Here is a 286,709-nt window from a genome sequence, read left to right as displayed (position 1 = left end):
AATTGTTGAGAAGGATTTTTGCAATAGAGTGGACAAGAAAGCAGGGGCAAAGAGTAAAGTAATACACACAGCAAAGGGCCTCAGGTCAGACTCAAACCCAGGCTGCTGGGTCACTTTGTCAGCCCATGAGCCAAATAAGCAACTGACAAATTGAATTCCTAGATCTTCGTTGAGTTCCTTGGACTTTGCTGTTAATCTGAGTATTGGTTAGTCCAACTAATGTGGCCAGTTAAATCTCTTTAATGCTAACAAGAGCATCAACTAATTTTAGACAATCATGATCACTAACTAGAAGTTATTAGGCATTGAGCTGGTCATGAATCTATGTATGTATACATATGTATAATTTTGACCCTTTGTGGATTAGAGAAGATCCAAAATAATTCCATTCATTCCAACCTGAAAAAAGAACAGTTTAAAGATATAATTAAAAGCCCCAAATATCCATGACAATTATGCCCATCATTTGTGAATATAAACATCTGCAGCTGTGTAGCTTGGTGTACACAGGCAAGTCATCTTGACATACTGCTCTTTATTTGCAAGACAGGATATCAGTCCTTTTCGACTTTCCCTTAAGATTTCTTTTTGAAAGATGAATTTGGTTTGATTTTCCTGTTTTATTTGGATACAGAAAACATCGTTAAATCACCCAAGCACAACATTGAATCCATTTATTAAAAAAACAAAAGGGTACATTTAATGATTATGTAAATTACATTTGTCTTTTACTTTTGGTATTGAAGCCAAAAACAAACTCCCTGATTGTGAGGGATTTAAAAGTATAGTTGTTTTAACAAAACACATATAATACATGTATCTTTAAAACTACTTGAGGTTTAAACCCTTCAGGGTTCAGTATAGAGTAGAAAAGTGCTTAAACCCTTAACTACAAGTATTATTGCAGAATCTTAAAAAAAAAAGACATTTTCTAATTGGAAAAGAGAAAAACAAATCACAGTCCCTGCTAATATACAACTTCTTTCATTATTCCCTTCCCAACTCATATTTTACTTTACAAAATCTGGCCATTCACAGATGGACTTTAGGATGTCATCATCTCCTGTCATTGGAAGGCTTCCTAGCCTGCAAGAGAACAAGAAATAATGGGGAAAAATTTAGTGCATGAGTAGATAATGTTGGGTTTGCTTGCTGGGAAGTTTACATAACTGGAGTAGGGCAGGAGGGTTAATCCAATGTGGATTAAGCTAGGTGTCTTTCCTAGAGCCAGGTTGGTACCATATATCTGAGCACAGGAGCTGTAGGTATGAATTAGACTTAAACTGTTTGAAAAAGATTATACTGCATGTGTCCAGAGTGACTAAATCCTCTGTGTTAATCTATTCAGAAGTAAAGCTCTACGAGCACAGGTCTGAAAAAAGAAGGCTAAGACAAAGCAAATGCTGTAATGTATTTAAGTACATTTACTCAGTTTACATTCTCAAAAATTACAATTTAAATGAAGTTGTTTGATGTAATCCCTTTTTCTAGTTCTCAGCTACATTTTGGGGTAGTACTCCAGTATGTAAAAGCTTTAGATGCTAGTTATTTTGAATGTGTGAATTATTACTATGGAAATCAATTGTTAACCAATAAATGATATATTCTTGATATATTCTGTTATATTCTTATAGATTAATTGCCTGTACATTTTCCCTGAATTTTTTTGCTGCAATGAGTTGACCCAGTGATGTCATATTGTGACATGAAACAATGGTTTATGGTATAAAAAATGCTTAATGAGCAATACAGGAATGCCAACATCTAGATTATGTGCACGATGACAATATTTTAAACATCATTTGGCTGGTGCTCCTCAACAAAACTAGTATCTTGTCAGATATCAAATTCTGATGACTGTTCAAAGATGAATCATTTTCCCTGAAATGAATTAGACTGGAGATGAAAACTGTATCAGGATAAAAATTTAACTTTTCAGTTCCTTGAAGTCGTATTAATTTGGGGGGGTTTTCATAGTCTTAAAAGACTTGATTCTTTTTAATATATCCTGCAGTTCATTTGTCATGCGAGGGGGACTAAAAAATGGGGACTAGAAACTATTGTTCCAGCTTTTAATTTTATTTATTTATTTTTAAGTGATAATACACTCCACATCTCTCATAAACAATAAAAAAATTGTTAAGGCCTCAGTCACATGGGCCTAGAGACTGGTTGGACATGCCCTAGCATCTACTGGTTGTAAGGGGGAAAATGTTAATTCCCCTGCTGGTTGGCAAATGGTTGCTGGAGGTTGCTGGCTGTTGCCAGTGAGATGGCTTACAAAATTGCTAGCAGATTTGTCCCAACTGTTCGTATTGAAGAAGAAAACGTGTCTGCAAACATTCACCGTTTACTCTTGAAATGAAGGACTTTGTTTCTTTACGACTACAACCAACCCCTTTCAAAAGGCATAATTTTTACTTTGAAGATTCTCCGCTTCTGCTTTGTGTAGCACTTTTCAGAGTTTTATTATGTCTTTGCAAGTAGTTTGTGTGTTTGCAGACAAGTTTATGTCTTCCATGCAAACTATGGGCAACCCCAGCAACCTGCTAGCAATCAAAACAGCCACATGTAGGTTTTCAGTGCAGTACTGCATACCTCTTTGCAACCAGTTTTAATTGCCAGTGACTGCCAGTGACCTGGCAGCAACCATTCACCAACCAGCTGTGGAATATACAATTTTCCTTAGTGGCCACATGTGTGCTCACACATTTGCCTAGAGAGCTAGGCAAATGTGTGACTGGGGCCTAAATAAGAGTGCATAGCAAAGTGTTCGTAGCAGTATTATTTTCAACTAAGAAACTCATAGAGTAACCAGTTGCACCACCAACTGTGTAAACAAATTGGTGCATATTTCCAAGAATATGGAGAATTTGCCTGCTTTCACTATTGCTTCTCTTTCAACATGCAGTGGCTTTGTAGTTCCCCTTTCATAGCAACCGAGTATGGTCCTGCTGGAGTATGCAGGTTTCCAGAAATTGTGAGACATCAAGACTCAAGAGTATGACACAAAGACAGAAAAATCAGATCCGGAAATTCAGATTGCCAGATATGCTGATATCATTCAGAGAAAAGTAAGATAGCTGTTTGAGTCAAAAACCATCTGGGTAGATTCAAAGCAAACAGTCACCAAAGGTCAAACTAATCTGTTTGTTTTTGATATATACTATTAAAAAAATCAAGGGAAGACTTTTAACAACAAATGTTAACTTTATTTTTGGTTTGATTTTGAAGGTCTCAAAGGGGTGATGATTTTGGTTTCAATTAACTGCTGTAACATTATTTTGTTCTCAGCAAATTACATTGTATGCCAGTCAAGATTTTCAATTTGAATGTTTCATCCAGATTAGGCTATGATGTGTAATTTAAGTGTTGAGTAGTTTACATTTTTTAATACTATCACAAAATTGACTCAGAACTGACATAAAGATTTGGTGAGCTACTTTTAAACAATTTCAAATGCACATTTTAAAAAATATGTAATCACATATTTCATCTTTGGTAATATTTACCTGTATTTTGTGACAATAGGTTACTCCCTTTCTCCTGCATAGAGGCCAAACTGGCATTCTTTAGAAACTCTGAATGAAAAGTCCCACTAGGCCTATGGTCTGATTGGGTGCGACGAGTAGAGGTGTCTGTTGCTCTGGTAGGTAGTCTTCCTCGGGAGACCTCTACCCCTTGTCTGGGAAGCGCAGACCTTTCAGGGGGCAAACAGGCCTTGAAGTTTTGAAACTCATTTTGACAGAAAACAGAGCGTGCGTCGCGAAAGGATACAGATGGAATGATTTCTTCTGTCTTGTTATCTATACAACGTGTCACTGTTCTAGGAGAACTAGGACGAGATGAGTGCCTAGAAGTAGACTGAGGTCTAATTACAGGGGGACTTGGAAATCTTTTGCATGTACTAGGACAAGATGGTGGAAGGCGGACTCTAGATACAGGTGGTGCTATCACAGTCAGACTGCAAGAGGAAAATTCACCCTCATAAAATTCGTTGCTGTTACATTTCCGATCTATTGCTAGTTGAAGAGGAAAATTTGCTCTGATGCCTGGTTCAACGAGATTTCTCTTATCAGAAGATTCTGCTGCATCACGCAGGTGAATAATCTTACATGCCTTTTGGTAGAGATTATTAGCCTTCTTAATTTCCAGGTTCAGATCTGTTTCTGATTGCAGCTGATCTGCATCCTGAGTGCCCGTAACAACATCTTGTGTAACAGGATGGGCAGGAGAGATAGCAATCGACCTTGGCCTCATACATGCTCGGTTTGGTAACACTTCTATATTGTGGATAGATGCCTTCAGGCGATGGGAGATTCCAATCTTGGGGTTTATCACTTGAGAACTAAAAGAAGGTTTCTGCAAACCCAGTTCAGTTCCTGCTAGGACCTGAGTACTCTGAAAGGAATCGTCCATCAGGACTTCTGGGGGGGGCGGTGGTAGGTTGTCCATATCCAGCTCATCCTTGCTATCAGGCCAGCGGCTGTTGTTGTTGTTGCCACTGTTGACTGAACTTTCCTTGTCATTTACTGCGTCAGATAACTGGCCACTTTTCCTGGGCATCTTGTTATGAGGTGGAATATTAGTGAGACTCTGCTCAGGTCTCCCATCAGCTACTTTGCTAAAGGTATGAATTAACCTTCTGACAGAGTGGCGTTTTGGTGGTTGGGTTGCTAAGATTGTTAAGGAACAATTTGTCTTATTTGGTCTCACAACGACTTTGTGTGAACCTGACAATCCATTTAATGAATGCCGTCTTACTTCAGCTCTATCCAGCTTGCAATGAGGTCTTGCTAATTCCTTGTTTCCTTGTATTTCAGCCATCGTTTTTATTCTATCATCCAAGACCCACTGGCTGTTTTGTAGTTCTGTCATTCCACACGCAGATAATGAAAGGTGTTCAGGCTTTGCAATAACAGAATCAATCAGCGGTTGTTTGACTGTTATCTGCTGATCTCGATTGTAATTTGCAAACATATAATGAATGGCCTGACTGGGATCAGGTGGGGAAGAGTTCGACCTCTTCCTTCCTCGTGTATCGCTTTCCTCCTCTTCATTCTCTTTATCATCATCATCATAATCATCATCATCCTCATCATCATCTTCATTATGGTCTCCAAGGTTGGTTGAATTACTGGGGAGACTATCAAATGCACTCCGAATGTTGACTCCAGACCCCCAACTTTCAGATCCAGCACTTCCACGATGCCGGCGATGCCTTTCAGAACCCGTCAGACTCTCATTTTCTCCTCCGATACCACTATCCTCACTATGCAGTGTTGAATCTTCTGAGTTGAACTTCCTCATGGCTGCCCTTTCTACTTGTGCGATCACTTGAAAAAGCCTCTTCTCTGCCGTCTGCTTCATCTGCAGCTTCTTAATCAGCAGTTTATAGAGAGAAGAAAAATATTCCACTGCCTCCTCAAGTGTGGTGTCACCTAGTGCCTGGACTGATCCTCCCACTAACTTCATCTTTTCAGTTGATTGTTGGAGTAGCTGCTGTAAAAGATCTGGAGGTGGATCGGTTTGACATGTTGTATTCATTCTAGGGTTAGCTGAGCAAATCATCCCAGAAGGTAAGGTCATGTAGTCACCATGCTCCTTCAACATCAGCTCCCCCTCATCAGCCATATCCTCTAGTGCTTGGTTGATCTCTTCAAAGCGCAATACTAAAGCAGACATCATGGGCTGGAGGGACAGCTGTGTCTGGGCAGCCTGATCTAGTAGACCCAAAAGAGTTTCATATTTGGAAATGTTTGGGTTCAGAAAGTTATAGGCTGCCTGGTGAGCTCTCAGCATGTGAGGTGGGAAGTCCACCTTTGTCTGGACATGACAGAACTTCCTGTGATTCTCAAAAGACCTTTTCTTGCCTTTACTTCTTTTTTGCTTTGCCGTCTTTTTAATTCCTTTGGTTTGTTCCACATCGGTGATTATTTCTTGGGGCATCGTGTTTACTTCTGTTTCATCAGTGTCCTGCAGATTTGGAACAGTCTTTGCATCAGAGACCAATGGAAATAATTCAGTCTCTTTGCTATGAAATCCTTCATTAGGTAGTGGAAGTTCATTTTCCGTCACTTCGGTTTTCAAACATGTATTCTCAACTTCTACAGGTCTACAATTATTAGCATCCTGTGGTACTTCACCCAGAGAAGCTTTTGGAGATCCTTCTGGCTTTGAAAATAACTTTCCTTTAGATGGAGAACAGCCCATTGTTGCATTCAAAGTGATTTAAGGATTCAAGGAAAAAAAGAGTCAGGCCAGGAAATAAAATTGTAAATCCAGGAGAATGGCGGTCTTAAAGGCGAAGTTATCTGGAGTCCTTCAGCTTTGGCTTTTGTTGTCTGTCCAGTATGTGCTAGATAACTTCTATTTCTTCAGTCATTTCAGGCATTCTCTCCAAATTTAGGCTCAAACAGTGCAGCAAAGATACCTATAACCTGTTGATGAGGTGGCTACTAAGGCTAACGTGGTATGGATAAGACTGTTTGGGAATGCAGATTGGTTCTGCCCTCTCTCTCCCTTAGCCAGCTTGCACAGATGGCTGTGTTAAGTGCATCAATAAAAACACACAGGCCTGTGCACATGTACACACTCAGGCATTTCCATTTAAGACTTTAAGCTCATCAGATTAACCAGAGACAAATTTGTCAGGTGGTGTTTTTAGCCGCACCCACTGGCAAGATTTGCATGCAAAAGCTCTGTTTACCTGATACATTCAATGTCAGGCCACAGGACATTTTAGCACTAGTTGTAAAAAAAAAAATAGATTTAAATAGTTTGCAATGCAATGACTTACAAAAATCTATGAAACCATATTCTCTGATTTCATCGTATCTTGAAAAGGTTATCTTGAAAAGTACCCTTGTATTGGTTCTTTGGTTGTTTACTGATATTTTGCAATGCAAGTTGACTTAAAAGTCAAATGTTTGGTACACAGAAAAGTTTTGCTTTACCTTTCTAAAGCAATGACAATGAATATATAGTAACAGTCATACTGTTCATTTTTTTTAATCCAAGCTGGCAACACACGTGCCAAGTGTAAATACATTTAGGACGTAAAGAACATGTCATTCCCTTTGTGAAACAACTCTGTGGAACTACAGCATTGAAAGACTAAGTTTTGGAAAGCATATTTAGAAGAGTGAAGAGTGGCATTATGTATATCTCCATGTAAACTATATCCTTGTCCCATCTTGAGTTGGATGGCAAGCTTTTTTGTATGAGGCTCAGGACCATCATAGTACATTACAATCACCCATCTTCCCTTCTATTATAAGCATAAGGTGTGTGTTGTGCTAGCTAAGTAGACTAGGCTATTTGTAAGAGTTGGATTGCAAGTGTAATCTTCTTGCTCCCTCCATCTAGAAGGTTCAGGAGGTCACTAGTCCCATCTTGAACATCACCTATACTTTCATTTTGGAACAATTTTTTAACAGGAGATTTTGATTGGATGTTTAAACAACTGTCTTTCAAAATCTTTGTGCTTTCTTTTAAAAGGTTTTCAGTCTCTGAGTAATGCTGCATAGAAAATAAAAATATAAAAGGGGAAGGGGGCTATTCTTGTAGCTTCAAATCACAAATGAACACCAAGTTAACAAACCAAAGATTTCACAATGTATATTACTAGATCTGATTGAATTAGTTTGAATCTTTTTGGGGTTTTACAATCAATCAATTTATGACTTTTATGTAATGTGTGGGCCTTTTTTTTTGCATAGTTGGCTGATATTCTGTCTTTCTCCATTAAATTAAATTATGATAAATATTAAGAAATTGTTCATTTTTTTGTATGTGAGCAAATTTACAAATTCATCAGGGGATCAAAGAATTATTTCTCCCACTGTATATTGTATGTAAACTTTATAACTAAAGCAAAACCATTACAGTAGTGACAGCAGACAATAGTTGCCTCTTGATCAAGCATCAATGATCATTATTATTGTGATTATTATTCCTCTCTAATCTCTCATGCATACTTTTTAAATATATAGTTCATTAAGAACTGCATTCCCAGACAGGGGTAAGACCAGAAGCACAGAATATCATAAAACCTGAGCCCAGCTCTAATCCCCAATGCTCACATCCAGGTGTACCACACTAACACGAACCAGGCAAGCTGCTGGTCATTAGAGCAGATGGAGCTTAAGCTGTTGGAGGTAAGTTGTTTGCCATCGCTTTCTTTGGTTTATTAAAGACGTCACAGCCAGTACATAAAACTCCATCTCAATTCACTCCATTTAAGCTCAGGTCCTCTACCAGGGACAGCAAAACACCAAACCAGCTTGTCAGGAGTGCTCGCTCTGTGGTGGGTTTTTTCTTGGAATCCACTGACATGGGTGAGAGGAGGATGTTGGCCAAATACACATCCGTCTTAGGGAATCCCTCTCACACTCTGCATGACACATTAAGAGTATTCGGCAGTTCTGTTGGCAACATTGTTACATTGACTCGGTAAGAAGGAACGCTACCGCAGGTCCTTTAACACTTTACAATATAGTCAATTTAAAGTAATACTCTGTACTATAATGTGATCTATATTTTCAAAACACTTGCATGTCTATCACTTCTGTGCAATATTCCACCACTGTATATGTGCATTATCCAGATTTATATAGTTTTTTTTGTATATTACCCTATCTTAATTTATTGGTCTATATAGTTTATTGATCTGAAGTAAAGAAATCCCCCAGCGTTGGATTAATAAACCCATGTACTTGTTTTCCATTTTCCTACCAAAAGCATACAGGATTGTGGGCTGGGGTAAGAGCTCTACACATCACTGTTCTTTATACTCTCTCCTTTTTCTGCTTTTGTGGTCACTGAGATATGTGCCTATAGACACAGTAAGCCAAATGTATCACCTGGATGTTATCAGTCCATACAATGGGCGTTATTAGCAGAACTTAGCCCCATAGCTAGATTCACAGATTCACAGTACATATCCCGATTAGCTTCAGTGTATCTATAATAAACATGTACTAGTTCCAGTGCTTCACTTAAACTGTATGGTACTCATGCTGACCCAGGTTCAGTGTAAAATACAATCCTACCTGTTTGAAGAAAGTCTGGCTCCTTTAATCCTGCCCATTTAATGCAGGTTGATGCAGGTTTATTGATCCTCTTTCCTGCTGTCACACCTGTCACACCTGAGAGTCAGCTAGAAACTTAAAGTAACCTTTACATCATGCAAAGACTCTGTAATACTGTAAATGATCAGTAACTTAGGTTAACAATAAACATTAAACAGTACCTCTCTGTGTGTGCTGAACATTTATAATCAGGATTTCAGTCAGGCTGCACTGAGTGTGGGACTGTTGAAAACAGATTAAAAAAGCAAATTTAGCACTATGGCTGATGGTGGTGTAAACCCTCTACTTACCTTCTACACTGTGTTTTTGTACACTGTGTTTTTGTTGTTCAACACAGATTTCAGAGGAGCAAAGAGGAGCGCTGTTGCTTCATCTTTAATACTTTAAAGCTGAACTGGATTGGAAATCAAAAGGTCCTTAAAAGCTTTTTCTGCTCCTGACCCTCAAAGCCAAATTTCACCCCTGAGAGCTCATAGGTTACGATTGTTTTAACAGTAACATTATCAGAAACATAGGTGAGCGACAATACTCAATATCTGCTTTTAATGTAATCATCATTTATATAACATTCTTGTATTTGTTAAACATTTTGCAGGATGGTATCTGGCAGTTTTTTCATCTACAGAAGTTTCATTTGTCACTGTAGGACAGCTGAGTGACCTGAAGAACTCATTTCATTCATTTTCCACACGATGTTCATTTACAGAAATGTTTCAGAGAAACTTTGAAAAATGGCAGACCTCAGGCCAGATTTAATTGATAGAGATATTTGTGTGCATTATGAAATTTATGTATCCCAGATAATTGTTTTTCATCTTGTCATGGGAGACCCACCCCTTTCTCCGGAGTTAACTGCAGCCCAAGATAACTAGTGGGGGTATTTACACACTCACGACCAGTGGGGTAAAAAGAGCAACCAAAAAACTGGCAGTCTGCACAGCCACAGATGTGCTAGAAGCTAGAAGAGCCAGAAGTGCTACTCATGGAGAAACTCTTGGAGAAACTTGCTAAACCTATCAGGGGGCAGGTACTCCAGCCCAAAAACATGATATAACCCCACATAAAGCCCAGCCACAAAGTGAACCAAGTCATGAATGGATGGATGGAAGTTAAATGGCTACAAACATAAAAACATATACGTATATAGGTATATATATACCTATACAGGGAGTGCAGAATTATTAGGCAAGTTGTATTTTTCAGGAATAATTTTATTATTGAACAACAACCATGTTCTCAATGAACCCAAAAAACTCATTAATATCAAAGCTGAATGTTTTTGGAAGTAGTTTTTAGTTTGTTTTTAGTTTTAGCTATTTTAGGGGGATATCTGTGTGTGCAGGTGACTATTACTGTGCATAATTATTAGGCAACTTAACAAAAAACAAATATATACCCATTTCAATTATTTACAGTGGCTTGCAAAAGTATTCGGCCCCCTTGAACTTTCCCACATTTTGTCACATTACAGCCACAAACATGAATCAATTTTATTGGAATTCCACGTGAAAGACCAACACAAAGTGGTGTACACGTGAGAAGTGAAACGAAAATCATACATGATTCCAAACATATTTAACAAATAAATAACTGAAAAGTGGGGTGTGCGTAATTATTCAGCCCCCTGAGTCAATACTTTGTAGAGCCACCTTTTGCTGCAATTACAGCTGCCAGTCTTTTAGGGTATGTCTCTACCAGCTTTGCACATCTACAGACTGAAATCCTTGCCCATTCTTCTTTGCAAAACAGCTCCACAACTGCTCTGTGATGGCCTATATATATATATATATATAGCAGCTGGATAGCGTAGTGGTTAGACTACACGCCTTTGGAGCAGAGGATCGCATGCCGGCTCGGACGTCGCCCGGATCAACAAGGTCCGCGTCAGGTGTTGAGGAACCAGGGCACCCTGACGACAAGTGGGCTACTGGAACAAGAAGGCATCGGTGGGCAAGAGATGAAAACAGGGTGTTGTTGGAATGCTACTACGCAAGTAACCCTGGCGGAAGGGGTTACATGAATAGGATGAGGGACCTATGGATTCTTCGATACCCAACATCCACAATGACGGCGAAACAACTAGTAGCTCAGTGTTCCAACATTCGAAAGAAGGGACTGCTATCACAGCTAGAGATTGACGAGGTACAACATAAATGCTACGGCAAGGAGGAGTCAGGACGCCAGGTCAGGGGGAGATATCATCACCCCACCGAGATTGGGTACATAGCCCCAAGTGCGATAGGAGAAGGATCGTTGAGTGCGAGAGGAACTGACCTGAAAGATAGGATCATGGCCAAGCTTGAAACCTGGATCCCCGTGGCGGTTACCAAGATTACGTGAAGTACCCTCAGAAGGTCTGCTAGATGATGTTAATGCAGCACTACGGACGATACCTACAACCACGATTACCGACACTAACAAGCTGATCTACACTACGGCAGCAGTGATCAGTGAGATGCTTGGCTACAAGTTGAACAGCCACAAGGGCAGTACCCTCCATGGAGAAGGAGGCTAGAGGGCAAGATCAAAGTAGCACGAAGGGAGGTTAGCCAACTAACGGAGTTGCAGAAAGCGCGACAAAGAAGGTGCATAAGAAATACAGCAAGCTGTCCATACCTGAGGCCTTGGAAACTGCCAAGCAAAGACTCACAGCCTTGGCCAGCCGCTTGAGGAGGTACACCAGAGAGATAGAAGGCAGGAGAATAAACCAGCTGTTCTCCACAGAACCAGCAAAGGTGTACTCTCAGTGGCAAGGGAACAATAAGAGAACAGCACCACCAAGGCTGGAGATGGAGCAATACTGGAAGAGCATATGGGAGAAGGGACGCAACCCATAACGGCAATGCTCAGTGGCTAGTGGATCTGAGGGCAGACCACAGCAACCTCCTGAACAGGGTCCAGTAACCATCACAGTGGCAGATATCCAAGAAAGGGTCTCCAGTATGAAGAGTTGGACAGCACCAGGGCCCGACATGGTTCACGCCTACTGGCTGAAGAAGCTGACTGCACTCCACGGCGTCTGGCAGCACAAATGAACCAGCTGCTAGTTAACGAGAGACACCGGAATGGCTAACCGAAGGTCGGACGGTCCTGATCCCCAAGGACCCCAAGAAGGGACCGGTCCCATCCCACTACCGACCAAGAACCTGCCTCAGTACTACATGGAAGCTCCTGTCAGGCATCATATCGGCTAAGATGAACAGGCACATGGGTCAATACATGAGCGGGGCACAGAAAGGGATTGGCAAGAATACCAGAGGCGCAAAACACCAGCTACTGGTAGACAGAACAGTCAGCCGAGACTGCAAGACCAGACTGACCAACCTGTGCACAGCCTGGATTGATTACAAGAAGGCCTATGACTCAATGCCCCACAGCTGGATACTGGAATGCCTAGAATTGTACAAGATCAACAGGTCCCTAAGAGCCTTCATCAGGAACTCAATGGGGATGTGGCGTACAACACTAGAGGCCAACTCCAAGCCCATAGCACAAGTCACCATCAAGTGCGGGATCTACCAAGGAGATGCTCTGTCCCCACTGCTGTTCTGCATAGGCCTGAACCCCTCAGTGAGATCATTAACAAGACTGGCTACGGATACCGACTCTCTAAACGGAGCGGTTGTCAGCCACCTCCTGTACATGGATGACATCAAGCTGTATGCCAAGAGTGAGCGAGACATCGATTCACTGATACACACTACCAGGCTATACAGCAATGACATCGGGATGTCATTCGGGCTGGAGAAGTGTAGTCGGATGGTAACAAAGAGAGGGAAGGTAGTCAGAACTGAGGGGATCGAACTACCAGAAGGCAACATTGCAGACATAGAGGACAGTTACAAGTACCTGGGGATCCCGCGGGTGAATGGGAACCATGAAGAGGCCGCTAGAAAAGCTGCAACCACCAAGTACCTGCAGAGGGTCAGGCAAGTCCTGAGGAGTCAGCTGAGCGGTAAGAACAAGATCCGGGCTATCAACACCCACGCCCTGCCCGTGATCAGGTACCCTGCTGGGGTAATAGGCTGGCCAAAGGAGGAGATAGAAGCCACTGACATAAAGACAAGAAAGCTCCTTACCATGCATGGAGGGTTTCACCCCAAGTCCAGCACCCTGAGGCTGTACGCTAAGCGGAAGGAAGGGGCCGAGGACTGGTGAGTGTCAGCACCACAGTCCAGGATGAGACAACGAACATCCAAGAATACATTGGGAAGATGGCCCCAACTGACCGAGTGCTCAGTGAATACCTCAGGCAGCAGAAACCCAAGAAAGAGGAGGGAGACGAGGAACCATCATGGAAGGACAGGCCCCTGCACGGTATGTACCACCGGCAGATAGAGGAGGTGGCTGATATACAGAAATCCTACCAGTGGCTGGACAAAGCTGGACTGAAAGACAGCACAGAGGCACTAATCATGGCAGCACAAGAACAAGCTCTGAGTACAAGATCCATAGAGGCTGGGGTCTATCACACCAGGCAAGACCCCAGGTGCAGGCTGTGTAAAGATGCCCCTGAGACAATCCAGCACATAACAGCAGGGTGCAAGATGCTAGCAGGCAAGGCATACATGGAGCGCCATAACCAAGTGGCCGGCATAGTGTACAGGAACATCTGTGCCGAGTATAACCTGGAAGTCCCGAGGTCAAAATGGGAGATGCCCCCAAGGGTGATGGAGAATGACCGAGCTAAGATCCTGTGGGACTTCCAGATACAGACGGACAAAATGGTGGTGGCTAACCAACCGGACATAGTGGTGGTAGACAAACAGGAGAAGACAGCCGTAGTGATCGATGTAGCGGTTCGAATGACAGCAATATCAGGAAGAAGGAACACGAGAAGCTGGAGAAATACCAAGGGCTCAGAGAAGAGCTCGAGAGGATGTGGAGGGTGAAGGTAACGGTGGTCCCCGTGGTAATCGGAGCACTAGGTGCGGTGACTCCCAAGCTAGGCGAGTGGCTCCAGCAGATCCCGGGAAGAACATCGGAGATCTCTGTCCAGAAGAGCGCAGTCCTGGGAACAGCTAAGATACTGTGCAGGACCCTCAAGCTCCCAGGCCTCTGGTAGAGGACCCGAGCTTGAAGGATAAACCGCCCGTAGGGGCGTGCTGGGTGTTTTTTTATACATATATACATATATACGTATATACGTATATATATATACGTATATATATATATATATATATATATATATATATATATAGTAATGTGTTAGATTGTCAGTTGCTCAGTATGCTAAGGTCACCATGTCTATTTGAGTATAATTAATAACCAAAAAGCACTAAAAGTTATACAGGAATTTGACTAACAGCATCATTAATTGCATGTTTTTCTTCCAATTTTCTCACATAATTAGAAAAATTAGACTTTTTAAATAAGTGGAAATTTCATATTGTTGCAGTCCTAATAGCTCCTGCTTTGAAATACTGAACCTTAAAATTTACCTCATGAAAGATAATAATTCACAGTGGCACACTGTCAGTATAATTCTGACTTTAATATCACTGTTTTAATCTGAATCTTTCTCAAATGTGCTGTGAATAAATACTGTTGCAACTCACTGTGGGAAAGCTGTATTATTAAAATGAATCGGTCACATGTGTAACACATTCACAGAGGACGAGGACACGCAGAGGCTGTCACGGTGGGACCGGTCTTCCCCGGACGACCTGCTTTTTGTGTGGTTTTGTAGTGTTTTTTCTCTCCGCTTTCTCCTCGTCCTCCGCTGGCGGCTATATTTTGAAAGTCCGCGCCTCCGGGAGAGTGAGAGTGTGATGGCCTCTGACCCGGAAGCGCCTCCGCTAGGCAGCCGACACACCTGTGCCTAATCGTCCATCCAGTTGACGCTAATTATCCTACATTTGGAGCTGAGGTATTTAAGGGTGTGTCCAGACGGCAGTCGACGCTGGATTGTACTCCAAGCCTGGTAGTACTGCATGCTTTGTGTTAAGGCAGGGGTGTCGAACTCCAGGCCTCGAGGGCCGGTGTCCTGCAGGTTTTAGATAACACCCTGGGTCAACACACCTGAATCAAATGATTAGTTCATTACCAGGCCTCTGGAGAATTACAAGACATGTTGAGGAGGTAATTTAGCAATTTAAATCAGCTCTGTTGGATCAAGGACACATCTAAAACCTGCAGGACACCGGCCCTCGAGGCCTGGAGTTTGACACCTGTGTGTTAAGGGAATTGTGCTGACTAGGAAGCTTCCTCACTTGTGTTTGTCCCTCGCTTTTCCTAGGAGCTGAAGCTCAGTTTGGATAATCACTTTGGAAACGGAACTGCACGGTCACCGGGAGCAAGGAGGAGAACACTAACTGGGACTTCTTGCACTACTGTTTTTTTCATATTGGAATTGTTGTTTGTGAGCACTGCAAATAAACCGCACTGTCTGCATTCTGCGCCTGGGCCGTTTTCTCCCACACACCCCGACAGATTCAAAGTCAAAAATCCAAACCTTTAGTCAAAAACAGGCAGTGGTTACAAACAGAAAGACAAGCGGCCCATGAAACAGTCTTCAGGGTCAAACATACAGAGAATTCAAACAGCAGTAAAAAATAACTGAATACTGAAAAACTTAAAGCAATGTGTGACGCTACAAAGGGAAGCAGCTGAGTATATTCAATAAATTATCATCAATTACAAAAGAGGAAAGTGCATAAATGCAGCATACAAAATGAGCAGAATACAGAAAGAGCAGAAATTACAAAATAAATAAGGAAATGACTTCAAACTTACTGAGAGCAAGGCCTCTGTTACAAATCTGTCTCATACAAAAACATGTTGTACAGGTACAATATGGTAAGTGTTCATAGTAATTCAAAAGCTGGCTCTACCTGAACCACTTAAATATTTGATAAAGTCACTGAGTCAACAATTTCTAAAGTTTGTTTTCTCAATTGCAGTCAGAGTGTGGCTGGTAAAGATGAAAACACATACAGAATGTAAACTGTCTTTATTTTACCTTTACCTTTATTAGTAACAAATGATGCCCCCCCCACAAAAAAACAAACCCCCCCCAAAACAGCCAAAACACACAAAAAAGCTTATGAATATGTCATATTCATAATCATTATGATCAATACATGATATGGCGAGGTCCTGAGGTAGGTGGGGCTGGTGATGTCACCATGACAGGCAGGAACAGTGTCTGGCACATGTTGGTGAAACATCACAGTACACCTGTGTAGTTTCCTTTCCAACTCTTTGACATTTGACACTTCAACATGGAGGGAAACAAGAAGAAACAGTATTGGGTCAGATGATCACATGGTTTCTAAAATAACTGACAGGAAGTAACCAGGTAAATAGAAATGGATGGCATGTGTTTAAAGTAATTATAGTTAAGGTAACTCTACATACCAAAGGCAGAAGCACACAGGTGAACAAGGATCAGATGCTGAATATTGCAGGAACATGCTCGTGTGTGGTGGTCACTGAATGCTGCTCTATTCTTTTGTCGCATGTCTCAGTCCTTTGGCTGGTTGGACAGTCCAATAATGAGATCTTGCCCATCTGAGGAACAGTTCTGAAAACACTCATGCAATTATTATTATTATTGTTATTATCATCATCATCATTATTATTATTATTATTATTGTTGTTATTATTATGGTCAAAGTTGGATGTTAATTTTGCCCTTAAAAATGTTCCTGTATTTAAAAGTACTATAATTTAAGGCTAAAATGGCTCAGACAATCTCTCTCTAAGAGTATCTCCCCTGAAAGTGGAGACGGGTTCATCCACTGATCCACATCACTTTACCCGGATGTTTTCTTCGAAGCTGGATGATGACTCCTCTCTCCCTCACTCCAGTTCCAGCTTTGCAGACCAGTTGGCCTCTGAGGTCACAGTGATCATCTGTAGCGGGAGATGGGAAATTTAAATCAGTTTCTCCCATGCTTTTTTTTCCATGTTTAGAAAAATACTCCTAAAATAACCAAGCAAGTAAATATTATTAAAGACTTACACACTTCATTAGACAACAGTGAACACATCTCCCTTTTATTCCATTTCTCCACTCCTGCTCAGAACATCAGGTAACAAATATCCCAGTAAATCACAGTAAAATGTAAAGCACATACTATGTACAACATGTGCCTGTATAAAGAACATTGAATTTTAAACCATCCATAACTGTTTCTTCTTTAGCTGTGGATGATTCATCTGCTGCAGCTGATGACAGATCAGATCAGAATTAGAATTTTCTGTATTCTGCAGTCTATTTATACGGTGGCCCCTAGAGACAAAGCACACCTACAGGCTAGTGGACATTCTTTCAGTGATGAGGATGTACATCCTAGACAAGGAGGAACGCTGGTTTGAGCGGGGAGTAAAGGAGGCCATTTACGTGAAAAGGAAAAAACTTTCTCTGAATCGAGGAGGGGGGCTAAGGGTACATCTTTCACCATCTTACAATGCTGTGATTGCAGCCATTCCCCAACTCTCTGTGAATGGTACTCATGGCCATTGATCAGTGTTCTTTGATCAGTGGCTGTTGATCAATGGCCACGCCAATTTGCATATTAATGCAAGAAACCAACCTCCCATTGTTCACCAGTGGTGCTAGTTTTAGTCATTGTGCAAATGTACTCTTTAAGTGGTTGGGGAAACCTGCAGTCACTCATCACTTGGATGAGCGACGAGCAGAATCAACGTTTAGGAACTCGTTTCATTTCTTACCACTTCACTAAAAAAACAGGTTCAAAGAGTTGAACTAGAAGGGTTATGCCTTCCAAATCTTGCGAAATCATCTTATTTATATGTTCTAGCTACCACACTAAGTGGCAATACATAAAATATGACCATTTATTTTAGAAATGTGTACATAAACGAATTAATGCGGTTCCTTGTCAAAAAATGTTTTAGTGTTGTAAATCTGATTTTACCTTTAGAGAATTCTATCAGGGTTTTTATTTCCCTGGAAGGATAAAAAGACTAAGCTTACAATAAATGTATTTAATTTTGTTAAAATAAGTTAAGTGCTTGGCTGGCTTGTGACCTGGCCCCGGATAAATGGAAGAAGATGGATGGATAAAATAAGATAAATTAGGATTGCACCACCTCCACTGGTTTAAAACTAGAACAACCCTAAATTGCCATCATCATAAAATGTATTTGCCATTAAGAAAGTATTTGACTTACAGGGGCACCATGTACACATTCAGCAGTCTGGCCACTCAAAGACAGTAAAAAAGTAACTCCTGACAATGTTTCTATAAGGTATTTTTGTGCAATGCTAACTGAACCTTGAGCTATATTAATTTAATACAATTCTATTAGTACATAAGAAGCATGTGCCCTACTTCTGCAATGCTTTGCCTGTATGTGAGCATGCGTCACACATCATGTATCCAAGGTGCGCTGCAGGAAGTAAGCCAGTTGTGTTTACCTGCTCAATTTCATGGATGACAGCAATGATCTGTGTGCTGCATAACTGAGGCAAACAAAGAAGAAAGATTTTTTGTTGTTGTTTTAATTAAGGATGCTTAGGAAGGCAGTAAAGAAAGCATCAGAATAACAAGATGAAATAACACTTGTACATGTAAGAAAGTGTGCATATGTATTCAAAAGGTAGCAAATAAATGCTTCCTCTTTGTTTTTCACAAGAATAAAAAAGCTATGTTTTTCTTTTTCTATGTAAAGTTGTAAAGTTATATTTTCTGAAATTTCACCTTCATCCTAATACACTCGAATAAAATCAGATGTCATTTGTTAGTTCAGTAAATTAAACAGCAACCACTATTGCGTCACCTGTTGAGGATCCACTGCCACAGATTTGTGACAAAAAATGAGAATTGGTAACTGTAATTTCATAGACCAACCATTTAACAAGTTGGCAACACATATTGTGTGTGTAACTTGGCTGGATAAGGTCAATAAAAATATTTTACTACATTATCATTTAACATATTCTCAGAGCTAAATGTATGATGATCCCTACACACTGAGGACATGTATTGGGTCTGTAAGGTAGGGGGTTCCAGACTAAGCAACTAAGGAGACAGACCGCGTTGTCTACCAATGACAAAGTTGGTGGTTTGATCCCTGGATCCTCCATTCTGCATGCTGAAATATCCTTGGCAATATACTGAACCCCGAGCTGCCCGTAAATCATCCATCAGAGCGAGTGTGTGTGCATTAATGTAAAATGAAGTGCTTAAAAGCATAGCCTAAGAGTGCTGTGTGAAAGGCTGCATGAGGCTTGTAGTCGAAGTTGCTTGGCTAGAATAGACTTCTTCATCTGACAGCATGTGGTGTCCATGCACCTTACTCTTTATCTGGTTTCACACATAATTGAACAAATTCATGAAAAAAGAGCAATTTGATAAATTTAAGTAATTAATTATTGATGTTTATGAGTTAAAGTGACAGACTAGTGACCTGTTGCAGGTCTGCCCTGCTTCTCGTCACAGATCAACTAGACCTCAAATTGGGTCTTCTTTCTCCGCAGCCAGTGAGCACCAGTCCCACATAGTGTCTTACTGTGATTTCACCAAAGTACTGCCAACTAACCCGTTTATCCTGTACAAAACTACAGAGCATTTTCATGCAACATTTCAACAACACAAAATTAGTATACTTAGTTTGTTTTGCAGGAAAATTCACAATATGAAAATATATAATTCATTAAAACATTGTTTACAGATGTAACTCAAAATGGTAAATAGACTTCTACAGCACCTGAGCACTCAGAGTATTTTATACAAATTGCCTTATTCACCCATTCATGCAAGCACTTTTTCTATGCTTTCTATCTTGGGTAGTATCTTGCCCAAGGATATTTGGCATGCACATGAGTAGATAACCAGATGACCTGCTCTACCTCCTGAGCTGCAGCCACCCCTTAATAATGACATTACATGTAAACTTTAAATCTACAGTTTATCAAGTGTCACTACTTTTAAATATAACCTCTCTTTTTCCTCTCCTGTCTCTCTTACGTCTTTGTCCATCTCCCTGGGAAATACAACAGGTGAATCTTTAGCTAGCAACACACAGTGCAACAGACTGTACACAAACAGTTTGTATGTTTGCTGATATTTACTGAGTTATTAAACCTAAAGTAACAGGTCTGTTTTGAAAATGTAAGAAATAGAAAGTATAAAGTTGTGTTAAAATGCGGAGAGTAAAACTAAAATGTTTTAAGAAAAGTAAATACCGGAAAATCTACTGTAATCTACAGTAACCTCTTATACATCATAGGTCTCACTACCATCTTGTAAACCACCCCACTTGAGTCAGTTGGCTTGTCACCTGACAAGCTGATGGGTAGGAGACCAAGAAACAAGCTGCCTGCAGATAAAAAGCTTTGTCCCAAAAGCACATGAAACTGTCAGGGTCAAGGAGCTGCTGGAAAAGTCTAAAGTCTAGCAAAGGTTCTACGACAAGAGGAGAGCAACAACACTCTGTCTTCCTCTAGCACCAGGAAATGAAGTCAGGATGCAACCTTATCTGGGCAATGCCAAATGGGCTCCTGCAGTTGTTGTTTGCGAATGTGCTGCACCCAGGTCCTACACTGTGGACTGAGGTGGGACGTTTTGTTGCAACAGCCAGCATCTTTGCAGGAGTACAGCAGTTCCAAAACAGTCCTGCCACTTTATAAGTGATGAGAATTGGACAGTTAACTGATATTTCAACAGGACAGATGCCTTTACAGGTGTCCACTGAACAGTCAGCTGTGCCAGAAAAACAACTTTAGGGCACTGGTCAAGTTCAGGTTTCAGTGCCATACACAACCAAGTATGGCATAGCGTTGAAGCCACCTGAAAGACTTGCTGTGTTGCTTGTTGATATCAGGGCTCTGGTCTGTGTTTCTGTTGAAGAAGCGGGGGTGTAATATATTGCTGTACTGGGAGTGCTGCTAATTTCCAGCTTGCTGTGACTGCTCCTTGGCCAGCAGACGGCAGGCGAGCGCTGCAGTTGTGTAGTGACTAACATGGCAATAATCGATTAAAAAGAATAACCATCATCTCTCAAGCCCCTGGCTGTTTTTAGTAGCAGTTATAGTAAAATACATCTTTCACTTTGCTGCTGCTATCAATCTGTCACTATACCTGCACTCCTTTGGTTTCCATCATTTGCTTTGAATTGGATAAGCATTAACATTATTTATAATGGATAGATCCAAAGTTAAAGCTGGAAATGGTGCATTATGTAAATTGCTTTTTTTTGCATTATATATACATCTTCAAATTTTCTGAGGCTTTAAACAAGATTATGAAAACAACTGTACAACGCTGCTCTCTGTTTATAGCAAACAGAGCTGCAAAAAGTATTCTGTGTTCTGCAGTATACTTGCAGCAACAAGCTTATTTATCTCACTGCCCAAGGACCTTGTGTTTCCCGTGATGATAATTGGAAGGTGCTTTTCCATTTTGGTTCAAATAAGTCTGATGTTTGAAGGCATGCAGAGATGGAAAAAACAAAAACAAAACCCTCAAATGTGTTAAACCCAATGAACAAGCAAGCCTATTCTGAAAATGTAATGACCAGAAAGGAGATGTTTATATTCAGCTGTTGGGGGCAAAAGTCCAAAGTTATTCAAAAGCTAATAAAGTATTTCTACTTTGTTGCTTCCCACCACCAACTTGCACACTGTGGTCCACTAGTGACCTATTGTAATTCGTCATTATCAGGTAAAACCTCCCGAAAAGCCTTCAGCAGGTTCAAAACCAAGGTTATTATAAATATGAAATAGAAATATTAAATGAAAACCAGACCAAGAAAAACCCAAAACAAAACAAACTTAATTGGAAACAATTTTGTGAGCTTGGAACACTAAGCTAAAATACAAATGGAGGAAATATCTTCAGTTTTAGTATTGGTTAGTCTATATGCATACACACAAATCCTTGTGTACACTGTACATACATATTTGTTTTCTAGGCTGAATTTGTTCCTCATCTACAAACTGCATCAGACCTTCTGTGTACCAACAAATAAGTGAAGTTTCAGAAAACCCTTTCAAACTGAATACTACTAAAATCTTTAATTTTAATAATCATTGTTATGTTAATAATTATATTAACTTACTGTCTGTGTAGGATCTCAGTCACCCAGGCCATAGTGAAACAAGGAGCTTGGAAAGAAAAGCAGCTGGACTTCTTTAAGGTTCTTGACGATGTTTCACCTCTCGAAGCTTCTCCAGTTCAGTTTCTTCAGAAGTGGAGACGCTTTTTCTTTCCAAGCTCCTTAGATTCCTTACAATATGCATCCCCTTCTTCATTTCCATTAGCAACAAACATGTTCTGTCAATGAAGGCCCAGGAAGACAGTCACTTAAATTTGTATTTATTCAAAGACAGAGATCCAAAACGTTTTCAAGTCACCTGATCATTTTCTTATGACTACTTTATGTTGCTGATAAATATCATCATTTTAATAAATTAAATTCATCAGTAACACAGGTCAGTATTAGTGTCTGTCCATCCTTTTGATAGATACACTTGCAGTATCATTACTAGATACATTTCATAGACAAATAAATGATTCATGGCACCTGAATCAATGTGAAACGCTAGAGTATGGCTTTTTTATTCCTTCCCGTGGAATCAGTGTGGCTTATGTTGCATCATTAGATCATATTAATTTAGTCTATTTTTTCCCTGACTGTTAGTGTTTTATCTGTTCAGGCCTATAATAGCCATACAGGATCTTCAAATGCTCACGCACAGCATGCTAAAACAGCAGTATCCAAACAGGGCATGCATGTGTCACTGATGCTACACCACCCTCTGTCTGTCCCGCTGGCTCACAGGCAGTCCCGGTGGTTTGAGGGAGGAGGGAATGGGCAGCTCGAGTAGGCTGTCCGGAAAGCTGGCAGGGCTCAGCTGCTGCAGAACAGTCTGCATGGCGCTCAGAACCAACGGCGCCGGGCTCCTTCCCGACAGGTACAGGTAGGTCTCCTCGCCTAGCACCTTGCTCCAGCGCTCCGATTCTCTAACCAGAGCTTCCTTCATTTTGAAGCGAACTTTTGGCATAAACAAGAGCAGGTTGTCCAGACACCGCCTTTTCTCCCCACTTCTGACCACCGTGGAGTCTCTGAGCTTTTCCAAAGTAATGTCCAGCGGGGTCAGGCCGTTGTGGTCTCGGGCGTAGGGGGACGCCCCGCTACCCAGGAGCAAGATGACCGCCTCGGGACGCAGAAGCTCGCAAGCCAGATGTAACGGGGTTCTTCCATCCTCGATGTGAAAACACCCGGCTCGGTCCGTGTAGGACGGGGTACTGGCTATACGGTGGGTTTCTTGTAAGATGAGGCCGAGAATGTAGCGTCTGTCGTAGCGAACAGCCATAGCGAGGTGAGGGGCGGAGGACGGACAGGGGCAGAAGCGCTCCCCGGGTTTTGCTAGCGCTTCATCCGTGTATCGGCTGAGGAGGTACTGAGCGTACGCCTGGTGGTCATGAACTATAGCGTACAGCAACGCCTCCGAGGGGCTGTAAATCCTCTGGCCAGAGTCCTCGTCCAAGTAAAAAGTTTCCATCGTCCGCATGTCCTCCAACATCCAGACCGGCTTTAGGTCCCGCACGGCCCGGTAGAAGAGCAGCGAGAAGGACTTCCGATGCTTCTCGACGCTCCGAGCCTCCGAAGTGACGGTTAAAGAGGCCATGGGAACCGAGTGATATAAATTCTCAGCACCTTACACGGTTTCATTCACAGAGCGCAGAAACTACCATTTTCCCAACAGAAGCTCGAGTCCAGGGACCCACTGAGTCAGTGTTCGGAATAACCGACATTCCTGTAGCTGCTGGAGCCCTCTGCAGTACTGAGCGAGGGCGCATGCGCACAGCGTACAAACGTCAAAATGTTTTACAAACTTTATTGACAGTTGAGCTGTGAGCTGATTACAAGGGCTGTGTCCAAACTCGGGGGCTGGGCTGCATCCTTGGAAGGATAAAGGATAGACAAGTTACTTTGACATCTATGTTCAAGTGCATTTTGGTGCTGATTCTACGTTTACTAATCTACAACTTTTCGCAGCTCTATAGAATAGAATAGAATAGAATAGAATAGAATAGAATAAACCTTTATTATCCCACGGATGAGAAATTTCGGTGTTACAGAGCTCTTACAGCAAGGGAAAATAAAGTATAAAAGGGAGACACAAGGTGGTCCTATAAACATAAGCAACCGAAGTTCGTATACATACAGGTAACAATGTGCAGAGTATGTATAGAAAAATTGAAAAATTGTACGGAGATATGTATAAAATGTACAGGGTTATGTATCAAATCTACAGAGCTGTGTATAAAATGTACAGTAAACAAACAAGCTGGTGAGTAAGAAGACCAAAAGAATGTTAAGCTGCATTATAGAGTCTGACAGCTGCTGGTAAGAATGACCTGCGGTAGCGCTCCTTCCTGCACTGTGGGTTAAAAAGTCTACTGCTGAACGAGCTGCTCAGTGCTCGTACAGTCTCATGCAGGGGGTCGGAGGTGTTGTCCATGATGGATGTTAGCTCAGACAACATACTTTTTACTGAATTCAGCACAATGCCACTTAACTACATACGTTATTAACAAATCCAGAAATGCAGAAATGTTGGGCTTTGTGACAAAAGTGTAATAGCAATTTTAAAAAATCAACACAGAAGCATGAGAAGAATTTCTCCATTTACTGTCTTATTCTGATTTTTGATCATTTCTCTGGAGATGATCACTTAGCTGTCTGACAACTACTCAGTCTTTCAAGAATTTTGGAGATAAAAGGAAGGTTAGAGATTTGCCTATAATTAGCTAAGACCGCTCGGTCTAGTAACGGTTTAAATACTGCCAGCTTGAAGGCCTGTGGTACATAGCTGGTTAATTGAGATAGGTTAATTATATTTAAGATTGAAACATTAATGGTAGGACTTCTTTTAGGAGTCTTGTAGGAATAGGGTCTAAAAGACACATTGATGGTTTGGAGGAAGTCATTACTGAAGTTAACTCAGAAAGATCAATTGGAGAAAAAGCCTCTAAATAGATATCAATGGTACTGAAAGTAGCTGTAGATAATGCCACATCTATGAGATGGTTGTAACGTTTTCCTCTAATGGTTAGCTTCATTTGGAAAGAAATTTATGAAGGCATTAGTAATTAACATTAAAGGAATGGTTGGCTCAACAGAGCTCTGACTTTTTGTTAACCTAGGGTTCTTATTTTCTTTAATCAGTGCTGAATAATAAGATGTTCTAGCTTTATTGAGAGCTTTTTTTTTAATATAAAGCAGCAAACTGTTTTCCCAGGCTAAATGATGATGATGTTGCCATTTTCTTTCCAGCTTAAGAGTTATCTGCTTTAATCTAAGTGTTAAAGAGTTAAAGCAGGTAGTCAATTATTTTTGATTTGAGGTTTACTTTTTCAGATGAGCTACAGTATCCAGAGCCCAGATAACATTTGACACAGGAATAGAATCTCATCCAGCTTTCTATGACCAATCACTCTCACAGGGAAAACGCCAGGGCTTTTGCACAGATGAGATGACAAGTTTGTAATCTTCAAGGTAACAGAGACACAGACTTATAGATTGAAGATGGTTTCACTAATAGTAGTTCGTACAACGCTCAGGCAAAGACTGAAGGTTTGTTCCCAGCTTAAGTAGGAGCCAGCTGATCAGCAATTGACAAATAGGTGAGCTTGATTACTTTAGGTGTGCCCAGGAGGAGGGCAGAAATCCCAGAAGTTTCCCGTCCCTGCAGGCGTAAGGCGTAGTTAACGGATATGCACACAAATACACCACGCTGAGACAGAGCGAGTGAGAGAAAGAAAAGTGGAGAGAGACAGAAAGAAATGGCAGAGGTGCATAGAAACGCCACCGCATCCACACACTCCACAGTTATTGTACATTTCAAATTACTCTGTTTAGCACTAAATCACAACAGTTGCCACAAAACACTTTATTATGCAAAGTACAACAGTGAACTACTTATTGTATATCTGTGGTAAACGACTCCTTCAGTTGAATCTTCTATAATTATTTTACAATTTGCGTAAATTAGAATTTTTTAATAATGATTAAAATGATATCATCCTTCAATAAATAATTTAGATTTAATTTTTATATTAGATAAAAAACTATTTGAAAATCCATTGAGTATCGCAGTTAATGGCAATGAGGTAAGATTCATTATGAGGAAGCATTGTTGCTGACAGCAAAACAAATCCGCACCTGCCAGACTTCAGACTATTTTCTATTCCCTGCAAAACAGAATGAGCGCAAGCTCAAGAACTAGAAAACACTTTTTCAATTCAATTCAATTCAAAATTTATTTGTATAGCACATTTAAAAACAACAGAGTACTTTTTCTAGTACTTGTCTGGGACAGAGGGACAGTAAGACAGTGACTAAGGATCCACTTTAATTGGGACTTATTTTCCACTTCAGGTGAAGGGAGGCTCCAGAGGAGAAGTAATATATGCCAGTCCTTAATTATTAAGGATTGACATAGGTCTCAAGCTCTTTGTCTTTGTAGCTCAATAGCTCTTTTAATTACTCTCCAGAAGTCTTTGGAACTGCAGCTAGTGGTAAGAAAGAAGTAAGATGATGTAAGGTGAGGTAAGAAAAGGCTTTTCCCTGGTTAGAGTTAGTTTCGTGAATGATGCAAAGGTGCTTGCCATTATATTTGGGACAACACCACTAGAAGTTGTGGTGTAGTGCTTGATGGTTGAGAGCACGTCACCTCTGAACCCACAGTTATAGATAGCCGGTCCTGTCTACTTATTACTCAGCCTGCTCTACATCCTTGACTTTCATTTGCTGCACTGTTTACAAAAATACAGTGTTTATTATTAGTTATACCTTTTGAATAAAAAAAGTACATGAAACATCATTTATGTAGGAGAGTTGCCAAACCAAGGACAGTGGAATTTAGAAAGTCCTGCTTTCCGGGACTCCAACCCTCACTTTTAGAGAAACCAGCTCATCTCACACACATCTCTTATTTAAATTTACGGACTTCTGCGTTCAGGACACTTTTGTGTGAAATTTAGCTTATTTTCCAATGTGCAGATTCGGTAAAACAGGCTCTGCATACCTTGTTTTCTGCCGGTGATACCCTCAGTGTCCCTTCCGCTCGGCCAAGGTCCATATTGAGATCAGCTACCAAGATCCGGGTCACGGCACCAAATTGTCAAGACAACGCCGGTCTCTCCAATCTTTTTGTCTTGGTAGAGATCACACAGAGATGTTTACAAGTTTCACACAATCCTTTTATTAACTTTGCCAAAACAGTGTCATACTCTGTAGTTTGCTCTGGTCCCCTCCCCAATCTGACCAGGAGTGACATGTTTAGCCGCATGTTCTCCTTAAATTGTTGGCTGTCTGAGTAGTGCCCAAAAAACAATTTGGGCTTTATAGATAATTGGGAAACTTTCTGGAGGAAACCTGCCTCTCTGCAGCTTCTCTCCTCGTGTTATCCCCCAAACCCCATCCCCTTAGAGACTGTGTCAACTCACAAACAGACAAAAAACAAACTAAAAACCAGCAAAAAAATGACTTAAACATAAAAAAAACACACAAAAAAGAGCAATACAGTATCCACATCTGCACCAAAGAGTAAAACAGTGAAATGTTGCTTATTAAACATTAGGTCTCTCTCTTCCAAGTCTCTGTTAGTACGTGACTTAATAATTGATCAACAAATTAATTTACTCTGCTTTACAGAAACCTGGTTAGAGCAGGATGATTATGTTAGTTTAAATGAATCAACACCCCCGAGTCATCCTAACTATCAGAAACCTCAAAGCACAGGCCAAGGGGACGGTGCGGCAGCAGTTTTCCACACCAGCCTATTAATCAACCAAAGACAAAGACAGACTTTTAATTCAGTTGAAAGCCCGATGCTTAGCCTGCTTAGCCAGCTGTAAAACTCAAAAACCAGTCTTATTTGTTATCATCTATCGTCCACCTGGGCCTTACACAGAGTTTCTGTCTGATTTCCTATTGTGGGTGATTTTAACATCCATGTAGATGCTAAAAATTACAGCCTCAACACAGCATTTAATCTGTTATTAGACTCAATTGGCTTCTCTCAAAATGTAAAAGAACCCACCCACCACTTTAATCACACTCTAGATCTTGTTTTAACATATGGCATAGAAACTGGACATTTAACAGTGTTTCCTGAAAACCCTCTCTTGTTGGATTATTTTCTGATTACATTTAAATTTACAATAATTGATTACACAGCAGTGGGGAGTAGACTTCATCACAGTAGATGTCTGTCTGACAGTGCTGTAACTGAGTTTAAGAATGTAATCTACCCACTGTTATTGTCTTCAATGCCCTGTACCAACACAGAGCAGAGCAGCTATCTGAACGCTACTCCAACAGAGGTCGATTATCTTATAATTTTGAAGCCAGATAACACACACCAATTAGTTAAACTGCATGAATGTCTTAAAGACATAAAGACCTAGATGACCTCTATACTGCTTCTAAATTCAGATAAAATTGAGGTTATTGTACTCAGCCCTGAAAATCTTAGAAATATGGTATCTAACCAGATTCTTACTCTGGATGGCATTACATTGGCCTCCAGTAACACTGTGAGGAACCTTGGAGTCATTTTTGACCAGGATTTGTCCTTCAATGCACATATTAAACAAATATGTAAGACTGCTTTCTTCCATTTGCGGAACATCTCTAAAATTAGAAATATCCTGTCTCAGAGTAACGCTGAAAAACTAGTTCATGCATTTATTACTTCTAGGCTGGGCTACTGTAATTCACTATTATCAGGATGTCCTAAAATCTCCATGAAAAGCCTTCAGTTAATCCAAAATGCTGCAGCAAGAGTACTGACAGGGACTAGAAAGAGAGAGCATATTTCTCCTGTATTGGCTTCCCTTCATTGGCTCCCTGTTAAATCCAGAATTGAATTCAAAATCCTGCTCCTCACATACAAGGTCTTAAATAATCAGGCCCCATCTTATCTTAATGACCTTGTAGTACCATATCACCCTATTAGAGCACTTCACTCTCACACTGCAGGCTTACTTCTTGTTCCTAGAATTTTAAAAGTAGAATGGGAGGGAGAGCCTTCAGTTTTCAGGCCCCTCTTATATGGAACCAGCTTCCAGTTTGGATTCGGGAGACAGACACTATCTCTACTTTTAAGATTAGGCTTCAAACTTTCCTTTTTGCTACAGCATATAGTTAGGGCTGGATCAGGTGACCCTGAATCCTCCCTTAGTTGTGCTGCAATAGGTGTAGGCTCATGATGCATTGAGTATTTCTTCTTCTTCAGTCACTTTTCTCAATCACTATGTGATAATAGACCTCCCTGCACTGAATCATACTTGTTATTCATCTCTGGCTCTCTTCCACAGCATGTCTTTCATCCTGTCTTCCTTCTCTCACCCCAACCAGTCGCTGCAGATGGCCGCCCCTCCCTGAGCCTGGTTCTGCTGGAAGTGTCTTCTTGTTTAAAGAAAATTTTTCCTTCTCACTGTTGCCAAAGTGCTTGCTCATAGGGGGTCATATGATTGTTGGGTTTCTCTCTGTATGTATTATCTACCTTACAATATAAAGCACCTTGAGGTGACTGTTGTTGTGATGTGGCGCTATATAAATAAAATTAAACTGAATTGAATATTCTCAGCCTGGACAGATGATGAGGAACAGGGAAAGAAATATGTTTGTCTATAGCTCAAATTATTTTCAGTTACATTTTTTCTCAATCAGTTTGGTGCAATTCTTACATATTTGTAACTATCACTACACTTAATGAATCCCAGTTGTGAGGTTGGAAATTGAGATATGCATACCATGGCATAGATCTGGAAGAAACCTTTGGGGCAATATAGCATATGCTGGGGTGTAGGAGGTATAGAAACTGAATTTTGAGTGAAAAAGGGTGCCATTATGAGGACCCATAATGCATTGCAAGAAGGACATAGTGTTTTTTTTCTTCACGTTTTTCATTTTTTATATTTTTATTTTTTGTGAGTGTTTCTGTGTCAGTGAGTGTGTTTCTGTGTGTGTGTGTGTGTTTGTTTTTGTCTGCCTGTGTTCTTCCTCTGTAATTTGAAGCACAGCCCACCTCGAATTCCAATTTGACAAGCCTTTAACAATGCTTCCATCTACTGGTGAAATCTCTGAACTACATCCTCAGTCACACAAACAGAAGAGGCCAAAAATGTGGCTAATAATTTATCCATTCCTGAGCTTTCACTGTTAAAGGAGAATACCTTTTGACCTTCGACACTTTCTTGTCATATTCTCAGCCTGCACAGATGATGAGGAGCAGAGAGACATATGTTTCTCAGTACTTCATAAGTTGTTTTCAGTTACAATTGTTCTCAATCAATTGGATGACAAAAGAAAAAAGGAGAAAAGAATAAAATCAAATAAAAAGAGAAATGTTAAAAGTCATTGATTGTGAGTTATTGTTGTTTTGGCATTATTTGTCACACCCAGACTGTGGCTGTGGTGGGTGGCAAATTTTAATATTCACCACTCCATGTGGACTCTAGCAGTTAGCTATGTGACAAACATGCAGGATCTAGGAGTGCCTGCAGACAAAATCAGTTGTAAAAACACGAGTCGTTACATTACTCTTTAAACACAGTGAGTTTATTGAAACACGAAGAACTCCAACACAGTATGGCTGCAACCATGTTGCATGTTATCGGAAAATAGCCGAATCTGACAGATGATGGCGGATGTGAGCCAGAGGAGGGTGCTGTTGTGCAGGCAGGGATCACACAAAGCCCATATACTGGATTGAGATGAAAGGATTCTTAAATCATAATTATTGTGTAGTTAAGACCAACAGGAGTTTTCATGGTTTCCAGGGACCTGCCGGAGTTCGGGGTCCTGGAGGTCAGGAGATGGGAGGCTGGTGGCTGGTTTTGAGCTTTAGAAGACTAAACATGGGAAATATCAAAGAAACACAGGGCAGGCATGGGGAACATAGGAAGACAGGAATAACAACATCCGAATGAAAACATACTCTAGGCAATGGTGATATCCAAACTGAAAACTCCAACAACGTCAAACAGAAAATATCAAACCAGTAACGGGGCCCATAACAGAAAACGCTGGGTGCAAAACCCAGGGTCATGACACAATGTGCATAGAAGAGCAAATTAATTTGTACATGTTTACGTTACTCTATGCTAACACTGAAATGTCAGATGAACATTAGTTGATAGGTTAGCAGCTATTTGGTCATCAATATGTAAGGGCAATGACTACAGATTTGTTATCAGCTCAGAATAAAATCTGTAAAAGCTGTCACTCTGTCTACATAATGCAGCTATTGTATTGTCAGTTTTCTTGTACTGCAAACATTTACTGTATGTCGCACAGTGATCAATAACCAATCATTTCTTCTTCTGGAAAAATGTCTGTCACAGCAGGATCTTGGAAATGGACTTTAAGACTCTAAAACTGAACTAAATGTATTTAGAGTGACATTTTAAAAGCAGCTACAGACAGTCTGATTGTAATCTGATTACATTTCATGTTGAAATGTGTTGAGATTCAATCTCATTAAAATTCTGTGAGATTGAGATTCAGTCATTAAATGATGTCAAACAACATTTTAAAGGTTCAAAGTCTGAATCTCAACAGATTTTCCACTGAAAATCACCTAAATCAGTCTCATCCCTCCAAAACTATACAGAAATATTTAAAATCTATAAAGCTGAGACAGTGGCAACCACTTGGGGGTAGCAGGGAAGGGAATCTCCTACCTTTAATATCTACGTCCCTTGTGATCAAGGTCCCTATGAGACGCAGAAGAATCGCCTGCTCCCCTCCCCACTTGTCCACGTTAAAAATGGCCTGTTGGGTGCGTGTGTTGGTGTACGTGAGTGAATGAGATGTAGAAAGTGAGTATGACTGTGTGAAAGCTAGAGTGCTATTAAAATTTAGGAGAGTCTTTATTAGTCTGTGTGTATTATTTGTGTGTTTACCATTGATAAAACCTGCTTGATCAGGATGTATTATGAAATGAGTCATTTTTTCCTATTCTTCTGGCAAGGGCTTTGCAGAGTACTTTAAAGTCTGTGTTTATGACTGAGACTGGACAGTAGCTGGATGGGAGCATGGGATTTTTGCCTTAACCTTGGGTTAAATTAGTGAGCTGATAACCATTGTCGTGTGACTGCTTTTCATGATCGCTAAGTAAATGAATCTAGACAATGGAAAGATAGCTTGGATATGTTGAACTCGCTTTGTAGGATGGGGCCCTGCATCCTGCTTGTTCAACAAACTCTGAGTTTAAAGTAAACTCAGCTGATTAGCTCTGAGATCAGGAACTCTGTGTTACCTGTTTCAGATCTCAGCTAATCACAGTAAGTACAATCAATTCAGAGTATATTCACTCTGAGTATTTATCTTTTTATTTATCAGAGTCCAAGAACTAGTCAGTATCAGGACGATCATCCAGGATGAAACAACAAATCCATGAGTACATCAGGAAGATAGTGTTGTGAGACTAGGGGGTAGAAAAAGATTAAAGTCCTCCTGTGGCAGCCTCATAACTAAGAGAGGTTCGAAGGTCTTAATATCCACCCTTATATAATTAAAAATGATCAGTGGTAAAACAGAGCTTTTTTCTATTTACTAATAATAAAGTATGTTTATTTTTAATCAAAGCTCAATCGAAATATAAGTCTGATCAATATATAAATGAGAAATGTAGTTTGAGTAGTGAAAATGACTGTTCTAATGTCCGGGTTTTGTGGTAATGTGTTTGAGAGGGATTAGTAAAGGAGCTGGAGGAATTGCAAGGTAATGATTAGAATTAGGAAAATTGCTTGGTGGTCGGTGGGAGACCAGGATCCGGAAGGATAGGGGGAAGCAGTGCAAGTGTCCGACAGGGTAATAGTGAGTCAATCCAGTTGACCTGTGTGATCCAGAGGTGAATAGCAGGGAGGGCAGGCAGAGGGAGGGTCTGAGGGTTGTCAGAGGAGCTAGTCCGTGAGCTCTTTCGGGTGAGCGGGGAGAGGAATCCAGAACGCGAGAATCAGCTGTAGGTATGGTGGGTAATGATCCTGGACAGAGGTGGCAAGAGACACAAGGAGACACAAGGTTATACAAAAGAGGATTTCTTAGATTTAAGTATGCAAGAGGCAAGTTACCACTATGGGGTAGCAGATGGTCTGTCTGATTGGAAGTCAACACAGGTCTCAAGTACTGGACGGCTGATTGATGGCTTGCAGGTAGCCACGGCAGGTGGGGGATGGCAAACCCCGCACCAAGGGCTGAGCCAGGATGGCCAGCCAGCAGAGGAGAAACCCCAGACACTCTCACAGACCATGACAACATCTGTCCAACATGTGTCTGGTTGGTTAGCCATCACCAGTTTGTCTGTCTGTATCTGGAAGTCCCACAGGATCTTAGTTTGGTCATTCTCCACCACCCTAGGGGGCGTCTCCCATTTTGACCTCAAGACTTCCAGGCAATACTCGGCACAGATGTTCCTGTATATCATGCTGGCCTGGCTATAAATTGCTAATGCTACGCAGTCATATGCAAACTGTTAAAACAATGTGTGATCCACCTGCCACTAGGACACAAACTTCAGTACAAGTAAAGTAAACTAAGGTCAGGGTAATGAGTAACATCACAAAGGAACCACCTCATATTACCAGTTTAAATTCAGTATCTATATAAATGAACACATTTATTTAATATGTAACATACACATTTCTACGTAATTTTAAGCTGAATTTTTTTCATTTCTGTTATTATACTGACCAACTGGGTGAGCCCCAGCCTACACTTGGGGAATTACTGTTGCAGTGTTATTTATTTTCATCTTGGTATCCTTTTTGCAGCCAAATCAAAAACCAGCTAAAACACAATATTTCATTGTGGTCCTCCTCATGTTTTAAGCTTTTTCTATACCGCTAAAGGAAGGGTTGTTGATCAAAAGTATAGCTAGAATTAGATTTCAAAGAGGTTGATGTAACCCAGCCTCAGTGTTTCCCATGGCAAAACTCAACAGCAAAACCAGGAGGTTATGATGTAATGCAGAATCAAATTTCTGCATTATGAATTTGAGACATGAGAAGGGTAAATGTCGTTGTACAGCCTTTGTTGAGAAGCATTCTTCCACATCAAAGTTCAGAGGTGGGCACGAAAAGTAAATTTACTGTGACTGAATTTAAACTCCTGATATCAGCTAACAAATCACTTTGCTTCATGACCTGGGGGGCAGGGCTATGACTTCCCACACCTACTATTAGACAGTTACATGGACAAACCTTTTGAATACAAGCGCGCTCATGCCCACAGTTGTGCACACAGGTGTGCTCAGACACACACCATCTTCCTTGGCTGCTGTCTCTAAACATATCTTGAGTTGTCGGTCTTGTGTGCTGCTCAGTAGCATATAATATTTATTATTTACTGTTAGTTATGCTTATCTAAGTTGTTGCTGTGGTATCCCTACTGTGTTGTTCTCTTTTTGCTTGTTTTCTTCTAGCAAATTATTTGTGTCTTTTCTCACTGTCCCTCTTCCCCCCTGTTTTTCTTTCCCTCTCCTTTTCTTGAACTTCTCTTGTCTACTTCTTTCCCTTTCCTATCCCCCAGTCATGTCTGTTCCTATTGTAATAACGTAGCTGTTACAAACAAACAAGCAAACAAGCAAACAAACAAGATTTTTAAAAAAAAGCAGACCGGTAATGATCTACTTGGCAATATAAATTTGTTGGGCATTTGTCTCGGTCTTGAGACAGTAATTCTGATTGCTACAGTGACAAACGGGACAGCCAAAAAAACAAAACAAATAAAAAAAACAACTAACATATCACTTGTGAGCTTCTGGCCAAAAGATGACGCTGATAGGGTGCCATTTTAGCTCGCTGGGATGAGCTGACAATCATATGCCGCATGGCGGAGAGCTGCCAGTCTGGGTTCAAGTCCAACCAGTGGCCCTTTGCCACATGTCTTCTTCTTTCTCTCTCCCTCCGCTTTCCTGTCACTCTTCACAGCTCTGTCCAATAAAGCTGAAAAAGGCCTAAGATCAAATATTTTTTTAAAAAGATGGCACTGATATGTCAGCCTAGCCTATTATATACATGTCTAGTGCGTGTCACCTTCCCATTATCTCTACCAGAATGGTAAACCGAATGCTTTGCATATATACTTTTCTACTCTAACTGAACACTCAAAGTTTTGTGTACTAAAGAACACATTTAACTGATTTATTCTTCATAAGCACTTACCAAGCAATATCGGCATCAGTATCTGGTCCAAGGACACTTTTACATGTGGACTACAGGGCATCATAGACTGGACCGAACAGGTTTGATTTGTGAGACATGAAAAGTGGGATGGATGCATAGTGTTGGAGGCAACTTGAGTTTGACTGCAGTGGCGCTGATCACAGAATCCACTTCGTAGGGACCAATGTAACATGGAGCAATTTGTGAGTCAAGGATTTCAAGGGAAAGTGCTTAGCAGTGAGCCATACCTTTTGCATATTTCTTATTTTGATCAGCTGTTTTGAACAAAGCTTCTCAATTCTGCTCCCAGATTTATCTACTCTGCTGGAGATGATGTTGTACCCAGGAAACTAGGTGAGTCTCAGTGGTGGGGAACAGAGGTGGTTGGTAGCCTAGAGATGCTTCGAATGGGGATAGACCGTCTGAGAAGAGAAGAGAGCGGAGTTAGGAAGGTGGCGAGGCGAAGGACAGTTGGGGAAGGTGAGTATGACGATGTTGCTCACTTGTAGCTGGGGTGAGCTTGGCTTTGAGGGAGAGGTGGCAAGAATCCTGGTGAGTAATGGCAAAGACTGGCTGACCTGAGTTCCACTGCATCCGAGGTGGTGAGAGATGGCTGGAGGGCAGGCAGGTGAGGTTCAAAGTATTTTCCAGAATAGAGCAGTAGTCCATGAAGAGCTAAAGCTGAATGTAAGTGGCGAGGAAGGTCCAAGTGAACTGTGGCACAGGACAACAAGGTAAGCGGAAAAAAAACAAAAAACAAGAGCATGAAAACATGGAGCCAATACCAACATGAGGTCGTTGACGAACTGGCAGTGAAGGAGAGTCTGTGTGGAGCTTAAATCCTCAACCTGGTTACCCAGAATCAGCTTCAGGTGTGCGGGACTGCAGGAGAGATGAAGCCTCTGCCCAGGGGTGGAGACCAAGGGAACTCGGGTGCCTGATGGAATTTTTCAGCCATACCTCTGGATCATGACATGCAGTTGTGATGAGCAGGTAAGTCACAGGCAGGTAGTGAGCATGGGGAACCAGTGTGAGATGGAATCTGGTTCTTGGCGAGACAAGTGAATGTTGATCTACCACAAGATCCCAGTAACTGGATGTGCAAAGATGCCCTGGGACAATCCAGCACAAAACAGCATTGTGCAGATGCTAGCAGCCAGAACATCATAGAAACAGCAAAGACACTTTGCTCCCAGCTCCCATCCTCTGGTAGAGTACCCAAGCTTGAAGGATAAAGACCACCTGCAGGGCCAGTAGCTTGGGGTGATGCTTGTGACCTACCACAGTTGTTGTCATAAAGATTCCACCCACTCAGACAGGGAATATTGTGTACTATGCCAGCACAGAAGAAGAGATTAGCAGCTGGCAAAACTGCCTTTTATCTTAATTTATCTTATTGTATTTTATTGTGTTTATGCTATTTTTAATGTACAGCACTTTGTGAACCCTGGTTTTATATTAAAGTGCTTTATAAATAAAGCTGGTATGGTATGGTATGGTATGGTATGGTATGGTATGGTACGGTACGGTATGGTATGGATCAAGTAGTGGCACTGCCACTGCTCCTGCTGATCCCCCAGCTTCATCTCAGAGCTCACCTGCTACAGTGCCCACCACCTTTAACCCTTATAAGTGTAACTTAAAGTTATAGTTTGTAAAATCTCACCACTAGTTGTCAGTAGATTCCAAACTGCAGTCAACTGAGTTCTGTTTTTCTATCCCTCCCATTTCTAGTGCATTATTATAGGTACAGTGGCTGCTGTAGGAAAAACAACTGGCCACAGTTCATCTGTAGTGAGGAGGCTATAAAATTTTGTTAAAGGAGTGTAACACAAGTTAATGAAACAGCAAACTTCACTTTTGCCAGATGATAGTGATACTGAGGTGAGTTGCTGAGCATATCCTGAACTTTTCTGTCAATATGCACTGTTGCTTTTGCCACTGTGAGTTGCTGTTAGCCTCTGTTACCCACCATTAGTGAAACTTGCTTGAAAATTTAATCAAACTGTTCATAAGATCTTTCAAATGTTTATGCAATTTTTTGGACACTGGCATAATATTAGCTTATAACTAGCTGTTTTTGTTATTTAGCTGGCTTGTTGTCAGCTATCCAGCAATGGAAGGGTCACATGTCTATTGTAATTTAATGGGTACTTGTAATTGCAATTATAACAAGAATAAATAGGAATGTTTATGCACATTTTTAGTTTAGAACATGAAGCTTGTGGTGAGTATAAAAAGGATGAGGTTTTATCCAGACGCCAGTTGTGTTTCTCTCTTTTGGATTTTCACTGCTTTGGTGAAGGGGACCCCTTCTCAGATCACAAAACATAGTTATGATCCTGCATATCTTTAGTCTGAAAGTCTAGACCAGGGGTGTAAAGCTCATTTTACCAATTGGGCCACACAGCCCACTTTGATCTTAAGTGGGCTGGACCAGTGAAAAATTATGTTTGTTTTATTGGTTTGTTTTTTTATGAGAGTTTTTGGTTCGTTAAGTATCTGAGGCTGAGACCACAGAACTGTAAAAACATGATTGTTGGGCTTCATTTCTGTAACAGCACTTTTAAGATTAGCTAGTAAATAACAATTATCTAATGTTGTTCATGACACTAGTGTCATCTCCCTTAGGTAATGTAAATATAATATACCAATATTAAATTTATTACATTAATAAATGAAATGTATTCAATTAAAAACTTACAGCAGTGAAATTTAACTCAGTTTCAAATACTGAGCTTCAGTAAAGATTCAAGTTGCATTTATTTATATTTCCTATCACTTTATATCTTCATCTCAAAGACAAGTATCTTATACAGTGTATATATAGATGTATTGTATATACGAGACAAATACTGTTCTTTAATTTTTGAAAGCTTATTTATATGGCCCCTCGTTTAGGAATAAGGTCCTCGATTTGTTTTGACTGGTCCTTCTGTTTGGAGCTTCCTGGTTCTGCTTCATCTTCACTGGCTATGCTGGTATTCTCTGTGCCCCAATGAAAAATATTACCATAAACAGTGTATTTTGCAACACCACAAAACAAACGATAGCATATAGCATATAGTATATAATGATATATACTATTATATATAGTATATAATAGTATATAATGATTAATGATCTCTGGACCCAGTGGAGGTGGTGAATGACATGAGAATGGTGGCTAAACTTTCATCCCTGTTGGACAACATCTCCCACCCCATGCAGGAACAAACAAAGCATTTTATCCTATTTTGTATAGTATGTTATTCTATTTTGTCTTATTCTATTGTGTTTTTCGTATTTTTTTTACTGCTCTTAACTTGTACTTTCTGCTGTGACCAAAAAATTTCCCACATGTGGGACTAATAAAGGTTTATCTTAAGGTTTATATACCAGTTAGCTTAACTTGAGTGACCCAAAAAATGTCGCTGCTGTTTAGTTTTCTGTCTTCATTTATGTCCAAAGTGATAGCAGAGCTTTAACTTTTCAGAAATCCCTGTCAGATCATGGTATATAATCTTAAGATGGAAACTAGTGAGCTAACTTATTACTCCGTCAAACTTCATAAATCCTATTTTTCATGGATACCTGGATGTTAAAATTTTATTGTTACACCTGATAAAGCAGTCACACTGATTTTATTAAAGATGAAAGACAGACAGTTTTTAACTCTCAGTGACGCTGTAAGATTGTTTCAGTTTGAGAAATGAAGAGCAGAAACAGCTAGTGACGTCAGACTTAAGAGCTGGATAGGTTTTAATCTGATTTAGCTTACTGAAAGCTGTCACCACCTGGAACAGTCATAGGCAGTACGCAAAATATATCAGGAGTAATACACACTTTTCCAAAAATACTTCATTTATGTTGGTTATCACAAAATAAATAGAGTGTAAAAAAATTGCCAAAGGACCTCCGCAAATTAGACACATTTTTGACATAAAAGAACTCACCTACTTCTTTAGATATTAGTGGCACTGGTTAAGTGTCAGGAGTGTGGGAATGAGAAAATGGGTGTGGGACAGCTAAGCCTGAGTTTGTTCAATTTGGGCTGGCATCAGGTCATCAGATAAGTGAAGTGAATCTTTTATATACAATATATACATACTGTATATAGAAGAGTCTGCCTGCACCAAATGTTAGCTACAATAACACAAACACATTATTAGAATGAAGTAATCCAAAGTCAAGCAGTTTCTTTCATATAGATTTTGCTATGAGTTGAATTCCTACCTGTCTGTCTTTTCTTTTTTCAAACCAAGTTTTCCCCTATAATGGAGCCCCTTTGGTATTTGGACCAAACCAAATCATGAAATAAAGAGGGGGAGGCAGGGTCAAAGGCTGACTGTATTTTATTCTGTTGCAAAAAAAAAAAAAAAAAAAAAAAATACAACTAATGCTAGGAAACAAGCACGTTTCCAAGTACCTTGTGAAGCAAACATCATTTTGTGGTCATATGTTAATAATTGTCTTAAATAAAAATAAATAAATAAATAATTAAGTGTTCAACTGCTTTCTAGGGCCTCTGTCAGTAATGGGCCCTTTCGCCCACCCTGCCTCTTTTGGCTCACCTGTGGGTATGGTTTTGATGTTGAATCTGTAGCTTGGATTCTTCCTCTTGGAAGAAGCACACTGAGATGTTAGATCTCCCTGCCCCTATTGGCTGCCCCTTTTCCCAGGCTTTCAACTGTCTCTCCAGTCTTTACCACTGTCTTTGGTTGGCACCCCAGTCTACTACTGCACATCACCTGCTAAGCCAGCAGTACTACTGCTGGGATATTTCTAATTATAATTAGAGCTATTTGTATTTATTAGAGCTATTTGTTATATTTTGTAACTTTGTAGTATATTGTATTATTTAATTTAATGTATCTAATTACTGTTCTTGTCTTGGAGCAACTGTGACCATATAATTTCCTCTGGAATTAATAAAGGATTATCATTATGATTCTGATACGTCAAAGATAGATCTTAAGATATATCCTTGACATAGCATTGCTGGTAAATTACGATTTAAGTGTACTGCTGTCAATGTCATATTTTTAGAATAATTAAAAACTTCAACTAAACAAGTTTAAAACTTCAATAACTACAATATTTACAAGAATATTGTAAAACAAATTAATTGAATTAATATTTGCTATATTATCATTCTCGTGTTTTCCTCTTCAGACACAGGCGATAGAATGGAAGATAACAATAAAATGGTTGAACACTGAAATCAGTTAAAGTTAAACTGTTCCTTGACTCTGCCTGTAAAGCCAACGCGTGTTTCAATTATTGGTACTCCCGTTGGAGAAACTCTGATCAAAAATATGAGATAATGTTGGAAAGAACTGATTCTATCAGAGGAATCAAAGTGTGCGGTTTAGCAGCACTCATGGTCTGTGTGTGAACTGCAGACAGAGAGGGAGGGGGTTGCAAAAGCGGTGCGCAGTTACGGTAGTAGCTAAAGACTGTTTTCACTCAATTTCCAAGTCCACAAGATTGTGAGACTAGTAAACAGTGGAACTCAATCTAAATCCAAGGTCCGTGTGGACGTTTCTCTCCGAGGTCAGTCTCTTCGTTTGATCTCTTTAGTTTGGGTGGTTTTATCTGAATGCCTGGCTTTTAAACACGGTGTATACACTCCGTACATTGGATGAATCTTCCGTGTGGACTGACTTGAATTACGGCAGCAGCAGGGACGTAATTCTGTTTACTTCGAAGAAATAACTGCTAGTATGTTAATTATTTTAGCTAGTCTTATCGCCCTCAATTACTTTTAGCATGTTAATTTAGTGAATATTTCCATGGATAGACAGCTGAATCCAACATTCTGTGTTCTTTATTTTTTGTATCCTTTCAACTTCTCGGCTGTAAAAGACGGATAGCTGCTCTATTTAGGTCGAACTACAACTGTAACAACAAAGTTTATAGTGGCTTTGTTTTACTTAAAATATCAGGATATGTCGTTTACGTTGGGCCTCTCTGGTATAAATTATTCTGAAAAGTAGTGTTTGTCAGACAGGTTTGTTTTTTGTCTAATTTTACATTTATAGCTTGAAATACCCTGATACATGTAAGAAAGCTGTTGAAACTTATGCTGTTTATTGTTCAACAAGATCAAGATATTCCTTCGGTGTGCACAATTATAGTGTTTACAAAATAAGTTTGAAGTGAATGTAAAGGGTATATGAAAATAGAATAACTGCAGTAGTTAAATATTATTCAGGATCCACAGTGCAACGTTCCCATGCTGGTGCAAGTTCATCTACACCTGATGAGTAAAAGAACTACTTTGAAATAAATTAGGCTAAGATAAGCAAAGAGGGTATTTAAGGGTATTACGAGATATAAGCTAATTAGGAAACGCTAATCAGTGATATGTTAAAATGATAGCTTAGTACAATTTAGAAAGCTGCATCCAGAAGACAGAAAAAATAAATCTTGTGAACTAGCATTGATGAATTACAATGTGATTTGTCATAAAGCTTCATTGTTTATTAATGCTATTTTCCCATCTAGACTCCACCAGGGCTGCCCTTTGTCTTGTAAAACGGATTTTTCCCCCTCTTTGTCAGTAATTTCATTCCTGTTAACATGTGTAAACTGACTTAAATTTTGGGAAAAGGATTAGAATATGATGGTAACTGAAATTCTACTTTGTGCTATATATATGTATGTAGATTAGATGGTAGATGGACTGATTTTTATATAGCGCTTTTCTACTCCCTATATACAACATGCCACTTTACCCATTCACACAAGCACTGTCTTCTATGCTTTTAAGTGCTTACTGACTACCATTCACGCACTTTCATACTCCGATGGATGCATCGGAGAGCAACTTGGGGTTACCATCTTGCCCAAGGGTAATTGGAATATTTGGGATAAGCCAGAGTATTTTCTGAGAAACTGTTAATGGATTTAAAAATGACATTTACCTGTTCAAAGCTAATTATTCAAGTTAAACATAGGCAAATGAGAAGTGGCATTGCATTGCTTTAGAAAAAAATAAATACCCCAGTACTGCTGTAAAGTATTCCTATTTACCTTGGCAGATAAGATAAGATAAGATAAGATAAGATAAACCTTTATTAGTCCCACAAGTGGGAAATTTGTGGTCACAGCAGAAAGTACAAGTTAAGTGCAGTAAAGATTAAGAAACAAAACAACAGAATAGAATAAGATAAAAAAGAATAACATACTATACAAAATAGAACAAAATACTATATACAATAGAATAAATACTATAAAAATAAATAAAATACTATACAAAATAGAATAAATACTTTGTTATATTGGGAAGATTGCACTTGGTACTATTGCACATCAGGAAGATAGAGCGAAAAGTTAACTTTGTGTATGGGATATGTGTGTCTGCACATGTGTGGTCATCTGCAGAGACCATGTTGTAGATTTACTGTCAAGGTTAATGCTATGGCAGGCAGGATGTGGACCCAAATGCAGGACAACACACACGGGGATAACTCAAAGAGGCGGCTTTATTTGACAAGACACGGAAACATGAGGGAAAAACAGAGTCCACAACAGTGAAAAAACAGTTCTGGGGATCGCCTGCGACGAGACAGTTCAGGAGGCCAACCGCATTGAAGGCGGCAGCTCCAAAGCAGGTCCGGAGGCTGACTGCGGGGGAAGCAGCGCCGGTGCAGAAGGGACCCTCCAGGACCCCAACAGGGAAGAAAATGGGAGCGTAAATCATCAGGTGACCTGGAAGGGGGCCGGTGTTGGTGTGGTTAGGTGGATGGATGTGGACATGCAGGCAGTGCAGGACGTAGATGGGCAGGCGTGTTGACCTCTGGCAGAGATAGAGCTGAACCTGATGGCGGAGCAGAAGCCGCATGCGGTTGAGCATGCAGCGGCCTGGCAGCCGCAGGAGGCTGAGCAGAATGTCCAGAGCCCCCAGCCGAAACAGGCGGGGGTGTGGAAGCCACAGATGGCTGGATGGACTCTCCAGAGCCCCCAGTGGAGACAGGCGATGACTAGGCAGACTCTCCAGAGCCCCCAGCAGAGACAGGTACAGAACCAGAAAGTGTGGAAACCTCTGGCTGACCAGAACCAGGACCAGATGGTGTGGAAACGTCTGGCTGAGGCAGAGCTGGCGGGAGCTGCATAGGGCACGCAGCCGGCTCAAAATGCAGCAGCTTGGGCTGTGCAGTGCATTCAGTCTGCTCAGGGCACTTGTCAGACAGAGACAGTGGGCTGAATGAGCTCTCAGCTGATGCAGGAAGTTGGGTCAGCTTGCCGGAGTACCCAGCGGAGGCTGCTGCAGATGACAGAGGAGGCCGGTGAAGACAGAGAGCTGGAGATTGACTCCTCATCCTCTGACCACATCGCTGCTAGAATGCTCAGGTTGGAACGTGGAGGGCAAGAGATTCTGCGTCAGCGGTGTGGAAACACCTACCCGCTGCTACTGCCGCAGTGACGTGCAGGAATTTGCCTGCTACCGCTGTTGGGTCGCGGAGAGCACCATCCGCTGCTGCTGAGGCGTGGAATGAGGGGAGCGGAAGAGATTGGCAAGCTCCTGGGCATGAAGCGCCTCCTTTGTCTGGCCCAGATCGCGGACAAACTCCAAAATCCTAGAGAGCTGGTGCAAGTGAGGCCCGAGGATCGCCTCAAAGGCATGAAGTCCAACAGATATTGTCCTTGCGTCTGAGACATGGGAAACTCGCCTCACCAGGCTCTGAATGCGGAAAAGGTACCTCTTTCGGGCTGAGTCTGCTGGGTCCATGTCTTGGTTGCGTCGTTCTGTCAAGGTTAGTGCTGTGGTAGGCAGGATGTGGACCCAAATGCAGGACTCAACACACACGGGAATAAGTCAAAGAGGCAGCAATATTTGCTGTGAATATCCACACAAAGAAAACACAAAACATAACCTAAAAAGGAAACTAGAAAACAGAAACCAGGAGCCATGAGTTAACTAGAACCACTCAGGGAAACGAGGAAAACAGGGAGAGACACACAGCAACATGATGGTAACAACGCAACAAGGGCAAAGGAAACACAGGGCTTAAATACACAAGGGAGTAACGAGGGAATGAGACAAAGGAGAAGAGCACAGCTGGAAGTAATCCCACATAACGAAGGGGGAGGAAGCAAAACTGAAAACACTGAAAAAACTGAAATAGGACCCAAGACTGTAAAAGTAAAACAAGAAACATTCACAAAGACACAGACTAGACACTAAGACATGGAGACGTGACTGACAAAAATAGAGACTGGGGTGACTAGACATGAAACCTAGAACATGGGAAGGCGTTGAAACAGAAACCTAAAGACTATGTCATGGTCCTGTGTCTGTGTCTCAGTGTTTTGCGTATTATTGTTGTAATTTGTTATTTCTAGTGTTTAATATGAGTTTGGTTCGGTGCCTCTGAGTTTTGTCTATGGATTTCCTATTTTACTTTGAAGGTCTGTGTCTTATGTTGATGATTCTAGTTTTGCGTCCACCTGGTTCCGTCAGTTAATTTGCATTAGCTGTGTTCCCCTTTTGGTCCTTGTTCCCCGCGTGTTTGCCTCTGTATTTATAGTGTGTGTCCTTCACTGCTTGTTGTCGTGTCGTACCACCGTTCCTGCGTGTGTGTTCCGTTCATGTGCCATTTTGAGTTTTGTATTTCGCCAGCAAAAAAGCTATGGTTCTTTTGAGTTCACTTCTGCCTCCACGAGTCCTGCACTTGGGTCCTTTTTCCTGCCTGCCTACACACAGACCATGGCAAGTATGAAACACACAAGGAGAACAGTAAGGAGAACCAAATCTATGAATAATACTCAATCAAAGAATGTTAATTATTCAAAAAACAGACCCAGTACAGCAATTAATTTGGGGGTACAGGACATTTTGAACAATAGTGAATGATAACATCTTTTAAACTTTATATCCCAAGTTTGTATTGCAGCATTTCTATTTTAAATATTCTCCAAACCCAAGCTAGCTAAAAGATCGTCTGTAAAAGTTTTGGCCAGTTTTGTGTTATAGAGCAATTTTTTCAACAGTCTGTCGGATTTGTTGCAATGTTAGTGATGGAGAAGACTTCTTTGCTTGTACTGAGTTAGTTTGATTGAGAGAGATGAGTCTGCAGCTCGATCGGAAACTATTCTGATGATGAATGAATTTACTGCAGTCTTTTGCTTAGTCTTAAACCTTTATTGTCAGCTTCAAGAATGAATTCTTTGGCATGGGCCATTGCTCTGTCTCATATTACATCTGCTGTTTTAAAGTTCTCAGTGAATACTATTAAGGGAATTGGGCCAATATGCATGAATGGTTTCATCTTTCATTCCTGCCTGTGGCTATCTAGCTGTACAATTCCTCCATCTAAAGCACAAGTACACACTGCAATAGTTGCAGAGCCTTAATATCTGCATATCGTCTACAGAGAAAATAACAAAGTCAATAGATTTTTATAGTTGTAATTATATATTATTTGTATTAATTAATACTATTTTGTAATATTTTGTTACTTTATTATTTATAGTATTATTTTATTTAGTTTAGTTAGTTACTGTTCTTACTGTCTTGAAGCAACTTTGACCACATAATTTTCTCTGATAATAAAGTATTCTGATTGTGATTGTGATTGTGATTGTGATATAGGGCGCTTTGGAAAATAGGGCACAGGGTTAGAGTACAGAAAGAATAAAGCTTGTGTATTGGTTCAGAGGTGTAAGTGTGGGAGGGAAGGGGGTTGTTGAGGGTGGAGATATGTTGTTGCTCTGCGCCACAGCCAACATGCCACTTTTCCAGCTGGATTGGAGTCAAACAGAGAAGGAGATCATCAGGATCCTGTCTATCTGTTTATGCATATTAAATTATATTTCCAGTTTACTAGAGAGGTGGTCATACAGACATCTTTTTTTTAATGAATTTGAATTAGGTGGACTTGTGTCAAAAGTTCAGTGCAAGAAAAAGCATAATCCTGTAATAAATCATTGTCCTTTAGGAGGATCGTTGACACGCGATTAATCCAACCCGATATCACAGCAAAGGGTGCAATAGACATTCTGGTCTACCATGTCCATTTCACGCTTTATCTCTCCAAAGTGTGAAATGGACACACATGCAGAAGTTGCAGTATTAGCAAGGGGAGATAATATATTTAAAGCCAAGACATTGCAAGAAAGGTATGAAGTACATTCCAGGGCCCTTAATCGCCAGAAACAATTAAGCTAGGTGGCTAATACGTATATGCATGTAAATATGTTAGTAACGTCTGCTTATTTTCATGTTCGCTTCTGCATGTGTGTCCATTTCAAGCTTTGTCTCTTCTCTTACACATTTTGCTGTTATACTGGACTAATTAATGATGTGTGTCATCACATTAGTCAAGATGTAAAAAATGGATTGGGTAATTACCACCAGAGTATTCCATCAGTGAAATCATCATATCATAAGACCTAATGAGGTCACCTGATGCAAAATGGGAGTGGGGATTGAGGCACCTGGGAAACAAACTCAAGACTACATTGTAGCTTTGCATTGTAGGTGGCTCACAGTTGATGTCATAACCCACTCCCCCTGTTCAATTATGGTTATTTACATTGGACATAGATGGCCTCTTTTACGCTTCTCTGTCCAAAATGTGAATTTTGGCATCCTTTTATCCTGTTGAGGTTGGAGGACTGCAGAGGCATTAAATGATCTTCTTTCATTAGAGCATGATCTTTTAACCAAATTAATTTCTATGCACTATGGGACAGTGTTTGTTATTCTCTGTTGTGATGTTTGGATTCTTACACTCTTACACTAAGGTCAGGCTCAGCACGGTGCATGCACTGAATATAAAAAAAGCGTGAATACAAAATAACAGGACTAAATAATATAACAAAGAAATCAAATGTAAGAATTGTGTTTCAAAGTCAAAGTCAGAGTAAACTTTATTGTCTTATCCGCTATATACAGTACAGTATATAGAGAGACGAGACGACGAGGCTCCAGTTACATTCTGTGCAAAAGACAAACAAGAAATATAAGAAGAGTAAGAAATAAATATACACTTTAAGACTAAGGTAAAAGGATCAATAACAATTTAAAATTTACAATTTACAGTTTGAATGGTTTAAAGTGACCTTGAAGTGATTTAAAGTGACCAGCGTGGCAGCTTGTTGTAAACATGAGCAGAATTCCTGAGAGTAAGGATTGTCCATAGAGCAGCATCTGCATTACAAAGGCAGTGGTATGTGGAGTGCAATAGAGGCAGTTAACGGTTTGTGTGGGTGTATGTGGTGGGGGGAGTGGGAGAGCTGGTAGTGAGTTCAAGAGCTTGATGGCTTGTGGGAAAATGCTATCTTGAAGTCTGGAGGATTGGGCCCCGATGCTGCGATAGCGTCTGTCGGATGGAAGGAGAGAAAAGAGTCCATGTGAGGGGTGTGAGGGGTCAAGAACGATGCAGGAGGCCTTACTGATGCAGCTCTTGTGGAAGATGTCCTGTAGCAGAGGGACAGATGTTCCGATGATCTTGCAGCTGGTTTAACAATGCGTTGCAGCTGGCCAAGATCGCCAACTTTGCATTTACCAAACGACACGGAGATGCAGCTGGTCAGAATATTCTCTATGGTGTCCCTGTAGAGCATGGTGAGGATGGGAGGAAGAAGGTTGGCCCGCTTCAGGTGTCTCAGGAAGTGTAGGAGCTGCTGGGCCTTTTTGGTGTTGGAGGTGGTGTTGGTGGTCCAGGTGAGGTCTTCTGAGATGTGAACTTCCAGGAACTTGATGCTGTTAACAGTCTCTACTGTGGAACCGTGGATGCTGAGTGGTGTGTGGGTGGAGCGAGTCGACAATCATCTCCCTGGTTTTGTTCACATTCAGTGACAGGTTGTTCTCGCTGCACCAGAACGCCAGCTGCTGAACCTCTGCTGCTGACGAGTCCAACCATGGTTGTGTCGTCAGCGAACTTGATGATGTGGTTAGAGCTGTGTAGGACGGTGCAGTCGGTTTAACATAAATAACTGACATCTCTTGTCGCATTCCAACTTACCGATTCCAAGCAGTTATCTTTTTTCTTTTCTGTTGAAACAGGCTTTCTGTTGAGTATTTTTTTTTAATTGATTAATAATTTTATCTTAAAGCTACTTGTTAATCTTACTGTGTTTTATTTAATCTTTTTTATTTTTCTATTTTGGTACCTAGCATTCTTGTCTTTTTTTAACCTTTTGTGTATGGCACTTTGTGACTGCCTGTCTATGAAAAGCGCCTAATAAATAAACTTTACTTACCTACTTAGTTATCCATTTGTTGAATGATATCTAGCTCTTGCTAACAACTTTTTTAGGTGTATTCAGACATCCAGAATACTACCGTGTCTTCACTCGAGCTCAACTTTTGACCAACTCTGCAGTGATGCATTTTGTTTACATGCCAGTTTAGGGTATTATTTTAACAATCTCAGAGATAACCTTCTTGGCACTGTGTCCTGTTGTTACACAACAGCTTTGATGACATGTTCTCATGTACAATCTTGAATACCGAAAGATGAATGTCCTTTAGACACCACACATTATTGCTATAACTATGGAAGTGAATACCCGATGTTCCATTGGGAGCTTTTTGTTTTCATATAGCCACATTTAAAGTATTTTCAAGGCACAAAGTAGAATACAGCCAAGAGAAAAAAAAGAAACACCTTCTTTTAGACATAAACTGGTATCTGTTTATCATACACTCGGGTTTTATGCATGTGTGTAAATTCTTACAATTGGTCAGTTTATTGTGCTCTTCTGTTTTCTTAGGTGATATAGTATAGAATATTGTATGCTATTTTCATTCTCATGCTTATGTTTCTATCTGCACTATTTATTTAAATAAATACTGTTACATCTGGCCTAACATTAACGATAGAAGGTTCTTATGCATGACTGACCTCAGGATTAGCCAGCAGTGCATTAGGCCCTCGTTTCTGCATGAAAAAGCACAAATTTTCGGCAGCGACTAAGCTGATTATAATGCTTTATAATGCTTTCTCTTTGCGACTCCATGTGGATGATACTGTTCAGATTGAAACAGACACTTGACAGCACATAGTTTCTGATATTTTCCTCCAGGACATACTTGTTAAGGTTTATGTTTCTTCATAACTCTTGAAAAAAGCGTCTTTTTTAAAACTTAAACTATTTTTAACCCAAGCTGACTCATCTTTGCTTGACATTCTGGCACTAGCAAGCAAACAAGTAAATTCTTGTAACGTTAAAACAAGCAAATAAACTAGGGAAGTGCACAAAACAAACAAACCTTTGATAATTTGTCTTTAAGGCGAACAAAACCCGAAGGACCTCTTTATTTTAGTAAGGGACGGGGTTACTGGACCGCCAACCTGGAGCCAGGCCTAGGGGAGGGCCTCAGGAGCAGGGCTGGTATATATGGAAATAAATTTTGAAAATGATTTGAGAAAAAAAAAATTCAAATCAGTCGATATTGATATATATTACAATATAAATTAAATTACTATTTATGCCATGTTTAAAGGTTAATTTTGATTTTAAATAATATTTATTTTCTGTCATGAGTTGAACATGATAAATGTGCTGTAGTACATTATCTTACCATGTTTTCAAATGTAAACAATGGAGAATATAAACAAAAGTGACTTTTGGTCCCTGGGCTGTCTGTTAAGGTATTAAGTTTGGTAACGCTGTTGCTTGAGTATTTGGTAACATTTTCTTTTCTCATTTTGTATTTTATCTCGCTCACACACCTAACATGACAACCATTAGTACATGTGCTTCTGCTGGTTGATCCTCCTATGCTGTGTACATCAACCTAGCCTGATATGGCTGTAGAGGGTCTGGGCTCCACCACTCTGGAGCTGCCCTCTTTGACAGGTGGTGTACAGGGGTGCAAACTCAGCTCAGTGAATTCAAGCATAGTACCATTATAGGATGCCACTTTTGCATCTTGCAAGTCCAGTTGTGAAATTTCCTCGCCACTAAATATTCCCCAGTCAGTTGTTAATGGTATTAAGTGTTGCTGCTCACAGAGCAGGATCAGCGTATGCTCAGGCACATAGTGTGCACAGGTCTTCAACTTTGTGCAGAGATGAGTGTTCTCAGAAGAGTTAAAATTGTTAAAGCTACAAAGTGTGGGTCAACATCATATTAAAACCTGTGGATTGAATGGGCTGCCACTCAAATTCATATGCGTATGATGGCCTCAGTGACTGCCTTAGTCTAGAGCTCAAATGGATATCACTAAATGCTGTATTTCTTTTCTTGAGATACCCTGCTAGGCCTTTACTGCTGCCACCTTCAGTTGCTGTTTTTTGTGGCTTTCTTTGTATTCTATTTTGTATTTATTTGTTTATTTGGGATCAGGTGACTGACTTGGCTATAAAAAACTATTGTTTAGTTACAATGTCTGTGACTGGTCTGTGTGCTTCTTGTGTACAAACATTAACAACCATAAAGGCAAAGAAAAAGGCTGCATAGATTAAAATAACCATACTGCATATGAGAAATGTTGTACCAGATAGGAAAAATAGAAATGGTCTGTCAAAATCTAGTAAAAGGTGTGGGCCTGTAAAGTATGGCGTCTATGTCCTGATCGCGGTCCAGCTATTGGTAATCTAGGCCAGCAGTCCCCAACTTTTTTTGCGCCACGGACCGGTTTAATATCAGACAATACTTTCACAGATCGGCCTTTAAGGTGTCGCGGATAAATACAGAAATAAAATGATACGACCGAGTGGTATTTTGTAAATATAATAATAAACGCAAATTCACTGTGTAATTGTGTAACTTTATTAGCAGCATCCTCCTGAAACGTGCCAACAACATTAAGAGTAACATCCTCCTCTCTGCCCCCTTAATGCTCTCTCATCGCTATGTTAACGTGAAAATATTTCCTTCAAAATAAGACACACAACTACACCACGGGAAAAGACCCAGGAAAACCGAGTTAACGATACAAACCCTGAAAACCACAAATTTCACACCCAAGCCTCAACTATCACGGCCTGGTACAAAACGACTCAGGGGTTGTGGACCGCTGATCTAGGCTATATAGTATCTGTGTATTGAAAGCTCATGCAGAGCACCATGGGACTCCACAGATGTACTTTACAGATATGAGCACTCACAGAAGCATAACACATGACCTAAATACTATAATGGCGAATGTTCAGCGGGCAGTGTTGTGGCTCAGAGCACAAGCTCATTTTTGTGTGTTTATGATCCGCCTCATTGCACAAAGGTAATACAGCTAGAGTTTTTGATGTTTTCACCTTCAGAGTCAGATAGTCTCAAAGTGCTCTTTCTATTTAATAAGCTAAATGTGCAGGCTGTAATCTCTTTTTATAATTTTGTGTGCAAGTTGAGAGTGCGACAGGTGAAAGCAAAACTGAACATGACGCACACCAGACAGGAGGCTATCGAAGAAAAACAGGAAGTACAAGGAACACACACATTGACACACAGACTGATGGAACCCAGGGAACAGAGGAAGGGAGAGAGAGAGCGAGGGACGAGAGAAACCAGACACACACACACACATCCAGAGACATGACTGGGCAAACAGGGAACTAGACGAACATGAAGACAATACTGACCTAACTGGGTGAATGCTGAGGGAAGGAAACAAAGACAAGACAAAGACGTGAACAGGACCAATTAACAACTTAGATGAGAAATACTGAAAAAACTCAAACTAAACTAGGAAACATAAAATACACAGAGAACTCCAAAACACAGTAAATTATTGTAATATTGTGTACTTAGTTATTACATTTAAATTAAATAATCAAAACATGAATAATGGGCCTTATGTGGCATTAACCCGTAGTGACACACACTAGATGACCCTGTGCCGTCCCTTCCCTGAGGCCTCCAGCTATCACTACTGCTGCTCAATGGTCATCAGGAAAATAGCCTGTCTCCAAACACCGACTGCAGAGTGTCCAGTCTCTGATGAAGTGCTCTGTTAAGCTAATACAGGGATGCCTTGTTCAGCTCATCCACATATCTGTTTTTGTAGCGTATTTTGTAATATGCTACACAGTGGATTTCCTCCTCTTTGCTGGCCTGGCACTCATATTATAAATGGACCCAATCGCAGTTGACATCACAGCTCCAGGGTGGTGGTATTTTAAATGGTTATGCACTGCAGTATTGCTGTTGTGGAAGGAAAGCTTTGCTTTGCACAGTCTGAATGTAACTTTATTGTATTTTTGTGAAATGTCTTGATGCATGCTCAATCATCCAGGTAAGTAAATCTCCAAAAGTTGATTCTGTTCATCTGGACGTAGCGTTTTCAGTGGGAGAAACGTTTCATCACTCATCCAAGTGACTTCTTCAGTCTCAGCTGACTGCAGGTTTCCCCAATCTTATAAACAGTACATTTGCATAATGTCTGAAACCAGCCCACTGAAGGAACAATGGGCTGGAAGGTCAGTTCCTTCATTATAATTATGCAGATTCTCATGACCATTGATCAAGGCCTACTGATCAAGACCACTGATCAATGGCCATGAGTACCATTCACAGAGAGTTGGGGAATGGCTGCAATCACAGCATTGTAAGATGGTGAAAGATGTACCCTTAGGCCCCCTCCATCTCTGAATCGAGGAGGGGGCCTAAGGGTACATCCATTCCCCAACTCTCTGTGAATGGTACTCATGGCCATTGATCAGTGGGCCTTGATCAATGGTCATTAGAATTTGCATAATTTGCAGTCAGCTGAGACTGAAGAAGTCACTTGGATGAGTGACGAAACGTTTCTCCCACTGAAAATGCTACGTCCAGATGAACAGGATCAACTTTTGGAGATTTTTGTGAAATGCTTTCTTAATTTTTGAAATCGCTGTTTCCATTTTCTTCTGCCCTCCTGTTTTGCCATTTGTGCTATGTTCTTCTTCGTTAGTATTGAGTGCAGTCTTGGCAGACGATATAGGGGATACTGCCCCCATAGCTTCCTGTAGCGTATTGCAAAGAAAAAAGACTTGTTGTGAACAGAATCCTTTTGTGAGTGGCCTGACTGATCTGGGTTACTCAGGCCTTTGTTCAGATTGGTGAGGTGGGCGGGACTTGAGGGGAATAGTGTTTATTAACAGTCTGAATTCCCAAATGTGATCTTCTTAATTTCAAGCTTTGTCAAATAATTACAAGTGAAAATCAGAATTGAAGGAAAATAAGTCAGCTCACTTAAAAACCATCTTCAAATTGGAGCCTGATTTTTCAATTTTATTCTTTTAATCATCTCATTTTGGGTTCCTGACATCCGTCTCACTGACATGTCGCAGTTTACTTCATCATTGCCAGCTTTAAGAACCTTTTTGCTGGATTAAGCAATTTTTCATACCCTAGTAGTAACTTTATCAATAAACAGTATTAACAATTATAAAACAGAAATAACATACAAACATTTATTCATAATACAGGCATTACATCTCTTTTAATAATTTTCCCTTTTGAACTTAAGAAATTCAGCTTGCATGGATTGTGCATCAGAAGGATGTTTTTTTTTCTGGAGTGAGCAGGTTGCAGGTTTTCCTCCCCTGACCCCTGTGAAAAGTAAGGGCTTGGCATTTCTTGTTTTTTGTGCTCAGTTCTGAGTTCCTAAAAGTTTGCACAAAAGCTTTGTTGTCTAGCTGTGAGCGAAGAGCCTCACTGTGACTGCCAAGGCTTCTTTGTGTGCATGGGACTCTGGCTGCACAGACTCTTCAGCAGAATCAACAGGAATGTGGTCTGGAAGAGAATTACCCCCTTTTTTTTAATTCAGTTTCACCTGGCAGCAGGGAGCCATTCAAATGTTACTATGGTGCATTGGCACTCTTTTTAGCCTCTGTCAATCAGCCTCTGAGAGTAGTGACATAGGCCTGTGAGCTTTCTTTGCCATTCCACCGTTTGTGTGATCTTATTTTAATTTTGGGGGAAGTTTCAAGGAAACTGTTAAACCGCCAAGTCTTATAACAGACTGCATGATTTCTATAAATCTATGTTGCTTATGGCAGCGGTCCCCAAACTTTTTTGCGCCATGGACCGGTTTAATGTCAAACAGTATTTTCATGGACCGGCCTTTAAGGTGTCGCGGATAAATACAACAAAATAAAATAATACGACCAAGACAAAAACTGTGGTATTTTGTAAATATAATAATAAACGCGAATTCACTGTGTAATTGTGTAACTTTATTAGCAGCATCCTCCTGAAATGCGCCAACAACACTGAGAGTAACATCCTCCTCTCTGCCCCTTAATGCTCTCTGGTCACTGTGGTAACACGTAAATATTTTTTTCAAAATAAGACACACAACTGCACCACGGGAAAAGACCCAGGAAAACCGAGTTAACGATACAAACCCTGAAAGCCATAAATTTCACACCCAAGCCTCAACTCTCACGGCCTGGTACCAAACAACTCGCAGACCAGTACCGGTACCTGACCAGAGGGTTGGGGACCGCTGGCTTATGTGTTATCAGTATTACCGACTGGATGGTGATTTTGGGTATAAGTCCTGCTATTTTAAAGAGAAGCATCTCATGGTCATGTCAAAATTCCTACTCCCATCTATATCTAAAAAGAACAACAGACGCATTTCGAGCAGAATCAGGCAGATACCTACTGATAATTAAGCCATTTTCTGTCCCTCTTACTGACCACCTCCCCAGCAGACAACTAACTGATAGCAGAAGTCATCACAGTGCTGGAAAAGGTCCTTTGCAATGTTCTGCACGCCCCAAACGATCTCAGCTTGTCCAGCCGATAGGGCCGACTTTGCCCCTTCTTTTCTAGAGTATGAGTGTTATGTGACCAGTTCGCTTTATTGGATTTTATATTGTATTTGAAGTGCAAAATATAGAGGGTAGAGAGAAAGAGAGGGAGCAATGTTCCCTGAGGGGCCTCCGTGCTGCATACCACCACCTCAGAGACATAGTCCTTAATGTACTGTGGTTTGTTCGTGAGGCAGTCGATTGACACAGTTAATTTTTTTTGCAGACTTTTCTTTCCTGTCTTCAATTAGGATAGAGTTTATTCATTAACTAGATCAGAACTCCATCATATAGAAAATCTGTTGAGGGAATTTAAGCTTTGAGTTCCAAAGCAGCATACAAGAAACATAAAGGATTTAGTGTCTCTGTAAAGACGAGTTGGCCAAAATCTCTCTTGGGCTGTGTGCAAATCTGGTGACTAAGAACAAGAAAAATCTTACCATTGCGCCACCATGTTTTACTTGAGGATCAAATATTAATTTCCCTCATGGACATCCACATCAATTTGTAACTTTAATTGAATGTGTTTTTTCTGGATTTTTGGTTGTTACTCCGTCTCTCTCAATTAAATGGAAACTACCATAAATATGAGAGATTTTAGCGATTTCTTTGTAAATGAGCAAACTTACAAGTTCAGTAGGGGATCAAAAAATGATTTCTCCCACTGTATTGACATGCCATAGCCTGAGGGACAGTGAATGACCCAATTATACACACAAACATGCATGTTAAAAAGATATCTTACACATTAAATAACTCATAGGTGCCCAGTTGTGCAAAGGTTTAGTGATATTAAAACTAATGATGTCAAGTGGAATGAATTGGCAAAAGAAAGCTAAATGTACCGCTATATTTTATGGGTGAGTTAGGCTGAAAAGTTAGTGTCTCTCTTCTCTGGAATAGCCATGCAGGCCTGTGGTGCTGTGAATCAGTCCTGTTGATCTCTTCTGTACCATGTTATCTTGTTCTCTGCTGTTTCCTGTAATGGAAAAAAGAAAAATATAGGACTGTCATCATAGATTGACTTCAGGAATCAGATGGACCATGCCTCTTCCTCTGTGGAACAGAGCTGTGCAATCAGTGCTAAGTGGAAATGCTGTTGTTTTACTCTCTCTCACTTCCTGTCTAAAACTCAGGTTACAAGCTTGTATATTGCTTTTATGATGACCCTGTAAAAAGAAATCATCACAAAGTGCAAATATTTCACTGATCATCTTTCTTCGTGTAGTGATACATTTCTCTGTTGTTGAGGTGAAGGTTACAAAGATTTTATTTTAAAGTTATTGTCATCTTTCCTCATATGACTTTGAAGAACAGAGAGATGAAATTTCTTGTGTCACCTGTAGCACAGAAAAACATTCTAGCTTACAGGGTTTGCTGTTCTCATATGATTACATGGACAGCTTAACTTTAAGAGGTCAATAAGTGACACAAGAAAACCTTCAAACAAGTTATGAGTGTTAACATTGCATTGTTTGTCCACCAGAAGGCAACTTCCCTGTTGCTGTTTAAGCAAATACAACAACCAGCTGACCTAAGCAGAGTTGGCATGCAAAAAAGTAAATAACTACACTTAACAAATGTTGAAATGTTGTAGAAATCTGTTTATGTTGTGTATGACAGAAAGAAAAAAGTTTGGAAGATCAGATTTTTAAATTACACACAGAAAGACTTGAGACGTGCGATACAAAATGTTGGTGTTTTCTCTCTTTTTTTCGTAGCTATATTGATGAAGCTGACTGTGTTGTGTATTTAGCTCTTCAAAGAACAGAGGCCCACTGTGGAGGACTCAAACTCAACAACGTTAGTGACTCTTCTTCATTGTGTACTCTGCGCTCTTAGTATTTCTTCTTCAGTCACGTTTCTCACTCGATATGTGTTAATAGACCTCGCTGCGCTGAATCACACTTGTTGTTCCCAAAAGCTGATTCTGTTCATCTGGACGTAGCGTTTTCAGTGGGATAAATGTTTCGTCCAGATGAACAGATCAACTTTGGAGGATTTACTTACCTGGATGATTGCGCATGCATCAAGACATACTTGTTGTTAATCTCTGGCTGTCTTCCACAGCATGTCTTTTATCCTGTCTTCCTCCCCTCACCCCAACCGGTCACTGCAGTTGGCCGCCCCTCCCTGAGCCTGGTTCTGCTTAAGGTTTCTTCCTGTTAAAAGGGAGTTTTTCCTTCCTACTGTCACCAAAGTGCTTGCTCATAGTGGGTCATATGATTGTTGGGTTTTTCTCTGTATGCATTATTGTAGGGTCTAACCTACAGTATAAAGTGCCTTGAGGTGACTGTTGTTGTGATTTGGCACTCTGTAAATAAAATTGAATTGAATTGAATTGGCCTGCTGTTAATTTGTGCTTTGCTTGTTAGACCTTATGAATTATGCTTATTGCACCTCTGACTTAAGCGCCGATAAACACCTCACAGATGATATGATATCATTTTCTACCAGAGTAGAGTTTATGTAAGACAAAAACCTATAGCATAGGATTAGGAATTTTAGGTTATTGACCCAATACATGTTCCAAGCAATTCAATTCTGTGTAGTTTTTATATTTACTTCACCACTAGCACCAGCTATTAGTAGGACTAATTTCGCTTGGAGACGGTTAACAGTAAAGTGTTAATTTGGAGGCATTTACTAAAATACTTGTATTTGTATGTTGTTTATATAACTAAAAACTGTCATTTGACATGACTGACATGACTACAATCATCAAATAACAACTCAATAACATAACTCTCGCACGTGTTCATTTACTTTCTCTCTTATCATGCTTTTTCAGAGACATTAACTAATGTAGAAGCTAGAGGATGTTGGTTTAGTGAAACATCTGCTTACAGTACCATAACATTTTGTCATCAACTCAGTTGTTATTTCGCTTGAGCTTTCTCTTATCACCTTCAAACACGTGTGTGCAAGGAGGAAAAAGGAGAGTAAGTAGTATGACTTTAAATGACAGCAGCATAATGACTCAAATTACTTTCATTTGATTTATGATTGGCATGTTGCCATTTATTTCACTAGAAAACAGCAGTAAATTTATATTATTTAATGTATTTATATTTGATTTTACAGAGTTTTGCAGCTGCTTAAGTTGAGACTGGTCTTGGCTCACACATAAAATGATTTCCAAACTCTTCCTTACAGCAAGGATTGTAGCTTATTTATTTAACATTGGTATTAAATCTGTACTTGGTATTTGTAACACCAAACCAAGGTACTGGTGTTGGATTTTTTTTATAGGAATCCACCAAGCCTCCATTGCTCGCCTACAGCTTGTGCAAAACGCTGCCGCTCGATTTTTAACTAGTGCAAGCAAGCAAGAGCCCATCACTCCAATTTTAGCTTCAAGTGTTTCACGAGTCTATTTTAAAATTTTACTCCTTGACTTTGACCAGTGTAAGGTGTTGACTATTTTTTAAGCTACTTTTTATGCCCCCCTTTATTGTTTAATCTCTACAGCTCTTTTGTGTTTCTATCTTTTACCTTCTTTTTACGTTGGATCAGTGCAGCCCTATTTAATTTTTTAAAATCAGATTTAATGTGTGATTTTTTTTTTCCAGTGACATATGTAAAGAAAGTTAATTTAAGTAATATTTAAAAACTTAAATATTCATTTAGTTTACAGCTGTTTGAGCTGGTTTCAGTTGTATTAAGGGCTTGCTTCTCAGCAAACCAGCCATTCAATTACCAAATTTGACCCCTGTTTGGGGGTTTTATGCTCTCACTAGATTATTTCTGTTCAACTCACTTGATTCTACCAGGACTGTACATGGGCCAAGAAACATGAAGAATGGTGGTGTCACTGTCTGTTTTTCCTGGTTGATAACCTGCTATGGCTTGTTTCCAGTTCTCTTCCCAGCAGCTGTAAGGATGAAGAGGAGGAACCCCAGTAGTGTGAAGAGGTTGTAGAACAAAACAAAAGAACAGAAGAATAAACGGCATCCTCTTTGGCTCTTCTTTGGCACTTCTGTCTGCACTGGCGCTCACTATGAGTTAGACCACGTCATAGCCCATTGCCACAGCTGCTGTTTGGAGACAGCAGCAACCACAACTGGAGACAGCACCCTGCTTCATGAACCAGCGGGATGCAGCGGAGGTCCTCGCACTCTCCGAGCGCCTCCTCGTAGCTTCACACAAAGGACAAGTTGACAGTGTGGTCCAGCTTATCAACAAAGGCGCAAAAGTAGCTGTTACCAAGGTAAGTGATACAATTATGTACACTACCAGTCAGAAGTTTTGACACAGGACTATTTACATTGTAGATTCTCACTGAAGGCATCAAGACTATGAATGAACACATATGGAATTATAATAATGGATTGCATTTATATAGTGCTTTTCTAGGCACCCAAAGCGCTTTACAATTCCACTATTCATTCACTCTCACATTCACACACTGGTGGAGGCAAACCTGGGGCAGACTGACAGAAGCGAGGCTGCCATATCGTGCCATCGGCCCCTCTGGCCAACACCAGTAGGTGGTAGGGTACAGTGTCTTGCCCAAGGACACAACGACCAGGACAGAGAGAGCAGGGGGATCGAACCGGCAACCTTCCGGTTACAGATGAGCTTCCCAATCCCCTGAGCCACAGTCGCGGTTATGTAGTAAACAAAAAAAGTGTGAAATAACTCAAAACATGTTTTATATTTTTGATTCTTCAAAATAGCAACCCTTTGCTTTGAAATGGTTTTCCAACAGTCTTGGAGGAGTTTCCAGAGACGCTGAGCACTTGTTGGCCCTTTTGCTTTCATTCTGCGGTCAATCTCATCCCAAACCGTCTTGATTGGTTTTAGGTCTGGAGACTGTGGAGGCCAGGCCATCTGGGGCAGCACTCAATCACTCTCCTTCTTGGTCAAATAGCCCTTACACAACCTGGAGGTGTGTTTGGGCTCATTGTCCTGTTGAAAATTAAATGATGGTCGAACCGGATGGGATGGCATGTTGCTGCAGGATGCTGTCGTAGCCATGCTGGTTAGTGTGCCTTCAGTTTTGAATAAATCTGCAACAGTTTCCATCACACTTCCTCCTCCATGCTTCACTGTGGGAACCATGCACGTAGAGACCATCCGTTCCCCTTTTCTGCCTCGCACAAAGACACGCGGGTGGAACCAAAGATCTCAAATTCTGACTCATGAGTCCAAAGCACAGATTTCCATTGGTCTAATGTCCATTTCTCATGTCTCTTGGACCAAAAAAATCTCTTCTGCTTGTTGCTTTTCCTTAGTAGTGGTTTTTTAGCAGCTATTTCACCATAAAGGCCTGATTCACGTGGTCTCCTCTGAACAGTTGATGTAGAGATGTGTCCGCTACTGGAACTCTGTGTGGCATTTCTCTGGGCTCTAATCTGAGGTGCTGTTAACTTGTGATTTCTGAGGCTGGTGACTCAGATGAATTTATCCTCAGCAGCAGAGGTGACTCTTGGTCTTCCTTTCCTGGGGCGGTCCTCGTGTGAGCCAGTTTCATCATAGCCCTTGATGATTTTTGCGACTGCGCTTGTGGATACATTCAAGTTATATCAATTGTACAGACTGACTGACCTTCTGTTCTTAAAGTAATGATGTACTGTTATTTCTTTTTACTTAGCTGATTGGTTCTTGGCATGATACGAATTTTTAACAGTTGTCAAATATGGCTGTCAGCTATGTACCAATCTGACTTTTGCACAATACAACTGATGGTCCCAACCCCATTAAGAAGGCAAAAAATTCCACCAATGAACCCTGACAAGGCACACCTGTGACGTGAAGACCATTTCAGGTGACTACATCTGTCAGGTTTTGTGTGGAGGCGAGGAAGAAGAAACCCAAACGCAGGACTCGCAGGTAGGTGAAGAATGGTGAAGGTTTATTATAAGGAGTGGATGAACAGAGGGTGAACGGACACTGACTGGCTGGATAACTGAATGGCTGACTGAACTGGGAGAACACTAACGGGAACGACAACATAACATAACGAGAACATCAATGACACGACAAAGAACTGGTGAAACCGAGGAGCTTAAATACACAGGTTGAATGATGACAATGATTGGAAACGGGTGAGTACAGGGCTGAACATAATCTGACTAATGACACAAGCTGACATGGGACAAACAGGAAGTGAGAACATTAAAGTGGCAAACTAAACTGAACATGAACAGAACTGAATCACTGGGTCAGTGACCCAGGAAACCTGACAGTACCCCCCCCTTCAAAGGCCGGCACCCAACGGCCAAAAGAAAGAAAAACCAGAACAGGGCGGGCGGAGGGGGCCCAGGGCGGGCGGAGGGGGCCCAGGACGGAGGGACGGAGTCCAAAACAAAAACAGTTCAGGTGGGCGGCCACGTGGCCGGCGGCCGAGACAAGAAGGTTCCGGTGGGCGGCCACGTGGCCGGCGGCCGAGACGAGAAGGTTCCGGTGGGCAGCCACGTGGCTGGTTGTGACGCTGGAGGCGATCTGGTGGGCAGCCGCGAGGAAGGCGGCGGCGGCCGCTGAGCAGGTCCGGTGGGCGGCCGCGAGGAAGGCGGCGGCGGCCGCTGAGCAGGTCCGGTGGGCGGCCACGAAGGAAGGCGGCGGCGGCCACTGAGCAGGTCCGGTGGGCGGCCGCGAGGAAGGTGGCGGCGGCCGCTGAGCTGGTCCCATGGTCGACCACGCCGGCGACGAGGAGAAGATGGCTGAGGAGCGGCTGCAGGAGGCGGCTGCAGGAGGCGGCGTGGGAGGCGGCGGAGACTGAGGAGCGGCTGCAGGAGGCGGCGTGGGAGGCGGCGGAGACTGAGGAGCGGCTGCAGGAGGCAGTGTAGGAGACTGAGGAGCGGCTGCAGGAGGCGGCGTGGGAGCCGGCGGAGACTGAGGAGCGGCTGCAGGAGGCGGTGTGGGAGCCGGCGGAGACTGAGGAGCGGCCAGGCCAGCGGGTGCGGAAACCCCTGGCTGAGGAGCGGGAGAGCTCACAGCTGGCTCTGGATGCTGTGGCTGCAGGTCCAGGAACTGAACAGGATGGTGAATGAGTGACTGGACTACAGAAGGCTGGGCGACGGACTGAACTGACTGGACGACAGACTGGACAGGTTGGAGGATGGGTGACTGGGGAACAGGAAAAGACTGGAGAGGACGAGACTGGAGGACAGGAGACTGAGCTATAGAGGACTGGAGGACAGGAGGAGACTGAGCTACAGGGGACTGGAGGACAGGAGGAGACTGAGCTATAGAGGACTGGAGGACAGGAGGAGACTGAGCTACAGGGGACTGGAGGACAGGAGCAGGCTGGACTGACTGGACTGGAGCAGGCTGGACTGACTGGACTGGAGCAGGCTGGACAGCAGGCGAGGGAACTGACTGGAGTGGGGATGCCAAGGGATGAACAGAGGTAGGCGAAGCTGACGATGGAGCTGAGATTGGTGTGGCTGATGGCTGAGCTATAGACTGAGCTAGTGAGGGAGATAAAGCTACAGCCTGGGCTAATAAAGCTGGTGCCTGAGCAGGGGACACCTCAGCTAGCCTAACCAGGGATAGAGCTAGTGCGTGAAAGGCTGGATCAGGCGGTGGATGAAGTGGTGGACTGATTGGTAAGCAGGCTAGCTCTTCCGAGCCTCCAGAGCATGAGGGCACTGGCTGGAGAGCTTCGGCTGGGCCTCTGGGATGGTCAGGTTGGATTCGGGCTGCCCTCAGCCTAGGTGCTGGGACAGGCACGGGAGGTGGCTGGACACCAGTCACCCCCACTCGAGAAACAGGAGCGGGTGTGGGTGTAGGCTGACTGATGGGAGTGGAAATAATGACTGGGTGAGTGATACTGACTGGTCTATCGGGTTTTATTCTGGTCCTTCTGCCACCACTATTTACAGTCTTTGGGGGAACAGAGCAGAAAAAATCCTCCCAGTCCACTTCATCCTCTAGGAGGGAAGTTCCCCATGAATCAGAAATGAGTCCGTTATGCGTTTTGAGTGAACAATTGGATGAAGGGTGTGGAAAACAGTCACTGGAACTCACCACCGGGAGTTGCTGAGAATAGTCCAATTTATGAGGCGTGTGCGCCGCTTTCTCCGGGAAGAGGAAGCGGGCAGGGTGAACAGCTGAGCCTCTGGCACAGGAGCCTCCGTTGAGCCGAGGTGGGAGGCATAGCCGCTGTGCCGTGGCGAAGTGGAAGAGCCGGTGAGTGAAACGGCTGGCGGGCGAGCGAGGAGCGGAGCGGCGGGAGAGCAAGCAGCCGAAGCTTGGCCTGTGACGCCCACTCTCCGCGGCGAATGCTCCGATGCAGGTGAGGCAGCAGGTGGAGAACCGCGGCGTCTCCGAGGCCCGCCCAGAGCCAGACGAGTCCCCTCAAAGACGTGCTCTCTCTCAGCGAAGAGCCGCTGTTTCCCCCTGAGCTCCTCCGTCCAGCGAAGGAGCGCTGCCTCCTGCCGCTCAAAGGGTTCCGAGTCCGCTGGGTCCACTACGCGCGTTCGTGTCATTCTGTCAGGTTTTGTGTGGAGGCGAGGAAGAAGGAACCCAAACACAGGACTCGCAGGTAGGTGAAGACTGGTGAAGGTTTATTATAAGGAGTGGATGAACAGAGGGTGAACGGACACTGACTATTTTGAACCCAAGGGTACTTTGAGGAATCTAAAAATATAAGAAATATTTAGAGTTATTTATCAATGTTTTCTTTTCTACATAATTCCATATATCTTGCTTCATATATTCGATGTCTTCAGTTTGTATCTACAATGTAGAAAGTAGTAAAAATAAAGAAAAACCATTAAATGCGAAAGTGTGTTCAAACTTTTGACTGGTAGTGTACTTAAATACTACTTTCACTATTGTACTCTGACATACTGACAGTGTACTTTATTCTATGCCTTTAAGTGCTTTCTGTCGCACACAAACATTTAAAAGAAATTTGACATGCAAATTCAAAGAACCAGGGATCAAACCTAACTTACCAAATAATAGGATAATTTTTCAAATTGAACCTACACCTAAACTTACCACTGGGGGCTGAGAATTGCAGGGTCACCTGGATGACAATTTGATCAGTCTACAGAGCAATTTGTCTTGACAGCTATAAGTCAAACTGTCATCCTCATGTTTACAAATGGTGCAAGCCTGGAATTTCCTCTAGTTTGTTCATCAGGTTGAATTTAAATTTTTTCCAAGGATTCTTTTTTTTGCAGAAGCATTTGTTTTGCAAAAACCTGTAAAACAAATATTTTTGTCAGCCTCAAGTACTTCAGCTTGAAAACTAACTGACAAAAAATGTTCAATCCTTTTGTTAAGGTATAACAAGGAGCTTGAAAGAAATGGTTCAATTTGGGAAACATGAAAGGTGGGATGTATTCTAAGGCAAGCAGAATGTTTTACTCAGACAGTAGTGGGGCTGGTAACAGAGTTGATCACATAGTGGCCAGTGTAACTTGCAGACAACCAAACTTTCAGACCTTGGATGGTAACAGGGAGCTGGAGATTCAGTTATGTTTTCAAATCCATTGGCATCTGTGCAGGGGCTGCTGCACAGATGGTGTGACCAAATCCTTTTCCTGAGCTGGGACTAATGAATGCTGGTAAGCTAAGGATATCTCAAATGGGAAGAGTTCTGTATCAGATGACATTAGTGAGTTGTGACCATACGCTATCTAGAAGCATTTAACTCCACAATGAACTAAAGTTTGGGGTTGGGTTAGACCAGGATGGGTGCTGGTGTGAAAAGCTCCTTAAGTTGACGGAAGGCAATGTCAATTTCTGTGGACTGAGAGATGGCAACTTTGGGAGAGATGAGTTTGGTGAGTGGAGTATCTATCTGAGTGAAGTTATGGAGGGCTCTTCAGTAAAAGCTGACACACCTAAGAAGTGCTGAAGTTACTTCTGGGTACAGGCCACTCATCTACAGCCTTGGTCTTCTCCAGGTCTGTCTTCACCTGCATCCCTTAAACACATATTCCTAAAAGGTTACACATGAAATTCTCACTTTTCAGTTTTCATGTACAGTCAATACTCCAGGACATTTGGGGGACTTGGTTTATATGACAGCAGTGTTTACTGAGAGATTTGAACAAGACCTAAATATTGTCAAGGTATATGAAAGCAAAGATGTCCAAGAAATAGCTTAACACATGGTTTTTAAAAGGCATGTTAGTCAAACCAAAAGACATCAATAAATACCCAAACTGTCCTAGGGGAGTGTTAAAAACTGTTTTCCACCCATCATTCTGTTAGTCTAACCAGGTGGTAGACAAGTCCAGTTTTATGAAAATGTTGGCTCTGTGTAGTGGTTTGAATGCTGAGCTGATGAGAGGGAGTGGGTATTTATTTTTAATGGTGATCTGCTCTGATTAACTCCATGGTAATATACAAGGTCTTAAGCTTATTTTACACTAGTACCTACTCGGCTCGACTCGACTCGAGCTGAGATGGTATACCTTCTGCTAAGTTTATGGCTCGTTGTTAGACTTGGGGACCACGATCTTGGATTTTGTGCAGCCATTTCCTTCACTGTCGGGTTTCAAAAATGGTGGTATTTGATTTCTATATAGGAATCACACTCATGAATCATCGAGTAACGCTATTGACTGGCCAATTTATGGCATGGAGTCTGTTGATGTCACATTTTTGGATGGACTCAAATCACTTGGAACCTATCAGAACAGGTGCTAAAAAAAGTACCTGGTACCAAGTGGCACCCCTTAATGGAAAACCCTAAAAACCCAGTCGAAACAAGTTGAGTCAGGCTAGCCAAGTAGGTACAAATGGAAAAAAGGCATCAGTGTCATGTTTTTTGGTTTGGCAATTAAAAAAACCCCTAACAGTAACCAGAGAAGAAGATGGCCGGATGATTCTTGCTGCTAAGCATTTCCGTGTATTTTTCCATGGCCTCTCTTTTTGGCTGAGAGAGGTTGTATAAACTGCTGGTGGGTAGTGTGACTCCTGGTAGAAGGTCAATGGCACAAATGGGCTGTGTGGAGGCAGAGACAGAGCTTTGTCCTTACTGAACACCAGATGGAGATCATGGTATTCCTTTGGGACTGAGAAAATACAAAGCACCAAGTACTCATGGTGGTTGCTAGAAAAAATGAGATGAACAAGTTCTGTCTTGGGTAGGGCTACAACGATTCATCGAGTAATTAGAATATTTTGATGTAAAAAAATTTTGGACACAAATGTTTCACTTTGATGCATCGTTTAACACACAGCTCTTTAGTGCATCGATTTGTTAAACAATTGTGAACGTTTCACCTACATTTGCACCTAAAAACAGACCTGCAATACAAATATTTAGGAGCAGCAAGTGAATAAAAAGTCTGACAATGTTAAGCCCACGCAACCAAACACAAAACAAAAACACTGAAAACACAATGGCAGCAGTGCTGATGACGTTGAAATAGTGTAACATGGAGCTGGAGTCTGTTTACAAACCATAGAGAGTAAAGAGGCAGAGCTGTTACCAAGATGGTTAGCTCAAATTGAGTGAGTGAAAACATGTTTCTAGCATCCAATACAGCAGCACTTGTTCCTGTAATCACCAATAAAACCTTTACTGGGAAAAAGCTATCGGGAGTCTTTCATCAAAACACCTGATCAAAAACTCCAACGAGAAGAAAAGAAAACTTTGTAGCTTCTCCTGTTTATTTTATACAGCGAATAATTCAATTCAGTTCAGTTGTATTTATACAGTGCCAAATCACAATAACAGTCGCCTCAAGGCACTTTATGTTGTAAGGTAGACCCTATAATACAACAACGCAATGATAATAGAACCCAACAATCATATGACCCACTATGACAAGCACTTTGGTGACAGTAAGAAGGAAAAACTCCCTTTTAACAGGAAGAAACCTAGAACAGAACCAGGCTCAGGGAGGGGCGGCATCTGCCGCAACTGGTTGGGGTGAGGGGAGAAAGACAGGACAAAAGACATGCTGTGGCAGAGTGAGAGAGATTAATAAAAAGTATGATTCAATGCAGAGAGGTCTATTAACAAATAGTGAGCGAGAAAGGTGACTGAAGAAGAAATACTCAGTGCGTCATGATAATCCCCCAGCAAATCTACACCTATTACAGCATAACTAAGGGAGGAATCAGGTCACCGATTCCAGCCCTAACTATATGCTTATCAAAAAGGAAAGACACTGTCTCTACTTTCAAAACTAGGCTTAAAACTGTCTCATGAATCCAGATTTGAAGCTGGTTCCACAGAAGAGGGACCTGAAAACTGAAGGCTCTCTGCCTCCCATTCTGCTCATAAATACTCTAGGAACCACATGTAAGCCCGCAGTCCGAGAGCGAAGTGCTCTAATGTGGTGATATGATACTATAAGGTCATTAAGATAGAATGTGGCCTGATTATTCAATAATCTGCAGTAAGCCTCCAGAAGTTGTATTAAAACAGATGCAGATGACCTGTTAACTTAGTCTGATACTAGACTTGGTAAATTATACAGCTTGCTGAAGGCTGACAGCAGCTATTCTATTGTATACGGAAGTGATACCTGCAGCAAACAGGGGTGAGTCTAAAGGGTGGATAAGGTGTACTTGGTCCATGTACATGTAAAATGTACATGGGCCATTAAACTCTGAGCCACTGACCTGAGGGTTGTTAGGTTAGACTGAATTAATATTAATATTAAGTAATGTGTACATGATCATAACATCTGTTTTCAGCACAAAAACATGTCCGCTATAACATCAGAAAGCCTTCCAAAAAGATAGACTGAAGGTAAATTTTTATGCCTTAGTTTAGATTATGTAGTTGACATTTGACTATACTTGAGATTATTTATATATTTTTGCATTTAAGAAAACGCTGTTTGCATGTTTCAATTAAACATAATGAACATGCTCTACTTGAAGTTGGCACTGAGCTGCAGGCATCCAGATGTTTAACAGTATCACAGCTGAGCTGCTGTAGAGCCAGATGGATTCCACTGACACAGCTTCCTCAGGGCTGTGCTTCATTCTTTATACATGTCTTGGGTCGAAAGCTGAGTCTACACTGTGCTTTTCCAAATAAAGTATGCATTTCTTACTCTAAATAAACAGGGTAACTTGTCTCCCCTCCGCTAGAAAACAGATTTATCAATTACAGACATTATACAGTTGCCCGTGAAGGTTAATATATGGTTTGACTGAGCTGCTGCTACATGCTGAAATTTTCAGGATTAGTCATTGAACTAACATCAGTGTTAGCTTGCTGTTATTGGAAAATGGTAAGGTTAACATCAAAGTGTTATCCCACATTGCCTTCATTATATCTATATTCAAAACTGTGTAATGTCTACAAGAATGTTCATGATATTGCCAAAAGTATTCACTCATCTGCTTTCACATATTGGCCTACCCTTTTCCCTATAACAGCTTCAAATCTTCTGGGAAGGCTTTCCTCGTGGTTTAAGAGTGTGTTTACACCTGAGTTGAAATGAGCCAATAAGGACTCCTATTAGGGTTGGTTGGCTTGTGGGACTCCGGAGGCAGCTAAGAGGTACTGGCAGGCCAAGATAATTATGGCTCTGGTAGTAACTGAACCAAACATTCATGTGTGGAAGGGGTGGCCAGGGAGACCTCGCTCTCCCCTGCCACCTCCTCCAGCTTGTCTGGGAGAACACCAAGGCGTTTCCAACCCGGCCGAGACATGCGATCTCTCCAATGTGTCCTGGGTCTGCCCCGGGGCCTCTTCCCAGTGGGACATGCTGGGAACACCTCACTGAGGAGGCGCCCAGGAGGCATCCTTGTCAGATGCTGGAACCACCTCAACTGGGTCCTTTTGATGTGGAGGAGCAGCGGCTCTACTCTGAGCATTTCCCGGATGGCTGAATTCATCACCCTATCTCTAAGGGAGAGGCACTGTGTCTCCAACCTATCGTTATACGTGATTCTGAGAGTCTAAGAGAAATGGTATTAAGTGTGTTGTAATTGCTATTGTTGTTGTAACAGAATTATAAGCCCCTTTTCCATTAGTACCCACCCGGATCGACTAGCCACAGATCAACACGACTCGACTCAGCTCAACTGGTTTTCCATTACAACCCAGTACTACCCCATGTGTGCTTGTCGTCATAGCAACTAGAGATGGACCGATCCGATATTACGTATCGGTATCGGTCCGATACTGACGTAAATTACTGGATCGGATATCGGTGAGAAATTAAAAATGTAATCCGATACATTAAATATAAAAAAAAAAACACCTCACAAAACTTGCGACACGGCGTAACTCGGCTCATAACCGTAGCACGTCGGAGCAGTGTGCATCACGTGATAGAGCGGCTGTGTGTATTTGTAGCCTCGCTACCAAACCAGCATTTCATCTCCGAGGAAGTTATCCCAGAGAGAAGTAAAGCAAGTGTGTAAGTTCATCTCTGAATGTTTGTAAAGCGTTCCCATGTTAAGCTTAACAACCGATATATGGAGCGACTGCCTCTCTCTCTCTCTCTCCCTCACCTTCCTGCGGCTACTTCAATCGTGAAACTGATCAATGATCAGCTGATCGGCTTTTCTGTCGCGAGTCCCTCTCTCTTCTTTGTTTTTGGCCCACTTTGCACCAGAAAGAGGAAACCAGCGGCGGAACAACAGCAGCACCTTTAACCTTGATAAGCTGTTGTTAGAATTTATTTAATATTACTTTCTACACCAGGATCCTTTTCTACGTAGCTGACGGCTGGTAACTGTGCAGGGGCGGATCTAGCAAAGTGTAGCCAGGGGGGCCGATAGGGCATGAACAGGGAAAAGGGGGCACAAAGACATACTTTTCTTTCTTATTCTCATTCTCATTTAAAATGTCTAGCTTTTAATAAATAATTATCTGAATCTTACACCCAAAGTTTTAATCTGATGTAAAATGTATAGAAGTCCATTACTGTATATAGTAACTGTTAAGTCTAATATACCCTAGTAAGCTATAGTACTTTTTCCTTTGGGAAGATACCATCTGTGCAGTCTGCAATTCTGTTGAAGAAAGATGTTGAATCTATTTAATTATTCTTGAAAAATAATTTAATTCTGTTCATTTTTTTTAACCTTGCATCAAATTAAAGTTGATTACATCGATTAAGCATCATGACGTGGAGGGTGGGGGGTGGTTCCCTATTTTTTTTTGCTGGGAGTTTGCAACCCTATTAGTTAGGTTGCTTAATATTTCTGCTAAGTACTCTTTAAAATACCAGAATAGGGAGGATGGAGTAGGTTTAAGTTTATTAGATTGATCAGTGTTGCTGAACTATAAAATATTTTGGGTGCAGTGTATTTTTTACATACAGGTATAACAGAATAGCTTTAGTGTTATTGTTTATTTAAACTTGAGTATGAACTTATACAAAATGCAGCAAGATATTAAAAAAACAGTTTTATTGATTAAAAAACACACTATATCGGATTCATATCGGTATCGGCAGATATCCAAATTTATGATATCGGTATCGGTATCGGACATAAAAAAGTGGTATCGTGCCATCTCTAATAGCAACACATCTGCACGTCCTGTGACGTAATTAATATACGACACAAACGCTACACCAAAGGTGGACATCAAGGTGACGGTATACCTGCTGCTTGGGCTGTGGCTTTTCGTCAGACTCCAGGGAACACAGCAGTTTTTTTTTTGGATCCATTTCCCTCATTGCCAGTTTCAAAAATTGTTTTTTTTTTGATTTTTTGAACGAGACACTGACCAGCCAGTCAGTGGCATGCAATCTGACAACGTCACATTTATTACCTGCTTGGATTGCTTGAGCCCCGGCCGAGTAGGTACTAATGGAAAAGGGGCTATAATTTATGTGTGGTTACGTAGACCATTAACCATGCTTAACTGCTTAATACTGATCAGAATATAATCAGGTATAAGTTTAAACTATATAACGAATAGCACTGTTGCCTCACAGCAAGAAGGTGCAAGTTTGACTCCACCATCTAGCTGGGGCCTTTCTGTGTGGAGTTTGCGTGTGTTCTCTTCGGTTTCTCTGGCTTATTCCCTGTCTCTCTGTGTTAGCCCTGCAACAGAGTAGCAATCTATCCATCTGTCTTGCCATTTGGTAGCTGGGATAGGCTCCTGCGACCCTGATAAGGATAAGCAGGAGAGGATGGATGGATTTTAATAACAGGCCTCTCACTCACACTCTTTGTCTTCAGAGTGTTTGTCTTCAGTTCAGAAGACAAACTTTGAACTCTTGGATCTTGGAGTTTACAGTTGAAATTCCAGCAGAGACACTGGAGGAATCAACCGCTGCCCAAACTCTGAACTTAAAAACCTATTTTGTGTTTTTTGGCTTTTTCTTTGTTCATTTTTGCTGTGTTAGATTATAAATCTAAAACAGCAATAGGATTTCCATTGTTTTCCTGCTAGATTACAACTGCTATTTTCCTGTGGATTATAACATTGGGAAAATTTGGATTTCCAATTTATTCAATGGGGGGTTGAATTTCCAAGGGTTCTGGTTTCCTGTTGGACTGTTATTATCAACACCGAAAACAGAGATAAGTGCATCTTCAGGTCTGGATGTACTTGTCTCTTCTCAACCTCTCTCCTCCCAAAAATTAGAAAAAAATCATCATTGTGTCAGAGTGCATTAAATAGAAAAGTATAACTCAAATAATTTGATTATTGCTTTGTTTTTATTATTATTTAAGTCTGCTTTGCTCCTGCTAAATTGCTTTAATAAAATATTGAACATTAAAAAAGTCAAAGTTGTGGACATAAGTATAAAGAGCTCTTACTGCTCCAGCCTCTAAAAGTAACAGACTCTTGGGACTTCAAGGGATCTAGAGGGGAGCTTCCTTTAACGGGTGTGGCTCATGAATTCTGGGACTGCAAGGCTACTTGGGGGGCCCGGCTTTTATCAGAGGCAGTGGGTAGACACTCGGAGGTGAGAGGTAATCAGATCTGGGCAGGTCCCCTCACCCATTGGCTCCACCTAAACTCTACACTGCCTACTGAATAATAATGTCAGGATCAGAGATTAGGATTTTTTTTTATACAGAGAGCCGATCCAGACTTCTTTTGTTGGGGTGCCAGTGCCACAGATCGACAGTACATATACATATATACAGGAGTAACGCGCTGTTTATTTTCTGTGCAAAATATGTACTATACTTTTAAAGCATGGACTGAGAATTGGATTTTCAGTTGACTCTACTGACACCATGTAGCAGATTGAATTGAATTGTGCCTCTAGTTGACCATAGTCACAGTCTACAGCATCAAATATTGATATAGTCGACAATGAGTCTGTGAGTTGGACAGGAGAAGTGAGTTTTTACAGTTGACTGGCTTACTCTCCAGTGATAATCTTGTGTGCACTCTGATGTTGTCTTACTGTTTGTTTTATGTCCATAGTATGGCAGAAGTCCCTTACACTTGGCTGCCTACAAAGGCCATATTGAGGTTGTTCGTGTCCTGCTCAAAGCTGGCTGCAACCTGGACATCCAAGACGATGTGAGTAGATTCAAGTCTGTCATCTTTCTGTCCAGTTCCAGTTCTTACCGCAGTCCTAAGCATGTCGTCACCAATAGCTGCTTCTCTTTTTGCTTCTCAATCATTTTTTTAATTCAGCTTTTTACACAAACATAACTGTAGTTTGATGGCCCCCAGTGGCCTTGAATGGGACTCTCTGGTCTGCCCACTCATGGGTCTTCCTTCAGCATGCAAGTCCATCTTCCCCACAGACAGTGATAACCCAGATCTCTGGTATTGCCAAATTCACTCTCTGTGGTCAATGAGCTCTGCAGCAGGTTGCAGTACAGCCTCCAACACTGGGGGGAGCAAGAGATGCAGACTGAGAAAGAAGGAAAAGGACGATGAGGAAGAAGGGAGAAGCCATTGGAGAAAGGCTAAGAAAGAGCATGGAGGATCAGGGAAATTGAAAGAGGTTAGCCAAATCTGGTCCTACTGATTCAACAAAAATCTGTACCCCCCCATCTTTCCCTGAACACTGCTACTACTCAACCACTGCTCAGCTTATTTTCGTTCTAGCTTGGATTTACCCTCTTCTTTGCCTGTCCCTCGTGTTCTTTATCTCATGGAAGTCATTACTCTTTTTTTTTCTTTTTGTGCTCTCATGTCAAACTACTACTACTCTCATGTCACTCACTGCTAATCTTCTCTATGGCCAGCATTCCATTTACGGCTGATCTTAACTGTGGAAACTTTTCTTGGGACTTAACTACTTTTATTTCATCACATGAACCACAGTGGGCAAACTGTGACTAAACAACATTATCTGTGGTTGCTATAACTGCACCATATTAAAACCATTACTGACGTAGTCAGGAATAACTCATTACCCTTTGGAATATTCAGAAATGTAAACATTAGTAGGACCTAGAGTGCTGGTTTAACTCAGTTGGTTAACAGGCACCCATATACTACAGAGCTAGTGTCCCTGGTTCAAGTCCAACCTGTGGACTTTAGCTGTGTCTTCCCACCCTCTGCTCCAATATTTTAAAAAAAAGCACACAAAAAGACACCCCCTAAAAAACGAAAACAATTAGTTAGAACTAGGGTTGTTCAAATTTCAGGGTTAGAATTTTAAACTTGATACTGATACCCAGGAACATACACAATACAATTTTGATAGCACAGGGAAGATTTTAATCCTCAGGGAAAATTTTGATCCCTGCAACAACAGAAAAAGAAGTCGTATCTTGAAATGTATTAGTTATAAGTCTTTAAGATTAAGTTGAGTTTTTTCATTTAATAAATTATTTAGATAATTTAATTATAGATTCTGACGGGAAAATATATTTTAGAGCCTAATGAACAATGGGTACAACAAACAACACAATACCAAATACATCTAAATAAGTTAAGTTATCTCAAGTCAAGTCAAGTGGCTTTATGGTCATTTCAACCATGTGCAGTTGTACAGTACACAGTGAAACGAAACAGCATTCCTCCAAGACCATGGTGCTACATATAACAGACAATCAACACAGGACTGCATAAAGTGCAAGTGTGCAAAAATTGTAAAATAACAAAACAAAGACCACAACACCAGACAGAACAGAACAATACAGACACAAGACAGTGCAGACACAATAGTGCAATAGAAAAGTGCACCAATGACGTGGGTTGTGCAAAAAGACTGAGCATTGTGCAAAAAGTAACTTGATGTATAAAGGTGTGCATGTGTTTGTGTATGAGATTGTGCAGATAAGTGCTTGAGGTAGTGACGTGTATGAAGGTATATATGTGTGTGTGTGTGTGTGTGTGTGTGTCAGTCCAGTCACTGAGTGTTCAGGAGTCTGATGGCTTGGGGGAAGGAACTGTTTCGCAGTCTTGCAGTGAATGCTCCGGTACCTCTTGCCCGAAGGCAACAGGGTGAAGAGTGTGTGTGAAGGGTATGTGGGGTCCTCCACAATGCTTGTGGCTTTCCAGGTGCGATAGGTGTCTGTAATGGAGGCTCCAATGATCGTCTAGGAGTTCTCACTATCCGTTGTAGGGTATTGTGATCTGATGTGGTGGAGTTACCATACGAGATAGTGATGCAGCTGCTCAGGATGCTCTCAATAGTCCCTCTGTAGAAGGTAGGAGAGAGAGGTTTTTGCAGCTTCTGCAGGAAGCAGAGACACTGTTAAGGGACCAGGAGAGGTTCTCCGCCAGGTGAACACCAAGGAATTTGGTGCTCTTGACGATTTCCACAGAGGATCCATCATTGTAAAGTGGACAGTGATCTCAACAACCATCTCTTTATTTTTTGGCCTTTTTCACCTTTATTGACAGACACAATGAACTAAGAGCCGGAACGCAGAGGGAGAGAGAGAGAGAGGGGAAGACATGTGGTCGGATTCAAACCCAAGCCAGCCACTCTTAGCCGTATGGCATGTGGTCACCTGCTCAACGCACTGAGCTAAACTACCCACAACCATCTCTTTTATTTTGTCCATGTTGAAAGACAGGTTGATGATGCTAAACCAGTCCGTTAGCTGTTGCACCTCCTCTCTTTATGCTGACTCATCGTTCTTGTTGATGAGACACACCACAGTCGGGTCATCGGCGATCTGGTTCAAACTGTGCATTGCTGCACTGTCGTGAGTTAGCAGAGTGAACAGCATTGGGCTGAGTACACAGCTATGAGGGGCTCCAGTGCTCAGTGTGGTGGTGTTGGAGATGCTGTTACTGATCCGGACTGTCTGAGGTCTCTCCATCAGAAAGACCAGGATCCAGTTGCAGAGGGAGGTGTTCAGGCCCAGCAGGCTCAGTTGTCCAATTAGGTGCTGAGGAATTATTGTGTTGAATGCTGAACTGAAGTCTATGAACAGCATTCGCACATATGTGTCTTTATCTTCCACGTAGGTGAGGGCAAGTTGTAGCGTGGTGGCAATGGTGTCATCTGTTGACCGGTTGGAGCAATAGATAAGCTGCAGTGGGTCCAGTGTGGGTGGCAGCAGGGTCTTATTGTCCCTCATGACGAGCCTGCTTTGATAGTCAGTGAGGCAGGACACTGGGTACTTTTTTGGCACAGGAACGATGGGGGTGGCCTTGAGGCACATTGAGATGACAGCAGTGCTCAGGAAGAGGTTGAAGATATCAGTGAGGACATCTGTCAGTTGGTCTGCACATTCTCTGAGCACTCTCCCAGGGATTTTATCTGGAGCAGCAGTCTTCTGTAGGTTAACTCTTTGAAGAGTTTTTCTCACATCAGCCGAGGTTACATACAGAATCTGGTCGTTGTGAGGAGGGGGTAGACTTCCTCGCCAACACGTCATTCTGAGCGTCAAACCGTGCATAGAAGTTGTTAGCACATCTGGTAGGAAGGTGTCACCGTTGCAGGCAGAACTGGAGGCCTGGTTTCCATAGCAACCCGGAGTGGCTGCTGCGTTTTACTGCCGTGCTGCCGTTTTTTTTTTATAACCTACAAGTTTAAACTGAAATATCTCTAGTTGTTAAGTAGCTAGCTAATTTGCTCATTTACCCTTAACCAGCTGGCTCAAAATGTCAAGGATGTTCAGACAGGGAATTTCATAACTCAAGGAATTGTACCTTCAACTTGCTGTTTTTCTTCCTTTCCTCGGTTTTCCTTTCTTTTGTCTGCCCTTGAAATATATGTGCTTTTTTGCAACATTGTTTCAATCTACTCTTTGTATGTGCATTGCCCATTCCACTGGTGATGGAGGCCTTAAGCTGGCTCTTACTTTACTTATCCCTTGGGTTTGCTCTTGGAGGCCGGGAAAATTAATAGGCAGAATTCAGCCAAAAACCTTGGACAAAGAGTTTGGGCTGGGATTCAGTTACATTGTGACCTCTCTTGTGCAAAACTGAGTACATGAAGTTGTGCAGAGTTTGCTGCAACACAGAGACAAATATGCAGTACATGCAGTAGTTCAAATTAAGGACAACAGCCCATAAATAATCACTGCAAGCACAAATGCAGTGCCAGAGACCTGAAGGGCAACAATGGCAAGTCTCCAGCTTGCAATGATTATGCCCTGTTCGTGGAGGGTCCCCGTTGTAGTGAAGTAGAGGTGGGGTCTCATCTACTTAATTTATGTCAGGGTAATCAATCAGTGTGTCATTTTGTCTCAGAGTTCCATACTTTGGCTGCTAAGTTAAACTGATGCCACTCGGGTTGCTATGGAAACCAGGCTGCTCTGTGGTCATTTTTTATGGAGGGATTGGCCGATTACATCTGAGATGAGATAGCAGGACGTGAGGCTCCCAAGACTCTGGACGAGACTGTAGATCTCGCATTGAAAATTGACCAACGAGTTATGTCACCACCTCGTCACACTCCTCAGGTCTTTAAACCCTTCCAGTCTCAGAGAGATACTCCTGCGCCGCCTCCCCCCTCCTCTGAAGGAGGAGCAATTTTTAATACCAGCAATTTTTCTACCGAGGAGCCTTTGCAGCTGGGCAGGCTATCCAAAGAGGAGAGCAAGATATGCTTGCGTGAAGGCCTTTGTGCTTACTGTGGGTTGGCCCGACATTGGTGCCCCCAGTATCCTCTACGTCCGGGAAATGATGTGGCCAGGTAGACTGCAGGGGAGTCCTGCTTGGCCAATGAATTTATCCTCAGCATCAAAAGTGACTCTTGGTCTTCCTTTCCTGGGGCGGTCCTAATGTTAGCCAGTTTCATCATAATGCAAGATGGTTTTTGCGACTGCACTTCGGAACACATTGAAAGTTTTAGCAATTTTCTGGATGGACTGGCCTTCAGTTCAATAATGACAGATCATTAGAAAGAATGAACATGATTTATTAATGAACAAAATATAGATAAATGTTTGGCGGTTAGACTCCGTTGGCCCGTCTTGTCAGAACGGAACCCCAGCTGTGAAAGGGATTAGAGCAGGACCCCCTGGCGCCTAGACACTGGTGCTGGAGATGAGATGAGGTGGCTTGAATGGAGCTTGAGTGATGAGAGTTAATTCCATATATCTTGTTTCATATATTTGATGCCTTCAGTATGTATCTACAATGTAGAAAGTGGTAAAAATAAAGAAAAACCATTAAATGAAGGTGTTTCCAGACTTTTGACTAGTAGTGTATAAATATAAATATATATAAATATATATCGACATAAATATTTCGTAACTGTAAAAGTTGTGAATCAAGTCCTGTTGGAGTAACAAAATTGCTAAGCAGTGCCAGATACCTGAAAATGAGGAGGAGCTCGTGGGTCCCGGGTTTTTGCTAGCTGTTTTATCTTCAAACCCCACATAGCATGTAGCAATAGTGCCCAATGCAATGGGTACACATATGGAGGTAGGCAATGACTGAAGGCTCCGTAATAGGCGCGTAGAGTCCTCATGGTATAGCGGGCACAGTCCCTCAATAAACCAATTGCATGCCCAAGGTAAAACAAGCAGAGCTGATGGAATGGGGTATGTCTTCCATTTCAGTTGCATGGTGTTCATAGATGATGCGTTGTGCTTTTCATCCATCGACGGATGACGATGAATGGACTGACCGTCCATTCATCCATCTCGCCATCCATCCCTCCCTCCCTCATGGGTCTGGGTTGCATGTTAATTTTTCAACTTTGATGATCTTGTTTTGCCACTTTAAAATGATATGAGTTCCTATTGCTTTGAACAAAATTCAAACAATAGATTTGAATGAGGTGTGTGAATCATTGTAAGGATGGCAATTTGTGTCACAAGATTTTCAAACACTTTGCAGTTGATCAAAAGTGTGATTGTCTTGTTTCTCAGTGTTGTGTTGTTACCATGTGTTAGTATTCAGTTCTGTGTCTTTATATTTCTGTTGAAAGGGGGAACAGACGGCGTTGCATAGAGCAGCAGTGGTGGGAAACAGTGACATTATCAATGCTCTGATCCAGGAAAGCTGCGCACTGGACAGACAGGACAAGGTATGATAATTTACTATAATTTCAGATTCATATTTAATAAACCGCTTTCTCTGAACCTCTTTACAACTGGACTTTTTTTGCTTTTGGTTTTTCTATGCAACTACAAAATCCTGTGGTGACTGAAAGCACATCAAGTCATAAACTTAAATCGTCAAAATTTGGAGACTGAATATACGAATATACAGTGGAATTGTTCTTTTTCCTAGATGTTTAAAAATATTTATATAATTTTTAAACTGTTTGTAGTCATGAGTTTAGTATTTTAATATCGACAAGCTGCAAAGCAATATGTAAAAAAAAGTTGACTGTCTTCATATTTACTGTTAAATTACTTTTTTGCTTCCTACTTTCAGACTCTTTAGTTTGATCTGATACAGAATGAATTCCATTTAGTACATTTTTTATGTATAATTGCAATTCACAACAACAGTCACCTCAAGATGTTTTATATAGTAATTCCAGAAATCTGAAAATTCCCCCACAAAGCAAGTTTACATGCTGTCCAGGAGCCTGTCCTTCCATGATGGTTCCTCTTCTTGCTCCTTTTCTTTCTTGTGTTTCTGCTGCCTGAGATAGTCAATATGCATGTTATCAGTTGTGTTCATCTTTCTAATGTACTCTTTCTAATGGATCTTTGTTGTTTCATTCTGAATAGTGGTTTGGAAAATCCTCTTTCTTTCCATTTAGCATACAGTCTAATGGTGCTGGACTTGGGCTAAAACCCTCCATGCATGATAAGAAAATTTCTTGTCAGTGGCTTCTATCTCCTTCTTTGGGCACCTTATTAACCCAGCAGCGGTGTGCTAGCAGCATGTAGGTGTTGATTGCCTGGATGTTGTTCTTCTCGTTCAGCTGACTCCTCTGGACTTGCCTTACTCTGTGCAGGCACTTGGTGGTTGCTGCTTTGTTAGTAGCCTTATCACCGTTGCTGTGGGATTCCAAGGTACTTATAGTTATCCTAAATGTCTGCAGTGTTGCATCTGGTAGTGCAATCCTTTTGGTTCTGACTAGCTTTTCTATCTTTGTTACCATCCATCTACACTTCTCCAGTCTGAATGGCAAACTTCAAACTCGGGTCCTCTACATGAGGCCTGGGAACTTGAAAGTGCTGCGCAGTATCATTGTTGTTTCTATGACTGCGGTCTTCTGTTATAGACGCAGTTTGCACTTTTTACCAAAGCAATACCCATATCCACACTGTAGACTGTGGCGCTATTTCGTCCTCCCACACATCAACTGAAATCAGCTGATTGTAGTGTAAGCGCAAGTGTAAGCAATAAACTGAATTGATAGACCGGCAGATTAACAATTCAAAGGAACTGAACTTCTGTTTGCTAACCCTAAATGTGACTGCACACCAGTGCACAAAGCAAGGTCCATAATGACATGGAGGAACGAATTTGTGTGTGGAAGAATCTGACTGGCCAGCACAGAGTCCTGACCTTTGGGATGAATTAGAGTGGAGACTGCGACCCAGCCTTAGCGTCCAGCATCAGTGTCTGACCTCACACACCTGCTTCTGAAACAATGGTCAAGATTTTCCCATGAACACAATCCTAAACCTTGTGGAAAGCCTTTCCAGAAGAGTTAACGCTGTTATAGCAACAACAGGTGGCCGGTATCATGTCCAACCCTCTGAATTAAGAATGTAATGTAACTGACTTCATATGCTTATGAAGGCATATGAGTCAATACTTTTGGCAATATGCTGGGTGTGTCTGTATTCAATTATAAATGATGAAAAGATAGGTTTGGTTTGGTTTTAAATTCCAAATTAAAGCCTTGCATTTACAGTTTTTATCACTAAACCCTCTACTGGAAAAAACAGCTGCATGTTGATGCAGCTTCTGTTGTTCTACAATTTTGCGGTGTGCTGGCCTTCTAATTCCCTCATAACCAACCTGAGTTCATGACTTTCTTATGAATGTTATTGTGGGGTCTACTGTTATACTGTTTAGGGGCGACTGTTGTTGTGATTTGGTGCTGCATAAATAAAATTTAAGTGAATTAAATTGAAACTTGATAAAATTAAGCTTCTCTTCGATTTGAGTTGACAAAGTTGTACACATCAATCTGGTTGTTGTTCATGTGCCTTTTTGTCTTCTGTCAGGATGGCAATACTGCTCTGCATGAGGTGTCCTGGCATGGCTTCACTCAATCTGTGAAATTGCTGGTGAAAGCTGGAGCCAATGTTTATACCAAAAACAAGGTGAACCTAGACTTAACCTGAGATCACAGCACTGAATACATTAGCTGAAAGTTCTAATCAGTAATGTTGTAGTTAACCAAATGTAACGAAAATCTTAAAGTGTGAAATATATGCTTGATAATTGAAATTAAAAACTAGGCTTTAGGCCTTTAGGAAAATGTCTTTCGTTTTTATCTTTGTCATTTAAAATTTTGTCAATACAGCCAGTCTGAGAATGCTTGAGGACTGTGAGTCAATTTTTATACTGTAATACTTCTTGACATATACCATATAAATATATGGTATATGTCACTGCAACAAAAGTATCTCCAGGGAACACTAGTAAATGTCATACTCTCTCTTCTTCTGTTTGCAGGCAGGAAATACACCTCTCCACCTTGCATGTCAGAATGGTCATGCTCAGAGTGCCAAGGTTCTGTTATTGGGCGGATCCAGGCCTGACAGCAAAAACCATGTAAGTTCTGTGCAGTGGCAAGGGTCTGGTCAAAGTGAAATTTGGCAGTCCATGGAACCCTAATATCAACTGCATGAAGCATAACAGAAAGACAGTTTGTGAGGTGTTTGGTGTTCTTAATTTGTATGCAAATCTTGTACTGTCAGGGTTCCTGGGTCGTTGACCCAGAGTTTTCAATTTGCATTTGTTAGGTACAGAGAGGGCAAGAATTGTCACAACAGCAAGGCCAGAGTTGATTCATTTATTGCATGGTAATGCCCTTTATGACTCATAGATGCCTTAAGTTAATCTTAATGTGTTAATGTGTTACATTATTATATATAATAGGATTATTTTTAGTGTCTGTGCTGTGTGCCCTGCACACTGCACTCTGTGTTATATTATTATTAATAATATATTATTTGTAATATTGTTATACATTTCCAAACCTTCATTTTTTGAGCTTCAAAAATAAATGAGCTTTTTTTTCTTATTTTAAAAAAAAGTTCAGTCACTTGAATATTGTCAGCAACATTCAAGTGATGGACAGCATCGATAACATGGTCCCCCACACAGAGTCCCAGGCTATGTGTGTTATCTGCTTTGAGCGTGAAGGTAGTAAATCTCCCACACTGTGTTTGGGGAGATTTACTACTTTGACCTGAGGAATGTGAATGCTGTAAAATTATTTACCAGTGATTATTTCTTGCAGGCAGGTGATACTTGCCTACATGTGGCGGCCCGCTACAATCATCTGGCTGTGATTCGTATCTTGCTGGGAGCATATTGCTCTGTGTCAGAAAAGAATTTGGTGAGTTATGGACTGACTGAAGCATTTTTCTGGTAAAAGCTACTTGATGAAAAATTAATTCGAACTTTTTTTTCCTGTAATAAAAAAAAAAAATCATGTTTGAATTATAGAATCTTTTTTTAGTACTCTTTCTATCCACTATAATTAAGTGCTTGTTTTTCTGATAGTTGGAGTTCTCTCTGTAATATCATAGGGTCTTTACCATATAATAAAAAGTGCCTTGACTTCACAGTTGGTGCTGTGTAAATGCACTCAACAGAAAGAACAAGTTTATTCCTGTATTTGACATAAAGTGTATTAATATTTTTATTCTAAGCCCCACTTATTGGGGCTTTGGTTCCTAAGTGGTGATGATTACTTTTAATACAGTTTCTTATTAACCTAGTGAAGTTTTTCATGACAAACTTAAATCATTTATGAATGCGCTACAAGTGACTATGTAGGCTGGCGTCAGAGGGCCTCAGACTCCGGTGATGTGGAAACCTCGGACACAGGTTCTGGGTGCGCGAGGCCAACAAGTACTGATTCTTTGGGGTTGAATTCTGCTGATGCAGGACTCGCAGATTCAGGCTCAAATTCAGGTCCTGGTGGGGGCTGCCTGGCACCCTTGGGTTCTGGTGCGGGCTCAGGTAATGGGTGTCCTTCAGGCTCTAGCACCACATGCTGTGTTCCCTGTGCAACCCCAGCATCAGGAACACGGGCAAGAGGTCACAGCACTGCCGTCTGGTCCTGCTTCGCCCGAGCCAAAGGTCTGTGCTCCACTGGCTCGTCCTGAACCCTAACTTGAACCCTCCGGTGCAGAGCATGATTTGCAATGTGAACCAAGCTCTTGCAGTGGTTGTATAAGGACCAAATGACTCATAACATCAAGCTAGACACCCCATACTCCCGAAGCACCTCCCATAAAATACTCAGAGGGACACGATCAAATGCTTTTTCCAAGTCTGCAAAACACATGTAGTCTGGTTGAGCAAACTCCCACACACCCTGAAATATCCTCAAGAGGCTAGGTCCAGTGTTCTGCAGCCGGGACGAAAACCTCATTGTTCCTCCTGTATCCGAGGTTCGACTAACAGATGGACTCTCCTTTCCACCACCCTGGCATAGATTTTCTCCAGGGAGTGTGTTTACGGAGGGTTGGAGCACACCCTACAGTCCACCTTCTTGAAGATGGAAAACACTACTAGAGGTACGGCCCTAAATCCCCACATGAGTGTCTGACAGTGGGACAACAGAGTGTAGGGTACTCTTAAATGTCGTTTGGCGCATAAGTGCAGACGACAGTTAGGAACAGTTCCCTGACACAAAGCCACAGGGAACAGTCCCTCTCTACCACTGGAAAAAAAAAAAACCCTAACCAACATATAGGCAGCAAGCCAAGGGGATCCCGGGATGCCCACCCTAGCCTCTCACCAAGGGCAACACCGGACTGGTTCCAGAGCCCAAGCTGTGCATTGAGTTAAGCCCAACTATATTTAGCCAGTACCTCTCAAACTTACGCACTGGTTTAGGCTCCTTCCCCACATTCCACGTCCCCAGCGCTAGCATCGGTACCTGGGGATTGGTCCACCAGGGTCTCTGCCCTTGGCTGACACTTGGCACACAGTGCCTTCTGCGGGTGCTGGGTCTACAGGAGGGTCATTCCATGTCCCTTCTTTGGGCTGCTCTTGGCCAGGCCCCATAGGCCAAAGTCCGGTCACCAGGTGCTTGCCCTAGGGTACCCTTCCCAGGCCAGGCTCCATGGCGGGGTCCCAGTAACCCTATCCTAAGAAGGGGTTTAGCTGTTCCCTTGATCTTGTACTCACAGGGTCTTCTGAATCACCCTTTGTCTGGTTCTTCACCCTGGACCAATTTTCCATGGGAGACCCTACCAGTAGGCAACAAAGCCCACCGACAATATAACCCCTCCTCCATGATAAGGCAGTGATTCATGGAGAGGGAGACACACAGGTTTTTCCACATGATTACATATATCATATTAGTTGAAGTTGTAAAAATATATAATGAAATTATAACTAGTAGATTAAATGAACCATATAAGGTGGGGATTTGCATATTAAGGATGAGATTATATATATATATGTAAACACATCATATAAAGTAAGATTAACATAGCAGGAGTGAGGATATTATGTCCACTGAGTCATATTAAGATTAAAATTAATAAATGAAGAAGTTAACTGAAATAACCTTTTTTATTCAGGTATATAGCTCATAATTAATAATCAGTATGCTTTTTATGTTCTGTTGTAAATAAAATACTATTTTATGATTTGTAAATCATAGCATTTTGTTGCTATTTACATTTTACACAGGATCCCAACTTTTTTGGAATTGGATTAGTAATTGCATTGTTTAATAGACCACAATAATAAAGAACTGGCATCTGTTTGATATCTTCAAGTTAAGGTTAAACTTATATTAACATTACCTAACACACCTTTTTTATGTCAAACATTACTGTGCATTTATTTGAGAAGAATTGTTCTTTGATGATTTAGCCTATTTATCCCTTCCAAAGAGCACCTCAAAGAGACACAATTTAAATCCAGGAAGCACTCCTTTCTCCTTTGTTTTTAATATTGATGTTTTTAAAAACTATTTGTTTCATATATGTACGCATGTCTGTGTGTGATGGATTTCCTCAGGCTGGAGACACTCCGCTACATGTGGCAGCTATACTGAATCATAAGAAGGCGATACGCCTGCTGCTGGAGGCTGGAGCAGACAGTCGCATCAGCAACAATGTGAGTGTCTCTGTAGACTCAGGAGAAGCATGTCTTTAATTTTAGCACATTGAAAAACCATAGTAGTTATAAGTGGCACTTCCTGTTGTCTAAAATGTTCACGAGTTTTATAGAAATTTATAAAAAATGTCTTGACTTGAGGTTGGCCTATGATTTTCTATGAGTTCCTGCTTTAGTCCTCAAGGAATGACTCAGTTTTTCTTATTAGTGTATTTCTCCAACTATATCCAGCCACTAAAATGTCCTTGTTGGATCACATTTTAGCCAGATCCTCATTATTGTCTTATTTGTTGCAATAGTCAAATAAGATATATATCCTCACTTGAAATCACATCCAGGTATGAGTCCCCAAACATCGCTCTTGTTTTTGAGATGGTTAGGGATCCCAGAACGGTTGTAGTTTTGTACATGACCAAAAAAGATATATTCCACTGCTGGAATATATCTAATTTTTTGTTTTTTGTGTGAGGTATGATAAAATCTAAATTAATTAAGACTTTTCCATTTCATTGTAACATATAGTGAATTAATACCGTGTTGATTCTGCACATTTCTATAGGGTTTAGAGTCCAGGAGTATGTTTGAATGAAGCACAAAAACAAAAATCCTTTCTAGTAATTTCACAGGAAATCATTCTCTGGTGAAATTCCCTTTTGAATTTCTGTTTAATAAAAAAATGCCTGAAATATGTATTTGAACAGACCCCCATTCTCTGTTTCAGTTTCTCTTTTAAGATGATTAAATGTTTTTAAATATTTCTCTCTAAGAATATGTTTATATAGCGGTGGAAATAATTATTTGATCTCCTGCTAAATTTTTTAGTTTGCTGACAAAAAATGAACAGTCTCTAATTTTTATGGTAGTATCAGTTTATTGGAGAGAGAAAGAGTATCAATCAAAAGTCCGGAAAAAACACATACTCATTTCATTCAATGATATGCAAATGTATAAAAGATATAAATAGATTTGCATGTCATTGAGTGAAATAAGTATTTGATTCCCAAAACCCCTGTGACCCTTGAGAAACCCGTGTTTGCAAGAACAGCACAAAGCGGTCTGTCACTGTGGTTTGTCACATTTCAGGCATTTGCTCAGACACAAAACACTAGTCACTGTTTTTAAACACAGAATGCAGTCCTAAAATGCGCTGATATTTTTGTATTTTTTTGTTTTGTTTGGGTTTTTTTTTTCTTATGTTCAAGGGCAAATAATTCCCAGGGCACTTTTACAAGAACCTTTTTTAATTTAATTTTCAGCAAACAAATTGTGATGACTTTTTTGAAATTGTCAATGAAAAAATTCATCATATTGAACAGACTCTTAATGGGAAATCTCCAGGAATAGATGGGTTAATCTTTGACTTTATGAAAATGTTTGGAACAATATGAAAGATGTTTTGCATGAAGCTTTATTAGAATGTTAGAAACTGGTTTATTTACCTTTGTTTCCAAAATGTGATATAGAATTCACTACTGCACTTGACATCTGGAGACCCATATCTCTACTCTTCAATGTTACCATGAGTATATGCAAATCAACTTAAAACTGTATTGAAATAATTAGTTGAAGAATATCCGTCAGTTTTTACCCCTCAGGTTTTAACTGGAGAATGAAGCAGCGTAGAAGCTTCAAATTGACACTATATGTGCATCTACTAAAAATGTCGCACAAGTTAGAATCTCAGAGGACTCAACTCAAGGTCAGAGGTCAGGTTTTCTGAAAATCTTGTGACTGCCATAAGTTGACAACAAGCCAATGTAGATTTTGAAATTGATACCATAGGTATGCCTAACAGGAGGCTGAGGGTTAGCACTGGCGAGTGCCAGTATTTATCATATTAAATATGATAAATTCTAACAGGAATTAACATATTTGACTACATCGTTTCTCCTTCCACTCACTTGTCAAAATAACTGAAAAAGGACTTGTCTTAAGAAATTGTAGTAGGTTGACTTGGGGTAAGGTCTCACAATGCATCCACTTCCTCCATCAGCTTGCTGGCAGTCCCTGCTTCTTGCTTTTAACTCAAAGCTGTGCTATTCACCATTTCTTTGTAGAAGCAGCAGGTAGCACCTTGAAAAGCATTTGAGCAATTGACCATCAGTAGTTGGAAATTCTCTAATCGCATTACAAATCAATATACCTTTTCTGGAGCTGTCATTTCATATAATGAAATGTTAAATGGACTGATTCTTATATAGCGCTTTTCTACTCTCCTGGAGCACTCAAAGCGCTCTATACAACGTACCTCATTCACCCATACATACAAGCACTTTTTCTATGCAGAAGTGCGTACTAACATTCACACACAATTATACTCCAATGGATCATCAGAGAGCAACTTACGGTTGACCTGCTTTACCGCCTGAGCTGCAGCCACCCCGAAATGTGTACTAACAGGTTGCTAAGTTCACAGTGATAGAAAATAAATTAATAATTTGCTAACAGGGGTTGAGTTTATTAAAACAAAAACAAGAAAATAATGTATTCATTCATTTTCACCTTTCACATAAAAACACACACAAAAAGTAAAAATATCATAGTTTTTACCACAAGCCAGGGAAAACATCCGGTCTGCATGGAATGAAGAGGAAACTGTGACCAGCTTAAGGTGGACTCATGTTTTGTCTGTCTTGATTTGTATCTCTGCGTGTCTGCAGGCAGGTCTAACAGCTTTGGACCAGGCCAGAGAACACAACAACCCAGAAGTAGCTCTTCTCCTGACCAAAGCACCCCAGGTAAACTCTCACTGTGACCAGTAAAGGCAGACATAATTTATAACTATAATAAATATTTTGATTGTTTTCCATGTATATGAAAAGTAGGATGTGTGATTTTTGTTTCTCATGGGCTTTTCTAGGTTTTATTTGTCATGTTTAGTAACTATAGCTCATATTTCACTGCCCAACATTTTAATCTCTTATTTTTAGTTCATCAATTTAAGAAAAAAACAATAAATGTAAAAAAAAAATAGTAAATAAATAAAATACAAGAAAAAAGAATCAGATCACTTAAACTATATTTAACATACTAACTGCTAAAATTGAATTTTTTTTGAAAAGCCAGTAAAACTGTACTGTGCCCATTATACTGTATGACTTGAATCATCAATACTTATCAATACAATATATACAATATATAATTCACAAATCATACTTGATGAATTGTGTGTCTTCTTGTGTTAAGGTGCAAAGTTTTGTGCGTGGCAGGAAAGCAAGGAAGAGGAGAGATGAGCTTAAGGCAGAAGGTCGGGCTCAGTCAGTGCCTAGAAATGCGATGCTACCCTGTAAGGTAAATATACTTAAGTGTCAGTGTAGCTGAAACCTAATGAATGTAGACTTTATCACAAAAATAGGAAAATGTGAGCTCACCCCCAGGTGGTCATGACAGATGGCTGCCTGTCGCTGAGCCTGGTTCTGCCGGAGGTTTCTTTAAAATCTTTCATACTGTTAAAATGTTTCTGGAAACTGCTTAGATAAACCTTCCTCTCGTTCTACAGGGTAGTGCATCTGCTGCAGGCGACAGCCAGAGCAGTGACCAGGCTGCCTGCAAACACACTAAGGTAACTGAGTCTAACGCCAGGAGAGGAAAGAACAGGAAGCGGAAAAAAAAGGTAAGACCATGCATATAAATATGGAATAAACCATGGAATAAAAACCTTTTTAAAAAAAAAAAAAAAAAAAAAGGAACCAGTAATGAGGGCTAACCTCAGAAGAAACTGTCCCAGGTTTGTCCTGGACTTTGTCCAGCTGGTCACAGGAAGAGTCACCTTTTTAGATCCATTTAAAAACCATTTAAAACCACTGAAAAATTGTCCTCTGGAGAAGAGCAGAGAATGTTGAAACAGTTTAATGAGTTTCTAGAACCAAGAACAGAACAGCACAGCAAAACCAAACAAACCTGGGGTGTACAGCCATGGTGTTGCACAAGCAGCAGACAAAGACAGACAATAACAAAGACAAGGCGTAACAGAAAGATATAGAGAAAAGGGATATTTTGACATCTTTCAGACACATTTATGGTTAAAGGTAATTACGGTTGCAACTTATTTATGGCCAGCAGGATATTTTTGTAGCCAAAATTCATTACTTGTTACTAATGAATTAATAAGTTACGACCACATAGTGTTGGTTAACTATTGCAGTTTTATGGTCACTGCAGAGCAATAGGTCATAAGACTTGATGCATAGTGTTAGCATGAACCATTAATCTTCGAAAGCAATTAATCTAACTGTAAATCACGATATGTCCATTCAACATATATAATATAGTTTATAACATAAAATATAGATACAACTTAAGTCAGTGACACACAGTGACACAGATGATATTCCACCCTGTTGCCTAAACACGCAAACAAAAACATCTTACTCCATTATTTCACAGTTTAACAAAATAAATTGGATCACATCAAAAAATACCTGCCTGTCTGCACTCTATATGGATTTCTTCATCTTTCTACACTCCTTCCTAGCCAATGGATTGTAAAATATTATTACCTATGTAGTTATTTAAATATCTACTACTACCATAAGATGGCAGTAATGAAAAGGATGGACGCAAACATGCCAGGAGCTTTGTGCCAGCGCTTTCAGAGATTAAAGGAGAGAATATGCTTTACTTTGGTACTTTTTAATTTATGTCAGTTTTTACATGCTTGTCCCGAAGAAGTGCCACTGATATAACTAAAAAATGTACATAAGGCACAATGTACACATTTAACAGTATAAAAACCAAAAGCTTAACATACTAATTCCCTACAAATGTTGCAGCCGTCTTTGTCTGACCCTCTGCACTGCAGAGAGACCAGGCACTGTGGAACCATTCATAAGAAGAAAGGTAAACTGCGTGGAACCGCCCCTTATGTTTCCATCCCTCCACACAACTTCAAAGCCTATCAGCTGTACACGCTGTACCGAGCAAAAGATGGCAAGATCATGCAGGTAAGCGAATAAACTATCATTACTATGTTTTCGCCAACACTGAGGGTGCCAATTTGGCACAAGTAAAGTGCTGTTAAATAACAACCAGGCTAGGTAGATACTGAGAAAAGCAAATAATTATTCTTCAGACAGTAAATGTCAGTATCTTGTATCTAGCTTGGTTACTGGTAATTACTAAAGTAGTTCTAACGATAGTATTTAAGTCTAGAATCCAGGGACATCACAAGATGCTGTGTTTCGCCCCTTGAAATTCTTTACAAAGCATTTACTACAGCCACATTCAGATTTTGCTTGTTTGTAGGTCTCTCTTACTTCATTTGTATCCTCAGCAACTGAAAAGCATGTACTGTTAGGTTAGGATCTTGTGACCGAGTTGGCCATTGCAGAATATCAATTTTTTGCTTCAAGAAGCTATTGGGTTGCTTTTGTATGCTTTGGATAGTTGTTCATTCACACTGTGAAGTCTGTGTGATCATTTACACCACATGGCTTAATCTGAGCGGAGAGTATAGTTTGGGAGATTTTACAATTCATCAGCAGCCAGTTTGTTCTTGACTGTAACTAGTGGTTTGCACCTTGTTGTAAATCCTCTGTATTTGCATTCATGAAGGTGTCTCTGATTGTAGACTTTGGCAATTGCCAACCTCCTTGAGTGTGTTCTTGACTTGGCTAGTCAAGTTTCTATTAATCAAGAAAAAAAGTGATTGTCCATTTTTGTGTTTCATTGTAATTATTGTTATTTAACCCTGTCATGCATGAATTATGACAACCTCAATCAGAATTTTTTTTCTTAAGTATTTTTATTCATCTTTTCATACCTACAGATAAGTAAAAATACTTAGTGGAGGGTTAGTAGTGTGTATTAAATCTTGTAATAAAATAATTAAGTGACACTGATACCATAGTGACCAGAGCGAATAATGAAAATTTAAAGAAAATGTCCATTTGTTTGTCGTAGCAATGCTTCTTGGCAATAAACCCTCTCTGTTGCTCAGCCCACAAATGCATTTTCCTTACAAATGTGATGTCATTTAAGGGGAAATGAACATGCTTTCCCATAGTATGATTTGTTGCTAAGAAGCATTGTTACTGCAGCAAAATACACAAATCGACAAAACTCGTATTTCCCTTTTTTCTGCTGAAATTTCCTCCATTTCCTCTTCTAACATACAGAAAGCACAGGTTATTATCACACTGTTCATAAACTTCTGGATTTTGTCCATTTCCTGTGGCATGCCTATGGTGGAGGTCTGAAGAAAATTGTGAATTCTGCTTTTGATTCATGCAATGAGTTTCAGTCTACTTAATGTTTCTGACTTTTAAAGAAAGAAAGGGACCAAGTTTCAACAAACCACTGGAACCATGAATGCAGATCCAGCTTGGTCTTAATGCTCTCCCTCTCTCAAGTTTCCTCAAAGTGAATGTTGCTGTTACTAATATTTTGGACTCTGGTTCTGTTGTTAGAAGACTACACTTCTGTTAAACTTTCCTCTGGTGTCTTTTTCTATTTACAATAACCCTGGGTCTGTCCTGAGTGTGCACAGTTGATGGTCGCTGTGTAAAACGTCTGAATGTGGTAATGTGCTACATTCTACAGGTAACCCTCCACCTCTGCCCTTCAACCTACCTGTAGACTGTAGAATGTAATGATGGGCTAAAACATAATGGCCCTTCGTGTTTAATGTGACCATTGAGGCATATCAGCCAAAAGCACCAAGAATTCACTATTTATCTGTTTTAAAGGTAAAGCGTTAATTACATCACATGTGAGTGCTCAGAATGTTTTCATTTATTGCTAATGAACATCCTTGTTTCTGTCATTTTTCCACTACAATACCTTAATGATTCAAATATGGATTGCTGGTTTGTGTTACAGGCTCCTCTGAATGGCTGCCGCTGTGAACCTCTCATAGATAAACTGGAAAACCAGCTGGAAGCTACCAAGGAGGAAATGAAGACTGAGATCCACATCATTCAAGACCAACTGAACAGCAAGATGGGCCAGCTCGACCGCAAGAACAAACACCAGGTAGCATATACAGTTGCTCATTGCAACTGATCCACAGAAGAAAGTAAGCACTCACATAACATTAACTGCAGTTGGTGCTATTCACAAGGTTAACAGCATTTCAGAGACCTCCTTACCTCTCAACTTTGCCACCCTATTTTTTCCCTTCCGTCTTGAGTGGTCTTTCTGTGTGGAGTTTGTGTGGGTTCTCTCTTCTTCTCACAAGTGAGGTTAATTGATTATTCTAAATTGCCCATAGGTGTAAATGTGAGTGCGAATGGTTTCCTGTCTCTATGTGTCATACTGGTGACCTGTCCAGGGTGTATGCTGCCTCTCACAGCAACCTTAAGAGACCATTGTCTCTTGACTGAGACCATTTCTAATAAGGCCTTATGAGGTGTAGATAGATCAAGTGAACGACCAGATTCATTTCTTAAGGACTAAGGCTTTTTAGATACTGTTCATCTACCGTCTAGTGTTTTTTTAGGCTTGCCTTTTGGCTTCATCTTTTGGTTTCACTTTTCCAAGTTTTCTTACATTTTCAAGGACGCACTGCACACCAAGTCATGACATGCCAGGTTTTCTGCTAATGAGTCTTTGGGAATCCCCTTGTTGACAGATTGTTGAAATGGAAGCAAATTACAGTGCATCCGAAAAAAGTATTTACAGCGCATCACTTGTTCCATATGTTAAAATCTTACACCCTAATTCCAAAATGGATTAAGTTCATTTTCACTTTCACCTCATTCTAGATACAATATCCCATAATGACAAAGTGAAAAAAAGTTGTTTGAAATTCTTGAAAATGTATAAAAATCAAAAATATACCACGTACATAAGTATATAAACATTTACGGACTTTGCTACTCAAAATTTGGAGTCTTGGAGTCCCGCTGTTGTAAATTGGCTAGACTATTGTAATTCATTGTTATAATTATTATCAGGCTATCCTACTCCTTGAAAAGCCTTCAGCTGATTCAGAATGCCGCATAGAGAGAGAAATGTTTTCCTTCTCTCTTCCCAACGGTTGCAGATGGCCGCCCCTCCCTGAGCCTGGTTCTGCCGGAGGTTTCTTCCTGTTAAAAGGGAGTTTTTCTTTCCCACTGTCGCCAAAGTACTTGCTCATAGGGGGTCACTTGATTGTTGGGGGTTCTCTGTCTGTTTGTTTTTTTTATTGCAGGGTTTACCTTACAACGTAAAGCACGCTGAGGGAACTGTTCTTGTGAGTTTGTCGTTATAAGGTATTATGTCTAGAATTTTGATGTGAAAAATTAATGTAATTCATTTTTGAATATGACAAAATGTGGAACAAGTGAAGCGCTGTGAATACTTTCCGGATGCACCTTAGTTACTCCTATTAGTGTGAGTAATTATCTTTATGCGTTATCTGTGTGTGTTGTCTGCAGAAGTAGCAAAAGTACAGAATTTACTTATCTAAGTAGAAGTAGAGAGGTTGAAAAGTTTGAAGTACTGAAGCAACTTTTTTACTCAAGCAAAAGTAAAAAAGTGCAGGCTCTAGAATGGAATGGAATACCAACTATTTTTGTACAAAGGTAACTGAACCTTGTGCTATATTCATATAATAATAAAATAATATTAGTACATGAGAAAAAAAATGTAGAATTGGTTTTAGTAACAAGGAAGGAAATGATTTCTCTTTTGGCACATAAACATGGTGTGGTAAGAAGTATAGGAACGTTGAAAAGAAAGCTGCATCTGGTCAGGCTGAAAAACACACAAACATGGAAGAGTGGATTTGGTACAAAACAAAATATGGACAGATTACACCGTCGTGCAATAAAGAGGATGTATGTTCGATCACAAAACAGCCGATCAATTTGTTTCACCAAGTTTGTTTCTACACGAGTTATTTTGTAGAGGGTATGGCAGCATTGACAGTTTGTCTTAAAACAATAACTGTAATGTGTACATTTTGGCTTTTTTCTCAAAATTAGTATTATGACTGTTTTCTTGAAATAAAATTACAGCTTTGTTCTCAAAACGATATTTTTTTCTTTATGTGGCCCTAATACACCTTTGTAAAACTGTGACACAACAGGGTTGTCTGTTTATTCTTGGCTTTTTAGTGAAGCCTAAACTTGAATGCATTTGTAGTATGAAGGTGAATAAAGCTCTCCCTTTAGCCTGTGTGACAGCAGAGTTTGAATGGAGAAATGCAGTAAAATGACAGGAAGCACAGTAAATAAATCCTTTATCTTTTTAATGGTGTTAGCCCTGTTTTCATGTTGGCGTCTCTGTGATTAGATCTGGGCTCTTGACAAGATGACAGTGGAGAGAGCATCAGCAGAGAGAAGCAGCTGTTTGAAGAGGATCGAGCAACGGGCCCTGCAGGAACGACATGAAGCAGAGAAGAGACAGGTAACACCGTCAGGATACCTCTGACTGTGGAACTCTGACTGCTCTGTGCATGAAGCCATCACAGAATGATGTTAACCGAGGTCTGCATAACAATGGGCTTAAATAGACAAAGGGAAGTAGACCAAAAGATCCTCAAAAGCCAGACATCATGCTGCGATCCAAGGAAATTCAGGAAAAAATGACAAACAAAGTAATTGAGATCTCTCAGTCTGGAAAGGTTATAGCAACCCCTAACCCCTGTAGCCCCTCCATAGCCACGATCCACGAATGGCAAAAACATGGAAAATTGGTGAACCTTCCCAGGAGTGGCCAGCTGACCAAAATTCCCCCCAGGGTTTAACAACAACTCATCCAACAGGTCTCAATAGACTCCAGAATAACATCTAAAGAACTACAGGCCTCACTTGCCTCAGTTAAGGTCAGTGTTCATGACTCCACCATAAGAAAGAGACTGGGCAAAAATGACCTGCTGAGGTAAATGGAACCATGAATTCTGCTGTATACCACAAAGCCCTGAAGGAGAATATCTGACCATCTAACCCTAACCCTATTCTACACCACTGTATACAGAGAAAACCCCAACAATTAGATGGACAAATGCTTGGTGACAGTGGAAGAGAAAAACTCCCTTGTCTTTCAGCCAAACCAGGCTGAGTGAGGGGCATTCATCTGCCGTGACTAATTGAGGGTGAGAAAAGGACAAAATACATGCTGTGTAAGAAATCCAGAGAATAATAACTAATTATTAAGTGCAAAGTGGTGTAAACACACAGGTAAGTGAAGAAGCACCCAGTGCATCATGGGAAACCCTAGCAGCCTAGACCTATTGCAGCATAACTACGGGAGGATTCAGGATTACCTGATCCAGCCCCAACTTTATGCTTTCCTCAAAAAGGAAACTTTAAACCTATTGTTAGGCTTCCACAAAAGAGGGGCTCTGCCTCCCATTCTACTTTTAAATATCCTAGAAACCCCAAGTAAACCAGCGTCTGGGAGTGAAGTGCTCTATTGGTGTGTTTCACAGGGTAACCAATGCCCTCATGGCAATTGTTATAGTTTTATTACATCTAGCCAACAAAGTAGAATTGTTGTTTTAATTGTGAATGTGAAGCTATTGGTGCGGTGGCCCATTCCTTTAAGTCACAAGTAGGTGACATAGAATAGATGTTATTGTAATTTTCCTAAGCATTTCTTAAGTCATCATCATTTTCATAATAAAAATTACACAGTGGGCCCACACATTCAAAACCATTTATTGCAAAGTTCAATTATCAGTACTACTGGAATGTTTTAAGGTTGCACTACTATATGTTGCCTCCACCGTGGAAGTCCAGACTGTCAAACACAAAATGGCAAATTCCAAGCCGTTTTATAGTAGGGGGCAATTGGAAGCTTACCAAGTAGGTAAAAACAGACGGACGTTTCTCTGTCTTTTTTTTTTAATAGCCTTTTAGTCATCGTCATTCTGATTTTAAATAAATATAAATATTTAATATCTTTGTCATACTAAATTTTTTTTTTCTTTTTTTTTTTTTGTCTGTCCCATTTGGTTCTTAAGCCGTCAGAATTGTTGTCTGAAGACCAACAAGGATACCAAATGGATTTATTTTGCCAAATGGATCATCATGGCATTGCCGTATTGGTCCATTTGATCAAACTTTGTTGTTATTATTTATTTTATTTTCAGTTGTTACAGATGGGACAGACATGACTGGGGATAGGAAAGGAGAAAGAAAGAGAGGAAGGAAAAGAAAAACAGAAGGGAAAAGGGACAGTGAGAAAGGGCACTTACAAAGACAAAGAGAAAGAAAAAAAAAAAAATCTCCTGGATCACCTGTTGAGAGAAAAAGAAGAGAAGACAAGCAAAAAAAACCAAACAAAAACAAAGCAACATACTAAACACAACACCATCACGTTAATCTAGCTGAGTGTGAACAGCAGTAAATACTAAATATTGAAAGTTGTTGTGCAGCACGCAGGACAGACAGCGCACAATGTGCTTTGAAGTAGCAGCTAAGAAAGGTGTAGTTTATGTCTCACGAACAGTGAACACCGTGTGCACACCCGTGTGCACACCTGTGTGGATCAAGCGCTTGTATACAAAAGGTTTTCCCATGTAACGGTCTGCTAGAGGGTGTGGAGGCCCATAGCCCCGTCCCCAGGGCATGAAGCAGGCATGGAGGAGATCCAGGCTCCAGACATCCAGAGGACCCAGAGTGCGAGAGCCCAAGGAGCACCACGGAGGGGCATCCGTGCCACCTTCCTGGGAAGGGCTGAGGAGATCCCCAGACGCAGGGGTCACCCAGTAGCCACGGAGCAGAAGCCAGAGGGGCTGCACAGGCGTGCCCGCCGGCTCTGCCGGCAGCCAGCTGTGCCAGAGTGAACCGAGTTGCAGGCCCCGAGGCCGGAGGCCCGAGGGCCCCTTTGCCCCGGAAGAGGCCTGACCGGCGACAGGCATCGGGCCCCGCCAAGTAGCCACGGGAGTGAGCGGTGCATACCTGAGCGCCCAGCCCGGACACCAAGAACCACCAATGCACCAACCCCTGAGGGCATCAGTTACCAGCAGGGAGTGTGGTGAGGGGAGATAGGCCTCCACACTTGGAGGGCCTGGGAGTACCCAGGAGGTGGAGTCTAAGACCCGACCTGACATATAGACACAGACAAACAGGCACACACAGACATAAACATGCTTTCCCACCCTCATGCACACATATACAAACACTGAGCACTCACCCAACGTAGGGATAGACATACATAGACATGTACACACAATCATACTCCCCAAACATACTCTATGCCCTGGGTCCAGGTACCCTCGCCCCAGAGGGGAAACGGCACCAGACCCAAGAGATGTGACCCTTTCCCCGGGGTGGAGGCAAGCAGACCGCCCCAGGCTCCGCAGCAGCAGGGATGCCAATCGGACAGCCAACACCTCCTCCCAGCCCCCGCCCGATGGCTAGTAGAGAACGGGGTGTGTGAAGACCCCATACCTCCCTCCTCCCGCTCATGTGTAGTGTTGCTGCGTGTTGTTCTAAAGTGCATTTAAAACAAGGAGGGCATGGTGCTGCTGCCAGAGAGCAGCAGGTGTTAGCCTGGCCCCTCCCGAGAACCCTCAATGTCTACATGGATTTAAAATTGAGAGGTGGGCACCGCGCCAGAGGTAGGGTTGAATACACAGACCGTCCTCTGGACGCCGTTAACGTGATCACCCTCAAGGCCCTACATATATATATATATATATATATATATATATATATATATATATATGTGTGTGTGTGTTATGAGAGTGTGAATAATGTGGATGTCTAAGTTGTGAAATAAAATTGAGGCACAGGTGGCCAGAAGGGGACAGAGGGGGGGGGAATGCCTCCCCTGCACCCTGGTGACACACCCGCACCCCAAGGCCCTACCTGTGTGGGTGGGTGTGGTGGAGCGGGAAGAGGAGGCAGCCGGGGATGGGGAGGAAAAGAAGGAGGGGCAAGATGCCCTCCTTAGGGCCAGCCCCGGCTGACCCCAGTAGGCACCCCGTCCCCTAGTACCCACCAAGGCAAGGGAGCCCAGGCCCATCCCGATCGGGGCCCACGGCAGCAGCACCGCTAAGCCCCACAGGACCTGGGGAAGCCCACCCCACCCCACCGCAGAGGAAACTATACCCACCCCAACATTCAATCATCTCCAGACTACACAAGACAACAGACACCCAGGTTAGGTTTATTCTCCACCTCTCCTGTGTCTCTCCCCCACCTGCAGAGTGGACTTCTGCAAGGATGGAACAACCTCCCTGCCAGTTGAAGAGTCCCCCAGTTAGGTCGATGCACCAGAGGCACCCTGCGCCAGGGCTGAGCCCCCGTGCACCCACCGGCCCACAACCTCGGCGACACACCGACGAGGACCGAAGCCCTGTCATACTAAATTTAAAAATATCTATTTTGTGAGTTAATGATAAATGCTTACATGCTTTATTTTGGGGAGGGCCTGAAGTTTATAAACCTGGATTAATGCTCCTGAAGTGGAGTTCAAGGTGTACTGTGGGATTAAAGTGTTGACTAAAACCCCATTAGCCATGGGTCTAGCCTTTTGTTTTTGTTTTAGTTGATTCATAAGTTTCCTTGGGTTCTTTTTTAGATTTTTTTAGCGATGCTGTGAAGAAGCCCCATGAATGTGTTGAATCTTTCCGGCCAATTGCTTCAGCAAACGGAAGATCACACTATCATCACAGAGCTGTCAACGAGGTGCCAAAGGTTACCACTACATAAAAACAAAAAAGTAAATTATTATATTATGTATAGTATTATTGTAGGGTCTACCTTACAATGTAAAGCACCTTGAGGTGACTGCTGTTGTGATTTGGGGCTGTATCAATAAAATTGAACTGAAAATCTGAATTGAATTGAAATAACAGTATTGCAAACACTCACAATTATAGATCACATCCTATGAACCTATAAACTGGACGTGGATGAGGTTGAAGGCAGAGGAATATCTTGCCGTGTAATTACACTAGCACATTCCACCCAGAGTCATTTCACTGCCTCATTCGCACTCAGCTGGCTATGGAACCCCAGAACATTGAACTGGCCAGATGTTCTCGATATAACACATATAAAATTTCCCTAACTGCATCATGTTCATGTGAACTGAGTGGGAGAAGGTCTATCCAAAGAGATTCCAGGGCTTCTCTTACAGTGCTGTTCAAAGAGGCACTGTAATATTAATAGGGTGCTATTCTGTCTGGTCTCTATATCTTTTAGTAATATATGCTTCGGTATGTCTATTGACGCCTGCATCTGGCATTATCATTCTTTTTCCGTACTGCTGGTCCAGAGTATGCTGAAGTCTTCCTTGGTTTTGCCCATACATCTGCAAGCAGGGGGACCTGATCAGTTGATATGTGCACAATTAATTCAACTGAACTGTTCACAACTTTACAATCTCAGCAGGTGATCTTATACAGGACTAATGTGCTGCATTAGGTGGACATCAGGATAACCCCATTTAAGATTGCATCATTGTTTTCTTTTAATCTAATTTTAGGACAGTGTATGCACTAAATGAATGGGAGCTGATCTAATGAGCTCTTCTGTCATTAATAGAACTCTTGTGTGTGGTTCTGTGTGTCCCCTAAGCAGGCAGCTCTGGCCAGTGAACTGAAGAGCTGGTGTCTGTCCAAACTGCAGAACATGGAGGGTCGTGTCACAGGAGAGCCCAGCAGCACCAAGTTACAGCACTCCTCTACTGTGGTCGAAGCTAATGTAGCAGCCTTCGCTGTGGTGCCCACTGCACAAGGGGGCAGCTCCCAGTGCCTTGAGCACCACAGTGACCCTCCACTCCTGGAGTTCAGCCGGGAAGAGTCTGGTGTGGCAGAGGGTGGCACAGCCAGTCACTACTTTGTTGTTCATGTGGAGAGCTCTCCAGGTAACAAGTCAGCATAAACAAAGTTGCTTTGAAAAAAAAGCTTCAAATCAAATTTAAAACAGCGACCCTGTAAATTAATAAAATGAATCCAGTGAAGCCTCATTTTCCTGTTCTGAGCTGATAGGAGTGATAACTGGTGTGGTCTTCTGCTGTAGTTCAACTGCTTCAAGGTTCCATATGTTATGTGTTCACTGTTCAGTAATGCTCTTCTGAATACCTTGGTTGTAATGAGTTACTGTTTCAGGAACTCAGTTTGGCCATTCTCAACAAGGCATTTGTGCCTAGAGAACTGGTCACAAAATAGTTTTCCACATTTTTCTCTGTATGGTTGTGTGGGAAAATGCCAGTAACCCAGCAGTTTCTGAAAAATTCAGAACAGCTGGTCGTCAGAGTCTTGTCTTGATAATGTCTAAATGCTAAGCGGTCAGTGATATGCAACAGATAACAGCAAGTATCCTCAGTATACATAAACAAATAATAAAAAATGAACAATTATATAATTCCTACCCATTCCCACCCAAATTTGGCATCAGTTCTGGAATCTGAAAAAACAGGAATTCTATACAGCATTTATAGGTCTATTCACGGCACGAAAATACAACAGAGAAAATGCTACATGCTATTCGTGACTGCAGATTTGCATTGTATGCTAATTATCAGGCTGCCTAGTGGGTTCAATTATAATCTTATTTATATAGCAACAGACAGGCCTCAAGGGACTTTGCATTGTAAGGTAAAGACCCTAGAATAATACAGAGAAAACCACCAATCAGACAGTCGCTCATGAGTAAGCAGGATGAAAATCTTCAGCAGAACCAGGCTCGGGAACGCCAACAGGATTTTTAAAAACACACACACACGTGATTTTTAGGGCCAAATACAGTTTTATCTGAATTTAGAAGCACAGAAGGGTACCGTGAAGTTTAATGTTGGCTGAACCTCTTGTGAATTGTACAGATGGTGATAAGGATCAGAATACCAAGGATGACTCTCCCGCAGCAGCCAAGAACCCCCCATCACCTGTTCAGGTGGTTCGGCCAAAAGAGCGCTCTGTGACCTCTGCTGACACCAAGAGGAAGAACCAGGAGCTGAATGATGTGGACATAATGAGGAGTGGGGCCAGGAGCCAAAGATCCAGCAGCTTCTCTCCAGCCACGGAGCGGCGCTGCAGCAGCAGAAATGACATCAGAGAGAAGGAAAGACACTGTGATACAGGGAAGCACCAGAACAAATATTTTCAGGGTAGGACTAAATTGAGAGGGGACATAAAGGTCAGGCCTCTAGAGGTCTTTGGAGACCAGCCTACGTTTACTCAGGAGAGGGACAACATGCATGCCACTGAGGTGACCCAGTATTTCTTTGAGACGGTCTCGACTCAGATGGAGCGCTGGTATGAGAGGAAGGTGCAGGAGGCTCAATGGCAGGCAGATCAGAAGGCTCAGACAGAGAAAGATGCTCTGATTAAGAGGATTGCCTACCTGGAGGATGAGCTACGTATGCTGAGAATGCATCGGGGTGAGGACTGTTAAGACAACAATCCATTTGCTGCAGAAAAACACTGCTGAGATCTGTCCAGCATTGACCAAACATCATATAAATGTGATTCCTCTTGAGGACCAGTATACAAAACTGCAGAACCAGTCTTAGAGCAAAGTGCTCCATTGGGGTGGTGTGGTAGTATGAAGTTTTTAAGATAAGATGCAGCCTGATTATAAAAGACTTTGTGAGGAAAAGGATTTTAAATTTGATTCTGGATTTGCCAATGAAGAAAAGCCAATACAGAAGAAATATGCTCTCTCCTTCTAGTTCCTGTCTGAAGGTTTTTCGGACACCCTGATAATAATGAATTAAAGTAGTCCAGCCTAAATGAAATAAATGCATGAACTAGTTTTTCAGCTTCACTATGAGACAGGATGTTTCTAATTTTGGAGATACTGTGTAAATAGAAGAAAGCAGTCCTACATATATGTTTAATTGTGGTGGAGGTGTGGTCCCTGGCTCAGCTGCAGGGGAGGGGTGGCGCAGTGAGTTCAAGGGGCAGGGCCAGGCAGGTGAGTGGACAGGTAGTCGTGTGGCACTGATGAGCTCTCTACTGTTTTCAGTGGTGCTGGAGTGGAGAGGAGGAAAGGCTTTAGAAGGTGTGTGAAACGCCGGGAGAGAGCTGAAGTGAGAAGTGTGTGTGCCAAACCTTAAAAGTACACTGCTGTGTGTCGAGACATAAAAAGAAACATTTCGTACACTGTCTGTGTGGGTCCAGTCCTTGTACAGTGGTGCCGAAACCCAGTCGGAGTATGTCCGAGCCTCAGGCCGCGCCACTGGTGCAGCAACTCCAAATTCTGGCCGAGATGCTGGCAGAGACGGCGACTGTGAGCCGTGATCAGCCGGGTGCACAACAGAAGCAGATGGAGCAGTTGCGGGAATAGCTGGACCGGCAGACGCAGGTCCTCGAGCAGCTGGTTGTGGTTGCCGTGCTGTGGGGCATTGTTGGAGGCAGAATGGGTGGAAGTGAGATGTGTTCATGGTTATATTCACAAGTATCCCATTGTGCCACTGATATTAAAATACAAGGACAAAACACATAGGATTAAGGGTGCGGTTTGCTCATGCCTGTCGCACCCCCTAATTCTGGGTATGAATTGGCCAGTCTAATAAACTGTTGGGGCAGTATGCAGGGATGCGATCATGACCATTAGTAGCCTCACTAGAAGGTCCCGCTGGCTCGGGAGGTTCACTTTATGGGAGATATTCCACTGGAGCAGTCTCGTGATAACACCCTAGGCTCAGCCTTCCGCCAAGTGATAGAAATTGATTGTCACGTGGTGCGCCCTGAAGCCGTGCAGACCTCCCGGCTATGTGTTATTAAAAGATTTATCGATTGAGTCATGACACTCATGATAGGAGTAAAGGCTTTAGAAGGTGTGCGCATCGCCGGGAGAGACCTGCAGTGAGAAGTGTGTGTGCCAAACCTTAAAAGTACACTACTGTGTCGAGAAATAAAAAGAAACATTTTGTACACTGTGTGTCTTGGTCTGGTCCTTCTACATTAATGTACGCATTGAAGGACATATCCTGTTCAAAAAGTATTCCTCAAAGTGTTACTGGAGGCCAAGGTAGTGTCATCTGGTTAGATACCATATTTTAAAGATTTTTTTAATAACCTCAGTTTTCTCTGAATTTAGAAACAGAAAATTCGAGGTCATCCAGGTCGTTTTGTCTGTAAGACATTCTTGCAGTTTAACTAATAAGTGTGTGTGTTATCTGGCTTCATCGGTATATAAAGTTGGGTATCATCTGCATAACAGTAAAAATTTATGCTTTGCTTTCTAATTATACTGCCTAATGGAACCCCGTAGAACTCCATAACTAACGAGTGCAGTACCTTTAATACCTACAGCATGCTCTAATCACTGTAATAAAATATTATGGTCAACAGTATTGTGTAAGATAGAGGTATGTAAATTTCTCTTACTTTACTCACATTTCACAGAATGTATTTTTAGTAATAAGTCTGATTTGAATTATTGTGGATATGGGTAAGTGTAAGATAATGGGGAATTTAATTTTTACTTTACAATCCTGTTTTAGTGTAATATTTATTGTCAAATAGTATTTTCTTGCTTATTTCATTTTTATGTTCTGTTCCTTTAATACACTGTAATTGCACACGGGGAGCAGTCAGGCTTCTGCACTGTGCATAGTGGAGGCTTTAACTAGCTGTGGAGTCAAACAGTCCAGGTCTAGCAGTGTACAGGGACATTCAGGCTGATTCCTGTGAATTCAAGACTGTGGAAATATATGTTTTCAGGGGGTTTTCCCAGCAGATGATCTAGTGGATTTTTAGTGTCTTTTCTCTTTGTTCCTCTTCCCCTCTGTTTTTCTTTCCCTCTCTTTTTCTTAAGCTTCTTCCCAATTTCTCTTGTCTTTCTCTTTCCTATCCCCGGTCCTGTCTGTTCCAATTGTAATAACTTAAAAGTAAAATAAATAAATAAATAATAAAGGTCAATCAAGTGGACCAGTATGGCAAAGTTGTAATGATTCACTTGGGAAAATAGATCTGTTTTTTCTTGGCCTTCAGACAATAATTCTGATTTCTACAGTGCCGGACGGGACAGGCAAAAAAAAAAAAAGGAAATAAATGTTTGCATGTTTGTTTTCAACTACAAGTGGACTTATTTCAACTGCACAAGGACACGTGACGCCTGACTACCAGCTAGTGTTTCCCTGTTAAAAAGTATCAAACGCTGCACTGAGGTCTAGCAGAACAAGCAGAAATTAGTCCATGGTCAGAGTCCATAAGAGGATCATTTGTAACCTTCAATAAAGCTTTTTTTGTACTGTGATGATGAGCACTGGAACCTGACTGAAACTCTTCAAATAAGCAATTCCTCTGCAGAGCTCTGACTTTTGTCAGCCTGGCTACAGCACTGAAGAGAAACCTAGGCTTGTTCTTATTTTCTTCAATCAATAATCAACAGTAAGATGTTCTGGCTTTACAGAGGGCTTTTTCTTTTTTATAAAGCCACGAACTATTTTTCCAGGATAAATGATGATCTTTCCAGCTTATGAGTTATCTGCTTTAAGGTGCATGTGAGACCAGCAAGTCAAGTACTTCTGATTTAACGCTTTGTTTTTCAGAGGTGCAACAGCATTTAGTCGTGCACAGTGAAAATGTAACGTGACAATACAATCGGCATCATTGGGAGTAGTCTTCAGGTAGCTGCTCTGCTCGGTGTTGTCACAAGGCATTGAAGAAGATAACAGTAGATTAATGGGATTATTAAACTTAGTTATAGCACTTTCATAAAGACCTCTACTTTGCTGAAATGTATTCCCCAATGTTGTGTAATCAATTACTGTAAATTTAGACAAGAGAGGGTAAAACTGCTACTCTGTGTCCTGGTCTCAACTCTGGATAGTCACGTTTTGAGGAGGGGGTGGGGGAATGGGAGGGGTAATAAACACATCATTTTATATGGATATGTGTACATATAGTTTTGGGCAGCTCTCTGTGTTGTAAATAAACCTGTAATATGAGGACTGAATATGAAAGAGCGCAATTACGTATGTGTTATGAAACAAAATACACAGTGGGTCACAGTGTCAACTGTGTGATCGAGAGAATGACAGTAGAAGGTCTTTGTTGATGTCTGCATGCTCATAATATAGTATAAATATATTTTGAAAACATGTATCTGTACTGAGGCTGGACTCTTCACACAGTAATTAAACATGTAGAATTTCATACTTGAGTAAAAGTTGAAGTGCTGTGAAAAAGTCGGAGATCTGAAATGTACTCAAAGTAAGAAAGTAAAAGTAGCTAGTGTACAAAGGTAACTGAACCTTGCACTATATTAATATAGTGCAAGGACCTCTGCTATATTAATATAGACCTAACCAATCAACCTCACATCTCCACGAATGCACACATGAATGCACATACATTTGCACACAATCAGAGATAAATGCCATCAAAGAAACAAAAATCCAAGAAATCCAAACAAAAAAACCCACCAGCCACCAATTGGCTCACCCCTGACTGGAGTGGATCTCCCACAGGCGTGATACAGAAAGAAGAAAGAGAGCCGGCCCGGCAGCCTGGCCACCTCCAATTGGGGTGGACCTCCTCCAGGCTCAGAAAGCCTGGCCAACCCCTGTGCTGGGGTGGACCCATCGCCAGATGTGTAGAAGAACGCAGAAAATACCCAAGTCGGGCAGCCTGGCCACCCCTTATTTTAGTGGACCTCCCCCAGGCTCAGAAAGCCTGGCCAGCCCCTGTGGTGGGGTGGACCTGCCCTTCAGGCGTGAGATTACAGAGACAGAGACCTGGGCCTGGCAGCCTTGCCACCCCCCAATTACGGTGGACCCAAACGGTGTATCTGTGTTGAGCTCTAACCAACCTTAGATCTCATTGCAGGATTACTTGAATCCACATACATTTCCACACGTACCAAAGAGCCCAGATTCCAAGAAATCCAAACACAGAAATGTTTGCACACACATATGATTATGTGCAGACGTCCATCCCTACATGGATGCACATATATTTGGACACAATCACTGTTCATTTACATTATTACAGAGTTTGCCAGTCTTTGCATGATGTAAACATTACTGTAAGTTTCTAGCTGACTCTCAGGTCTGCCAGCAGGAAACAGGATCAATAAACCTGCATCCTGAGATTTGTCATCCATTCCAATCCAATCCAACTTTATTTATAGAGCACTTTAAAAGCAAGTAGCTTGTCTTTTTTTCTATTTACATTCTGCTTTTATGCACTCTCTTCATCACTCAGCCCAAGTGATGTCATTCAGGGCTTATTAAAGGCAAACTGAGCAGCACTTGATGGTTTAAATATGCGAGAAGCAGTAGGAGGACCACAGGCAGCGATATTACAATGAAAAGAAGTTTTCACAGGCATGTGATCAGAAAAGATGGCATCATAAATTATAAGGTTATAAAGGAGGGTGTGCAGGGTGAGGTCAGTGTTTCTGCGGCGGGCGCTGCGGCTCTGGTGTGGAGTGAGGTAAATGGTTGTATGACTACAACTAAATCACAAGAGAAGGTGGAGGCTGAACCTGCGGTCAGTGCACCTCAGAATGGGGATGAAATGAGGAGGTCAGAGTTGGATGTGGAGTGTGTTGTTGCCTCGGGGGAAGGTGGGGTGGAGGAGCAGATGTAGTCTTTCTCCAGAAGCACATACTGACAGTACAAACGAAATAGACTGGGGTCTGTGGTGGGGATGGCAGCAAATTCTTAGCCATGGGGCAAATGTTAGCACAGGAGTTGCTATTTTATTTTTATCTTCTCTAAATGCAAATATTATATTCAGCATGGAGTAAAGGGCAGAGCTCTTATGGTGAAAGCTGAAATAAAAGGTTTTGTTTTTACTTTGTTAATGTCTATGCACCAAACTTAGGGTCTGAGCTGGAGGTTTTGTTTAAAATATTAAAAGAAAAATTAAGTGGTTCTGATCAAGAGGACTGTATTGTAATGGGTGGGAACTGGAATTGTTGTCTTGATTGACTTTGGATAGGACTGGGGAAGAGCCTGCTTTATCAGATGTTTTACAGAAAATTAACTTTGATTGATGCGTGGAGGATAAAGCATCCCTTAGCCAGGCAGTATACCTGGGTGAAAGTAACTGTCAGAATTAGTGCTGTGAGATTAGACAGGTTTTATGTGTTTGTTTCGTTTACTGCTCGAATTGTTAACTGTCAGTGTTTTCCTGTTGTTTTTATAGATCATCACTTAGTTTTAATGGAGCTGTTTCTATCTACCACCAGCAAATGCATGATCAGATGTTCTGTGAGAATATTAGTTTTTTGGGGGGACCACTGGAGATCAAGGAAGGATGATTTTAATTCCCTTACTCAATGGTGGGAGATAGGAAAGGCCCAAATTTGCGTGTTTTGTCAGCAATATGTTTTTAATTTGACAGCTAATATCAAGAGAACTGTGCAAGAGTTAGAAAAAGAGATACCGCTTATGGAGAATGTATCTGGCTCAAAGTTAGATCAGCAGAATAATGACTGTTTAAATTCTAAAAGACAAGCACTTAATCACTTCCTGTGGCAGAGGGGGGACAAGGACTTATAGACACTTTGTCCGGAACTGCAGCCTTTAGACTACAGACGGCACAGAGTCTGCTGTATGACTGTGGTTATGGCTGGCTGGCTTCTGCTCAGTTGCTTCTTAGGAGAGTGGGCTGGCTTGAAATGGATAAACACAGCTTTATGTTCTTAAATTGGTTGAGGCTGACCTGTCTGGACTTACACCTTTTTACAGCTCGGTGGTCGACACGTGGCAGGTGCTGAAGGTCGCACAGACTCCTCACCCCAGACTTGGGATGTGGCTTTTTGAAGAGCCGCTGTTTTTTTATGACTTTTTCCTAAATACTATGTTTTCTTATGCCACAATAAGGAGCAAGTTTGCAAGTTTGGCTGGTATTATCAAATTGGGTCATCTCGCAATGATATCAATGGGAACACTTAGTGGTGTCACAGGCATTAAGTCCTCCAGAGTACTGGAGAGGATTGTGGAGGAAATTTGGCAGTCTCCGTCTGTATCACTGAGAGAGCTTGCTGGAAACCATTTTCCTAGTTGATCAATGGGCCGATGACAGCAACCCTGCTAGGTCAGGGTTGGACTGATGTTGTGCAGAGTTTAAAGGGATTGCTGGCATCCCGTCTGAGAGTAGAGCATGCTTTTTACTCTCTGACTAATAATCTGGACTTGTTTGAAACTATGTGGGGGATTGGACAGGTTTTGTGTTCAATAGGAGCAGATGGGACACTTGTCCTTAATTTCTGAGTGTGTGTGTTTTATAGCAAATGTTTAGTGTATAATGATGTTGTTGTTGATGTAGTAGCAACTTTGCGTTATATTTTTGTTTGGTTTTTTTTGCTTCTTTGCATTTGTTTTGTGGTTGTTTGTTTTTTTAATGTGGTCTAAATAAAATTGTGGTAAAGTCTCTCTTTTTCTCTCTCATTCCTTCTCCTTTAATCTCTTCTGTAGCTGCACTCTCAGCACCCACAATTCATTTTTTGTCTTTCTCTCCTTTTTTCTTTCCTGTTTTTTTCTCTCCTCTTGGCTCTTTCCCTCTGTTTCTCTTCCCCTCTTTGCTTTTAACCTTTTAGTGATTAGATCAGTGGCAGTCAGAATAAGGGCATGTGCAGAGAATAACCACAAGAGGTCTCTCTTTCCCAGTTAGATTAATGTTAAAACCCAAGAGTGGATGAACACACAGGAAACTGAGAAGCATAATGGTTGGAGATTTACAGACATTTATGCTCAGAACTGCCACATGTGATACATCATTGGATTCGACAGGACGAGCTGCAAACTCCACACAGAAAGGTCCTGGCCAGATGGTGGAATCGAACTCAGGACCTTCTTGCTGTGAGGCAACAGTGTCGTGTATGCCATATCAGGATGATGAGAAGATCATAGTGGCTTTACTGTCTGGGGCGCTTGTTAAAAGGGGCTTATTCCATTGCAGAGCTATTTCTAAAGCTGCTTTTGTTTCCTCTTGTTCAGGTCCTCATTAATGGTTATTATCTTAATAAATATTAGCTCAATAAATGGATCTAGTAATAGTTTCTATGAGGATCTCCCTTCTTTATGTCCTGTATAACAATTTGAGGGCTTGTCCATTGCTAAATTGGTCTGGCTAGATTGTAGATTCAAACCCATGACCTTTTTGCTGTGAGGCAGGAGTGCAAGCCACCGTGCTATCCAGCTTAATGACTTGCACATATAAAACACATTCTCCTGCAGTGAATCTGCATTCTCCATTCTCTGATAGGCCTATCCCAGCTTTAGGAAATTCAGAATCACCAGTAACCACTAACCCCACTAACATGCATAGGTACTCTCTACTAGAGTGCAGATTCAGAACAGGTTCTGTGACACTAATCTGCTCCAGAGCAGGTTAGGGACATTGCTCAAATTATCATGGTGACTTACCCCAGTAAGAAGCGAACCAACTTTGTGGTACTGAAAATCCAGGGTCTCTGATTTTGAGAGGTTCTCTGGTCTGCAGATGTTTACATCTTTTGGAACATTAAAATCTTTAAAGATATTAGTTGACCTTGAAAAAAAAATCCAAAACCATCTTTAAGACTGTCCTCTCCTGGGTTCCTGTGTATGAGTGTATACTGTAAGGAAAGAGGCAAAGCAATACATGCTTGCTCTTTGTGGTAAAATCCAGGAGTAATACGTTTTTCTATACCACCAAATCACAATAACAGTTGTGTCATTGTAAGGTAAAGACCCTACAGTAATCCAGACAAAACCCCACATCACTCCGAGTGTCCCCATCAGGACACGTTGTCATGTTGCAGTATTACTTTTTGCTGTATCACTACAGTTGATGTTACTCTATCTGATACCAGAAAAAATGCATTAAAAAAGGATCAGGGTGTTTGTCATTTCATACATTATTCTTTATTTAACACATGTACAGTATAAACAGTGCCAATATACACACGTGGCAGATGGGTTCAGACTCTCAGGTGGCCTCGATTCCCACATTCCCACACCAAATATTATTCCTCACTGAAAACCAGTTAAATAGAGTACAAAACAGGAACTCTGGCAGCTTGCAGTCCTTAACTGTGGGCCAATGCCAGAGACTTCTGCAGCTCCTCCAGGTGATTGGAAGCTTGTGTGATCATCATACGGATTGCATCCTGAACTGACCAGACAGGCACATTAAAGACACAAAGTTTGAACATTTAGTCCAAGAGGGGAAAAACTCTGATGCTGCTCACTGTTTATTTTCTTTTACCTATATCTAACTTCTGATCTGATGACACAATGACTTTTAGTGGACCTGGTAAAACAAAACTGAAAAAAAAAAAAAAACTGTGTACCTCATGTGTGACATTTTTGTTCCTATGGAATTCATCTCTGGCCCAGTCTCTCAAGAACTTCCTATCTGCCTCATCTGGCACCCGTCGTATGGTCCTCAGCATGTTTCTGTAGATCCCCAACACCTTCTGCCTGTGTAAAAACTTAGCCAAACGTATGCTATTAGGGCACACAGTTTAATATATGCAGTTGTGCTAAGGCCAAATCTGGTTTAATGCTTTTAATTGCCACTGTTAATAACGTTTGAAACTTATATAAAAACATGCAGTATTGCTCGGATGATATGCACAGATTCCTTAGAGACTCTTCTAACCTAAGTGTGAAACAACATACTTAAAAACAACATCCCTGCATTAAGTAACCACCAAATTTTTAAGATGGTGTTCTGTGACACATAGAAAGAAGAGGACATTTGTGATTTTCTATTGAGTAAATATTTTCATTTCTACATTGTGTTTTTACAGAACTCCTAAATACTATTTTAACTAAGAAGATTATATAATCTCAACATTTGGTCTAATTTAGATACATGACTTTGTGCTCTCATATTATTGGTCAGATCTTTCTCATAAAAATATCTTACCATCTACTTGTTTCATTTGTTTTGACAATGTGTGTATTCCTTAATGGTCTGCCCAGTGTCTGATACTTGTGACGTTTTGCTGAATTTTACCTTACACAAGTTTGTGTGTGTTTATTCCAAAGTTCAATAACATTTTCTTCAAGAAGGAAATAACTAAACAAAACACTAAGAACTGGGGTTATTTTTGTACGACTCTTCAGAAAAGGCCACTGGTGCCACAGTATGCTATAGTTTTTGCCGTGGTACCCTGAAAACTTTGGGCCAGAACATGACGCCGGTGTTGTGCTCTTCATCGTGTTTGCTAGGAGGTGACGGGCGTACATTGGGACTAGCTAGTAGTAGGGTACAGAGAACTAATGAAGCTAGCCTGTTAGCTACTGAACTTTTTTAGATTTTACACCTCCCACTGCTGCAGATATTTTATATTACATATATATATATATATATTTACCTGCTTTAAAGAAAGCGCAGCAGACGGCAACCGTGAAACGGTCATATTTACTCGGCACTTTCACAGGCGGATGTTGTGATGATGCTAATAGCGCCTCACTGTTTCTCGCCCCCTGGTGGAGCGGAGGACATAACAAGAACCAGTACCGACAGAAAGTGCTAAGTTTTATTTTTGCGGCATTTGATGGTGACCCTTTATTTCGGAGTTGCAAACAAATTAATACACACACACAATCGATTTACTATGTTTATCCTTACCCCCCACTTGCCCTACAGAGAGAGGAAAAAAGAAAAATATGTAGAAATATATAATAATTACACGTACTACTAGTCATCAATTTCACGTTCTTCCAAAAGCACGTTCCAGTTTGTTTGTTTTTTTAAACTGAATAACGGTTGAACGGGTCCATCCACAGTTTTACTCAATAAATGGAAATACGAAATGTCATCAGATTATCACCCCCTTCTCTGTCCTTAGTTTCCTGGCAACATATTACTTTACTGTCATTATACATAAAATTAATCTTAAAATATAAAGCACACAAATTAAGATTCACTGTTTAACACATTAACTGTTCTTAAATTTAAGATTTCAAGATTTTTGACTACAAAAATGGTGTTAAGTGTGTGGGCTGTAAATCCTGCTTAATTATTTCAATTGTTCATTTCTGAAGTTTACATAAAGGTTGAAGTATGTATTTCCCCAGACTTCTAAACAGTACTTAAGGAAGGCAAAAAGTAATGCAAAAGATGGTGTGCATTACTCAGTGCAGAGATGCTCTTGACAGTTTTGCTTGTACCATTTTTGTGAGGTTTCCCAGAAATGTGTCAACACCTTGTTCTACTTGTTCCCTCAGCTTGTTTGTACGCTCTGCTCATATTGCCTTCACGTTAAATAATTTTTGCTTTTTAAAGAACTTATTTTAATATTGCACTCAACAACAAACAAATCCTCCCTAAAAGAAAAATGTAACTTCAAGGGCCAAATTGCATTGTACTTCTTCACATCAATATAGTAGGGGTGACATGGGCCATGATAGCAATCTTAAAACAACTTATTTAGGCATTTTTCTTTTTTGAAGAACTCTGCTCCACGTATAAAATCAACAGTCTTCCATCATCTTTGATTTGTGGAATTCTCCCATAGCTCAGGATTCCTTGACTGCTGCATCTCTGTTAAAACAAGGTACAAGGTTTGAGTGGCTCTCTTCTTTGTGGCTGTTAAAACAAGTGAGTCACAGACAGTGGAATTTTGTTCATGTCATGATTTAATAGACAGATGCAATTAACTCGTTAAATATGTCTACATGTATGTCCACATTAAAGAACACACATTTCAGTACACATCATGAACACGTTTCCACAGACAGTCAGCTGTGTCACACTACAAAGGGAAGATGAACACAGCTGAAGTGTTTCTAAAGCACAAAGATGGGTTCTCCCAGAGGCCTTTATAAAAAGCAGACTCTGCAGCTGCTGTGCTTCACAGTACATGACTGAAACGAACTAGTAAAAATCCTGATCTGTCACCTGCTACTTGAGGTGTGACATGAGATGCAGTGCTGTTCTTTCCAAGGCACATATTTGAGTTCCTTCAGTATCAGCTACAGCATGCTACTGTTCAGTTTAGACTTATACAAAGCTCAGTCCTGCTGTTGTGCTCAGGGTGAAGATAATTCTTTGATCTTCATAACACTGACTAAACATTCAAACAAATGTAAAACAGGGCTATCGTACAGGGGCAGAGGTATTTACTGATGCTTAACTATGGTGTTTCACGCACATGGAAATCACATTTTTGTTTCTGTTATTTAATTTCAGACGTGCAAGTTAAAGCAATCCTTCGTTACATTACAAAAGACACCAAATTCCCCTGATGCAGACAAAACAGCAACACTTGCTATCCAACTCCTACAGTAATAATAAGAAAATAAAGGCACATTTACAGCTCAGTCTCTGATCTCTGACAGGCAAGCAGCAGACTGGCATTTTGTGGTGGCTGCTGCCCATTTCCCTCTTTCCTGTAAAAAGATGACTCCTCATCGGCCTACTGCTCAGCCACAGTGACAAGTTCAAACCACTGCCTGAGTGCGTCGCTGAGCGTTGCCGGCAAGGCGTTGATGTCTCGCAGGATCACGTAGAAGGGAAAGGGAAACTCATCCATGTAGGAGTGGATCTCTGGCAGCTCCCCTGGCCCTTTGAAGATCGGCACCTTGATGTCTAGAATGGAATCCTGCAGCACAGCATCGAGGTTTAGTTACGATTTGAGACTTAAACTTTGGAAAATACCCAACAATCACATTCTGTTCTCGTACCCGGGAGTTTGGGTTGTCCAGCACCATGAAGATGATGAAGATACCGGCGCTGCGTGCTGCACGCACAGCGGCCATTACCCGCTCCTTTCCCTCCAGGAAGAGCCCCCGACCATCAGACACGATCACAAGCAGCTGGGCTGTCTCTATGGAGGGATATCACAGATCAGTTTAAGACTGGACATCTGGTGAGTATGGATGAGCAACAGGCTCCTCTTTAGTTCATGAATATGACAAATTCCACCTCTTTGTCTAAAGAGAACAAACAGCATCTGTCTATCAGACTTTCTTCTTCATTGACAGAAATTCCTCCTTAGTTCAGCTTCTCTGAATGAGTCTATCCTTATGTAGAAGTTAGTTTTCTCTGGGTACCACTGGTTAATATAATATATTGATGATCAAAATTTCAGCTTTAAAAGGGGGGGAAAGGGTAATTGTTGGTCACGTGTAATCAGAGGCTCCACATGAAAACCTCAAGAATGTTTATTTAAAAAGTGCTGCTCATCTAGGACTACAATGAGTATTTTATGACAGCTGCACACTCATGGGACGTTCTCCACAGAGGCCACAGTCCTGCACATAATAATGCTTTAAGCCTGCAACAGAGCATCTAAATACTGAACTAAGAGGGTAAACTACTTCCTATTGCTCTTCTAATTGGCTGAATCTCAGAGAACCTGACTGAACTGGATCACACCTACTCAGCAGGAGAGTAGAACATTTGTTTTCAAGCACTCATACACAGTAAATGCAGCTGGCTGTTAGGTGCATTAGGCATGGATATTGATAATCAACACTTTTTAAGTACCCAAGCGAAATGTTTGGGTAGTCATGGTTGAAAAAAAAAGAACCATAAAACATTTAACACATTTGGTTACATACATACTCCTACAATATAAACACTTCACGTGTCACATTCATGTGACAATCGCATGACTGTTAGGGTTCATTATATATTCCAATCTGCATAATGTCTGCAACCTCTTTGTTTTCTCAGGTGTTTGATCTAGTGTGAGGTCCAGTAAGGTGAGGAGCAGAGTGAGGAGTCACCTGAGTTCATAGATCCTGGAATCTGCTGCCGTGCTGCCAGAAACATATTAACCGAGGTCTCCAAAAACTGCAAATGACAGACAGAGAGAATGAACGCAACAGCAGAGCAACATGATCGCCACGTGTCATCGTGTTTAAGCAGAAGCTACAGTATGAGCACATTCAGAGCTGCGCTCAGGGGCGTGCCAGTGATCACATACACATTTTAATAGCTCACTGAAGGCAAGTTGCTGACTTTGTACTAGTCAACAGTAATGCAAACATAATATTTATATGCCTGTAAATAAATATTACATTTCTATCATCCCAGCTGTATATGACTGTAATTCAGAGCCATTTTACTTTGTGATTCTTGTTCTAGATCAGCACCACGCCCATGGGAAGAGCTGCTGCTTCAAGATCATGCTGCTCCGAATGAAAATGTTAGCCTTGGCTAAAGAAGTTTCCTCTGACATTTACACCGAAATGCAGGCAAGCAGAAAAAAAAAAAAAACTTCTACTCACTCTAATATAGAGAGAATTTTCCACAGTACAATCAGTTCTGTCCAATATATTTCATATTTTTGCTCTTAAAGAAACCAGCCTTTATGTTTCCTTTTGTGAGTTTGCCTCATAAACCGCTGGACTGGACTGACATTTAGATTATAGAGCTTTTGAGGTACAAGACCAGACTGACCACTTAAAGTGCGTTGGGCTACAAGACACATTTAACCGCACTTTCTTCAGTACACTTTATTTACTTCACAACCATTTCCAATTTAGAATAACAAATGAACCTAACATGCATTTTTTTGGACTTTGGGAAAAACACACTTTTCCTGGTGACTCTGAACCTTCCCTCAGCTAGGCTGCTGGGGTCTTCTTCACTCTCCATGTGTTTATACAGCACTTTGCATTTATTCATTCGTTGTCATTCATCTCTGGCTCTCCTCCACAGCATGTCGGTCACAGCAGACTTCTCTCTGAGCCTGGTTGTGCCAGAGGTTTCTTCCTGTTAAAAGGAAGTTTTCCTTTCCCACTTCTGCCAAGTGCTTGCTCATGTGATTAATCTCTGGCTCTCTTCCACAGCACGTCTTTATCCTGTCTTCCACCTCTCACCCCAACCTGTCGCAGCAGATGGCCCCGCCCCTCCCTGAGCCTGGTTCTGCCGGAGGTTTCTTCCTGTTAAAAGGGAGTTTTTCCTTCCCACTGTCACCAAAGTGCTTGCTCATAGAGGGTCATACGATTGTCAAGTTTTTCTCTGTATGTATTATTGTAGGGTCTACCTAACAATATAAAGCGCCTTGAGGCGACTGTTGTTGTGATTTGGTGCTGTATAAATAAAACAATTTAACTGACCTGAAATCTGTACCATTCTATTTATTGTTAGATGAAGTGGCTCTCTGAAGCTTTCTGTTATCATATTGCATTACTGTGTCTTACTTTCCTCATATAAACAAGATTTTTAAAGTATCATTATTTGTTCTTCTGTGCAATGATTCAGATAACAGCTGGAGGAGGAGGAGGATTCCCACCTGTGCTATTCTGGTCTTCTTCTGCTGGAACTGACAGAGCCTGAGAATCCGAGCCCCAGACTCGTCATTAAACTGATGCTGGAAGGGATGCAGCAGCTGCACCTGCTCCCCAAAGCTGCATACAAGAGCAAAAGTTTATTTATTTTAATGATGACATCACAACTGTACAGTACATAAAACCATATTCACACTGGTTTGGGTTTTTTGTTTTAGATCATGTCACAGAGCTATTAAAAACAAATCACAACATACAGAAAGATGAAGCTCTTACCTACAGACAGACACCTGGCCCACCTCCAGCAGAGTGAGGGCATTGATAATCACTGCCAGGGATTCAAATGCCAGCTGTGCATGAACGTAGACACACAAGCACACATGCAATTTTTAATTAATTCAAACTTAAGACTAGAGATATTGGAAGTTGGGCATTATAGGGAAATGACACATTAAAAAAACAAAAAAAACCATCAGTTAATAATAAGCACTAAATACACCGTTACTATTACTGATCGTTTCTTGCATTTATCACCAGCCATCTGATTGTAACTGGAGCCTCGAACCTGTTTAGAGTGGTTGTCCACCATGCTGGATGAGTCGTCCACAGCCAGGCAGATCTGGTACTCTCTCTTGCTGGGCTTCGTCCGCCTTAGCCAGATCTTGTCTTTGCGGAACTGACTGGCGATATAAGGGATCACCTTCCTCATGTTCAGACGCTTTCCTGTTCGGTAATCACCCCTGAGGACAAGCACATATAAAGACACAAAGATACAGATGATGCACACACACACAGCATCAGCTCACATTAACAGTGGGCCAGTTTCACCACAGCAGAGAGAATCAAGATTTCCTGTGTGCTTTACTGACTTTAGTTTGGCGGCCTGTGTGGGCTCCAAGATGAGACGGAGCTGCTCGCACAGCTGCTGAGAGAGAGCCGAGGTCAGAGTTTGGTACTGATGCCACATGGAAGCCGCTGCAGCCTCCTGAAACACATTTACAGTTGCAGTTACTGACAGAAAAGAGCCACATGTTTTTCTCTAAGCCGTCACTCTGAGCTGCTTTGTTTTTTCTTATATAAACACAAACGGGACACATAACTATTCCGCCGTCTCCTGAGTGAAGCTTTGTGTTTTAGAAAATACATCAAATATATTCCCAACTTTCACATGAGCCGATAATCCTCGTTATGTTCACAAAGACAGCATTTTTATTCAGATTTCCTTTATTTAACCATATTTGAATCTGCAGTATGCTTCAACAAATGCCACAAAAATGTATAAAAGACAAAACTCCTCGAGTCTCTTCTTCAGTTACAGGCAGTAACTGAAGAAGAGCAGTGCAAGTCACACTCTCCTACGTGACAGCCACAGTTGAACATGTTTAGTTGAGTCTCTGGGGTCACCCTCACCTCCTCCTGAGTCCCTGGGGCCAGTTTGTGCCAGGCCTCCAGCTGCAGCTCCATCTCCCTCCTTGTCTCTTCTGGGTCTCTCTTCTGTGCTTTCTCCTGGCACATAAGCGCACATACAGACTTATCTTCATGTGTGTTACATTACACTGATATGAACTGATGTGGAACTGAAGGCTTTATCACTTTTTTAAATGTAATTAACCCTTTTTTTGCGGTCAGTGTATGAAAATCACGACTGTAATGTGGCCTACACTTATTTACATCACTGTAAATCATCTCTTTGTCCACATTACTCAGTTATATGTAACAATAATCAATAATTAACAATAATTTCAAATATGTTTAGGGACTTCACTTCTACAACACTTGACAGCAACTTCTTAGACAGAGCGTACTGTCTACCTGCGCAGAGTCCAGAAGCAGCTCAGGAACAATATGAATTGTAGAGTCTGTGCTTCTGCCTGCTCGCTCTTCTTCTTCGGCTTGTTGTTTTTCTTTCCACCTCTCGTCCTCCTGCTCCTCTCCCTGCCTCTGCACCTCCATCTCTCCAGGGTCTAGACCTGCACAACAGCAACATTAGTCAGGAGATGCTTCACAACTGAGAAGTTTAAAAATTGTTGAAATGAAAAAAACGAGCAGGAGAAGAAGAGAATTTGACACCTGTCTGGGAGGCCTTGGAGGAGTCCAGCTGTTCAGGCTTCAGCTCCTGGACCTCAGCCGCTTGGAGATCAACCTCCTGGTCCTCCGTCTCCATGGACAAATCCTCTTCTTTGTCATCTTCATCCTGGCCCCGAGGCCCTGCTGTGCTCTCCTGCTCTGCACTGGCCACATCTAGATGCAGTCACACCAACAAACAACAGTTATGTACTTGCTTTGAAAAGCTTAGTTTAAACTCCAGCTAAACCATCACAGACTCAGCTTCCAGGTGATCACCTACCATATGTCTGAGTGTCGTAGTTTGGGTCTCCATGCTTAATGTGCTCGTACAGGTCTGACACCTGCTGGGTGTCGCTCTGCCTGTTGTTCTCGAGGCTCTCTTTGCTTCTTTCGACTGTGCGCAGACGCTTGTTGACTGGCTTGTTGTAGTCGCCTATAGAGCGTTCGCTATCTGCTTGACCAGGTTTCCTCTTCAAGCTCTGGAAAGAGAAACAGGAAACAGTAATTAAGAGGAATAAAGGGACACCGAACAGCAGCGGTGAGGCAGAGAATTTTTCCACACCTGAGTCTGACTCTGAGTTTGTCTGTGTGAAGCCATTGTTGCTGTCAGCTTTGACTGGTGGCCCTCAGACTGGCTGGCGTCAGCTGCTCCACTGCCATGCTCCTGTAAAACCATAATAGCATAAATATAGAATACAAGAATCATGGCAGACATATTTTATACATGTCTACAAAAACCAAACCCAGCTAAAGTTTGGTGTGGAGGGCTTCACCGCTCTGTGAAAGTAACTAAGCAATTTTTTTGGGATGCCATCATCTACTGTAAATCGCTGTACAAAACAGTGACACTTTTTTGTCTATACACCTTGAGGACAATGTCTGAAACCATTAGCAGTTAATCATGTTTTCCACAAGTGCAAGTAAAACTTTACATCTAGGATCTATATTCTATATCTAGAAAGAAATCTGGATCTCTTCGGCCCAGCCATGGAGAGGGAGAAGCTTTCAAAATGCTCTTACCCACAACCCCACCAGGTGCCAGGAGCGGGCTTTGCAGCGGCAGCAGCTGCTGTGAGGTCAGGCAGTGTGTGTGAGACCAAAATACAGACAAGACAAGGACCAGGTCCACAGTCTGCCAGGCAAGTTGAGGTAGAAAACCCAAGGCCTTTGCAGTGACTGTTGCAAAGAACGAGCCGTCACATCCCAGGGAAAGAAAAAAGAAGTGTTCAGCCTAGCATGCCTCCAGTACTCCGTGTCAGCTCTCTCTCCTACCTCATGGTTCAGAGGCTCCTGAGGTTCCCAGCTCATCAGACCTCTATCAGTCCCCCTCTCCTCTAGATCAGAGAGGCGAGACTCTCCAAATACTACCAAGAATCCCCAGACACTGATGTGTTTTGGGGTAACAAAAGAAAAACTTGTGCTCCACACAGAACGTATTATAAAATACAATACGTCAGCATCTGTGTGTGGTTCTCAAGCTGCACTGTGACACACAAGAAGGCCCTTCAAGGGTGGACAACTTGTTTGTGTAACAGCTTCTCTGTCACACAAACAACCAATCAGAAAGAGGAGGAGTGTCACCAGTGCTTTCACTCCTCCTACTTTCTCATTCTGAAGAAAGACAGATCGTCACACTCTGTCCTATTCTGTATTCTTTGTGTGTTGAAGGAAAAAAGTACACATTCAGAAATGTCACACACAAAGCGCTCTGTCACTCAACTCACATAGGCTATTGTAATCGACCTTTGAGAATCAGAATTCCACCTAGCCATTTATCCTCCACACGGCAAATGTATCGGGCTTACCAGAGCGTAGCATACGAGTTTCCAACTATCTGTTCAGTGAATGTTTGTGAATGTTCTTTATGACGCTGCTAAGGAACAGCAGCATCAGGATATTGTCGGGAGTGCTGGAATGTTATGCTGCTATTATTTGCTGCTATTTCTATAATCATCATTACCATTTCATTATTAAGAGTGATGTTGCATTCAGATGCATTCAGATGTTCAAATATATTGGTATTATATTAGTCTTTATTACAGGTCCAGCAAGAACCACTTTAAACTGTTGAGTTGAATTTATAATCTTTAAGGTTTATATGCAGACTGCATGGTGAAAGAAAAGGCCCCCACGTAGAGTAACTCTGTGCCAAAATGAGACAGGAAACACTTCTGCAAGGCATGCTTCTGCAAAAGTGAAACTGAAAACAGAGTCTGAGTGTAAGCCAAGAGCAGGGTGTTTTATTATGCATTAATATCTTTGATTAAGCTTTAAGTAGTTGTATTAGATTGGAACATTTGTTTTATACATTTTATATAGAAGTTAAGATCATTACACACAGGATGGCTTTAGCCTGGTTGCCTAAGTTGAGGTCAACTAAGGTGCAGAGAGCATATGCAAACTCTGTGCACGCACAGACCGACATACCCACACACACACACACACACATATTAGGTAGACTCATTTATATAGGTAAGAGTTTAATTATGTTTTGCTTGTGACTGCAAAGTTGTGCATGAGTGACAGTTTGTGCAGAACGTGGACCTGATGTTCCAGAAGATAAGCCTGGGCAGGATGGTGACAGGAAGCACCTGGGGCTCGAGCCGAAGACAATGTTCTTTTAAACTGTGTCAAGGGTTGACAGAACATTTGTGGTTTTGGATTGACATATGCTGTATTGTGTCTGAGAGGGGGGGGAGCAGTATCACCCCCAACCCTATAAAGCCTTTGTCTGACTATTGTAAAGTAGTTCAACACTGATTGGGCGGTTGGACTCACACATGTGTTCATTAAAATGTCGTCTAATTGCACCCGCCCGGATCTGTGGTTATTTTGGATTCCTCCTCAATATTTGAACCTTAACAATATTCAGTCACATACGCGACCATCAAATATGCTCCCGATCACAGGAGACTCCGCTGTGGTGGTGAATCACTTCAAAATCAATCAGAGTCACTTCGAGCCCACACAATGTACGAAGTATCTGGAGCACAGTATAGATTTGAATGTTACCTCTTTGGCCTCGTCTCTCTCCGAGGCTTCTCCTGCCAGCTCCACAGCAGTGTCGCTCTGAATGTTGTCCTCTCCTGTCTGACCGTCGGTGTCGTGCCATTTCCTCTCAGCGCACTCGGGCAGCTCCTCATCTTCACCGCCACCTTCTTCCTCCTCCTATATACGCATTAAAAAAAAAGTCACATCAGTCAATACCGTTGCTCACGCCATGCATCAGTGCACTTATTTGTGAACATGCACACCTTTGGTTCATGCCCTTTTTCATTTGATGAAGCCTTAGTGTCCTCGTCTCTTCCAGACTCCCGCTCCCTTTCTTCGTCCTTCTCTTCTTCATCTTTATCAGCCGAATCATCCTTTTCTGCTTCCTCTCCTCCCTCCTTCTCCTCTGCAGTTTCAGGCTCCCCATCGTTTTCTTCTCCATTTTGGTCCTTGCCCAGCTCCTCTGCTCCTTGCTCGTTTTCTCCTCCATCTTTCTCACCATCCTCCTCATCCTGATCTGCTTCCATCCCTCTGTCATCGATATTAAATGGATTTTCCTCTGAAAAAGGAAAAAAATTGAATCATTCATTTTCAGCAATTTGTGGCTTTTATGTCTGTGAAAAGCTCTTTACAAATACACTTACTTGGTTACAATGACCCAGTCTAAAGCCAGATTGAGTATCACATAAGACATCACTGATAATAATGCATGCGTGTTTCGCTACTGTGTTATTAAAGCTATAATTTAAGCAGCAGGTTTCACCTTCACCCTCATCTCCATCATCATCATCATCTCCTTCCTTGTCACCCTGGTCCAGATCGAGTTCCTCAGGCAGATCCATCGCCTCAGGTTCAGGTCTCTTGTCTTGTTGACCGTGGTAGGGGTCTACTTCATTTTCATCAAACTCTCTCTGGGACAAATAACAGAGACCACAGAGCATGACACACTTGTCCATCCATGCAAATCCTGTTCTTCGCTCACACCGACCTTTGAAGTTCAAAGCTCTAACGACTGTTTGTTAGCTACTACTGATTTTACTTTTGACATGTATTAAAGTGGAAATCATGGGAGTTAGGTGAGAAGAAAAACCTCATCTCCTTGTTCATTGATCATGTCTTTCTCCTCTTCGTCTATCTGTTGGTCTTTGTTCTGGTTCTTGGTATCTTTTTTGGGGTCTGCTGCATCCAGGTTGTCATCTTTGGCAACCAACTCAGACTCACCCTGAAAAAAAATCCAGTTTTCATGGTGAATGATGTTACACAGAGAAAACTTTCTGGTGGCTGCTTTATATAAATGATGGTTTAAGATCAGATGCAAACTGCTCTCTCGTATGTACTTTTTAAATTGTGTTAATGTTGTGGAGATACCTGATCCATTCCCTGACCAGACTCCTCCTCCTTGTCACTCCCTTCCTCCTCCTCCTCCTCATCATCTCCCCACATTTTTTCATCCAGTGTATCTGTCTGGCCTTCACCCAGGTCACCCATTTTTTTGTCCAGTTCTTCATCATCTTCTTTATCTGATTCCTCGTCGTCACCTTCAAATCAAGCAAAGAAATGCAAAGAAAAATTCGATCAGGGCTTACTAATTATCTCTTAATTCATGAAACACACACACAACATAGAACCAGCTTGTGATACCTCTGCTTTTCAGCTTAACTGACCTGGTTCTTTCTCATCAGCGTCGCACATCTGGCCATCAAAGTCCTCTGACATCTCAACAGCGTTGTCTTCTGACTTAATGTCCTCTTTCTCGTGCTGTTCAGTCTTTTCTTCCCCGTCCTTGAAGGTGTCCTCCAGCTGAAGGAAGCAAAGGGCAGGAAGACTTGAGTCAAAGTAAACAGTCATACAGCTCACACTACTTAGATGCCAGTATTTTCATCACCTGATCTTCATTCTCGATCTTGTCGCTGACATCTTTCGTGCCCTTCCCCTCTCCTATACCACCACCTTCATAATCGTGAAACTGTTCTGCTCCTTCTCCATCTCCAGCCATAAGCTCCTGAGGCAGGCAGAAACCCTGAGGGGACACCACATCAACTGCTTAGTTAAAATTACACTGACGGCATTATTATTTCTTAAATAGGACCATGTCAGTACCTTCTGAGCGAGCTCAGTGAAGATGCTGGCCAGTACAGACAGAAGTTTGCCTGTGCTTCTATGTGCTCCCAGTGACACAGCCAGGTAGTAGCATACAAGGTCAGAGTAAATTCCTAGTAGAGGCTCCAGACGAACCAGCATCCTGCACGCCCTGTTTACCTCCTAAAAGTCAGCAGAAATGTGTTAACGCCGTGAAGAGATTCTGAAGATAAAAAAGCTCTTTCATTGCACGTAAACAGATTTGAGTGCACTCAAACTTCCATTCACAGGTTAATATTTAATTCATTTAATCTATAATGAATTTATACTTTGAAAGCATATCTCTGAACAGCTCCAGATGTTCTTGGTACCTGGAAGTGTGGTGGCTGAGAGGAGTCCCTGTGTGTCTTCAGGTGGGACAGAAGCCTCTCCAGCCCAGAACTAACATCTCCCACACGCAGAGCCTCCACCTCAGCCTCCAGTTCCTCCTCCAGCAGGCGAGTCAGGTGACCAGGCTTTAGCAGGTCCTCCAGAGGCTCCTCCTTGTCCTCTTTGGCACCCTCTGAGATAATACATAAACACAAAAGGTAACCATCATTGCATTATGAACACTGTATATACACTTGAACTGGCTGGAAACAGCCATATGCCAATGGCATGGTTGTAAGACCTACTAAGGATTTTATTCTCAGGATAAATTAAAAACAGTTAGAATAAAAAACTAAATCCGCTTCTTCCTCTGCCCCATCCACCACTGCTCTCTCCTCCCTCATCTCCACCTCATTCTCTTGAACACAAGTCGGGGCTCTAATATTGAAAAATGTGCATAAACATGTTTATATTATTCCAAGCAAGTGTCCACTAAAAAATACATTTAAAAACAAATACAAACAAACTTGTATTCATTCTCACATTGCTCAACTATTATATCACATGAGGCCAAGATAATGACATCTACAGTAAGTATCCAGTTAGGCACCCCATTACTTCTAGGGTCAAACATTAAACTAATATAATGCTTTCTGACTAGCGATCCAACATTTTAACAGGTCCTAGGTTACCACTGCTGGTTTGAACGCAATCTTCTGACCTCTCTTGGTGTCTCCATGCTGCTCCCTTTGTTGCACTCTCTCCCTTTTCTTCACGAGTGTCTGGACAGAACACAACAATGTGCTGATGTTTGCCTCAAGCTCAGCAGAGAACTCCGTAGAGAAGGTGTGCAGGTGATCTGTAAGGGAAATAAAATAAAACATGAACTGCTGACCTATCTGAAACACTGTTCGTTATTTGTGTAGCTGCTCAGTGCTTTGACCTGTGTCATCGTGTCCCAGGGAGAGCACGTGGATCCTCCACGTGGTGAACTCTGTGACGGTGGCCTCCACCTGTCCTCTCACATATTGGAGACTCTGGATTACAGTTGGTTGGCTGTCTGGAGTGCCGACACACACATCTGAGGTGAAGACCTGCTCCACAATGGGCATCTGAGCCCCTATAGCTCCCAGACGGTTGAAGACCGAACAGCATTCAGTAAAGTAGTTCCTGTGGGAAACAGCAGTGCTGTTGCAACTGTTTCGTATTTGTTGCTGTAATGTTAGACTTGAAAAACGTCAGACAATAACATTTTACCATGTGTGAAGAACACCATCAGAGATTTGCTGTGCCGCACAGTCCAGCTCCACCTTCAGGCTCTGCGTCTGCTCCAGCATTGTAGTGACACGCTGATGTAGTTGGCACCATGCAGCGTCCCCCCTCCTCATTACGCAGCCAGGGGGTTGTCGCTGCGCTGCCAGTGGGGATGGACACCTCAGGGTGTGCTGCTTGCAGCTGCTCACCTCTTCCTTCTGAAGGTCTTCGGGGCAGCAGTGCAGCAACCAGGCCAGCTGCTGCAAAAGGGTATTACACTGGGCTGTGAGCGCTTGGCCCCTCTTCACCCAGTCCTGGAGAGAGACTTGGGGTGGGAGGGTGCAGCCTTGCTCCTCACTCTGGCTTTGTAGGTGGGCCTTGATGCCCTGGACACTGTCAGTAAGCCTCCTGTTTGAAGTGATGACAATTAGGTTAGATGCTGCAAAGTTTCCATGGCAACATCTCTTTTTTTTTTAGATTGATATAATACATAAATCTAAAAATAAACAGTAATGATGTTCTGACTGAATAGGCTGTGATGCACCTGTGCCACAGCAGCCTTTACTTCTAAAAGCAAACCTACACTTTGACATATAATGTCATACTAGCGTACTGACCTGAGATGGACCCATTGTTCAGTGAGTTTGGCCAGTCGTCGCCTCTGTTTGAGGAGCAGCTTGAAGAGGTGAGAGGAGAAACCTCTGCATCGCTCTACATTCCCCAGACCCAGCTCCTACAGCAAACATTGACACACATGCATCACAATGAAGATAACACATGCTAAACTTTAAGTTCCTCATTGTGATGCTTGATTTTCATCTAGTTCATTGGTACAAGTGTAAGTTGTTGTAGTGTGGAACACTAGTGTGCATGTCGCACCTTGGCAGCGTGCTGCAAAGCAGTCTGCAGGGCAGTGTTCCTGGCCCAAGACTGGTAGAAGTACTTCTGACACCCATCCCATGCTGTCAGCAACTCAGCAAACAACCTACAATAAGAATGAAGAGAAAACAGTGTCTCACTGCAAACCCAGAGCATGTCCACACAATTACAGGCGACGCTGTAGTTGGCCTTTCAAGCTCTTTAAATCTCTTCCTTGTGCAGTATGTTTAAGTCACTGGCCACCTGTACTGTAAAGCAATAGCTAGTTACCTGTGTTGCTTGTTTGATAGAATCCATCCATACACTTCACGATTACATCTGTTCTTGAGTGTTGGAGTGTAATTAGTTTAATGTTCATGTAACTACTGAAATATTGAAATGTCTCAAGGCCCATATAAGAGCCTTGAGACATTTCAATGTGGCTTACTTCTGTGTTTGTTTTAATAACTTCAAAATAAAAGCACTGTTGCACGACAGAAAGACAGAACCCCCATGCAGCGCACGAGACACTGATTCAGAACAAGGCCTCTGTGAATAAGTTCTAATTACATGCTCTCTGCATTCTCCTGAGTCTTGACAGCTGAGAGAGCGGTGGTCATCTCCAGCGGCTGCATGTACAGAGCCTTCTCTGCCTTTGCTGTCCTGTTCCATATTAGGCCTTTGCGGTACGACAGACCTTAAAAACCAATCATACAGAAAAAAAAATTATTATTAAAAAAAAAATAAAATACAATTTTAAAAAAGTATACAAGTTAATTGAAAATGTAAGTCAGTGTGGGGAACCGACCGATTTCTGTGAGCATCTTGAACAGGTCAGACAATGCTCTCTGTTTCTGCTGTAGGATGTGCTTTATCTCAGCTTTCTGCTTGTCTTTATCTGCTGATGTGTTTATTGTGAGGCCCTGCAGGTCCCGCAAGTTGCTGATGACCTCGCCTGAAAGAAAAAAAAAAAAAAAAAAAAATATAAGTAGATTTTTTTTTAATTTTATATAAATAAAAGTTCTCACACAGTCATTTAGCTGGATTTGGGCAGACAGTATGTCTGAACGCCTCAGCATTTGTTGGGCTTCTTCTGTCACATCATCAATAAACACCGGTGTTCCAGTGTCACTGGCAGCCATACACGTCCAAACCATCACACTGTCTCTGCCGTGTCTTACAGATGATGTGGTGTGCTTTGGATCATGAGCTGCTCCATGCCTTCTCCATACATTTTTCTTGCCATCATTCTGGTAGAGGTTGATCTTAGTTTCATCTGTCCAATCAATGTTTTTCCAGAACTGTGGTAGCTTTTTTAGATGTTTTTTTGTTTTTTTAGCAAAGTTCATTCTAGCCTTTCTATTCTAATGGTGGTGCATGCGGTGCAGAAGCCTGACCTTCCATGATGGTTCCTAACTGCTCCTCCTCTTCTGCTGCCTGAGGTATTCACTAAGAACATGATCAGTTGTGACCATCTTCCTGATGTACTTCTGATCTTTCATCCTCACTAATTTCAAGCTAATTTTTTCCCACTTTGTCATTATGGGGTATTGTGTACAGAATTTTTGAGGTGAATAATGAATTTAATCCGTTTTGGAATAAGGCTGTAACATAACAAAAATATGTAACATGTGAAGAGCTCAGGTATTTACAAGAATATTCAGGTGTATGTTAACGCAATGTCATATTTTTTCCAGAAAACAACATCCTAAGATCCCGAGGTCAATGTGGTGGCTGTAACTCAGAAAGCAGAGCTAATGTACTAATCGGAAGGTTTGCGGTTGCTCCAGTCGTCATGCCAGACAAGGCAAGACACTGAACTGAAGACACTATTAGAGTATAAAAGTGCCTACAAACCCCCCCCAAAAACAAAACAAGCAAACAATAAAAAATAAAAAATAAAAAATCAAGAAGGGAATCGTATAAGTTGTTTGTAAGAAATAACATGTAAGCATGGCTCATCTCTGCAAAGTTGCCAAACCATGTTTGGTGAAAACCAAACGTATCTGAGCCATGCAACATAACAGTGAGTCCAAGTACAGCACCAATCTACAGAATAATGATTGAAGGTTGCAATGGTTTAGTTAAAAATCCAGACTTTAATCCTTAAGAGAGCTGTGCATAAATAAACCCACAAACCTTAATGAACTGCGCCAAAATTCCTCCACAACATTTTGAGAGAATAGTAGTCACGCTGAAAACGGCTACTCATCAAGGTTCTTGCTGCTTAAGGTGTTTCTACAATTTGTTCAACTGTTAGATGTACTTTTTGTAGTTTTTCATAGGACTTCATAGAGTCCTTACATGACTGCAGTTGTAGTCTGCAGTAGTAGACTTCAGTAATCTATACTCCAATGTCAGGACAGTCACAGGACAGTGTCGAGTCCAACAACATCACTGAATTATTTCAACCGTGATTTTAACTGTCCAACAGTAGCTTTCTCACCAGTGAAGCAGTCCAAGTCTTCAGCCAGCTCAGGGACAGGGTTTTTCTTCAGCAGCTGGATGCACATCTTCTTCATCTTCCTGGACAGTACAGGCAGAGATCTTTGTAGAGAAGAAGCTTTGAACTCTTCTTCTTCTTCTCCATCAGTCTAAAATACAAAAACAAAGTTCAGTGATTAAAAAAAATGTCAAAAGAGAAAATTAAAGATATTGTGTGTTCTGTGAGATCTGTACCTGCAGAATCCTGCTCTTTAAAGGCAGGGTGCTCTTTAGCAACTGGTGAACTCGGTGGATGGGCATTTCCTGTGGGTTAGCGTCCACACTGTCCAAGCTCGCGCCGCTTCCATGCTCCACCAGAGCAGGAATACTGGGACCGTTCAAAGCCTCTTCAAACTGCTTGATAAACTTGAAGAGCGTGCTGAAAATCACAAGGCGATTACCATTAAAAGAGTCATTTATATATTGTTATACTTGGCCGAGGCTCAACTATCTTGACTTGCTACAGGTCAAGATCACTATGGTCAACTAAAACTAAAAGTAAAATCTGGTGCAACAAACATTTTAGTCAACCAAATAAAAAAAAAATAAAAAAAACACTAACATTTGCACTTTGCACTTTAAAAAAAACTTAGTAAATTGTAATAAAAAATATGTATCAAATGTGTTTAGTTTTATTAATCTAGATAACACTGCTTAACAGCCAGATGAGGTGACACTGGTTCATACTGATTTAGGATGTCCACACGAATCAATTCACATTGTTGTGTCTACTGGAATACTGAACCTTCCAACTTCTTGGAATTTGCCTTCTATAACAAATCTTCACTTATTACTATATATCTTCTTACTATATATATTTAAAAAAAACAAAAAACGAAGCTATTATTTAAACAGTAAAAATGAAACTGAAATTAGACACCTGAACCTGGAAGCTAACTGTAAAACAAACGCAGGTCACATACCGATGGGTTTTCTCCACTGACTGTTTGATGGACCAAAAATTGACATCATTCCATTTGCAGATCTTGACAAAGTCCTAAGAATACAAATTCATATGTAAGACAATGATAGAAGACTTTGCAGTGATGTTCAGAGACAGGTTTGAATAAGGGTTTGCTAGGATTTATAAGGATATACCTTGAGGTCCTTCTCAATGGTCTGCCTGTGTTGAGTGATTTTGGTTTGAATGCCTTGAGAAAACTGATTGTAGTATTTGTACAGGTTCCAGAGAAGACTGGACAAAGGCTCTGTAAAAGCAAGCAGTTCTGTGTGAGAATAAACTGAAGTATGTGTTAAATGACACCTGAGATAAAAACAAACTCCACGGTGATGTGAAATTTGTGATTTCACAATTTCAGCAAAAGACTGTTTCAGTGCTGGTCCAGTAAGCAGGTCTGAATATGTAGTGTACAGGAAACAGCAGTGATGGCTGACCTTGCCCGGGCTGCGGGGGGACCAGCAGGAGGTGGCAGTGGAACGTGAGCAGCATGTTCAGACGAGTGTGGAACTCCCCAAGGGTGGAGCCCTCCAGAAAGGCCTGAAGGGTGGAGGACACTGAAGACAGGGAAAGCTGTTCTACCTCTTCAGCTGGAGAGGAAGGAACAAGGAAAAAGGAAGACAAAAATAAATATCTCTTGGTATCCTTTATTTCCTTGTGCTTTAAATTTGAAAGTTTTAGGGTTAAATGCAACAGCATTTTCTGCAGTTTGCATCTCACCGAAATACAGACACTGAGAAGCAGAGATAGACCCTCGCTTCCCTTCAGCTGATAAAATTTACACCTTTAATCTGATATTCACCCCCCCAGAAGATTTATTTTATTTTATTAATTTTTAATTAATTAAAATAAGACCACCACACTGAATCAGCACACACAGATTTGTTGGCTCGTACCTGTACAAGACTCCGTCCTCTGTTCCTCTAGGTATCGCTCCAACAGCTGGTAGACAGAGAACCAGTGTTTGGTGGACTTCTCCGTGTGACGCTTCATTGCATTGTCAAGACTGCGCGACCAACAACTACAACACAAAAACAAGATTTAAAAGGCTCCTTATCACAGCTAAAACACAGTGGTTATGAGCTAGTTAGTGATTGGTCGATATCCAAAGTAACAAGTGACTGGATTTATTCATCTTTGTCTTACTTGAGCTCCAGCTTGCGCCACTGAATAATGAGCTGTGTGACGGGTTCCAGTTCCTTCCGCAGAGACACTGAACGGCTGGCGTTATTCTCCCAGTCCTAATGAGGGGAGCAAGGAAAATCAAAGAAAACAGAAATAGATGAGCCCTGTACAATAAGCTCATTTGGATGACCCAGTGTGTGCTATTGATGGGCCTCGTTTACTAAAGTACGTAGCAAAATTATTGCTATACGTTTAAAAAAGGAGTAACTGTGTACAGTTACAAATGAAATGTGCCGACAGACCAGTATTTTATTTTTCACATAAAAACCTTTATCTTCTGATGAAATGGAGAAAGAAGTGAGGACTCTTTCTACATTTCCACACTGCTAAAGCAAAAAAGCAGGAGAAGGTCTGACTGAAGAAACAGAGGAAAAAAAAAAAAAAAAAAACGCAGAGCTTTCTTGTGTTTCCCCATGAATGATTATAGTTAAAAAAAAAAAAAAAAGAAAAGAAAAAAGAAAAAAAAGACTCATGCTAAAATAGGTTTGCATATGATTTCACTCACTGTGACTCAGGTGAAAAAAAATGTAATGCTTTTTACAGTTGAGGGGTAAAAATGAAAAGTCATCAGACCATAAGAAAAATAATAATAATAAAAAAAAAGGTGGGTGACAAAGAGCAGCTATAATAAGAAACTCACTGCAAAAATACTGGTGGCTGCCAGCGCTACCCCTCAGCCTCCTATATATACACACACACCTATGGCATCAACTTCAAAATACTGTGTCGCCTTGTTCACAAGATTTTTAGGTCACTGAGATTTGAACTCATCCAAGAATTTTTGTAGACACACCTATGGTATCAATTTCAAACTCCTATGTTGCCTCATTCTCGAGTTATTGTCCACACTGCCTGCCCACCCAGCCAGGTGACGACAATAACCCGTCAAAGTCTCATCTTTTAATAATCATGAAATGTGATGCACAAACATATTTGGACAAACAGACTCAGTAACAGACTCATGCATGAGTTTACGCAGAGATTTGTGCATGAGGCACACTGTCACTCATTTCTTTTACAGAAAATCAACACTTCTTGCTACTGAGGGTGTGTGATTCAGGAGATCTCTTCCTGACAGAAGTCACCTGTGCTTTGCTGAGCAGGATCTCTAGACCGTTCAGGAACTTAGCCACCGGGCTGGCCAGATTGAAAGCCTTGATTCTCTCCATCACCACATTCAGCTGAAAACACCACACACACACACACACACACACATAGAAATATATGTCAGAAACAACAGAACAAAGTGTAACTGTTGGGATTCCTTACACCGTCCCTGTGAAAGGTGAATTAATGAATGCGTATTTATTTGAATCACAATTATGCAAAAATGCTGCATCGAAACCACTTATGGCAAACTTACCTGTACGAGGGCAGGGTGTCCAGGCCAGTCCTCTAGTCTCTGCTTCACTGCCACACTCAACTGTTCCAACACAGGGAGACAGAGAGAGGCCTCGCTCATGTTAGGGTGCTGGTAGAAGTCATAGGGTCCGTCAGGGGTGATGGTCAGACCCTCGGCGCCACCAGAGCCCTGCACAGTGTTCTGGAGGATGGTAGAGAGCAGCAGTTCACTGCCTGTCAGCTGCTGGTCCAGGTCAGAGTCTGAAGGGGAAAACAGAGGTTTATACAAGTACACTGGAACTTTGTTACAAGAAAAGGATGCATACAGGCAAAGTTACTAACCAATGAGGTGATAGAAGTGTGACATCACTGGAGAAGCAATCTGATAAGACGAAAGCAGGGCTTTGATGTGTTCTTTACTGTGATTGGCTGGTGCTGTGCTCTTGTACCAAAGCGACTGAGCATATCCCAGACACAGGCGCTGATGAATCTGGATCACTGTATTCAGGGTAGCGGGAGAGAGCGCCTTCATCTCAAAAGAGTCTTCGTGGGTTTTGTCTTCGAGCCCTTCTAGACTTGTGTCAGCTGCTCCTTCTAAACTTGGCTCAGACACGATGTCTGCAAAGTCCTGGATTCAATATCGACAGAAATTGAGCTTCAAGTGGATATTCATGCTTTCCACATACAAACAGATTTTATTTCATTTGGCCTTAAATATAAAAATGATTGTACTAGATCGTCACCATATGATCCAATATGAGATATGATGGTTAACATTAGGATCGAATAATCAGAGAATGGATGGATCATTATTTGGTATACAACAGCTGTACTGCGGTACCTTGTTGAACTGAGGAAACTGTCGTCTGAAGTCTCGCTCCTCCTGTTCATCCTCAGTCAGTCCTGAGCCGTGCAGTCGGCTACGGCTGCGGTAAAGACTGGCCTCCATTTCTTCATGCTCTTTCCTTCGCCTCTCTCGCTCATCCCACTCATTCACCAAAGCCTGTAAAGAATGACAATAGAAGGAGCACAGGAAGAGCAGATTTTGCAGGATTTAACAGTTTGGAACAGAAAACTATTTATATTTATTTAAAGTCATTAGGATGACATCTCTCCCACTGATAACATCTTAAAATCCTGACCTGACAGATGTGTCTGAAGATGCTGCGTGCCTCGTGGCTGAACTCTCCCGTTGACAAGGTGTGACACTGGACATAAAGCAGAGCACTGAGTAGCAGAGTGCAGGACTGAGGGATCACACATGCAGTGTCCTGCTGGGGCAGAAGTTTCACCAGGCTGCGCAGAGTGTCCATACAAATCCTGGAACACAGAAAGTCTGCCCGGACCAGGTACGACGGCAGGCTTGGGGACAGGAATGGGAAAGCCAGAAGGCAAGACACCAGCCTTGGCAAACCAGGTACAGGAGTTAGCAACGCAGCCACCTGGGAGGCTACCAGCCTCATACCGTACCGGAGCTGAAGGATACCCGTCCTCACTGGCCCAACAACATCAGGATAAAGGGGATAGTCCTCCAGCAACCTCTGGCAGAAACGTTTCTGGGAGTTCTGCCAAACAGCCTCCTCCTTCAGGAGGGCCTGGACTGCTGACTTGGATTTTGAAGAGGAGGAGCTCTCCAGGGTATTGAGCAGTTGGGACAGCAGGTCCTGTATGGCTGATGTCTGACCAATGCTGCACAGGTAGTGCTGGAGCTCCTGGTACAACTGACCATACTGGGGCTCATGAGGACGACAAGCCTGCTTCCTGGAAAGCTCAGCTATCTGCTCCTTCACCTGCTGCATGCGGATCCATAGATACCTAGCAAAGCAAAAATCAGGCAGTATAACCTTACGCTCGTTGCACTGCTTCTCAAAGACCTTTTAGATGGTATTAATGACTCTTTCAAAATGACAGCCTTTGTTTGCTTTTAAAAGTTAATCTTCTTAACAGTGGCTGGTTGTCGTTTCATCCAAATGCACAGTAAACATTTCAGCTCAAGAGTCCTTAAATTTGCTTATTAAAAGGTAGCGACCAACATACAACTACAACTTAAAGTTTTGAGAACCCCACAGAATTACTAGTATTTCTAAATGCGTCACTGCCGCTAGAATAAAAAAACAGAATCAAATTAATGCACATGTACAAATTATATCAACTCCATTCCCACAGTAAAATTTTCAGAGAGAAATGGGAGTAGTTCTGATTTTCCCTGTGACTTTGATGCAACCGTGACATGCTGAGAGATCAGCATCCGACTCTTACCTGATTCGAGGATGCTGGAAGCCATCGGTTGTGCTGCTCTCCTCCAGTTCTGCTCCAGTCATCAGCTGAGACCACAGGCTCCGCCCTTTCCATTCTTCCTGAAGCAGAGCCAACTGTAACAGACAAAGAGTACTTTTGAGTGTTTTATTGTAGTAAGTACTCTTCATCCACCACATTCCATCCTCTTAAAAAAAAAAAACAAAAAAAACAAAAAAAACATCAGAAAATAACATGTTTGAACATGATCTTTTAGTGAACTTGGAGTTTATTGTTCAAACCAGAAGACCTCATGTTTTCTTCTAAAGCAGTCTGAAAAGAAAAGGTTACCTTTTTAAAGAAAATTACTTAAAATTCACACAAAGGCAATGGTTGCGTGTATTTATACTAACTCAGTTACAAACATTTTATGCCTTTGTCAGGAGAGTACTACAGACCTCCTGCTGAGCATAGTTGAGTTTGTAGGCTCTCTTTACAGCTGGATCAAAGATGGTCTGTGGTGTCCACACTTTGATCTGCAGCAAGCCCATGTTGACCCAGAATACTCCAGAGCGAGCCAGTGAATTGGAGCCTTGGACTTTGCTCTGGACATATTGCTGCAAGCAGGTAAGGCACGCTTCCACCAGGCCATCAGGGAGTAGTTTAGGAGGCAGGAAGTCTCTAAAGACTGTCTGAATCTCCTGGGCAGCAATGAGAGGGTCAGGGTCTTCCACCAGGCTCTCACAGCTCTCCATGTAGCCTTCCTGCAAGGTGGGAGGCAGCACATCAGCCATGCTTTGAAGTTGCCGACGCAGGACTGCACCTTGGAGCCTAAAGTCGGTACCCCTGAGAAGAGATAATGCAACCGTCATCAGCAAAGCCCAAAATAAAAATTGCTGGTTAAGGACATTTAATGTTCCATTATACCTGAAATCAGCCAGTGCACGGATGCTCATGTTGTCCCAGAGCACAGCAGAAAGATCCTGCAGCTGCTGAATCCTCCCTTTCCAATCCCCAAGTCTGACATTGGAGAGGGAGAGGAAAGCCTCTCCTGAAGGCTCCCGTGAACCACCCGTCTTACTACAGCTGAGCACTTCCAGTACGCAATGGGACCGCACTGCTTTGCTCAGCAGAGCTGGACCCTGGAAACCATATTGCATAAATGTATTAAACAAGCAGAAAACCACCAGTGTTTGTGGATCAGTGAGTTTGGAGATATTAATAGCTGTTACCATGTTATCTGTTCCTTGGTGCTGCTTTGGATCCGTCTGGGTCTCAGGATTTAGAGGGTCCCATTTAAGCCAGTGTTCTGGGTTTGAGGTTATGCTGCAGGTCCACAGGGAGGATAGAGCCTCCGACAGAAGCTCACACCATACAAACGGCAGCTCCTCAGCTGGCTGGAAGATAACACTCATATTTCACATATTTCAGCTTTAAAATAGCATTTTCGTTTGAAAGGCTAACTTCTGGACATAAAATGTCCCATGTGAGAAATGTGAGTAAAACTGTTCTCAGTGATTGTTATATCTGGTTGAAACATTAAGTAAGTTAAACAGTTGTGGTGTAACAAACTCTTTTAGCTGAATATCAACATTTTATATGTGGTCAAACAATAACAACTGACCCGGTCACTACTGAGCAGGAACCACAGTGGCTGCAGCTGTCTGACATTCATCGGGGTGGACTGGAGGCAGTAACGAAGATGTCTGGAGAGATCGCGACGTAAGCAGTCCTCGGCCTCCTGGTCACTGCAGGTCAACATGAAGAGTTCAGTATACAGTCCATCAACAACATCCAGAACAGGTGTTTTTCCATTTTTGATTATACGACAAAGATGAGCCTTACCTAGGAGAAAGAGCTAGATGCAGCAGGTCTGTGCTAAGTCGTAGCTGATTTAGGACGGCCAGTTCCTCCATCAGGGGCCAGAGCTGGGCCCTGCGGCTGAGCTGCTGCAGCTCCTCTACGGACAAAGGGACTCCATCTACGGACTCGTCGTGCTCCGACATGGAACAGACTTCCAAGAGCCCTCTGGAGGTCATGCAACACTCCTGCTGCTCCACACTCGACACCAACCTCTCCATCACCCCTTATGGGAAGACATATGGGAAGCATGCCATCATGTAATGTTTCATATTCATGCTCCTGAATGTTTTAATACCAAACGGTATTTCCAAAAGATTTATATTGTAGTTAGGTAAGAATCAGGAAGCAACTCTCTAGACTCCAGGAAACATGTTCAACAAAATCTGACTCTAAAAATAAAGTCCAAGATCAACTCCGAGATGGCAACTAAACTTTCCTGTTTCAGCACAGGTGATCCAACCATCACATTTTATGGCAAAAGCTTTTCTGCAGCTCAAGCTCACCTGACTTCTGAGGGTCCAGTTGGTTGTTTGCTAAGAGAACGAGGCCCCAGGCTTCTAGGAGACTTTCTTTGATGTCCAGCCCGAGTCCAGCACCCTGAAGTCGAACCAGCTCTTGCTTCGAATGAATCATGTTGTTGTCCAGTTTTAGATCACTCACATCCAGGGCTTTACTCAGGAGCCTGAGCTGAGATGCACACTTAGCTACAGACTCCAGCTGAAAAGATAGATAGATAAAAGAGTGAGTGACAGATGGTACTTAAACTGGCTTTTATTACTTTATTATTAGACCAAGCTGATGAATTATATCCAGACCTTAAAAGGAAGAGTTTTCCCCAGGGTTTTCTGAATGCCTTTCAGAGCTGTAGCTACAGACACTGGGGTGGACAGAACAGTCTGGATGGCTGTTGAGGTGGCCTGCAGCTCCTGGTGACCTCTATTTTTAGAACAGCAATTTCAGAAGAAAGTACTTCAGACTAAATAAAAATACATATACAAATACAAATTATTTGTATAAATGATACAAGTATTTGCAAGAAAAGGATTTACTCAAACGTGGCATCAGCATCTCCCAGGAGAAGCTGTGGCAGTCGGAGGATGAGGTGTTTCTGGACCCACTGCCAGTGCAGAGACAGCAAAGAGATGCCCTGAGCGTCGGGCGTCAGTGTGCTGCACACATCCCAGAATCGATCGAGCCACTGTAGCAGCTGCAGAATCTAAACGCACAATGACAAGTGTTGCAGTTGGAGACCATTCTTGTCAAATTTTAAGGCTGTATTTAAACAAAAAGAAGAAAGACAAAAGAGTAAATGTAAAGAATCAGATGGCGTTCTAACCTCAAACATAATGTGGTCTGAGATGTAAGGTTGTCCGGTCTGGACAGCCTGCAGGATGAAGGAGCCCCACAACTCAAAGAAGGTTTGCAGGTGCATCAGTACAGGGTGTGGCAGGTGACCAATATCCACAGTCCCTGTGAGGAGGATTTGGGTATTTGTTAACTTTTAGAAGCACTAAATTACATTCTAATATAAAAACCAAAGTGCAAACCAAAGTGCATACCTTTACTGAAGGCCGTGGCTATTTGCAGTACAGAATTCGGACCAGACAGGTTGACAGCACAAGTGCATACAACAGACCTCTCTTCTCTGTCCATCATCAGAACGATCCTAACACACAACCCGCTCATTAGCAGTCCATTTGTTAACACAGCAGACCTACATAACTTTATATAAGACTCGGAATTAAGAGAATGGCTCCTTATTATTTCAAGAGTGGAAAGGCTAGATAACAATTAGTCCCACCTGTTGGCAACTGCATTTAGTGCCTCTAGGAACTCCGTGTATCTTTCTTCATCCTCAAAGTTGCACTTGTTGGCTAAAATGTCCAAGTATTGCTTATTCCACCGCATATCCACCAAAATCCTGTATTCATCTGGCAACACAACATTTGTTTAGATGTTATCGTTTTTCATTTACCAATAGATAGATTCAGTTTTCTTGAAGTTTTCCTAAAGTCATCTAGTAGCAGAAACACGCAGTAAATTAAAAAAAAAAAAAAAAAAAAAAAACACACACACACACAAAAAGAAAAACCATGTTTCCTTTTATTAAGACTTCAATATTCTAGTGTGCGAATAGATTTTACTTTTCTTTCACCGAAGAACAAGAAAACTGTTTACCTGTGCTGTGGGGCTGGAGTAATTCTGCTAGTGACTTCCCCTTAGCAGCAAGCTTGCTACCAAACACAGCCTTTAAAGCCCTGTTTCCTGCTTCCACCTGGACCAGCGCGGCATCTGCAAGAGTAAACCGTCACGTTATCAGGGGATCTGAAGTACTGAATAGCCCTGCCATCGATTTGCAAAACAATTTAATTAGACTTTTGACATTAACTTGTTTGGAAGAATAAAGCACCTTTGCTGTAGTCTAAATGTTTGGGTTGTTGTGTGTAGTGTAGTTTGTTTGCACTGTAACAAACCAGGAGCATATTTGTGGCTCTTTCCCAAATGTGACAGCCAGCTGCTGCGCATGATCCAGTCTCCATGAGAGGCTCTCTCTGTGAGCAGTCTCACTGCTGTGGGGATCAGCCTCAGAGCATTTCCATCCTCCAGATTCCCCACTGCTCCTGAGAACACCAGGCCTTCATGGACACCGCTGTTCTGCAATACCCTCTGTAGGTCACTCAGACTCAGAGGCTGGCTCCTGCAGAAATAAAACTTATGTAATCACTTCTTTAATGAGGAAATGTATGATTCAGCTTGTGTGACTAACTGATTTACCGTTTGCCTTGGAGGCTGAGTGTGTTCAGACAAAACAAGAGGACCTGCCCATCTCTGATAACAGTAGAGAAGCAGGAATCCTCTGTAGAGAGGAGGGCGGAGGGGAAGCTGTCAGGCCAGACTCCAGCACACAGCAACCCACAGCCCCATTCTTCTGTGTCCAGGATGCTCAAGTGCTGCTCAATCACCTGCTGGGCTTTCTAGGAAGAAAATGTCAAATGTTTATTCTCCTTCTCCATCTTTTATGAAGGCTGACCATTTGAAATATTTTAGGTTATCCAGAGTTTCCCTTGATTTTCAGTGGCCTATCAGAGGCTATCAGGGTTGTGGAAGGGTGGTGGTGTCCACCCTTGACTGCATTTAGCTGGTTGTTGTTGGCTGTTGTGAAGGGGTTTCTCTTCACCATGGAAATGAATCTGCGATCATCCACCACTGTTGTCTTCCATGGACTTCACCAGTGCTTTCTTTCTCAGGATGTACCAAACTATAGATTTTGCCACTCCTAATATTGTAGCAATTTTGCATTTTTCTTTTCTCAGCTTAAGGATGGTTTGTTTCATCTGCATGGAGAGCTTCTTTGAATCTACCTACCTACCTACCTACCTACCTACCTACCTATAGATATAGAGAAGGTAGATAGATATAGAGAGAGATATAGAGATCGATTGAGAGATCTTGAAAAAAAACAAAAAAAATACCTTCTGGTTGGCAGAATTGTGCTGGCAGAAAGAGTAGGCCTCCCCACAGGCATGCTGCAAGGCGCTGGGTAAATCCACACCTCTCTGTAGCTGGCAGCTCAGCAGAGTGGCAGCATGAAGAAGAGAAGCCACTGATGAGGCTGGGGAGTCTAACAGGCAGAGGTCAAAAGCTTTGATAACTGCCACAGACAAACCGAGTGCTTATTTATTTATTGTTATGCTGTTAGCACTTACCCCAGATAGCAGATTTAACGCTCTTATGTATTTCAATCAGCAGATCACACACGCAGTCCCCAGTCACCCCAGCAGTGTGAAGTAAAGTCTTTAGGTCTAGTGTGTCCCAGCAGACAGCTTCGTGTTCCCCTGGGATGTAAATCTCCACCCCTCTGTTCCTCATAGCTCTGGAGAGCTCCCCGTGCACAGCATCCATGGTCAGGAACAACCTGGGAAGAAAACAAACAAACAAAACACACACATATAAAAACTGTTGATGAACATTAGTGAATGCAACAAACCACTGAAAGTTATACTTTTTTATACTACCTGAAGTTAGGGTGTGGGGTGATTTTGGGAGTGCTCCCATCTATGACACCACGTTCGTTGATGACGAGTGATCCACCAGGCTCCAGCAGAGCATTGAGGCGATCCAGGACTGAGGCACTAATTACATAAATGCACAATCAGTGCAGTTGGTTATAGTGTTCGTGTCACGGCTGACTTTAATACAACTACAGTTCTTGCTTCACATTTCACAAGTAAAAAATGTTTAAGATGAGGGAGAACACAGTCACACATAACGTAACATTTCTCACTTGCAGAAGTTGACGTTGTCCATAAGCAACCAGTCGCCAGACTGAAGGGCCTGGACGAGCATACCATCCAACCACTCAAAACCTCCGTTTGTCCAGCCGTCCTCCAGCTGAGCCAGACGCTCCTTCAGCAGTGTGAAGTCCATCTGAAGCTTGGACATGTCTGAGGACAATACATGTAATGTTACAATATTTTACATACTGGACCAGCAAAACAAAAAACAAAAAACAAAACAAGTAAGACACTTGAAACTGTTCCCTTTATATTTTGTCGGTACTCAATAATTGGTTGTTACCAGTGAACACTTTGAGCTTGGTGTTGAGTTTCTGCAGCAGGAGGATGATAACCTCCAGCTTGTTCAGTGCCTCAGAGTTGATTGTTCCTCCAGTTCTTTGCAGTCCTTCCTGCTTCAGCCAATGGCAGAACAGGCCCCATGTCTGCAGCAAGAACTCCGTGTCCTGGATGCCACCATCCAGTGACATCAATCCACGCCTTATTACCATGGCAACTATGTAATCTACACTCTCCAGAACTTGCTGCCATGGGCGCATGATATCCACCTGCAATGAGGAAAAAAGGAAAAGACCACAGATTGACATGGTCTGCTATTTTCAGGTTATAAACAAAGACATGAGTTCACAGCGTCACCTGCTCAAAGCCTCCCAGTAGCTCTGTGGTGTCCATGGCACTGTTCATGGCCATGATTCTGAGGCGATGTCCAGTCAGTAGAGAGAGCAGTCTCACAAGGCTGGTCTTTCCACTTGCTGTGGGGCCGACCAGTATGGTCATCCAGCCCATCTCCACACACTTCATCAGGGACTCCAGAGGCCTTAAGCACTGGTGTGTGATGGACAGCGGTGTGTCTGGAGCCACATTGGCTCCACCACTGCGATGCAGCACAGAGTAACCCACCTGCAACAGCAAATGATTGGAGGGTAATTTGCAAACTATGATTTGTAATAAAATGAAACAATAAAACAAGTTTTATTGTATGATGCCTTATGATGCCTTTTCTATGGCCTGCTTTAACAACGTGCTAACCTTATCTACAATCAATATTGTATGGATGTAATAATGATAATTATAAAAAACAAGTTTTATTGTTTTGATAAATCAACAAACCTGTAGGTTGAATGGTGTGATGTGGAGCTCTCTGGGGCCGCAGTAAGGCTCAAAGTCCTCCCCAAACACCTTCCTAAACACAGACAGCACCTATACGGCACGGGAGGAGGTTCAATATTACCACTGTACATGAGCTAAAGTATAACTGACTCCCAGTACCCAATAACTGAGGTGTGCACAACTCAGTTCAGCCACAAACAGCACAGTTTCCAACATGCTTCTGATAAGAGGTTTTTACAGTCCTAGCCCCTCCTGACATGAATATCACCAAACCAGCCAACTTGGTTTTAAGCTTCTGATAAAATCACAGTGGAGGTATTCCAATAGTGCTATTCGTTGCAATTTAATGTTCTTTTCTCTCCTTATAGGAAGAGAAACTGTTTTAGTCCGTAGGATATCGAGATATTTCAATAAGAGGAAATTCAAACTTGTAGTGGGCTAAACACAAACCCTTGCAGAACACCACATTTAACAGATTGAAATGCCCAAAGTTACAGTTTGAGTATTTTTGGCTTATGGCCATGGAGTTTGCTTCCTCGTCTGAAGACATGCATGTTTTGTGATTCTAAATTAACTACAGATGTGATAAGGAAAGAGCACTTAAACAGTCAAACAGTCATTCATATACTTAGCAGGCTATGAAAAAGCTGGTGAAAAACAGTTTACCTGAGCTTTATCAGACTCCGTTCTCATTCTGTCAGCATACACCAATGCCACATGCTGACCTGGGTTAAAAAATCCTGGCGCTTGGTCAGCCTGCATAAGTTGACACCAACGGAACAAGTCGCGCAGGTTGAACTCCCAGGGACTTCCTTTCTGACCCCAATGTCTGTCTTTAGACACCTCCTGGACAAGCTGTGGAGAGAACACATTAAAAAATACATTTGAAAAAAAAAAAAAAAGTACCCTTTATGCTTTTCTTTATTTTTTGTTACATACAGTGTACATACACTAATGCTTTTTCGCATTACAAATAGCCAAAGTTTCAAACTTTTCCCATGTGTTATGAATAAATCTTTTTTTTGGGGGGGTGGGTGGGTACCGGTACTGGTTTTATTTATATTAAAGGCCGGTCCGTGAAAATATTGTCGGACATAACCTTTTTTGCGTCCGTAGCGCAAAAAAAGTTGGGGACTGCTGCTTTAGATCGTTGTGTTGAAATGTAAACCTTCACGCAAGCCTGGAACCCTGAGCACTCAGTAAAGGGGACTGGAGGGAACATATTGATGTGGTGACACTTACTGCAGGGCATTCTCTAAAAAGAAAGCACGCAGGAAATTACTGCCAGACAGTGCAATCCTGGTTTCACCAGAACAGATCAGGTTCATTTGGGCAAACTCTCATTGGGTCGTCATGTTTTTTACTAAGCAATTAGCCCACTTTTCCCTTAAAGCCTGAAGAAATGCACTGATGGATTTTGGCATAGACAAAATATAAGCATGGATCCATGCTAACTTTTATCAATGGCACCCTGCTGGTGGCAGGGTAACAGCATGGAAATATTTCTTGACCTACGGTATGGGCGCGTTAGTACCAACTGACGATTGTTCACATGTCAAACCTACCTGACTGCTGTTGATGTGACAATAGTCTCTGTCCACAGTGGACACATATTCTAAGGGTTGCTTCTGGCAGAGTAACACATCAAATTGCAAAGCTCCAATGACTACAAACTGATGTTTGACCATGAGAATGAGTTTGCTGTGCTCAAATAGGCTGCACAATAGAGCATCTTTGGGATGTGGTGGAACGACAGATTTGCGTCATGGATGTGCAACTGACAAATAACAACCAACTGTATGATGCTATTATACCAATATGGACCAGAAACTCTAAGGAATGTTTCCAGCACCTTTTTAAATCTATGCTACAAAAACAATCTAGTTTTGGAGGCAAAAATTAGTCCAACCATGTACTAGCATCAATGAAGTGAGTAGATATAATAAATGTGTGGAAAATCTAACAGAAACCAAAAAAAAGGAAAAGAGAAAAGCATACCCTGTTACTGAACTCGACCATTTTGATTACAATTTCCTTGTCGATACTGGGAAAAATCAAGTCTCCTATGAACTCCATGTCCTTGGTGGTGAGCTGGTCCACAAAAACCTGGGAAGACAGGGCCAGATAAGAGTTCATGAAAAACAACAACCAGAATATCAATGATGTAGTAGCTCATCTGGCTGATCCATCATAGTTCAGATGTCATTTTAAGGTTACTTTGTAGAAATGGAGTGTTTTACAAAAAGTGCATACATTGTTTTTGCACAACTACACAACTTTTCTGAACAGGCACAGATTTCACCACTGTAGTTTTCACATGTTTATGGTGTGTTAAGCAATCACAGTGACTGAAATTATTCACAAATAAAAAAAAAAATAGCTGAAACCTGACACACTAAGTCTTCTTTTATCCCCTGCAACAAACACATTATAAAAATCTTACTCTTAATTTTTAAGTGGATCTGGTCAATTAAATAACTGTTTATTAAGACTATGCTACCACCCGTAAAAGCTTAAAAAAAGCAAGCACAGGTCAGAACAAAGACCCTCAGTCGGGTCTTACCTGAGTGAATCTGTTGAGGAAGGATTTGGGCAGCCCCTTACGCCCGCCACCTTGAGTGAAAGGGTTCTGGCATCCAAAGATCTTCGTCTTGTCATGCTGTACCTGAAAGCTCATGGCCAGTTCTGGAATGTAGATCTCTGCTCGGTGATCGAAGCAGGCATTCAGGCCTTCCAGCACTGACTGAGAGGCCAAGTTCAACTATGATGGAAAAACACCAATCATACAGCTGATCAGTCTAATCAGATTGTTTGGAGTTTGACAAATGTTAGCGCAAAACTATAAAATCAGTGTACAAAACTGCAAACATGTCAGAAGAGTGATCCCTACCTCATCCAGTACCACCCAGTGCCCTGCTTTCAAAGCAGCCAAAAGGGGGCCATCGCACCACGCAAACTCTCCTCCCTTCCCACCCTCCACAGGGAGATCTGTCCCAAATAAATCGGTGACATCCTGCAGAGAGAGTATGTCATCATTACCAAAGGCTTTAGAGTCAACTGCAGAGCACAGTGATGAGCATGTCAATTTACCGTTTGCTCCGACAGGTTGATTCTGACCAGATGGTTTCCAGAAGCTTTTGCTAGTGCTGCCACCAGGCTGGTTTTTCCCACGCCAGGTGAGCCCTCGAGTAGCACAGGCCTCTGCAGCTTCAGTGCCCGCAGAATCCTCTGAGCATTCACTGCAGTGGTGCCTGCTGCAATGGCGTAGTTTGACAGGTTACGGCTCTCGGTGTGAGGCCCTGGAAACAAAGGCATTATAAGACATTACGTAAACGTCAGTGAACTCATCCCAAGCACAGTCGTATGTCTGTTATCATGGAAGACTGGTCCACTGTACACTATCGGCCAAAAAGCTATTCTAGTTATTTATTACAATTCAAGTCAAATGAATAGCTTGAAATGGTACAAAGGTAAGTGGTGAACTAACTGCCAGAGGTTTAAAAAAAAAAAAGTTAAGGTTACCCAAAACTGTATAAATAATGTACATTTCAGAATGATACAAAAATGGAAGACAGACAGTCCATCATAACACTTATAAATGTAGGTGTTTCCTACAGAGAAACTGCAAACAAAGTCAAGGTGTCAGTGAGTAAAATTTCCTTCACTATCAAAAGACACTCAGAAAAAAAACACTCTGACAGGAAGTGGTCTGACAGACCCAAAGACACAACTGAATCAGAGGACAAGTTTCTGAGAGTTAACAGATTGCATTGTCCAAGCTATGCCAGAACTGCCTCAGAAAAAAGAACAAGATGGTAAGCTTGAAAACATGGAGTGACCAGCACAGTCTCCAGACTTAAACCCCATGGAGATGATTTGAGATGAACTGGACAGAAGCCTGAAAGCAAAGCAACCTACAAGTGCCACACATTTATGGGAACTTCTGCAACAGACATGGGAAGAACTTCTACTGATTTCTATTATAGAAAGAATGCTTTCAGCTGTTATATCTGCCAAAGGTGGTTACTTTGATGATCAAAAGTTTAGAATACATTTTGGTCTATAAATTGATTCCTCCAATTGCTTATTTGTAGTATGCTTTCATTTCAGAGTGCAGTGAGACATTAAAATGCATCATTTTCAATAAAAAACTGAAAAAATTGGGTGTTCTAAAACTTTTGACCGGTAGTATACGTGAGCATGTGTAGTTTCATGTAAACAAAGTCTTTATAGAAGTGATGCAGAATATGATCCACATCTCAGAATAAAGCAGCTGTTCTAGAGCTGGCAACTAGCCCTCTATGGGTGGACATAGAGCCACTGCATCATGTTGTAGTAAACTTTATTGCACTAAAAACTCAACTTGAATTAGATGACACACTTTTCCCAACACTGTTAATGATTAATAAAATAAAAAAAATGGTGTGGATATGTCCAGGCTATTCTAGCTCGGTGATTCCTTAATAGTACATTAAGGAATCACTAAATGTATACCTAATGCAATGTAGAAGGGATCAATGCCAAAGAAATCTTCTCCCCACTGAGGCTCCCGTGGCAAATTGCTGTCATACACTCTCAGGGCATCCATTACATCCTGGTCCAGCTTGGTCATCTTGCTTAGTCTCTGCTGCAGGAAGCTCAGGCACAGACGGCGAGCAAGGAGGACACCGTCTGCACAGGAGGCTGTGGTCCCTGCAAAGAAGCCAGAATAGATCTACCAACAATTTCTTTCAGTGCCAAACTTTCAGCAGAATTTAAACATAAGCCGTCAGCTCACCTGAGCCAATGCCATCGATATAGACGAGACAAGCAGCATGGATGAAGGCAGTAACAGTGTCCAGACGCAGGTCCCACTCGGCTTCATCTTCGTCTTCAATAGCTCCCATGGTCATGAAGCTATCTTCATCCCGTTCACACACAGCATTGAGGAAGTTGACCCATGAAAGAATGTCTCTAACACTCAGGATGCAGCGGCGGCCAAAGTCTTGCTGTGTGAGCCACTCGATGAAGTCCAGCATTAGTTCTGCAACATCCCCACCTGTGTTCAATTAAAAAGTTATATTCACCTGCTTGAAAGAAACGCGTATCTTTTTAAATGCTAAATAGTCTCCCATGTTCTAGACTCGAGGCTCTAACTACACCTGTTATACTGCTCAACAAAGTGTGTAATAGAGCTGTCTTTTTAAAAATAACTGCCTGCTACTGCTGGAAACAATGTGGAATTGTGGGAACAAACCAGAAGAATAAAACTGAAGTTAATAAAAAAAAATACAAGGAAACTAAAAAACATCATAGATGGTTCATAACATAAAAGTCAAACGCTTTTTAAACTATGCACTTGGTCATTTTTAAACCTGGTGAACTGTAAATGGGTTACCATCAAGAGAGAGGCCTGAGCGCAAGTTGTGTTGGATGATCTTAACCAGGTCACTGCGATTGTTGGTCTGAGGGCACCAGATCTCTGTGAAACGATTTCGTAAGGCTGGAGAGAGCTGTCAAGAGACAGATATGCACAAGTATAATCAGATAACACCTATGTAAAGTTCCGTCTCACACCTTCAGCACATAAATAAGTCCATTATCACGACTTTGTGTTTCACCAGCTGCTCTAGCTATAATATGTGCAATGTACAATAAAAGGCAAAGTTTAATGTTTGCGACAGGTCTGTACAACAGGTCTAATTTCAGCAATATTTGGATATTTTGTGCAGTGTAATGCTGCATAAAATATGTGTGGTAGGTTTAAAATGTTCAATGCGTGTAATCTGGGGCTGTGACTTGCAACAGTTCATGTGGTTTGTTTGTATGCTTCTTTGTTTTTGTTCTATTATAAATAAGGAAGCAGCTATTGTGTGCAGCATCAAAGTCTAACAAAAACTTCCCTATACGAAAAACAGTAACTTTTACCATTTTGCATCATTTCATCACCTCTTTCTTGCCAAAGTCTCCTCCAGGGTTCATGGTGGCGACCAGACGGAAATTTGCAGCTGCTTTTATCAGCTCCACGTCACCACGATCTCCACTGCCCTTTTCTGCCAGCACAAGGGACTTCTCCGTCTCCAGAACACTGGTAGCAAACAAACACACTATCAAAGGTCAAAGCTTGTGCAGTGTTTTTAAAATTAAATGGTGGCAAATTTACGCTCAGAGGAACTTTTCACATCCCAAAAAGTCAATTCTGTTCATTTCCTTACCTGGATGACTGAGCGTGCATCAAGACATAACTTTTCTTAAGTACCAAACAAGTGAACACTACAACTACAAGCAATTGATGCAAATACAACTTAAGGTAAAAAAATAATGCTATTTGTGAAAATACCCAAGATCCCAACATATCACTACTCTATTAGTATAATAAAGACATATTTATTCTGTTATGATCTTGCTAACTCAAATTTTCACAAAGCAGTTTGGCCCACATGACAAGGTTTTTTGTTTAATCTTTTAAGTTAATGTGTTAAGTACAAACAGCCTCCTATATAGCAACTTTTCAGTGGCAGAAAAAAAATACTGATTATGCAATAAACTTCAATTTGCAGCATGTATAACATTCAGAACAAACTACTGCAAAATACTACTGTGCAGTTTTTCTGTTTTCTAAAGCATTTAAACAGTTTTCTTCTTTTATTTTACTTTGTCTTTTCTTAAGCTGCAGGGTTGTTGACCCTCAAGACAAGCGTAGATATGGAACACGTAAACGTTTTTGTGTGGGTACCTGTTGAGTCTCTCTAGGACAGAGTCGTCTGCCAATGAAATTTCATCCATGAGGAAGACACCTCCCTCCTTCATTGCTTGTACCAAGGGCCCATCATGCCACTCAAACAGTCTGCCGTCCTCCCCGTCATTCTACACAGACATGCACAAATATTTTTTTATTACTCAGGAGCATGTGACGGTTTAGAAGTTCGTGCTTCTACACTACTAACCAGGATTTTCTTTATAATGTATCAACATCAACACAAGTCCAATTTAACAACAAGAATTTACAGAAATGCATCAAAGATATATAATAATATATATATAGAAATATGTAGTTAACTTTTTAAGTTAACTAACTAACCCACCCACCCCACCCCAGTTGTCATGATGGGGGCAGGAATCTTTCCACTTTCTGAATCAGGGCATGCCAGGAAATATTGTGTACGAACAAGTTCAAACAATTTCAGATGAACAACTTTCAGTGCTGTGGAGAACATATTTTCCTCCACATTTTGAATATCACTACTGGCCCCAGTGAGGACTTATCACTACCTGATGTGTATGTCTGACAGGCCGGAGGCCTCCCAGGAAATCAGATGTCTCCATGTGGAGGTGACAGTTGACTGAAAAGAACTTCTGTCCAGCCAAAGCAGCAAAGAGCTGACAGATGGTGGTCTTTCCACATCTGGTGAAGGAGCAGGAGCACATACAAAACACATGACATTAGACATTTATGTATAAAAAAAAAAAAAAATATCTGCACAGTAAACATGAAGACATGACTCTCACAAATCTGTTTTTGTACATTATGAGGTGGGTATAGCTCAGGAGTTAGAGCTGATCAATCACGATCCGGAACCCCCAAGATGCTCCCCAATGTGTTCAGAGGATGAATGTGTGTGAATGTAAGATAGAGTGGGGGTGAATGGGCGACTCCTGACCACAGGTGAGGGTAGGAACGCAGACTGACTGGAGTCGCACTTTCAGACTGATTCCACTTCCTTGGAGTCCAAGTATACCATCTAATGGAAAACGTGTGGGAACCCTAAAACCGGTTCTAGTGGCTCAGTGTGGGAAAAAAGAATCACAACTTATTTCCATCCTCTACACTGACAGTACGCTGTTCATGTTTCTTTATATTATACACTATACAGTTTGTATGAAGGTTGAATTCAGTGAATTAATTGAAGCATCGTCAGCTTAACTTCAAATTCTGTTCTTTACTTTGATTCCATCACAGTAGAATCTTTAAAATAACACAGTTAGTCTACCTTTGGTTTGTTTTATGCCGCACTTCGCAAACGAAAACTGGATTTTCGTCTTTCATGTATTAGGCCCATCAGGATGTGGAATAATAACTCCCCTCAAATTTGTTCAAGTGAATGTAACGAATCTGTTTTGAAAATTTAAGGAGTTCAGATATTTATTTAAAAATATAGAGAGTAAAAGTAAAAGGTTGTCAGAAAAAATACTCTAGTACAGATACCTGAAAATTTACTCAAGTAGGGTCAAAGTATTTAATTACTTCCCAGATGTTAAGAATAATATGTTAATTACCCCGTGTTTCCTACAAGCAGGACAGACTCGCCAAATCGCAGCGCCCGACCGAGGAGCACAGCCAGTCTCCTCATGTCCTGTGTCCACACCACATGTCGGAACTCCTCTGGGACTCCAGCAATGCTGTCGATGAAGGGACCTGTTGAGATTATCAAACAACACGACACTGTGTTGATCACGAGCTGAATAATTTAGTTTTCTTAGTCATTTTAAATGACTTGTTTTGTATTCTAATATAATAAGCACAGTACAACAGCAGTCGCCTCGAGGCAGCTGTTGCTGTGATTTGGAGCTACCCATGCACACGGTACTGGTTACAGGCTTTCTACATCATACTTAACTCTGTTCACTGTATCTGAATTCTAAATATCAGTGCATGAAGCAGATGCTGCAGATTTTAAGCAAGTGTATATTACAGTGACACCTGCCATTGTTTTTACAAATAGATGAAATCAGCAATGTTAAGTATTCCATGTCAACTAAAATGTTAAAAACAAAAATGTTAACAGGTAACACTGAAACCTGGAAGAAAGTCCATGCAACTTGAATGCTGCTATCATTAAAGTAAAATGTAAGCAGACTAAACACTCATCAAATACTAGTGCAAAGTAAGGAATGAATCACGAAATACGTTTGACTCACTGAACTGGCTGGCAACCTGTTTCTGAGAGAACAGATATTCCGGGTTCACCGTCCGTTTGAAGTGCTTCTCCAGGATGGACAGGATGATGGCCTCTTCTTCAGGTTTTCTCACACGTCCTGCCAGCAGCATATACCCTGTCAGGGAGGGAAAAATTTCAATTTAGGGTCTCTGTGTGACACAGGAAGTGATTTAACGGGTTGTTTAATGAGCCTCACCGTCATCTGCCAAATGCTGCAGCCAGTCCCGTGAGGCCTCTGCCTGTTCCTCCAGCCTGTAGCGGTCCGCCCAGCGGAAAAGATCTCTAAGGGTGATGAAGCCATGTTTGCCTGCAAACACAGAGGATCCTTTGCGCAAGGACTGTAGAACAATTAGTCAGGATCAACGAGAACAGGCAAGTAATAGAAAGATACGAGCAGATGCGAGAGACAGTGCAACAGTTACCTGAAGGTCTTGCATGACTTTCACTAGCTTGGTGCAGTAAGATGGGGGAAGGCTGCACCTCTGATGAAGGATGATCTCCAGCTCTGCACTGGGAAGCTCATCAAAGTGTAGCTCCACAAAGCGATTCCTAAAAGCCCTGGAGAGCACCTAGATAGTGGATAGTGTTGCATAGAATGAATATGTATAATGAATACACACGTTCTGCCAACTATATAGAAAAAGGAAAAGAAAAGAAAAAGGCCTGCCTGTACCTTTTTGATCATGTAAAATTTTCATGATTTCTATCCAAATAATATTTCACTTCACAGCTACTTTGTCCATCTTCCTAGGCTAAAGGAATGCTATACCTTTCTACCACCGTAGAGACCAGGGGGATTCTGGGTAGCAAACAGCATGAACCTGGGATGAGCACTGATGACTTCCTGAGTTTCGGCCACAAAGAGTTCTCTGTTGTCGTCCAACAATCTGTTGAGGGCCTCCAGAACATCAGTGGGGGCCAGGTTCAGCTCATCTAGGATGATCCAGTAGCCTTTCCTCATAGCATCAATAAGAACGCCTTAATCAAAGACAAATAAAGACAAATAAAGTTAGCCATGGACTGGGGCCGAGCTACTTCACATTAGCAGTTAAGGTAATTAACTGTGATTCTCATTTATTAGCAATTTTTATTCTCTGCCAGTTTCCCAACTTGAGTAACTAGACAAAAACCATGCAGCCACAGGGAGAATGAAAAAGCTGATTCCCTAGAGAAAAGCCCCAGGAGTCATGTAACACTATTTTAAAAACTCATACCCTCTTTAAACACCAGCTTGCCCCGGTCATCTGATGAGTAACAGCCAATGTACTCCTGGACATCGGTGTGCTCATGGTTGTTGATTCTCACACACTGGTTCCCGGTGGCAGCAGCCAGCCACCTGATCAAACTGGTCTTCCCCACAGATGTCTCTCCCTGGATCAGCACTGGGTGAGTCCTGTAAAGCAAAGCAGCATTCGGGCTGGTTAAAAGAGGGCACACTATTGAGATGTCATCAACTAAGTGCTGCGTGACGTTATTTCCTGACTGTATGAAATTAACTTAAGGGCAGCTGAGTGGTGAAGGACCTCTGAGTTATAAATTAAACCAAACAAAATGCTTTGAACCTTTTCTGTTTGTGACAACAGAATACACTGAAGATGGAGTCAGACTCAGGAACTTTGTGCTGTGAGGCAACACTACAAACTACTGGCCACCGTGCTGCCTCTTGTTGCACACACATTGTTCACATTAAAAGCCTGTAACAAACTGGTATGATTTCTAACTCAAAAGTCTTTATAGTTGTGATATGCAGTGGTCCAAAAATTCTAAAATTAAGAAGTGATGTCCTCACCATTCACATTTAGCTCTGGCATGTTAATTTTGCATAGGAGCAGAAAGGAACAGACAAATGTAGCCCTTTGGAGAAGCACAGGAAAGCTGATGGCTGAATCACAGCTCTTTCTTTCCACTGTTATAAAAAAAAAAAAAAAAAAAAAAAAAAAAAAGCCTCCTGTTTGGCAGGCCACTGACTGCAGGGCAATTCAGTCCAACCACAGATTTGTCCCGATACACTCTGGTGCATCCTTTACTGAAGGGCCTGAATTAGCTCTGTCAACATGAATATCTAGAGATTTATAGATGAAACCATTGATTCGGGGGGGAACATTGTACAAGGGGTCAGACTGGGTGATAGCTCACCCTGCAGACACCACTCTGGCAAGGTCGCGAAGGTTCAGCTTGACTGAGGGAGTGAGGATGTAGCTGGGGTCGAGACCTGGTTCCATCTCCCCCTGGGAAACCCAATAGCCTTCCATTTCAACACAGGGTCGGCCTGAGGGTGCCGGGATGGACTGTAGGAAACACAGTGCACAAACATTTTACAGAAAGGTTGCATATAACTATATCTCCCTATCACTTCAAGTTATCACAAATTACTTCGCCCTAAACTGGTAAATGATAAACGTTCTGGTGCTTATATAGCACTTTTCTACTCTGAGCACTCAGAGTGTTTTATAGAACTTGCCTCATTCAGCCATTCAACACAAGCACTTTTCGCTATGAGTGCTACGTCTATCTAATATTCACACATTCATATTTTGCCCAAAGATATTTGGCATGCATGACTTGTGCAGTCAGAGATTGAACCACAAACCTTCTAGTTAGTAGATGGCCTGCTCTACCCCCTGAGCTACAACAAGTCACTTTTCAGAACTTTAAAATCCATTTCTGCTCATTCTGAAAACTGAAACATTTTTCACATTGAAAGCTTTTTAGAAAAGAGAAAGAGCACATATGAAGTGTGTTGAAAGTGATAACATCTTTTGTTTGTGGTATCTTCATCTAGGATACCACATGCTGATGCACACACACACAATTTTTTGGGGGTGGGGGTGGGGTTCTCTCTCAAAAAAAAAAAAAAAAAAAAAAAAAAAAAAAAGCACCTCTGATAAGATCTTACTTGTTTCAGACACTTTGTGTTCCCCATCAGGATGTGCTGACACACCAGTTTCTGGACCACAGGGTGGGAGCTTCTGTCCAGCTGAGTGAGGAAGCTTAGGCAGAACCCCTGCACACAAGACATAGTTGATGAGAACACGTACAACAAGTACAGAAACATCAAACCTTCAAATACTAAAAAATAATAATAATAATAATAATGATTAAAAAAAAAAAAACAGGGCATTAAACTAAACTGACCATTCTCAATATGACTACTTATAAATAAGAGATCTGGTTCCCACCTCATAAAGTGAGCGCTGCACGTTGTTACAGGGGTTTAGTGCCACATACTTCAGGGCCCTGCACAGAGTCCGCAGACTGTAGTGGGGTCTGTGGCCCCTCCCATCCACTAGACGTGAGCTTGCTTCCTTTCGTACTGTCAGGTAAAAGCTGCAAAGAAATACATTTGTCGAATAAGCCATTCAGAAGGTAGTGTAAACCTACAGCTCACACACACACACACACACACACACACTTACATATATATCCTATCCTAAAGCTAAAAGTGTCAGAAGGACCGAGGGTGAAAAAACAACAATAAAATGTAACAGCAAGCTTTTAACGCAAGCATCTACGGCACAATTTGATTATGATGAAAGTAACTAACCCAAAATGAGTAAGGATGTTTGATGACTGAACCAAAAACACAAAAGGCAAACACGCTCTTAAAACCACACTCTACCTATTCGAGTCTACAATGCATCAGGCTGCATATAGCATCAGCAAAGAAGGTATATTGTTGGATGGTGTACAAAAGAAATACATTCATTCAGCAACGTCTTTAAAAAACGATCTTTTAAAAGTTCAAGCTTTTATAAGAGCCAACCTTATAATGCCACTGATGACACTTCGATGTGGATTTAAGCACTTGAGGTAATCTGAGATCAGGATCCTCAGGTCAGATTCATTCTCCAGCTCCTCCACATACAGCTCAGTAAACCTAAGCGATAAATACATACAGAGCTTTAGAAGTGAAGCATTGTTCCCATTTTGGAATTAATTCTCGTATAATAAAAGGAAGAAATACAGAACATTTTATCAAAAATATACACATGCTTACTTAGATTTAAAAATATTTGCATAGAAATATACATATAATATATAAAACAAATGCTTCTCAATCAGTCGAGCATTATGCCTGTGGTATAAAGCCTCTTGCGTAGTCTGCAGCTCTGCATAGTCTCACCTGTTTCTGAGGCCCAGAGGCAGGTTCCTCTTCCCAACATCAGTAGCTGGGTTCATACAGGCAAAAAGCCGGAAGTCTGGGTGGCGTACTAGGGGCTCTACTCAAAAAAAACAAACAAAAAATTACAGAGTTCTAACTTTGAATGTATTTAATGAAGGCTTTCAAAAGTGGGCAAGGTAATGGCAGTCCTCACCGGTGTCTCCACGATCCAGCAGTACTAGAGATCTGGTGTTGCCCTCAAGAAGTCCACTCAGACACTCGAGGGTCTCCGCTGCTGCCAAGTTGATCTCATCCAGCAGGATCCAGTGGCCCTTCTTCACTGCCTGAGCTAATGTTCCCTATAAAGCAAATCACACAGGTAAGGGTTACCACGCTCGGATCCACAAACATATGTGTGTTTATTTTTTAAATCTTTACCTCCACAAAGGCAAAGACCATGGCTGTCTCACAGGCCCTAATCTGCTGCTGGGTCTGATTAAGTTTTGAAGCCAGTGCCTCCCACTGCTCCTGCAACAAAGCAGCTGCAAGGACACATACACATACACACACACACACAGGAAAACATCAGTGTTTCACTCTAACACAGCCGGTGTAACCATCTAGTAATTCTGGAGCACTACCATCTGATTTCTCTTGCAGCTCCTTCGTGAGAGCAGACTTGCAGACGTGGTCCATGAGTTTAAGCAGATCCTGCCAACGCTTGCCTCTGAAGCAGGTTTGCACGTGACCGAGGAAGGTCAGGTTCTGCTTTCTCGAGTATGTCTGGGAGAATAGGTCCTCAAAGGCCTCACGGAGAGGGAGCAGGATCTGCTTGATGTCCACTGGCTTGTACCTGATATTTAAAAGAGAAACGTTTAAGCTAAGAAGAAATCATCAAAAGAAATTACTGGGAAGGTTTTTTTTAACCACTTAATAGAGTTTGGCACCAAAGTGTTACCAAAAGAATGACTTAAAACCAGTGGAAAAGATTTAGTTTTTAATTTTTTTTTATTTTCACAATTTGGGTTTTGTTCTTTGCTACAACTAAAAGATTGATATATCCATTCGTATTGAGAATATGACACTGATTTAAGCTCTGGTCCATCCTGTTTTTTCCTTGATAACCTGCAATAACCCATAGTGACATTCCACTTCAAGAAGCCAAACCTGAGACAGGTCAAGCAGGTTGTCAAGGCAAGTAGAACTACTTCAGCACCAGGTCCAAGTGGAGTCTCCTACATTGTCTACATCAAGTGCCCCAGACTCCATCAAGGTTATTTGTTGCACAGCAGTGGAAATATGAAGAAGATGTCTGGATTCTTACTCGTACCATTGAGCAATTTGGAATTGCCTCACTCCTCGACTTTGAGGGGAAGATATTCTTTAGCTTTGTTGCCAGATACATAGAATCCCTTTTAAGCAATCCATATATCAACACTGCTTCAGAGCTCCACGGGTATTAGATCATCGATCAGACAGAAAATATCATCTAGCTTATCCAGGAGGGAAATGCTGACCTTGCAGTTCTGCGATTTAACCTTGCCAATGCTTATGGGGCAGTCTCACACAAACTGGTGGAAAGCACACTTGTTTAACACATTTTCAAAACAAGATCAGGAACCAAATTTTGGACTATTACAGCTGCTTCAGTTACAGTAAAGACAGCTGGACCAGTAACATCTGCTATCTTTGGGCTAGAAGGATGCAGGATGGTTGGGATGAAAAGCAAGGAACATGGACTAGATGGGCGCAGGCAATAGACCAGAACATCTTGTGTTCAGGACTATTGGAAGGTCAAATCAAATCAAGGTTCAGTCAGCCAACGATGCCCTCCCAAACCTAACCAACCTTTCCTCCTGGGGCCCGGCAGAAAACTGAAAATTATTAGCACATGTGTGGGTGTTAGCTCTGGGAGAAGGGGGTTATTAGTGGCACCCTGACTAGGTGCTGAGAGTTATTACAGAAGATATCAGCAGATCTCTCAATAGGTAACAATAGGCAACAGAGCACTGTTGTTTTTGGCAAGGCTAGAGAAAAGAGAAACAGGATACAAGAGGACTTCTGACAACAGCTCAGGCCTGGCAGTTGGAAGGCTAACCTAGGGAGACAGCTCAAATTCCCTGACACCGTAGTTGTGACAATCCTCTGGCCTGACATGTCATCGAGGCAGGTGGTCCTGCTGGAACTGACTGTACCCTTAGAAGAGGTATTTGAGAGGAAGAGGGCCAAGTATGAGGAGTTACTCCACTGATGTCAGCTGCCAAGGTTTTGCTGGCCAGTCAATCTACTAGGTCATCAAATTACTTGAGATCAGAGGACTGCACAGCAAGAGAGCCATGTTGCACGCCACCAATATACCTGAGAGGCCATCAAGATGGGTGTGAAAAGGCAGGACCCATGGACAACACAATTTATTTAGACACAAGCTGTGACTAACCAAGCTAGCTAGGTCATCGGGTGAGGATGTATAAACATGAAAGTCCCGAAGACCCAGTGACAACCCCTTATATCACTGATGATGTATCTAGGACACACTGTAGGGTGTGCATTAATAGACTTTGAGATGCCTCTACAACTCCAGTCAAGAGTAAGTTACTCTTCATCATACATAATGCAAAGACACTATCAGTAGTCTTCCTGGATCAGTAGGAGGAACTACTGGAGGAACTTAATCAGAAGACTGTTGTTGTGAATTGCAGCTATTTACAGTGCTATGATTAAATATTTGTCCACTTCCTGGCTTTTTTAGCATATTTGTAATACTTGGATGTTTCATAGCTTCAAAAAATTTTTTATATTAGAGAACGATAACCTGAGTAAATACAAATATTGCATTCTTAAATTAAGATTTCATTTACGAAGGGGAAACGAGCTATCCAAGCAATGTGAATGACTCATTGCCAGTTGTCACAAACACTTGACTGCTGTTCTTATCTATATAGTTTTAGTGACAGAGTATTATTTTTATGCAATTAATGCACAGTTGCTGTGTGACTCACCCTCCAAGCAGGTCTGCGGTGTCACTCTGCTGGTTCATGTTCACAACCCGCAGCCTGTGTCCTGGATTGAACAGACAGGAAATATTTCAAATAGAATGAACCATTCATAGAGCTTTATGGAGATAATTTGAGTTTAAAGACATAGTGACAGGGGGAGGGAGGGTTCAAACCACCAGTGAGCCACAGGCAAGCTTCATCTTTGCGCAAACCTGAGCTCACCTGTGATTCTAGCTAGTTGTTGTACAGTAGAGGTCTTTCCAGTTCCAGTCTCCCCCACCAGAAGAACCGGCTCTCCCTTGGCCACACACACTGCCAGTTGTTCCAGTAGCACGGCAGATGGTCGTGTAGCAGCAAATGTTTGGTTATCCCTGTTTAAAACAATACATTAACAGTTAATATTTGCACATTGCAGAAAAACAACAAAAACACTTTTTGTGTCAACATTGAATTTCATGTTCACCCACATAAACACGCAGATGCAAAAATATTACATTTTTGCATTCGGCCCTTATACAACTGTTGCAAGAGCCTGGTTTGCATTGCCGACTTGGGTGTCTACTTTTCGCAGATGATGTGGTTGTGCTGGCTTCAAGGTGGTGGCCTCCAGCTTGAGTGTGAAGTGGCGGGAATGTGAATTAGCACTTCCAAGTCTGAGGCCATGGTCCTCAGCCAGAAAAGGGTGCAGCGCCCACTCTGGATCAGGGACGAGTTAAACTCCCCTCTACTTGGTGCAGTGGAGTTTAAGTATCTCTGGGTCTTGTTTACGAGTGAGGGGAGCGGGAGATTGACAGATGGATTGGTGCAGCGGTTGCAGTGATGTGGACCCTGTACCGGTCCATCATGGTGAAAAGAGAGGTGAGTTTAAAAAAAAAAATCAAAGCTCTCAATTTACCAGTCAATCTATGTTCCTGCCTTCACCTATGATCTTAAGCTCTGGGTAGCAACCAAAGACCGTGATACAAGGGGTGGAAATTTTGAGTTTTGAGGGTGAGGAGCTCGGCCCTTCGGGAGGGGCTCAGAGTAGAGCTGCTACTCCTCCACATCGAAAGGAGCCAGGTGAGGTGGTTCAGGCATCTGACAAGGATGACTCCTGGGTGCCTTCTAGGTGAGGTGTTCTGGACATGTCTCCCCAGACCAGTCTCAAGACACCCTGGAGAAATTAGTTACTTTTCCATTTGTACCTACTCTGGTCACTCACCACGGTTTTCCCTTAGGTGGTATCTTTTTAGTACGTATCCCACTGGGGCTCCAAGCAATCTCGCATGATCACATCAGTGGATTAGCTAGTCACTTGATGAGTCATGAAAGCATGTCCTTCATGACAATCAAAACCGCCACTTTTGAAACCTGGCAACACGGAAATCGCAGTGGTCCCCAAGTTTCACAGAAAGCCACAGACCGAGCAGCAGGTATAACATCACCTGGAAGTCCACCTTTGTCATGGCGTTCAAGTCGCAGACTAATTACATCACGGGACACTCGACCATGTTGCTATAACCACCGCACGCACATTAGGTGGTACTCGATTGTAATGGAAAACGAGTCAAAGTAGGAACTAACTATGAATAACAAGCATTTTTTTCCTTTGACAAATAAAAATCATCATTTACAAACAGCATCTTGCTGTTTTTAGAAATCACCTACATCTAATATTAAAGTTAGTTTAATGACCTGAAACATGAAAAAAATAAATCAGAAAAGGTAAATTCTTTGTCACAGCACTCTATATCGTGGAAACATAAAGAGGAGTTGCCAGAGGAGGATGTCCCACTTACACACTCAGCTGAACTGCTTCAGTCTGTTTCCGAATCAGAGTCACTCTGCCCACTGAGGCCTCCAGCTCAGTTAGCAAGATGCCAGGCTGATACATCTGACAGAAGTGCTGGGCCTGGAAAAAAGCAGACGCCACAAATTAAAAACCGAAATTACAGTTAAATTGGATTTCAGTGCCATCAGAATGGTCCTCTATCCAAATCCAAAACATACGCTTTCAAACTGCTTTTATTTACCATAAAACTGTTTACTCAAATACCTTCTCTCTGGAGATGTTCAGTTTGCTTCCAATGATCTCAGCCATTCGCAGTCTACTTTCGGGATGAGACAGCATGGCTGTGAAGCAGTCGAGAGCCTGAGGGAGACAAAGACCAGAAAATGACTCAATTCACAGAGTAGCGCTTTATAAAAAATGTGGTTAATCACAGCCAGTTCATTATTAAACAAGGTGGGGCAATCCTTTTTCACACAGGGCCACACGGGTTTCTTTTTTTTTTTTCCCTTAATGATAAAACACACTCATTTAGAAATTTACTTGCCTCATCTTTTTCTAATATCCAAATTTGTTTCATGATCTAAAACATCTCAGTGTGACAAACATATAAAAAAAAAAAGATGAAATCAGGAAGGGGGCAAATACGTTTTCACACCACTGTATGTTGCATGTAGTTAGCGATCTAGTTAACTGTGTTCCTATGATTTTAGCAAAGTAGTTAGAGAAACAACTAACTACATAGCTATGGAACAGTGACAATTTTGTCCTGCCAAAGTAGGAAGATCACCAGTACTCTTGTTTATGTCATCTGTCTCTTTCATGCCAAAACTGTCCAAAATGTCTATTGCGAACAACATCCTACGATTCAGTTACTACACATGCTAAATGATATCTTTTCATTTTCATAGTCACTGCATTTAAAAAAAAAAAAAAAAAAAAAAAAAACGTGGATCATCAGTCTTGGAGGTTACGACCGTGTATTGGTTACTATGGTAATATCGTCTGGCATGTGTATGAATGAAACATCCATATGTGATCATTTTCATAAATTGAATTCACTGACCTCTAGGAAGACATGTTGTGCTGTAGCTGATGAGGTGCAGTCAAAGTTGACGCTGATTCGCTCACACCATTTCAGCAGGTCCCTGTAGAGTCATAATGGAGAAGTATCCAGAACATATTGTTTAGGATTCTTATCTTTCTGTCTAGCCTGATCTTGGTTGTCACTATAGACACAGAATCACAAATTTTCACCCATCTACCAAACTAAAAGAACGTGGAAAGAACACAGAAATTTCAATCAGCACTTTAGTGAGTCAGCTTTTACTTAAATGCACTGATGTGACCTGGTGAATCTGTGATTCCAGTTTCCTGCTCTAGGGACATTTTAATCAGTAAACTATGGATCGCAGCAAAGAGTTTATTGAAAACCCATTCATCTCATGAAGACTGAACTGCAGACTGGCTAGAGGGGATAATGTGACAGATTTAAGACCATAAATTCCATGGTGATGGTTCTGCGTATGCCCCAAATGACTGCGATGACAATACAGCTTTTGTGGATTATAGGTCAAATGTTCAAGAAACAATGTATATCAAAACCCCATGGTCCTAAATGCAGTGATTGATCTTTAATGATTTAAAAAAACAAAACAAAAAAAAACAACAACAACAACAACAACAACAACTGGGTGGCACAAGTTTTCATTTATTTTAGATCTTCTCTGATCTACACATGGTCAAAAGTACTACATACTGGGTCAGAAGTATAACCCACTAACATTTGGTTGAATGTCACCTTCAACAGACAGTGGGGGCTTTGGGAAGTCCACTGCAGAACCTTAATGTTAGCCTGCTTTGTCTGTTCCAGAATCAGTTTTGATGCGCTGCAATCATTGAAACATCTAGTTTTTTGTTTCAGCTGTTGGGTTGGGGTGAGTTGGCTTGTGTACCTTTAAGTATGGTAAACAACCGGTGTACTTTAACTAATAATAGATGGTATTAAAACTGGCAGCCTTAGTCACCAGTGGATAAAATTCAGTGAAATTTGACGTTTTCAGTGCCACAGGTCAATTTGCTGTGTTGATTAGAATTTAAATGTTAGACAAAGGAAAAAGGAGAAGAGAGAGCAGCGAGATGGGGCTCACCTCAGTGAAAGCGCTCTCAGCTGTGTGCTTTTGTCGTCAGAGTTGTGCTGCTGGCTGTTGTCAGGCATTGCAAGGCTGTTCGTGTCTAGCTCAGAGTGTCTCTCCCCAGTCAGCTGGCAGAAAATTTCCAGAAGATGGTCTGACACTACAGACAACCTCGGATATCTACTGATGAGCACCTACATACACGAGGGATAGGATCAGCTTGAAACAGATACTACACAGCTTACAGCAGGAATGCACGATGGAGAAAAAAAAAGATTTAGGATTTTTATACTGCAAAAAAACTCATTAAAACCCTGTAGCAAAAACATAATTTTTGACTTGCTGACCAGAAATCTTAAGTTTGTCCCTAACTGCAGCAGAAAAGATCATCTCAAAGTTTCTAAATATCCAAATCGATGAAAATATACAGGCTTTGACTCCCATGTGTCCGAATATCATGCAACTTCATTAGTAAAAGGAAAAAAATGATGCTTGCTGCTGCCCGATTTAACTTGCTTGAATTCCTCCTTGGTAAGGTGCTAAATGTGTTTTTTAATGAAGCACTTTTAGAGACATCCCTCTATCCAATCAAAAAAAAGTTGTGTGCGTCTTCTAGACACAGCAAGTCCTTTCAAGAACAAGTATGGTTTCATGAGCGTGAAGGAGATACCAAGGGATGGACCATTATACAAGGAGAGGAGAAGTTTTCTTACAGGTTAAATAAAACACCAATTGAAACACTAAAGCTAACGTCTTGTTTTAGAATACAGGCACATTAAAAAAAAAAAAAAAAAAAAAGAAAAAGAAAAAGGGAATCTACTGTTGAAACCACAGTGAAGTTAAACATGAAAACTCTCTCAATCACCTTCTTCAGCTCTTCTCGTGTCATGTTGCCCATTTGCAGCTTTGTCCAGTACTTGTCCAACAGCACTGCATGGGAGTTCTGGGGTCTGTGCCAGCTTCCACCACTATAATACATCCTACAGTCCACAAAACATAAGTTACTTGCTACTAAAATCTGACAGGCCAGTGTTCATTGAAACATACATTACTCTTTAGTACATCTCAATTATACATACAGTTTAAAATGATTAACCGTACATAGGATTACACATCCCAGCGTCACAAAGCACATGTGACAGGTTCAGTAGTCATATCAGAATTTCATATCCTTTAACAAAGCGCTGTAGTCTGACCTTCTGGTTGCAAAAAATTGGAATCCAGGCGCAACATCAATGCAGTCCTCTCGTCCCGGAATCATCAGCTTTTTATTCTCCATCAAAGGGAGGAGCGCAGAAATCTGAGAGAGAAAAAAATAACTTTTTAGGGCTAGTTTTTTCCTTGCCAGTGACAACTCAGTGGTGTAACGGTTAGCAGTGTCATCTTGACAGCGACAACTTGATGGCTCAAACCCCCCGACTGGAGAATTTCTATGTACAGTTCGCATGTTTTCCTGCGTGGCTTTTCTCTGAGTACTCTAGCTCCTCCCATAATCCAAAGACATACATGTTAGGTTAATAGGTGATCCTCAACTGCCCATGGATGTTGGGCCAGAATAAAACACACTACCAATGCAAAATGGGACCTGTAATCTTGAGAACTTTGTTTGGATGGTTTATAAATACCAGTCCATGGTTTTCAATTTATTCATATTTAAAAAGGTAGGGTATTTACTCACCACATCCAGAGGAGCATGGTCAATGTCCTCCAAGAGGATCCACTGGCCTGAAGACACGGCTTGTGTTAGTGTTCCAGGCTGCCATATAAACTTCCCTGGTATATCAGTGCAACGGTACATTCCCAGAAGTACCTGTGATATAAAACAAGGACATTTTGAAATGTTCAGCCTTCAGACTAAATGAGTTATTAGAAAACTCAAAAAGTTGGTGAAACTGGAAGAAACACCTTCAATTCAACTTTATTTATAGAGCATCAAATCACAACAACAAGGTGCGTCAACAAAATATCATCAAAAAAACAAAACAAAACACAACATCAACAAAATATTGTGAATATTACATCAACAGTGGCCAGGATGTTCTGATTTGAGTACATATGGGTGCAAACCTGCAAATCCTACAATTCTAACAGTTTGTAAAATGTTTGTTTTATATATTAAATGTCAAATGTAATGCTTCATCACTTCCTCTAGAACCATAAGAAACAACATGTTTTTTTCTTTTTATGTCTCTCACCTTGCTGTCAGTTTGATCCCCAAGCTGCACCTTGAGGATCTCCGTAGTTCTGGCATGTCCGGTGACAGCAGCCATAAACTCTACCAAAGCAGTTTTACCACATCCAATAGGACCCTCGAGCAGTACAGGTTTCTGGGAGGCCACGGCCAAGGCCAGTCGTCTCAGATTGCGGCAGGTTGAGTCAACCAACACCAGATCCTTTTGATTAATCTACAAGTAGACGCCAATATTAGGAAAAGCGAAAGAAAAACAACAGCAGAGACTGATATATGGCAAAGATTACATACCTGTTCAGGCTGCCTAGGAACTATCCTGGGTAGCACAACACCACAGACTGCTACTACATTCTGCGACAAGTCCTCTGATACCACCTGGCCTCTAGTAAACTTGTTGGCCTTCTCTTGGCACCACGTCACATAGCCCTGATTGGCTAAAACCAGGGCCTTCTCAACCTCCAGCTGCTGAGTTTCTTCCAAACCCCTAAAGAACGATCAATGGTAAAGGCATGTAGCACCACAATATCAGATTTACAATTCACGACTGTTGTTGATAAAATAAATTCAGATATTCATAAAAATGTGAAAAAAATAAATAAATAACAGCAATAACCCTATAAGGCCTGTATTTTTGTTTATTGTGAAATGTATTTATGTGATACATGTGTATGTGTTTGTGTGTATACAACAGTAGCATCCCATTACAGTAACACTTTTGAATTCAGTGATCTGAAAAATGTGGGATTTTAGAGCCACGCTAGGGTCAAGATTCAACACCAAACACACGGTACATACTTCATTTTCATGTGTAGGATCTCATCACTCGTCAGCACCTTCCTCAGGAAGATGGTTTTCTGATTATCAGTCATATGAGAGACCAATGCTAAACAGTGGGCGGTGTACCTGTTAGAGGGACAAGTGACATTAACTGTAATTTGCAGGTCAAGTACAAAACAAAGACCAAATGTTGAATGTTAAATGTAGTAGCATTAGCTATAAATTACTGGTTAATATTTTGAGCAGCTAAACCAGAAAGCAATTTGAATATCAACACTAATGTGCTGATAGCATACTTTTGGCTTTATTTAACAGCATTTTGTGATTAAATCATCAAGTAAATATAATCCTGAGTTAGTTTCTACGACAAAATATGTAATTAAATTAGAGTTACTAACCAATTTGTGATGATTAAAAAGGGCTTCTATCCAAATATAATATTTTTTGGTAAACGCTAACATGTAGAAATGAACATTCTTTCTCTCGTTCTGCATCTTTTGTCTGCCCAGGAATGCTTTCATTTGGAATACTGGCTCAGGATTTTGGATTGAGACTGGAATGAGTTATATCAAGACAGGCTCCATGCTTTAGGCATTATGCACTCAAATCAATTCAACACATCTGAAGTCAACTTTAACACTAGCTGTGACTAAATATGTGCAAGTATTGCAACTAGTTGATTTTGTTTATTATGATTTATTAATGACTTTACGTTGTGGCAAAAGCTTTTGAAACCACTAAGCCAGGTGGAGTAGCCAGCTAAAGAGTGCTCTTCTCCACCAACCTGAGCATGCAGCCAAGTCAGTCCTGACAGGAGCAGGCTCCACCTTTATTTCCTTAAAAAAAAAAAAAGCTTCCCGTTTTTTTGTTTTTTTTTTCTTTTCAGGGCGCTTTTTCCCATATTGAAAATCCAATATCTATATCTAATGATGTCTTGGTCTAAACATGACGCAGGCACATACCATCGCACCATGACATCACTAGTGAGCAGAAGGGACATGCAGGGGCTCCAGTCCCAGAGCATTCGGAACTTGGCACAATCACTCTGGAGGAAACGCAGAGTGGCACCCATTAGGTCACGCAGCTTCATCCTTCTGGGCCCATACTGCACAGTTGATGACTCCTCACTGGTGAAGAAGAGCCTCTGAAACACCGGAGGGGCATTGTCCAAGTACCTTGCACCAAACCTTCAGGAGAGGTGCTGAGAGTTAGGCAGGATACACTGTTTACTTTACTGTGTCAGAGTGTCACTACACAAATGAAGATCAAGAGTCTCCAGGTCTGCACTGGGTTGATGAGCACAGGATTTAATCAAAATAATAAGACAAAAGTCAACATCAGTAGTTTTCTCAGAACACTTACGTTTGTGCGTCAGGACTGATGCTGAGAAGCTTGCTGAGAGCCACACACAGGCGCTCATGGAGGTCATGGTTGATGCTGCCTCCCGCTTTCACCCTCTCAGCATTGCGCTCCAACAGGTCCAGTGTCAGAGGACGCAAGTGCCGTGCAATCAGTAGAGTATAATCCTTTTCTAGCAGCAGCTGAGCCAAACAATCCAGAATACACTGCCTGTCCTGCTGACTCCATATCTGAGGAGACATCACGTGAGCCACACGTTTTACTATCAACCCAAAATATTTAAATCCTGTGGGTTACCGAGCCTGAACGTAATCTACAGGGTCGTGATCGCTAACACGTAAAGGAAAGGTTAACGATTCCGAGTCTCAATGTGAACATAAACACATTATTTCCATCATAATATGCTCAGGAAATAACAAATCTTACCTGCTTTGCTAGGTACTGGCTCAGTTGGCTGTGACTTTTGTCAACATGCCTCGCTATGGTGCCCAGTGATGACAGACTCAGTACTAAATTCTCCATCTTCTCAAGTGTCTTTTCGTGGAGGGCTACAGCAAACACCAGCCTCTGGGATGTGTTGGTGATAATGTGTCCCTGCTACTGAAGAGAACTGAGAGGTTCATCACTCGCGTGTATATCTCAATACACAAACACGTTCTCTGGCGTTAAAATGCCATCCACATGTGAGTGAAGCCAGACTCCTTCCGGGTCAACTTCGTTACCTCCCCCTCCCACACAGCTTCCGTTTTCTGTCCTTACGTCGCGTGGTGATGACACGACCCTGGCCTGGCTGTCCATTTTTCCGGGAGAGAAGCAACAACTTGGGCTTGAGTGGAGCGTTAATTCTGTCTTTAACGCATTTCATTTTCTTTCTGACTCGGCGGTAGGAGAATGTTAGTTGCTCGCGAAGGTAGTGAGCGACAGTGTCGCAAATCTACCTAAGTGTTGAAGAATATTTTTGCAAGCGGAGAGGAGGAGTGCACAGGCTGCAGTGACAGACCGCGGGAAAATGGTACTTCCTGTGCAATGAAGTCTTGGCGCGGCGTTACAGCTGTAAACAACAGGAGGGCACAACAATACGCAAGTAAGTTAGTAAGACGACTAAATCACAGCCACGTTACTCTAATATTCTGCAGGCTAATTTTAAGTCACTTCTTTTGCTGACCAACTTTCTTGTTTCCTCCGGGTTAGTTAAGCAGACAGTTCTGAGTGGATTCATTTGTTTGAAGTAATGTCCAGAAATGTAAAAAAAACCAAAACAAAATAAATAAGCAGTCCATCAGTTGCCTTAATAGGTAATAGGTAATAGGTCAAATGTGTCGTGAAATGTCTGACACGATAAAAACGTTGTGAAAGGGGATGTTTGTTTGCCATCCTTGTCTTTTGTGTTTGTGTTAGTTTAATTCGGGTCAAAGGTAACAAGGCTAGGAACAAAAGACTCAAAAAGACAGTGTTATATTTATTCAACGAAATTAACTCGGGCCCACAGTTTGATCGTTTGTTTTAACCTGGAAGGTTATAAGATTATCATTCTGCTTTGCTTTGTTCTTTGGTGTCTTTGAGCAGTAGGACAGACTCTAGCTAGCGCAACATGTTAGCGCCATTAGTCCCAATTTGTCCAATAGATCAACCGTCTTTCAACCTACATTATCTTTGTAATTGTGTATACCAATAGGTGTATGTCACAGTCGATCTCTGGCAAAATTCAACTGTGTATCTATTTATTTATCTAGTTGTCTATCGATCTTTAATTGGCGGCTTGTTTTTTGCCCAGCACTTCACCCATTTCTGATGTGGATCTGCATATATATTATTATTCATGTATGAAAAGTAGCATATATATTATTATTCATGTATGAAAAGTAGTTATCTCAGAAATACTTGAACAATGAAAAAGTCTTGTTAAAAATAATTATCTTACCAAAATAAACACTGTTGCTCTCCTGCTAATGTTGATTAAGTAAAAGGGCCTATTACTATTACTGGATCTTTTTGCCCAAAGTAACAGTAATTTATGGAAACTTGTGGAGCAGACTTTTAAGATTTTCTTTATTCACCTTTTGCATCAATCTTTTTGTTTTGGCTTTGACAATAACAACCATCAATGTCCCTTTGGCTTTGACATCAGGTAGTCCTTAAGAAACTGTGCCACAGGGATCTTTGACAGGATGGAGAACGTTGACACCAGTCATGCATCTGGTCGTAAGTATACATTGCTACTTAAGAACTTGGAATTATTCACCAAAATTAAATGAAAACGAATGAAATCCCACATTTGTAGATACTCTATCAAAATTGCTTAAGACTGATTTTTGTTGATCATTAGCAACAAGCTGAATGTCCTATTTTCCATAGCCTTAAATTATTGTTTGGGCCTCCATACACTGTCAGTGCTCGGCATTAAAAAGATTAGTTGAAAGTCCAGGTTGTAAACGTGCATGCTTTTAGTTATTAATTTCATGCTTTTATTCGTCTTTGGACTGGTGTTTGGGTGGTTGCAGTCAGTAGACGTACATTAGTTTATGTTAGCTAACTAATAACAGAACCAATAACTCAGAAGAAAACAACACTAAGACTAAAAATCAGTTTAAGGCAGTCACTTCTGTGCTGCTTCTGGCTACAACAATGTGTTTATGTCAAAACAAAGGATATACTGTCATCTTTCACTGTCTATCTCTTAAACATTCAGTGGTTCTTTGTTGTTTTTCTAGCTGCATTGAACCCTACCCTCCGTGATGTAAATTAGCCTTTATACATGAAGTGTTTCATGTTCACTTTAATATGTCTTGCATTGCATGCTTGCAATACTGCAGCTTGCCTTTTAAGTGGAAGCACCAAATGTGACAACCTTACTCAGACTTGTGTTTTAAAGTTTGTGGAAGTTTTAAATGGACAAGCTTCATCATTACTTGCCAGACTGCTACAATTTTACATACCAGCCAGTTGCACAAAGACCAGAAGCTCTTGGTGGTTTTAAAATGTAAAGTAAAACAAAATGATTATTTTAGTTAAGTTCTTGTACTTCATTTGTCTCATTAGGTGGACACGTAATTCTACTACTTTCTCACGGCTCTTAATCTGTCTCAGTTTGAAACTTTATAATTTAAATAAAACCAGTATGCTTATTATCTACTGTTTTATTTATGTATGTACATAAAAACATTCCTTATAAAACATAATTTACATGAATGTAAGATTTTCAGACGCTAAAATAATCATGACTTATGACTTATGTGTAGAAACTCTTTAACTAATGATGTATAATATCTACAGTCTTGGTATCTGAAGTAAGCGAGGAGTCTGTGGATATATACGATGGTCTGGACATCGGTTTTAACAGAAGTGCAGGTAAAAGTCTTTCTGAAATGGTTTCACTTTGATCGGATGCATATTACCACTACTCTTGCTGTTGTAGTCTGAGCACTTTTTTTCTTTTTTACAGAGGAGCCACCTTTTGTTGGTTCTCAGTTGAAAGAGTCAATGGATCTGTATGAAGAAATTGTGACAGAGGAACAGCAGAACAGAGAGTCATCATATGCTGAGGTAAGCAGTTGCTCATTTGGGAATTATTTATTTTTTAACATGGGAATTTTTTGTACTGATAATTAGCTGTGAGGCACTGATAAGCTGTTTTGGTTTTTGGGGAGTGAGCTCGACTCTGCTGCTGTGTTTCAGTCTTTATTAGAGATGGCACGATACCACTTTTTTATGTTCGATACTGATATCATAAATTTGGATATCTGCTAGTATTGATATGAATCGGATACAGTCTTTTATAATCAATAAAACTGTTTTTTAAATGTCTTGCTGCATTTTGTACAAGTTTATGCTCAAGTTTCAAAAAACAAAACACTAAAGCTATTCTATTATACTTGTATGCAAAAAGTACACTGCACCCAAAATATTTCGCAGTTGATCTTTTTATTTAAACTTTTAGCCAAACCTTAATTCTAAGTATTTAAGTAATATTCAAAAAGTAATTTAAAATGCAATTTTATGCAGATTTCCAAAACTATTTGGTTCTGAAAAAAAAGAAGTGCAATATCAGCACAAAATAATGTTAATATTCAACAACTTAAAAAAAACTCCAAGTTGTATAATGGACCCTTTTATACTTAAAGCTTAACATAAATGGACATCCAGAGTGGAAAGCAGTGCAAATAAATGCAAACATGGTTTCATGATACTCATCTTTTATCAAGATCAGGGCTATACTGGGACCGGGACTCGGCCCAGGCATTTTGACTAGAGACCAGCCCACCAGGTATTATAGAAAAAGCCATAAAGCCTTTGAATGAAAACAAATGTTGTTGTGACAGTGATGTACACTGTTTTGTTGGTATATATATGTATGATTTCTATAAATTGTACATAAGTTGACCACTTTGGTTGTAAGATTCAGATAATTATTTATTAAAAGCTAGACATTTTAAATGAGAATAAGAAAGAAAAGTATTTCTTTGTGCCCCCCTTTCCCTGTTATTGCCCTACCTGGCCCCCTGGCAACTTTGCTAGACCCACCCCTGCACAGTTACCAGCTGTTAGCTCGATAGAAAAGGATCCTGATGTTATTTGTCTCTCAGAAACAGTTCATAACTTCTCTTCAACTCATTCATGCCACCTTAGTTCAGGTCTCTATTATGTAAATTACACATTCTTGACCCTTTTCAGTCTGGCTTTCAAAAGCAGCACTCTACAGAGACTGCTCTCTTAAAAGTCTATAATGATCTGTTAATGGCATCTGGCCTTGGGAATTGTTCTGTGATCATTTTGCTTGATCTTAGTGCAGCCTTTGACACCATCGACCACAAAATCCTACTTAACAGGCTCAAGGTTTTAGCTGGTGTATCTGGCTCTGCCCTAGACTGGTTTTCTTCCTACTTATCAGACAGGACCTTTTCTGTTAGGACTGACAGGTTCACCTCTGACATTGCTGCCCTGACCTGTGGGGTCCCACAGGGTTCAGTTTTAGGTCCATTACTATTTCCTTTTTATATGCTTCCTTTAGCTGGTATCATTCAATCTTTTAGCGACCTGTCTTATCATTTCTATGCCGATGACATTCAGCTGTATATGTCCTTTAAGCCTCATCAGCTGGATAGGCTGTCCACCCTAGTCCAGTGCTTAACCCAGGTTTCTGATTGGCTTTCAAGCAACTACCTCGTGCTAAACACTAACAAGACCGAGACCATGATCATAGCTCCTCCTGAGCTACATTCTAAAATTAGTCAGGTTCTTGCCTCCTTCTGTCCATCAGTCAAGTCAAATATTCGGAATCTTGGAGTAATATTTGACTCTTCTCTGGGCCTTGACTCTCATGTAAAATCTTTGTCTCGTTCCTGTTTCTATCATTTAAGAAACATATCTAAACTGCGACATATGGTCTCTTCAGCTGAACTGGAAAAACTCATTCATGCATTTGTGTCATCACGCTTAGATTACTGTAATACCCTGTTTACTAGCTTGGATAAATCATCTCTCTCCCGCCTCCAGGCGATACAAAACGCAGCAGCCAGACTACTAACTCGTTCTACCAAGCATGTTCACATCACTCCCATCTTATATTCTTTACATTGGCTCCCAATAGAGTTTAGAATTCGCTTTAAAATTCTTGTTTTAACATACAGAGCACTAAATGGCCAGGCCCCAGATTATTTATCCAAGCTTCTTATAAAATACACTGCTGCTCGTCATCTCCGCTCACAGACTCAGAGTCTCTTAGTTGTTCCCCGTACACAACTGAAGACAAAAGGGGACAGAGCCTTTCAGTCTGTTGCGCCAAGGCTGTGGAACAGTTTACCACTACAATTACGTTTACTTGACTCTGTGGATTCTTTTAAAAAACAGTTAAAAACTTTTCTGTTCAAACAAGCCTTTTGTTGATCTACATATTTTATATTTTTTACACTATTTACATTTGATCTTTTACGTTGTGTATAATGTCTATTGATTTTATTGTCTATTTTAATATTTGTGTACAGCGCTTTGTGACTGTCTGTCTGTGAAAAGCGCTTAATAAATAAAGTTTACTTACTTACTTACCTTAAAGGTAAACCTGTTTCTACATCACCTGTTCAGCTCTGATGATTCAGTAAGGACATCTCCTGGTTTCATCTTCATGTTTCCCTCTCATTCTAAGGTCATTAGCTGGATTATGCCATGTCGCAAGTTTTGTGAGGTGCTTTTGTGATATTTAATGGATTGGATTACATTTTTTATTTGTCCCCGATATCAGATCCAGTAATTTAGGTCAGGATTGGACGGATACAGATGCTGTATATCAGACCGGTCCATCGATAGTCTTTATATTATCGTTATGTTCTACAAAGTGTAGAAGCCTTGTTATTGGTAGGTAGGTGAATATGGGTTAGTCTATGAAATTAGAAGTGCATTGCTAAAAATAAATCCTTTGTCAGTTACAATAAATATAAAATTAGTACTCTAAGCGATCACGTGAGTAATGAGCAGAACAATTACATTCTCTTCCACTAGAGGGCAGTACAACTACCTGCTCTAATAAAATCGATTGCCAACTGCCAGTAAAACAGAAGAAGATGAAGAAGAAATTACATAATAGTCACGCTGTGAGAAGACACAGCTCATAATAGCAATAGATAAATATCTGAAAAGAAGAAGTAGTCAGTCTGACCTGGGTCCTGGAGAAAACGCCGACCCAAATGAAAGCCCTAGCATCAGTAGTGGTCAGAAGAAAGCAAATACTGGGGACAAACCGAGCCTATACCTGGCGCACGAGGAAAAATGATCAATATGTTTTTTGTGACATTTTTGTTTGGTTGTGTGCTGTGTGATTATTTCTAATGTGAAATATGTATCATGGCTCCAAAAGGTTGGGAAACACTGATTTAGTCCTACATCTAGATCTACATCTCTGATCATTTCTGTATAAATCAAGCAAATTCCAAAAAGAATCAGTGAAGCTGTGACGCTCAAAGGTGACCCTTGCTCAATATTTGGGATCATAATTGCCATTTTTGTGTAAGCAGAGAATAACACTTGGGTATCACAGGATGTTGAAAGTTTGCCAGAAATCATCATGCCAGCTGTTTCATAGGGCTGTTTTTGTGTCTCTGCAGCTGAAGTCTGGATTCAGGACAGCCCAAAACCATATTAAAGAGTTACGCAGGAGACTGGAGCAGTTGGAGTTACAGGTGTGTTTTTTTGGGGGGGTTTTGTGTGTGTGTGTGTGTGTGTGTGTGTGTGTGGAGGGGGAGTAGCGAGTAGGTTGTTTCATTATGATTAAGGTTCAATTACAATATATTTTACTTGGCCAGCTTTCTTTTATCATATTGTTTTGGAAAAAAATCTTCTGAAAAATTGGATTCGCCTCGATCACCTTTGTAGAAAACAAAGCCAATTTGTGATGAACTTAAAGGATTGTATGTTTTCACCCAGACCAATAAAAACATCTGTTCCTTTTGGGATAAGCAGCCAGTAGTATTTATGTCTGTGTAGATTCTCAGTCCTCCAGGTCATGGTAATCTAAGGAGCTTGGAAAGAAAGGGACTGGATTTCTTGACCTTTCATCTGAGAACCTTCAGATGAAAGATGAAATGTCTTCAAGAAACTTAGGACAAAGTTACAATAAACACTACTATCTTCACTAAGACAGTTTGGTTTTAAGAAAACCTGTGTTTTCTGTAAGTGGAATGGGTCTACATTATTGAACTGCATGGTTTGGTTATATGAATTCATTTTACCACTAACATTTTGTGTGCCTTCTGTTTGAATATAGAATACAGGTTTGAGAAAGGAGAACTACTCCCTCAAAAAAAACATCTCTGCACTTTTACAAACGGCTAGAAAGGAGGTGATACGAAAAGATGCAGAGATTCAGAGGCTGAGTCAGAGGTACGTTGGTTCTTACTGGTTAATGTTTGTATAAAGGCAATATCATAAGACACGTAGCAAGGTGTGACATCAATTATTGGCTATACTGAAACAGCAATGTTTTGGTTGTTGGGTTTTGCAGGTCTGAGAGAGGGCAGCATCATCATTATCCATCTTCCATACAAAATGTGCGGGATCCAAATCTCTCCAGTCACAGCTCCACCAGTAGGCTGGTTTCTCCACAATCCCATCCGCCTCCTTCTCCACCACTACCGCCATCCAGTAATTTTCCACCTCTGCCTAAATCACCTCCCAGCGTAGACCAGCCTCCAAGAGATGCACGTCAGCCCATGAGGAAAGAAAGTCATAGTTTGCCCAGAGGATCTAAAGCTTCTTGTCATAGCCATTCAAAACGAGACAGTGAAGTAACTGACAAACAGATGGAGTCAGATAAACACAAATCCAGTCACCGAGACCACAGACATCCCAGTCAACAATCTGAATCAATACATAGGAGACATAGAAGTGTTTCAGATGCCAACAATGACAGATTTCACAGAGCAGACAAAGACTCGGTACAAAGGTGTGAGTCAAAGTCATATCAAAGAAAAAGCTACTCGCATGATGGGCACCGCAGATCAGATGAGGTTAAATCCTCACCCACAATTTTGGAAACTACAGCTTCTTCTGATGACAAAAAAGATGGCAGGAGACACGATAAAGCTAAAACGGCTGCATCGGGCCCTAAACACAGTGCATCTCACAGCTCAAAAGAGAGCTACAGCCGAGAGCTTCAAAAACTCAAGACTACTAGCAGCTCTTCCAGAAGTTCCAACTCAAAGGACTGGAAAAAGTCTTCCGTAGATCAACATGTCATACGCTACAGAGATTCCTCCAAAGAGAGGGAAGGGGCTAGACAGAGAGATCATCAGTCGAAAGGGGAAAGGCAATATAAAGATGAAGTAAGAAGAAATCATATCAATGACAGTCAGTCCCAAACAAGCAGAAAATGTGAGAAGCTGAGAACAAAAGAATCAAGTAAAAGTGACAAGGACAGATGCGAAAAGAGTCACACGGTCTTTAAAACATCACCTGAAGAAGCCAATATAAGTAAGAAAAACTCTGAGGAAACTAGTCCAAACAGGAAACTGTGCTTTATGGAAACTTTGAATTTAACCCTTTCACCGATTAAGAAGCCAGTATTACCTTTTGGTGGGAGCCTGAAAGATCCTGTACCAGTGGGCAAAGATGTTGAAAATGGATCAGAGGAAGAGAATTTGCAGCCTAACATGGAAGACATGTGTGTCATTGATGACATAGAAAACATTGAATTAGAAGGAGAGTTGAGAGATATTACAGAGCAGTCTCTGAAGAACCACAAAGTTTCGAGTTTTGAGAGGACACTTGAGGCATCAGATGTGGAAGGTATTCAGGAAAAAGACACAGTCTGTAATAAAACTGCTGTAGCTGACAATTCAGTCCAAACTACCTCAACTCACAGCCAACCCTTGGATATTACAGCAAAGCAAGTGAATGCACATCTTGCAGCAAAATCACCAGAGAATAGTTATGGAAAAGCACCAGATGTGTCAAAAAATAATGAAGAAAATATTAAGCTAGTCCCAGACAGCAAGGCAGCTGAATGTGGAATGGCGGGGGCCACAGACCCCATAAATCCAGTTGACAAGTCAGGAAGGCTTTCTAAACAGATTGCAAGCTATGACCTACAAAAAGCTTACTGCGAAAATACTGCTGATTCATGTGCTGAGATTACTGTGGAGTCCACTGTGGAGCATCTTGAAGCTGCAGTACTGCAGAACGCGTCTTTGGATTCACGTGCAGAAGATGCCGATTCATCACAGCCAAAGAAAACAGATATGACTGACGAAACCAATCCTGTGTGTCAGACTGCCCCGGCAATCAAATCTCAGGTCTGTCAGCAAGGTTCTCCTGCTTCTTCTAGTTCCATTCATCTGAAAGGGAATTGTGAAAAGCAAGACTGTCGTAAAGATGCAGATACAGTGTCCAGCACAATCAGCCTGGAGTCCCTTCCACAAGAAGGATTGAGTTTGAAAGAGGCTATTTACGTTTTAACACAGACAAATGAAGACACCGGAGACAGTAGCGCTAACTCAGTTGAGCCGAGCTCTTCGACTAGCTGTATCGGAGTGTCCAAAGTTAGCAGCACAACAGAGGAGAAGACTCTACTAAAAATTTACAGTGACATGACCACCACACCCAGCAAGAGCTTCAGCCCTAGAAATGGACAGGAAAATCATTTGAAGCCTTCAAGCTCTGTGCTATTAGTACATGATGAGGACTCTATGATGCGCACACTGAGTAATCTGAAGAGAATCCCAGATGCCATCAGTCCTTTGAGGAGTCCAGTACGGGTAATCAAGAGATGTCTTCTCCATGTGCATAGCAAGCCTGGTCATGTAAAGAGCCTTCAAAAAGGTAGTTATCCTCATTTCAAGTAATCTATATTTCAAAACTGGCCAGTTTTTCATTAAATGCTTTCCGTCTTGCCAAGTATACTGCTTACAAGCTTTACTATAAACCTTCTCTTTACTAACTCCTAATTTCATCTCATTTCTCATCTCACTGTGTCTTTTCTTTGCCTGTCCTCTGTCACAACTGCATCAGCGCCATGTATTTTTAGAAATTGAACACCTCATTTCACCTTTATAAAATGCATCTTTACCTTAATTAGCATTACCTGTTACGTTACAGTAGTGCTTTTAGCATTCACAGTGGATCTTTGGTCAGATGGCCCGGTGGCGCCAGTGTCCGGCAGCCTCGCCTCTGTCAGTGCGCCCTTGTGGCTACAATGTAGCTTGCCATCACCAGTGTGTGAATGTGTGTCTGAATGGGTGGATGACTGAATGTAGTGTAAAGCGCTTTGGGGTCCATAAGGACTAAGTAAAGCGCTATACAAATACAGGCCATTTACCATATATCTTTTTTACTGTTCTGGGTTTAAAATGAGCTCTTGAATTTTCTATAAAAAAAAATACAAAAATGTACCATCTTATACATTTGTTTGACTCTTCTATCTGACTATTATCTATTTCTTTCCTGTGCAGATTTTTCCAGTACAGCTGTTGATGCCAACTCAGAGAAGTTGGATGTCAATAAGGAGAACAAATATCCAGGTTCTCCTGCAAAGCGCGACGCAGTAAACTCGGTGGATAAAGTGTCTGACTTGAATTCAAGTCGTTCAGACACAGATCTCGAGGAAGGAGAAATTTTAAGTGAAAGTGATGAGACGGCGGCAAGTTCACCTACTACTGCAACAAAGAAGGCAAAACTAGCACAGCCAGTCAGAAATAAGTCAAGTCCGAACTCTGTTTTAAAGAAGAAGCTTGCAGAGAGACGGGCTGCTTCTGAAGAAAGTCGCGAAATAGCAGGCTTAACGACACAAAGTCCAAAAAGTCGTTTTAAAACGGTTTGTCCCGCAGCAAGTAAAGCTTCTTTTTGTACCATCGAAGAAATAATGGAGACATTCAAGTTAGTTCGCGCTGAGATCCGAAAAAAGTACATGAAGCTTCACAAAACTTTCCCCAGAAAGAGTTTCTATGGAATGATGGATAATTTCCAAAGATCTTTTTTAGAGTTTGTGGATGGTGCTCATTTTGGTAAGATATGTGATCAACCAGGGGAGCTCAAGTCCAGGCTGAAGAAACTCATTGAATCTGTGTTTGGCAAAGTGTCAAATAATGGCATTGTGAAACGAATTTTTGAACAACAAGCAGTGGACCTGAAGCAAAAGCTGTGGGACTTTGTGAATGTCCAAGTTGACTACTTGTTTGTGGACATTCACACGACGCTGAAGAGCTTTTGCAAAGCCTCAAGAACTCTGCCAGAGGACAAAAGATCCAGTGACGGTGAAAATGTATCTCAACAGCCTCCTGCGAGAAAGGCATCATATGAGTCGAACCAAGCACAGCCGGCTTCCACCAGCCTGAATCAGGCCAAATCCTGTGCTGTGGTGCCTTACAAAAAAGGCCTTGGAAGCAGAGGCAAGGACATCAGAATCACACACGGGTCTGAGTCGCATCCACTGAGCTCCCCAAATACAAAAGCAGAGTTCCTTCTTCCTAAAAATCCACCAGCAACTCCTGAAAAAAATAATATACCTTCTTTGGTGGTCACTCAGAATGGCTCTTTGCTTGACAGAACTGACTTTGAGCTACTCACCGAACAACAAGCTTCTAGTTTAACATTCAATCTGGTCAGAGACTCTCAAATGGGTGAAATTTTCAAGTGTCTTCTGCAAGGTTCTGACTTGTTAGAAAGCAGTGGTATCGCTGGAGAAAACACTGCTTGGTCCCTCGGTACTCCAAGGAAAGATGGAGAAAGAAACATAAGCATCATCACGCCATCAAAATTTGATTATCAATCTAAGCTGCTTTCCCCGGCTAAATTTGATACCCCTTCTAAACTTTTTGCCACCTGGTCTAGTATTTCACCTCGCAAAATGTCCTCCCCTTGCTCAAAAGATCAGAACACACTGAACCCGGCTTTACTTGATGAAAATTGTCTGTTAGAAGTTCCATCGCAAAATCGAGTGCTGTTACAGGCCAACTTGGCCTCACAGAAGTCATATTCACTTCTAGCTGAAGATTTGGCCGTGTCCCTCACCATTCCATCACCTCTGAAATCTGACAGCCACCTCAGCTTCCTACAGCCATCCACCTCAAGTATGCATGTCACGTCCACTCCAGAGAACGTCATCAGCGCCCACATATGCGAGGATGCCCTGCTGGACGGGGAGGACGCCACAGAGCACGACATACACCTGGCTCTTGACACTGATAATTCCAGCTGTGGCTCTAGCAGCAGTTTGCCCTCAGAAACACTTGCCACGTCTTTTGTGTTTAAGCCCGACATGACGATGCAGGCGCTAGTGATGGAAAAGTCCAACGATCATTTCATTGTGAAGATTCGGCAGGCAAATCCAGGAGCAGATAGCACTCTAACTGCTGATGAAAGCTTAAGTGAAACACTAACAGAGGAGCAGCACATAGAAGATAACACTGCAGCTCAGGATAGTGAAGCTGGTGTTACAGAAAAGTTGGAGAAAGCTGTCTCTTTGGCGGGCAGTTTCTCTAACGTTGCTGAAAGCTCTGTTTTGTGTCCAGCTGGTACTGAATCCAGTGTCTGTCTCACTGAAGTGAAAGACTTAACACTATTAAAAAATCAGCCAGATGATATGCTAACTCAACACACTTTTTCCAAAGAGACCCTGAAAAATCTGTCTGACGGTTCTCCTTCAGATAAGAGTTTGAACAACATTTCTGAAAGCACAGTTGTTAATGAGAGTGGTAGTAAGACACATTTCAGCGATGAAAACACAAGCCCTTCAAAAACTGTCTCACACAAGTCGCAGAATAAACTCATTCCCTCTAAATGTGCTGTGTCAGGTAACTGTCAAACTACTGAAAGCTCTTACACAAATCAGAGGAGCCGAGAATTGTCTTCACACGTGTCTGACTCGGAGAACAATGATGTGGACATATCTGAGTCAGAGAGGAGCCTCGTCATAGCGGAGGACACGAGCAGTTCACCCAACAAAGGCAGAAAACGAAAGAAGTACCAGGACAAATCAAAAGCGAAGAGGTTGAAGAAGGAAAAAAAGAGTCCAGAAGTAGTGCTTCCTTCCAAGGAAGCAGATGAAGATTCCAAATCATCTATGGGCTGTCTGTCTCCCAGCAGTCTGTCTGCCAAGAATGTCATCAGGAAGAAGGGCGAGGTGGTGATGGCCTGGACTAGGTCAGTAGTGAAGTGCATCATGTTCTCTCTGTCCAAGGAGTATTTGAATAGAAGAATGAATACTAGTTACATATACTCAGTATTGGTTTGACAATATTTCAGCAGAAAATTTCAAATAGAAGTTGACCTGTGATGGACCTGTCAGCCTCACAGATTAACACTCAACACTGCTACTCCTAGACACTGCATATCTTTAATCCATGGCCATACTGGTCTAACTTTATTCTCAATCTTAAACATAAAATGTCATCTTTCTAACAAAGCTGATATAGATTAATAGGGCTCACTGGTTGTTAAGCTGTGTGGCTTTATATTCAAAATAAAGCCACACTGAAATGGTGTCAGCTGGTTTGAAGTCAACTCCATCTAAACATTAAATAAGTTTGCTCTAACACCGGCAGCCTATTGATGAAACATTTTTTCTCTCTCCTTGAATGAGCATGTCAACAAACCAACTGACTTGTCAGTGTTGAGGTTACAGCTCTAGTATATGTGCTGTTCAAGTGGCTGTCAGTTTGGCTTTTACTGCTGTACACTGTATAAACATAGGAAGTCCTTTGAGTGCTAAGATTCAAAAGGCTCTATATGAGTGCTGGTCCATTCACTACAAGAGCTTTATCAAATATGTCTGTATTTTTGGGGGGAGTTGAAACTAAGGCTACATTCACACTGCAGGCGAAAGCGCATCAAATCCGATTTTTTTTTTGACCCTATGCGACCCGTATCCGATCATGGTATGACAGTGTGAACGGCACAAATCCGACCTGGGTCACTTTCGTATGTGGTACTGAATCCGATACATATCCGATGTTTTAGAAAGCGACTGCTGTTTGAACGGTCATGTCGCATTAAATCCGTCTTTTACGTTACTGACACAAGACAGACGCCAATTATCAGCACCGGAGAAGCACCCGAGAAGACAACACGAATGCTTCCTGGCCATCCAGTGTAGATGTTAGTGAAACTGTTGGGAAGACAACGTGAACATTTTATTTGTACTGTATAATCTGCAGATTCTGACAGAAATCTGCAACTATCCTTTGAAGCACCGCTCCTCTCTAAAACAGCAATAAGGATAATTTTTAGGTTATTTACATTATTATGTAAATAACAAAATAACTTAAAGCAAAAATTGGGAAATGTAAAGTCCGAAGTCTTCATATTAAGGGCCATCAGTCAAACAATACTGTTTGCTCTGGGTCTAAACAGAGCGTGTTGTGTGACGTCTTCTTTTGCGCATGTGGGCCGCTTTGAGCGTTCACACTAGAGCGCGTTTGCTGTCGCATTTTATTTGTAGTGTGAACAAGCAGACAAAAAAAATCGGATTTGATCAAAAAATCGGAATTGAGCATTAAGACCTGCAGTGTGAACGTAGCCTAATTTTGCACACTGTCCCCCATGTTTAGAAGTTCAAAATTAATTGATGAAACTAACAATATAATAATCAAAGTAATTTTAATACAGAGATAAGGCTTCTTGGGATCAATAACTATCTGAAGGCTAGAACACATGGACATTAATAAATATTACATTTTTTGGCTGTTTAATTCATTGTGGTGGCAAATTTGCAGAAATCTGAATGTATAGTGTCTGTGTACCTTGTACAAGTGTTTAGATTTACCAGTTGCCAAAATTCAGCCTTGTTATCAAAGAAGAGATTTTGATGTGGTAGTTTATGCTCATCTAATCAGAATAGTCTCACCGAAAGTATTTAGTTTTTAATGTTTCATTCTACATTATAGGGCTGCCACTAATGATTATTTGTATTGTTACTGTGTAAGAAGTTTAGCTAATTAAATAGACTACTCAGTATCTTTCATCTCCTTCATCAGAGATGAAGATCGAGCTATTCTCATGGACATGAAGACAAAAGGCGCTTCACGCGAGACTTTCTCTGCTTTGTCAGAGAAACTTAACAAGCCATCAGGCCAGGTAGATAAATCTTGTTTCTTTCTTTTTCTTTACTTTTTTTAGTGTAAGCATCCAGTAACTGTTAACTGTTTGTTTTCCCCAGATTGCTCACAGATTTTATCAGCTCATGAAGCTTTTTAAGAAGATGGACACCTGATGCCTCTGAATATTTGTGTATATGGTTCTTATTTTGGAGCATATTCATACATGTGCCAATAATTAAGGTGATATGGTGACTCAGTCACCACACAGAGTGCTGTATCTGTCATGATCTGGAGCTTGGTTTGAGTCAAAGGCTGAGAATTCATAGTCTCTTAAGGGTATTGTGTTACAGATACAGAACTGTACCCACTCGTGCTGTTGAGAAAGGAATTCAAAAGACGCATTTGAGATTTTTAGCAAGCCACACAGGATCATCACAGAAGGACGTGATGTGGGCCACAGGATTCCACCTTTTTTACCTTCCTATCTCAACTTTTGCAGACATTGCAGATCTCAAAAAAGTTAACGAGTCACAATGTTAGTTCACACGTCCGTAAATTTGTTTTTCTCCAAGCATCTGGGGGAAACTACCCTCGTAATGGGAAGATTTCAGGTTCCAAAACAAGTATGCTCACTATATTTTACATATTGAGTCAGATTCTTAGTTTAGAAGTTAACATATGACCTGCCATTAAACCTTGATCTACAGGGCTCATAGTTTTAGCCTTTTGACTTGGAGTCAGTGTTAAATTTTGTGTTAAATGTTGGATCTTGTTTTAATAGATGTGTTTGTGTGTGGGAAGGGAGTGCTTCATACATTTTGAAGATTGCCAAGTGTTTACATGTTCACTCCAAGTAAAGGACAATACATCAGTACATTCATTTATTAATTTGTGAGTGTGTGTGTGTGTGTTTGTGTGAATGAATGAACCCTCGTGTCTGTGAGCTGCAGTGACAAGTTTGCTTGTTACTAACGAAAACTATGTAATGACATATTGTAAATAATTCTTTACTGAAAATAAAAGTTTTATTTATTTAATGGACTGGTGTCACACTTTTCTAATCTAACTGGGCACTCAAGCACTTTCCACTGAAAGGCATACAAGCTGGATTCATCCAATCAAATACAGTCATTCAGGTGCTTTGTTTTCCTATTGCTATGTGCTTTTTAAATCTGATGGGTGCAATGATCCAACTGTGGGTTCAGCATCTTGGTCAAGGACATTTTACAGGCTGAAATGAAGGTTTGTACAACTAATCTTCCTCATTCCATTAAAACTCCTGAACCACAACAAGTCACATTTAACTTGCTAATTTCTGAAGGCATATAAAATTAACAATATGGATGTTATGTCATTACGTGCAGGGGTTACGATGGGTCAAAACTATGCTGTAATCCTCCGTCTCATTTGTTTTCTTCAGTGATTAATATGTTTTGCAGTGATGTCACCAAAGGTTTGTCCAAATGATCCTCGGTTCTGCTTCCAGGCGATACTGCAGAGAAAACAATGTTACCCCTTGTCTTGCCATCACGCTGCACGTTTTTGTCAAGTGTTTTATAAAAGAGAAAATGGTGATACATGTGTTTCAAAGCATTATGTGTGGACAAACCACAAAGAACTAACTGGATATTTTGTGTAGAAATCACAGTACAGCATCTTTCTTATTTACATTGCTCGTTTGCTACACCAGCATTTAGGGTTCACCAACCTGCCAAATCTCATTTTAAGCCCTGGTTCTCTTTCAGACCTCACCGTGGGTGTGCCTTCTGGTGCACTCAATCATTGAAGCTCCACTTCCACCACACTGGTCTAAGACAGACCAATCATTTCAAGGACACAGGGTCCCCTGACCCCCTTTATAATAGAGTGTTCACATATTTCGCTGATTTGATTGCATGTGCTTCCAGCAGAAAGAAAGTGGAGAAAAATATCCAGGTTCTGATCTGCAGCCTATTTAGTTTAGATTTCATCCTCAACTGTAACAAGAGTGTGCTGTCTCTCACTCACAGAATAGAATATTTGGGTAATAAACTTTTCTTCTGCTTTTTCTGTCACAAAATTGGATGGAAAAATTTCACTAGTACTTTGCTCTGTTTCCCAAGGTAAACAGTCACATTTAGAGCTTGTTTGCACTTGAGTGGGCCGTTGGCCTCAGTAATCACTATCATCCTAGGGACTGTTGAGGATGCTGCATTTTGAGCACTGGGTGTCCTCTCTGCTTTTGGACATGGGATACCCCATTTGATGAGAAATGTGTGTTTTTCCCCCAAATGTGTGATGGCTCTCCGCTGCAGACACAAAAAAAATGTTCATCAGCATTGTACCCTTATGTTAGGTGACTTTGGGGAAAACTGAATGCAGATATCATGGTGCATGCTCAATCAACCAGGTTGATTCTGTTCATCTGGGGGTAGCGTTTTCAGTGGAAGAAACGTTTCAGTCATGAGAGTAAGACAGACCTGTAATGGCTAACTGATCCCAGCTGATCCTGAGACTGTCTCATCTGTTAGCAGCTGGTTCCATTGTGCTGCCAGACAAACTTTTTTTTTTTTGCATTTCCCCAGTAAAATATGATGTTTCTAAAAGAATTTGACCAGCTAAACTCAAGACTAGTTTTTTTCTATTGGGGGGATTTTCTGAAAAAAACAGAAAGCAAAGTTTTAAAATGTAATCATAAAATATTTAATAATGCACTGATTTTGACAGGCTGAACTCCAAAATATTTAATTACCATTTCTGTACATTCAATGTTTTAATGTCACCAGTTGCACAGGTCTATGGAATAATATGAACTCTCAACAACAGCAACCTCTCAATATTGGACACACCTGGACAACAACAACACCTACGCCAGAATGCTGTTTATAGACTTCAGTTCAGCATTCAATACAATCCACCCCTCACAACTCAAAAGGAAACTGACAGACCTAGGCATCAGTTCCCTCATCTGCAAATGGTTACTGGACTTCCTGACCAACCGCCCCCAACATGTCCGGTTGGATAACCGCTGCTCATCAACAATCACAATGAACACTGGTGTACCACAAGGCTGTGTGATGAGCCCTTTCCTCTACTCCCTCTTCACCCATGACTGCAGACCTGCTGATGGTTCCAACACCATCATTAAGTTTGCAGATGACACCACGGTGATTGGCCTCATCAGTGACAACGATGAGGCCGCCTACAGGGAGGAAGTGGATCGTCTGGCTGAGTGGTGCGACAGAAACAACCTGCTGCTTAACACTGAGAAGACCAAGGAGCTCATCGTGGACTACAGGAGGAATGCTGACCCACATCCACCCATCTACATTAAAGGGACGGCTGTGGAGCGTGTGAGCAGCTTCAAGTTCCTGGGTGTCCACATCTCCGAGGATCTCATCTGGAGGACCAACTGCTCCGAGCTGGTCAAGAAGGCTCACCAGCGCCTCTTCTTCTTAAGGACTCTGAGGAAGAACCCCCTGTCCTCAGACATCCTGGTGAACTTCTACCGCTGCACCATCGAGAGCATCCTGACCAACTGTATAACAGTCTGGTATGAGAACTGCTCTGCCTCGGACCGGAAGGCATTGCAGAGGGTCGTGAAAACTGCCCAGCACATCGCCGGAGCACCACTTCCTGCCATAAAGGACATCTACAGGAAGCGGTGTCTGAAAAGGGCTGGGAAAATCATCAAAGACCCCAGTCATCCATCACATGGACTCTTCACCCTCCTGCCCTCTGGGAGGCGCTACAGGAGCCTCCGGACTAAGACCACCAGGTACCGGAACAGCTTCTTCCCCACAGCTGTCAGACTCCTGAACTCTGCCTCCTGACATCTGACCCACGTTAAACTCATGGACTGAACATACACACACCCACAGCCACCTACACACACACACACAATGGACAACGGTACCCTCAAACACACAATAATAACATGGACTGAACCACCACTCACAACCACTAGCACTTTATATAGCCTCTGTAGAAATTATCCACATATCTCACTTATCTTAACTGCACTACTGTATAGTTCTGTGTAAATAATCATTCTGTACATACAATAATTTTTAATCCTACAACTGTTTATAACTTGCATAGTTCACATTTCTGTATAGCTGTATATCTCATATTTCTGTATAGTTTTTTTTATTTCATATTTATATCCTGTTCATAGCCTGTACATAGCTTGTACTCACTACAGCCTGTACATACTTATAGTTATAGCATATTCATAACATACTTCATACCGTGTACATTATAACATACCATAATAGACCCATTTCTGTAATATACTTACATACCTATATTATTGCTAATATATATTGTAATATATCTATATCACGGCTAAAGCACTTCTGGATGGATGCAAACTGCATTTTGTTGCCCTGTACCTGTGCATGTGCAATGACAATAAAGTTGAATTCTATTCTATTCTATATTGATGAGCTCGACTTTACAAGTGTACGGGTAAAGTAATGCAATACATTACTTAATTACTCGCAAGATAAAGTAATTTGTGTTACTGCTTCTTACTTTATCTGTTACTTTCTCGTTGCTCCTAAAATGGCACACTCTTCCATAATTACCAGTTAACAATATAAACGTTGGGCACATACCAGCACAAATCCTGATCCTTCTGAATACAAACAAAGACTCTTCTGGATTCTAGTCTAGATTTGCCTTAACATGTTATCTATGCAGATGATAGTTCTGTTAGTAGTATGTTATTTCTGTTCTGTCCACTTTACCACTGCAATCTTGTCCTTTTGATTAATGAAAATAAAATTCCACATTGTGCTACAGTGGTGTGAAAAAGTGTTTTCACCTTTCCTCATTTCCTGTTTTTTTGTATGTTTGTCATGCATAAATGTTTAAGATCATCAAACAAACTTAAATGTTAGACAAAGATAATACAATACAAAAAATGCAGTTTCTAAATGAGAGTGTTTATTATGAAACCCACAGAGCCCTGTGTGAAAAGGTGTGCTGACTGTGCTAGCTAGCATGCTAGCTCCTTAGCTAGCACACTATCAGTTTAAAACAGGATACAAACAGAACAAAGCTGAAAGAACACTGTTATTGAAGACATGCATGCTGTCACATTTCATTCACTGGATAAAAACCGAAACAATCAAAAACTTAGAGTTCAAGATTTAGAAAAATGGTTGCATGAAGATTAGAAGTAATAAATCTGAAAACATTGTCCAGAGCTGTGTATTGGCATCTGAGTTGGTGCTATTTCCAGTTTAGTGTCCTGATAAAAGTGGCAGGATGAACCTAACCTCAGGGCATTATAAGGTCATGGTACTGATGGATCAATAGCTTCAAACCGCCCTACTTTCCAGCTTTAAAATAGTGTCAGTCAGACTGCACAGTAGGGTGTTGTCTGTCTCCAAGGGATTAAAATATCACACTTACACCAAACTCGAATCTACAATTTGATTAATGGCCTTATGCCAAAATACATGGGACGAGGACTCTAGAAAATATGTAAGTAAATTACATTTTGCGGCATCATTTAAATTTGTAGAAAGACCTGCAAACTACAATGTTTTCTTTTGTTCACAGCTAATATTAATATGACAGAAGATGGGGGACTGGAATTTATTAGGGAGTATTTTAGAAGAGGTCCACATTCATTCCACCATAGTTGGGAAGATATGGCTCACAATCCTCTTCATTTTCCGGATGCTTGTGCTTGGCGTCGCAGCTGAGGATGTCTGGGATGATGAACAGAGTGAGTTTGTTTGTAACACAGAGCAACCTGGCTGCAAGACTGTCTGTTATGACCAAGCTTTTCCCATCTCTCTCATCCGCTACTGGGTCTTGCAAATTATCTTTGTTTCCTCACCCTCTCTGGTCTACATGGGTCACGCCTTGTATCGTTTGAGGACCCTTGAGAAGGAGAGACACAGAAAGAAAGCGTGTCTGAAAGCTGAGCTGGAAGGTACAGATCCCGTCCTGGAGGACCATAAAAGAATCGAGAAAGAGCTCAGGAAATTAGATGAACAGAAGAAAGTAAGGAAAGCTCCTCTCAGGGGCTCTTTGCTGCGTACATATGTTTTCCATATTTTGACCAGATCTGTAGTGGAGGTGGGTTTCATTATAGGACAGTTTGCTCTGTATGGGATTGGACTGTCTGCACTCTACAAATGTGAAAGGTTGCCTTGCCCTAACAGCATTGATTGTTTTGTCTCACGACCGACAGAGAAGAACATTTTCATGGTTTTCATGCTGGTTATTGCCGGAGTTTCTTTATTCCTCAATCTCCTAGAGATTTCCCATTTGGGGGTTAAGAAGATTAAACAAATCTTGTACGGATATAAATATGGGGATGATGAGAGTTTGTGCAGGTCAAAGAAGAACTCCATGGTGCAGCAGGTCTGTGTGCTCTCAAATTCCTCACCACAGAGATTAATCCAGCTCACGCAGATGACCTGCTCTGCTATGCCTGAAACTCAAGTGGAGAGTCAGCCTTTGAATTTGGCCTTAGTGGCCCCTCAGAATCTCGAGGGTCACAACATCTCCTGCCGCCCCAGCCAAGCTGAAATCCAAGGTCTGCACCAGCTGGGTGCCATGGAACGACGTTACACTCTGGAAAATCGCAAACCGTCATGCAGCAGCGATGATTCAAATGGACCTCATGGTTCTGGTAAACCACACTATGCGGGGCCTCGACCTACGCTGACGGGCGGCCACATGGAAATCCCAGCAGCCCTGAGAAACCCACAGAGGAAGCAGAGCAGAGTGAGTGTATGTAAGGAGCTCAGTGATATGAGTGATTCTCCAGAGAGTGAACACTATCCCACAGCCAGAAAATGCAGTTTTATGTCCAGAGGACTGTCGGAGGGCAAGCTGGCCAGTCCGTCTGACAGTGGAGACTGTCAGAGTGGAACGGACAATGCATCCCAGCATCTTAGCGAGGGGGAGAGTCCAGTGGTGTCTCCACCACCTCCAGCTGGAGGGAGGAGGATGTCCATGGTAAGCTAATTTCTCTTCTTGGCTATTAATAAAGGCTTATAGTATCATATGTGTGACTTAACGTGTACTTGTTTGTTAAAAGGTTTGGTTATAGCTACACTGTTTGTTTGTTGTCTGATCAAGTCAAGCTACCTTAAATTCCCTCCAACTCGACTTTGTTTTGTCATTTTAAGTGTAATTAGTCAGAATGATGTTGTAAGATGGAGTTATGACCAGAGAAAAAAATTACTGTAGATTGTAACAAGAAGGACCCGAAGAACACAGTGTTGCAAGTCAAGCTGCGTTTTACATTTTTCTTTTATTAGAGCAGCTTTCCAGCTACCTTTGTTGCTTCACACCTCACACACACCCGTCAGGTCCCAGCAACTTACTGAAATAGGGAAGGCATGACCAGGCTGTGTGGGTCAGCCTCCCCTGACACCACACCCCGAACCCATCACTCCGCCCCTCTCCTGCAGCTGAGCCAGAAACCACACCCCGTTGCATAGATATATTTTCATTTCATTCTGTCAAAAAGTGAACCCAAATATTGAAAATCAAATACAACTACATCTACAATGTAAAGCTCAGCTGATCAAATGATCTCAGTGCCAGACCAGTTCATACCCTACTACTGTACATATCCAGTTGGAAAATCTACTTCTACTTTCAACTACTTTACATTTCAAGCTACTTAATAATCAACATCATTCTCAGTTCCTCCCTTCCTTGGGGATATCTGTTGTTGTCACTGATTCTGATATATATATATATATTACAGCAAATAAAAATAGCAATCAACTTTACGTGAATAAACTCAGTTGAAAGCCCTTTTTCTTTCATCAGTTCCAGTGATCAGTATGAATTGAGTAACATAAAATAAAATAAATAAGTAACCTGTCAGTTTCAACCACAACAAAGGTCAAGCTTGTTTAAAGACATTTTCTCACTATCATATATTTTTCTAATACTGTTCAAGATTATTCAGTCTTGAGATATCAACAGAAAGTCAAACATTACTATTTACTATATACTACTTGAGCTATATACTACTTGAGAAAACAAAACATAAATGTATCATCATGTCTATGACAAGATTAATAACTATACATTGTACCTATTTTTTTTCCTTTTCAGAGCATGATTCTGGAGCTGTCTTCAATCATGAAAAAGTAAACTATAAAGTACAGTTCTGGGACCAAACGAGCACCAATAGGAGTTCTAAATTAGCCACCGGAGCCTGATTTCAAACTGAGTCTCATCCTGTTTCTCTGCAGCAACATTATATGTTCTTAGTGTGCTTCTACAGTATGTTTTCTGCATGAATAATTTAGTTATTTTCCACATCCAAGAGACACTTAATTTGCTTCATGTAATGTGTGATTGCTATTCCTATCAACTGTTTGATTATAAGCTTACACCAGATAAAAGAAGTATTGAACACGTCACCAGTTTTCTAAGTAAATCTATTTCTAAGGTTTGTTGACGTCACCAGATGTCGGTAACAACCCAACCAATCCACTCATGCGAGAAATCAAATCATAGATGTCCAGAAATTAAGTTATGTGTAAAAATGAAAAATTACATTGGGAGAAAGCAAAAAGGCATGGAGAGTCATGGCACCAGCTGAAAGCAATCCTGCCACTTAATTAATATCAGCTGGTTCAGTTCCAACTAATGGCCTAAAAAAAGGTGTCTCATTACCAAGGTGTCACACATGAAACATCTCATGATGGGTAACTGATGATACTGATGACATTGGTTACAGAAGAAACTACAAAAGAAACTACTAAACTACTGAAGGTTCCAGTGAGCACTGTTGGGGGCATAGTTTGGAAGAGGAAAGAACAATTGCTCCACAAACCGGCCACTACCAAGTGCTTCCCTCAAGATTTCAGACAGAAGGCCAATGTAGCTCAGGTGGGGCTGTAACTCCTGGTGGGGCGGTAAACCAAGTCATCTGAATTCAATTCAATTCAGTTTTATTTATACAGCACCAAATCACAACAGTCGCCTCAAGGCGCTTTATATTGTAAGGTAGACCCTACAATAATACATACAGAGAAAAACCCATCAATCATGTGACCCCATATGAGCAAGCACTTTGGCGACAGTGGGAAGGAAAAACTCCTTTTTAACAGGAAGAAACCTCTGGCAGAACCAGGCTCAGGGAGGGGCGGGGCCATCTGCTGCGTAATCTGCTAATTGGATGGTTGGTGGTTTGATCCCTCCAGTTTGCATGCCAAATATCCTTGGGAAAAACGCAAGATACTAACCCCAAGTTGTTCTCCGATGCATCGGAGCATGAATGGGTGTGCATGTTAGACAAAAAGAGCATAGAAAAAAGTGCTGGTGTGAATGCGTGAATTACGCAAGTTGTGTAAAGCCCTTTGAGTTCTCAGATAGTATAGAAAAGCGCTATATAAGAACTAATCCATTTACCAGAAGAATGAAAAGAATGATCAAAAAAGTTGTCCAAGGACTACTTGAAACAGCCGGTATCGTTATTTCAAACAGTCTGGTTTAGGATTTGAAGACTGTGTGGACAAATGGGCCAGAATCACACCTCAGCAGTACATGCAACTAGTTGCTCCATACAGGAGGCATCTTGAAGCTGTCATCACCACCAACAGCTTTTGTAAGAGCTATTAAATACATTTCAGTAGCGTGTTCAATACATTTTCACAGCATCATTTCTTATTTTTACCCCTAATTTATCAACCTGTGGTTTGATTTCTTTGGGTTGTTACTGCCATCTAGTAGGAATTTCATGTCAATAGTACCTTTAGAAATATAATTACTTAGAAAATTAATGACATATTCAGTACTTATTTTATCTGCTCTGTCTATAAATTGTGAGCTACTTTGTGGGTAGTTTTGGAGAATTTGGAGAATTCAGGCATGAATTCAAATGCTATTTGTGTCAAAGCTTGTGTTTATCAAATCAGTTTAAAAGTCTTCAAAGATATTTGTCAGAACAAACAGGAAATAGTGGGGAAATCTGAAACTGCAAAAAAGAGAAAGAATTCTTGAAATTGGTGTTTATGGCTTTTTATTAGTATTATATAATTGTGTACAAAACAAAAGTGAAGCTAAAATATTGCCTGTCACTGCTGAAGATATAGTATCACGTGGTACCACTACCATCTGCGAGCCAAAAATGCATTCTTTGAACTTTGTGTTGTTTAGGTTCCCATATGTCCTTGTGAATGCTTGTCACATATTTTTAAAAATGTTATAATAAACTACTAGTTGTCTAGTTAGCTAGCTGGCTACATATCATTTTTTGAACCCATGGAATGCTAGGTGTATTTTGATTATTGTTTTTACATACTCTTGTATACACCCCCCATCTCCTGAATCCAAACTGGGGCTGGTTCCATAGTAGAGCGGCCTAATAATTGAATCTGATTAATAATAATAATACCCTGCTGGGATCATAGGCTGGCAAAAGGAGGAGATAGAAGCCACTGACATCAAGACAAGGAAGCCCCTTACTATTGAGGGTTTCACTCCTATACCAGTATCCTGAGAGCATACTGTAAGCGGAAGGAAGGAGGCTTAGGACTAGTGAGTGTCAGAACCACTATCCAGGATGAAACAAGAAAGATCCTTGAGACACTAATCATGGCAGTACTGGATGTATACAGATGCTTCTGCGACAATCAAGCAAATAACTGCTGAATGCAAGCGCAATGCTAGCAGGCAGGGCATACATGGAGCATCATAAAAAGTTGGCTATCATAGTATACAGGAACATCTGTGCCTGGAAGTCCCAAGGTCAAAATAAGATACGCCCTCTAGGGTGGTTGAGAATGATGAAGCTAAGATCCCGTGGGACCTCCAGATACAGACAGACAAACTGGTGATGGCTAACCAACTGGACATAGTAGTGGTGGAAAAGGAGAGGGAGATGGGCACAGTGACACATGTAGCTATAACAAGTGATAGCAACATTGGCACAAAGTAACACAAGACATTAGCGAAATACAAAGGCCCGAGAAAAGCGCTAAATAAGGTGTGGAAGTCAAAGGCAACAATAGTCCCTGTGGTAATGGTTGTAGAAAAGTCCACACTGGTGACTAAGGGATGGAGGCTCAGGCTGTCAGCCCCAAACTGGGTGAGCGGCTACAGCAGATCCCTGGAATGATATCCGAGATCTCTGTCCAGAAGAATGCAGTCCTGGGAACAGAAAGGATACTGCACAAGTAGAGGACCTGAGCTTGAAAGATGAAGACTGCCCACAGGGCGAGTGGGGAATTTATACACACACACTCAGGCACTGTATAGCTAAAACTGAATTGAAAGTTCAGTTACAGTCGCCACAGCATGCAGATTTACCATTTTATTTTTTTTAATCAGTGCTCAAATCTGCTGGTGTTAAAGTAGAATATGAAAATCTTAACAGTAGGTGAATGTATACTATCAGCTAAAGTAATTTAAATGTGTTTTTTAAGTGAAAAGGCACAAAGATTGTTGAGTGGAATAATTAAAGGTAAGGAGACATTTACCTCAAATGTTGACCAAAAACAGAGAAAAACAACGCACAACACATGATATGCATGTTTCTTTATTTCTTAAAGAGAAATGGTGTCTAGACAAAAAAAAAAAAAAATCATTTATATAACACTAGCAATAGAAATGAATGAAAATGGGGTTCTCACAATACCGTATTTACAATGGTTATTAAGTCATTTAATTAATTAGGGTCATGTAGCATTTAAAATTAGGTAAGAACTCTTAGTAGAGAATAAGCAAATGACAGTAATTTCAAATTGACAATATTAACACAAAACAGTCAGTTAGAAAAATGAGAGAAAAAACAACACCTACAAGCTTAAGAGCTATTACATTAAAAATGATGCACCTACTAATACAATAATCCATATAATCTGTGTAAAAAGCATGTAGAAAAAACACCTGATGCAGTTTGCTGATACAGTCATTGACCAGTTATGAGAGGTATGAAGGATTTCACAGGTAGATAAGTGTGAGAAAGTCCGCACTGGTGACTAAGGGATGGGGGCTCAGGCCCTTGCATACACTCGCTTCACTTAAATGTGAACTATGGCCTCTGCAAGTTCTAAGGCAAATATTGGAGGTGCACTTGTATCCATGTAATGCTGACCCATCCCAATAGTTGGATTAAAGACAAGGTGAGGAAACTCATTCTGTCTCTTCCACAACACCAAGAACCGGTTCAACTGAACCGAGCAAGTTTTACATGGCAAAAATTGATCAAATGTGACATGACACCTATTTGTAAACATATTCTATATTTATACTCTACTCAGTGATCTCAACCTGTGCACTCGACCAGGAAACCAGAATTTTTTTTCTTTTTCTTTTTTTCAAGAAAGTTGAACAATCTGTGAGAAAGGCATGTTTTTGTTCATATTCTTCAATAGAACAACCTTTGGAGTTAAAAAGCCAGTGTTTGTTTCAGAGAAGCAATGACAAAAAAACCCCAAAACAAAACAAATCCAAAATTAAAAAACAACCAAAAAGAGCTACAACAACAGCAAAATTGTGCACATAATTAAAAACTGATGTAATGGCCATAAACACATTGTTTGACTGTAAAAAATATACAGGAAAAGTTCATTTAGCAAAATATCAGATTCATAATTCATTTTACTTGTGTTCAATCACTTTAAAGCTGCACTAATTCATATTTTTGTGAACACGCAGAGAATGATCGACTGTGCATCTGCCTTTGTTCTGCATAGATTAATTCATTGTGTGCTATTAGCCACAGAGGGCTGAAATAGACCGTTGGCCACTAGCTGGACAATGGAGCATCAAAGAGAGTGGCTGTGTGTGTGTGTGTAAGTGTGTGTGAGCTTTTATATTGTGGAGGTGTGGGTTTCAATTAGCACTGAAGGTTAAATGATATCAAAACTGCTTGAAGGAAATTTAGTTTGATGCACAAACAAAGCATGTAAAAACGAACAAAGAAAAAAATAAAGTCTGCTTCAGTACAATGCAGAGAGCAGGTGTAAATGCTTGGCACCCTGAGATATTAAAGGGATGGATCACCCAAATAACAATAAAACAATTCCCAATTCTACAGATAGCTTTGGTTTGACATGTCAGTGTTTGAGAGTTTACCACCGCATTATTATCATGCAATGAATGACTGAAATTTTGTTTCTATTATAGTTGAGTGCAGGTAAAAGCACATGCACTAATATTTGGACAAAATTAAACCAAAACCATCTGTGTGGGTTGATACCACTAGAGGCAAGACAGCATTTTTTGTTGTTGTGGCATTTTAAACAGCAGTGTTAGCGATAGCAATGGTACAAACTGTGCTGCATTAAGGTTAAATAAAGATGTTTAAATTATCTCACCATTTTTGCTGAGGATGCCCATAATTTGGACCATGCACAGGGAGTGTTGTGTCATCATTCGTTTTCCCTCTATGGGAATGTCAAGTTAAATTAATAACACAGAGAAATTCTGTGATAATATTGGAATTATTCGTCTCCTATGAGACAGCTGTTTGAATTCATTGTATCCAAACAGCAATATAAAGAGGCTTCCTCAGTTTCTAAACAAATCAAAAGAATTAGAAAAGGAGTTGCATAATGTTTGTAGAAAATGTCAATATGTCAATTATTTCACTTTTGTTTTCTTGTTTGAATGTAATAGAATGCTAACATGGGAAAATACTGCTTTGCTTAGTAAATATGTGCACGCAAATAAAAGCACAAATTAGAAATAAACAGTTCAACAAACAAGAAACAAGCTGAGTTGTAGAGGAGTCACTATTGCTCCACACTCATTCTGTGCCAATACGTGTACGTGTGTGTGATCATATGTGTGCATGTGTGGGTCTTTGTACAAAACAGGGACGATTGAACAATTTAAAAACAGGTTTTAAAACTACAGTTACACTTTCTCTGTCTGGCTGTGGAACAGAAATTATCTTACAAACAAGGTCATCATTCAAACTACATCTAGGATTTACATCAGTAAAGGTCATGGGGAGAACTCTAAAAAATGTCACGCAAACTTTAAAGCCCCAATCCTCGAAACATTTGGATAGAAAACAATCACAAAATAAAAAATCAGCAAAAAGGCTAGTACGGCTAATTGCTATGCTTGGTATATTAACACCCCCCAAATGTCATGCTATGCTAAAATTCTGTTCACTAAAGTAAATTAAAGTGACATTAAAAATTACTTCTGCAATTAAGTGAATGCTGATTAAAACTTGATTGTACAACCAAAACAGGGCGAAGACAGCATTTAAATTATTAGCAGGTAGCTAACATAGACACTGTTTAGTTATTGACATAAAAAACAAAATGTTAAGTTTGCAGCTACTGAAAATAAACTTTTTGCTTTTGAAAAATTACATATTTAGACTGATAAACAAACATTTCATACTACTCAGGGTCTGTTTGTTTGTAATGGAGGGTCAACATTACCTTAAAAGATGTTGAGAATGGCCCTAATTTTAACAACCAATATTTTGTTTTAAACTTCTATTTGTCCTGCACGTGTAATTAGATGACTATTTCCTGTCACCTCTAAAATAATAATAATAAAAAAAAGGTTATGAAAATGAATAAATCACTTTAGTTGTACAAATTTAAATGACATGTTTTTGTCAATTCAATTATTAATATTATTTACTTTCCTTGCTGTCAAATTATATACTATTACAGTTTACTCTTCCCCTTTCTGTGTTTTTATTTTATGTTGATAACTGGAATATTTATCCATTCTCTTAACTGGTTAGCTCATTCATGTTGCCGCAGGGCTGGAGCCCATCTTAGCTGTCAGAGGGTGAGTGGTGATGTACACCCTGAAAAGGTCACCAGTCTTTAAGGGCTTTCACAGTTCATGCCCAACTGAGGAGGAATCTAGAATACCTCAAGAAAACATACAGAGCCACGGGGAGAACAATTGAAACATATCGTTAGAAACAAGTTGAAGCCTTCTCTTTTCTAGCGTTTTACATATTTGTCACACTTAAATGTTTCAGATCATCAAACAAATGTTAATATTAGATAAAGATAACCTGAGTAAATAAAAAGTGCAGTTTTTAAATTCTGATTTCATTGATAGAGGTAGAAAAGTTATCCAAAATAATTGCCCCTCTTGTTAAATCATGATTTAACTCATGATTTAAATCACGATTTAAATTATTTTACAAAAATTTACACATTTACAAAAAATGTGGTTAAAATGTGATTAACTACATTTTTTTGTGTTCAGTTTCATTAAACACACTCAGGCCTGATTACTGACAGACCTGTTTGACAAGGTGAAGCTGGCTAAAAGACTGTCATGATCTAAAGAACATGCTGAAAAACAAAGTCACTGACGTCTATCAGTCTGTTAAGGGTTACAAAGCTATTTTGAAGCCTTTGTAACTACGGTGAAAGCCATCATACACAAATAGAGAAAACATGGAACAGTGATTAACTGGAGTGACCGGCCTACCAGTATGACTCCAAGAGCAGATGTGTGACCTCCCAGCACTCATCCAGGAGGTGACAGAAGAACCCAGAACAACATTAAACATGTCCATCACATGTTCATGATTCAATAAGAAGAAAGCAACTGGACAAAAATCTCGTCTTGTGTTATCTTTGTCTAATATTTAAATTTGTTTGACGATCTGAAACTTGTAATTGTGACAAACATATAAAAAAAGGAAATCAGGAAGGGGGCACCACTGTATAACCTGATAAAATACATTTCATATACCTTTTACAGCACTATCAAAAGCTACTGGCCCACTTCAATAGGTTCAAATTATCATATAAAATAGACACTAATATTTATTTAATTTTTGATAACCTAATGAATAGTTGAGGAAATGTTTATGGATGGCAAATTAGCTATAGATTCTTAAAACCTGGAAAACATTTTTATTAAGTAAAATTATAATCTATTTCTTTAGTATCTTGTATTACACTTAAAAAAACCCAGAAACACGTTTTATTAATAAAAATGTAAAGCTTTAAAGTAAAGTTTTAAAATGACTTAATTTACTTCTTATGTAACTACTGCATTTTCACACATGCATGGAGGAAATTAGGCTTTTACCATGACAAAGCCAGCTGAGTGGCTTGCATCTAGCCTGGAAGAGGTAAAATAGGGCAATACTTTTTAGACAATAGAGAAAACTTGAAAACGTGAGCTCATCAGTGGCTCATAAACAATTCAAATGAGTATATTTTGTTCAAGTAAGCTTTTAAATGCAAATAAGCTTGTGTGTCTCCATAATGTTACTGATTGTACATTTGCGTGAAAGGTCGCTGGCCGGAGACACGGATCCTCTTTGAGGTTGTGTGCGGCGCTACCTGCTATGGTGACCCCTTGTGACAACAGAGCAGCTTTTCAACTATGCTAATAAATGAGCTTAACATTAAATGTAGCTTTTAAGGGATTTCATTTTCAAAGTACTGTATTAGATACTCATCTGTTTTAACATAAGCATAGCTTTTTTGTAGGAAACATTTGAAAGAAACTACAGTAAAAACATGAACTTCAGCCCTGTTAGGCTAACAGGGAGTGCCAATTTTGGATTGGAGCTTTAAAGTGCAACGAACATTTGAATTCAACCTTTGTACTAGAGTGTGGAGCTCTGCTACTGCTGCCTCTAGCAAGGGTTGACATATTTCAGATTCTTTATATATAGAAATGTGAAAATGCATTTTTATAGCAGAATGTTCCAGAGAGAATGCACAAAGCAAAAAAAAAAAAGCTAAACCAACTAACTAGGTTTATAGCTATTAGGTAGCATGCATGCACATTACAAAGTAGGGTGTTTAAAACAAATGCACAAGTAGGTTAAACACTTTACTATCTTATATGATTGCTACTCAATCATCTGAAGAACACACACACTGCTTTCACGTCAAAGGAACTGAATTAGCTTATTCAATTTCTAAAGAAATAAAAATGTAACATGACATATTAGCTTCCTTCGGCATATTTTCATATTCTTCATAGATATTTTTTGCCAATTTAAGTGCTCCAGTCTCTGACTTTTAAGCAGTCTGAAGTAAAGACCCTCATTTGGGGCGTAAGGGGGCCAGGAAAAAGTGCGTGATCCGAGATTTATGTTTGTATGCTTTTTCATTTTTTCATTAGTTAATTTTATCGTAATCGACATAAATTTGAAAAAAAAAAAAAAAAATCGGAGAGGCTTTTTGCTGTCTCCTATCATCAAATGACAACATTGTGTATAAACAAATAGGATATATTAAAGTTCTGGGAACAAATTAGTTTCCTTAAAAAACGAAAAGAAAACACAAGGATTTTTTTTTTCACATTTAAAGAGGTGTCGAAGATTTAGAAGAGCCAGCCTGAGCCACGCTCTCAAAAACACATCTTCAATTATACATGCAAGGGGCTCAAAATGTGTGTGTCGATGTGTGCGTGCCAGTATGTACTGTGTCTAAATGTGTATCGAGCTGATCTCCTGAGTATAAGAACGCTCACCGTGACGGGGAGTGTTCGTTAGGCAGGACAGGAAACAGCAAAGCAACGATTTTTCCCTTGTTATAACCCCGGTGAAAAAGAAACATCTAGGCGTCTAGCTGTACAAAATCACTGTTACAGTCATCATGCTATATACACTTCTGCCAAACAAGCACTTGAAAGTCACCAGTACAACATCCAAATACAATGGTATTGCTGATGAGTGGGAAATAAAAATAGCCATTTAACTGCCTGCAAAAGCCTTTTTTTTCTCCTTTCAATTCCACGTGGAAGGCATAGGAGGAATGTTTTCGGTTACAATCTGTACAAATTTCTTCTGTACAGCAATACAAATGAGAGACGTTTGAAGACATTTTTGCATATGAACATTTTACAGTTTGCAACTTCCTCGTGTACAGAAGCCGTTTTCTCATTTTTCATGAATTAGGTTGAACATTCAGAGGATTTTTTCTTCCTGAGTTTGAATTGCTGTGACCAAAAGTGTCACTCAGATATAGTGAAAGAAGAAACAGACAGAGAGAGAGAGATGCAGAGTGAGACAGAAAGAGGTAGAAGAGATTGAGAGAGACAGAGTGGCAAGGAGAGAAGAGGAAAAGACAAAGGCAGGAACTGACATACTGCTGGTATGCAGAGAGACAAAGCGAGCTGCTGTTTAGGTCCAATGAGGTTTGACTTTGAGTTGTGATGTGTGACACATGAAGAACAATGTCTCCACTGTAGAGGTTGCTGCCGGGGCAAGTATAGCACCATCGTAAGGGTTTGGTGAGAAGTTCCACTCTGTCACGGTAATAGGAGAATTCCTGGAGAACAGTATTGCTGTTGTTAAGACAACTTTAGTGTCGACCGTCAAAAAAGATATAAATACAAACAAAGCTTGTTTTTCACTGAACACTGGCAGATGCTGACTGTCTCAACAACCCTGAGAGAGGGTTTGTCAGAAGAGCAAAATTAAATAATGAAAAAGAAAACAAAACAGAGAACGACCACTACTGAGTACAGTCCTTCCTCGGCTGCTCGTCAGTTGTACATTTGTCAGTCATTTCCTGGCAAAAATCCACCGTTACCGTCTGGTTGGATTTTTCCACCGGCTGCCCTGACTTTGTATACAAGCTGGTGGCGTCTTGGCCGTTTGTATCTTTGTCTGCCCCGTTTCTGACAGCCGTGTCGGGGTCGCTCTCCGAGGGCCCGGGTGAACCGTGAAAGGTTGGTTCTGGTGTGGCTGAGCCCGAGTGGGTGGTAAGGTCAATGCTGGTGGTGGTGTTGGTGCTGAGGGAGGCCTTGGGCTCGTGGGCAGTGTTGTTGCTGGCGGTGGAGATGGCGGGGCGCAGCATGGGACAGTAGTGGTGTAACGACTGGACCTGCTCGGGGCTGAGCTGAACATCCCTGCACACCTCCTGTGACAGGCAGGAGAAGTTCTCCCACAACTCACCCATACATGCCTTTAGCTGGTTCCTCTCAGTCAGCAACTTCTCCTTCTCACACACCTACACACAGACACACATACATAGGTTATGACTCATTTCAAGATGCAATCAATAAGTCTGTATCGCAAGAGTACAGCACTACAAAAAAGCTTTCCACTCATTGCCTGCTGAACTTTCCATTCATTCTCACGCTTTTTACAAACTACTTGTTTTTCTTCCGTGCATTTTTGCCCAGCACTTCTCTTAGGATTTCTGTTTCAGTAAGGCAAATAGATGACAATCTCAGTCAAAGTCAGTCACTTAAACCTACAACTACAGTAATGAAAGACTGTGTCTTAAGTCAACCCCTACTCACCATGGCTTTTGGGCTGCTCCCAGTCAGGCTTGGGAATGTTAACACTGATTTAATGCAGATTAGTGTACTAACACAGAATGAGTGAAGAACAAATACACACTCTGAGACAGGATGTTTCTAATTTTAGAGATATTGCCAAAATACAAGAAAGCAGTCCTACATATTTGTTTAATATGCACACTGAAGGACATAGCCATATGGTCCCCTCAAAGTCTTCTTTTTGTGTTTCTTTATTTTGATCCTCAAACAAATCCAAGATTCCTCACGGTGTTCCTGGACGCCCAGATACTGCCATCCAGAGTAAGCATCTGGTTAGATATTTAGGTACAATAACCTCAGTTTTATCTGAATTTAGATGCAGGAAATTAAAGGTCATTAAGTTGATCGTCGTGTGCGTTATCTGGCTTTGTTGATAGATACTCTGCATAGCAGAGAAAATGTATGCTACGCCTTCTAATGATACAGTTTAAGGGAAGCATTAACAGAACCGTGTGGAAGTCTATCATTAATTTTAGTGTGTAAAGATAACGCTCTATTTCTATGAAAAAATATGTCTGTTAGATAGGTATGATTCAAACATTGCAGTCTGGTACCTTTAATACCAGCATGCTCTAATCGCTCTAATAGAATATTATGGTCAATAGTATCGAACGCTGCACTGAGGTCAAGCAGGACAAGCACAGAGATGAGTCCAATGTCAGGAGATAGATCTGTTTGTGTGCCGCTACATTACATGATTTTGAACACAAGAAATGGTATTATGTGTCACAATAGATGAACACAGAACCATAATTCATCTGTGATTTTGCTGATAGTTAATTATACTTCATTCCGTAATACTGATCTGGGGTGTCTGTAGGATGGCAGTGAGCGACACCAAAGAGCCACTGATCTACAAGAATGTCTGAATGAATGTATGATTTAATAAAAGAAATTGTACTGAGTATATTGTGAACAGCAAACAAGGAGTTTTGAAGAGAACAATGTATTTGAATCAAAAGAGAATATGTAAAAATCAATGTAAGAATTAGCTAATGAAATCTAAGAGAAGACTGCATAAACTGAATGAAACATGAACTATATTGATATGTGACTGAATGCTCATATGTAATAGAATCTTTAAATTTGAGAATAACATAGAAAAGATGAAAATGTGATAAAGTGGTTTTCATGAAGTAACCTTTGCCCTAGTTTGGAGATGGAGAAGATGATAAGGTGTGGCTGGACATCAGGTGATTATATATAAACAGCGTGACTGGATGTCCAGAGAGAAAGAGGACAAATGGACAAAAAAGTATAAAAGAGGGTGCCTAGGAACATCTTTTTTTTGGGGGGTGTTCTCTCTTGTTAGTAAGTCAACACAACAAACATTGCTGTTAGAAGACCCAGAAGGATGGCTTCTGTAGAAGAGGCATCCCTTGCAGGATCTATCAGTTTAAGGATCAGAATAAATAAACACAGAAAGAAGACGGGGGACCACTGCAATCTGACTGCACAGAGAGAGTACAGCAGGGTTAGGTCTCCAGTGAACAGTCATTGGAGGGCAATATGATGGTTTGAATGTGCTGAGGGGAATAAAATGTTATTGGTGATAATGAAATGGTTATGACTAAGGCGAGTCTGTGTCCAAAGAAGAGAGCAGCTTCTCACTGGGTGACAGCTAATGACAGTGTGTTAGAACAATCAATCCACTCACCAGCTTTCTGATCTCGCACTCCAAGTTGAGGATGCAGTCGAGCTTCCTCTTGCGACAACGCTGTGCTGCGATGCGATTCTTACTCCGCCGCCTGACGTCATGAATAAACTCAAGTTGCTCTGAAGTCAGTTTGTGCATTTTCACCAGCATTTGGAAGTCATTCCTTGGAAGATTTGTGATTTGATCTACAGGAAAAGGAAGCTTGACCTGGCAAAATAAGGGAAATAAAAACAGTGTAAAGGATAAGCATTTTTTCAGCTTTAAGACCAAAGACTTTCCTACTGTTATATGGAGTCTGATATGTACCAAACTAATTATTTAACATTAGTTCTACATTCAGTTCTATTTTAAACTATTATAAACTGACTGAATACTTTAAGACTTTAATTAACTCATTTTAAACAAATAACTAAAATGGAAGAAAAAGCACAAAAAAGTTACTTTCAGCTGCTTCATTGCGACAGATGTTTGATTTGAGAGTTTTTACACAGGATGCCATTACTGATAAAACTCCAAAGGGGATTTGTCTCGCTGGCTGGAATCAAATCAGCAACTTTTGCTTGCTAAGCAAACATGTTGATGACTACACAATTAAATAAATAACTAAGATAAAAGAATAAAATGAATGGATATGGGCAATGTTTGAAACAAATTAATTGTGAAAGAATATTATGCAGCCAACCTAATGAGTGTCATCTACTACAGAGACATTATATATAAACAACATAAAATTTTTTAGAGAAACATGCAACACTGTTGTAAAAAGGAGAAGAAATGAATGCTCTAGCAAATCTCCTCCCCAATCGGACCAGGAGTGACATGTTTAGCTGCTTGTTCTCCTTAAATCGCTGGCTGTTTGAGTGGTGTCCAAAAAGCGATGTGGGCTTTATTGATAATTGGGAAACTTTCTGGAGGAAACCTGGTCTTGTTAGGAGAGACTGCATCCATCCATCACTTTGGATGGAGCAGCTCTCATTTCTACAAATCTGGCCAAATTTATTAAACCCCAATACGTGACTATCCAGAGTTGGGACCAGGAAGTTGCAGTCTTACACGCCTCTCTGCAGCTTCTTTCCTCCTGTTATCCCTCCAAACCCCATCCCCTTAAAGACTGTGTCAGCTCCCAAACAGACAAAAAAACAAACAAACAAACCAACAACAACAAATGATTTAAACATAAAAAAAAGAAAGAAAAACAAAACAAAGAAAGAACAATACAGTATCCACATCTGCACCAAAGAGTAAAACAGTGAAATGTGGATTATTAAACATTAGGTCTCTCTCTTCCAAGTCTTTGTTAGTACATGACTTAATAATTGATCAACAAATCGATTTACTCTGCCTTACAGAAACCTTGTTTCAGCAGGATGATTATGTTAGTTTAAATGAATCAACACCCCCAAGTCATTCTAACTATCAGAAACCTTGATGCGCAGACCGAGGGGGCGGTGCGGCAGCAATTTTCCACACCAACCTATTAATCAACCAAAGACCAAGACAGACTTTTAATTCACTGGAAAGCCTGATGCTTAGCTTTGAAAACTCAAAAACCAGTCTTATTTGTGATCATCTATCATCCTAAAAACTCCCTGAAAAGCCTTCAGTTAATCCAAAAGGCCACAGCAAGAGTACTGACAGGGACCAGAAAGAGAGAGCATATTTCTCCTGTATTGGCTTCCCTTCATTGGCTCCCTGTTAAATCCAGAATTGAATTCAAAATCTTGCTCCTCACATACAAGGTTGTAAATAATCAGGCCCCATCTTATCTTAATGACCTGATAGTACCATATCACCCCATTAGAGCACTTCGCTCTCACACTGCAGGCTTACTTGTTGTTCCTAGAATTTTAAAAGTAGAATGGGAGGGAGAGCCTTCAGTTTTCAGGCCCCTCTTATATGGAACCAGCTTCCAGTTTGGATTCAGGAGACAGACACTATCTCTACTTTTAAGATTAGGTTTAAAACTTTTTGCTTCCTTTTTGCTAAATCATATAGTTCTCACTCACTATGTGTTAATAGACCTCTGAATCACTGAATCATACTTGTTATTAATCTCTGGCTCTCTTCCACAGTCTTTAATCCTGTCTTCCTTCTCTCACCCCAACTGTTCGCAGCAGATGGCCGCCCCTCCCTGAGCCTGGTTCTGCTGGAGGTTTCTTCCTGTTAAAAGGGAGTTTTTCCTTCCCACTGTTGCCAAAGTGCTTCCTCATAGGGGGTCATATGATTGTTGGGTTTTTCTCTGTATGTATTATTGTAGGGTCTTACAATAACAATTTATTTCAAGTTAATTATATCAATAGTAAGGGCACCCTCTGTGCTGCTGTTTGTTTCTAAGGTGATGGCTTAGAAATATGACTTAGAAAAGCTCTGAAACTTTAAACTGGATCCATTGAAACTTTAAATGTTGATGTGTCCTAGCCTATTAATGTAGCTGTGGAAGTTGCTTGCTTGATTGTCCCAGATCAAAGTCTTCTTGCTGTCTTCTGGGTTTGAGGAACTGCAGCTTCAGCAGTGTAAAAGGGACTTTCCAACAGATTAGAATCAAGAAAACAAAATTTTATACATTTTCTTAATCACCAAATTAGTACATCCACATTCCCCTGACAATGTTAAAGAGATCTCAGATGGGATCCAAACTAGAGCAACTTGATGTTGCTATCACTTGGTATAGTTAGATCTGTCACTGGTCCTCTGCTTGTCCACTATCACTATGTCCAGTTAGTTAGCCATCAGCAGTGCTTCTTCTCTTAGCTTGGTCATTCTTGGTCATGACCTCATCTAGTTGCAATAACAATTGCTTCTTTAACCAAAGAAACAATCAGAATCCTCGATGTTCAGCATTGAGCTTTAGTTATTTATAATATTTTTCTAGATGTTGGGTATTGAAAAATCCAAAGATAACGTCGCCGTAGCTGCTCTCGTCCACAAAATAAAGGGAGTATTTGGCAGACATGACCTCCCAAAAACTGTTTGAAGTGACAACAGGGCATGAGAAGTTTGCAGAATCATTGGATTTTCAGAATGTCACAGCAAGTCCACAAAGCCCCCAGACCAATGCTTCAGCTAAAAAGACAGTTTAAACTACAAAGTGGATCTGCACAAAACCCAGAGAGGACAACAAAGACCCCTATTTCAACCTACAGTACAAGAATACTACTGTCAATGGACTAAAGTTGCCAGCCCAAATCATCATGCTTCATGAGCAGCAGACTGCATCTTGCCAACAACAGTGCAATACCTACAATCCCCAAGTGACCCCTAGAACAAACTGCAAGCAAAGAAAGAGGCATGCCAATGATGCCAGAAGATACCAGATCTTTGCCAAAACTACATGCTGGAGTACATATCTGGCACACATTGTCTGTCTGTGCCTATTTCCTTGAGTATAAAACCAAAGAATAGCAAAAAAGGCAAGACTCTGCAAAATGGGAGAAGAAAGTTTGTGGATCAAGAGTACCTGACCAAATCTCATGAAAAGAAAGACTCATACCAGCATAAAAAAACCACTTAAAGAAAACGGACTCCGTTCCCAGATGCTAGGGCTTACAGTGTTTTTTTCATTTACATTGGCACACCTGAGCCAATGGAGGAAAAAATGAAAAAGAGGGGAGTACCTTCAGATTGTCCAGGCATTAAGAGCAACGTGTAAACAACAACTAAAGGGAAACTGAGATATCACTCCTAGGAAACAGCAGGTTTGACATCACCCCAGTGCTGATAGAGCCACATCAAGTAGAAGTTACAGGGATTTCAAAGAAACAAAGACACTAAGTGAGTGCTCCCTGTGTCTAACTGACACACCAATCAAGAAGGTTTGAAGATTGTAATGTAATGTCAAAGAACATGATCACAAAGAAAGAACGAGAATAGCCAACATTTTCTGCTGTACTTCCCATGGTTTCATAGACCACATGACCCGGATGGAACCAACAGTTGTTTTTTAATATACACTGTTCTGATTTTTATTGCTCAGAGACAAAAGCCAGTGGTTGTTAGACTAGATGATGAGAATGGTTTTCAATGCCTATAAATTTTTACAAATTTTTTGGGCTTCAATGATCAGGTGATTGACTGTTTAAAATCCTTATATAAATCACCTACGGCTAGAATGAAGATATGTGGGAATCTAGCAATCGTTCTTTAATTAAAGAGGGTGTTGACAGGGCTCCCACTCTTTTTTTGCACTGCTTGGGGAGTTGAACAAGAATAATGGTTAAAAATTATAAATATTAAACCTTTTTATGTGCTGATGACATTTTTTTCCACTATTACTAAACCTAATAAAACTTTACCAAATGTATTAGTTCTAATGTATTAGTTGGATAGAAGTCTACTCGGATCTATGTGGATCCTACATGGAAGTAAATATACATAATACTCAAAAATGTCACCATCAAAAAAAGGGAACTGTAAATATAAAGGCAACAATAAATCCTTAAATTCAAATACTTGAAGAATTTGTCATCATTTATGAATACAGTCATACTGCCCTAACAGTTGACATTAAAGGGACTGAACAATAATGCTACCAACAAACATGCATAACCACTGTAAAAAAATACTAGCAACTGCCAGTGCTACTCCTCAGCCTCCTATGGTATTAATTTCAGGATTCTATGTCACCTTGTTCTCAAGTTAACGCACTCACAAGGTTTTCGGAAAACTTACTCTGACCTTGAGGTCAAGATCACTGAGATTTGAACGTGTCCAGGAGTTTTAGTAGAGGCACCTATGGTATCAATTTGAAAATCCTTGAGTTATTACATTCATAAGATTTTCAAAAAACTTGACCTCTTACCTTTGACTCTTATTTATTTAGTATTGAACATGTCTAAGACTTTTTGTAGATGCACTTATAATAGATGATGTTACATTGTTCTCAGGTCATTGCATTTACAGAATTGGGTGCCCACGCTGCCCGCCCAGTAGGATGACAACAATAACTTATTAGCCTTTTATGGCTGTGAGGTAAAAACGAATACATTGCCTACACTAATATTTCTTTTTTTAACCATGATCAGCTAATAAACCGTTTATCAGCAATAAACAAAGGAGAAATGACAATTGCGTCCTCTCTGTTATTGTAGGGTCTTTACCTTGAATATTAAGCATCTTGAGGCGACTGCTGTTTTCAACATTCATTTGGGAAGAGCAAAAATTAAGGATTAAATTTCAGGCATTACAACTACATACGGATAAAGAGGGGATGCCTATGCTTTGCATGGAGGATTAGCACAGAGAAGCACAGCTGTGCATTTTGACTCACTGGTGTAACCCTAATTGTGAAGCTTTTAGAACAAAGTCAAATAAATATACCTTTCCAGTGTTTATTGGGACTGGAAATAAAAGCTTCCAAGAACTTATCTATCTCCACTGCAGCATCTTTAGGCATCTAGTAGAAAGAATCCAATAACTTAAAAGCTGAAAGAAAAGCATGATAATTCCATTGGGTGGCATTTGTCACAGTTTACCAGTAAAAATGGATCGATGAGTATTTCTTCACCTAAATGTATAGTATTACATAGTTTAAGGTTGACATGGAACACCTGACTGTTTCCTCAGGAGACTTAAGACTGCAAGTAAGTGAAAGTACTTGGATATCATGCCAGACTGGTACAGAATACTTAAAAAACTAACTTTTGCTTGTTTGTTCATTATGAATACTATCACCATCTCTTTCTAGTTAGGGGCTGGCAATGAGTTTCTGGATAAGAATATTGGCTTTCCCTCTTGAGAGACTTGTCTTTTGATATGACTTATGAGAACCCTCTGAATATCAAAAACAAACAAACAAACGAACAAAAAAACTAATGAACAATAAATAAATAAACCAAAGGCAGACACAAATGAACCGTAAACCTTCTGTATAGTTATTTGACTGATGTGATTGACGTTTATTTTCTCTTTGAAAAAGTTTATAAAAATAAAGTAAAAAAACAATACAAAAATGCAGAAGGATGCTTTTAATGTTTAATTATTTTAGAACTACACAATAATGTAAATTTAGTTCCTAAATTTGCACTGTTTATTTTCTTTAATGATAAAAAAAAACAGTTTCAAAATTGTAAAATTGAACATAATTTACACCCCACCACAATTAACAATAAAATCTTTATTAATATCCTGAAACTTGGTTTTCGTTACACATTACGAGATTAATGAAGGATTACATTTTAATTTACTAGTAATTTTGGAATTAATCTACCAGGTAAGCGATTCTCTCTCTGGGTTTGCTTGCTGTAGGCCAGTTTCTAAATCTGACCACAAGATGGCAAAAAAGCCCCACTCCACACGCCTGAGAATAAGCGACTTGGTGAGATTTCAGCTCTCTGTGCCTCATATTTAACACACAGCACATCCTCAGCAGATGGGGCAAAGGTGATCCAAGAAAAGAATCCCCCTCCATCTGTCCCCTAGTACCTGGAAGTGTGCCAGTTTGACAGATTGAGAGGGGCAGTGACTTGTCAACCTGATCTAAATCAGTATCAGGTGAACTGTGGGTGCATGAGTATCTGCAATACTTAGCAGCAGTCCTCTTATGCTGCAGAACAAAAGAATTAATGTGCTAAATACATCTTTAAATAAGCCAGGAGAATCAAATCCAGAAAGCCACCAGAAGCTTGGTCCCTGATATGACAAGATATCAAGGTTGTATCTGTTTATTCCCTTTCTCTCAGTCTGCAGCCTCTCTTTCTTAGGTGATGGCAGACCTTACAATATGCATATCACAGGCAGATCCACCCCAGTGGTATCTGTCTGCACCAGAGAGCTGTAGCTTTAGGCAGTAAGGGAAAGAGAAGAGGCATAACAAAGAGCCAGAGGAAGACAGCCAGAGAGCTTGGCAGGGATGAGAGGAGTTGCAGCTCTCCCTTTCTCCTCTCCCCTTCCCTTTCTCTCTCTGTGGCTTCCTCAGTGGAGCACAGGAAGAACAAAGTCAAACAAAGGAGGAAGAGACTAGAGAGAGATGCAGCTCCACGCTTCTACTATACTTGGCTGATTGAGCTCGGCAGATGCTCCCTTGAGACCTCTGGACACTTAGATGACTACAGACAGAGGTACGGCAGATACGGCTCAGCTCTGTTTCTCCACCAGATTGTGTACAGCGGTGGCTGAGGCATCACCTGGTGCAAGCGCTGCACTCAGGGGGATAAAGCACTGTGCCTACCCATGACAGAATCAAAATGACTTCTCACTGAAGAGCAAATTTAGATCTCAGTCTGTCTCTAGAAGAGGAAAAAGGTTTGAGTTTCCTCATTAGAGGTACAGCCCTCTGAGCTGCCAGGGACCCTCATCTCGACTCGACATCTGCATGCAGACACATGAATAAATAATGACGCAAGCTTTCAAGGCCACACTCAGCTCTGTGTGCTCCGCCAGGGCACGACAACTCCAGCCTCAAAGAAAAAACAGGCAGACCTATGAAACATCAGGAGCAGCCAGGTTCACACAAAGCCAAGGGCAAGATGACTCCTCGTCTGTGATTAGAAGGATTATGTACCATAATGTGGAACGGACTAATATTTATATGTGGCACACAAGCTATTTAAACTACAAGCCTAATTTAACAATTTAGTGAATTATTCTATGTTCTTTGTATGTAGAATCAATAATTAACCTGACATTCATGTCTTTGGAACGTGTGCTGATTACTATAGGATCTTTGGCCAAAACAGGCAAAGAAGAACAAGAGGGAAGGGGATGCCATGACCTTGTAATACTTTCTTTCTCAACTACTCACTAGTACACAGGGGATGGATAAATATAACCACTCCACTGCACTAACGAGTTCAGCAGCACAGCCGGGATGACAGAGTACGCTTCAGCCATGGTCATAAATTCACAGCCAACTGTTCTGGATTTACATTTCTTTGCAGCTCTCCTCCCCACCCTTAGTCTACTTCTCTGGGTCATTATGCTGGAAATGGGGTACAGAGTGAAAAGTAGGGCTCATCTGTTATCAGCAGCGGTGCGGTGCAAGGCATGGGCGACGTGTGCTGTTAAACAATAATTGATGTTCCAGTCTCAAATTCAGGATACAAATATTATTTATGTGATGCTTTCGATTAGAGACGAGACAAGTTCTCTCACAAATTTGGAGTGTTTGCACACCATGCACTAAAATTTGTCTGACTGCTTATAGTGTTGTCTTCAGTGAGACATCACCCTCTCTGTCTGCTTCTCTGAATATGAACAATCCAGAAGATGAAAACAGCAAGATGAACATGACTCAATGCCTTTTTAATGATGTGAAATGAGGCAGACCAAAAAAAACATAAATAAAAAAAATTACAATGAGGAGGTGGGTACTTATGTCAGCCTAACAATACTGCCACACAATTGCTGTTTTTTTTTTCTCCATTTGCTGCAGATCAGTATCAGTCTCATGCCAGTGCCTTCAGTGTAAAGCAGGATGTGGTAATTTACTTTTTAATGTTGCAATGTTGAAGCTCTTCATTTGAATAAACACCTCCAACTTCTTAGAGAGTTAACCAGCTCTGTGCCTGGCCAATGACAGAATGATAGAAGAGGACAATTACTGCCTGACCTGTAATATTAAACTGCATTTCCTTTTGTCTCCACTAACTACAGATGTTGCCATTTAAGCTATTTGATTCAATTCGATGCAATTTCATTCATATAGTGCCAAATTACAACTGTAACCTCGAGGTTCTTTATATTTTCGGGTAAAGACCAAACATGGGAAAATCCCAACATTTACATTACCTCCTATGATGAAGCCAATGACGACAGTAGGAAGAAAAAAATCCCTTTTAACAGGTGAACGTGAAACATTACACACTACTAAAATGCAATCAGTAGTTAAAATTAGAATTCTTCATTGGTGTGAGTTGTTTATTTTTCCAGAAATCTCTTTGGTTGTAGTGATCTGGACTGAAATAATAATGTCCGTATTAATTACATGGGCACGACTGGGACTCAGGAGGAAGAGCAATTTGTCGTATTTGATCGAGAGCTCAGTGGTTTGGTCCCTGATTTGTTCAGTTACACTTTGCAGGTCAAAATGTGAATGGGCAAGATACTATACAACAAAAAAGTGTCCCCAACGTGTGTGTGTGTAGGAAGTTAAAAAAAATGCATAAGGTATAGGATAAAATGCTGTATAAGTACCAGTCCATGTCAATATTATCTTTAAAGAAAGCGTCCATCCATCCACTTCCACTTCTCCAATTCAGGGTCGCAGGTAAAATGTTTCATGTAATTTTCATGTAAATTAACTGCTGCATGAAATGTAAAGACAAGATTTCTTCCCTTGTACGGTATTCTTTATATATAAATTGATTTGATTTCTTTGGTGTCAGCAACACGCAGGTACCATGAGGAGACCTGCTAGCCAAGCTTGAGGGGGACACCTCGATGGAACATCCACAGTGGGACAGTTCACTGTGGTCTGTGTTCCACCTGCAGAATCCACCACAACCCTCACTTTACTCCCACACAAAGGTATTTGCTCTGGAAGTTTCTATAAAACCTAAAGCAATTTCCTAAAATTGTCTCTAGTTGACAGCTCTGGCCTAAGTCCGTGTAATATTTGTCTCTTATGTAATCCAAATTAAAATTGGATTTTATACTGGAACGTGCAGTTTATAATTCTGCATGCGTTTAATTAATCCCATCTCACCTGCTTATAAATTAGATTGTAGAGCAGCATTTCCCATGCATGCTATTAGTCAGCTCTTAATGAAGATCATGATAATGTAGAGACATTCACTGGTAACTGTTCTGTCCCACTCTAAGCACTCTGCAGTGCCACTGCAAATTAAAAACAATATCAGACATTTAACTGTCAAAATAATGAGTTGCAGAGTAAACAGATATAAAGAAATGGGTTGGTACATAAGAAAAGCGTGTCAAACTTCATCACAGAAAATCCAAAAACAAACCTTGTAGTACTTGACACTATTACTGGGAATGTGGGTACAAAACATCACAACACTGGTTTGCCATTTGCAAAAATGTGGCCAAAGTCAACATTGCAAAATTTCTACAGATTACCATTGGATGCTAAATGTCTCTGTGCTTCCAGGACTTATGCAAAGCCTCAAAGACGAGAGTCACTGGAGTCATTTCTGTGTCCCAGACAGCCCTGTGTTTTTAGATGTATTGCCCTTATAAAGTATGGACTGGAAAGCAATAAACAAACATCCTCCTAGTTGAAACAAGGATCTTTCATTTTTGCCTACTTAGATGTTCTTACCATCATATTTCTGATTCCATTACAACATTTAACTATAATTAAAAGAGTACTTTATTTCCAGTTGATGTTAATGTACTGCCTACAATTGCCTGGAGATAGTAAGGTAACAAAGGCACCAGTTCCAAAAATTTAATGTGGCATCTTATTCATGTACTGGCATCACTACTGCATGCGCCTAAAAAACAGCTCCAAAGTTAACATTATGAATGGCAAATCTTTATTTAGACCACAGCCACATCATATCTAGACTAGAGTAAAGTTTCTTTGGCATTGTGCAAGGGGAGCGGAACTGATATTAAGGTCTGTGCATTTCCTGTCCTATTTTATGTGTTGCCTGACAGAAAAAAAACATCAATGTGCTGATGTATCAGGACTACTTCCTTATTCCTCCCACTAGCTCTGAGATCAATATTTGCACTGCTGTGGCCAGACTATACGCGAGAATGAGCTTTACGCCCACACCGCAGCCAGGAGCTGGAGGTCTGACAGCCACAAATACAGGAGACAAACTGGGGTACTAATGCTGCTTGCGCCAGATGCATGATACACGCTCAGCTTAGATAGTGCTGCTAGTGGAGAATTGCCTGCACTGTCATAAGCAGGTAGGACTGTGGCAACCAACACAGCATTAGCTGTAGATTTGAGTGATCGAAATTCTCAGGTCTCTTTATTAACTTGACTAGTGACTAGTCGCGTGGTTCTGGCACAGCTACCGGAAAAGAGCTCAAATCAAGACCACTAATGCAATCGCTGCCAATAAATGCAACAATCAGTGACACAATTTCATTTATTAAATATGCTACAAATCTTGCTATGTTCTCCCAGTGTTTGTAAGGCTTTTCTCCAGATCCTAGATAAAGTGAGTGGTCCTGTGAGAGGCTGGCAACACTGTCAGAGGTGTACCCTGCCTCTCACCCTGTGGCAGCTGGGACAGTTTTGTATCCTGTTTAGTCTACAGAAATGCATCATATCTCTTAAACGATATGCTTGTAGCGGCTGTTATGTGTGGACATCAGCTCAGAAACACAAGCCTACATCTTGATTTAAAAGTATTTTAAATACATTTTAAAAATTATCTTGGACATTTATTTCAAACATCACAGTTGAAGTAAATGGATTGTGCCCTGTGTGATGTGGTTATTACACAGGACACATTATTAATAAAAAAAGATGGCAGTGTAGTAGCGAAACAGCTGGTTAAACTTTGTATATTTGGTCAACCAAGATATTTTTAAGAGACATGCATCTGAAAACATTGGTGGAGTCTGCACTTGTTTGTCTGTTAGTAAGCCATTACTAGCAGGGGTTCCCCTCTTCATCTTTAAATCTGTCATTATTAACCTGCTAAATGAGATATTAAAGGTGTCTTACATGTTGTAAGAGAAAACTCTGTTAAAATGATAAACGAGTCCTTGTGTATTTGCTAATGCTAGCTAAGATAATAACTGATCTCAGAGCAGTGATGACAGAGGCTAGAAGCAGCATGCCTACCGTGCTAGACTATTGTCAAAGACCACCAGTTTATCTGGAATTCTTGTGTGCAAACAACAGCTGCAAGCTTCACAAGCTCCAGCCACTGTTAATGGGACACAGACATGCCCATCAGAAATCTATCCCATACATATTTCATTTGCTCTGTCGTCAAGCTGAGTTTATCCTGCTTTCAGGTACGGCTACAAGATGGCGCTGATCTAAAGGATGGATGCAAACAGGCATGAATAATGGTTTACGACACAGGGCTGAATGAGATAAAAGTTGGGAGATCGTTTTACTTCTGCAATTTTTAATTGATGTTGATTTTTTTCGATTTCACTAGACAATAACTGCTTGCTTTGCCTACTGTGATGGTGATAGAGCACCACTGGTGTGTGGCTAGTTCTGTAGCGTGACTAAAACAACGCCGTTGTTCCAATTTACCAATTGGAATTGAAATGTAATTTTTAGGCTGTTCTTCTGGTTTTATAGCTCAGTGCTGTAAATTAATCCCATGTTACACTGGCATATTTAGCAGGCCCTTCAAAGGCCCATAACTCTGATGGTAGAGGCTGGTATGCATCGTGCAGTGAAGGTGATAACTACTCATAACTGCCAAGCTGCTTTATCTCACAGCTCTGTTTGTGCAGCAGAACAAAATTCTTTCCACAGTAAAGCACAATCCTGTCATGTAGCTCCAAACCTTGCAACGCACCATCTCGCTCTGTGAAATGAATCACCATGGCAACACTCCACTATCTCTCTCTCTCTCTCGTTTTGCTCTCAAGTTCAACAAAACCAATTCTGCCTACACTTCAAGCAAATATCAGTGAATGTCATATCAGAAGACATGTGCTCTGGTGGAGCCTGCTGAGCCAAAAGGTCTTAAGTTCAAACACTGCAACAGCAAAAAGACTGTACAATCCAGCTGTCTGGGGAGTGTGTCACAGCTTAGTTGAGATATGTAAAATTTACTGCTATTAACAGCTACTAATCCAAGGTAAAAATAAATAAATAAATACAATAAAACAAAAATATTTAGAGAGAGACATTTTGGAGATGCAAGGTTTTCACTTAACACTTTCATCAATAGATGCATCCATCTATTCTCTTCTGTTTATCCTTATCAGGGTCATCCTGGACAGATGACAGACAATCATTTGCACTCAGATTCACACCTAACAGCAGTTTGGAATCACCACTTAACCTAACCCCTAACATGCATGTCTTTGGACTTTACCCAGAGAGAAGCCACGCAAACATGGGTAGAACATGCACATTTTGCTTGTAAAAATCAGCATTTTTAGGCCATAAAGCTCTTCTCTGAGAATTGATTTTATTATCTTTCTCTCAGATGGGAAATCTCCTGCATGTTATTACACCAGGACTGGACTTTTTCTGAGAATTAAAGAGTCCATCACTGATCTTTACCTGGTAAACAACAGTTGCCTTGTCTACATTTAGGAGTCTGGTAGACTGAGGGAGGAGGATGTGAAGGGATGGGGTGGGGTGATTAGAGGATTTGCTGTTATGCTTGTCAGCACTGTTGAGCTGTGTTACGGCTCCATCATGAATGTCACACCTACTCACTTCCAACTCACTGCAACCCCAGACAATTAAAAATGTATTGACACAGGACATTGTAAAGTAGTGGTTGAAATTACTTTGCAATATGCAAAACTTGGTAGAAGTGTGGCCAATGGGGGCCAGGTGAGGGTCTCTCGCTAAACCTTTACTGTCCCCTATTGTTATCATATCAGTACCATATCATATAGTGGGTAAAATTACAGATCAGACAGATCTGTAAAAAACTGTTTTGTCCTTACGTAAATGAAACTACAACAAAATAACAATTCAGTTTTAGCCTTTCGGGATGCACAATAGCAACTGGCTCAAGGCCCCTTATAGGTAAAGACATTAATACACAGAAATCCTCAACAATGAGAAGACCTCCCTAGGAGCAAGCACTTTTAAATTTAATCTGGATTAAACAGGGAGCAAATGAAGAGAGTATGAGAGAAATATGCTCTCTCTTTCTAGTCCCTGTCAGTACCCTCACTGTAGCATTTTGGATCAACTGAAGGCTTTTCAGGCACTCCTAGAAGCTCTTGTGCTTGTTAATAGCAGATGCAAAACAAAATATTTTTAGTTTTGAATATGGACTCCCTCACATCTGCCTCAGTGTTAGCACCACTGGTGGTTACTCACTAGACATTGGACGTCGGCTTGACGTGCAGATCTTGTCTATATATTGGTTCCGTTGGTCTATGTCCAATTCTGGACATCTGTACAACATCCAAACCAGCTCCACAATTTGGACGTCCAACCATGACCCAACTTTGACGTCAGTATGACGTTAACCATTTGAACTTTGGACAGGTCATTTTTTTGGATGTCATCTGGACATCCATGACAGATGCAGGGAATTTACATGATTAATAAATGTAATTTTTTTTATTTATAAATATTAACAATGTTGTTATGAACATGATACATATGAATACGGATTATTTATAAACAAACACAAATTATTATGTGTTAGCCTGCTGATTTATTCAGTACCCATGTTTCTTTGTTGTTGTTATTTTACATTTTCCTGTTGGTCTTTAACTGGTTTATTTTAAATAATAGTCCAGTATAAACTGGACTATCTGCTCGACAGTCTTTTTCGATGCACACATTTTTCAAGCTGCCTGTGAGAAGCTGAGGAGATTTCTATTTGAAACCCACTGTGGAGCTGCTCACTTTTGTTTTTAGCTCAGAAGCCTGCCATATCTTGGAGATGTCCGCTGATCACACCTTTACACATAACTGTTTCTCTACAGAAAACATGCCCTCCACCCTCTGGAAACATGGAACTACAGAGCCTATAGAAGCAGTACAAAAATGACGTCTAGAATGAGTCTAAGTTTGACTTTGAAAAGACGTCCACAACAACCACACTTTAGCCCGTACACAGAGGTCGTACAGACGACAACACTAGACCTTCAAGAGATGTTGAAAAAAAAGACCTTGCCTGGTGTTACAAAACAACCCCTTCAGTGGACCAAAATTCTCTCACTCCAATGACAGCTCTAACAGTCAGACTCATGACACACATCTCTGAAAATGCATAAAATGCATCTATAATATCAAAGCACGTCTAGGTCGGAGACTGAATGATTAACTAAAGGCGGCAGCTTTATTGCTGGAGAACGTTCAAACATAAAATACAAGAAAACTACACTAGGAACTCAAAACAAGAAGCTCAAACTAGAAAACCGGGAAACAGAGAACCAGAAGCACGGAGGAAAAACACAGCACGGTGAAGGTACAATGCAACAAAGGGCAAAGGAAAACACAAAGCTTAAATATACAAGGGAGTAATGAGGGAATTGGAAACAGAAGGGAAACACAGCTGGAACTAATCAGACATAACAAGACAAGGGGAAGCAAAACTAGATACACTGAAATTAGGCACAGACGTACAAAGTAAAACAGGAAACACAAGACAAGGACAAAGACGCAGACTAGACACTGAGACAGAGACACAACTGACTGGGAAGACAGAGGGAACATGGAAACAAGAGTGACAAGACGAGGAACACGAGAAAGGCAAAGGAACAGAAATATAACACAAGCAGAACCAAAACCTGTGAATAACAATAACCAAAGAATACAACTAAAACACACACGAAACAAAGACCCAGTACCGTGACAGTTTGTGCTGCTGTAAATCTTGCTTGGAACACTCCTTTTACTACACAATGATTTAATTATCGCTAATGGAGAGCGGGTAAATTCAATATAATTAGTGTTAGATGTGAAAAACAATGCTTTATACTCACCTCTGATCCTCGCTCCTGCACGTGGCAGGACTCGCTGTCTCCCTCTGAAAAGGAGCCCGACTCGTCACTAGAGTTGGTGCCATAGGACTGCTCACATTTGATCTTGGGCCTCACCTGGTTAAAAACAACCTCTCCTCCCACACTTTGCTCCTGCTGGTCCACATTGAGACAGCGAGCCACATTAGAGCATGGTGAGGAAGAGAACTCAAACTGGGGCAGGCTGCAGGGAGACCCTCCGCTGCCATCCTCTGCGTAGGAGTATGAGGAGCAGGAGCTGGAAGTTCTGGTGCGAGTCTCACACGGTGGTGAGCGTGGGCATACTTTTATTGGCACTGGGCAGCTGGTGTTGGGCCTTGGGCGGCACAGGACTTGGGGCTCAGAAGAAGCGGTGCTGGGACAATAGGACTGGGAGGTGGGTAGGGAATGGCTAGCTCCAGCCCACAGCCCCTTTGTCATGTGCTCAGAGAGCTCAATCTCCAAAGAGTTCCCAACAGGGTAGGAATGCGCTGGGTTTCCCAGGCGATTGCAGGCCCCTGAGGAAAATATGACACTGCGGCGGTCGATTTCAACTTCCTGTTTGCAAACCCCATCGCAGGAAGTTGATTTGTGGGACAAACTAGCAGGAAAACCATCCACCTCTTTTGGGGATGCAACAGATAGAGCCACCTCCCCAGTGAAAGGGCCTAAGTCTTTTTTATGATCTCCCTGAGAGTTTCCTTTGTCCTGGGGGCAGATAAGTCTATTGGCGAATAGCTGCTGTGATGTGTTGGGCAGACTGGAGATGTCAACTCCTTTCTTGAAGAAGGCTCGCAGGCAGGAAGGGGACTTGGGTCTCTTGGTTCTTTCTACAGATATAGGGTTATCCATCTCCATGGCTGTTATGACATCCTTATCCCTGGCGTCCTGCTCATCTCCTGACAGGCACAAAGGAATGGCCTCTTCCTCTGCCTGTGGTTCCACTTTGATCTGTGCCAAAGGCAGTGTGCCCTGATTTGCCACTGCCCCACTAATGGTGGTCTCCTTTAATGTGCTTGGAAAACCTGAGGTACTGGTATGTGAGGAGGAGTCATTATTGTGCTTGTTGCAAGCCCACTGGTATTTCCGGTACTTGGGGCATCGCGGCAGATCCGATGCTCCATGCCGATCGAAATCTGGCCGGCTATCTGTGAAGTTACCAGGCATAGCCATCGTTAGCCGATCGTTGTCGGGGTCTCGACACGAAGTAAGGGCATCTGCACAATTTCGGGCCATGGGGGAGGTGGGCCTTTCTGCTTCTGATTGCATGTTCTCATCCTCCAAGTTATTTGCTTCTCCTGCCACCTTGTGGCAAAGCAGCAAGCCGTCCTCCTCGCTGCGCAGCTGAGCTTCCAGGAAGCGAAAGCATGAGTCCTCGAGGTTGTGCATGCGCAGGAATTCAGCACAGCGGATGACCTCCTGAATGTTTTCTCTGCTGAGTAACAGCTTAGCAGTGTAGGCAAACTGCAACAATGGGGCGAATCCTCTGGCAGTGACCTGCAAAAAACAGGGAAATTGCCAGCATTACTATCAGCGCAGCTATTGTTCAGAGCACTTGGAGTGTGGTGAGACAAACTGACAGCTCCAATGACATACAAAAACACTGCAAAGTACTGGTTAATCTTTTTATTGGTCCAGCACTGAGCATTCTATACAGCAGTAAAAGAAGATCTGGTGCCATATTGGACATAGGTGCGTTGTGTCCATCCTTGTGTTCATAATACCAATCTGTGGGACATTCCAGCATCAACACGTCTGCTCCACAGTCATATAGAGTTGGCTTTGCCTACAGTCCTGCCACTGCTGTATTTGCAAAATTCTTATTATTTGCAGTGAGATGTATAAACACATGCAGTGGTTTATGTTTAGTTACCTATTTTTACCCTTGACTTGAGAACTCTAAAACAAAGAAATATCTGTACTTCAAAGCTATATGATAGTAATTCTTAAAAGAATTAGCATGATTTTCACAAACTGAACAGTAGATTATAGCGAAAGTTTTAATATTGATAACAAATTAATACTTTTTGGATAATAATACATAAGAAACACTTTTCCTTTCACATTTTGTATGACTTCCGCTTATTCCCATTGTTACTATATGGCATTGGCTAATAGAGGGAAGCTTCCCATTCCATGTTTATATACTTTATGGAGATCAGCATCAGATTCACACTAGGTTGTGTTCAGCTCTTTACTCTGGCTCTACCAACCAGTCCCTGCAGGTGTATCCCAGGCTAGGTTAGGTACATACAGGTTAGGTTACTTCACTGGTGACAAACACGGTGTAGGTGCGAAGGGAATGAGATAGAAGCTACTTTTCAGAGTCCATTAATATAAAGTCTTTCTTAAAGGATTTAGCAGATGCTTGTAGATGAAAAGCATGAGTAACACAATGTGGGTTTAATAAGCCCAGTGTTTAGTTGTTTTGCTGCCTTTGCTGGGGGAAGCAAGAAGCTGAATTACCCTTGGTATTCGGCGTGCTAGAACAGCAGTAGCTTCCAAAGGTCCCGCAGTCACTGTCAGACACCCCAGAGAGCAGCAGCAACAATCTGCTTTTTATAAGGACTGTTGGGGAAACTGCTTTGACTACCAGTGCCTTAACACTTCACACTGGACTGGTTTTTATATGGCACTTTTCTGCTCTTCCTGAGCATTCAAAGGGCTTTATACATCATGCCTCATTCATGCCTTTAACACAAGAACCTTTTTTTTTTTTTTTTTAGCTTAAATGCTTTCTAATATTCACACACATTCACACTCTGATGGAAGCATCAGAGAGCAACTTAGAGTTAGTATCCAGCATCTAAGGATATTTATTAGCAGAGTGGAGCAGCCAAGGTTTGAACCACCAACCCTCTAGATTTTGGCTTATCCAGGTAACTTCACCCTGGGTTTTCTGCACTACAAAGGTGGTTCACTTCTTACAAGGGTAGATCCCCATGGATTTTTATTCTTAGTTTTTTTTTCTGTTGGTGGCGAACAAACTTATAATAATTTTATTGTTTGCTATGATCCAAAAAAATGACTACTGTACTTGCTGACCTCACATCAAATTTGTACTGATTTGGAACTTTATATTTAATCTTTGCTCTCAAACCCTAAAACAGCACATAGTCTGCAAATGAATGAAGAAGAAAATAAAAACTAAAACTGTCAGGAGCCCGTCTTGTTCAGAATTTGGATTTAAAATCAGCTGAAAGAACCAAATTTTGTATGATTCTTTAAAAAAAACAACAAAAAAAAAAACAGTAAAAAATAAGTTGTTGAGTCGCAATTTACCAAAACCACAAAGTGCACTAAATGTGGTATATTAATGCTGTGTTCTACTTAATTCTACTTACCTCTTTCATACTCCTGGCAACAACAATACAGCAATACCTAACCCTCCTAATCAGTCACATTCATTTCACTTTGATGTGCGACAAACTGAAGTGATTTCCATGTCTCTCTTATCAGGCTGTGGGACAGTAAGCTTCAATGTTTCAGTGGATCCACTTTACATTTTCAGAGCTCTAATGTGCTGCATCACCCAAGAACCTAAAGCAACTAAAGCTCTTCATAAAAAGTAGTTCAAACAACTGTAAGAATATCAAATTGACAATGTACTCGTAATATAAACTAGATAGATAGATAATATAATACAATAAATATAATATAAATATACCAGCAAATAATGCCACTCAACTGAGTGTATTTCAGACTAAAAGAAAAAAGACACATAAAACAAAAATATTCAGCTTTAGTTGTTCATTATGTCCATTACTCAGATAGCTACTCTGCAGAAAGTAGTCCAAGTAGAAGCACTGTAGTATGTATATGTACATATATCTTGAGCTTTTATGCAATGAAGAAGATACAAACTGCCATATATCAGGGTTTTTATCAGTCCAACAGTTACGAGCTAGCAGAAAAAATGTCATTTGAACCTAGAGAGAGTCTTACTCTTGTTTTGGATTATTTCTTGTTATACTACAGAGCAACATATTCATTTACAATTTAAGAACTTCCTGGAGTTTTTCTAGAATTTTCCACTGCTCACATCCACATAGTTTAAATTAAAATCAGGGATTTCTTTGGCACACATCAGTGATAAATCAATAACTATTTTAGGTTTCAGGTTCTTAACCAAGGACACTTTAGCATATAGACTGGAAAAGGTGAGTCTACCTCATGAATTACAGCACAAGTGTCTATTTTTTTTTATTAGTGGGCCATACAAACTTGTAATCAAATGTAATCAAACCTGTAGAAAATATAGAAACCATACTAAATAAAAAAATCAAATGTTTTGCTGGACTTAGTATTGTATGTTTGATTCTTTTCTGTGCTGATTGCTTAGATTGTCATGTTTGTGTATTCCCTCCGTGTTTTCAATTTTGTGTATTTAGTTTCAGTGTGTTTATTTTATTTACTCAGTGTTCCTGACTTTTCCTTCTCCGTCATTCCTCTATGTTAAGATTAGTTTTGTGTCTGCGTTCTCCTGTTTCATTATTGCTTCTTGCTTCCTGTTGTATTTTGGTGCCATTTGTCATTTTTCCATTGTGTTTATGGTAAATGTATGGGTTCTTATACTTATATTTATCTACTCTACTTGAGACCACATTAATTAGACCACATGCCTAATTAACCCATTCATACTGATTTATACAAGCGCTTTTTTCTACACCTACGTACTTTCGATCTACATTTATACTCTGATAAAACCATTGGGGAGCAACTTGGGGTTCAGTACCTTGCCCAAGTACACTTTAGCATGCAGACTGGAGCAGCCAGATATTGCAGTCAGTCATCAATTGCAAAACAGTAACAACTGTTTTGCAATTGATGACTAAAATTTATATTTAAAAAAAGATTGTAATTAAATGAAATACAGTGTAAAATGTTTATTTTATCACTAAATATATTAATGTAGTGTATGTTTTCAATTAAAGTTTACTACAGGTTTCCAAAAAACAATCCTTATTTGGGATTTTATGGAAGTTTAATTTTGACTATTATAACAATAAAATTTCATCTTTCATGGATCACTCTTGCTTAATTAAAACAAGTCTCTCTTACGAGTAAATGACTTCACATTGTAAAGCTCAAAATTCTTCTTCTCCAGAATTTTCAGCTGCCCTTTCACAACTAGAAATATATCCCAGTTGGGTTTCTGACTCAGCCTGTGTGACACTATTATATAGAGTTCCAATGTTAATGTCAATATTATATAAATAGAATTTATGCAAGTTTGACTTGCATAATTAGTTTAACTGAGTTTCTGTGTTGCTGTGACATGATTACAAATAGTCTTGTTTATGATCGATAGATATAAGTGTTTAGAATATGAATACCCATTACTTAGGTTACACCAACAATTTATTTTTAATTTTTTTTTTAAAATGTGCACATTATCACAGTTTTCTGCAGAAAAAAACTGCACCAATGGTAAAAATTAGGACCAATCATTTAACTTGGAGGCTCTGCAGCTCTTAAATATACATGACCAGCTGTCACAAAGTCAGTATAGTAACACATTAAAGCAGCACCTGGAGTATTGTCCATCCACCTGAGGAAGCCTCTACTGAGAACAAGCGCAGGTACAATCAAAAGAAAGATACATATACAAAAGATGTGTGAATTCTATAATATTTTAGTTTATCTGGTGACTTCTAAGACAGGTAATGAATGATGGTTTATCCTTTTCAAAAAAAAAAGGTGTCTGCTTATCAAAACTACGGCACAATCCCAGAGTTGTCACAGAAGTTTTAAGGGTACTCAACACTGGATTAATGTAAACAGTTGGTGTAATAGTTTTAATAGCTTTAAAAGATGCCTCTGCTGCAGTGCACCTTAAAGTGGGTTCCTGCTCAACAGACTTCTGAGCACAATCACTGACATCAGTCATTGTTAAAAGCAAACTGCTGATGCTGTATCTGTGATGGTGAGTGTGCCTCTGCTAGAGTAATTGTGAGTGTGTTCAACTGTGACAGATTGGGGTGGAGGGAGGGGCTTTGACTAGACTATCTGCTAATGAGCACAGCACAACTAATAAACAACATACTTCTGTATTTATCCAATAATGAACTCTTCTAACTCTGACTCTCACCTTTACCTTCTTATTTTTTTTTTAAACTAAAGTGACAGACTGTGTGTCTTTTACACTGCTACCGTTCTTGTTGCATCTTAAATCATCTTGATGACAGTATGTTAATTTCTGCATTATAAGGCTCCTTTACAGATTTATTATCTTAAAGTCACAATTCTGTAGGATAAGAACTTATCTGCTTATCTGCAGGATTTATTTCACTTTTGGCCAAATAAAAGGCCAATTTTTTTTTTGGGAACAATCTGCCTCTTGTGTCCTGCAACTTTACAGTCTGTACATCTGCTGTGACAGTGGCAGCCTAAGTGAGGCTGAGTGGCCGACCTGCTGCATTAACAGCAAAGTTGCTGGAGGAAAAGTGCTGAGTGAACTAGGAATCTATTTTCAGCTAGTATCAGCAGCTGCTGCCTGCAGGAGCACATCTTTATGTGTGCCCTGCACCATATGTGATTACGCCACTGTTACAACCAGCACAGCCACCTAATGAAGGAATGTGTAAAAGGTGCAACAAAGGATGGAAGGAGGGAGGGACTAAATACTGAAGGTATATAGAACTAGCACAGAAGAAATGAGATAAAGAGAGACTGTTACTATTGGTAACTACCTGTTAAAGGGAGAACAGTAGGGGAGGGAAGAGAGCTTCCTTCTCACTGGTGCTGCTAACAGCTGAAAGTCATGGTAAGTGTACAACTTAACACAAAGAAACAAATTAATCAGTGCAACAGATTGGGCCCATTTTAGGGTAACAGCCCTGCTCTGCATCAGAAGTGGATAGATCATACATTACAGGGCAGAAAATTACAAGCAGTGACAAATCATACACACACGGACAATTCACATGGCACCTTTAGGAAACCTGCCAAATATCCTTTCATAAACAAACAATACTACACCGGCTCTCTCTCCTTCTGCCCTCACCCAGCACTTGCACTTACTTTCCTATAATTTATGCAAATGTCCTCCAGTGAATTCCTGCATGTCATGCATGTTAATGAGGACATGGCATAGCATCACAATGAGTGCTTCCCCTGCAAAAGAGAAAAACACTCCATCTCTATTGGTGACAGTAGCTTTTGAAGGAACCTGGCATTATTCTCTGTGTGCTCAAACAAACAGTAAGAAGCCCTAATGGAAATGAAACAGGCCCTTTACTGTATGTTGAGATGACATAAGATAAGATAAGTCTGAGAAGTGGGAAATTCACCTTGCAGATGGAGCGCAGAGCTGCAGCATAAGCGAATACAATAAAACTATGCTTGTACCTTGCTTTTAATTTCACTACCCCTTGTCACATTATGAGATTTAGTTCAGCTGTGTCTTGTTTTCCAATTCCCCTCATAGTGTGCCCAGAGATACTGAGTACAGCATCTCTGTAATGCTGAGACAACTGGTAGCATAAGGAAAGTGTCATCCTCAGTGGCAACAGAAGCTCAGACGTTCCTGGTGCTGAGCTGTGGGGAAGTATACCTCCCCTGACACTGGATTAAATCAGATAGTGTATGTCTAATCTGCTGCCAGTACAGCTTACAGTGCAGGCCAGACACTGGGAGGACATGACCTCACCTCCACTGTTTAAGACACAGCAAGATTGTGATTATAGTGTTGTTTTCTCCAAAAATGTAGAAAACCTAAATAAAATGCTAGGAACAAGACATTCAGCAAATGTCGTTTATTCACCACGCTTCCATAGAATATTTGCTGAGCCCAAACTGATGGAATGCCTGGTTATCGAGGTTAAAAACAAAGACCATAAACATGGGGATTATACTCCTCTACTCTGCCTGGCACACTCAAAACAGCATCTTAGGAATGATACGTCTTTGCTATATCATTTCTAGTCCTGGCAGAGAAATGGCCCAAAGTGCCAGTATATGCATTAGTCGCTTTGCGTGTGTTGTGGTGCAGTTAGGCAGTATTCTCCTGAACAATAGGTGTCGCCACTCTTTGCTACCACTTGCACTTTGTCCCGTAGTGCCTGGCAAAGGACAAAGAACAAAGGACAAAGCTGTTGCCATATCGACTACTTCTGAAGGTTGTGCACCTCTGACACATTGTCCTGCTGCTATCGTAGCTGGGTTGAATACATGAGTTCATGTTGATTTTTACCAGCATTTTGATGATATGTCAATACCAAAGCTCAGAGATTCACAGATTATACAGAGCGAGATGTTGTAGCAGTTTGAAAAGAAGAACATTTGTGAATGGTGACACCTCTTGTTGAAGGCAATACTGCAGTGGCTACCTGTGGCACAATGGCGAGCTTAGATGGATTTGGCTGGGTGTTGATGCCACTGGTGGCATTTGAATACACCGGGGCCCAAAGAGAGGCTCCCTGCTGTATCGAGGGGGTTGGGTGAGCACTACTCCCACTGAAGCTCATTCCTGTAAAGCCGCCTCTTCATCTCCTAATCCCCATCTTTAAGGAAGGCAGGGGTCTGTCTCTGGGCTCTTACTACCACCATCTGTCAAACAAGCTATATATGTGATTGCTCAGCGCCAGTGCTTGGTATGGGGCCAGACTGTGTGAGACACCTTCAGATGCATTTTGCAGATGGAGTCCTTAATCAAGCTGAGTTGGTGGATGGAGTACCTCAAAATGTTTTGCCTTGTAGGTGATTTAAAAAAAAACATCCTGTAGGCAACAACAACTGCCTGGTAAAGCTTGGAAAAAGATGACTGAAGAACTATTTGTAGTCTTATTTATAAGTAACAAAATCACAGTGGAACGTAATGCTTTTCTGTTCCAATAGTCACATGACACTGATTTCACAAAACATCTGTCTTTGCTTTCATACCAAGACAGTCAGTTATTCACATTGCTGCAAGAAGTTGCTTTTAAGGACCAGGTGAACAAGTGTCAGCTTAGAGGTGGGAAAACACTGTAACAACAAAACAATGTAATTTTCTAGCTGATCATATACTGGGGCATAATTATAATGCCATCTTGCCATAGGCTACAGTAGAGGATGAAATATTTTGTGAATTTTGATGTGTCCAAAACTCTGTCAGCCACAGACAGAGTCAAATTTAAACTACGTAAATTCATAATTTCTACTTTTATAAGCAAACAGATGCAGCTAATTCATTTCATTTATGGCTCAAAAATGACAGAACCAGTAATGTACTTGGTAAACTGCTTGTTTTGTTTTTACTCTCCCCTTACTTTTACCTTGACTTGTTGGTTAGGGTTTAAGTATTGAAAATGAATATGTAACGATGTACTGCACATTATTTTTATTTTAAATTTCACGTGGTATAATGGGATTTTAGCCAGTGGTTCTTTGGGAGTTTGCATGTGTTTTTTTAAATAATACCTATTTTTTTCCCGCCAGAATTATAATACTGCATTAATCCCAGAGGAAACAATTCTACCATTCTAGCAGAGGATGGTTTCCATCAATTGACCTCTGGGTTATGGGCCCACCATGCTTCTGCTTTTTTATCCCTATGATGAACTAGAGTCACCTGTGCAAGCCCACAGTCACATTATTTATAGATGAGAGACCTGGCTACTCCACCTATCATTGGCGGTGGACTTCTATAGCTGAAGGAGCACCTGACTGCATACACCTGAGTGTCAGTTAAGTGTTGAACACATGTAGCAAAGGTAAAGGCTGCTGCTCACAGCTGACACAGACAGCGAGGGTTGAGCTAGCCACTCCAGCGACAGAGAAAATGTGACATTCAGACTGGAGGCAGATATGCCTCAGCAGATTTCAGTCACTGAAAGTAAAACAACAGTAATGTAACATCAAAAAAACCTTGATGTCACATTACTGGAACATCATGTCTGCAGTGTTAGAGAGATATACTAAAGAAGAACCACAGAAAGCTGTTAAAATTAAAAAATAGATGTACAGAATAAAAAAACCTGACAAGTGACAGTTTGATTTTTTATTGTATACCATTCTACATTACAAATGTGTCTTATATCAAAAATACTATAAATACACAAGCTGACAAATAAAGGAAAAACCTGAAACCCTACAGCGAAGGATTCTGGTGTCTCTGTTATGTTGTTGGTTAAATTCTGCTTGCACTGTTTGGGTGCACTTTAGAGTAAAAGGGAGTGATCACCTTTATTCTATAACACTGACTGACGTTTATATCCTTATTCATAGATTCTCCAGAACAAATTAATGTTCATGTATGTAAGATCCTTCATATTCATGTGTTGTCCTGCCATTTTGATAAAATGTGAATAATATAGGATGCGTTATCAAATGAAATAAAAAGGGAAAAATTCCCAGTGAGACTCACTCTTTGTGGCACATTAAAGACTGCATTTGAAAGATGTTACTTTCTACACTCTGTGTCACACCTGAAACACAAAGCAGCTGGTGCATCATTCAAGCACGCAATCACTTAATTACAGGGATGCTGATTTGAACACACGTGAGCCATTCTCAGCAGTCTTTCTTTGAGTTAAGCAGATAAAAAAAACACAGCTCATTTTTCTTTTTCAGTAAGTGCAGGAACAAAGTCATTTGGCAGGCATTACTTTATTAATGCACGCTAGCCCCAGTGAGGAGCTGCAGCACAAGTGGGATGTGCCCCAGTTTTCACAGCACCGCATGTCTATAGGAATATGAATGTGTGACACCAATACATCAGCGAGGTGCTTTTATCATGTGTTCGGCTGAAGAGCTCTGAAGTAGCTCTGTTTAAAGCGACAGTGTGAGATCTGAGGTGAGGAAGAGTGAGAAGTGTTGCTGAACCTGATGAGCACAGAACCCAAGGTGGCACTGATCTCACCTCAAAGTGCTACATGCCTCTAGCATCAGCACCAGCAGCAGCTGGCAGGTGATAATTGGCAATATCAGCACTTTGTCACACCTTTCCCTGAATCTTTATCCCATAGCAGGGGTGATTCTAGGTTCAAACTTTTAGGGGGTCTCAGCTCCCAATCATAATGTCATGCATGCAGTGCCTAGTAATTAATATTCATGTCATAGGCTGTTTGCAAATGTCATCAACATGACAATGGTACCTTCAAAACCAAACCTATTTAGCTGGATGACCTATTGTAGTGTCTAAGAATAATAATTCAGAGTGAATAAGCAGAAATTTAAATCTAATCCAGCAGTTTTAGGGTGCAGCCTTTAGTTATCAAATGCATGGCAAAGACGCGGTCGTTAAAGAGGTTAATTAACTATTTGCAGCAAACCCGACAAGATGAGAAACATGCACAACAAGCTTTTGAATTCATGCAAACTCAGACTCAGCACAGAGCATGGTGTACCCTAATTTCATGAGTGAAGAACAGATTTGTAGTCCATCACAGCAATGTAGTGGCAGCCATGTTTGTAGTGAATCCTGTAAAAAGCTCCCATTCATATCAATGTGTTCTCTTCAGAATGACCAGTGGCATTTTTTAAGTGTGCTACTGGAAAACACACAAAGCTGTGAAATACATAAATACATAAAAAACGACTTTGTGAAAAATAACTTTTGTTTCTCCAGCCGACTTCACTATTTCGTGTATAATCTGTCCTTTCTTCTCCATCCTCATCACTCAACTAGAAACTAGAAAATATCAAAAATATAATCTTACAATAATTATCATAAGCGCAAGTGGGCAATGCACAATAGTTGTGGGTAAAACGGAAGCCAAAGCTTTATCCTTTTTGGTGATTTTGACTACGTGTCCACTCTCGCCTGTTTCTTTTGCTCTCTCCCTTTTTTGTGCCGCCACCCAAAAATTAAATGTTACAGTGAATAAAAGACATTAACCGATCAATATCAGTTTATAGCTGAATGCAGGCTGCTGCTAGACAAATGATAGGTAACATCATTTTGACTTGCTGCCACCTGGATCTGGAGCTGTACTGTAAATAAATGCTGAAGCCCAATTTGATCAGAAAAGGAAGAGAATTTTTTAACAAACTAAAATAATAATGTACATCAGTTTCTTGGCTGGCAAATAGCGATGTCCTAGCAGAAGGTTACAATTAGCTAATAATCTCTAGTGATTTAAGCTAAACTAGCTAATGTTTTTGATGCTATTTAGAGAACAAATAAAAATACGCAGTAATATCTATGTCGCCTATGTTCTACAGCAACAGAATACAGGAAAAAAAAACAAGCAAAACAAACAAAATACCTGAAGAGAAAATCAGTACATGTGGCTGAGAAGTAATAAATTATTAAAACAGAAGCAGATAGATTTCAGGTGAAATTCTGGGATATTTGGTAGTACCACTGTGAAACCCGAAGGGCTGGCCAAGCCCCTAGAGAGAGCGACCAAGATGAATCCAAATCAAGTGACTACTTCTGATTTTATCTCAAAACATAAAAGAAAACTTCCCCAGACCTCTGCTTTGTCCTAACAACTTCCTTCTTTAAATGGCATAAAACAATGCTTTGTTTTTTCCTGTCTTTAAACCCAGATACAACATCTTAAAGAGTAATATCAATTTTTCCTGGAACTGCACTAGGGATCTCTATATTCCTTTCTTTGCTATTTGTCCACACGTACAGCTTCTTTACATGTTTCTGTCTTGGAGTCAGGATTGAAGTATTTTCATTGTGTTTCCTAGTGTTTTCCTTTTCCCTGTGTCTCTTGTGAATCTCTCTCTGTGGTCTAATACTGTTGGCCTATGTGCATCTACTTCCTTTTTTATTTTTGGAGTGACTTTCTTTGTGCATTATCGTTTATTTTGCTTCCTTTAGTAATTATCTGCATCAATACAGTCGTGTCCTTTTTTACTTTCCAGGTTTCCATGTGAATATTTCTTAAGTCCTTTTTTTACTTTTTGCTTTCCTGAAGTTTTTTGCTTTTCTTCAGTAAACTTTCTTGTTGTGTTAGCATTTGTGTCCTTGATAAATCTTGACACAGCTAGCTGTTGTAGCGTGCCCGTGCTAGATGTGCGAAAGCAAATGTTGCATTGTGATAATCAAATACTTCAAATATATACTTTGTGTTGCAATTGAAATGACCTGAATTTAGACGTTAAGGTCACAGACCTCAAGTGTCTCAAAGTTTCCTGACCCTAATAAGCTGCATTTTTCTTGAGCACAACAGCTGAGCCAAGCCACAAAGATGAGATTAGCTCATCTGATCTTGATGCAAGCCCGCATCAGCTGATTCCTCAATAGGTAACAAATCTCACAAAGTATGTGCTACTTAAGCGCACATTTGCACATCTGCAAGCCACTTTGCAAGCCACGTCCACACCAATTCCATATGTCATACTGAGTCTTACTTTGGGGTGGCTATGGCTCAGAAGGTAGAGAAGGTCATCAACTATTCAGAAGGCAGGTGGTTCAATTCCTAGGTGCTCCAGTCTGCATGCCAAAGTGTCCTTGGGCAATTGCTCCTGATACATTCATCGGAGTGACAGAAAGTATTTAGATGCTCTCCATGTATGTATGTGGAAGGGTGGGGAGGTCCTGGGACAGATTCATGTTCACAGAATAAATTATATATAATGTATTACATAGCTGGTGTGACATATTACAATATGTTTTAAATATGTAGATAACCTGCCCCACCCTAGGGTCCTTTGTAATGTATGTTTGAATTTATTTCGCTTATTTATTTAGCTTTCAGCTTCCTCCTTATGGTCTGAGGGCACTCCAAAGCAGCTCTAAGTGATCTAGATAAGCATAATTATCCACTATATACACACTACAACATCATCAAGATCAAAGAATGGTTTACTGAACGAAAACAGAATCACACCTGGCCATAAATGACCCCTCCCTCTATGAAACACCGTGGTATTCCTAACGAGCCATCTCCCAGGGTGTATATTTTGTTCCTTGTTTGGATGTATTGTGCAGGTATAAGCCATATTTGAATTATAACCATAGAAAATCATCACAGTATTACCATGTAAGATTTTGTCTTTTATCAGCTTTATTGACAGAGACAGTGAAGAGATGACAGGAAAGCAGAGGGACAGAGAGAGAGACAGGACTTGAACCCAAGCCAGCCGCTCAACGCACTGAGCTAAACTGGCAACCTTCCTTGTTGATTTTTACGTGCTAAAAACACATGAGTTGTTAAGAGTTCTGTGTTTTAGCTTGAGGTGGGAGTGGATAGAAGGCATAGTCAAAGATTGTCTGCAAGTGTGCAAAAGCTATTGCTATTGTTTTTGCATTTGCGCCAGCAAGGAGTTTTTATTGTTGCATTGTCTAAAATGCAGCACCCTTTGCACCCTTGCAACCAAAACCTGTCAGGGGAAACAATACGATAGATACACTTACCTCTTCAGGAAGGCTAACAACCAAGCCATTCTCTGCCTGGCCCACCAACGCCTGGAGGAAATACTCGCTGCACGCAGCCAGCACAGCCCGATGTCCTCGGAATTCCTTGCCTTCCACCAGGACAGTCACATCACACAGGATATCCTGCTTCCGCTGGTCGTTGAGGCAGAGGAGGATATTGGTACAATGAACTGTTGACTCATACACATACATGGGGGCTTCAGACTTCTCATCCACGGACATTCCGCTCACGCCCTGGAAATAGAAGCAAAATAGAGGGGGGGTCAGCTTACAGCCAAGCCCGGCAGGCACATACCGCAGGGCTGACATCAGCCCCAGTGGTCTGCTGTAGCCAGCCTCATGACTAAATGCTGTTTCACGTGCTCACTCCTAGTTCAACATTGTTGTTGTGCATGTTTCAATACAAAATATGCATATACACCTGAAATTCACAGGTATTCGCTACATTACTGCTTGTCATGTCACATTAAAATCATATCCAGTCAATAACCAGGAAACAAAACCACACTGTACACTTTACTGCATTTACTTTTGAGGTCTACGAGTGTTTGAAATTACCCTTCCTGTGGACATCCACATGCATAACTATTTTTTATGAAGACACTGACTTACATTACACTGCACAACTAAGTGTACAACCTTAAGGTGGACTCCAAGAAAACTTGAAAAAAGTAGAATAACAGACATTCATCTAATATTTGCTACGACCAAACTGAGTAGCTCCTATGACAAAAAGGAGCAGTTTTATTATCAGCTTTTAAAGATTATTTAACACAATGACCTAGCACCAAAATACCACTTTTCTAGTTTAACTGACTGCACGCTTTTGACTACAAGGCACATTCACAGAGTGCTTTATTCTATACAGTAACCGGGGGAGGAAAACCAACACAGTCACAGCCAAGAACTCCACACAGAAAAGCCTTGCTGTCCAAGAGGTTTGAACCCAAAACCTTTTTGCTTGTGAGATTGTACTGCTAATGATTCGGTCAAGTCGACCCAGTAAAAAAAGTTGGTTAACTCATTACCGGGCCATGCCTGTTGTCCCCCAGTCTAGTGATCTTATTTACTACTACTGGTGGTGCTCCTGTTAAAAAAACCTTAATTTATATGCCTTGGAGAGAAAAAATAAATTAAGACATTAGCAGAATATTGTTCTTAATTAGTATAAAATGCTATAACAAACAAATCAGTGAACTTTAACACAGTTCAAATGAAAATCCTGGTTCTTTCCCAGTGCTTTCAGTCTTCATTGCTAAGACTGGGTAGATAAGTCCTGACTTCATGCAATAACACAAGATACACAGTAAGACAGGATTGACTGTCTGACCCTTACAGTTCTAGTTGCCTTTAATCAAACTACCACTAATGTATTCACGCAAAGATAACCTGGAGGCAAAGTGGACAGGACAGTCATCCACTGAGCCTGGTTGGTAATCCACGCTTGGATTTACGGGAATAGTTATAAGGAAGCTTAAGGACACAGCCGGGATACTGTCAACCACAATATTTTATTATAGACATCACAACATGCCGTATGTGTTAAAGGTACTGTGCTGAAGTGTTTTAAATTATATCTGTCTATATCTATATAACAGAGTCCAGTTTGCTCGTGTAAAAGGGGAGTCCTATGATTATGGAGTTCCACAGGGTTCTATGCTGGAACCCATTCTGTTTACATTATACATGCTTCCTATAGGCAGACTCATTAGAAGGCATAGCATAGGTGGTGATACCTGAACCCTACAGAGGTTGCAAAAATAGTCCCAGTCGTCCATGATGTCAGATTAATATGTGCCATTACCAAAATGTGTGCTGTCTCAAGAGCATGGAGGAAATTCCAGGAAACAGACAGTTACTAGGAAAGCTCTATAGGAGAGCTAGACAGAGCCAGAATCTTCCACAGTGGGCCTTTTGGCCTATCCTATCGCATTTACATTCTTAGGTGTGTAAAAGTAAATAGTATCAAATGGGCATGGTGTTTCAGGTTTTTGCCTGACTGTCATGGCAGTAAGTCAGCCTAATTTCATATTCAGACCACAAGAAGCTGAACTCTGGGAACATCCACATGCAGCACGTGCCCCTGTGGAAACGTTTTCATGTCAAACGTTCCATTCTGGTCACTCGGCCCAGTGACGACAGACCTAGAGGTATCTTCCTTCACATACACAAAAACGGAAAAGAGGAAAAGCTATCAGACAAATGTCTAAAAAATCTGATTACAGAGAGAAATGCCTTCATGCCTCTATGTGGAACTGTACTAATTAAAGAGTAATGCATGGTGTTCGCTGCTGTAAACACTGAGATGCTTTTGACTCACAGATAAAGTGTCACAGGGCTTGTTTTTACAGAAAAGGGTAGTCAGTGGACTTTTTGCTTCTTTTTTAAAACATATATGTATAAAATATGGGAAAACACACAAACTCCTACTGTTAAAATGGCCAAATAATCATGTAAACACAGAAGGAAACTCTAAGTGCCTTACAGTTTTACATGTGAAAAAATTTTCTGGCAGAGAAAAAGTGCTAGTGGAGAAAATGAGGAAGCACAACTAGCATCCTGTAACATTAAAAATCTGCTGATGAGCACCTTCACAATGATTTTGTCTTCAATCACAAATCAGTTTTCCGAGCCTGTTGGATCTTCCCATTCTTTGGGTTATCCCATGGAAAGTGGGAAAGGTGTGGGCAGGTGTAGGTAATTTTACTAGACCTAGCAAGAAAGAATTTTTATGACTTACTCATAAAAGACCAAATAAACAATAAACCGACAAAAACTCTAATTGACTTACAGTTTTTTGAATGAAAACGCTCCCTGGAAGAGGAATTCCACAAACAACTCCTTCTAACCTTATTTATACATTTCTCCATCAACATTCTCAAAGCAGCCATCATATCTATCACTTGCTCTTTCTTGGCCTTAAACCAATAAAGGTAAATGGTAAATGGACTGGTTCTAATGTAGCACACTTCTACCCTGGTAGAGCACTCAAATCACTTTACATAACATGTCTCATTCACCCATTCATATAAGAGACCTACTCTACCTCCTGAGCTACAGCGATGCCTATGCCTATATCATCACTTCACTTCATAACTCTTTCCCACAGCTTCATGGTATGGCTCATGAATGTATGGTTTTGTAGTTACTACAGCTCTCCATATCATCCTGGATGTTGAAAACTGGTACCAGTACACAGTACCATTTCTAAAACATCCTCTCACTCGCCAAGAGTGCTATACAATCTGTTCCAAAAGAAAGCTCACTTTCCTCTTCTCCATACCTCTGCAGATATGTACCGGTAGTCGGGACTACAATCTTCATCCTCTTCTTTCTCCAACTAGCCAACTATAATTGACTAGTTGAATTTGACGACATAAATAAAGACATAAATAAAGACATAAATAAAAGGGAGGAAGTATTGCAATTATACAAACGAGTTAGCAACTGCATGACCCGTTTTTGACCTCTGGTTTATGAAGAAACTGATTTTGCTTTCAACCATGTTTGAAAATGAGAAATGTAATCACAGCCTGGGGTTCTGGTCTTTTGTCCAAAAATGTGCAAGTAGGGACATCTGAGGACAGAATACTTGTCAATCATCTATTCTATACTTGTTTTGAAGTCTATTAGAAGTGTCTGATACAAGCAAATGCATACTGAGCATACACCACAAATAAGGGAAGTGAAAACTGTGAGCTGCCTTTGCAAGAAATCGTTGCATTAAGGTTGTTTGTGGCCTTTGTTGTGACTGAGTTGTAATAATGATTTGACTGTGGTGGTCACAGCACACAGTAAGGTGTGGCAGCTGTTCTTGTTGTTGAAGTATGTCAGTCTAGTCTGGTCCAAATGATTTATAGTTATGATACTTTCACTAAACACTTCTCAGTTAGTTTTGCAGGATCATGAGCTGTCTTCCAAGAATAATGTTTCCAGATGTAGCTGCAAGGTTCAAGGCCATGTGAACATGATGTTTGCACCCTATAATTCAATTCACTTGCAGTCGGAGGAAAATGCAATGATAACACAACACAATGATACAGCATAACACACACGTTGCTGTACATGCGTGCCACACACACACACACCACAAAATAGCAGGTTGCGGCAGAAGTTTGATTAGATGTGCAGATGGATGCAAAAGATTTCTTCCCTTCTACTTAGCTTAAATGTGTCAGTCACATCTATTTTATAATAGTATTGGTATTACTGCGTTCTTCTGTAACATTAGCAAATGATTATTCTGTTTATATACTACTAGCCAAAAGATTTTTAAGGCCTGTTTAAGGCTTACTGCACCATTCTTTCCTCCGTCACACACATCAACTGTAATCTGTTCAGTAGGTCTCATGATTGTTATGGAGAAACACGGCTAAGTTGAGTAACTTTTAGCCCCTAAAGAGAAATATCACATTTGCATACACAATCAGTGAAGTGAAAAGGGAAAAACAGCAGAATGTGTGAGTCAGCTTCAGCTTGACTGTATCACATGACAGGTCTTGGTTTGGGGGCTTTAAGAATGTGGGATTGTAATGTGTGACAGTGTGCTATAATGTGCTCTATAAAGTGTTCCCCTTTCTCTCAGTGTCTCAGCAGACTAACTAACATGCAGTGTGGGTGGAAGGAAGGAGACGGACTAAGTTATGATTAGACTGAGCCCCTAGTGGTAGATGCATGTTTTTTCCTATAATAAAAAACATACTGTTCCAGAGAACACTATGATATCAGCACACTCCAGCACTTCATGTGAAACTAGCCTCTTTCCTCTTTAGCTGAGTCTCAAACCATGAAGGAGATGGGGAAAGATTATCCATTAAGCCCTGGTTTTAAAACATTCAATTCAGTTCTATTTCAATTACATTTCGTTATATAATGCCAGTTCATAACAACACAACAGTGACTTTATATTGTAAGATCTCTATTTTAGCAGGACGACAGCTCCAGACAAAGCAGAATCAGGATCAGGGAGGGGCAGTAATCTGCTACAACTGGTTGGGAGTAAGGGAAAAGAGGAGAGAGCAGAGAGAGATGGGACAAAAGGCAAACTGTAGGAGGAAGGGCCAGTTTAATAATTGCTCATGATTAAATATAGTAGTGGTATATAACAGACAGAGAGTGAAAAGAGGTAAGTGAAGAAGAAATGCTCTGCATCGTGAGAAGCCTAAGCCTATTGAGGCATAACTAATGCATGGTTCAGGATCACTAGTTATCATTAGTTATACAAGGGAATCAAGCATCTCTGATTTGTTGCCTTCTTTCTGTCTAAAACCACACACATGTTCTCACCAGCCCCATCTTATCTTAATTAAACACCTCATACTACCATATCACCCAAATTCAGTCATTTGCTCTCAGACTGCTGGCTTACTTGTAGTTCTTAGTAGTTCTTAGGGTTCTTAGGGAGACCGAGCCTTGAGTTTTGAGGCCCCACTTCTATGCAACCAGCTCCCAGTATAAATTTGGGAAATAGAAACCCTGTCTACTTTCAACATTAGGCTTGAAAGTAAACAGGGTGCCCTAACTATAAGCTCTATGTGCTTTATCCTTTTTTGATAAAGCATATAGTTCGGGTTAAGTTCCTTAACTCACTATGTGTTTATACACCATTCTGCATTCAATCACTAGTTATTATTAAAGCTCTCCTCCACAGTTTATCCTGTCTTCTCCCATCAACCCCAAACGGTTGAAGCAAATGCGACCTCCCTGAGCCTGGTTCTGCTGGTGGTTACTTCCTGTTAAAAGGCAGTTTTTCCTTCCCACTGTCGCCAAGTGCTAGCTCAAATGGGGTCGTTTGATTGTTGAAGTTTCCTCTGTATGATTGTAGAGTCTTTACCTTCCCAAAGAAGGTTTAAAACTATTGTGACTGTGTAAAGGTGACTGTTGTTGTGATCTGGTGTTATATAAATAAAACTATAATGAATTGAATTGAATTAAAAACATGTCAAATTCAGTCAGTAACGGTGCCAAAACTGTACAAGGAAGGCATGGGAAATTTTTATAGTATTAAAACTTTCTGGAATTCACCTTTAAAGTTATCATAACAATTGTCAAGAACATGGAGTCAGCCCCACAGGCATGTTCATTAACACCTGCTACGAGTCTGGCAGGAGGCATAGTAGGAAGGCTTTCCCTACAGCTTAGTGTAGGAAAATCATGTCTAATAGGCCCTGAGTTGTTGTTTTCTTTCTTTTTATAAAAAATTGTGACAAAGGATGTACACAACATGACTGTGTCAGAATCCATGTGAGTCTGCACACTGTGGCGTCTTGTAGTAAATAAGATTAGTCTCAACTGCTACTGCTGCAGTCTAATAGCATTAGAGGCAGTATACTCAGAGGGAAACTAACATGAATGCTGTATCATTGTACACAATTAGTGGGGAGCACTTGAGACAGATGACTATAATTACACTGAGGATAAACATAGTTTTAATTGGAATTATCAAATTAGGCCACGCGACGGATGCCCCTGGAACTGTTCAAGGTGGCAAATGTCAGCAAGAAGTGTGATGATGATGTTGAGGTAAGTAGAAGCTTCTAATCCAGAGTATGACTATGTCATTAGATAGTCATACTGAGTAAAGTACAAATTAAAATTGCATTCAGGTCTTCTGGAACTCGCAACACTCATCCACATATAATGTCGTTGAATACAACATGCTGATTATTATTGTTATTATTTTAAGAAAGGCTTCACTTCCTTAAATAAAATGGTCTACTTCTCTATACCCTCAGAGAAATAGTTTCAATGTCTTAGAAGAGCACATCCATTTGGGGCGATCGTGGCTCAAGAGTTGGCAGTTCGTCTTGTAATCGGAAGGTTGCCGGTTCGAGCCCCAGCTCCAACAGTCTTGGTCGTTGTGTCCTTCAGCAAGACACTTCACCCTCTGGTGGTCAGAGGGCCCGATGGCGCCAGTGTCCGGCAGCCTCGCCTCTGTCAGTGTGGATTAAGTAAAGCGCTATACAAACACAGGCCATTTATCTGATTTTTTAATACTTAAAAGTTTAAAGTTTCCAACCTTTTGTCCTGTTTTGTCCTGTTATCATCATTGGAAAATTTTATATAAAATTTTGCATAGCTTTTAGAATCAGTTTTAGTTTTGGTGTCACATTAAAGGAGTGCCAGCCAGGTGCAGTTAGAGTGGATCTAGGATAAGACTACAAGCTAGGTTTGGGTCTCAGTTTCAGGCCAAGGCAGATGGCTAGTCTCTTTCAAGCTCCAGAGTGGCCAACCTGCGGACCACTTGATTGATTACAACAAAGCCTATGACTGAATGCCTCACACATGGATCCTGAAATACTTAGAACTATACAAACTCAACAGAACCCTAAGAGCCTTCATTGGGAATTCAATGGGGATAAGGAGAGCAAGCCTAGAGGCCGACTTCAAGCCAATTGCACAAGTTACCATTGAGTGCAGGATTTTACAAGGAGATGCTCTTTCCCTACTGAACCCCCTTTGCCAGATCATTAGCATGACTAGCTATGGATACTGCCTCTTCTACATGGATGGCATCAAGCCAGGAGTGAACAATACATCAGTTTTGCTGATCATTCAATGCTGAATGGGAAGAACAACACCTATGCCCTGCCAGTCATCAGATACCTTGCTGGGATAATAAAGATGTAAAAGCCACTGACATCAAGACAAGAAAGTTCCTCACCTGGTGGGTTTCATCTCAAGTCCAAGACCCTTAGACTACAAGCATGCCAAGGGCTGGTGAGTATCAGAACCACTACCCAGGATGAAAGATAAAAGATCCATGAATACATCAGGAAGATGGCCACAACTAATCATGTGGTTAGTGAATACCTCAGGCAGCACAAACCGGATGATGAATAGGAGCAAGAAGAGGAACCATCATAGAAGGACAGGCCCCTGCATGGCATGTATGGCCAGAAGATAGATGAAGTGGCTGATATTGAACAATCGTACCAATGACTGGACAACGCTGGACTGAGGCTGCTACTGAGACAATCTAGCACATAACAGTGGGGTGCAAGATGGTAGCAGGCAGGGCATACATGGAACTCTATAACCAAGCAGCTGACATATTGGGTCCCAAGGCCCAAAAGACAGTGTTTATATGTATTAAAAAAAATCGAGCCACAATCTCGCTGTTCACAAGCCACAGAAATGCTGAGATTTTCCTCCACTTTAAATCTTTTTATGAAAGCAAAGGGGCTTAATTAGGATCTCACTACAGTAAAGTATGTTGCAGGTCTGCCCTGCGATGTCCAGGGTGTAACTGCGATGAAAGTAAATAGGTGGTCATGGATGAATAGATGAAACAGTAGGCTACGCATGATGAGGTTAGAGAGAGCCGTTGATCATCTAAAATAAAAGACTCTGCATCTGACCAACTGGACTTTTGTGTGGATGCGCCTGGAATAAACACTTAAAGTGTGTAATGAGATTAAGATAAGAAGAAGTGCACCATAAAGGAAACTCCGTGCTCTTTCAAACAAAGCCCAAATCTCTGGGATTGAACGATTAGGTGAAAGACTATAGTTCCAATATGAGTCATGTGAGGCCAACTTATTTTGGCCTTAACAGATAGCTTCCTATGTGACATCACAATGTGCTTGTCCATCCAAAAACTCTGACTTGAAGGCTGCAATTTGTGTAGTAGTTAAATGAAACCTTTAAACACTGATTCAACATGCTGCCTTGATCACAATGGTCTGTGTTACTATTGTGTTCTAACTTCAGTAGGGCTAATCTATGAATTGATAAAACTCTCTGACCTCTATGGCTCATGGCCTGTTGCATAACCCGTTGAATGCCATTAAATTCCAGAAATAGTTCAAGAAAAAGTGCAAATTTATAATTACTCATTCTGTCTTTGAGCTGTTAGTGTCACAGACAAAACATGCTATCTTATGTACTCACAGTAGTGTCTAAACATTTTCAATTGCACTCTCAGTATTCAGCCAACACTGTTAAATCACAACGTGGAGAGCTTTGCAAGCAAACTGCAACACAGGAAGGAACTGAGCATTTAAATGCAAATCCAATTTTTCTTCACACCTTCAAGAAAGACGGATGATTTTAAACAGAACGTCCTCTGCATTTTTCATTTGAACACCAACATAAAATCATCCCAGAAGTGAATTCCTTCCATTAAGACTATGAATTGAGATTCTTGCCAAACAGTTTTTTTTGGGGCTTTCCACTCTTACCACAGAAAGTTCACAAACATCCATGCCTGAGGCTTTTCATTCTCCATGGTACTGATAAACCAAATGGCTTTTTATAAGGTCACTAGGCTGCTGATATCGATCCTGAGATAATATATGCAGGACAGCCATGTCTGAGACATTCTGCTGATACATACAAATACTGAGGTATGTGGAAGCATGTGGAAGCATAATCAGAAAGAAAGACACTTTGCCCTGTTTCCTCAAAGCTCAGATGTTTAACAAAGCTGTTTGTGAAATGAATTGATACAACCAAGACAAAAACTGTGGTATTTTGCAAATATAATAATAATGTGTAATTGTGTAACTCTATTAGCAGCGTCCTCCTGAAATGCGCCAACAACATGAGATTAACATCCTCATCTCTGTCCTTAATGCTCTCTGGTCGCTATGGTAACGCGTAAATACTTCTTTCAAAATAAGACACACAACTACAACACGGGAAAAGACCCAGGGAAACTGAGTTAACGATAAAAACCCTGAAAACCATAAATTTCATATACATTTCAAAAAATTTCCCAACCCAAGCTCTGTGTCATCTTGAAGTGTGCTTGCTGTTGAAACTGATTATAAACTACAGACCACAAACCTGCAGCAGTCTGCAAACAGCCTTACTAACACCGTGACTCTTATCTCTCAGTTTTGGAAAGGTCCTGACAGTGACCTTAGCCACATCACTGAAAAAAATGACCTTTAAAAGGCCAATACTGTGGAGCCTGAGCTGAATGGAAATCATCAAAGATAATGAGAAGAATCTGATAAGAAGGTCAGCATCTAAATAGAAAGTGCACTGACATCGAGAAAATATTATGAGTGAAAGCTTGAAACATTTGTCTGCTGCATAAAGGCATCTAAACTGATGATTAACTGTGTTAGCCACAGGTTTTCTAAACATATTCTAGACTCGTCTTCAAATACTCTGTGACATTTTGGTTTTATATCACATAAGAATCAAGAAGCTATTTACAGTTGTATTCTACTACAATTGGTCTCGAAAAAATCTGCTCAACAAAGTCGTGTCAAGCGACAGAGAATATTATCCAGAGTTATGGCTGCATTTCACCAAAATACAGCAACTTTCACTGAAGCAAACAATTCCATAAGAGTTTACTTACTTCTTCTGTCGTCTTTTCATTCAACACAAAGACAGAAAAACAGATAATATTCATAACAATAAAGTGGTGCCAGCTGGCATTACCTCAGAAAGACATCAGCATACATCCAGTCATCTTGTTATTCCACTCTTTGCTCTGACAACTTTGTCAAGTCTCTCACTGTGTGTTACCAACAGAATCTGAGCCTATCAATGTTTGTGGGAGGTGAGTATGACTGAGCAAGTGAGCTATGCGTAAGTGTGTGTGCGTGTGACAGTTGTGTATGTGTTTGTGTGATGGCATGCTAGAATATTTTTGGACTCTGCCTGCTTAAATGCAGCTTGCATGAATCATGACTTCCCACATAGTAGGTCAGTGAGTGGGGTGAGTCATATTGCTGTCTTATATGGTAACACACTGCACATGTGATAGCAGCGCTGGGGTTATCTATAGACTCAGCTTACTGCCTCAAATGTCTGAAGCAGAACTGCTGCGTCTCAAACCTAATCCCAAGTCTAATCCTTTCTTTTATTGTCAACATTTCTGAATTCCACTTTTGAGCAGTTGCCAGGTATTTTGGTGTGACTCGGACCCATTCTGGTTTCCAGAGGCACAGCTTTATCCTTAAATCTGACAACTGCACAACAAGCACAACAGTTGCCACAGAGCATATACAGTATATGCACTAAATCTAGAAAGAATATTGCGTCTTATGACGATGACAAGGTACACCTGCGCACCCAAAAAATCTGCTTGTCTTAACCTCTTCCTGTGTAATTGAGAAAAACAACAAGGAAACAAGTTTGCAGACTGCTTGCAAGTAACTGATGATGGAATAAAACACCCAAAAAGTGCAGAAAAGAAAAGCAGCCTGTGAGAGATTGGATTAGAGCATGTGCAGAGCTTTCCAACATACATTTTGAGAAGGAGCAGATGTGCTAATTATGCCAGTGATTGTCAGGAAAAGTGATTGCCCAGAACCAGACTATGTTCTGTATTACTAAATGAGCCCAGAAGAACAGATAGAGTAAACAGAAGTGGACGGGCTACATGATACAATCAATTCTATGCGTGCACAAAGACAAAAAATTCAACTGTCAGGTTCACAAAGACTCATGCGCAAAACCCTCATGGAAATAAAAGCAAGTGGAAAGTCTCCCCACAGGAAAGAGTTGACACAGATGCTTCGCCCACGTCAAAACCTTCAAAAGCCATGGCTGGATGCATGTGTATGTGTACGTGGGTGTGTGTACATGTGTGAGTGGGCTAGAGGGCACAAGCATGCTGAGATAGCAGAGAAAAAGCATTTTTTCACACATTGCTCTTGCATGTGTGACATCTCGAGCTTTAAGAATACACATAATAAATGTTCAGCACAGGAAAAAATGTGCAAAACTAAAGCAATACAATGCAAATATCCAGCTGAGATCTGAGGGGTGAAGAGATGAAAGACACCATGTTAATCATGTGACTGATCACTAATATCCTGCTCAGTGAGCACAAAGAGATGTCCGACATTGCTAAAAAGGAGCTGGACACCATATTCCTTCTTGATTATCTAATTTGTGGTGTTGTCTTGCTTTTGCAAGTTCTGAGTACTGAGAAAAGACCACAGGTAAGCGTGGGAGTAGTCCCCACCCAACTCATCCATTCACTCAGTACATTTGTTTCAAAATCATTTTGCAGGTTTTGTATTCATCCAAATTCTTGTCCAGAGCATTAATTCAAAGCATTATAATTCTGACTTCTTTCAGTCCAGTCCATTTCCAGTCTCGCAGAAATAAATCGCTGTGTTTTAAAGGCAATCTTTAAAGCAGCTAATAACGTCCATCTTTTAGCATTTCTGCTCTGACGTCCAGCGGCTCCATAAGACAATTCTACTTATTCCAGTGATCTGAGCTTGTGCCACCAGTTTTTCTGCCAACAGATATATGATGCACATAACTGCAGTGATGTAACCATGGTGTTAAGACTAACTGGTCTGAATTGTCCACATTAGGAGGCTGCAGAGATTTTGGACTTGTTCACATCAATCAGGAAGCCCTCATTTTTGAGTTTTGTAATAAATGTTTGTCTTTTTTTTCTTCTTTTTCAAAACTGTCAGAAGTCAAAACCCAAATTGAAAGTAAAACTCAGTCCATTGTACAGCAAGGCTTATATAAACAATCAAAGGTCCAACACAGCTAGCCTCCATATGATTTGGAAAAAGTCATATTTGTGTCACATGAAGACATTACACCCCAGACTATCTTCTAACCATTTTCCATAATTCAAAGTGACATTTCAGACAGAACAATAGTCTGGAGATTCTTATTAGCTTGTGCTTACTTCTTCGCCTTTGACACACCTACTTCTATGTTATTGGGGTGATCCCTACAAATCTGCTGAACAACCACTGCTGTCAGTTTTCTCTGCCTGCAGTAAAGTGAGTGTGGGGGGAGGCTGCAACACATTCACACACCCACCCGACGATTGGCCATACCAGGTTAGATGACCTCTGCAGTTTAGTGTGGTAATTTGGGAGGTGATGTTATCCTGAAAACATATGCGCACAAACACACGCACAAACACACGCGTGCACATGTGTCTTCATGTGCACACACAAATAAAATTACCACAATACCGCTTACACGCAGCTTCTCTGTTGGTAGAAGAGATTCGTTTTTTTCTCAGTATGTCTACACAAGAGGTTCATTCTGACTTGAACAGCAAACCACCACTCTTGGTTAGTAAACTAGCTACTTTTTCTAATACTTGTGGTGCTAAATAGGTTCACGGACGCACGTCTGAAAGTTGACTTACTTAATTTTCTTTAGTGGGCTGTGTGCATACCGATATATTGCGTTTCCTTTAGGTCTATCTCTGATGCTGATTTTAGATTCTTTTAATCACACGAGTCATGGAAAATGGAATTGGAATTCATTTTCTTGTACAAAAGGAAATGGTACCTTTTAGATAGATAGATCCTGGATTCACTACATTACTTGATTAAGTTTAGGATGCGATCATAGTTTAGCATAGCAACTCCCCCATATTCTTGGTGTACTGAAAAGCAGCTGCAGTGGGAAAACAAGAACTTAAAGGCAAAGATTGATTATAAATGTATTTGTGAGTAGTATAAAAACTAGAAGAAAAAAAAACATTTTCCTTAAAATGTATAAAATAAAGCTTTGTTGTATGGAAATGTATTTTTTAGGAGACGGGGCTCTAATATAATACACAGAATCTTTTCAGTGTTATATGAAAATGAAAAAACTGGATACTTGGCTGTAATAAAAATACGTGTAAAATACCTTTGTGGGAAACTCTTGATGCACTCACAAGTGCTTTTCCTCTTTTTGTTTTCACTTTTAAATGTTAACACGACTCCATCTGAGTAATCATCATGTGCTAATAGTAGTCTGTCAGAAAACATACTGTGATATTGATGCCACTGTACTGAATGGAAATGCATTGTAATATATTATAGTATCAATCAGATTGTAGCGCACACAGACACTATAGTGCTGTGAAAGTATACTTTTCTCAGTCTTCATATGCAGCATGTATCTGTGGTTTCTGTAACCGCTGATCATATTTCACAGCAATCAGTGATGCTTGGCTGTTTGAATCATATGCAAGAATTTGCAGGTTTCACACAAAGCAATCATTAGTCAGCTGATTTGAACGAGTTAAGCTAAGGCATCTCTAAACATGACTGAAAAGTGATGCTGCTGCAGAATGACTCAAAATGTACTACTTTAGCCTGTGCATGCCAAGTAATATCTAGTAGATACCACTAACAATACAGTACACACACACACACACACACATATGTACATATATATATATATATATGTGTGTGTGCAGTTAGGCAAGTGCAGAGGTGTAACACAGTTCAGCCAGAACTGTCAAAATACGCCAACTCAAGTCCCGATTCCCTCACATCTAATGCTATGGCACAGACTGAAAGGTTATGGTTTGAAGTGTGCGCAGATGTGACACAGAGTGCGGTTTAGTGGCTTTTGGGCAGCAGTATCGATGACTCATACTGAGAAGAGAAAGCAGTGCTTATTGATTAGACCCCTTTGCACAACCAAGCACCACAAGTCACAGTGGAAATAGTCACAGGCTGGAGGAACTGTATCTCCAGCCTACTGTGCGTGTGTGTGATGTTTGAGGTGTTATTTGGTTTTCATCATTTGGTTATGAAATGAAAAAGGGAGATATTGGCAACACAGAGTTATAGATATATCTCTAAATCATGGAAATAAGCATAGCCCGTGTATGTGCAGTTGTGCCTGTGATGTTGTCTGTGTGATAGAGACATTTGCACATTTCAGACCGTTCGTAACAAACAGGAGGTAAAGCAGTGGCCTCAGTCGTACACCTGTTCCAGAGCAATTACTGTGTTGGTACCCAACCTGTGATTTGTCTGCACAAAGGTGGCCCAGCTGTGTCATGGCGCCATTAGAGCAATCTGTTAAAGCACACTGTGGCAATCTGACTGCTAATATTTGCTGTGCACTTTCACATTATGTTAGTACACAGTGTGGGTATAGAAAACTGACTGCTACAGTGCCTTTTTTCATACAATCGCATAGCATTCAATAAAAAAAGCCTCTTTAATAAGACAATGTAGACGTAATCACAATCCATTATCTGAAAATAATCTATACAAACAATTATGAATTAATTATGAATTAATGAACCACGAAAAATTGTTAGAAAGTAACAGACTACTGTGTGATTTCAGCTGACACAGTTTTTGTTTCTAATTTTGTTTTTATGAAATGACATATTGAAAGCTTTGTTTGAGCTCTTACAAAGAGAGATGTGTGTCAAGTCATTGAATTTTCCACAGGTGGACAACAAGTTATTGCAATATCTGACAGATGGGCAATAGGAACAGGAAGCGTCTGAACTCAGTTTTAAGTGTCATGGCAAAGGTCGCAAATACTTAAATACATGTCATATTTTCTAGTTTTTAAAAAACTAAATTTGCATAATTTCACTTTGTCATTATGGGGTATTGTGTAGAATATTTTAATCCATTTTGGGATAAGGATGTAAAATGACAAAACCCGGAACAAGTGAAGTGTGAGTTTTGGGATGCACTGTATGTGGCCTTATAGAAGCAGCAGCAGGCTAGATAACTTGGTTATAGTCTTTGCTCTGCAAAGATCTGTTTTAATCTCTATAACTATGGATTTCTGCTTCATTAAACAGGGCTTTGTAACAAGTTCAAGGAGAAGAATCACTGGCTGCAAAAGCAGGCAGGTGTATTACTCGGGCAGCACCTGAGTTCACTACAACAGTGTACGCCCTGTCCACAGCACAGGCACTGATGGCATATGGGTTGCACAATAAGTGTGATTGATTTTTCCATCATGGCTTGAAAGTACTTGTTAAAAGAACCACATCCAGAGGAAACAGCAGAGCTGTGTGTTTTCACACATTGATCGTCTTCTGCTGTAATATATATATATATATGACGCACTTTTGTTCTCCAGTATAACATAATGCACCCATACAGCCCCAATGACTCTGCAGCTTGTGAGGGTAAATAAGCCAGTGCTATGTCATTTGTTAGTGTTAGTTTTAAAGCTGAGAGCAGCAAGGCTGACTGATGAATATGATGTCAAGCTTTGAGTTCACATCTCCACCTGTCAGCACATCCCTATAAAAACAAACACAAAACCATATAATAAAAGACATATCTCCTGATACGAGAAAACACTTTTCTGGCTGTAAATATTCCTTTCACTTAGATATTAATATAATTAATATATATATGATATTAATGTCATACTATATAGCATTTTGCATTGGAATGGTGACTATAGTGTTTCTAAACTAATGACCAATGGCTCTAAAATAGGTAGCCAGCTAAAGTTAGCTTCAATTAACTTTAACAATCATTTCAATTTCAATTCAATTTAGTTTTATTTATACAGCGCCAAATCACAACAACAGTTGCCTCAAAGTGCTTTATATTGTAAGATAGACCCTACAATAATACATACAGAGAAAAACCCAACAATTATATGACCCCCTATGAGTAAGCACTTTGGTGACAGTGGGAAGGAAAAACTCCCTTTTAACAGGAAGAAACCTCTGGCAGAACCAGGCTGCTTTCAACCAGTGTATGAGGTGCTATTCTCCAAAATATATATGGTGTGTAAAACATCACCAAAGTGGAGCTCTGGTAGGAATTCTGGTGTTTGTGGTGCTTAAAGTACTGCAGTGTGCGCTGCCACAAATGATAGTGAGGATGATTTCAAGTGTGTTCACATATTTTTGTTTTCTTCTTTTAAGAGATAAGGGCTTAAACATATTCAGTTTAATGGAGTGTCCAGTACTGGAGGAGTTGTTTTGCCCTTTAGAATGTGCAGCTTTTAAGCTAACATCCTATGTGGCATTTGTGGCTTCTGTGCAGATGTGCTGTGGCTGATTTGTGCAATATTTTGTTATAGTGGTGCTTTTTCAGTCTGAGACAGTTCTGGGTTAAATGATTCATGATTTAAATTCACATTAAATGACACACATTACACATTAAGTCCACCAGCTTTACATTTAAATCTCTATTTAAGGCTGTTCTGTTTCTCAGTAGTCACTCAGAAATACTGAAACGTACTGTCCTCCATCTTAAAGGTCACCTTCTGCTGCCACTCCCACTCAGCCTGAAGTCAAGTGCAGAGCAAACACTACACTGACTGATGGAGTAGGAAAGCTTTCCTCCCAGATCAGCCCAGTTGAACCTCTGGGGAAGAAAATGCAGACGCAAGCTGCTGCTATTTGTGGATGAGAGACAGCGCTGGCTAAAATGACATGTTGGACCACGGTCTGCGGGAGGAGGTTAGCTTTTCTAGTGGCACACAGTTCTTGGAAGGCATGATTGATGCACATCTCTGCTCGACCGTCTTAATCGTTTTAGCCTGTCTGTGGCTGTGTGGCCACAGTGTCCATGGCCTGTGAGAAGGCCACTCTTAAGCTCCAAATGGGGCTAAATGGCCCTTCTTTATTCTGCTGCTGTTTCCTGACTGAGGTCAGCCTCTCTCCACACCGCAAATTACTCCCTAAAAAGCTGGCAGACAGGGCTGTGCAGAAATTGCCATTTATTTGTTTATAGGTTAAGCTGTGCACTAAGACCCCTATAGTAAAGGCTATTTTTAGCTGCCTAATCCTTCAATAGATTTATAATCACTCAGGCTGACCAAACAGAGAAAATAAACACAAACATGTAGACTGGGTTTGTAACTGGCCTGCCATCGTTTTTGCACTGCTGCTTTTATTTAAGAAAAAGACCCTTTGCATCACATAGACCTACTTATGAACTGCCAGATGTCAGCCTTATTGTGGAACCCGAGATAATTTATGGGATATAAATCGTGATTCTAAACAAAAAGTAACTGGGAAGAGTAGCAATGTTTGTAATGGAGAGTGCAGACTATAAAGTTTACAACTGTTTCATTTTCTCTCATTTTAAATGTATCTGTGATAGATGAAGGCAGCCGAAACCATCCAGTAAAGAACTTAAATACTACTGATTACTGATACCTTGAGGCACAATGATTGAAATGCGAAATAGTGATGTCATCAGTCAACTCTTAACCTTTTTCAGCCTGGGAGTCCCTACGACAGGGCCAGACCAAAAAGTACTTTATTGCATCTGCAGGCCACTAGCAAGACAGATATCTACCCTAATGATCTACTCTTTTTTGGATGGATGAGCAGGTCAGAAGAAAGAAGACAGCTCAAGTCTCACTGGAACTAAAAAGAGGTCATTCATTGGTTTGTGCAGCACACTTTACGGCAAGGTGCCACTTGAAAATGACAAAACCAAACTGTTTGTTGAAGAGATTCTGCACTCACAGTCCCTGATACCAACTCTTCCATTGTCTGATGACATCATTAATCTGCTTGTGCAACTTGTAGAAATGTCTCCCCTGCTTTGCACAAACTATATGAAACATATTTTCTCCTCTGTAATTGTAACTATTTACCTATGATCAGATATAGACTGTACAAACTCTGACTAGCATCCAGTTTTACCCCTAATTAGTCAGTGTCATCATTCACTGTCAGGAACATTAATCTGCTGGGTATGGTCTTAAAGGACATAACCACTCAAAATTTCTTTAAAATGAAACTCCAAAGATACGAGTGTTGTACTGTTGTTTTTCAAGGATGAATGTGTGAGCAAAGTTTACTGCTCACATAGCTTAGCAGTTCCTCACTTGCCTTTTGAGGAACTTTTCCCACCCCTCCAGACTATACCTGTCAGAGTAACAGCCCTGAGTGAGTCAGAGTCTATTCAACAGACCTCCACTGACTTCAGGTTATTTGAGGGAAGTGCTAATGTAACCTCAACAGTAGTTGGAACATTCCATCTTAAATCAGCAAATATTTAGAACATGCTCTGCTTGAAAATCTCAGATTTGTCAAAAAATGTTATATTCCAAAGTTTTGACACATGAAATTTTAGCTTCATATATAAAATACTTTAAAAAAAATGCTATTTCCAGCCACTTTGAGAGCATTTTTGTGCACACTGAAATCCAAGGCAATGTTTAAACATGAATATCTAAAAAATATTCATCACACAAGCCTGAAATCTTCCCTGGCCTTTCTTACCATATAAATGAATCAAGATCTGTAATATGGGAGATTACAGATCACGAAAAGACGCATATTTGAGCACACACTGATAAAAAACTTCACATTGCTAAAAACCATTAATGACAATTTCTGATTGGTATATATTTAGAAGTCAGGATGCTGCAAAAATTCTACATGAACATGAATACTTTTTAACATGAAAATTCTTAGTCACAAAAAGGAAGAAAATTCCAATTAACTTTCATCCTGGATTAAATGTGCCTGATTCCTGCTTATCTACCTATAGCAGTCACTTCATTATGTTTATACTTGGCTAATAAATATTGTTATATAATACATATTATATTTTATTTTAAAGTTTTGCTATAATTATGTTTTTGTGTGAAAACATTTACATTTTAATACTTTAAAGTAAAGCATTAGAGTATATTCTAACTGTAACCTTGAATTATTAGACAGTCCAGGGCACTGTGTCTTGAAAAGGCTGACAGATTAGGTCTTGAAAATGAAAAATACGAACATATTTAACAAAACTATTTTCTCACTTATAGTTGGAGTGAAATCTGAAAACTCTAGAATTTTTTTTTATTTGATAGGGCAATCCACTGATAATGTATTTTTGTTTTTGTTACCTTTTTTGCTCAGTCTAGGATGAAAGTTGAAAGAAATGTTTTATTAACTGTTGTTAGCAAGAATTACAAGTTAAAGGCTATTCTATATGCTGCATCCCATTCAAGAATTGTCACTAGTTGTAGAGTGACTGTTTCTGACTGACTGGTTGGTCGGTTGAATGATTGATTGTAATCTGCAACCCACATGGGGGGATCAAATACTTATTTCAGTCAATGACGTGTGAATCCATTTATAACTTTTACGCAATGTTTTTTTCCCTGTATTTTTGGTCAATATTTTGTTTTTGCATTTTAAAAGAAAACTATCATAAAAATGACAGAATGTCCATTTCTGTTTCTGTGAGCAAACTCCCCTTCCCTCACTCTATAACTTTAATACATTTTACATCTGATTATTCTGAAGTCTTTCACGTCCTTTGTGTCAAGTCACAACAAACACTTCACTGCAAGGTGGTAGGGCTGGGAGGTAGGGGAGGGCCTTAAAGTTGTCTCATAAACAGCTCACAAAGCACCAGAGTTGCCACATCACCTCCCATTCTAACACACAGAGAAACACACATTCACACTGCTCTGAAGGAGGTGGAAGCTGTGGCAGTGGAAGATGGTGCGTTCGTTTGGACTTTATTTCACTTCCCCATTCCCACACAAATAGCACAGTGCAGTTTGAAGACATTTCTACACCCATGTAAGACATCCCTACTGCACTGCAGGAGCAGTCAGTGCAATCAAATCGCTAGGTTTGCACGAAAGAGATAAAATTAACAAATCAATTAAAATCAATCATTGGAAAAAAAGCCTTCCAGGTCATTCTTGTACTGTACTTAAACAAGTGTAGTAAAATGTTTGTCCAATTCCAACACAAATCAGCTGGGTTCAACAACTTTGGGAAATAAATGTACATTTCCTAAAATAAAATTAGTTTATCACAAATAAGGAACACACATGCAGTTCGAAACAGAAGGTCATAACAAAATCAATATGATAGAGCTGATTTTTATCATAATGTTGCAAATCACTTTTTGTTTCTTTTCATTTTACATGGCATTGAACAATTTACTATCATAAACACCTAATTGGGTGTTTAGGCACATTCAGAAATATATAGAATATACAGAAATATATCTTGGGGAGAATGAAGTTGCTGAAACTATGGATTCCTCAGCCACTTAGATTATAATGTAAACTAACCCGATTTTATATCCTCTATTACAGGTCTTTTGAAATTCTGAGGATCAGAATGCCGAAAAGAGTGCACACAAATAGCGGAACACACACGCATCAACGCACAAAGAATGCTCTAGTGTCTGAAACGTTTTTTTCACCCTGTGCCTGTGAGTCACAATATGAAGGAGGAAGCCAGGAATGAGTCAGAAAATGTTCCACAATCTTAATAGTACATCTCAGAACTGCATGAATGATTGTCAGGGACTGTTTGTCTCTTGATACAATAAATAACTCCAGTGACGAGACAAAAACCTGCAATCTGTTGACTGGTCATTTTCATTCTTCGCTAATGAATGTTGCATAATGCAACAAAAGACAAATACAGATTAGACATGTTGTACAGTGGGATAGAAAAATGGAGAGGTTACAACCATCTATAGTTCATTTGAGCAAACCTTCAGATACTTTTTCTTCAGGATGCATTGTCTGATGCTAATCCTATATCACTCTCTTGTGAAAAATCTGCAAAATATATATGGCCCTGTGTGCAACCGCTCTTTGAAATTCTACTCTATGCCATAAATTAATTGGCTTTGCAGATGAAAGAAGTGTGCATTGTTAAGTGCTAAGTGCTGAATTGAGAGGCTTAGCAGAGCAGCCTCACTTCAAAGCTCCACCGAGTACATTCGGTATCCTCACTCCGCTGAGAGGGGCGAGGCATGCTTTGAGGGGGGATGGAAGCAGGCTTTGACTCATGTCTGTCTGTCCTACTGACACATCACTTGAGAATTCCTTTTGTGTTTGACTAGATTTCTAAATCACTTACACCTTTGCTATTTTAACTGAATTGCAGTACAAAATTCAGAGCATAGGAGCTATTGTTCGTCTCTATACTTAAAGATTAGCTTTACCAGATATAGATTTGCATATTCTCTATATGTGGTAGAAGCTTTGCTTTATAAACGAGTTTAAAATGTATTTTGTTTGTTTTGTTAATTTTGTTAAAGTGCATTGTTGGGGGCAACACAAAGTAGCACATGATTGTAGTGACATTACACTTTTAAGTATCACAGTAATGTGATTGGTAATTACATTATGGTTACAATTATGTCGTTACTTACGTTACAAAGGTAAAAGTTGTCTGCACACCAAGCTTGGCACTCCCTTTCAGTTCATGTACAAGAGGACAAAAATGGTGGTGTGCTACAGGAGCGGAAATAAAGACATGACTTTTTTGCACAAACGGACAAGAGCACAACGGTAAACTGGAAACTGCATCGAGGACAGAAACAACCAGATTATACTGCTAACAGAATTTAGGCTCTTTGCAATCATCTGCATAGACAGCATGCTAACAGAAAGCTAGCCAAGAACCCAGAGTGATTTTAAAGTTGAGTTCATGCCAACCCCCAGCCCAGCAGCCAGACCCTGATCTTCAACAGGTAACAAAAGCAGTGATGAGAAGTCAGGCTTGTAGCCTCGGTTTCTACCAGTAGGATCACTATGGCAACTGCTTTGATGTTTAATCTTTTCTTAATGTTGTCAGTTTTGTGTTCATGCATCAAAACAAAAACAAAGATCGTATGTGAGTCCTCATTAGGATAGGGATTTGTGTTGGCGTGTGGGACTGTAGCCTCAGGCTGAGTGCAATACTAACGTTAACATGCTAACATGTTTGTTATTGGCAGTGTTAAAATACTAACAATAATATAAAACTTTAAGTCTCAAGTTGTTACATGTATTTGCTTGAATGGGACCCTTGGCTTCACATTTTAACAAGGTACACCTTGAGCAATTTTTTTTTATAGTTGGTGTCTCATTTGCTGACTGGCATATTTTGCTATTATTATACTAGCAACAATTAATTACGTTTTGTTTCCAAAGATGTAATAACTTTGATCGAACTATTCTGTTTGCTGCCAAAACACTGGCCCATTAGCAGATGAGACATCCTAAATTATTATAATGCAGATAATTTGCAAAACAGTGTCAAACAGAAGTCTTTTACAGACACAGGGATCAACAAATTGAGCACTGATACTTGGAGTTTTGGTTCAAAGTGAGCGAATTTATTTACAGTATCTATGTTGGGGACATCGCTGATGAAAACTTCGATGTCAAAGGGTTAAAGCCACTTACAGGGTATCCGTTCCACCCTTCATCTAATCCCATCCATCACCAATAACCACAATCCATCAAATCTTCCTCTAGATATTTTACCAAAAATCTAAAGCGTGAACCTTATGATAGAGTTTTAGGGGGAAGAAGTAAATTACTCGTATGGGATGCTCAACAATGCATACTGGCATACAGCTGAAGGGACCCATCAATGAGTTTCTTTCTCCCCAGGGAGCCACTGATTACTCAGCACAGGCTGGGCTGGAGAGCAGCACAATAGGTCTCTGAACCAAGTATTGATGTCATACTACTCATCTCAACATTATCCCTGCTATTGATTAGTCTGATCTCAGCCTGGAGTGCTGGGAAGCAACAAAACACACAGTTCTTTCTCTTCTTTTTTTTCCATTGACATCCCACTGACTCCCACATAATCTGCAAAAACAAAAAATGCTGTAACCCAGCCTCCCTTCTCACACTCCACATTGATCAGCACCACACTGATAGAGCTGAGATTCTAAAGTGTGCAATCACAAAGAGTAAGTAAAAGCTTTTCATCCCTCTTAGCTAAATTGGTTTTGCTGCAAAGTAATCATTAAGGAGACACAACTTGCAGCTCAGAAAGCAGTTGCTCTCAGTCTGCATCATGGATTTTAGAGTAAACCCCTTGATAACAATATTGACATGTTACTGCTTCTGTCAGATTTGATGTTGACTTGAGAAATGTAAGTTTGTGCAAAACATTCTAACAGCTAGCAAATTACTCACAGAGAACAGTGAGTTGCCAGAAGATTTACAGTAAGTGGAAAATGTGATTCACCCACTGTGATGCTTCAACCCCTAAAAAAATCAGTGGAAATGTAAGCTGCGCCTACTACCAATCATTGTTTCCACACAGGAAAATGTACAGGGGTTTAACCTATTTAAAAAAATCAGTCTGTATCACATGCCTGACTGCAGGATATTTGTCTGTGCTGAGGAGGGATGTGGGCAGAATGATGCTTTCATTTAACTCTATGGTATTTGGTGAAAGGATGTATTGATAGACAACAAGGTTTTCTGCAAATTGTCCATCTAGTGGCAATTTCTGGATTTTATTTTAACCAGAAAGCAGAGAACAAAATGTCATGTTTAAATAGAGGGAATGGTATTTCATAAGAGATGTTTTGTAATGCAGCATAAAGTCAAATCAAGAGCTGTGTTCATTTGATTGTGGAGCTCAGATTCTAGAACCTGTGACATGGGAACACTATTCCCCAGCTCCTCCACTCAGCTGGCTCTCCGCCTGGACTCTGTCACTCACTCAAAGACAATCTAGGGCGGTGGTATCAAACTGCAGTCCTCAAGGGCCAGCATCCTGAAACTTTTACATGTGTCCCTGCTGCAACACACCTGACTGCATGCTGAGGTGGCAACCCTAACCCTACTTGAGTCAATTTAAAGAAATGTAAGTGTTTGGAAAAGTACTTGCTCATTCACTCATGAGCTGCTGTAACATGAATGAAATGGCTGAATTGCCACCTCAGCATACAGCCACATTCTATTGAGTCTTGCTAATGACCTACTAATTGTATTCAGGTGTGTTGCAGCAGGGACACATGGAAAAGGACTGGAGTTTGACACCCGTGGGATGTCTGATGCCTGACAAGTCACAGTATCATTTGGAGGTTTGAATACACTCATCATGGACATACAATGAGTTTCTTCATGATGTAAGAACTAACAGAAGCCATCTCTGAGCTCCAGCCCTAAACTTTGCTACTGTGACGTTGGCTTGTTTGGAGAATTCCCCAAGCAGTTTTCTCTTCCAGATCAAGTTTCCATTTAAACTGCAGTTTGAGCAATTTTAATTTTGAAAAGTCAGAATATGTCGTCTCATCTCCTTAAATACCGTATACACCTGGCTCACTATTTACATCCTTGAAGGTCTACAGTCAAGCAGGGGTGCCTGCGTAAGAACCCGTCTTTCCTGATTTTATCGCTCAAGAATTCGTTATTCTGGGCACAGAATCAACATCAGACACGTCATCACAATCCTTTTTGGTTTTAGAGGAAGGGAGGGTAGGAAAGGGCTCACAGAGCAGTTCAACTGACAAACCTACTTGGGAGAAGGGGCTAGGTGAAAGAGGCCTCTGAAAGCGGGGTTGGGGTTTAAATACTGGTCTGCAAGGTTTGATGGAAACAGATGTCAAACAGGAACTCGTGTGTTTAACGTCTCCTCTGCAACAAGCTTCCTGATCTGCCTCGACAGGCGCCGGCCTGCAAACTGCTGCCTCATACTTCACCTCGGACCGTCTGTGACCTACTTTCTGCTGGGATGTGGAAAGTCAAAACAAAAAAGTAAGAGAAACAAAAGGCTCACTCGCTTGCAGGATGATTTGGACTGATCATTTTAGGTAGCGTCTTTTCTAGCTCCTCTGTGCCACAGAGTAAAATCACAGCGTTTAAATGTGATTTAGGGGAAACACGTAGTAGCCACAAAAATCAGCACGATATCATAAGCAGAAGAAAAACCTGGTGTACTGTAATACAACATCACATCTTGGAATAAGTTATAGAAGTAAAAAGTCTTTTTGCCTTACAGTATTCAGCATACTTTATTTGTAATCCAAGCTAGTGTTAGATAATAAACTAGCTTGCGAAATTTGATATAAAGCAAAATCAACTGCTCTGCTAAAGTCTCATCAAACAGCTTGATTGAAATCTAGATATTCCCTCAGCTCATGACATTTATCTGAGAATTAGGGAGAAGGTCCTTTGGGTAAACTTTGATAGCATTTGTGCGGATAGTGTATTCCATGTGTGCATATCTTTCCCATCAGCTCAGCTCCACAAACTTTTTCTGACTGATAACAGCTGGACAAGCTTAAAGCCCATTTCTCTGGGGTGGTAAACATCTGGGCTCAGACACACCTGAGCCCGGTGAGGCCAGAGGCCAATCTACCGATCTATCTGTTTATCAAATCGGAATACTTTTTGGTTTTCAGAATTCCTCGTACTCTTCTACTTCCAGCCAGACAGAAAAAGTACAATATGGAAAAAAATGAAGAATGTTGTGAAAAATGACAGCAGATTTCCTAGCACGGATTGCTTGAGAAATTAACCTTGTGATATAACTCCCAGAAATATTTCAGTGTTTTCATGTTAAAAAACAATGTTAGCATTAATGATGAAGGGTAGTAATGTCACTTTTTCCCATGACCAGACACTCAGCTAATATATTATATTTTCAAGTTGAGACGTCCAAACCAACATAATCTTCTCGAGTGGACAAAATTTGTGGGAGAACTTCTAAAGCCAGTAATTGTCTTAATACTAACTTCAAAAAATCCTAAACATTTGTTTTATACAGCAGGTGAAAGATTTGCTGGTCAGTTACGAGTCTCTGTATGGGTCCCTCACTTACTGCATATGCATTATGCATTCAATCAGCATTTTTCCTTTGTTGCAATATAACTTCTAATGTATGAGTGCCCCCAAGTCTCACAACAGCAAAGTTCACTTTACATTGCTGTTAACTTTGATTATCTTTATAGACCATCTTTACTGTGCCTTTTACATCTTATTTAAACAGTTAAAAAGAGAAATTTGTTTTGTGCCCACTATCGTACTTATTGTTTTTTTAATTGAATTAATTACTAAAGTTGTGTGGGCCTGTGTATCTGTGTGTGTATCTGTGTTATAGTTGTTTTTTTTATTCTGTTTTTAACATGCTTCTTTGTTCAGCAATTTGTGACTGTTATGTCTGAAAAGCACTGAAAAGTGAAAAGCGCTATATAAATAAACTTACTTAAAAGGGGATTTTATCCGTCAGTAGGAATAATAAACAGGAATTCCTGCAGGAATTTACATTTTACAAGAAGATCCTGTCTGCAATACTGTTAATTATTGTTCTCTCACTAGATCAGTGGTCAACAATAAATCATAACATCTCCTCCTGTGATGTGATGCCTCTCTGTGTCTAAAGACAAGGATTACTTCATTTTATTTAAAAAAAACATTCATATATACATATATGGGCTTTTAGCCAAAAAGTCTATCGTGCACATGAACCTGTTTAAAAACACTTGGAGGAAGGGGTGAGGTCAGATTTATTGCAAGCTAATTAATATTTTTCATGGAGCTCAAGTGCGAGTGGTACTTCCTGTACCCTGGCTGTAGTCCACACACTACTGCTTGACTCACACTCCTGCTGACATTAGTTTTATTACTCATCATGGGATTGTGACCTGAACATCTGCAGCCTGAAGGAGAGCAACAGGGTGACAGGGGTCAGGTGAGGGCATGATTAGGCTGCTTGAAGCACCTCCAAATAGGACTTCCAGTGAAGAGCCAAAAGCATTTGTCATTAAGGGGCATGTTGTTGTTGGGGGGTAAATCAGGAGCATTAGGTTAACGAACAAAACAGAGAACAAAGTAGGAGGGAGAGGTGGGACAGACTGGCCAGGGTGGAAGTGGCTGACTCAGGCAGGGTTCACCGAGTTCAGCAAGTAAATAAGTGACTGACTCTTCCAACTGCATTCCAAGGCTCCACCTCACCCTCCCTCCCAGCGTCTTCTCGGGGGGATTCCTGGGGTTTCTGGGGCTGCTCTGTATGTCAACATTTCCAGACCCTGCTGCCAGCAGTGAAAGGGGGTGGGGCAGCTGCTGCGTGGCTCATTCACTTTTTCTGGTTTCTGGGAAGGCTGCTCTGTTGTCCCTAACAAGAGCATTTTGTCCCAACATTTCCTGAGAAAGCTCTTGAGTGCTTCCTTTGAGGTTATCTGCACAGCAGTAGGTAGACGTGGCTGGGGTGGGTACACTCATCATGGACATGAATGTTATGGTGATTTGAGGCTGCTTTGAACTGTTAAAAAATGTCATTCAATTAAAATCTGTGCTCCCAATTCTTTTTCTGTGTTTACAGATGAAGAACAGTTCAAAGAAAGGTATAATCAATAAAACATGTCAGGGTGTACGTTGTCTGACCAAGTGTACAGAACATAGAAGCATTTTGACTATGGAAGCATCTGCCTCAGCTTTTACTCATCATCTCATCCAGATGAGTTAAAGTTCTTTTCCCATTCAAGTAAGACACAAATCTGCACTACTTAAAAAAAACAACAACTTGAAAAGAAGTGCTGATCTGCTGACAATTGGCTAAACCATTTGAGGTTAAAATACTAAATGGGAATGAGTTTGAAGAAAAAGAAGGAGATACTGCATTCTGAATGAGCCTCAGTTTCTTAATCAAATTTGAGTCTCAGCATAACTGTTCCATGTGAACTCATTTGTTCTTTTTCTGCCACATAACTAAAAGAATAGTGTATGGTTCGGGTTGCTTACATACACTCATCATGGGCATGAATGTCAGGATCATTTTGGGGGTTTGACCCTTGTTGGATCTGAGAAAATCCAAAATAAACTGCACCCAATTCTTGCTGTTTAAAGAAATGTGCGTTGTACGGTCATTCCGCCCGGGAAAAAAAAACAGTTCAAACAAATCACAAAACAAAAAGCCCAGGATTACCATAACATTCATGTCCATGAGGACTGTATCTAAACTGCAGCTCCATAGTGCAAATTGTTTGTCTGAACACAGCTGAAATTGAAGCTGGTAAGGCTTGAACAAGTCAACAAAATGACTCATTTTAATTAAGTTTTTGCTATATAAAAAGTTGAAAATTCAGGGGCACTGGAGCCTTACCACGATCAAGTCTGTTTATCTGAGTTTTCCAGCCTGAGCTAAAGGCATCCTAGTTATTGTTTTGGTATCTCTGCGTGGAGAAGGTCTAAAGGTTGAGTATTCTTGAGTTGAAGGGCTGAAATCCTGAGAAAACTGCCTGAAGTAAACTAGCTCAGAGACAATAGCAAGAGGCTGAAGGTGAGAAGAGTTGGGCCTTTGCATCTAGTAATATATTCCAAGGAGATCTGTAAAGTGCTCCGCTGCCAGTTGCCCCACATAATGGTTTCCATGGTGATAGGTCCTCAGAGCCAGGCCTGCAGTACAGAAATGAACTGACAGAACAATGACCCCAACTTTCACCACGTTACAGAATATTTTTCAGAGGGCTCGTTTTCCATTCTGTGTCAGAAGGTAAGTAAACTTTACTTTACAGAAAAGAAATTCTGCTTTTTTTCCCATCTCTGTTGTTCCCATTATTTCCATGGCCAAAGCACAAACATGTCCTAAAGCTTCCAGAGCCATCCTCTCAGCCTATAGTCTTGACAACACAGTTGGAATTTGGGATTTGTATGCATCAATAGTTTAGAAGAAAACAACATTCTTTCCCCAAGTCTGAAGAACCATTTCCCTTCAGAGAGTCAATTTCCATTTTAGATAACTGGGAATTTTACAATGTTGATTTGAAGCAGTGCCTTATCTTCCCTATAATGCAATATAAACTTATTATGAACAAATTTCATCAGTAAACCTTGCTTAAGATACTTGTTCACATAGCTGAGCAATCTACAACAGAAAGAGGAAAAAGCGAATGAAATAATCACACTGAAGAGAAAAGCTCCATAGCTGGTGGTCTATCAGCATGAACATGCGCTGATGTTGGGGTTAGGGTCATGCCTTCTTTGTTTAAATTTTCTATGAACAGAACTGACAGCTTGGGTTGACATCACAGGCCCCGGTCACAGGGGTGCACTATAAAATACAAAAAACTAAGAGGTCAGTGGCAGCCCTAAAATGTATTTAGTGTTCAGTGCTACTTTATGCTATTGTGCGCTTTGTTGTTAAGGTGTGACAACACAGTTCATTTCCAAGTTAAATATGTTTGTCTAACAGTGGACAGATACAGGTAAAACATTATTAAATCATAACATTAGCTATGGCACCAGCTACCCCTTTGGCTTCAGTTTTTAATGTGCAAAGCAGTCACATAGCATTTAATAGATATTACTCAATTTTTAAAGTTCTCTACTGTTCTCTGCTGGACTTGTTACTGTGACGTACCGTAAATTTTGGGACTAAACCATTCTAGAGACATGAGTGGGTACATACCTAACTATGTAATCATCTACCACATACCATTATAAGTGTTTATGCAGTTTATTAGGTATAAATGTACTACACCTTCTTAAATGTCAGGTTTTGCTATTAAAAAACAACAACTAATTATTCAGCTATGAAATTAATCATTAATTGCAGCTTATGCCTCAGAGTCATATTAATGATTCAACAATTATTGACAGCCCACCAAGTTTCTAAATGTTCCACTTGTAACTTGCTCCAGATTTCAAAGGCAAAAAAAACCAAAAACCAAAAACAAAAAAACACGCAAAAACACCATATGACAACTTAAGGAGAAGACAGTCAGTAATCGAATTTAAATAAAACACTTGCTCAGGACACCTTAAAGTTGCACTGTGAGTTTGCTCATTAACTCTCCTCTTGAGTGACCTTTGTTGCTCAAGGTGGGCTGGAATGAATTGCAGCCTTGTCTCTGACATCCTTCCAAACACCCTGCAAAGACAGACTGTGCTGATTTATATCCAGTGAGAGCAATGCAGATTTTTATTAACCCACCGAATGTCCTCTAAACACTTTAATTCCACATCAGATAATACCTACTAAGTAAAAAGCCAGGGCCTCTTCCTGTTAAGCTAATACTGCACAGGAAGGAAGTTAATCTATAAATGTACTGTCCCAGCTACCAAACATTAAGTCAACCTGATAGAAGCATCCAGTGACAATTCAACTTCAAAATTACCTTAGATGCAATATTGGTGCATAATAGGTACGCCTGTTCTTTTGACTTGTTTAAAACACCGGAGCAACAGTAGCACCTCTGCAAGCTCTGAGACACAGTGGTGCTTTAAATTCTCATCTCCAATACCCCTTTTTAAAAAAACAAACAAAATGATTTACAGCTGAGGCTGTAGGAAATGGGAATCCCATTTGTGTTGTGGGTTTCTGATCAAAACCCAAAGAATCAACTTTAGGCACTAGCTGCTAATGCTTTGCTAGACCACTGTTACTCAGACCACATGCACTGAGGTACAGAGCACCCAAAAGGTGGTGCTTCAGTTTTGGTGACTGTTCCTTTGCACGAAATGCAGAAAAGGAAATCAATTTTTTGATCTCCTGTTGAACAAAGAAATTAACACAGCGAAACAGAAGGTCAACCAAAAATCCAGCAACCAAAACATGTCTCAGTACTTTTTTTTTATTCAAGCACAGTAGTAAGTCATTTTTTATATTTGGCAACCAGGTTTGCACACACATTGGGAGGAATTTTGGCCCACTCTTCTTTAAAGGAAATCTCCAAATCCTTTCTTGGGTGCCACTTGGCAACTCAAAGTTTCAACTCTCTCCACTGCTTTTCTATAGGACTGGGTAGGCCACTCCATGACATTAAGGTAATCCTTGTATTTTTTGGGTCACTGTCATGTTGGACTGCCCATTCCTGGTCCACCTTCAGTGTTCTGGCTGAGATATATGACACATCCATTGGCTGTGTATTGCGGTGAAATCGTCTTGTACCCAAAGCATAATGGTTCCACCTCTGTGTTTAACTATGGGGATGGTGTTCTTTAGGTCACATTCCACATTTGTCCTCCTCCAAACATGATCATCATGATCATCGTTGAGATGTTTACTTGCATACTTAACTGTGAGATTAAATCCATTACAGCGTAGTGTGTTACCAGTAGTGTTCTTGGTCCCAACTGACATCAGATCATTAACAAGCTCATCCCACATAGCTCACGCCTGGACTTCTAAACTGAGGATGATTGATGGTCATGTTATAATTCGTACCAAGCTTCTTGCTTCTTGTACCGATTGCAGTCTATAATATTGTGCATGATGTCCTTTGAGAGCTGTGATTGATTGATTGATTGTAATCTGTGTGTCCATGGCTAAATTGTGGGAATGGAATTCTAGCTGGGTTGAAGAGATCAAATATTATTTCACTTCATGACATGCAAATTAATGTATACCTTTTATGCAATGTGCTTTTTTTCTGGATTTCTAGTTTCGTATTCTGTCTCTCCTCTTTAACATAAAAATTAAAGAGTGCTTATTTCTGTGTAAGTGAGCAAAAAAAGGGGACCAATGATTATTTCCCCCACTGTATATGTGCGCATTGGAACAGTACAGTTTTTTAATCCAGCTCACTACCCTGTCAAAATATGGTAACTTCTAGTTCCAACAGTCCAACATGGTGTTTCCAAAAACATAACACTGTGGTTTCTCTATGCAGGTTACAGAAACAAATGGGTGACATGGATATGTTTATCTTTTATATACACCCTATAAACTTTTTTCATGCAAAATATGATCAGGATAATTAACAAACGGAAATGATAAGCAATTTAAACTATATGCACAATCAGTAATGACATTAGCACCAAATCCAGACCTTCCTGCAGTGCAATGAACACAATAACATCTGACAGAGGGGCTATTCTATCTGTATGAAGACAGCATGAGAAGAACAAGTGCAAAGAGCATTCGGCACATGGTAAAAGCAATCCAGTCTGATCATGCAGATTAAAAGGTCAAACTCTGCCTCAAACTTGCCTCTTTTCACTGTGTTTTTGTTGCCAGTGGTGGGTTTGCCTACTAAAATGTCCCGTCTTGTCCGAAGTGTGACAGTGGTCCTGGGATAAGCTGGCAGACTCAACACCCCTCCCCCCACTGGCAGGGCCAGCTGTGTATTAAAATAAATCTGTGCACTTGTCCCACCCCAACACACTCGCTAGACATTACCTTATACAAAGCTAGCTCCAGTATATTCTGCTGTCTGGTGGCCTGTGATCAGATTTTAGCTTCTCCTGCTGCCCCTGGCTTCAACTCTCCAAAGCCCCCCTCCATGTTCAGCCCCACCTCTTGTGTGTTTCTGTGTACATGATCTCACATGACTCAACAAAAGCCCAGTCTTGGAGCAGGGCTGTCCAGAGCATTTTTCCCAAGAGGGGAGGAGAAGACTTAGTTTGTGGAAGAGACCTGGAGTGCTGCCCTCAACTTGTCAGGCCTGATGGATTTTGGCTAAAAATAAAAGAAAGAAAGGGGCCCTCGAGATGAATGAACTCAGTAGTGCTGCACACTGTTAACCAAGAAGCCACATCATGCAACATCTCCAGGTCCCTGGCGCTTGAAAAACAAGGAAGGTTTGCATTGTGCTGGATTTCACAAACAAAACAAACACAACAGCCGAAGAAGTATAGCTAATACAAGATGAACCAAGTCAGTGGGAATTCCTGAGCTCCCCTCTGTTACCCCATCCCACGCACATTCCCCTGCCACATTCTTAACAGCAGAAAAATCAGAGCAAAAAGGGAGAAGATAGAAGGATCATAACTGAAACCAAAGCAGGCAAGTCTGCAGCCTTTAAACTCAGGGAGAAGCCATGATCACTTACTACTACTACTACTTTTTTAAATCAACCTTTTAACAACATTTTTCAGTTGTTATTTATCTCAGTGCTTTCCCTGTACAGTAATGCATTGTCACCATTTACAGAACAGCTATTCACAAATGCTGCCAGTGTGCTGTAGACTGTTTTTATGAAGAGAAAACCTGTGCATTTTGAAATAGAGTGTTAAGAGTTGGGTATGATTACAACAAGGAGTTCCTGTTTGCTCTGTAATGGGTTTACAATTAACAACCACCATTATATTAGATCTGACAAGCCTTAATTAGAGGACAAGCAAGCAGATAATCTCAGTTCTGACTGGATTTCTTAGCTAATTATACGCCAATCTTTAACCTTCCTTCCTGCTCCTTCTTGAAAGAGTAGTTATAAAACAGCTAAATGATCTGCAAATGGTTTATTTCAAGAGTTTTAGTCAGGATTCAGAATTCATCACCATTCAGAAACAGCACTAGTGAAGGTTACGGATAATTTTCTTAGGGCCTCTGACAGTGGACTCTATGAGAGATGATATTTCTCCCATATTAGCTTCTCTTCATTGGCTCTCTGTTAAATCCAGAATTGAATTTAAAGTTTGGATAAATCTTATCTTAAAGACCTCATAGTCCCATATCATGCCAATAGAGCACTTTCCTCTCTGACTGCTGGTTAACTTCTGGTTCCTAGGGTATTTAAAAGTAGAGACAGAGCCTTCAGATTTCAGGCCCCTTTTCTGTGGAACCAGCTCCCAGTTTGGTTATGGGAGGTAGACACCCTCTCTACTTTAAGACTAGGCTTAAAACTTTCCTTTTTGATAAAGCTTGTCTGCTAGGGCTGAATTAGGTGACCCTGAACCCTCGGTGAGTTACCAATACAACAGGCCTAGACTACCTCCCATGAACTAATTGACGACTTTTGAAGCATTTATAAATGAATTAAACAGACACATTATATGGGTTGCTCTGCAGTATTTCTTCTATTTGCTATATGTATGACCATATGTAAAGCCTGTACAAGGACTATATTGTGTTTCAGACTGACATCTGGATCCTATCAGAGACCACAAATGCAGAGAAAGCAGTAGGTACCAACATAGGCAGGTCAGGCTAATGAGTGAGTGACAGAACATTTTCAACCCGTGCAACAGATCACATCTCTCCCTCACACACACACACAAACAGAGGTTCTACCTTACCTAGCCTGCCATGCTATCCCTTCCAACTCAACAAAAGAACAAAATGGCAAGAAGGGATACATGATACAGCAGGGTTAAAAATAGCCTGCTGACGGAAATAGAGCTGTATTTCATGACCCCTGCATAGTGCTCTTGGTTTACACTTTGAGTAACTGTAGTGAAGTGTCCTAAGACTCAAATCAGAATTTTTTGAAATGGTTTTGCTCTTCTTATTGTTTTTTACACCACTAACAGAATGAAACGTTCTCATACAGGTCAAAGCCAAGAATGTTCTGTTTTGAGATTTCAGAGTCTTATGGTATGTGAAGAATAAATGATCTGCCTGAGAAAACTGAGAACTCTACTTTCTGTTTTGAATTCCACCGCATAGCCATACTACTTAAAAACACACACACAATTACATCTTCACATAAATATCCATGAGAGGAGCAGCAAATTTTCCCAGCTGTGCTTTGATGCACATCAACTAAAGCTTAGTAAGAAAAGGAGGGAATTCAGGAGAAAGAATGCCCGAATATCAATTGTTTTCTTGTACAATGTTACCAGTCATCTTAATTCAGAATATCTGAATGTGGTCTTTGCTCCAGATCAGGGTAAGGATGAAAAATGGCCCATGAAGAGGGAGATTAAACAGGGTTTTGCTTTTGATTCAAAAGTTGCACTACTGTTTTCTTTATAATAGTTTTTGCACAGAAAAAGTTGCCTTTTGTTAATTTCACCATTTAAATAGGCACCATTTCTTTGTAACTGCTAAAGAGCAGCATGTATTCATACAAACTTGATTGATTCAAAGACATTCCAGGGGTATAATGGGAACAATTTCTCCCACTTGGTGTCATAAGTGCATGCTACATGCCTCAGAGTGATAGGAACAATAGCCTCTTTCACTCGTAGTGCCAGGCTGGGGATGGGGAGGTGCATCACTGGAAGCAGACAGGGCTGTACAGTTGAGTGCAGATACTTCAGAGGGGCCTCACACAAACCCAGGCAGCAAGTTGTGGCACTTAAAGCCCAGACATGGGTCATGAGTGAATTACATGCTGGGATTACTGCTGCTTTGTAAAACACATGCATGACAAAACTTTGTATCTGGATTAGAACTGGCTATGGCAGCTAAAATATCAATTGTTACATGTTTTCCCATATTAAGGATGAACTGCATTGTAGATGTAGTACATGGATTTTCCAAATAGTGTTGGAAGGGTCTCTGGTTGGGGTAAGGCGGCCAGGCTTAGGGTTAGGGTTGGAAATGTGTTGCTGCAGTTGAGAAAAAAGCACCATCCCAATTTTACTTTAGGTTAAAGCCCTGTGGAATATCATTGATGTATCCTTGAAGCTGTCTCAGCTGCAGCTCATTTTATGACACTTGACCTTTGCAAAGATTGTGCAGTTCAGTTTGTATTAGTCTTCCTCCTTTTTGCGCGCTAGACATTTGGATCTACAGGGAAAATGGTGGCAAACATTTAGGACTTTGGAACAAATCCAGCTGAATGGAGCCCCTTTAGTTTTAATGTAGCGTAGTAGTAAACACACAACTGCGCCTTGAACTGCTGTGACAAGTCAAAATGCCTGCTGTGAAACATCTGCTGAGTCAGAAGTGCATTGTAGAGGGGTAAGGAAGTTAATCTAATTGTGTTAGATCCAGATGTGAGCTCGGCACTATTTGTTACAGAGTAGAGTAAGGTTCAAAAATATATATATATATGTGGTACTTTTACAGTTGATAATTGCTTTATAGTGCACGTCTCATTCAGCTAGTTACATAAAGTGCGTTTATCCATGCCTAAGTGCTTTCTAATATTCACATAGAAACTCAAACTCTTATGAATGGATCTTGCAAGAGACTCGGGGTTCAGTATCTGACCCAAGAATATGATCGATCCACTGACCTTTCAAATGGTATATATCAGGCTACCATGGAGAAAACACACTAACAAAACCACAATATACAGCCATCTTTAAAAAATCGCTAACAATAACTTAAGCTGTCTGAAATAAAGTCTCACACACACACACACACACACACACACACACACACACACACACACACACACACACACACACACAACAAAAGAAAAGAAAAAATCCTAAGAAAATATCTTTTTCATGTCTGTCAGTTATCTTTCTTTTCTCTTTTCTGAATGCTAAGACTTCAGCCATTAGGGTATAGCACTTTTCTATTCTTTTTAACAATTCAATTTTTACTAGTACATCACATCCACGGCCAGTTTAGAATTACTGAATGACATGCATATCTTTGAACTGCAACCCAAGGAGTTTGAACAAGGTTCAAACCTGGCGTGGCTTGTGTTTTTGTGCAAAGGACAGTACTAACTACTGCATCATACCTCACAGGTAATAATGCCTCAGTGGCTGGAATTTGTGAGAAAGATTTATCCAGCATTGCCTCATTCACCCAGTCATACAGAGTGATGGCTGTGAACTACCACCCAAGGTGGCGGTGTGTCGATATAGGACGTAGTTTGGGGTTAGGTATGTTGCGCTATAGAAACATAAGGAAGCAGTACTAAGGATAGAGATTACACTTATTTTAGCTAGATTTTCATAGCCAAATGCTTTGCAGCAGGAGGTCCAGGCCAGGGAAGCATGTCACTGCTGCCAAAAGTAAAAGTATTCTCAGGGTGTGAAACAGATGCCAGAGCTCCACGTGGTCTGGGCTGAGCCCTCTGACAGTCTGTACTCTTACTGTAGTAGCTTTAACTCCACCATTTACGCTAACCAATGACACTCAAAGAACACCGTTGTATTTGTTTGAAGATTGTGAAGAAAAACTGGCATAATCGTTCCGTATTTATGTTCATACACAAAGCACGTGAGAGCTGCAACATGTCACTTCAGAGTTACCGTTTCCCTTCTAACAAGAATGTATTGAGAGGGAAATTGGACATAAATCAAATTTGCGAGAGAACAAGGTTAAAGTGGAGGTTTCTTTGACTTATTTTGCAACCGGAGTGATCATAAGGATCGCTGAAAGAGCGACTCCAGCACAGCAGAAAAAGTTGGATTAATTATCACTGAATATTAAATCTTCTACAGCTGCTACTCTACCACCTGCAAAGGAAGTCAGAGAAGGAAGCTGCATTTCCTTTGCAATAGTTTGTTATAAATGGAAATATGAACATTGTAAAGAATTTATTCGTTTTGAACCGTGTGGTTTTCTTGTTTGAGAACGTCAAGGCAGTTCGTAAGCCTTTCTGAATGGTCTGATTTAAAGCAAGGTTTTCGGTTTTTGAGTCCAAAAACTCTGTGTTCAAGAGCTAGACGTATGTTTTTGTTGTGTTTCTTTTTGCTTTTGAGACTCTAAACGATCTATTGAATATAAAAAAGGTAGGTAGTAAACATAAACAACTACAAAACAGCTCCGCCTGAAGTTTTGTTTTTGTGTGTATCACTATGACAAATGTTTGCCTCGGCTTCGGCAGCTTAACCACAACAGGAAAAAACAGCCTTCCTGCCAGCAGAAAATCATGTTTTGACATATAAAAACAAAAGGTGAGCGTGTATGGTAACAGTTCTACTTACAAAATTGTCCTTCATCTTCTTTGGCTGATTAGTGATCATTTATCCACGAGCAGCAGACGGACACATCTACATCACTATCAGTTAGAAAGATGCGAGGTCAGAGAGATGATTGGCAGGTTGGTGGAGCGTGGGGAGGGCGTCCCTGCAGCATGAAGACAGACCCTCCTATCATCCACAATTACTCATTTTTTCTTTCTACGCAAACATGTGCACCATTGTCACGTCAGACACACTTTAGATACAAAGATTACAGAAACAGAGACTATTCACAAAATGTTGGACACAATGGCACATTTACAAGAAAGATTTTTTTAGAATGTTGCAAAAAAACTGTTTTAATATGAGAAAATTCAAGAGAAGTCAAGAAATCTGTGAATTAAGCACACGTTTAGTTTTTCAGGATTTATAATAATAAACAATATTTACTGCAAATATCAAAGTAAAAGAAAGTGTACTCTTACAAATTAAACCACAAACAGGAAAACCTTTAGGTGATGAACAAAAGAACTTTTGATTTTTCCTTTCATTACTATACTATTTGGGCAAAGCGCTTAACCCTATAATGCCCTTTGTATCATATTTGATACATGAGTTTCTGAGACCACTATCTCATCAACGTGATCAATATTTGCCATAATTTCAAAATGTTATGGACAAAACTCTTTTTTTTTGCCTAAAATTAACATTGTTGTTAACAAAAAGTTGCCAAAAACTTCCAATGTATCAAACGCGATACAAAAATATATAATAAATACATAATAAAAATATATCATACACAACATGATATAGCAAAAAAAATTGTGGATTTTGTTATAAGGGTTAATAAACATCTCAGTTCAGAAAAAATCTGAATTTTCTGCCATTTTTTTGATGGGTTGGGTTTTACAGGGTTAAGTACACAAACAAATCATATATTTCTATTGTTTTCTGCCTGACTGGTCTAAAACCTCGGTTACGTAAACTACATAAAATCCCTATTTTACTAATGCTGAGAAAATAATAGCAGCTCACTGATTAAAAAAAAAGTAAATAGTTTCCTCGAATATTTTATTATTAATTAAAGTGTATGGATTTTCAGCCTTTGGTGTGGCTATTTATAACAATAATCACTCCAGGTTTTATGCTTGTTCTGCTCTTGCTGTGCTTTTGTTAAAAAGAAAAACATCTTTAAGAAGAGTCTTTCAGCTCTTCATCATGCTGTGCAAATTCAGTAAAATTGCTAAATTTCACACCTTTTGCCATCAGGTAGATAATAATCTGCATGACAGATACTGCAAAAATTGGTTCACCCCATTTCCACAATACATGTTTTAAAATGTTTAAAATAAAAAAAATCTTGACTCAGAATTTTCTGTTTTGCTTCACATCATTAAAAACAGTACATGTTTGTTTTTATACTGCAGTGGTTTTATATCACCAGCACAGCATTTTAATATTGCATCCTTCATTATTTCATTATTTTATCTGGTTTTACTATTAAACATTTCATATTATATAATTTCATTTAACAAACACTAATTCCTATTGCTTTTGAATTTTAATAAAATAATACAACTGTACTAATAGTAAAACTACTCATTAGCTGCAATCACATAAAATAGTTCTGAGATCTTCGAATAACGTGGCAAATTGAGCAAACCCTGGCAAACTGATGGGAAGGAGAGGAAATGATTTCTGACTCTTTGATAATGTCACATTATAAACTAACCAGAGTCACATTGCTGCCATTACAGAGCTGCTAAAACCCACTGGCTGTGTTAAATGGTAAAGTCCTGGCTGTAAGAGTTAAAGGCACTGTGCCTGTGAAATTTTTCACTTTCACTTTCACATCAATTGAGAAAACTGTTTTTCTTAGCATAGCCAAGTGTCTTTGTCACATATGATAATTATTGTGCACAGAGCAGAGAATGAGAGAATAGCCTGTTTGCTACTATAATCCATCTAAATGGCTAACTGCTGTACAGCCATTCATTCAGCCGCTCTCACTATCCCACAGTTACTCTGTCCTCTACTTTTGTTTCTCAGACATCTTCTCTGCTTTTCATGGGAAAATCTATGTAACTTTAAAAACGTGCAGCACTGTCTCCATTAGGGTTCCCCTGAGTTTTGCCTCTCACTTAACCTCTGAAAAGCTGCAAAGAAACATCTGCAAAACTGAAAAACCGCCAGGATCTATATGTCATTTAATTTATATTATTATTCTCTAGTCATTGCGTAAAATAATGATATTCAATAAAGACAAAAGAACTGAACATCTGACCAGGATTAGTCAGGAGAAGACATAGGAGCACCAAAGAAAACACGTCAATATTAAATTAGACTAAAAATTTAAGTAACACACGAACATGCAGCATTTTACATAAATGTGTGCAACTAGAAGATGGCACTGTGTTGACCAACTCAATTAAAAAAGTTTTTAAAAATCATCATTTACAGTAATTTAATACAAATGGAAAGAAAACAGCATGTGCTCAACAAATTAATGCTAAAAAAATATATAAATTAAAAATTAAAAAATCCTTATTAACTAACTCATACTGAACTCATATTTTCATGTGTCAGGAGGAAAAAAGAACCTTTGCGCTGTGCAGAAACAGTCATTTGATTCATATTGCGATATATATTGATATTAACTGTAAAAGGAATTACAGTGAATTTTCTTTTTTACACCAAAAAGCCCTAGGCACGTAGACACTCACACACATATATCGCACACAATCAAGCTGGTATGGTGGCTTCAAAACTGCGTGACTGCAAGAAACCAGTCAAGACAAATTTATGTGGCGTGTGACCATCGAAATGAACTCTTTGCAGAAACAGAGGAACATGTTCTTATTAAGAATAATATCCATTTTTTTAATCTGTGGGGAAGCATTTAACGGCAGGTATGTGTGTTGTGTTGTGTTGACATGCTGATGAACTGATGAAGATCTTGTGACTCAACAGTGGAACAGCTCTGCCTGGCTGACCTTTTGCCATCTGTCCTTAATGACAGAGTCTGGCTGGTGGAGTGCAGGCAGGAGCATGTGACTGCTGCAGGTATACAGCTGGTGCCTGCTTACTCACTGTAGACCATGGGGAGACATAAGTGGACAACCACTGAACTGACCGTGAACTCAAATCATACCGACTTCTGGTTTCCCTTGCTGGTTTACAATTAATTTGGGTCATTGAGGCTGAGGCTTGGAGAACAGACTAACCAGAGCTTATACTCGTGTGGAAATTTTTTCATTTGCCATTATTTAACTTTTCTGGATGTCGCATAGACTATTTTTTTAGACTATATATTTTTTTTAACTTTTCAAGAACAAGGAACGGCAGACTATCAGATGTCGACATTCGCTTACTTTGAGGTCATTTCCTCTAGTTACCCTGGATTATATTGTGTCACAACTAGGGAGTGAATGATGGGAAGACCAAACTTCAGTGTCTGTGTGTGTTTTGGGGTTTTTTGCATTGTTTTTTTTAATATTACAAAATCAGAACAGTTAGTAAACAAACAAACAAACATGAAGAATTGAAGAATTTTAGCATGTTTTCTTATATAATCATATATATATATATTTACATATTGTGATCATTTTCATTTCCATACTTTTATTCTCAGACTCCACCAGGTTTGCTTTGCATGATTCATAGTTGTACATCATCCTTATTTATCTTCCCCTGGGCTTTGGTGCAGCCCTGCAGTTCATCCCCCATCTAAAACAAACTATTTTGAACCCTTCTATATGAATGCAATTGACCTTTCAAGCCAAAAAAATTTGGGTTGCAAAGTTCTTCAGACTAGCTTGTAGAGACTGTTCCTCTTAAACAGAAAGTCAGAACAGCACATGGGTGGGGCTGCTGTGCCTGAGATTATTAATTTTTGGGATGTCACTCTATGACATCACACGTGTTCAAAACTTGGTAAAGAATATTGAAAACTGAGTTTTTCTCTCAATGGAGTTACTTATTTGCCTTTTTTAAAATGTTGGCCCTTTTAAGATGAATAATCAGCATTATAACAGAATATATATGACAATAAGCTAGGAAAGGAATAAGAAGTTTACTATCCAGTTTAACCTAAATCAAACCTAACCTTACTAACATCATAAGTTTGTATGTGTTGTAGCCTGGCTGCCCTGTGAAACGAGCGCATCTCTAAAATGAACCCATAACAAAAACATTTAATCTTTCTGGTTATTGGTAAAAGGTAAAAATCAACACATTTCGACTTGTAAGGCTACAAGTAACTCAAAGCTGTCAGACAAATACTATATTAAAAAAAAAAAAAAAAAAGAGAGAGAGAGAGAAATATTAGTCTACATAATACATAAAAATGAAAAACTACCTACATCTTCTACTTGTTGTTGTTATTACTGTAATTTCTAGCTCTCTTCCATGGTGTGTTTTTTGTCCTGTTTTCCTTCCCTTGACCCCAAACAGTTGCTGCAGATGGCTACCCTTTCCTGAACCCGGTTCTGTTCTGAGGGAATTTCCTGTTAAATGGGATTTCTTCCTTCTCACTCTCGCCAAGCGCTTGCTCATAGGGGGTCATCTGATTGTTGGTGCTTCTCTGTATTACTGTAGGGTCTTTACAATATAAAGTGCCTTGAAGTGACTGTTGTTGGATTTTGTGCTATAAATATAAATAAATAAACTGGAGTAAAAGAACTCAATTACTTTATTAGTAGTGGAAGCAGGGTCCATAGGGTGAACATCACGTTTTCAGTTTCATCGTGTCAATTTGCAGATTTCTCTCGCTGTATAACTTCATCTTTCCCTTTTTTCGCCTCCCTTTTCTGATTAGAAAAAAGTCAGCCATGACTGCCTGCTGTTAACTGGAAAAAAAAAAGGCCAAGAGCAGCAAATTGTGCTGATCTTGTTGTAACCTCATGGTTTTTACAGTGCTGCGCAGGGGCTTGATGCAGGAAGTGGGCACATTACTGCACTTCCACGCCCACAGCAGCCCCATTCCCTCCCTCCATTACACCACCCCCCTTCTAACCACCTGTGCTTGGTCTCACAGGATGAACCCCCCTCACCCCTAAAGCCTTCTTTCCTCCACAACACAAACTCCTTTACAGCTGCACGTCTTTGCCAAACCACATACTGAATGTGCTCTGTTGTTTTACACTCCACTGCTTCAACAACATCAATGAAGATTTGGTTTACTGTAAACTGTCTCCAAGTGCAAGCGAGCATTCGTTAAAAGATTGGGCTCCTCCCAAACTCATCTTCTTCTAGAGTTTTCTATACAGACGTCTGCTTCAAAGATACCCATGTTAATCAACAATATTTTTTGTACAAAAGAAATTCAGGGTACGGGGATTACCCGTCATATTGGGACCATATTTCAGGAAAGATATTTTTTGCTATATATCTTTTGACATGTTACATTAAATTGCAGTGCTGATGATTTCCTCTTAAATTTACATTTTGATATAATTCAGTTCACTTATATTCATACAGGACCAAATCACACAAACAGTTGCCTTGAGTCGCTTTATATTCTAAGGCCAAGACCACTGCAATAACGTATTAGAATAATACACACAGAATCCCTAAACTATACATAAGCTTTTAACCATATATCCATTATATTGGCAGAAATCTTCAGCGATATTTTCTGTGTTGTTACATCGTTGCATTTGGGTGAGATGACAGTTATTTTATATTGTGCTTTGTGTCAAATTAATATTATTGTTGTTGTTTTTTTGAAATATATATATATATATATATATATATATATATATATATATATATATATATATATATATATATATATATATATATAAACTATATTGCTAACACAGGAATCATTTACATGTTTGAATACAGCCTAAGGTCCTATTGGTTGGTTTATCATTTAACAAATGCCTGTTAGATATGTTTTAATAACATATTAATATTGCAGTCCTGAGTATTTATCAGGAACTAGTTTAATGTAACACCAATAACTGGGCAGAAGGAAGAAAGCAGTGTTGCAGCAGCACTGGCAAGCTTTTCAATGTGTAACCTGTGATGTCAGCGTGTGGAATAAAAGGGTGCTACACAGAACTAAATGACCTCAGGCTTCAGAGAAAAAAGCACACAGCAGCGTTCTTCTAATAACGCGGGAGCATGAATAACCAGCCAAAACCAACACGTCTCATTGAGACATCCTTATATTTCTAACCACAAATGTTTGTGGTCAACAGCTAATATCAAATTCAGGAGTGTAGAAGAACCTTTATAGCTGGAAAAAGAATGAGTTAACTCTCATTGTGCAGACTGTTTCTTTTCGAGTATATATAAAAGCAAAGCAAGGTCATTCTGTTAGCCTCTTTGTTAACTATTTAGCAGTTCAGCTCAATATCTTAATTTGGTGGAACATTTATTGATGATAAATTTCATAGTTTCAGGCTTAATTAAGTGAGCCTTTGTAAGATTTAAAGCTTTCCTTTCCCTGAAATATTTATGATGAAACTCAAATTTGATGTGTTTTTCATTGTGTGAATCATGAAAAAGTATATTTTTATAAATTTACAAGGTATAATAATTAGTAAGAAATGTTAAGAAAAGCTTATTGGTTGATTTTGTACTTATAGCAGCCATTCTGGATCTTTACTCCACATCATAACTAAATTATGGACCTTTTGTGGTTTAAAAACGTAATTTTAAAGCTTATTCCCAAATCGAAAAACAAAATCCGTATGCTAATAAACATCAGGGGAACAAAACAGAAATTAGGTAAAATAGTTTTGTCGACCAGAAATGTAGGCTGGGACAGTGAAAGTGTAATCATCAGATCTGCCATGAAGAACATCCTGATGAGTCAAAAGAAAACAGCAAAGACAACGTATATATATACTGAATATATACACTTCACATGTGACTCAGCAGCTCCAGAGAAAAAACTGATGGCAAACCAGAAGACTACTTCTGTGCTTCAGTGTTCCCCGGTAGGACTACGAGGGGGCCTAACCCCAGAGAAATTCTCTGTTTACGCTGCCTCATTTTCACCACAAAGTGCTCTAATGTGATACGGTATGCATAGCATTTCTATGGTGGCAGCAGGGGGATGGGCTCTGGGGACCACACAGACAACGGTGCTTACTAAGAATAACCCAAGCAATGCTGAGAAAATCCAGCATTCTTATATGGAGGAGCTGGCCGAGCTAGACGCATCGATATAGGCTCTGTTATCGTCACCGTGGTGAATATCCAGACACTGCAAAAGCACTGGATGAGGCTCTCTAGCCGCCATTTTGCCAGTTGGCCCAGGGGAAGAAACACTGTAGCGCACATGTCATTCACATTTAGTGATGCTTGGAAAAAATAAAACAAAGACCACACACAAGTCAGTGGAATTGAAAAACAGCGTGCAAAAGCTTCATCAAAGAGCTTGTTTAAATGTGGAGGCGTGTGTTTCACATGTGCGTAAATGAGAATGCGTCAACTGTAACACATAGCTATTTTTATCAAACTATAGGTGCACTCGCAAGTGAAGTCTCTACATGAGAGCAACAAAATGAGACTTCTTTTCCACAAGAAAAGGAAAAAAGGAATATTATGTAATAAAATCTACAAAGAAAAATTGAGAATTCCAATTAAATAAAAGGAAAAAGCAGAAAGAAACCTGCGACTTAAAATGTCTGTTTCTTTTTTTCTCCCAGAATTTTCTACATATCCTTTTGGTTTTGAAATTAAAAACTTTAAAATATCACATAGTTAATGAAAATATTTGATATTTGAAACAACTGCTAAATTATTTTAGGAATCAAGGGGAAAAAAATGTGAATGAAAGTAACTTTATGTAAGTGTTACGTCGCTCTGCAACCCGTATTCTCTTAAGGTTGCCGTGGCTTCACTGCTAATTAACCATATTTGGTAAGGTGTGGATAAAGGTATGACTGAGGGTCACTCTACAGAGACACACACCAGTTTTTGTCTCATTTAGAACAAACCTACACTTCTTGAAACTCTAATGTCAGTATCTTGTTGCTTCTGAGCTGAGTCGTAATGTAAATGGGCGACTGGGGTGTAACAGTAAATTTTGCCCGATATTCTCAATTTATGTTTAGACTTGTGACAGATAATGGAACACTTGTATGCGAGAGAGCTGAGAAAGTCAAACTGTGACAAGAAAATAAGACTTAACAATTTCCAGTTTACAGTTTTACAAAACTATTTAATTGTTCAATGGTGAAATCAGACATTTAAGAAAAGGTTAACGGGTTTAAATCTAGGTTTCTTTTTTTTTTTTTCTCAGATTGGTTTCTGAGATTTAAGATTTCCAGAATTAGGTCAACGTGAAAATTAAACTTTTAACAGATATCAGAAAACTTTATTATATTACAACCATTTTACTACATTGAGGCTAATTTTTCTCCCTGGTTCAGAGCACTTCAAGGTTTTCTCTAAAGCAGCTTTAAGCCTCATTCTGATGAGTCAACTGTGCCAGCAGTAACAGTGCTGCACTAATCTAATATAAACAGGTTACGCTAAATGATTTCTTTTTGTTTACTGAATGCCACTTTACATTCTTCTAAACACCAAACCTCCCTCCTTTCTCTTCATTGAATTGAGTTTTCACTGAGAGGTCAGAAGGTGAAGTCCTTCACTCAGGGAAGAGGTCAACAAATAGGTGGGTTATTTACATGTCTCCATCATTTCTGACAGGCACACAAATGCACAAACAAAAACCAAAACAATCAGAAATCTGACTGTGGTGGTTTGGTTTTGCTAGCTTCTTGGCAAGAGTCAAACACACACAGACAGGCCCTGACTCTACAGCCGCAGACTGATGGCAGCTGGGGCTGGGTGCATAATGCAATCTGATTTCACACAGGCGATGAGAACACCAGTGCACATCGCTGCTGTGAAAAGTGGGAAAAGAGAAGAAGAATGAGAAGCCATGACATGACACGGGGAAAGAAGGGATCACAACAGGGAGAAAAGGAGAGGGAAAACAATAGCTTTTGCTGTAATGTACAGAATCTGAGATTTCTCCAAGCAGTGCTACCCCAGCCATGCCATCACTGGCAGATGCCCAATCACCTGCCTTTGAGAGTGCAATAGGCACATCTTTTGTCTTTTTCCTAGCCGAGGCAGTGACTGGATATTCAACTGAGCCGATCAGGGCTACTCAGATACCCTTAGTGATGCAAAGAAGCCTTTAAAGATGCAAAGAGAGAAGAGATGGGACCTGCTGCATACACTATCTGCTTTTTTCTTCACATAGATCAGAAATAATCGACCTTAAAAGGCTGCTGATATTGTGAATGTGATCACTTCATGTCGTCCTACTCCAGCTGAAATTTCATGAATCAATAACCCACCAGTACTTGGTTCATTTAGAACACAAGCACCTTCTCCAGTCATTTATTTCCAGTCATTTTTTAATTAGCTGAATAGCAGGATGATTGCATGTGGCTCAGCAGAAACAATGAGGAGCTAGCCCTGGATGTTTTAGACTGTTTTAGTCTTCAGGATCCCTTCATGGTCACATGACAGGAACTTGTTGTTATGGGGAACTTTAGCTGTCAAAGACAATCCTGAGGGACTCGAGCAGATCCCCAGAACAGCATTGTTCACAGTGAGATGTTCTGATATAATACCAGTGAGATGGTCCTATGTGTTTTTGAATGGATTTCAGAAGGGCCTTGCATTCTTCATTTGGATGCACATAGAGATAAAAAAGAGAAAGTATTTAAAGTCCAAAATAAATCTGGATGCTTTAATCAAAACGGTTTGCACAAAGGTGTATACCTCAACAGGATTGTTGCTCCCAGTTTGGATTGTTAGAATAAGATAAAAAATCTAGCCATTTGGGGGTTATGGCAAACTAATTCAACTATTCAGTTAAACATTTATTATTGTTTAACATTTAACAATGTCCTTCTGTTTGCTTTGTATTCATTTTTGTTATTATTTATTTCCAATTTCCTATTTAGTGCCATGGAAAGGAAGGGATCTTAATATAAAAATGAACTCTTTACCCTTTGACATCTAAATACTCCTAATCTACACACTGTACTGTAGCTGTGCACTGTCAGTAGTGGGAAATACCTGGAACACAACTTTTCAGTCAGTCAGAATTCTACCTACATGTCATGTAGCATCATCAACATCAGGCTATATGCTGTTGAATTTTTAAAGACGCTGTACACAAATGTGTCTCCTTTTTTGGGATTAAACACAGACTTGGGCTTAGATTCACTTTGTTATCATCAGTGATGTTATTGTCCTCACAATGTTCTTTCAGCTCTTAATCACAATCTCTGAAAGATTAAGAAGTACTACATTGTGATGACATTAGCCACCATCTAACCACTAATTATTCTACAGACACTTTTCAGTCCTTTTGGATTGAATACAAAATTCGATGGAAACAAGGAATACAATAAAACAAGTAACAATTTATCATAAATTACATCTCATCACATGTACAGAAAATATATTACTGAACATATGACTAGTTTGTACTTTTTGTTCCAATTACAAATGTATTATATCATATAATATAACCCTGAATAAACAGAAGAAGATGGATGGATGTTATGTATTACTTGCACATTAAAATAGGTAGAAACAAGGCTTGCAGTTACAAGCTACAGCCTGTGCACTGGTTTGACTTTCAAGCTGCAGGTTTTTTTTTTTGGTAATTAAGGAGGCAGAAGAGAGAGGGAAATTCAAAACATGTGATGCAATAACTGTGCAATAATTCAATATTCCTGTTTTACTGTTGTCTGTGGGAATTACAGTGTGATAAGACAATTTGAATTTCGTGTATTGATGCTGCCAAAATTAGAAGAGAGTTTAATAAAGAAACAAACAAGATATGGTAGTTTTTCATTGCAGTCATTATTGTTGGGTTTTGTAAGGTTGCAGATAATTGATAAGCATTATTGTAATCTTCCAGGTCTATTGTGACTGTACTGCTGCTCTGATCTGTTACGGACACCTAGTGTAAGTATATTTTTATATATTGAAAACAAATTGATGCTTATGCAGTGCAACTTATTAGCTGTGTTAAAACTCGTCTGGGCAGTTACTATGAATCATTACTTAGATGTAAGTTGTTTTTGGGACATAAAAACTACAAATATAGAATCACAAGTTGAATCTGATCAATAATGATAATATAATAATAATAACAATAATAATAATAATAATAATAACAATAATGATAATAATAATAATATTGGCTTTAAAACTTTGCAAACACTGCCCCATCATAAGGTTTTAAAAAGTTATTTCACCATCTCTGCTGTTGTGAAATTTTCCTCTAGATTTCATTCAGGGATCTTGAATTCTTTGGTTCTTATAAAGTCTCTAGTGTTTTCTGAATGCAAAAGCAGAGTCACTGGTTTACACATATCATTTCACATGGTAAGAACACGAGACTAACCGCTGGTAAGAGAACAGACCAGCTGGAACTGAAAATCTTCTTGCAGTTAATGTTTGTTGAGTGATGTAATAATGAGATTTCTCACTAGTGATCTATTAAACTGATCGTGCTTACAATAAAATGTGACAAGCAATTATAAAAGTATTATTTTTATGCGATTCGCGTGTCTTGATTATACTAATGGGCAAAGAAATCAAAGCTTGACGTAAGCTTACAAAGTCACTGTGAGGTTTACAGTATGGACTCCACCCCCTCCCCTCCTCACAGTACACAGAGGACTGCCATGCCTGGGAAAAGAAAGGCAGGGGGCTACTGTAGAGAACAAAGGGTTCCGTGCGTAAAACTGCGCATGAGTGCCACCGCCGTGCACGCGTCTCCAAAGCAGCGCGTTGTCTGTGAAAATGTGAGTTCACGTCAGCTGCCTTTACACCACCAGTGAGATCCTATTAGCTCCTATTACCCATGCACCTGCTCTCGGCACAGCTTAAACCCATCCCTGTGGCGGCTGCGTGGAGTCACGGCGTTTCGGGTGTTTCAAAAGAATGCGCAACGCATCATGACAAAGGTTCTTGAGCATGATGATGGAGGATCCATCCATGATGCTGCGATCGCTCCGCCGTTTGCTTTGCATCAGCATTATCAGACAAAGAGGATGGTATGCTTCCTCGAAATGCTGCATCACCGCATTTATAGCAGCATCACTCCACTCCCTTATGATTCCAGGCCCCTCCGCTGCCGAGGCAAACACATGGCCATCAAACAATAGTCATGACGAAACAAACACTATTAAGAAAAAGCCCTGCCTGCCTGCACACTCTGCACACACGCGTCTCTTTAACGACAGAGGGAAACAATGCAAACGCGAGTGCCTGCAGCCGCCGATATGAAGCCAACTAATCTCACTGTAAACACAAACGAGGAACATTCTCATAAATCTCTTTAAGGTCGTAATGCATGGCAGCACGTGACACTACACTGTTTAGATATATATTATCCATGATCACATTTTTTTTGAAAAAAAGAGTCTCCTTAAAAATGCCCCTTTATATCTACTGAGGTGCATCTCAGCACATTACTGACTCAAGATAGACTAAGACGCGATTGCAGCATCCCCTCACATGACAATGCAGCTCCGCGCAGAAGGGTGCAGTTTGATTTAAAAATGCCTATTTTATATTCTCGAACATGATGGCAGACTAAGAAATATATATATATATAATAATGAAATATGGGTTCAACGTCAAACGAGGGATTGATTGTTATAATGTGGATTAATGATAAGGTGTGCTTATTTCAGTTCAGTTTATTTTATTTATATAGCGCCAAATCACAACGCCCAATAGGCTTTATATTTTAAGGTAACGACCCTACAGTAATACAATAATTTCACATAGAGTGAAATAAACTGGAATAGCGGTAGTAACAGTTCTAATGAGCTCCACATGAACTAGATGCACACGTATTGAACGAGGAAGGTGTTTAATGACTCTGCATGTGAATCCTGACGGATCACCACCGACTACTTTACCATATTGGATAAAAAAACAAAAACAAAAAAACAACAGTACAGAGGAGCACACAGAGAGCGGTGACTCAAAGCATAACAGGATGCGGTACAGAGTTGTGTTTCACTCCTGAACCCGCGTTCACACCCCATCACATTACAGGCTTCAATATTCGTACCACGCGCCAGGCTTTCAAGATTCATGCGTGCGGTTCTGCTTTTTCCCCAATAAAGTCGATTTTTTATGCATCTCAGCAGGAGCTCTGCTGGCTGTAGCCCACTACCACTGCGTCACTTATGCAAGTTTGCGTCTCGGTTATGAGAGCATCAACAATAGACCGAGATTGAAAGCTAACAAAAAGAACAGCTAGAGAGCGAGAAAAGGAGAGAGAGAGAGAGAGCGGGAGAGAGAGAGCGGTCAGAGAGGAAAAAGACGTGCACGCCAGCTCACCTTTTCCGTCCTATTCTGCTCGTACTCCAGCCCTTTTGTCCGTTTCCCACAAGTTCTTTCACATGATGACTCGGTTTGCCGTTTCCTCAAACTCTCCTGGTTGCAGATGGATGACTTCTCTCGCTGCCGCAACTCGGTTCTTTGTCACTTACAAGAATGTTAATTTAAAACACACACACACACAGACACACACACACTACAGTGTCTATGATTTTACGATTTGTTGTGTACGTGTGCGCGCGCGCGTGTGTGCGTGTTGATCCTGCACGGCGTGCCGCTCCTTCTCTGCTGTTTGTTACACTCGACTGGAACGCCTACTCTCAGTCGCTACATTGTTGACATTCGCCCGCTGACGTCACTCATCCTCTCATTCACAACATCGTTAGCGCGACGCGGCGTTGCGTTGAAGCCGGCGGGAAGCGCGTGCGTAGTCCTTCGAAAGTGCGCAACGGAGCTTGGAGAATCGCACTATTCTGACTTTCTAGCTCAAATCCCTCCCCCTCGCGCTTGCTGGCTTTCTGGACTCCCTCCCTCCCTCCCCTGCACACCATGCTTTCTCCTGGTCCTCCCTCCCCCCTCTCGTGAATGCAGCGGGAAAATTACGATTAATGATGACACAAGGCATTTTTTTTCGCATGTGAGAACAATTAAAGGGGGTGTTTAGCTGACTTATTTTCTGATCACATTAAAAGCCTGATAAGGGAACACTGAAATCTATCTATCTTCTTTTCAAGTGTGGGAACTATTTTCTTTAATGTTTTCGTTTTCCACACGCTCCTCTACCATTTTCATTTATTAATGTGTTTTACTGAACTCATTACCTGACACACATTTGCAAAAAGAATAATTAATAGTTTAAGCTCGCAACTTCCACGTAATTAACAACACAAAAGTCAGTGTGTCAGAATGAAAATATAGTTAAAGTAACCAAAGTAAAAATAATCATTAGGCAGATTCAGCCTTTTAAGAATCAAATATTTATCTATTATTTATACATTATTTATTTATTTACTTATAGCTATAATGTTGTTAAATTACTTATACATGGGATAACTTTTACTTCAATTAGAATTTATCTGTACAGTGCCAAACAACAACAACAGTTGGCAAAGACATTTATCTCTAATAACTTATATTAAGAAGACTGATATTTTAAATGTGGATAATAATAAGTAAGAAAAATGTTAAAAATAAATGTCAAGTAACAGAAAGCTCACTGATACCTGTTCTACTGTTTGTTATAAAAATAAAAAAAAAATGCATTATTAAAGTAAATATCTAATCAGCCAATCACATGGCAGCCACTGAATTTATTTAGGTGTGTAGATATGATCAAGATGACCTGTTGAGGTTAAAATTGACCATTAGAATGGAAAGGAGTGGTGATTTAGTGATGCTAAAGCTGACATGGTTGAAGGAGGCTACTCTGAGTATTTCAGAAAGTGCTGATCTGCTGTGAATTTCCTACACAACTATCTAAAAGGTTTACAGAGAATAGTGTGAAAAAATAGCAGATATCAAATGAGAAAGCAGTTCTCTGAGCAAAATGGCCACTTTTAATGTCAGACATTAGAGGAGAATTGTCAGACAACTCAAATAACCACCTGTTATGCAGAAGAATATCTCTGAACACACACCACAGCAAACCTTGAAGCAGATGGGCGACAGCAGCAGAAGACTACACCAGGTGCCACACATGCCAGCTGAAAACAAAAAACTGAGGCAACAGTTTGTATGGGCTCGCTAAAATTGGTTAACAGAAGATTGGAAAAAAAATGCTGCCTGGTATGACGAGTCTTAAATTGTACTGCAATATTCAGCGCTGGTGATGGTCTTTTGGCATGGTTGATATTTTTTTTGGCTATTTCCATTGGCTTTAGTACCCAGTGTGCATTATTTAAATGCCACAGCATATCCAAGTGTTTTTCCCGACCATATCCACCCATTTATGACCACAGTCAGAACAAACAGACATTTAGGATGTAATGGAGCAGGAGATTCACATCTTAAAAGTGCTGCCAACAAATCTACAGAAACTGTGTAATGTTATCATATCATAGAAAAATAGTAAAATACTAGTTCATTAAAACTTTACTTCAGTAAAGTGTTTAAGAAAAGTTATAGTCCATGTCCTGTCATGACAACAGTTTGACATAACTGTAGCACTCTGGCTAGTGCAAGTTCTTAAAAAAACAATATGAAATTATGAAAAACAAATGAAAAATTTCTCACCTAAGAAATTCAATAAGAAATTCAGTTTTTATTCTGTGATCATTTAAATTAATGTTTATAATACATATGCTTTGTGTGCAGTGTAAAGTGGGTCTCTACTAAATAATTTAGCTACTAAATAAATAAATACACAAATAGATATAAGGATCTAAGGAATATTGTGCAGATGAAGTTCAACCAAGCCAAGCTTTCTTTGCATTAGCTGGCTTGAAAAAACCTAAAACTCCAGTTGGAGATAACAGGTATCACGGCAATTAAGAGAAAGTTATTAACTTTCCATCCTACGCCAAGGAGATTTGGCTCAGCATGTGAAGCAGAGCATCTACTAATTGTAAAGTTAGTGGTATGATCCCTGACTAACCCAAAGTGTCCTTAGGCAAGATAATGAACCCCAAGTTCCTGATGCTCCTGGAGTTTGAATCTGGGAGAGAAAACACTTTAACATAGAAAAAATTGGGTGAATGAAAAGCACTTTGAATGCTAGATTAGAAAAGCAGTATATGAGGACCAGTCCATTAACCATTTATTCTTTTTCACACAAAATGACCCTTATTAGTGCAGCCTTCTCAAATCAGAGACATTATCAGATAGCGATGAGAAAATGGTGATTGGAAATCTGTAAAGAACATACAACAGTAAAAAGCAATGCTGTTACAAATAAGACAAAAAATTCATGCTGCAGAAAATTGTTGCTCTTAGGATTTATCACACACAGTGGAAAAATGACATCTTAATTCAAGTTAATTATTTTATAGTTGAGCTTACTCTCAGTGCTACTGTTTGTTTCGAACATGTGGCTCTGAAACTTTATCATGTGGCTCATATTTTAAGTATAGTTAGTTTCCTGGTAACACATTAGCATTAAAAAAAAGATTGTACAATAGGACTGACAGAAGACAACAGAATATCTCTATTTCCTCCTCAAACAGCTGACAGTATTATTTCATATGTTCTTTAAAAACAATTCAGATGTAACCATTCAAGTAGAGATTGCTCTTTTGTTGAACTTCAGTCAACTGTCAGTTGGGCCACAACTTATTACAAATATTCGATCAACTCCTCACATCTGACACAGACGAGGTCTTAGGAACCAAAAAGCATAAGGCTGTGGGGCTGTTGCCAGTTTGCCTTGATGGTGATGAATATGAGTGCTCATATTTCTTTTTAAAGAATATATTCTAATATTGTAATATGCACACTCAAACCTGGAGACTGTAATTAGTGCAAAAACCACTTTGTTTTCTCATGAACGGAAATGCAAATGAATGGTGCTTTATGAGCTGAGTGAAGTTGTGAAAGGGGAGTAAGCTGGTGACCTCTGTTCAGCTTAGATACCTGGAAGGCACTCGCACCCTTTTTGGACAAGTAAACACTCACTGGAGATGTTTTAATTTCTAATGGAAGAAATGTCCCCTGGGGAGTTTGCATGTAATTATGAATTATCATTGTAAAACATACAGCCCCTTCTTTGTGGCAGAATTTACTTGGATATTGGATACTGGATATTCCACTGAGTGGCATTCAAAGAATAGCATTAAACTAACAATCTGAAATTGTGCTGCTCCTGACATCAAAATAACAAAGCCAGCAGTTTTTAAGGTGCTCAGATAAAAGACAGGGAGTTATTATATTTTTTGTACAGTATGAATAGGGAGGTGGTGATAATAATTCATGACTGTAAGTTCATTTTATTAATTTTCTTCTAGTATAATTCATAAACAAGAATTTGTAAATAAATAAGCCCTGATCATGAACACTGAACATGCAATTAACATGTTGAGAATAATGAAACACAGTCAGAGATGAAACATGGACTGTCTTAATTAAAGGATATGTCAAGAAATCATCCTTCTGATGATCAAAGCTGCAGTGTCTAGATAAGAAGTACATATTTTTCAAGCTTTCAAACTAAATAAAGAAAAAAAACCATCATAAAATTAACATAAAATGTCAAATAAATAATCAAATAAACAAAAAAAACTCCACACACTAAAAGCCACTACATCTACCTTCTTAGGTTTGGAGGAAAATCATGTTTTAGCATGCATTACTCATAATTTAAAAGTCAAATGTGGAAGAGGAAAATGAGGGCGCCCAGAAATAAGGAGCTAAATGACAACTAAAAAGCAAAGAAGTCTGTCAAAGGGTGATTTTGGGGAGTCTAAAGACATTGTTTGACAATGCAGCAGCTAATCCCCCAGATTAGTAAAGATATTCATATTCATATGAATCTTTGCAGAAACCTTCAGGACATATGAGGAT

At 40.5% G+C, this 286,709-nt stretch overlaps 7 protein-coding genes and 1 long non-coding RNA gene across 14 annotated transcripts; 3 read left to right on the top strand and 5 right to left on the bottom strand.

Annotated features, from left to right (window-relative positions):
- Nucleotides 1-16,187: 16,187 nt before the first annotated feature.
- Nucleotides 16,188-16,949, bottom strand: LOC120433073. Its single transcript, XR_005608296.1, has 3 exons — nucleotides 16,854-16,949; nucleotides 16,452-16,617; nucleotides 16,188-16,308 (listed from the first exon to the last, which is right to left on the bottom strand). It is a non-coding gene; the product is annotated as an uncharacterized LOC120433073 (long non-coding RNA).
- Nucleotides 16,950-22,298: 5,349 nt separating this feature from the next.
- On the bottom strand, nucleotides 22,299-23,842 carry zgc:112001 (uncharacterized protein LOC550384 homolog). Its single transcript, XM_031741662.2, has one exon. It carries the CDS (start codon nucleotides 23,695-23,697, stop codon nucleotides 22,813-22,815), a length of 885 nt encoding a protein of 294 aa, XP_031597522.1. The 5' UTR covers nucleotides 23,698-23,842; the 3' UTR covers nucleotides 22,299-22,812.
- A 16,811-nt stretch (nucleotides 23,843-40,653) lies between these two features.
- On the top strand, nucleotides 40,654-103,139 carry ankrd6b (ankyrin repeat domain 6b). 6 transcript variants are annotated; one of them, XM_039598904.1, is made up of 17 exons: nucleotides 40,654-40,786; nucleotides 56,649-56,730; nucleotides 58,787-59,137; nucleotides 72,209-72,307; nucleotides 78,084-78,182; nucleotides 80,293-80,391; nucleotides 80,747-80,845; nucleotides 81,537-81,635; nucleotides 84,284-84,382; nucleotides 87,043-87,120; nucleotides 87,569-87,673; nucleotides 87,882-87,995; nucleotides 89,155-89,325; nucleotides 91,202-91,354; nucleotides 93,599-93,712; nucleotides 98,839-99,127; nucleotides 100,085-103,139. In XM_039598904.1, the coding sequence occupies exons 3-17, from the start codon at nucleotides 59,012-59,014 to the stop codon at nucleotides 100,654-100,656; spliced, it is 2,316 nt and encodes a 771-aa protein (XP_039454838.1). In that variant the 5' UTR covers nucleotides 40,654-40,786; nucleotides 56,649-56,730; nucleotides 58,787-59,011; the 3' UTR covers nucleotides 100,657-103,139. The 6 variants fall into 6 exon arrangements, with proteins under 6 accessions (XP_039454838.1, XP_031597526.1, XP_031597525.1 ...); XM_031741666.2 differs by lacking the exon at nucleotides 56,649-56,730 and having other exon boundaries at nucleotides 98,842-99,127; XM_031741665.2 differs by lacking the exon at nucleotides 56,649-56,730.
- Nucleotides 103,140-109,049: 5,910 nt separating this feature from the next.
- lyrm2 (LYR motif containing 2) lies at nucleotides 109,050-110,659 on the bottom strand. The gene is made up of 3 exons (XM_031741655.2): nucleotides 110,533-110,659; nucleotides 109,501-109,641; nucleotides 109,050-109,317 (listed from the first exon to the last, which is right to left on the bottom strand). Exons 1-3 carry the CDS (start codon nucleotides 110,575-110,577, stop codon nucleotides 109,237-109,239), a joined length of 267 nt encoding a protein of 88 aa, XP_031597515.1. The 5' UTR covers nucleotides 110,578-110,659; the 3' UTR covers nucleotides 109,050-109,236.
- Nucleotides 110,660-111,779: 1,120 nt separating this feature from the next.
- On the bottom strand, nucleotides 111,780-165,448 carry mdn1 (midasin AAA ATPase 1). Its single transcript, XM_039599171.1, has 102 exons — nucleotides 165,164-165,448; nucleotides 164,741-164,967; nucleotides 164,341-164,565; nucleotides 163,397-163,504; nucleotides 162,893-163,085; nucleotides 162,606-162,815; nucleotides 162,089-162,220; nucleotides 161,607-161,710; nucleotides 161,276-161,390; nucleotides 160,426-160,604; nucleotides 159,342-159,423; nucleotides 158,543-158,638; nucleotides 158,286-158,398; nucleotides 156,730-156,878; nucleotides 156,511-156,571; nucleotides 154,153-154,364; nucleotides 153,950-154,053; nucleotides 153,726-153,870; nucleotides 153,533-153,629; nucleotides 153,173-153,286; nucleotides 152,589-152,736; nucleotides 152,306-152,413; nucleotides 151,546-151,697; nucleotides 150,624-150,802; nucleotides 150,179-150,387; nucleotides 149,832-149,978; nucleotides 149,606-149,747; nucleotides 149,390-149,524; nucleotides 148,748-148,886; nucleotides 147,743-147,875; nucleotides 147,207-147,337; nucleotides 146,420-146,558; nucleotides 145,869-145,983; nucleotides 145,269-145,529; nucleotides 144,986-145,183; nucleotides 143,582-143,790; nucleotides 143,382-143,504; nucleotides 143,055-143,252; nucleotides 142,490-142,597; nucleotides 141,158-141,346; nucleotides 140,492-140,581; nucleotides 140,018-140,281; nucleotides 139,665-139,929; nucleotides 139,372-139,531; nucleotides 139,103-139,219; nucleotides 138,794-139,002; nucleotides 138,560-138,708; nucleotides 137,862-138,061; nucleotides 137,561-137,784; nucleotides 137,265-137,378; nucleotides 136,888-137,017; nucleotides 136,646-136,752; nucleotides 136,423-136,556; nucleotides 136,136-136,302; nucleotides 135,902-136,022; nucleotides 135,590-135,803; nucleotides 135,069-135,309; nucleotides 134,848-134,971; nucleotides 134,456-134,620; nucleotides 134,151-134,365; nucleotides 133,682-134,069; nucleotides 133,248-133,360; nucleotides 132,131-132,803; nucleotides 131,830-131,991; nucleotides 131,331-131,616; nucleotides 131,011-131,249; nucleotides 130,733-130,828; nucleotides 129,609-129,703; nucleotides 129,359-129,483; nucleotides 128,900-129,052; nucleotides 128,603-128,712; nucleotides 128,428-128,501; nucleotides 127,700-127,883; nucleotides 127,467-127,614; nucleotides 125,829-125,975; nucleotides 125,591-125,717; nucleotides 125,042-125,147; nucleotides 124,780-124,895; nucleotides 124,166-124,570; nucleotides 123,852-124,078; nucleotides 123,630-123,767; nucleotides 122,911-123,101; nucleotides 122,561-122,722; nucleotides 122,346-122,480; nucleotides 122,125-122,260; nucleotides 121,829-121,998; nucleotides 121,551-121,682; nucleotides 121,224-121,371; nucleotides 120,724-121,019; nucleotides 120,482-120,637; nucleotides 118,032-118,133; nucleotides 117,750-117,948; nucleotides 117,473-117,643; nucleotides 117,215-117,372; nucleotides 116,813-116,908; nucleotides 116,272-116,387; nucleotides 115,968-116,142; nucleotides 115,679-115,752; nucleotides 115,408-115,522; nucleotides 113,894-113,960; nucleotides 112,847-112,989; nucleotides 111,780-112,764 (listed from the first exon to the last, which is right to left on the bottom strand). The coding sequence occupies exons 1-102, from the start codon at nucleotides 165,257-165,259 to the stop codon at nucleotides 112,579-112,581; spliced, it is 16,575 nt and encodes a 5,524-aa protein (XP_039455105.1). The 5' UTR covers nucleotides 165,260-165,448; the 3' UTR covers nucleotides 111,780-112,578.
- Nucleotides 165,449-165,519: 71 nt separating this feature from the next.
- Nucleotides 165,520-181,296, top strand: casp8ap2 (caspase 8 associated protein 2). The gene is made up of 10 exons (XM_031741641.2): nucleotides 165,520-165,821; nucleotides 166,866-166,939; nucleotides 168,011-168,085; nucleotides 168,180-168,280; nucleotides 171,832-171,906; nucleotides 172,491-172,606; nucleotides 172,728-175,042; nucleotides 175,672-178,360; nucleotides 180,193-180,292; nucleotides 180,375-181,296. Exons 2-10 carry the CDS (start codon nucleotides 166,906-166,908, stop codon nucleotides 180,426-180,428), a joined length of 5,559 nt encoding a protein of 1,852 aa, XP_031597501.2. The 5' UTR covers nucleotides 165,520-165,821; nucleotides 166,866-166,905; the 3' UTR covers nucleotides 180,429-181,296.
- A 4,530-nt stretch (nucleotides 181,297-185,826) lies between these two features.
- Nucleotides 185,827-188,373, top strand: gja10b (gap junction protein alpha 10 b). The gene is made up of 2 exons (XM_031741676.1): nucleotides 185,827-187,218; nucleotides 188,335-188,373. Exons 1-2 carry the CDS (start codon nucleotides 185,827-185,829, stop codon nucleotides 188,371-188,373), a joined length of 1,431 nt encoding a protein of 476 aa, XP_031597536.1.
- A 4,169-nt stretch (nucleotides 188,374-192,542) lies between these two features.
- On the bottom strand, nucleotides 192,543-282,517 carry bach2b (BTB and CNC homology 1, basic leucine zipper transcription factor 2b). Of its 2 annotated transcripts, XM_031741669.2 has the most exons (6): nucleotides 282,216-282,517; nucleotides 268,884-269,025; nucleotides 230,970-231,224; nucleotides 216,656-218,167; nucleotides 201,140-201,346; nucleotides 192,543-199,148 (listed from the first exon to the last, which is right to left on the bottom strand). In XM_031741669.2, exons 2-6 carry the CDS (start codon nucleotides 268,920-268,922, stop codon nucleotides 198,651-198,653), a joined length of 2,511 nt encoding a protein of 836 aa, XP_031597529.1. In that variant the 5' UTR covers nucleotides 268,923-269,025; nucleotides 282,216-282,517; the 3' UTR covers nucleotides 192,543-198,650. The 2 variants fall into 2 exon arrangements, with proteins under 2 accessions (XP_031597529.1, XP_039455024.1); XM_039599090.1 differs by lacking the exon at nucleotides 268,884-269,025.
- Between the last annotated feature and the right edge of the window lie 4,192 nt (nucleotides 282,518-286,709).

The sequence above is a fragment of the Oreochromis aureus genome, linkage group 15 (genome assembly GCF_013358895.1).
Source record: "Oreochromis aureus strain Israel breed Guangdong linkage group 15, ZZ_aureus, whole genome shotgun sequence".
Taxonomy (NCBI): Eukaryota; Metazoa; Chordata; class Actinopteri; order Cichliformes; family Cichlidae; genus Oreochromis; species Oreochromis aureus.
This window is presented reverse-complemented; position numbering and strand designations above follow the sequence as displayed.

Excerpts from the sequence above, each read along its gene's own strand:
- ankrd6b (XM_031741663.2), top strand. The coding sequence starts at position 72,453 with ATGGCCCCCAGTGGCCTTGAATGGGACTCTCTGGTCTGCCCACTCATG. Across the intron at positions 87,674-87,881 it reads ATGCGATGCTACCCTGTAAG|GGTAGTGCATCTGCTGCAGG; the intron begins GTAAATATACTT and ends CTCGTTCTACAG. Across the intron at positions 99,128-100,084 it reads TCATGTGGAGAGCTCTCCAG|ATGGTGATAAGGATCAGAAT; the intron begins GTAACAAGTCAG and ends TGAATTGTACAG.
- zgc:112001 (XM_031741662.2), bottom strand. The coding sequence starts at position 23,697 with ATGGCCTCTTTAACCGTCACTTCGGAGGCTCGGAGCGTCGAGAAGCAT.
- casp8ap2 (XM_031741641.2), top strand. The coding sequence starts at position 166,906 with ATGGAGAACGTTGACACCAGTCATGCATCTGGTC. Across the intron at positions 166,940-168,010 it reads CACCAGTCATGCATCTGGTC|TCTTGGTATCTGAAGTAAGC; the intron begins GTAAGTATACAT and ends TAATATCTACAG. Across the intron at positions 168,281-171,831 it reads GAGAGTCATCATATGCTGAG|CTGAAGTCTGGATTCAGGAC; the intron begins GTAAGCAGTTGC and ends GTGTCTCTGCAG.
- bach2b (XM_031741669.2), bottom strand. The coding sequence starts at position 268,922 with ATGATCACTAATCAGCCAAAGAAGATGAAGGACAATTTT. Across the intron at positions 218,168-230,969 it reads TTGTTAGCCTTCCTGAAGAG|GTCACTGCCAGAGGATTCGC; the intron begins GTAAGTGTATCT and ends TGTTTTTTGCAG. Across the intron at positions 201,347-216,655 it reads TGCAGGAGCGAGGATCAGAG|GTCAAGCTTCCTTTTCCTGT; the intron begins GTGAGTATAAAG and ends TTATTTTGCCAG.
- mdn1 (XM_039599171.1), bottom strand. The coding sequence starts at position 165,259 with ATGGAGAATTTAGTACTGAGTCTGTCATCACTGGGCACCATAGCGAGG. Across the intron at positions 149,525-149,605 it reads GCAGCATTTGGCAGATGACG|GGTATATGCTGCTGGCAGGA; the intron begins GTGAGGCTCATT and ends CCTCCCTGACAG. Across the intron at positions 120,638-120,723 it reads AAAAAGGGCATGAACCAAAG|GAGGAGGAAGAAGGTGGCGG; the intron begins GTGTGCATGTTC and ends ATGCGTATATAG.
- lyrm2 (XM_031741655.2), bottom strand. The coding sequence starts at position 110,577 with ATGACCGTTTCACGGTTGCCGTCTGCTGCGCTTTCTTTAAAGCAG. Across the intron at positions 109,642-110,532 it reads CTGCGCTTTCTTTAAAGCAG|TTTTTACACAGGCAGAAGGT; the intron begins GTAAATATATAT and ends CGTTTGGCTAAG. Across the intron at positions 109,318-109,500 it reads ACAAAAATGTCACACATGAG|GATGCAATCCGTATGATGAT; the intron begins GTACACAGTTTT and ends TGGTCAGTTCAG.
- gja10b (XM_031741676.1), top strand. The coding sequence starts at position 185,827 with ATGGGGGACTGGAATTTATTAGGGAGTATTTTAGAAGAGGTCCACATT. Across the intron at positions 187,219-188,334 it reads GAGGGAGGAGGATGTCCATG|AGCATGATTCTGGAGCTGTC; the intron begins GTAAGCTAATTT and ends TTTCCTTTTCAG.